A 229,710-nucleotide genomic window follows, 5' to 3' on the forward strand; every position below is an offset into this window, starting at 1 on the left:
ATGTTTGCTAGTTCACCTTACATGCATTAATGTAATAACGTGGTTAGCCTACTCAACGTAAATTAGCTACTCACGCAGAGAAGAACGGCTGCTGCTGCCACCATCATCCGTCATCATTTCTGCTACACTGGCAGGGCTAGGGGCCAGGACTCTCCTCTTCGTGTTTTTGGGGGATGTTGCATAACAGGCAACCCACCCGCAGTAGATGTGCTCGGTGTGAGGTCTCGCAGCAAGCTATCAAATACGGCGCATTTCTGGGCTTTTAAAAAAAACCCGCTATGCGTCGCCAGGTGTTTCATCGGATTTGAGGTGTTACCTCCTTTGACAGTATCACAGTATCAGCTTAAAGCACTTGTTGCAGGCTGCTGAGTTTGCATATTTTGCTATGAAGTACAGCCAGACTTTTGACCGCTTCGCCTTGGACATTTTTAATCTGTAGCTCTGCTCTAACAGAACGTACGTACCTGGCCCTGCCTACTATCCTCGGAAAGGTAAAATGATTGGCTAGAATCTAAAGTGTATCACAGCTCAGGAAAAAAAAGCACCGAAATAAAGCACCGAAATGTGCGCTGCTTTTCGGTCTGGTTACTACCGTTTATGTCAGAACCGGTGCCATCATGGCACCGGACACCGGTACCCATCCCTACCTACGGGTATTAAAGGAATCTGAGACTGCTTCTGTAAATTAGAATTTATAAAATTATGTAATTGGTGAAAATCTATATTTAAAATAAGATGACTTTTTTGTGGTTTTTAACACTAGCATCCCCAGGCTTCTACCTTTCTACCTATAAAACCCGAGAGCAGTCAAATGGTGGAAGTGGAAGCTAAATTGGCTAGTCATTCATATGTATATTAGGTCGTTACCTAGGAATTCTGGAGGGGGGGGGAGTGGGGGTGAGTGATTGAGGGGGTGGGGGAGCTGCTAAAAGCTGTGAACTTCCTTTTGTGTTTCATCTTGATGCATTCTCAATCATCCAGGGAAATAAATCTCCAAAAGTCACCAACTTGGAGTGTTTCAGTTTGCCATCTTAGGGAGAAATCAACACACATGGGTGTATGTCCTTTGTTGCTGAGATTTATTGATAAAAACAGTACAAAAAACCAACCATTTGTACACATATTTACAAATGGCCTGCTGAGTGGTGCATGGAGCATGTTCATTGGTTCATGGACCTCCCTGAACTAATGGCATTTATTGCAATTGTCATCTTGCGGGGGGTTTACATGGTGCCATCTGTAAATGACTGCTGGTCAGCAAACCTGGGAAACCCACAGATAATTGGAACTATGGCACGAAACTGCTTCCAAAACATCATGCAACACCTACGCTTTGATGACAAGTCCACCCGCAGTGATAGAGCAAAGACTGATAAGTTCGCTGCAATTTCCAGTGTGTGGGGATCATTTGTCACCAACTGCATCACGTGCTACAACCCTGGTCTACATATCACCGTTGATGAACAGCTTTTCCCATCAAAGACTCGGTGCTGTTTCCTGCAGTATATTGCAAGTAAACCGGACAAGTTTGGGATCAAGTTTTGGGTGGCTTGCGACCTAAAATCCAAGTACATTTGCAATGTCTTCCCATATCTTGGCAAGGACCCCAGTCGTCCCACTGGGGAGAGACTTTCTGAAAATGTAGTAATGAGGCTGATGGAACCATTCCTAGACAAGGGCAGAAATGTTACCACGGACAATTTTTTCACATCGCTTTCACTGGCACAAAAACTTCTTAGACGGAAAACCACCATCCTCGGCACAGTCAACAGGATTCGCAGGGAAATTCCTCAATCCACTAGACAGACAGATCGCAATGTATTCACCACTCAGGTATGTTGCAGGTCTTTTGTGGTTCTATGTTTATGTGTTTCATTGTGTGTAAAAGGGCTATGGAAATAACAATTTATCTTATTTCTTAGGTGTTTTCAACCTCTGCTGCCACGCTGACGGCGTATGCGGCCAAACGGAAGAAGACAGTCTATATTCTTAGCAGCATGCACAGCGTGGTTCAGACTGATAACACCACCAAAAGGAAGCCAAACACTGTCACCCTTTACAACAAAACAAAGTGTGGCGTGGATGTGATGGACCAGATGGTTCGGGAGTACACTGTCTGCAAAGGAACACGGCGCTGGCCAGTCGCCGTGTTTTATAACATGATTGACATGGCAGCACTGAATGCACATGTGCTGTATCAAGCATGCACCGGGACGAAGGAAAGACGGGTGGACTTCCTGGTGGCGCTTGCAACAGAGTTGGCTCACTCTCATGTAGCTGCGAAGAAGGCAAGAAAAGAACAGTTGCTTCGGACACAACCCTCCACACCTAGCCCTGGAAAAAGAGCCACGTGTCAGGTCAAACACAAATGCAAGAACAATCAGGCCACTGTGCGATGTGTTCACTGCTACAGGTACACATGTGGTAAATGCAGACGACAGATACCGTGGCAGTGCCAGGATTGTGAGTGATTGCTGAAAATGTTGAAATGTACTCACTCACTTTTTATCATTATTTGTAAATATGTGTACAAATGGTTGGTTTTTTGTACTGTTTTCATCAATAAATGTCAGCAACAAAGGACATACAAAGGACATGTGTTGATTTCTCCCTAAGATGGCAAACTGAAACACTCCACTCCCAAACCCCCTCAATCACTCACCCCCACTCCCCTCCCTCCAGAATTCCTAGGTAACGACCTAATATACATATGAATGACTCCAGCATTTGACTGACTGCTCTCCGGCTTTTAAAGGTAGAAACGCAAAATGATGACTCCGCGGGGGTCTAAGGTAGAAAACCAAAATGACTGCTCTCCGGGGGTCTAAGTAAGCAGCTGGTGATTTCAATATACTCTCATGTGTCAAGAGTACCTGATTCTGAGAAAACATGCTCACTGACACTAATGACAAACTCTGAAAAGCTTCATATAGACACATTTTTCTCTTACTCCTGTTGGAATATGAATAAGCTCCTCTGCATCAGGGTCATTCAGTGTAAAGTCTGCCTTCGTTTATTCATCTTTATTTCTGTCTCCATTTTATTTTTATGCAGTCTTCATCCTCTAAATGTTGCAATTTTCTCTTTTTATGTCTAATTACTTCTCATTGTTGGGAGCTTTTTTTTAAAAGCTTCCCAGGGTTTCTTTGAATTCTTAATTCCCTCTTTTTCCTTTTTAGTAATTTTACTTTCTAAAACTCAAACACCAAAGTTAGCCTCACTGATGTGAATTGTGGAGGTGGTGGGACTTCAAAGAACTGTTGTTCCCATGGGTGGTGTTTGGGTGGGTAACCAGAGGATGCAAGTTCAGACAAGGTTTAAAGAGGTAATCTGTGGCTGCTTTATATTTTATTTTTCCATCTTTGGGACCACTGTTTTCATGCACTTCACTTTTGTGTGGGCATTACTGTGATGCTCTTTTCATCTGATTTATAGCTGAAGTTTCTGTAGGTGGTGCTTGCTACATTACAGAGCCTGTTGTGCAAGAATATTTAGTACGAGTATGCAAATGTGTCTCTCTCTCTGCTAACAAGGCATAGAGCATGAAGAATTAGTAATGGTTTTTAGTCTACTAGAGTAGTACATTAAATTCTTTTTATTTTTATTTTCAAAGAATTGCCCCACTTACCTTTAGTGGTTTCTAGTGATGCAGATTTTTTTTGCCAAGGTTAACAGTTATATATGTGCCAAGAATCTGTTTTGCCTTGACCCCAATACACTGAAGCTGAACAGGATTCTTGCTGAAAAATAAGCAGTGAAAAATTTGTCTTGTCTGTGCTGCGATTTCTCAATTATGTTGAAATGCAATCACTAGCTGGATTGCAATCAGAGGCAGTGTTTGTTTTTGAAGGAATGGAGCGCTTCACAGTGCAGTGTAGCAGACAGGAGGTGCTTGTGGTGGATGTAGGGAACTGAAATTGGAATTTAACAACCAAACACACCTTTGTCTTCAGTGTGTCTTTAGCAGCTTTGCAAATGTAACCGGTGTGATTCTGCGTTGTGTCTGATAAAAAAGGTATAAGAAAGAAAGACCTCCAAGTAAATAATTTGCCCACTCCAGCTCCTCTCCCACAGGGGAATTGTAGAAAAAGGGGTGGCATTTATTTTTACATTAAACATAAAATATGCATTTACACGTAACATATTTGACATAAGATAAAACAAAAACAACAACATGAAATCCGACATACCTGATAAAAAAGGTAAAAGAAAGACCTCCAAGTAAATAATTTGCCCACTCCAGCTCCTAGACCAAATACAAACAGTGGGTAAGAGGGTTAGCTCAACCCACCACAGCTCCCAAGCTAGCAAGGAGTATATATTCATGCTAGCATTTATGGCGCCTAAAACACATTTATGATACACACATACTACACACTTATAACATCTTACAAAAACAGGCTTAATAATGACAATAACTGAACTAACATCGCAATAATAAACATCAGGGTGGCTAAATATGAATTATGTGTGTTTTAAGATATTGGAAAGAAATGACACCCACCTCTCCCACAGGGGAATTGTAGAAAAAGGGGAGAGGCAAAAGGGGTACACTGTATTTATAGTATTGCACCAAAGAAGAAGAAGAAAAGAATGAGGAGGGGCTCTAACTGATAATGAACACAACTACAGGCTTGGAGGTCCTAAAAGTCAAGTATAAAAGGAGCAGTTTGGGGGTTTAGAACACATTTTGTGTAATTATAACAATGTGATTTATGACCCTGTTACACAAAGTCACAGGTGTGTATTGCCAAAGCAATGGCAGTGGTGATAAGTCAGCATGGAAGTGTATGCTTCTTTTTCGTAGCTAAAGCCAAAAAGGTTTGCATAATATAGCTAAATAAACATGGATGGTAACGTTACCCAACAGAACATTTCAAATCAGATCAATACGAACTGTTTGCTGTGATAGCAGGTTTCTGTAATACCCTTCTGAAATATTGTACAGCCAGAGATTAATGTATGATTCCATGCAGAGAGGTCTATTAACACATCGTGAGTGAGAAAGGTGACTGAAGAAATAATCAATGCATTATGGGAATCCCCCCGCAGCGTACACCTATTGCAGCATATCTAAGGGAGGATTCAGGGTCACCTGATCCAGCCCTAACTATAAAAAACTTAGTGACCACTAAATAAATGTGGTTTTCTTTCCACAATAATTAGTTAACGCAACAAAACACACCTTGCAGCTTTACATGTATTTTAAAACTGGGTTTATGGAAACCTGGAATGTAATTGTGACTGTCTCTAAAGCACTTTGGGTCAACTTGTGTTTTTTAAATGAGATGTAGGCTAGACATTCAGCCATAGTGCTTAATGTTTAGGGCAGGGGTCGGCAACCTGCGGCTCCGGAGCGCATGCAGCTCTTTAGTCCTTATAGTGCGGCTCCGTGTGGTTTGGGAAAATAAATTAGAAGTATTTAGCTGAGTTCCTTTTTAACTTGTAGTTCTAAATTGGAAGATTATTGTGATATTGAAATATAAAATAAAATTATATTATATTATTTTTTCATCGCTCAAAATAAGTGTCACACTCGCGGAAGCCGGTATACCCGCCGAAGCGCCGTGCATTTATCGAGACTTTCAACCCCAGGTAGGCCAATTATGGATCTTCAGATCCACATTATGTCAGCAGCTGTTCTCCACCGTGAACTATGTTAAAAACGAACACCGCTCACGCCTCACAGATGACAGCTTACAATCCTGTGTAAAGATGAAAGTGACTTCGTACAGCCCTGATTTGCAGACGCTGTGCACAGAGGATCAGGAGCGGAAGTTGCATTGTAAACATACCATGGCAGACCCACTGCTTTTCAGCATCTCTTTATTGACCACTTTTCATACACGGTTGCTGTACGCATACAGCCGGCTGTAGCTTTTCAGCTCACAGCCCGACACACACCAACACAACAGCAGAGAGAGCACTGACGTTAAGGCGGCGAGGCGAGATTGCGGGTGCCGCTCAGGTGCATCCACCTCCCCAGCAGCGGCATTGCAGACGATGCCCCGCCACACACAATAACCAGGTAAAATACATATTTAGGCAGAATTTTGCAAATATCTATTTTTCATCTTTTAGCAGCATAGTGCTTTTTTTCCAATTATTTTTTTAAAAGTCTGGTCAAGGCTCCAAAAGCCCAAAGGCGATATAACAGTTTTTGTTTGCTACATGGATCATTTTAGTTCAGCTGGGTGTCTTTCCTTTTGTTATATTTCTTTAAGAGTTCAAAATGTGTTAATTACATAAATAAAATGTAATTTGTCTGTAGCACTTTATGGATTTCATAAGCAACACACCTTAGTTGTTCACACAAAGCATAAAAATAAAAAACTATATATACAGTGTTATCTTCATTTTAGATGTCAAAAAGTATTTGCAGCTCCCAGTGTTTTCTTTTGCGTGGAAACAGGGTCCAAGTGGCTCTTTGGGTCTTAAAGGTTGCTGACCCCTGCCTTAGCATATATTTTTTCATTTCCAAGAAAATAACTACCCAATTAACTGGGCTACATAGAAAAACGTATTGATCCTAACGCACTACTATCAATTCAATACTAATACCAGCATTGGTATCGATACGTGGATTGATCCACCCACCTCTAATGTCCAGACACAGAGCCAGTCAGTGACTGCTAGAACTCATTGCACTGATCATATATTAACTTCTGGTTCTAGAAAACCGCAAAAGCAATAGTTTGTTGTGTTCCAAAGCACCATACTGTCGCCTTTAAATCGTAATTACATTTTAACACCAAGCACGCACTGGAAACAATATTAACCACAGACTTTATTTGTTCTCTGCAGTCACTGTTTTAAGAACATATATCTTTAAAAGACAAAGTACAATTTACAACATATTAAAAAGTTCATTTGTATTTACAGTTATCTTGGTATTTAAGCATTACACATTTAGCTTTACTTTTAGCCATGCTCTCTAACCACACTGGCATTTTACTTTGGAAAAGGTACAGCAGAACAAGTGGAGAAGTGAACATCCTGAAAGCGTTCATAAGGATGTGGGTGGATGGCAGCATAAGCAAGGCTGACAGGACATGGTTTGGCACCGGTTGCTGCCAGATGGGCTTGACAGCATGAACGTCAAGCTAACATTCAACCTGCCAAGGCCTAACTCAGCACCTCACCAAATATCCTGTCCTTCTGGAAGGCCCTGGGCCATGTACAAGCCCACTGCAGGTATATAGGCTTTTCTATGCTGTTACTAAACAAGTGGGAGAAAAAGACACGAAAAAATATGCTGACCTGAGTGAGACCACATAGAAAGGCACATAGGCATGTGCATATACACATACATTAATCAGGCCCAACATTAAAAAAAACCTGCCTAGCACTTTAAGACTTTATGCTGGCAAAACAACTCTGACTCATGCTCTGTCATGAGCCCTTGGGAGATGTGTGTGTGTGGCATTGGCAGCTGATGAATTTGTCTTTTGGAGTGGGGCATCCATGTGCTGGGCTCGTTCAGGGCCATCCTATGGATACTCAATTGGATTGGAATATGTGGAGTATGTAGGCGGTTTCAGCTCCTCTTACTCTCAAGCCGTTCCTGTGTTTATTGGTGGTGGGTCATATTGTATGACAGGGAGACACAGTTGCCAGTCGACCATTAGCAAGGAAAGGTGTGTAGTCTATGTCATAATATACAGATAAAGGATCTTCAGGTAGAATGTTGCAGTTTTGTGGAGATGACCAGTGTTATCACCAGTTAATTTAATCACTGGTGGTTCATTGGTGTCCAATCCACATTAAAAGTCTCATGACTGCCATTCATTCAGCAGACAATGCTAACGTTTACCTAATAATTTGTGGATGGTAATTATCAATTAAAAAGCTTGGCCTACAGTCAAAAGGGTGATATGTTACCATATCAATTATACCTTTTTCAATCTATTTTGAGCTAGTTCTAAACTGCTATTAGGATGCTGTGTTGTTTTAGGGATCATGGATGTAACCCTAACCCTAAAGCCACTATAATCCTATAAGCCACTATGATGTGTGTCAGTGAGAATGAGTATTATCTTTCTTACCTGATTGCCTACAGTTGGTCTACAGTTGGACGGTTGGAGTTAGGGTTTAGGGTTGGCACTGTCAACTGTATTGATTTAGACCACTGAGGGTTAGTAGCTCCATTGGTTTTATACATAAAATATATATTTAAAAAGAGTTCTTTGTTAGACTATAGAGAAATGTGAAATCATTAAAAAATGACTTACATGCCTCCTTTAAATATCTTGCTAAACATCTTATCTGATACATTACATGAAATTGGGAATTGCTTAACTTTTGGTTCCCAACCCTAAACTGAAGAAAAAACAGTCTGCAAAGGTCTGTAAAAACACTGCCATGCGCTGGATCAGCTGTGCAGCAACACATGGAAGCAACATTTCCCACTTTTTTTTAACCACTTATCTCTTTGTTCATCTCACCTCCTGATATACAATCATCGGCTCCACTGACCCATAAGGGATCTCGGTCTGTGTGTGTGCATAGTGGGTGGTTTTATGTGTGTGTGCCTGTGTGGGTATGTGTGTCTCTTCGTGCCTATCTTCGGCACAAAGCTCCTCATTGTTGCAGAGCGTGAACGGGTGACGACAGCGCAGCGGACAGTAGCATGTAAGATCTTTCTATAGCTCTCATCCATTCGTCCCCCGCCTCCAGCTCCCACCCTTTTTTCTTTTTCTCCCCATGTCTGTTGAAACACTCATACTGTTCCTTTATTGAAGGATTCTGTTATTAGACTGAGCGTCTTCCTCAAATAGAAACAACAATGTGCACCACACAAATAAGGTAACGGCACCTTGGCTGCCTGTGCCTTTCTCAAGTGACTTATCTCCAGATTATGTGATTACCTTTCTACATAAAGGCTTCTCTCTGACTGTGATACAAAAACAGACTTGGCAGTGTCTGAGGGGATCTGGTGTAACAAGTATCAGACAAGGCCCATTAACCTCCTAGGACCCTGTGTCCACATATGTGGACATCACATTTTGGGTTATTTAGACTAAAATACTCAATTTTGCTCTACATGGGCCTGATATCCACTTACGAGGACATTATACTGCTTCTGTTCTATCAAACTTTTAAACAAATATCCTCATATGTGGCTTATATTTTTCTTAAAAACAAAAATAAGTTTTAAAAAAAATCTGGTAATTCTTTGTTTTTTCATTCATCTGGCCCCAATATGCCCAAATATCAAAGAGAAATTAAAAATGCATGTCATGAAAGAGTTCAGGTCTTAGGAGGTTAACATGGTGATTTTTCTTTTTTTCATTTTTTGGTTGTAGAATGGGTTTTCTTGTCTTTTTCAACACCTGGGGGTTGTTTATTAGCTTGGTTGCCTTACCTTCTGGCTAGATAAATGTCTGCTTATCTAGATATTATCTCTCTAACAAAAACAGAATCAAAAAACAGAAAGCAAACAAATAGGCAAATAGGATACCTGTTTCCTGCCTTAGTAAAAAGCCTTACTGAATAAAAAATGAACTGTTTTATAAATCTAAGCTAAGAAGTTTTTTTTATACATGGTGAGCTCATTGGCTAATGAATTCTCAATTGCAAGTTGTTAGCCAATGAGCATCCAGTTTTGAAATCAGACCATTTCTTTTTAAAATAATTCCACAAAAAAAACAAATGCACTAATTATGCGTTAATTCATGAAAGCTATCTATGATCGTTACATGTGGCAAAACTATTCACAAACTTTGAATAATATTTAAACAACTAACAATTGCTCATTGCTAGCAACGGTTACAATTGAAAGCCATTAAACACCGAAAGCATTGGTCTTTGAAATAATTAAGTTGACATCAAGCGAAGGCAGCAGCAGGCAGATCCAGGAGTTAAAGCTGTATCGTGACTTTATTATCATTTTACTATTTTCATTGCATTATATAATCAGGTGATGTACATGTTTGAAGCTGCAAGTGCACTTGTTGCCAAGCGCAGTGGTCTGATTGGCCAGATCTATTTATTTGCTTACTATTTATTAACTTAGTGCTAAGAGCTGCATGGACACAAAGCAACATATCATAGCAAAGAACACACAGGAGCCAATAATCATTCATTAATAATGACTTGTGTTTTGTCATGCTACTTTCAGAGTCTTCTTGCTGGTGTGCAAGAAGATAAAGAAGATAAAACACCCTTTGATAGAAACTTAGCCACCATTAATGCTATTCACCTCAACGGTTGTTCCTGCAACTAAAAATGTTTGGATGTGAAGGTGAAAAGGCCTCCTTCTTATTAAACACAAGGATCTTCAGGCTTTTTTGTCGCAAACGGCACACAAGGAGCACATGCTCTCAAGGCCAGATTTTTAAACATACACACACATCTTTGCCTGTTTTGTGAATGAAAGTGTGGGATTTCATCCATTTGCTGTTCTCATTTTTGTTATTTTAGTGTCATTTCAGGGTGAGTGATGGTGACAAACAGCTATGGCCTGCAGCCCGCGGTGCAGCTCAATGCTTTTGACGTCACTCCTATTAATGAGTTAGTGAGGGAGCACGGATTCAGTATTCAGCCAGCCAGTTTCAGTTTGAATATTAAATGCTGTGACTCTACTATTTTTATAGGCCCTTATTAATAGGAAATTTGCAGTTAAATTCACCCAATGAGAGTTAATCTGCCTCCAAAGGAACTGTGCCCATGAGATACCGACCAAAATTGGGCTAGGGCTAATTACAGCAGATTGGAACATTTCAGCGCCTTGAGAAAGCAGATAACTATGGAATATACAAATCAGTGCACACACACACACACACACACGGACATTGATAAAGTAGCAATCTATTATGTAACAAAGGCTATTCGTAGGGAAACTTGCTAACAATTGGCTCCTGTGCAATGTTCCCTCTAAGCTGCGCGCGTGCGCAATTGTGCACTGCTGGCACGGTAATAATTCTGTTTTGCAGTGTTAGTCAGTAAGTGACTGGCTGCTCCGTATGGGATTACAACGATGCCACCTTATCCCATAGTCCAGCCAATGATGCGATCCACATTCGTATATACACAGCTAGTCAGCGTCGTTGACAGGCTATGACAGCATCCTTATGTGCGGACACCGGTGTTTTAGCTAGCTAGTTTAGCTAGGTGTTTTAGTTAGCTAGCGTGGCTGATGTGGAGTGAAGCCACGTTAATGACAACATGAACAACCATTGGAGATGTGAGCAGGACAGACGAAACAATTGACGGAAAACGTGTGGACTTTATACCAGTTTTTAAATTGTGTTGATGGGCCACGTAAAACCAGAGTTATGATAAAAATATATGCAATGTTTGGTTTTTTTCCTGAATACTATCGTTACTGTGGGAAGAAATGGTAAAAACGCCATTTTATAAGGAAAGTGCTCAAAAGCACTCTCCACCTGTGAGCAAAAACAAAACCAAAACCCCCACCCTTTCCTATTGGTCAAAAAATGTACCATGTCGACCAATCAAAAAATGATATGCAACGTGGCATTTAGTTGTTTAGGAATGGGGAAGTTTTAGGAGTGACGGCGGTGTTTTGAGATGTGAGAGATTTTCAATGTTTAGCGCAAATCTTGTGTAGTCAGTGTGTAGTGTAGTCAATAGTTTTGTTGTGTGTGTCAGAACAATGAGGCGACTACTGAGTGCTACAGACAGGGCTGGACTGGGACAAAAAATCTGCCCGGGCATTTTGACTAGTGACCGGCCCACCATGGTATTATAGGAAAAGCCATAAGGTCTTTATAATAAACTTAAACCTACACCATCCTCCCTATTCTGGTATTCTAAACAGAACTTAGTAAAAATATAAAACAACCTAATTTATAATTACATATACCTAACAAATAGGGTTGCCAACTCCCAGCAAAAAAGAAAAGAAAAGAAAATAGGGAACCATTCCCGTACCCTCTGCCTCAAGATGCTTAATTGACAAAACCGATTTTAATTTAATACACGTATAAAACAAATGCACGGAAATTATTTTTCTCCAGTAATTAAATAGATTTAACATCTTTCTTCTACAGAATTGCAGACTGCACAGATGGTACCTTCCCAAAGGAAAGAATACTATAACTTACTAGGGTATATACTAACTAGACTTAATATTTACTGAATACAGTAATGGATTTCTATACATTTTACAACAGATGAAAACTTTCGTTGTAAGATTCAGATAATTATGTATTAAAAGCTAGACATTTTAAATGAGAATAAGAAAGAAGAGTATTTCTTTGTGCCCCCCTCTCCCTGTTAATGCCCTACCTGGCCCCCTGGCAACACTTTGCTAGACCCGCCCCTGCACAGTTAGCAGCTGTCAGCTACTTAGAAAAGGATCCTGGTGTTATTTGTCTCTCAGAAACAGTTCATAACTTCCCTTCAACTCATTCATGTCACCTAAAATGTAAACCTGTTTCTCCATCACCTGTTCAGCTCTGATGATTCAGTAAGGACGTCTCCTGGTTTCATCTTCATGTTTCCCTCTCATCAGATATACAAACCAATATCATGACCTGGAGCTGTGGCTCCAGCAAACATTAGCTGATACTAGAAAGTAATATTAAATAAAGTCAATCAAGCTTAAACGTGCTTAAGTGTTGTTTAGCGCAACCTCCGCTGCACAGCAAATTCAAAAGTGTTAAATGTTTTGGTGTTAATAGTCTTCTTGCAAAAGTAGAGTTAATTTTATTCTAAGCAGAGTCACATTCTTTTAATGTAACTCTGAGGTGTAAAATGATAGTAGTTAAAATCGAGTGTTAAAAATGAGTGTTTCTCTGTCAAATCTGGAGGTGTTACAATGGAAACATTAACTCTTGACCTCTTAACTCTGAACTCCTAGACGGGCTATGACACCAACAGAGTAAATTCACAGACTCCGCCCCCAGCACGGCTCTAATCGAAGCTGAAGTGAAGCCGTTTCAGAACATTTTGCTCTACATATTTGAGTTGTTTGCCATGCTTGGTAAGTCATTTTTTCAAAGATTGTTTCAATTATTATTATGAGCTTTTACTTCTGTGGCTCTTTAGAGTTGAGACAAAGCTGTGTGAAAGGCATTAGCCATGTTGCTCGGTGATAGCATAATATTCTGTTTTAGCTAGCTGAAAGGTATTGTTTGCGGGCAAATACCACAGCCTTGAAAAAAAGCTTGCATGTGAATTTTCAGTCAAACCTTTGGTCAAATACACCTAAAACAATGTCTAGAATGTGAAATGTTGGTATAATGGTTCTACTTGAAGCCTGAAAACGATCGCCCATAAAAAAAGCGAGCAAACAGCAGTAGCAGACGTCCTGACTGGATTCTACGTTAGCATAGATCCCTCCAGAGTTTTGTGCACACGGTTTAGGTAAAAATTAAAAAGGTTGAGGTTTTACATTTAGTTCAGTATTACCTGTTGCCTGTGTCTTTGTCTTTTGGGAAAATACTTTACACAAGTAATGGCTCAAAGAGGATTCCTTTTTTTTTTTTTTTACTGTGCTGCAATTGTTTACTGGATTATTTGTGCCATTAATTAGTGTCAACTAATTTTTATTCGATCTCCGCACAGGATATGCTTGTGAAGATGGAATATGGGGGAGAGCAGAAGTGCGTTGAAGTTCCACAAAGGGATGAATGAAGGACATGCATATTGTATTGAAGAAATAAGTGATGAGAACGCTGTTATTTGCATTTACCATGTCAGACCTTTTGATAAACAAAATTCTAATGAAAGTGAGAACATGTATACTGTTACATCTTTAAGAAAATGTTTTGAAATTGTGGTGCGCAGTTCAGAATAAATGTTTTTCAAAAACCATTGCATCTTTTTAGTAAATGTTTATTTCCAAAAGAAATTTATAGAAGTTCAGAACAGTAAAATTCCCGCTTTTTAGAATGAATTAGAAGATAACTCTTACGTAGTTAAACTAAAATACTCTTTGAGAGTTAATATATAAACTCTTAACACCAAGTGTTAAATTATCAACTCCAGACAGATTTGGTGTTTAACACTAAATCAGAGTTAACGTACCAACTCTCCAAAAAGAGTTAAATTAACACTCTCTGGTGTGGACCCATATAGACACTTTAACAGTGTTGAAATCAAATCCGACAGTGTTAATTTGTTACAGGAGTGATACATCTCCTGCTGTCAGGCCTGCAGGTATCAGGCTGTTGTTCTCCTTTATCTCATAGTGGACAGAAATTATTTTTTGGAGTCGCACAAATAATTTGTGTGGCATCAAATTTGATGCAGAACAGCTGATTCTGTAAATAGTTTTAAATTTTTATTTAAAAAAACGCCTTGGCTGCATTTTTAGGTAAACAGCAGCAAAAAACTTTGTTGTTTGCATAACTCAGTTACTTTTTTGAAGAAGTAACTATATAATTAATTGCCCAAAATTGGTCATTATATACTGTATTTTGCGGACAGAGAGTTACAGGACTCGCTCCCAGACCACAGACTCATACTCATAATACAAGTCAGAGCTTTATTAAAAAAGAAATTTAAAAAAAAGAAAGAAAGTCGTGTTTTCAAAATTGGAGTTCAAGTTATGAACAAGATTTTTAAAATTTTTCATTGTAAGTGGGCTAAAGCACTTAATTAAAAGTAGTCTAACATAAATGTAAATGCTGTAATTTGATTATTTTAATAAACCATGTAACTTGGATGGATTTGATGCTGGTGTGACGACAGTGCACACGTCTGCTGTTGCTCACAGTGGTCCAAGGAATCGCTCAGTGAGTTTGTGCGTTCGCTCAGACACATGAAAAATTAGAGGGAACATTGCTCCTGTGTCCTACTGTCATTTTCTGAACAGCATAAGAGATACATGCTGGAGAAATGTGACACAAACATGACCATAACCATCATGCTTTTGTGCAAAAAATGTCTTCACTTCAATTCTGAATTATGATTAGCTGTTTAAAAAAAAAAATACAAATTTGGGTGCTGTTCAATCTTTACTAATTACATGTCTTGCTTCTCTGTGACCTTCATGGGTTTGATTAAAACTATTAAAAACTGAATTATCTCAGTTTTAGCAGTCCCGCTTTTCTTGCTGAAAAGATGACATTTTGCAGATACAAGGTTTCTATCTCACTGTAATTATATTCCACTGTCACCCTTGGGGTGGGGATCTTGCACTGTCTTGTAACACAACTGGAGACACTGGAGATTTTCACATGACCCTGATAACATGTGTGACAGCAGCAGTGAAAATGAAGTCAGGGACAGAGCTGCGGGATGTGGTGTCATAGTATTCATGCCGATTACATTTGTTGGTCCGATTTCATTGTCAAGAAGCATCTTTTTCTCATTTCGGTATCAGTGTCATTTATATTCTGCCCATAATGAAAAAATGCAGTGCCTTTAAGGGGTATCTCAAATTCCATGTCACACTAAATAATGAATTAAGATCAGTGAATGAGACCGCTGAACGGTTAACCTCATCTCAGCCCCTCCTCCCTGAATCACTCTGCGAGTGGAGCCAATCAGATGCTTGCATCCCATTGACCGCGTCCCACAGGCTCCACCTCCTCTCCTCTGTCATTATATAATCCTATGAACATCGGCATCACAACACTGTGGTGCTGCTGCTGCTGCGAGCCGCTCAGGAGACAAGGCTGCACTGAAAACATTCACTCATTGATGGATACTGAAAATACCGGGTAAGTGCCTCCTCTCTGTGGCAGATCTGTCTCATCTGTTGGCTTTATTTTTCCCTTCTTCCATCCTTTTCCTGTGAATGTCTCCAGCCCTCTTGGAATGTTTGCTCAGTAGTTGTGTTTTCTTCTCTGTCTTGCCCTATTTTTTCTTCTTTCCCCCCCATCTCCTGCTTTCTATTTTCAGGTCTTCTCTCTGTGTCTCCAGTTGCAGGCACATGCTGGCGTTAAGTACTGAGAGCAACAACAACAAGACCAGTAGCAGCAACCTCTCTGTCATTGACAGCACTCGAAGCAGCTTCAGAGAAACCCCCTGTAGCATCATAAACGGCAGCAATCATCAAACGTACTCAAAGAGGACCCCCGCTGCCGACGGGCAGCTTTTCGCGCTTCGTCACTCAAGGACGGCAGCTCTGAGATGGGCTGCTCCTCAGGGCGCCAGCCCCCAGCCTCGGTCCTTCATCCGGACCTGGACTGCGGCAACAGCAGCGAGGCCAACAACTTGCCCCAGGACTCTGAGAACCAGGGTTTGAACGGCTGTGGCGAAGGAGGGGAGATGGAGGGAAGTGTCGGAAGGTGTTCGGCCAAACCTCCAGAGTCTCTCCCAACGCTGGAAAGGCTCGCCCAAGCTACAGGCGGGACAGAGAAGTCCTGGTACCGCTGCGTGTTCCCGTTCGGCGTGATATCTCTGGTGATCGGCATGGCAGGAACTGGGGTGACGTTTACCTTTAACACGTTGCTCCAGACCAAAGTAGTGTCCGTGGCGCTGCTGTGTGTCGGCGTCGTGATGTTGCTTGTGGCAGCAGTCTGCTGGAGGGCCCACAGACTGAGGAGGAGGAAAAAGAAAGAAGGTGGATTCTTCATTGCTGATCAGGGTACTTTGTGATGGAGGGCGTTGTTCAGGCTGATGTATTCCAGAGGGGACAGAGCAGTCGGAGTTGGACTTTTTGAATGAGAAGGGCAACTAAAAAAGAAAAAGACAAGAAGTTGTAGGGCCTGAACTTGAAAAGACTGAAAAAAGTTGGATGTCATTGTTAGTATTTCTGCCAGGTAAACTTTGTAACACCTTAAACTTTAGAAAACCTTCTAGCAAAGGAACCATCATCATGACCAGATACACAGGGTAGAATACACATTGCACACTCCATACAAGCCCTCCCTCTCCACTCTTCTGTTCAGTCCAGTAATGGATCCACCTGGATGAAAGCGGAGCCTAAAGCACATCACAGATCATTGCTCCAAGGCTGGCCTCGCTGTGCTGTGGAAATGCATGAGAGATAGGCACCTCAGGGATAGCTACAGTACTTAATACCTCTGAATCCCTCTGCTGCAGGTTACTGGATAAAAAGAGGTGTGATTGTGTGGGACAGGGGAGTTAACAGTGACCAGACAAGCCTTTCTGGATACGGTAGAGCAAGAGTATCAAACAAGCGATCTGATCTGACATATGTGGCCATGCGCATCAGTTCAACCCCCACCCATTCAATTAGTTTACAAAGAGACAACAATTTTTATTATTGGATTACTGAACGAGAACTGCACTTGTAAATGAAGCATGATTTCCCCTTGCCACAACAGAGCTGCCCTTTTGGCACGTACGCTCTGTCTCCAGCGGCTCCGGTTCGGCGACTCATTAGGTGAAAGGGCCAGGGAGTCAGTGAGGGGTCGCATCTGAGGAAGAGGCGAGAATTCATCCCAAAGCACGCTCATTATATGAAATTAAACAAGCAAAATAGCATAGTCAGCGTGTTCCTCATATCTCTCTCTCTGCATTCCATTCTGCTGTCACCAGTCCTAAATGCTTACTGCAATAAAGATTTGTTTCGGAGGGGCAAAAATTCCAGTTATGTCAGATCAATAGAAATCACTACGCCATAAAGTGCTAATCTTTTTGGAGGTGATCGTGTGGTCAAACCTGCATTCCGTCAGCACTTTCGGACTTATCATAGATCATAAGAAAGAAGGACGTAGCCAACCTGTGAACTTACATTTTTTTATCATGACCAGCAGGGGGTACCTGATCCTGTGACATAAAGAAGCCCAACTGTAGGGATAACTTCAAAGTTTAGTGTAAAACGCATGGACAACCGTGTGATTGATCCATGCAGAGGCCTTTTCAGTCACATGTACACCTTGCTTGTGACGTGAGACTACGCCCACTGCTTATATATAGTCCATATTTTTACACTATGTCAAGGAATCGCATTACATGCATATCATACAAACTGGTGTATAACAGCTTCAGGCTCGCTGGCCCGATTCCTCTATTCCACGACTCCCGCTGAACCGAGCAAATTCGGCGCTGCTGGGCATTTAGGTGGTTGCGGTGAGGGGCAAATCAATTCTTTCCTTTATATACCTTCCATTCTTACACTCTCAAAGAAAGGGGGTTATACTGCTCTTCATATTAGCTACTAGATCCCCGAGGACAGGCTTAAACAAATTTACCTTGTTCCTCAGTGATAAGACGAGCTGCGCGGTGGTGTATGTCGCAAAGAACCTGTCCTGAACATTGTTCTTTTTTGGGGGGGGAAACATTTTCTGCTTTGACTAGATCACTCATTTCGCCAAAACAATAGCAAAAATCCTTCTCCGTCTTAGGGCCAAGCTGTAGCAGTAAGCTGAACACAATAGGTGTAGTAGTTCGTGGTTCTGAGCAGCAGGAAGTGTGCAGAAAACCCAGCAGCTCTGTGTCGGCTGTAGCTGTTAATGTACTTAACTGAAAATTATCATCTCCAACTTTTGCATGGAGTTACTCGGAGCAGTACAAGTGTACAAGTGCATATGTGTACCATGTTGGTTGTGTGCACACTAAAGCTACAACTAATGATTTGTTGCCCCGCCCCCCCTCCCTCGTCTGCCTCCATCCCGCTCCGTGTCAACTGTCCAGTTTCGTGAGCTTATTTCACACCTGGCTTATAGAAGCGAAGATAATCCTGTAGAAGCATTCAGCTGTGTGCACGCATATCTGTTCCTATATCGAGTACTCTTCTGAGTTACATATCATAAATGCTGTAGGTACTAACTGAGAGTGTAGCCTCATTTCTGAATGTACCTCCAACAGTGAGTGTCTTACGAACATCCTTGTACAGAGTGTAAAGATTATTTATATTGTTTATGTACACTCTATTTTGAGTAAGACAGATTTAGAGACACAGTACAGTGCACATCTATTTGAGGCACTAGCCAACAGTTGGGGTTTTTTTTGGTTTCAGCTGGCGGTGTGGTTGTAGTGTTTTCAGCTATGTTGCAGTGATTGCAAACTGTGATTGTTTCATCCCAAGTAACCAACCCAGACAAGGATACATTTGTAATTAAAATCAAGCACATAATCAGTTACAACTTTTAAGATGGAGGGTTTTTTACGTTATGTAAAAAGATCTGATTTTAAATAAAAACGTTGTGTTTTTGGAATGAAACTATCCAGTTGCTTTACGTGGTTGTGGTCAATTTGCTTTGAGTTTACTGGCATGTCCAAGCTTTTCTCTGAGTGCCTTTTACTTGCTACATTAATATTTCTATGTATGGTACATTTAATGTAAGCTGTGCAGGCCTACCGGCACCAGTAATATAGTAGCCTAAAACAGACACGGAAATACGTGAAGTTTTTTTTATCAGTCGAGTTCAGTGTGTGTGAGTGCCGTGGTGTGCATGAAGTCAGACTTTGATATGGTTCCTTTATTTAAAGCAACAGAAATACCAAATATATTTATCAAGAATTCATATTTTTTGTCCTTCTGAAATATGTGTACCAGTGTACATTTTTCTTGTTTACTGTTAAGCTTCTAAAGCGCTGAATTAAATGCAAAGATTGATTTTGGAAACAAGCTCTGTGGCTGTTGTTTGTTTTTCACCAGATTGGGGAAATTGCTGCTGAATTGCTATTTGGTGTCATTAGTGGAGTCATTCACACAGCATTATGAGGGCGGCTGCAGCAGCTCGGGTTTTCCTCCTTACTGACCTTTGTACTCATTCTGGGGGACATACTATAAACCACAGATGCTACTATGTTCAATGTCCAACTAAGTCTGCATTTTGTGTAAATTGACACTGACAAAAAGAACAAAAAAAACAAGCCTTACAATGCACAGTCCAAAGACGGTTTGGGGTTTTCTTTTGCAATTCAGTTTTATTCATAAAGCACCAAATCACAACAACAATCGCCTCAAAACAATTTATACTGTGGGGTAAAAAAACTCTAAGGTAATAAGAGAAAACCCCAACAATCAGAACACTGAACACAGAGCCCTGTAAACAAGCACTTGGTGACAATGGGAAGGAAAAACTCCTTTTTAATAGGAAGAAACCTTCATCAGAACCAGGCTCAGAGAGGAACAGCCATTATTGCGACTGATTGGAGGTGAGTGGAGGGAGACTGGACAAACGACGCATTGTGAAAGTAAACCAAAGATCAATAACAACTAATGGTTAATTACAGAGTCGTAGAAAGACAGTGGGAAAGGGTGTGTAATGTAAAAACACACAATAAATGCTGTTCAATACTAAAAATGTCGGTATCAATCTGATACCAAGTAAATACTAGGCAATACAGACACTGATACATCAAATCTATAAAGGCAGCTTATATAGGGGAGAGTAGTGTGTCGTGACTTATGGGATGAATCACAATCAGTTTGCAAATTCTGAACATATTTTAATGACCACTAAATCAGTGATTTGTGCCTGCCTCTAAAGGACTTTGGGTCGACTTTGTCTTCAGTCTAAACGACCCAGCGAAAGAGAGTATATTTATCCCACACTGGCTTCTCTTCATTGGCCCCGTTTAAAATCCTCCTCCTTACAGACAAGGCCTTGAATAATCAGGCTCCATCTTATCTTTAAGACCTCATAGTACCGTGCCACCTCAATAGAGCACTTCGCTGTCAGACCGCGGGCTTACTTGTGATTCTCAATTTCCAATATTTAAAAGTAGAATCGGAGGCTTCCAGGTCCCTCTTATGTGGAACCAGCTGCCAGCTTGGATTCAGGGCTTAAGAATGAATTGTGTCTTCTGTGCCATAAGCTATAAATACAATATATGTCACAGTCAACACAAAAAGGTTCAGACATTTTTAATGTTTAAAGTTTTTCTGGGTTTTTTTTTTTTTTTGGTTTGTTTTTTTGGTCAGAGGGCCCGGTGGCGCCAGTGTCCGGCAGCCTCGCCTCTGTCAGTGCGCCCCAGGGTGGCTGTGGCTACAATGTAGCTTGCCATCACCAGTGTGTGAATGTGTGTGTGAATGGGTGGATGACTGGATATGTAAAGCGCTTTGGGGTCCTTAGGGACTAGTAAAGCGCTATATAAAATACAGGCCATTTACCATTTACCATTTTTCATTTTCCTAAAATGGACTACATACCGAGCTTAGAGGATTGAAGCACATCTATTAATATCAGCAGTGGGATCATTACTATCAATATTTGGATTGATTCACCCACCTCCAACACTGTGCATTATGGAACATTGGCAGGCCTACTGGAGTGTAACTAAGGGAGGATTTCAGGGTCACCTCATCCAACCCATATGCTTTTTCAAAAACCAAAGTTTTAAGCTCAACATTAAAATTGTGTCTGTCTCCTGAATCCAAACTGAGAGCTGGTTCCACAGAAGAGGGGCCTGAAAGCTGAAGGCTGTGCCTCCCATTCTACTTTTAAGTATCCTAGAATAAGCCAGCAGTCTAACCCCATCAGTGCTCTGTTGGGGTGATGTGGTACTATGATGTCTTTCAGATATAATTGTGTTTGAATATTCAAGACCTTGTAGGTGAGGAAAATTCATTTTTGCTAGCTACTTTGAAGTTTCAGCTACAAGATTCAATTGAAGAAAACAATAATTAAAAATTTTCACCTGATGAAAACAAAGGGCATGACTGACGTGTCCCCAGAAGTAGGATACCAAAGGCTCCAGCTGATGTACCTTACAGATTGTTGAAACGTGGTGATTCCCTAAAACATAGAGAAACGCTACCAACTGGACTTAAACTCTCATTCGAAGTAAAACTCTAATTTTGCTGCAGTGTAATTAACCTGCCATTAATAATTAAAACTAGTTGACGTTTGTTCAGCTACCATCAAGTCGTTTAGGGGTTAAGCATAACAGCTACCATGATTAAGTATGTATTTTGTTGCGCTAACTACCAATCAGTGCACATTTAGCTCTAAGCTGGCTATGTGCATGCTCATACAAAATGATCCCTATGAGCGCAACCTACTCTAGACGTTTCATCACAGGATGATGATAAAAGTCCAACATAAAAATGCAAGACTGTTGATGTCAAGACTGAAAATGAATGCTATAGGAAATCATTAATCTTGAGTTTTAGCACTTAGAGTGGTCAGATAACCAACAGATTATTATTTTAATTCCAAAAATAAATCCTGTTTATTTCTCTGCTGCACATTGGAGCTTTCAAACTTTAAACTGGATGCTTTAAAATAATAAAGGTTTCTGTCCCATAACCTGATAACGGAGACATGGAAATCCCTTTGCCAACAAATCAAAGTAAAATTAATTTCTTTGACTGAACAGTTACAGATGTAGCACCAGATTAGGACCAACTATGAAAACATTTCTATATTTTCTGCATCATCAACTGAATACATGCAAATTCCAGTGAAAATGTAATGCATAATTTGCACTGCTTGCATGATGTTATTAAGGTACAGATTAATAAAAGTTGCACATATAAAGTGTATCCTAACAGCAGAGAATCTATATTTAAATAATTTATTTAATATTTAAAACATGGAATCAGTAAAAAACTGGGACTTTTAGAATACTTCACCAGGTTACTGTTCAGCATAAGTTACCATGGTGACTTACCAGGTAAAAAAAGAACTACATAGCATGAGAAAAGCTGAATTTGAGCTCAAAATAGCTCACAAATCCATTATTCCCATTTCTTAGTACCCCTCCTTAGGTTTATCTTTTAGCTAAACTGAGCACTATCAAAAGCTTTATGTCATACTTTGCTCATTTTCTAATCATCCTTTTGAAAACAAATCAACAAAGCAGTGATAGAAAAGACAAAATTAACTGTTTAGAAAGAAACTGTGACTGGAAAGCAAAGCAGGCAAAAAAAAAGTGTAAGCAAGACGTTCTTGAAAAGAGATTACCAGAGACATAGAGGAGAGCCTTTAATGTATTTTTGAATACTACAAACAAAAAAATGCTGTCACTCAGGCAAGACCAATTATCCCTCACTTTTATTTTCAATGCTCCATCACGCCATCCTGTCCCATGTAACTCATTATAATGCGCCGCTTATTCATCACGCTAATCATCCAAAACTGTCAGAGGCTGAGCCCTCTATTGATTTTCGCCACTGAATCCGCGTTCATCGCCCATCCTTCCACCTTTGTGCGCGCAGCTGCTTTCTATGAGTATTCAAATGAGCACCCATCCTCAGTGCGCCCACGCTTTCTTCTCTCCTTCCTCCACCTCCTCCTCTCATCCGCCAGTCTACAAGAGATTGTGTCATTCCCTCTCCCTCTCCCGCTCGACTTGGATGGGGCTAAAAATAGACCGGGCTGATGTCGAAAGCAAAGGGAGACTGGGAGCAAGAGGGGTGGGCTGCTGCATGAGAGGGAAAGTGGCGAAGCAGTTCGATTCCATCGCCCAATTTACGCTGGAGTTAACAGCCAGTAGATGGACGCAGAACATTTTTAGACGGAGCGAAGATAACATAGTTACACTGCTTGTTTAAGAGCAAACTATAATAACAGCTTCTATTAAACATCATTTTTAGAAATGAGGTCAAATGTCCAGACTATGTAATTACGTTTTCATTTTAAATTACACATTCACTGCCCCACTTCATAACAATGATAAATGTGTAATGTGTAAACCTCTACACATTAAATTAAACAATTTAAAGGCAGAAACAGAAGAAGGAAAAGAAAAACATTTATATTGTGAGCATGCCCAGAAGGCACCCCAAAAATTTGGCTCATCTGGGCTAAAATTTGGGATGGCTCTTGGCAAGGTCTCACATTAATTCAGATGCTGTGCCCATAGCTTCATAAACTAAAATGTATACTAGGACTTTCCAAAACTGAGGGATTCTCTTAAAATTCATAATCAGAATTATATCAGCTGATTAAAAATCTAGATAAATGCTGAAAAATCTTATTTGGGCTCACTGGAAAAGATTAGAGACTTCTGACCTGATTCATTTGGGTTTGGCAGACTAGAATTTACAGCAGGCTTTCTGCAGGTAAGTCACTGTAAACATTAAAATGTCTCTATTTGTGTATTCATTGTGATTTTCATGAATGAACACCCACCCACCTAAACACCCACCCACCTAAAAACACACACACACACACACACACACACACACACACACACAAATGACTTCCTGTGCAGCTGCCCAAAGCATTTTGTTGTTGTCTACTCTAACTGCTTCATCATCATTCTTAGCCTCAGCGGAGATGTATTTAAAAAAATCCTAATAGCACACTAAAACTGAGTTGCTGATGTTATGTGAGTTTTAATAGTCTCATTGTGTTGAAAAAATTTATTAGAGCTGGTATTCACGGGCTAGAATTTGTATAAACTCTTCTCACACTGCATGATTCAGTGTCTGTGTCTGTAAGGTGACATAATATTTAGTTTCCCTTATTGATACTAATTTTGTATAGATTCACTTTTTCTTTGTTCTTTGTAAATGTATTTTAAGAAGTTTTTAGTGCAGTCAAACAAAATGCCCTGTTGAAACACATTTTTAATATACTTGATATAATTTTGAATTCTTTTATTCATGTGAATATAGTACTCATGTAGAATTCATTTCACTGTTTAGTAAAAATTTGTTTAAATGTTTAGTAATTGATATCAAATGAAAAAAGTTTTCGACCACAGCTTTATTTATGCGTTTTCAAAAAATTCAATTTCATTTTTCAGTTCAGTCTTATTTATTTAAAGCCGAGTCACAACAGTTGTCTCAAGGTGCTTTATATTGTAGAGCCGACAATAACACAGAGAAAACCCCAATAATCAGACTACCCCCTGTGAGCAAGCACTTGGCGATAGTGGGAAGGAAAAACGCCGTTTTAACAGGAAGAAACCACTGGGAGGACCAGACTAAAGGAGGGGCAACCATCTTACGCAACCAACAGCTGCCCAAAATAATACAATGTTCTCCTACGATGTGAGAACATCGTATTATTCACATGTATTCACACTAAATACATCCACACATGTATTCAATATGACATGATATTTTAAATGAAGCTTATGCACAAGTTCAATAAAGAAGATCTATAGCCTCACATTTGTCCACTCCCAGGGGCTGCTGGTCAAATCTAAGCTTTATTACTTCCACTTTCCCAAGCTGTCAAGTGGATTGTTAATATGGCTCCATTCTATTCCGCTGCAGTTGTTTGAAAGAATTCCTTTTTAAACTTTTAAACTTTTTTAAACGTCCATTTATTGTGCTTACAACGACCAACAATAACACACATGCACTAAAAACACTACCAAGAGCATAACATAATTTGGGCAAAGACAAATTAATCATACGTGTGCCATATATGAATAAAGCAAAGAAGTGCCCGGGACCTGGTAAAAACAGTCTGTAAACTTCATATTTTTATTTTTCACTCCAAATGAGTGCCCGACCCCCCAAAACTCACCAGAGATCAAGTCAGAAGTCGTTGTCCTGTAGACATCTATAGAACCAGCCACAACTATCGCCATCTGGTGCTGTTTAGATAGAATGCTGGTTTAAAGCAATTTTGGATTGGCTTCGTTTTTCGGCCCAGAAGCTATGTCTGTGTTTTGTACTGTCTATGGTTAGCGTTGACTGAAAACTTATCATTCAGCCCTCCAAATACAGTCACTTCTGGCTGTAAAAAACAAACATGGCGGTACTGAAAATGCTAATGCTGAAAGTAAAACATTTTAAAAAGCCAGTGGCAAACATCAAGCCCGTGTTTATATAAAGTTTAAACACTTTTTTTTAAGATAAAAAGTAAAATGTCCCTTTTGTTTACCAATTAAATCCAAGGTATAGAAATTATGTGACAAAATTGTGAAAAAGCAATAAAGAGACAGCTTTCTCATGTTTGCTCAGCAGCGGTTACTTAAATAAGTTCACCACTTCGGCACAACTTCCAGCTGCATTGGAGGAGACCACAAGAGTGAAGCTTCAGTAAATTAGCTCTAATCACCTTAAACATCTCTCCATACTTGCATGCTGATTGCTTCTTTCCGCTCACTCTCCCTGAACTGTTCCCCAGCTTCCCTCTTATCATTTTCTCTTCTGTGGTTACAGCTAACATCATCGACAAATCATCTCATTACCACGTTCCGTTAATTAGCCAACCTTAGATTCCTTCTGCGTGGTTGCTACTTGTTTATGGCAGGTCGAGCGTCAAAGGTTGCTAATTATCGCGGCATGAAGTTGCTTCCATGTTCTGGTCTGTTAGCGGCATCTCTCTTCCCTTCTGCCTACTAGCCTTCTGCTTCATCTTCAGTGTTCACTTTAGCTGCATGTTCACTACATTTAGAGAAGAACATGAAAATAGCATCCTGAAAATGATATGATTACACACAGAAGCCTAATGGACTTGGGCACAAGGTCAACTCTGAAAGATGGAGCTGAGGTTCATATGAGGGGTTGTGCATTTCTGAAGCTGAGAACACCTGGATCACATGACTTTGAGCAATGCAGAAAAAACAAAAAATAAAAATATTCTAAAGACTTCTGTAGCTTTGAATGCAAGTTTACATCACCGTCTGTGCAGATTTGGCATCTAAACCATTGTACATAAAATGTCATCATTATTTATTAAATATTCAACATCGTTTCTCAGTGGTTGACTATGCAGACGTCATTTACATGCATGGTGCTGGCCCAGGCTGATCTCTGCTTTGAATTTCAAAACATTATGCAGTTGCTACTGGTAGTTATGCACAAGGTATCCTTTTGGCAATGAGAGCCTCAATTTGTCATTTTTTGTGTGAAAGTAAATTAAAAATCAAATGAAAATAAAAAGCAAGTGAGGGAAACAAATGAAACCAAGTGCATAAAAAGGTCTGTAGTCTCCTAATACCATCGCCAGCCAATTTGGTCTTCTTATGTGGACGTATAGGTCTCTAAAAAGGGGGCTGTTTTCTCAGGGCTGACATTACTGTGGTCATCACCACATTGAGGTAACACATTTATGCATAAAGGTGAGGGGCAGCATCTGAGAAAATGGCATTTCATGACAGGTGAGAATGTTGACCATGCTTTTAAAACCCTTCATGCAATGCATCGCTCGTCTTAAGCCGCGTGCATGCTGGGAATAAGTCGCGCACCGCACATTGGTTTTAAAACTGACAGTTGGTCGCTTGCGTCGATTCCAGTGGTTGCCTGGGTAACCCTCTTTTGTTTTTACCACCAGGTTATGTGTCTGTCAATAGCGTCAAAGTAAATTGTTTTTCGGTGTGGATAAACTTGGTTATATTCTTATATTAAAGTTTAATAAATGCATTGTTGTGTATATCAGTGGTGTCAAGCTCATTTTAGTAAATGGGCTACATACAGATAACTTTGACCTCAATGCTTATCAAGGGAAACCTTTGTGTGACATTTTATAAAAATGTCGACGTTTCGTGACCTTGATTTCTAAAATGGAATAAGAATAAATAATAATAATTTTAAAAAAATCCTCACTGTTTCCACATTTGGCTAGTCTAAATTCATTATAGTAAATCAGCATAGCTGGGTTTACAGCAAATTTACTTTACGTAAGGGTCCCAGTTGGTTGGTGTCTAGTACTGTTTTTGGTGTGGTATCACAGGACAAGGGTGATTTCTTTGTTAGTAACAAGGCTGTTAAAATGATGACGACTCAAACCTCTGGACATCCTTTGGACTCGCATGACGTGATCTGTTCTTAATGACAAAATGCAAAGTACACTTGCAATATTCACATTTCATATAAGTCATCCAGTGGGCCAGATAAGATGCTCTGATGTTCTGGTTCTGGCCAGCACATGAAAGCCAGCTGTGTATGTTTGACACAGCTGGCGTTTTGTGTGTAAATTTTTCGAAAGCTAAAAATTATTTAAACTAATTAGATTAGTAGTCAAGTGTCTAACCCTAACCCTTAAGACAAGGTTTAAAAGGATAACACTGTTCGTTAGCTGAGATGCAAGTAGAGTCCAAGCTCTAACACCCTTTGGCTTGTTGACTCAACACGGTTACCAGAGCAGATTTAAGAGGCCTGTTTTGCAAAATAGAAGTTTACTGATGCAATCAACCATCTGTGGATATAAAGTCAATAATAGAATTTAAATTGGACTCTAATATAAACTGTTAACTAGTGTAAGGAGGTTAAAACTAGAAGAGTGTTTGTCTGGCTACGGAGCAATGCACAACTGAGCGTAATCTTAAGAACTGAGGCAGGCCTGCAAATCTGTAGAAGATAAAATTTTTCTGATCATATTATTCCTCGTGTATTAGACATGTGTATAACATATAGAAAGATTCTTGAATACGTCGCAACGTTCTATGGCAAAATATTTCAAACAGCCTCCCATTCAGGAAGTCATCTCATGAATGTCCTCCTCATTAGTGATGGATCAGACCTATTGTGCAGCACCACAGCAGATGGCGAAAATTACTCTCTGTTGTCATGACTTCCACAGAGTGTTCAGGGGTTCATTTACACTTTAAGTAAGTGCAGTGCTAAAAAAAAGGAAACTAATTAAAAGGTGTGTGATTTTGAACCCATCTCTCAACGGGTTGGTGATTTTGGTTTCTCCTAAATGTTACATCATTTTGTTCTCAACAAATGTCAAAGTGTATGCCAGTGAAGATATTCAGCTTGAATATTTCATTTATCAAGAGCCAATGTGTAATTTAATATCCAACAATGGAGTATTAGGGTCACATTTAGAAAAAAATTATTGTTGATTGTTTTGAGAAAAAATGTCAAAATGTGAAGATTACATTTGTTTTTGTCACAGTGCGTGGAAGCAGACTGTGTGGAGGTGGACCCATGTGCAGACACGTGAGAACAAAACTTCATCTTAACAGAAAGTGAGCCATTCATTAAAGGCTGGTCTTTAGAGTACAAAACAAGGGCCAAAGGCAAAACTAAACACTAACCTAAACTGGGTGAACTAAGGCTAAACATAAAAAACCCTGAACATGAACATGGAAACCTGACATGAAAAACCTGAGATGTGAAGACTTGGCATGAGTACATGAAAATCCTAGAAAACATGGCATGAGCAGAATAGCAGACGATTGGACGAAGATTGAAAACACACAGACTACATGCACACAGGAGGTGATCGGGGGCAGTGGGAACACATGGGGTAAACAGCTGAATAGAATGAACATAATGACGCCACAGGGGAAGCGCATTGGACACCAGACCTCTTCAAAATAAAACAGGAAACATAATGGGACACAGACATGACACGAGCTTGACAACGGAAACATGACAGGTTAAGACACACAGACTCAACATGATGGACCGACAAGGGAGATGTAAACGCAGGGGGTGATGACACAAAGGAATCTAAGAAGCTCTGAACTTAAATGGCAACCTAGGCAAAATAAAATGAGCTTAGATAACCTAATGAACTTCAGTAGGACTCCCTGTAGAAAATTAAAGGTAAGACTAAGATGGTTTCGACATGTAGAGAAAAGTGACAGTCGATATATTAGACAAGGCAGAAGGAAAAGGGAGACTAGAGAGAATATTCACAGATGAACTCGCAGACATTGACGTGACAGAAATGGACGCTAAGGAGAGTGTGAGATGGAGTCAGATGATCCGCTGTGGAGACTCCCTAAAGGGAGCAGCCGAAAGAAGAAGAAGAAAGTAATTTCTTGGCTCCAGAACATGGCTGGAGTCAATGCCACAGTTTTTGTCCCTTTCTGCCAAGTTTTCTTAAACCCATTTATCCCAGTCTGTTACACGTTGTACTCACCAGTCCCCTTACTGCAAACGGACCCCATATTACAGCTTTGGTACTAACAGTCACATTTGTACAGTCAGCTATCCCCCACGACTTCATTTAATGGAAGGGCTGATCTCTATGAAAAAGCTGAAACAGAATGTATTGGACGTTCTCACATCCTGGGACAAAAGTTGGTTGTTTCAAACATCCTAAATAAAACACACTAAGTGTGATCTTAAAATTTTGGAGAAGAGAATCCAGATCCACCACACACCGGCAACATCCAATTTTAAAACGAACAACTGACAATGGTGGAAAAGCTGATCTCAAGGCTCCAGAATGTGACTTCAAAAACCAATGGGTTTGCACCCATAAACTGAATCAAGAATCGATGCTTCAATCAGTGATAATCCAACATAAAAACCAATGCTTATTATGAAGCAATTGCCCATTGAGTTTCTAAATATCGTACAGTTTGGCATTTTAGAATTTGAGTCTGGGGGGATTGACTCAAGTCCAACCTCATGGTTATCATCTCATTTCCCTCTCGTTTCTGTTCTTCCTGTGTTTCTCCAGTTGGTTTCCTGTGTTCAGTTTATTTGGTTCATTTATTCTATGTTTCATTAAGACAAGGTTGTTAAGGTTTCTTTGAATCTTTTTATTTTCCTACCTAACTCGAGTCTCCTGTTGTCAGCCTTTGGGTCCACATAAAAGCTTTGTAACTAAGGGACACATTCTCATTGAAATGACAGTAAGTGAGACCTAATGATCACAGATGGTCCAAGTGTCCTCTTTTTGGAGAATCAGAAGCAGAAAACTAAAGCCAGTCTCTTTATGGAAAGAACAAAACAGCCGTGAGTGATCAGCAAAATCCAATATTTTTTAGAAAGTGTAAATATGTTGCTGTTAACCCTTTTTTTCCTGAATGATCAAAGACGCACTTGGCGAGTTTTCATGAGTCATTCATCATGGAGTATCTGCCACCGGGGGGCCATGAATGCATAATTACCTGAATAACAAAGCATGTTCAGGGTTTGTGTACTGGGCAAAGCTGATAAAGGTCACCAGGAAACCGCTGCACTTCAGACAGATAAGTGTAAAATATGAGTGATGTGCAGCCAAGTGATAATGTCAGTTTCAGCATCATAATACTGCTAATAGGATTTGAGTAGCTCAAGCTGTAAAAAACAAAAAAACAAAAACGGATTCAGCCAGTAATCCTGTAGAGGGATCACAGAAAAACATTTATGGTTTCCTGATAATATAATAATAATACATTTTGTTTGTTTAAAAGGGAAAAGTTTCAGGAAATCTGTTCTTGTCAGTGGAGGCTGGTGATGGAGTAAAATCCACAAATTACATAATGTCATTTGCCACAAGGACACACGTCCCCTCCTTTTTACATTCATTGTAAAATTAGGTCATAAATCAGTGACTGGCCAGATTTACTAGAAACCTTTACTGAGCGCTCTGGAAAGAAATGACATGAATAATATGTGCATAATGATTGACTACATGCCTATCAGTCAAACAGACTGACAGCCTCCAGTACTTACTGGCATTTCACTTGCTACTCATGTTGCGAGATTATTTTGATAGCTGCTCTAAGGAGCAAGATAGAAGTAAAGGCTGGCTGGCCATGGAAGAGAAACTGTGAAACCTTCTGTGCAGCCCCTGCAGAAGTTACTGCCCACAGCACTCTCTGGTCCTTGGTAGACTAATGTTGTATATTTTTCCTACTCAGTAAATAAGAGGAGCTTCTCTGTAGTGAAGTGAAACCATGTGCTAAAGACATCTCAACCATGTGATTCCTGCTTCTGCTGCTTTTTTTTGTTATCTTTAACCTTTTTCTGCTTCTTTCTCGTCACAGCAGTCTCATTTTCCTGTTTAGGCTCACTCTTCAGCCAATCACATTTCAACCAAATCACAACAACGTTTGCATCAAAGCACTTTATATTGTAAGGTTAAGACTCGACAACAACACAAAGAAAACAGAGAAAACCCCAACAGTCATTTGACCCTTATGATCAAGCGATTTACAACAGTGGGAAGGAAAAACGTTGTTTGTCATCTCCAAAAGATCAATTGGAGAACAAGTCTAAATAATTATCAATAGTACTGAAAGAAGCTGTACATAATGTTACATCTGTGAGATGGTTATGAGTAATTGTTTCTAATGGTTAAAATTTTAATTGTGAAGAAATTAATGAAGTCATTACCAGCTAAGGTTAAAGGAAAGGTTGGCTCAACAGCCTGGCTACAGTGCTGAAGAGAAACACAGAGTGGTGCTTATTTTCTAAGATGTTCTAGCTTCACGGAGGGCTTTTTTATGGAGCAGCAAACTGGCTTTCCAGGATAAATGACGATCTTCTAGATTAGTGAGACCCAATTTCCTCTCCAGCTGCTTATCTGCTTTAAAGCACATGAAGATTACATTTGACATAAGATGTTATCTATGACTTTTTAATAAATTGGCTACACAAAAACATCACTGTGTAACAGGAACAGGAAGTGATACTCTACAGCAGAGTGAGCCAACACCAAGTGAGAGCTCCACCTATTTGACTGTCATCAATCTGTCTTTGTTTGATTTTGCTTATTCCGGGTAAGCCATTCCCAGGCCACCTGAGAGAGATATAATCTTTCTTGGACATTCCTGGAACACCTCGCCCAGGAGGCATGAACGACCTCAGCTGACTCCTCTCTATTCAGAGGAGTGTTGGCTCTATTATAGAGCTGCTCTCAAACGACTGAATTCCACACCCTATCTCTAAGAGAGAGGTCAGCCACCCTACAAAGAAAACTAATTTCCGCCGCTTCTTTCAGTCACTAACCAAAGCTCATGACCATAGGTGAGTGTAGGGACGTAGTCCAGTGAATCAACAGTCTTTTTTTAAGACAGGTGCAGAGTCCACATCACTGCAGATCCGTCTGTCAATCTCCCGCTCCCCTCTCTCCTTGCTCATGATTAAGACTCCAAGATCATTAAAGTCTTGCACTGGAGAATTGGAGTTGAAGTGCTGTTATCCATAACCATGCGCAAACATTTTGGGGAGCTCAAGCTAAAAGGACCTAATGCCCTGGCACACAACATTTCAGATTTAACTTTTATATAACTAAAATGTAAATGCACATTTCAGGTGAGATGCCAAAAGGGAAGATTCCTGACAACCATCTGGGGTGTATCTTACATCATCACCATTAGGTTAAGCACTGTTGGCTTTTTTGGAAGACAATTATGCATAGGTTGTGTACCCAGTATCCTTAGCTCTGCATACACAAATAGACACAAACATATTACAGTGAATTGAGAGAAGCCCCAAGATTAAGCTCTTAAGCTCTAAGTTCTTTGGGAGTGATACAAAAAGGAAACAAAAGCACCGGCCAATGCGAGTTTCTACGAAACTAACACTTGAATATAAAAAGTCCTAAAACTAGACGTGTAGTCAAGACCGCCCAATCCAAGACCAAGACAATACCAAGAACAGAGGGTATCGAGACCAAGACAAGACCGAGTCAAGACCAAGAAAGTCTTCAAACTGCAGCCAGATGCTGCTTCGTTTACGGGTGTCCTCACCACTGTCTACTTTCTCACTCACTTACTGAGAGGACAGACGTACGCTCCACTTGACTGCCGCGTCTCTCACCATCTCTGTTTGTCACATAATGATATTATCCTATATCCTTGCATGTGATTGGCCACAATATGGAGAGATTGGAGCATAGTGGAGGCACTGTGTGAGAGCCGAGCAGCGAAAGGAAATTAAGTGAGGAGCCGACTCTCGCTCAATGGGAGTCGACTCTTTTGATTCACTACAAAGCGCTCTCTAAGCACGGCTCTTAGAGCTGATGCTTTTGTGCATGACACATTATCGAACGTTACGTTGTGTGTCATGGATACTGTTGACTCCAAATCTCCCGACCACTATGTCGATCTGAGACAGCAAGACCGAGACAGCGAGACCAAGACAAGACCGAGGAATCCGAGCCAAGACAAGACCAAGACCACGTCTCAAGACATCCAACTCTACCTAAAAGGCCTAAAAAATTTAACACAGGTTGTTAGTTCTGTGTTTTACAGTTTGTACATGCACTTAATATATTTTCTAAATGTTATTCAATCACTTCACAGCTAATTCATCATGTACAAAAAAGCAGTAGAGAGCTGAAATTTGGAAACACTTTAGAATTCTTCACCTTGATTATTTATAAAAATCCTCCATTGGAGCATCTCCTTATGTGCCTTTGGTAATAAAAGACTGTGGAGGAGCACAGCCTCCTCTATGCCTCACCGCCACTTCACATAGACTGAGACTTCTCAAGATGTAGTGAACCTTTTATTAATTTGTCTGACACAATTTTAAACAAGTGCAGCACGACATATAAAAAATGGCAGCGTTTAGGGTGACTTTTTTGTACCGCGTAGTGGTATTGAGGACACTTAAATCTGCCTCTCGGCAGCAGCCAATTGTGCCTTTCATGTTTTCAGAGTGGGCCTCTTCAGTTTGAGAAAATTGAGGGCCCCAGAATTAGTCCTTCAAGAATTTCAGTTGAGGCAACTCTTATATGATTGTTAGTCTTTAGAAAAAGTGACTTGGACCATTGTAGAGTCAAAGGCAACGTAGATATACTTTGATTTGTTTTAATTTATTAATTATAATTAAATGCATCCTAAAGATCAATACATTTGGTGATACATTTTGCACTTATACAATTACAATATGGCATCTTCTTTTTTTTCCTTTACTCTGTTCTGGAGAGCAGTTTTATCGCTGGCTGTGCTCGATCAGTAAGCAGCTCTGTAAAGATTTGAAGCAGATGCTGAAACAGACGACAAATAACATCTGCTTCAAATCAGCACTCACTGATGAAGCCAATCACCCCACTCCAAACATTCGTCGAAATGTGGATGATGGTTTAAATGCAGTTTATTTTCCTATCATGTTGTGTGACCAGAAAGGAAAAGACAGCAACACACTCACAGAGCCACAAAAGCCCAGAAAATATGAGACTCAAAGTGACTTCAGTTTTCCTGCTGTGAGATTTCACTTCTTTTTTTTATTGGAAAAAAAACTATCTTTCTGAGATGTAGTCTTTCTTTACCTAGGCAGCAGAATAACATTTTAAATTGGTAAGCACTTGCTTATTTTCGACTTAATTTAACCTAATAATGGAAGCTCCCCTCTCATCGGCTCAGTGTTTTTGCATAATGAGGAGCAGAGACTGCAGCCTGCACTATTCATTATAAATAATCATGACCACCACCAAGGTATCTGGCAAAAAGCGCCACGTAGCATTTGTCTCTGTTCCTGCCTCAGTATGTTGCCTTTGTAACATTCAGGTGTTTCTGTGAGGCCTCTGCTGTTTGTTTGGCAGGCAGTTTCTCCCTAATCTCCCTCTGAAATCGTGTATCACGAACAAGCAAAGTGCATTTCTCCCCAACTCGGGCGAATCAGCAGTGATAGACATGAGAGCAAACGAGATGTCGTATCCTTGGACTCGGTCTCCCTTACCTGTCTTGGCGGATTTTACATCCGTGACATTAGTGTAGGAAAATCTAATGAAACTCTGCTACGTGTGACAGCTCGATTCACAAATCACTGAACGTCTCTGTAAACACTGGACTCACACGCGCACGTGCACAAATACACACACCAGCACACGGGACCACTCAATTACACATGCGGACGCTCGCTCGCTCGCACACTGGACGGTTCAATTACAGGGAGGCTTTGCCAAGTCACTGCCTGCAAATGATGCTGCTATATATTCTTCTGGCTGGTCCACGCCTACGCAGTGCAGATGGCCACACAGATGTTAAGAAGTATAAATGGGGAGTGGAAACAATAACATTTTTTAATGTAACCGAGTCCTTTATAATATCATCTTCTATTTTAAAAAAAATCATAAAGGCTCTGTGATCCTTTCTGAGGCTGCTGCAGTGGATTGTAAAATACTCAAAGGCACTCCTAATAATTTTCTTCTTCTTCCATGGGGACCACAAGTATATTGCTAGAAGCATCACAAAGAATCAAAAATAATGCACTGCCTGGTCTAAGGTATCCACCAAGTAAAAGGTACATTACATTACATTGTGTCCAATGAAAAAAAGCATCTTTTATTTCATTTTTCAAAACTCCTACATTAAAGTTGCCCATCTCATCCCAGTACACTCTCAAAAAGAAGACGTTCAAAAGAGAGTGTCACTTTATGGTTCAATGAGGTTAGTAAAAGGGCAAAATATGCCAGTGTAAATGTTAAGTTTCTATGTGAACAGCCATTTTTAACTATATTCTTTACAACTCTTACTGAAAACACATTTCCCAGAATGGCTCATACGTGCAGCAAAACACCATATTTAACCTTTTTTTCATTGCTATCAAAATGACAAGCTCTCTGATGATGTGTAAACAAGGGTTGGCAAAATATTTTAATATTTTCTTGTCAAAATGGCTCAAGGAGTTTGTTCCTCCTCTTTTAATTTCCCAGCAGTCTTGTTCTACATGTTTTCATTCAGAATGAATGACTTTTTTTTTAATCAGTATGTTGTTATTCAGAGAACTGACTACTATTATGCACAGTCATATTAAAAACAAAAGGTTTTCACAGAACTCCTGTGCAATCCTGTGAAAAATTCAGCTCAGCCTTAGTGCTTCCAAAGAAATTAGGATGGTATGTATCAACCTGATAATCAAATGTACTTGAGTAATTCACGATAAGTAACTACCTCTATTGTCAGAGTTTGCAGTGCTCAGAAAAACCTCAAAAAACCCAAGAGCTACATCTCAGACTGTACAGGCTTCAATTGGAGGAGGAGGAGCTTCTTCCCGCAGGCGATACGGTCTCTCAATCACACCACCACACAGTCCTGACCCACACATACAGTTCTTACACACACTGGACATTCTGGACATTGTTTCACTTCATTACTTAAATCACGCTGCTGTTATTGTGTATATGCTGTTGTTATTGTGTATATATTTATTTATATTTCTTCATACATTCTTATATAGTTCTATATTGAGTATTTTGTTGTACAGTTATTTTATTTTCAACTTTAATTTATATATTTTATCTTATTCTCCCAGTTAAATTTACCCTTCATTCTAATTTGTGTTGTACAGTTATTTCATTTTTAACCTTAATTTATATTTTATTCCTTCCTAGTTAAATTTACCCTTTTTAATTTTTCATATTTATTTCCTATCTTATTCATAGCCTTTTCCTTTTTTGTTTTCTTTAGGTCACGAGCAGTTGTCCAAGCATTTCACTACATATCGTACTGTGTATGACTGTGTACGTGACAAATAAAATTTGAATTTGAATTTGAATTTGAATTAGCACGTTAAATGTTAAAGTTCAATGACTGAACAAGCAGGGTTTGTTTGGAAGGGTTGCCATGATCTTTTTAGAGAGAAGAGGCTTAGGGTTGCAAAGTTATGTCTGAACTAACTAAAAGTGTCCTTTGGACACACAAGACTGTGGTGGCATGGTCTAAAACTTTTCAGGGGCTGATATACAGTCATTACTTTATTGCACAAAATGGCAAGAGCATGATGGTGAAATGCAAACTGCATCCAGGACAGAAACAACCGCCTTATACACATATCTTTCCAGGGATCTGTACAGACAGTATGATAACGCTAAGCTAGCTAAGCTAGCTAAAACTTTAAAGCTGAATGTATGCTGACCCTAGCTTAGCAGCCAGAGCCTGAACTTCAACAGGTAACAAAGCAGTCAGCCTACATTCCTGCCAGTTCATGTTTCTAAAATCGAATCACTGTGGCAGATGCTATAAAGTCTCTTAGGGCTGGTTTTCCTCTTTGCTTTGTGTTATTAGTTCATATGCACAGTAAACACCAAAACAAAGAAGAAAGATCATATGTGTGTCCTCTTTAGCATAGTATTTGTGTTGTTGTGTGCAACTGTATCCTCGGGTAACGCAAAGGCAAAGTCACGAGTAGTGTAACCAAGTAATTAAGTAATGTACTGCATCACTTTTTAAAAAAGTAATGAGTAATGTGTAATATGTAAATTTTTTTGAGTAGCCACTCAACACTGCTCTTCTTTCTCTTATATGTGAAGGCCATTTATCTGAGCAGGCTTGTCCATGTTAATCAAACTTTTTGCACAAAGTCATTTCCATTCTACATATATATACATATATGTAATATATATATAATAATTTTTTTTTTTTTTTTTAAGAGAGTTCAACCAATAAACCAATAAACTTAACATATTATTGGGTCCTAGCAAAGACTGAGAAATGCACTTTTGTTTGTGCACAAGGGTTGTGATGTCAGGACACATTGTTTTGACAACTTGGATTGTCATTTGAGAATGACAATCTTTAGCCAAAGCAGCTGAGAAACTGAGAGGAAAAGCCCATGGGAAGCAGGATACGATGCAAACACAACACAGACTTTTTGTCAAGTTATTAATGGCTCCCATGCTAGCAAAAAGTTGCCAATTTAAACACTGGCATTTCAATATGGAGCTTTACTCCTGGCCATCTGGTGGTTTCAAATCCAAATATGCACTTTCCCTTTAGCTCTGGTTTGTTATCCAGCAACTCTTGAGGGAAAACGTGTCTCTTTAGAAGGTGAATCCCTCTCTGCATTCAGCAGGTAGTAAGTGACTTTGTCTCTCTGCCCTTTGTGATGACTTTACAGTGGGATTTTCTCTGACTCCTACTACAATATGACACATCCAGTTACAGTTTTTCCATTAATTACCTCCAACAAGGAGGTTATGTTTTTAGTAGTGTGTGTGTGTGTGTGTGTGTGTGTGTGTGTGTGTGTGTGTGTGTGTGTGTGTGTGTCATTTTCTCTGTCTGTAAATGAAGTGGTTCAAAATTTTTGAGTAAATTCTGATAAAACTTTGTCAGGTTGTAGAGTGACATCGTGATAACAATCCATATAACTTATGACTATGAAACTATGTAACGTTTTGCCAACATATCGAATGTACCACATAGGTCTTTAAAATATGTTACATTTGTCATCTGACCTCTCCTTGGAGCCGGAGATGGAATAATAAGTGGAAAAGCATTTGGGAGAAGGACGCAACCCATAACAGCAATGCTCAGTGGCTAGTGAATCTGAGAGCAGACCACAGCAACCTCCCTGAACATGGACCAGTAATGATCACAGTGTCAGATATCCAAGAAAGAGTCTCCAGTATAAAGAGTTGGACAGCACCAGGCCCTGACATGGTTCACGCCTACTGGCTGAAGAAGCTGACTGCACTCCACGAGCATCTGGCAGCACAAACGAATCAGCTGCTAGTCAATGAGAGACACCTGGAATGGCTAACCCAAGGCAGGACAGTCCTGATCCCCAAGGACCCCCAGAAGGGACTGGTCCCATCCAACTACAGACCAACAACCTGCCTCAGTACTACATGGAAGCTCCTGTCAGGCATCATAGTGGCAAAAATGAACAGGCACATGGCTCAATATATGACTGTGGCACGGAAAGGAATTGGCAAGAATACCAGAGGCGCAAAACACCAGCTACTGCCAAGCAGTCAGTCGAGACTGCAAGACTAGGTTGACCAACCTGTGCACTGCCTGGATTGATTATAAGAAGGCCTATGACTTGATGCCCCACACTTGGATACTGGAATGCCTAGACCTATACAAGATCAACCGGACTCTAAGGCTGTGTCCCAATCCAGCGACCGCACGCTTTGGAGTACGCATTTTGAGACCTATTACGTCACAGCAACGCGATGACAGTTGTCCCAATCCGAAGTGTACTCCAAATTCGGTCTCCAAATGCGGCGTCGATTTCCCCAAATTTGAAGTGTGGTTCAGTGTAGACTTCGTGGTCCCATATATCCAGTGATAGGAATAACGGCGTTACAAGTAACGGCGCTACTAACGGCGTTACTTTTTTCAGTAACGAGTAATCTAACTAATTACTATTCCTATCGTTACAATGCCGTTACCGTTACTAACAAGAAAATGCGGTCTGTTACTATTTTTCAACAAACAGACGGTTGAAGCTGTGTTCAGCTTACCGCATCTTATATCAGTTGCACGGAAGTAGCTGTCTACGTAAGTAATCTGGACGCTACAGCTTTAAGCAGCTGCGCGCGCTCCCGCGGACGGCAATCTGCCTGCCGATCACTTTTTGGCACAACACCTGGAGCTAAGGGGCAAAACAATCGCATGAGTGCTGCTGTTTGACTGAGGAAGAGTCGTGGTAAGCCAATCACATGACCACTTAAAGACAAAGCAACAAGGTGATATATACCAGTTTATAAATTGTGTTGATAGGCCACGTAAAACCAGAATCATGATAAACAATATATACGCGGCGTTTTTTCCTCAATAGTTTCGTCGCATTTACTGTCTAAGGACAGCGCTAGCAAGCACTCTCTGCTTATGAGCAAAAAACCCCCCAAAAAACAGAGATGTTCTGTCCCCACTGCTTTTCTGCATAGGCCTGAACCCCCTCAGTGAGATCATTGACAAGACTGGCTATGGATATCAACTATGGAGCCACCTCCACTACATGGATGACATCAAGCTGTATGCCAAGAGTGAACGAGACATCAATTCACTGATCCACACCACCAGGACATACAGCAATGACACTGAAATGTCGTTTGGACTGGAGAAGTGTAGTCGGATGATAACAAAGAGAGGGAAGGTAGTCAGAACTGAGGGGATCGAACCACCAGAAGGCAACATTGCAGACACAGAGGACAGCTACAAGTACCTGGGGATCCCACAGGCAAATGGGAACCATGAAGAGGCCGCTAGGAAAGCTGCAACCACCTGCAGGTACCTGCAGAGGGGCAGGCAAGTCCTGAGGAGTCAGCTAAACGGTAAGAACAAGATCTGGGCTATCAACACGTACGCCCTGCCCGTGATCAGGTACCCAGCTGGGATAATAAGCTGACCAAAGGAGGAGATAGAAGCCATTGACATCAAGACCAGAAAGCTCCTGACCATGCATGGACCAGCACCCTGAGGCTGTATGCTAAGCGGAAGGAAGAAGGCAAGGGACTAGTGAGCATCAGCACCACAGTCCAGGATGAGACAACGAACATCCACAAATACATCAGGAAGATGCCACCAACTGACCACGTCCTAAGTGAATACCTCAGGGAGCAGAAATCCAAGAAAGAGGAGCAAGAGAGGCAACCATCATCAAAGGATAGACACCTGCAAAGTATGTACCACCAGCAGATAGAGGAAGTGGCTGACATCGAGAAGTCCTACCAGTGGCTGGACAAAGCTGGACTGAAAGACAGCACAGAGGCACTGATCATGGCAGCACAAGAACAAGCTCTGAGTACAAGATCCATAGAGGCTGGGGTCTATCACAGCAGGCAAGACCCCAGGTGCAGTCTGTGTAAAGATGCCCCTGAGACAGTCCACCACATAACAACAGGGTGCAAGATGCTAGCGGGCATGGCATACATGGAACGCCATAACCAAGTGTCCGGCATAGTGTACAGGAACATCTGTGCCGAGTATGGTCTGGAAGTCCCAAGGTCAAAATGGGAGACGCCCCCTAGGGTGGTGGAGAATGGCCGAGCTAAGATCCAGTGGGACTTCAGGATACAGATGGACAAAGTGGTGGTGGCTAACCAACCAGACATAGTGGTGGTAGACAGGCAGAGGAAGATAGCCGTAGTGATAGATGTAGCAATACCAAATTACAGCAACATCAGGAAGAAGGAACGCAAGAAGCTTGAGAAGTACCAAGGGCTCAGAGAAGAGCTTGAGAAGATGTGGAGGGTGAAGGTAACGGTGGTCCCAGTGGTAATCGGAGCACTAAGTGCAGTGGCTTTCAAGCTAGGCGAGTGGCTTCAGCAGATCCCAGGAACAACATCGGAGATCTCTGTCCAGAAAAGGACAGTCCTAGGACCAGCTAAGATACTGCGCAGGACCCTCAAGCTCCCAGGCCTCTGGTAGAGGACCCGAGCTTGAAGGATAGACAGGGGTGAGGGGGAATTTTTTTTTCATATATGTGTGTGTGTGAGTGAAAATCAACTTCATAGTAATGCTACATAGAGCTAATTCAAACTACGTTTCTTACTGCCATAGTTTGTAATTGCACCATTGAGGCATACATGGAATAATATATGATATTCTAAATATCATGTTACTTTGAAGGTCTGACCTCTTCTTCAAGGTCAAATAAGGTCAAACTTTCATAAAATCTATTTTATCCTTAAAACTATGTATAAAAATGTTCTGCTTTTGTTTGTATTGGCAGCAAAAGATACTGATATATTGGGATTCTACATATTATGCTATTGCTTGCATCCAAATATCATGTTACATTTGAGTTTCACTTTTACATTTCACACTTTTTTTCATGTTGACCCCAAAATGTTCTGTCTTAAAAGGAAGTAGAGAGAAAGAGAAGCTGCCTACTTAGTTAGATATATAGCGTAAAATAATATTATATGATAAGTTATTCATGTTATACATAACAGTTGTCAACATCAAAGTTGTCTGTCATGCCACCCTTATCTAATTTTTACTGCACTACAAACTTAAATGACATTTGAGTTTAAATGACACCGCTTAGAGCATGAGCTGCCTTGGTGGAAGTTTTAAATCTCGTGTGCTTTTTAGTGTTTTGGCACCACCTATAAGCTGGATCTATAAGCTGCTTTTTGCAAAAATCTACATAGAGACTTGCGTTACGAGATTTGTTTGGGCAATACACTGTCGATAATGAAAATGAATGAGCTCTTGTCAGTACCTGTAGGCTCGCATTGGCTCATCAAATGGCCCATCGGCCCAAAATTGGGGTATGCTAGATTACCGGTCCAACCCTGTTCACCAGAAGAAAAAATGTCCACCCTTATTCAATTTTAGGGTTCAATAAAATTGAAGAACAAATCAGTTTGCAGTTACGCTTTGTCATCTGTAAAACATCCATAGCATGTGTATATATACATAGGTATTCAAATGCATGTCATAAACACCAAGAATCATTCCCAACCCTTGTGATGATGTCTTTAACTGTGCCTGAGTGTAAAGCAGTGAGTTGTGCCTGCAGGTTTATGAGGTTGTTATAAAATTAAAGAATTCAGATGTTCAGAAAAAAAAACTGTGACAAGATTACACAATTCAAATTGGCAACAATCATTCTCATTTTCATTGCTCATTTGTTTTATGTACCAAAATGGAACACGTTCTGATGTAAGTGTTTGGAAGCCCTTTTTTTCTCAATACCAAAGGTTTCTCTAAAAAGGAAAATCTGAAGGAAACTTTATTTATTTATTTATTTATTTTTTTCGCCTGTCCCATTTGGTTCTTTAGCCATCAGAATTGTTGTCTGAAGACCAACAAGGATACCCAATGGATTTACTTTGCCAAATGGATCATCGTGGCATTGCCGTATTGGTCCGTTTGATCGACCTTTGTTTTTATTATTTATTATATTTTATTTTCAGATGTTACAGACGGGACAGACATGAGTGAGGGATAGGAAAGGGGGGGACAAAGAGGAAGGAAAAGAAAAACAGAAGGGGAGAGGGACAGTGAGAAAGGGGGGGAGAAAAAAAAATCTCCTGGATCACCTGTTGAGAGAAGAAGAATAGAAAACAAGCAAAAAAACAAAAACAAAGCAACATACTAAACACAACACCATCGCATTAATCTAGCTAAGTGTAAACAGCAGTAAATACTAAATATTCAATGTGGTTGTGCAGCACGCAGGACAGACAGCGCACAATGTGCTTTGAAGTAGCAGCCAAGAAAGGTGTAATTTAAGTCTACGAGCAGTGAACATCCGTGTGCACACCTGTGTGGATCAGCGCGCTTGTATTCAAATGGTTTCCACATGTAATGGTCTGCAAGAGGATGTAGCGAGCCATAGCCCCGTCCCCCAGGGCATGAAGCAGGCATGGAGGCATGTTGTTGTTTTTTTAATGAAGTGCAGCTCGTAAGCTTATAACATAAACTGAGATGCTGTTGTTTTTAGAGGAGCTGGCTTTTATAACATATTTTTATTAACCAATGTAAAAATATGCTTTCAGCCCTAATTGGAAACAAAAAAAGACTAACAGCACAAAAGTGGTAAAGTTTTGATCCTGCTTTTGTTTATAGGTTTGCTCAAAAAAATTATACCAAGGTTGAAGACTTTCTGTTCCTCAGGATTGGGCATAATAAACACATCCACGTTGTGTCAAAAAGGGGAAGCACTTCTCCAAAAGTAAATGTCACCCGTCCCCTAAACCACCATAATCACGCTTAATAATTGATGCTTTTCCAGATAGCTGTCATAGATTTGAATGATCTTTTCACCACTCTGCTCATGTGCAGCAAAACAAAATCCACTTTTCTCGTCACAGACATACATTTTTTTTGTGCTACAGTGTGGAGAAAATATGCAGTCATGTTATATTGCAAGGAAATGAGAAAGAAAAATCAGAAAGATGATGGGTAGAATGAAAAGCCTGCACCATCTGCTGTTATTGCAGATTATTTTTCAGAAAATCACATACATCAAATCTGTCACTGTTAGGCAGAGTTAACAGGCTTTGTAATAAGCTATTTTTCATCTTTTTTCTTTTTTTTTTTTTGTTAGGAGTAAGATGTTTTAAAGTCCCCTGAGCATGATCACACCCACACACTTTGCACTCATTTTCTCTCACGCATTTGCAATAAAATGAATGAGATCTAGAGCTAAAAGCTTATTAAATGCCCTGCTGGTAATTTCTATTAGTAAAGTTTGGCAAGTAACAACATTAATGTTCTGTTGTTTATGTCTTCCCCTTCAGTGGTGAAATTCAGAATCATTGATGTTTAATCTCCGTCTCTGACCAATAGCAGAAAGAGGGAGGATGGAGTTCTAAAACTGGGGAATTACGGTACTTGGCATTTTATACTTCCTTATCACTTATCTCATCATAAAATAGAACTACGAGCAGGGCTGAACTAGGAGAAAAAATTCAACCCAGGCATTTTTGGACCAGGAGCCCCCCCCCCACAAAACATACACTTCTTTCACAATAAACTCACACTAAATTGGACTGGAGTGGATGATGCCTTCATTCACCTCCTACATCGTCCCCTCTCTCACTTCTGGGAGACTGCTGGGAATGCTGTGAGAATCATGTTCTTTGATTTCTCTAGTCTTGTAGGACAAGGTGGAAAACTCAGGAGTGGACGATCCCCTCACAACATGGATACTGGACTACTTCACCAACCGACCACAGTATGTGAGAACTCAGGGCTGTATATCAGACAGGGTCGTCTGCAGTATGGGGGCCCCACAGGGAACGGTTTTGGCTCCGTTCCTCTTCACCAGCTACACTGCAGACTTCTCCCACAACTCCACCCAGTGACAGGAAGAGACTGAACAGGCTGATCCGGAGGGCCAGCTCTATTCTAGTATGCCCTCTGGACCCACTGGAGGTGGTGAGTGACAGGAGAATGGTGGCTATACTGTCATCCCTGTTGGACAACATCTCCCACCCCATGCATGAGACTCTGACAGCACTGAGCAGCTCCTTCAGTGGCAGCTGCAGCACCCACGATGTGGGATGGAGAGATTTTGCAGGTCTTTCCTTTTATCTGCTGTCAGACTCCACAACAAAGACTTTACAGATGACCACACACATGTAGACAAACACACAAACGTCCACACATGTGCAATACCACTAAGGGCGATTTTTCTGACAAAACAGAGTATTTTATATAGTATGTTATTCTTCTTATTTTATTCTGTTCCATTGTTTTTCTTAATCTTTGCTGCTTGTAACCTTGCACAGTTAACTTTCTGCTGTGACCTAACAAATTTCCCACATGTGGCACTAATAAAGGTTTATATTTTTATTTTTTGTGCAAGCGGTGTACGCGCACAGCAAAAGTAGGGGAGAGCCCAGTTGCAATATGAGATTTGATTGGGCAATACACTGTCGATAAAAAAAAATGAATGAGCTGTTGTCAGTACCTGTACGCCCGGTGCGCAGCGGCTCATCAAATGACCCATCGGCTCAAACTTGGGGTATGCTAGATTACCAGTCCAGCCCTGTTCACCAGAAGAAAAAAATTCCACCCTCATTCAATTCTAGGGTTTAATAAAAGTCAACTAGACCTTAGCAGGTTGTAAAATTATTTAAATACAGGTTCAGCTGGACAACAGTACCGGAGCTATTACACCAGGAGTGACCAATTAAAATTCTCAATTCTTAATATTCTCAATTTCACACATGTGAGAAACTGGGTCCATAGACTGATTATTCATTTTATGATGAACTCGTGAACTGCTAAGAGTACACTCTTAGAACACAAATCATAAACACGTAACAATAATTTAGGATTTAATCAACAATCCCCAAATATTCGTGAACAAAATGCGCATTTTTTTCATTCAAAGCTGCCTTTATACAGCGCTACTGCTATTTTGGTTGAAGTTTCATTGCTTTCTCTTTTCGGTTCTTTTTTTGTTACTCAGGAGGTAAAATCTAGTCTGTTTGAGGCTTGAATGAGTGTATTAGAGTTCGGTATAATGACTGACCTCTAAAACAGCTGTTATATAAAACCATGTAAATACCTATTTCAGTTCTGGGTTCGTTTCAGTCATTTGCATTCTCTTCTACAATCCAACACTTTTCCTGTTAGATTAAACACCTGCCAGTCATAGTCCCTTTCACTGAGTGCGATGCTGCCAGTTTCTCCTTAATGTCAAACTACTTTGGCATCCTGCATGCAATTTCGGATTATTGCAACTCGGCTGTGTTGTGAACATCACAGCTCTCATCTAGAACCATTAGTTCCAAATGAGACTTTATTAAAGTTTTGTCTTTATTAAAACTGGATGCTTAGCTAGAGGGGTTTTTGTGTTGTTCTATTTACAGTTAGAGTAAAACATGCACTTATTTCACATACATTCACCAAGTGTTTTAGCATGGAGTTATCGTTCTTAGAAAAAACAGTTTTCAAATGAAATGTTGTTAGGAGGTGGTGGGTAGGTGTACTGTTGTTGTTTGGGTTTTGTTTTCCTTTTGGTTATAGGTAGGCGAGGCGGGGCTTGATGGCATTCCAACACACCTGCGACGCATCGGACGTCATCAGTGAGCGCTTTTAGGGAGCAGAGTCACGGACGTCTGGTGTCGGAGTATTATCGCTGTCACAAGTGGTAACGAGTTAGCACAGGCTGCATCTGTTGATTTTACGCTGTGGAGCTGTATGTTTTAAAGGATCCACGTTTCGCCTACTTTTCTTTGTCTTAGCCTGTTCCATCGCCTGCCCGCCTACCTAGGATTTTGTGTTGGCTATTCTGGATCCGCGACGGAGTGCTACGTACCATCAGGCGGCGATCACCGCAGCGGCTGTGGTTTGGGGTGGTCAAGTAAGCTCTCCAACTCTCTCCGTCCACTTGTGTTTAACGTTCGGCTATCAACGGTATGCCATAAACCCTGTTTTGTTCCCTGTTGTCAGGTAGCTCCGGTGCGTCTGCTACCTACCTGTATGCTTCGGCTCCATCTCATCGCCTCGGTGTTTTCCTGCTGGCACATTTTTATTTATCACTGTATATAGCCCTTTCCCTTGTAAATATTCCCCCTTACTCGTGTATATAAAAACTTGCATCACAAACTATTCTGCGTCCGTGTGTGTTTCTGCCACGTAATCCATCTGTGTAATCCAGCTAACCTAACAGAATACTCCGACCATTTTTGATGGATTCGGCAGAACACACAGGTCCCGCGTCCGGCGATTTACTCCAGAAACACGAGGAGTCTTTGTCTAGTTTGTCTCGGCAGTTGGCGGCGTCCGAGCAATGGGCAGGCCGAGTTAATGAGACCCTGTCGGCCATTCAAGAGACTTTGGCTCGGCTAGTTCCTCCTACTGCTCCCGTTGTTCCTGCTCCCCCGCCCGTACCGTCTGCCTCACTGAGTGTGGGCTCTGTTCGTGACCCCGCTCCCCCGGCTCTGGTGCCTTTTACGGGAGAGTTGGGCCATTGCGGGGGTTTTTTGATTCAGGTTTCTCTGCTTTTTCAGCGTTATCCCCAAGCGTTTTCCAATGATGCTGTTAAGATTTCTCATGTTATCGGTGCCCTTCGTGATCGTGCTTTGGACTGGGCCGAGGCTTATCTCGCTTTGCATCCCGTGGAGACTGTCACGTATGAGCAGTTTGTTCAGGATTTTAAGGCGGTTTTTCACCACCCCCTGCGCTCGGACGAGGCCGCGCGGCAACTGCACGGGCTCCGCCAAGGGGGCCGGTCGGTGGCGGAGTTTTCTATTGATTTCCGGGTTAAAGCCGCGGAGACGGGGTGGGGTGAGGACGCGTTGCGCGGGGCTTTCGTCATTGGATTGGACGATCGCATGAAGGATGAGCTCGCCACTCGTGACGAACCGGAGAGTTTCGAGGCTCTAGTTAATCTGGCTATTCGTATCGATAATCGCCTTCGCGAGCGTGAGAGAGAGAGGGGTGGCCGGGTCTGTGCTGGAAGTGCTGAGCGCGCCGCGGTGCGCACAATATTCCGTCCTCCTCCTCCCGGTCCGGCCCGCGCACGGTCTCCTCCGGCGTCCGCCGCTGAGGAGCCTATGCAGTTGGGTCGTACACGGCTGACGCTGGAGGAGCGTCGGAGGCCGTTTGAGGGACGGTTGTTTGTATTGTGGCCAGTCGGGCCATTTTGTGTCCACCTGCCCGTTGCGGTCAAAAGGCGGTGCCCACCAGTAACTGTGGGGGTACTGGTGGGTGGCACTTCCTCTCTTTCCCAAATTCCCCGCATGCAACTTCCTGCTGTCGTTAATGCCGCGTCTGGCGCTTTCTCTACTAATGCGCTTTTGGATTCTGGCGCTGAGCAGAATTTTATTGACGGCGGTCTCACGAGGCGCCTCGGGATTAAGACTATACCCTTGCGGGTTCCCGTCTCTGTTGTGGCTCTCACCGGTCAGTTGCTGCCCTCCGTCACTCATGAGACTGAACCGGTTTCGTTGATTCTTTCTGGTAATCATCGTGAGGTTCTTCGTTTTTTTGTTTTTTCCTCCCCGGAGTCTCCCATCGTTTTAGGTTATCCGTGGTTCGAGCGTCATAATCCTCATATCAATTGGTCCTCCCGTCGCATTGAGAGTTGGAGTAGCCACTGCTTGTCTCACTGTTTACAGTCTGCTCTTCCGCCTTCGCCTGTCTGCTCGTCTAAGCTGGCGCCCGAGGAGGTGGATCTTTCGTCTGTACCCGAACAATATCATGATCTGGGGGCGGTTTTCAGTAAACGCTGTGCGCTCTCGCTTCCCCCCCATCGCCCTTATGATTGTGGCATTGAACTGTTACCTGGAGCTCCTTTGCCCACCAGCCGGCTGTATAACCTCTCTGGTCCAGAGAAGGCAGCCATGGAGAGGTATATTACGGAGTCACTGGAGGCGGGCCTGATTCGTCCATCGTCTTCGCCGTTGGCGGCGGGTTTTTTCTTTGTGGATAAGAAGGATGGATCTCTCCGACCCTGCATTGATTTTCGGGGTCTTAATGACATTACTGTGAAGAACAAATATCCTCTTCCCCTGATCTCTTCTGCTTTTGAACCTTTACAGGACGCGGTCATTTTTACAAAGCTGGACCTTCGCAATGCGTACCATCTGGTGCGCATGCGCCAGGGAGATGAGTGGAAGACGGCCTTTAACACTCACCGTGGACATTACGAATACTTGGTAATGCCTTTTGGTCTGACGAATGCGCCGGCAGTGTTTCAGGCGTTGATTAATGATGTGCTTCGGGACTTTTTGAATCGGTGTGTGTTCGTTTATTTGGATGACATCCTTGTTTTTTCACGGTCGTTTGAGGACCATGTTCAGCAGGTGCGCAGCGTTTTGCAGCGCCTCCTGGAAAACAAACTTTTTGTGAAAGCGGAGAAGTGTGAGTTTCATGCTCATTCTGTGTCGTTCCTGGGCTATGTCTTTGCTAAGGGGCAGGTGGGGCCGGATCCTGGCAAAATCAGGGCGATTGCTGATTGGCCGACTCCTTCCTCGCGCAAACACCTGCAGAGGTTTTTGGGGTTTGCTCATTTTTATCGCCGATTTATTAAGAACTTCAGTCAGATCACCCTTCCGCTCACCCGGCTTACGTCCTCGGCTCGAGTTTTCTGTTGGTCTCCTGAGGCCGAGCAGGCGTTTGCTCGGTTGAAGGAGTTGTTTTGTTCCGCGCCCGTTCTCGCCCACCCGGATGGTGCCAGACAGTTTGTGGTGGAGGTGGATGCTTCTGATGTGGGTGCGGGGGCGGTGTTGTCGCAGCGCTCGTCCGATGATGGCCGTCTCCATCCGTGCGCATTTTTTTCGCGGCGGTTTTCTCCGGCTGAGCGGAACTATGATGTGGGTAATCGTGAGCTGCTGGCGGTTAAGCTGGCTTTGGAGGAGTGGCGTCACTGGTTGGAGGGGGCGGAACAGCCGTTTGTGGTTTGGACGGACCATAGGAACCTCTCTTATATTCGGAGTGCGAAGCGGCTTAACTCCAGGCAGGCCAGGTGGCAGCTGTTTTTTAGCCGGTTCCATTTTACGATCTCGTTTCGCCCAGGTTCTCGCAATGTTAAGTCGGACGCTTTGTCCCGTCAGTTTTCCCCCGCGTCTGAGTCTACGGGGGTGGTTCCGATCATCCCCTCGTCTTGCGTGGTGGGGGCCGTGACATGGGAGATCGAGAGCTTGGTGCGCCAGGCACAGCGGCAGGATCCGGACCCGGGTTCGGGCCCGCAGGGTAAACTGTTTGTTCCGGCGGCCGTGCGCGCGCGTGTCTTGCACTGGGCGCACACGTCTCGTTTTGCTTGTCATCCTGGCGTGCGTCGTACGGTTTCCCTGCTACGGCGCTCCTTTTGGTGGCCCGCTTTGGCGAGGGATGCCCGCGAGTATGTGCTGGCCTGTGACACTTGTGCGCGCAATAAGAGCCGTCACCTGGCCCCTCCCGGGTTGCTGCATCCCCTGCCTGTCCCTGGTCGACCTTGGTCGCATATTGCAGTTGACTTTGTTACCGGGTTGCCGCGTTCCGCTGGTCACTCCGTGATCCTCACCATTGTGGACAGGTTCTCCAAGGCGGCGCATTTTGTCCCTCTGTCTAAACTTCCTTCTGCCCTGGAGACTGCTCGCGTGCTCGTGGATCATGTTTTTCGGTTACATGGACTTCCTTTGGACATTGTGTCGGACCGGGGGCCTCAGTTTGTTTCTCGGGTGTGGAAGGCTTTTTGTACCGTGTTGGGAGTGGGGGTGAGCCTTTCCTCGGGCTATCACCCACAGTCTAATGGACAGACTGAAAGGGCCAATCAGCAGCTGGAGTCCGCCTTGCGCTGTGTGGCCTCCTCTGACCCCGCTTCCTGGAGTGGTCATCTTGCTTGGATTGAGTATGCTTATAACTCGCTCACCTCGGCAGCTACGGGGTTTTCTCCGTTTGAGGTCTGTCTGGGATATCAGCCGCCGTTGTTTCCTTCTCAGGAGGCGGAGATTGCGGTTCCGGCCGTGCGGGATCATCTACGTCGCAGTCGGAGGATTTGGCGCCGGACCAAGGCGGCGCTGCTCCGGACCGTGTCTCAGACTCGCCGGGCTGCTGATCGGAGGAGAACGCCTGCGCCTCAATACACCGTGGGCCAACAGGTTTGGCTGTCCTCTGCGAATGTTCCTTTGAAGTGCGTGGCCAGGAAGCTTGCCCCTCGCTTCCTGGGTCCTTTCACCATCCAACGCATCATCAATCCTGTTTCTGTGAGGCTGCAATTACCGGCTTCTATGAGGATTCATCCTACGTTCCATGTTTCTCAACTGCAGCCAGTCTCTCACAGCCCGCTGTGCCCACCCGTGGAACCTCCTCCGCCTGCCCGGGTGGTGGACGGGGGTCCTGTCTATTCAGTCCGGCGGCTGCTGGATGTGCGCCGTCGTGGCCGAGGTTTCCAGTTTCTGGTGGACTGGGAGGGGTATGGCCCGGAGGAGCGCTCCTGGGTCTCGAGGGCCTTCATTGTGGACCCAGCGCTTATTGTGGATTTTTACAGGAGGCATCCTGACAAGCCTGGAGGACCGCCGGGTGGCGTTCCTTGAGGGGGGGGGGGATACTGTTAGGAGGTGGTGGGTAGGTGTACTGTTGTTGTTTGGGTTTTGTTTTCCTTTTGGTTATAGGTAGGCGGGGCTTGATGGCATTCCAACACACCTGCGACGCATCGGACGTCATCAGTGAGCGCTTTTAGGGAGCAGAGTCACGGACGTCTGGTGTCGGAGTATTATCGCTGTCACAAGTGGTAACGAGTTAGCACAGGCTGCATCTGTTGATTTTACGCTGTGGAGCTGTATGTTTTAAAGGATCCACGTTTCGCCTACTTTTCTTTGTCTTAGCCTGTTCCATCGCCTGCCCGCCTACCTAGGATTTTGTGTTGGCTATTCTGGATCCGCGACGGAGTGCTACGTACCATCAGGCGGCGATCACCGCAGCGGCTGTGGTTTGGGGTGGTCAAGTAAGCTCTCCAACTCTCTCCGTCCACTTGTGTTTAACGTTCGGCTATCAACGGTATGCCATAAACCCTGTTTTGTTCCCTGTTGTCAGGTAGCTCCGGTGCGTCTGCTACCTACCTGTATGCTTCGGCTCCATCTCATCGCCTCGGTGTTTTCCTGCTGGCACATTTTTATTTATCACTGTATATAGCCCTTTCCCTTGTAAATATTCCCCCTTACTCGTGTATATAAAAACTTGCATCACAAACTATTCTGCGTCCGTGTGTGTTTCTGCCACGTAATCCATCTGTGTAATCCAGCTAACCTAACAAATGTATTATCCTGGAAGCAAAATGGGGACACTGGGATTGACCTTTATGCTATTTATAAAAATCTCTATGAATATTTAATTTCTTATCTTCCATCTTCATTGTTCAGTCATAACAGCAGATTGGTTATTGGTTCACTGTATTAGTACCTATGCACAAACAGATCTGCACTAAATTCCCACAAAGGCAGTACCAATTGCTTATAAGCTTGGTGGGTTTTATTCAGAATAAACTAATAGCTTAAACAAGCAAGCACATCCTGGAACTTTCATGGAACTTTCAATCAATATCAATTTAATTTAATGTCAGCTCCCAGTGGCCTTTGTGATATGACCAAATGAGAAATGGATGAGCTATTACACCAACCAATTCAATTTGATTTGATTTATATAGCGCCAAATCACAGTCGCTTATATTGTAAAGTAAAGACCCTACAATAATAGAGAGTCAACCCCAGCGATCACATAACCCCCTATGAGCAAGAACTTGGTGACAGTGGGAAGGAAAAACTCTCTTTTAATAAGAAGAAAACTCCAACAGAACCAGGCTCATGGCAGGCAGTCATCAAGTATATCATTTCCCTTTAGTGTCTAAAAACATGTTCTTAAGATTTAAACAGGCATTTTAGCTCCAAGCTCTAAAGTTCTGAGTCGTTCTTCCACATTCTCATTTTAGAACCGAGCAACAACTGGAAAAATGGCAAAGACCAAACACAATTTGGTCTGGTAGTTAGTGAGAATATCACTTGTGTTTCTTTCCACAGCTTCCAGTACAAACAAGGTTTGTGCTAAAACCTTTATGGGCTTCTCACATGGGAAACAGTCCTCCGCTCTCTTTCCTACACCTCGCTCCCTGCCTCTTGTTAAACAACACGGATTGTCTGGAGTAGTGGAAGTGGTATGTCCTGTAATAAGGAAAACCATGGAGACAATAGAGTAATCAAACTGGGCCTGAACAATATGAGGGCATGTTTTCAATTAATAACAATTTTCCACTTGTTTTTACTCCAGCAGTCTGAAATAAAGTGAATGTGGTTTTAATTCAAGCACGCACACTACATCAACAGCATTTCAGAGATGCTTGTCATCACCCAACTCACTGATGTGATGCTTGGCTAACCTCTATTTTAGCTGTTACACTGATAATGAAAATTAAGGACTTCCACTGTGGAAGTCCTCCATCAGCCATCGCAGTAGATGGCCCTGCCCCTCCCTGAGCCTGGTTCTGCAGGAGTTTTCTTCCTGTTAAAAGGGAGCTTTTCCTTCCCACTTTCGCCAAAGTGCTTGCTCATAGGGGGTCATGTAATGTTAAGTTTTTCTCTGTACCTTACAATATCACGCAGCTTGATGTGACAGTTGCTGTGATTGTAATTGCTGTCTCTTACCTGAAATACCCGCCATTATAATGGGAAGATTTAACTCAGCAGAGAGTAAGAAAGCAGAGATCACCTCATCTGTTGCATGTGCGTCATAAAAAAAAATTCAACTTGAGGCTCATTAGGTTATTTAATACACAAAATATAAACTATGTGCTTACAGTGCAATGATATGTTGGTTAACACAGTCACCGCACAAAAAGAAAGTCCTCAAATCCACCAGTTGACCGGGGACCTTTCTGTGTGGACTGTGTTAAGCTACCTCCCACCATCCAGACTCGTGCATGTTAGTTAAAGTGGTGCTTCTGAACTGGCAGTGGGTGTGGGTGTGAATGGTTGTCTGTCTTTCTGTGTTGAATGCAGGGACTTTGCATTGGATAAGAGGTAGAACATGGATGGGTATAAATATGTAATGGCATGTTAACCTACCTACATTGTGTGCTACTGTGGCAAAATCAAAAAAAGAAGTAGTAACAGTGTCAAAAAGTGTCTTCTTTATTTATATGCCTTGCATAGAGTTAGTTATATGGTGGATGGAGGTGCTGTTTGTGCTATTATATCCAGTACTTTGACTTCTAGACACGAATCCTTATGACAGCAGCACCGGTGACGGAGGCAAGAATGTAATTTTTTGCCACTGAAAGTAATTCAGACATAAAACAGCATGCATGTGTCAGATATCAGTAGTATTATGGAGAACATTATTAGGTTGCCATGGATCCTTTGGTAACTTAACATAGTATTTGTTTATCCAGTCTTCTCGTCTTCTTCTCACTTTTAATATTCCACTAATGCAAAAAAAGATCTTTTTCCTGTCTAATCTATGTTTTTGGTGACTTCCCCCCTGCTTTCCTCTCCTCTTTTCTGTGTCCTTCCACTTCCACCTTCCGCCCCGGAGATGACAGCTTGCACAGGAGGAGGCCACTGGGGTCAATGCCCGGTGTCTGGCATCTGTGCTGAGTGGCACACATGCACGCACATCTTGGCATATGGACAAAGTGTGGTTCTGACAGGCTATAGCCCTATTAGGCAGACATCCACAGTGCACAAACAACACAACAGATGCATTTTTAAGTTTTAATTAGAGCCATTCGTACTTGTCTGAGCATTTAGGGGGTTTTGTAGTCAAATGGAAATTAAATCAGTGCTGCTAAGAAATTACAGTATTTTTTAATATTCAGTATAAGGGAAGAAAGAAATGTAGTTATATTTGTTTTGATCTTGGACTAGATTAAAGCCTCAATGTTAAACGGTGAATTGTTCAGTTATGATAAAAAGAAGGTATCGCCTATTTTAAATGTAAGGTCATAAAAAAAATTGTATGATCCTTAGCAGGTCTTAAAATGATTTAAAAACAACCTCAGATGAACTACAGAATACTATATTACACCATGTCATTATTTATTCAACAAACATTAAGCCAAAATGCAAATGCATTGTAAACCCAAGAGCTAGATCTCGAACTCTACAGGCCTCTGTTAAAATGTTAAAAGTGAAAGTTTGTGATTGAAAAATTAGGAAAAATTGCTAAAAAGAAAATAGCAGCATGGTTAGGGTTGCAGAGTTGAACAAACACACCTTCTGGAACAAGGTCCTTTGTATAGACAAGACAAAACACAGTGGCACATTTGGTGAAATTCAAACACAGCATATTAGCGCAAACACCGCACACCAACGGTCAAGCATGGTGGCAGAGGGATGAGGATTTGTGATTGTAATGCAGTGCAGCCAGCTCTGCTGAAATTGGGTCATGTAAAAGGACAAATATCCTGAGCACAGCAGCAAATCTACAACAGAGTGGCTTAAAAAGAAAAGAATTAAAGTCAAAGTTCTGACCTCAGCCTGACTGAAATGCTGTGACAAGTCCTTAAAACTGAGTGTAAACAAATACACACAAATCCCAGAAAACTGAGGCTACTTACACGGGTATTTTTGAAAACGTAGAGTTTCAGTTTTGGGGTTTTTTTTAAATCCCGTTCACACATGCAGTTTTTAAAAAATACCTCTGTCCATATGTAAACGCTAAAAATGAAGTCAAACACTGTCAAGAACATGACAAATCCTAACCGTGTAGAAATCTTGGCCAATCAGAAGTCTACAAGCCCGGGAGGGAAAGAGTAAACAGGGTTTTGTGCCCTCACAAAACCTTAAGTACTTCTGAAAATTTTTTTTGTGTTTTTCCAAAAAGGCAGCAAATTTTGTGTTACTTTCAACGGCCTTAATCATTTCAAATGTTAATAACTAAATACAGCATTTTGGCTGGTGTGCATTCACAACTTAGGAATGAACAAAATGCACACAGCATATGTAATTTAATTTTACATTTTTTTTAAAGTATTCAAAATCAACATCAGGATTTGAAACCGTCTGTGCTGAATGTAGAAGCCACGTCCGAAGTTCACTCTGACGCCTCTGTCTTTATAAATGGAAGGACAGTAACTGCGTGTGTATATGTAAGCGTGTAAAAACTGCAGATAAACAGTTAGAAGTAAGATTAACCGCAACCGTTTTTTTATTTAGAAATAACGTTCGTGACTAAATCTCGGTTTTCCTCGTTCACACGTAAACGCAAAAACGGAGTTTTCAAAAATACTTCATTTTTCACACATTGCTTTTGCATTTTGACTCAGTGTTTGTTAAATAAATAATGACACTGTGAACTAAGTCACACTGTTGTTCATGTGTGATTGCATTTACACAACACCTGATAAGGACTACATATATTTTTTATTATGTCTTGTTATGTAAGACGCAGATGTGGGGATGGTTCATTTTCAAATATCTCGGGGTACACCTTACACCCCTTGATCTGCGTGACAACCTGAGGATCATGAAGAAGGTTCATTAATTTAAATTGCTGCACTGCACTTTTGATTGACTTATTGATTAAGCCATTATTATTTTAATAGGTAATTTATTTTATTTAAAAGTTCATTACTTACTTACATTAGCACCCAGACCTGAGTGACTGCATCTCAGTCTGTCAGGTTTTCTTCTCGCCAACTCAGAAAGCTGTAATTCCACTAAAAATCTCAAACTTGATTAATTACTTGAATTGCATTTTTGCAGCTTTGCTGTCTGGCTCCCCTTCTGATGTTTTGGTGCATGCGTAGGTGCATGTTCTTGAATTGTCTTATGTACCAGGACATGGAGCTGACACCAATTATCCTTTTATACGTCAATCATATGAAAGGATGCAACGATGCGCATATCTCCGTGTGATGTGACACATATGTGCTCTACCATGTACCTTTGTGAAGACAATGTGTGTGAACACTGAATCTGATTTGTTATGAATTGTGTAATAAAAATCATTTTTGTAATCATCTCAAGTGATCCCGTGAGCTTTTACTGCATATGTGCATAAACTGTCCTCACTGTTGGCTATTTCCACCGTTCTTATATAATGTCATAATAAATGGATGTGTCAGAGTGGCTACAGGAAATTAAAACGAGCCAACAGCCTGCCTACATCGATGTACAATTTATAAAAAAAATATTGATCTTTCCACTTCTGGACAAAATTAAATCAAACAGAAAACGGTAACAGCGTTGCTTATTAACATCACACTTTGTGTAGGCTTCATGTCATGTGTGCATGTGCGGGGGCAGGTGCTGTGAGTTGTGTAATGAGAGATGTTAAAAAAAAAGCAACAACAACTCAAGCAGCACCTTCTTCGTCTGTCTTGACGTACCCTTGTCTTCTTTGCACCTTCATTCTCTCTCTGCATCATCCCATGCGGGGTGCAGGGAATGGTCCTTACAGGGCTCCGCTTTTCCAGCAGTCCGCCCACAGCCGCTGAGAGAAAGGTGTGAATTAACATGAGGAGTCATTACCAGTCTGGTGCTGTTCTGCCTAGCCAGCATATGTGTGACACGGTGCCTCCATATGTAGAGCGTGAGCAGAATTTGGTAAAAGCAAAGAAAAATAATGGCTGCGGATTTAAAAATATATCGTATTTTATCTGGAGTTGACTAGAAGTTTATTTAACATGTTATTGTCGTTTGACGGCACCGCAGTAAACAAACCCTTTGGCTATAGCATGCTCTCAGCTCTGAAATAAAACAGGAAATGCTTGAGTAATTGAGCTTTTAACTCTAAACAACGTACTGTATCTACAACTTTATGGAGCGATATGGTGGTGGTTTAATACATTGAACAGACAAACATTTTGACCAAAAAGCTATTTATTTACATTTTAATTCAAATGAGTCAATGCAAACACCACCAGAACAATAAGCAAGCACTTAAATGTCATTACCTGTGTTGCAGCATCTTTTATTTTTCATCCTCTAAAAAAAGAGTTGAGACAGTAGGAAGTAGGAGGGGTGTGTCTTTTGAATGTGGGAATACTCCCCATTGGGTATAAATGAATGTAGCCACTGTGATGTCATTGTGATGGCAAGCCACACATGTAAGATCCACAGTTCACCACACTTTGCTTCAGTTTAGTTTACTTTAAATATATTTTGTCAAATATTATGTTTCTTTATTAAAAAAAAATTCCATCACACCTTACAATGTTTTTATGGAGTGCACACATATCAACACTGCAAGGTCAAAATTCTGTGATATATTATATTAATATGTCTTTCTTTGTTTGAGTTACCTGGGGGTTTGGCTTCTCCTTCCTGGTTGGCTAAAGGTGTGGCTAAGGGCTGGGGGATCTGAAGCACTGCTGACAGCCTCATTGGACTGAACCACATGCTTCATTGCCTGGGGGGTGTTTGAAGTTTGTTTAATTTTAATTTTGTGTTAGTTGGTTATATGACAACCATTTTGTTTTCCACTTGTGTACCATATGGTTTAGCTAAGCCAGTATTTAAGTTCCGTCATGTGTCATTTTAGCAGGTCAGTTTGAGGTTTTGTTAGATGTTATTTTGGGTTTAGTTTGTTGAGTTGACCTCTTTTATTGGCCTACTTGTTTAAGTTTTTGGCTTTGTTAATTATTTTTCATATTTTTTGGTCAATAAAACCCCATTTTTGAATTAAACACCTGTGTCCTCTATGCCTTAATGCTTGGTCCCTGACACTCATCCATTGGTTTGTGAAGCCGAACCTGAGCATTCTGACCACCATGGATCTGACTAAGAAACCATGGGACACTAATATAGTAATAACCAAAGAATTTTCGCCTTTCTGGTAAATATTTCCCTCCAATGGGAACTGTATTGTTATAAATACAACTTAAAACTAAAGATTGTTCATGGTTATGAATGAAAACGGGTGTGGAAAAGGTGGAATCATTTTACTAGAAAGTGAGCTGTATGCGCACTTTTCAGTTCTAGAAATCACAATGTTAGCAAACAAGCTTGTTTGTCTCCTGTGGTCCTTCTGTCTTTGTTTTATTTTTTCTTTGGAGTGTGGTCTTATTTGGGGGCGGGGGATTAACTTTACTTCCTTTTCTAAAACTTTGAAACACGTGTGTGTGTGTGTGTGTTTAATTGTGTGATTCATATAACACTGTATACACATGTTTGCTATTAGCCGTTTACTGTTAGCTTGTCACTTCCCCAACTGTTTGTCATGCTATCACATCCTGCAAACCTCTTCCATTGTTTTTTGAGGGGTTGTTCTGTTGTGTTTCATTCAACTTTTGTTGTGTTTTGTGTGCTTTTCCGTGGTGCTTCCGTGTCACCATTGCACCATCTTGATTTCTGACTCACTTTTCTAATTTTTTCCTGCGGTGCTAATGCCTTTTTTTTCTATCTTTCACTTTTTATTAATGTGCTTTTTCATTTCGCTACCAGCCAGTCTCCTGTTTTTTTTTATCTTTGTGTGTGTGTTCTTTTTATTTGTGAAGAGTATTATTACTGTCACATGAGTGCTGTTAAGTTAACAGACCCGATTCAGTATGTGACGGTGGCATGTGTGGCAGACTAAACTTCTTTTCGTTCTTCAGTAAAGATGTGGATGCTCTTATTCTGGTGTTTTGTGTTTACATGCTTATTTTCAGGCATCAAGGCTGTTAGCTTTTACCGGTGTGCTCCTCACAAGTGGCTTCCTCCTCCACACCTACTCCCTCTCTATTCCCTGTGTTATACCTTAAGTAGCTCTCTCTCAGGATCACTTTTCTAAATGGTAAAGAGTGATGTGGGAGGTGACCCAATGGAGGGCACTGAAACAGTGAAACCGTCTTTATGTGGTATCATGCCACTTGTTGGTGACTCATCTCTTACTCATTTTTACTGTTGTTTTTCATTCAGCCAGCTAGGGCTCAAAGGTACCTGTGTACCATTTAATGGGTACTTTATCTAGGATGCCACATTGGATGATGTTTGCAAGATGTAAACAGGAGTGGGGATTGACCTTTACCAGCGATATTTTCCACACTGTTATACTCTTCAATCTATTCTCAGTGTTCATGAACTGATGCATAATTAGTTTTTGCATGTGAGCTTATTTTCTAAATAACACCAAAACACAATAAAGGAGCTGCAGCCAAATGGCATTGAAGGTGATGGTGAAAGAAAGAAGCAGAGAGGGTAAGAAAAAGCAAGGGATGAGGGAACACAAGTAGCTCTGTTAGTCACAGCTCCTAGTGTACTTTATTGTTTTGAATACCAGGTGTATGAAACCTTGGGTTTCAACAAAGACTTTCTTGCCTATGAAACTGCAATTCCCAACCTTGCCCAAGCAACTGAACTGACTGATGTTGAAAACCTACTTGATTTTACGTCATATTACCCAGTCAATTACAGAAACAGTGTCTATGTTATGACAAAATATAACCTTGAAGATGTCCTTGCTTTAAAAACCTGAAATAAATATACCTTCCAATGATTGACTTTCTTATTTCAAGGAAAAAGGTGAATGTTTCTTATTTTGAGAAAAAAAAATTGTTTTAAACTCTATCTGAAAGCTATTTTTGCTTGAAATAAGTGTAAAATGGTTCATTTTTAGATATACAGACTAAATAAGAACAAAAAGTAATATTTACTTGAAACAAGTCTAATCATCTAAGACGTGAGATTGGAAACTAGCTTGTAATGTTCAAAACAAGATGGACAAGATAATCTGGATCAATTTAGGACAATAAATCTTGTTAAGCTACAAGAAATTTGCAGTGTGTCTGTAAGATGGATGTATATGCAGCCACGATCACTGACTCCTTGGGCTGCTTCCCCGTTCTCCATCATGCCTGCCCCTTTACAGTCTGGAGTGTTTTCATACTCCACCTGCCTGCATATTTCATCTGTAAGGCCCACGTTCACATAGTACATAAGGTAGTCATCAATCCATGCATGCACGCACATCATATGCCATAGTTGTCTGAAAGAAAGGTTTGTGCACGGAAGTGAATTGGGGACAAACTCAGTATTTCCGCCAAACTACAATAGCGATATATCACTTTCTGAAAAATATATCTTAAAATTTCTTAAAATAATTTATATAATCCATCCATCCACTCAGTTTTACTTCTTCATATCAGGGCCACAGGGGGCTGCATCAGGTTGGCTGCACGTTGCCAACCTGATGCAGAGATACCAGAGAGACAGACAGCCATTTGTATTCACATTTACACCTAAATGCATGTCTTTGAACTGTGAGAGGAAGCCAGAGCACCCAGAAAAAACAACCGAAACATGGGGAGACCATGAAAATTCCACACAGGAAGGCCCTGGACAGATGCACCACGCCGCCATGTTGCCCTAAATTTTACATAATACAGTAAAGTGACTACAAATCAAAACAACAGTTGTCTCAAGGTGCTTTATATTGTAAGGTAGAGACCCTATAATATTAGTGAGAAAACCCCCAACAATCAGACAACTCCATATTAGCAAGCACTTGGCGACAGTGGGAAGGAAAAACTTCCTTTTAACAGGAAGAAACCTCCAGGAGAACCAGGCTCAGGGCAGGTGGAACCATCTGCTATTGTGGGTGAGGAGAGGGAGGTGATTTGACAGTTACTATAGAATAATTATAAGCATGGGCCCAAGTTGCTCTCTGATGTGTTTGCATTAGATACAAAGCGTTTAAGCATAGAGGAATTTCTTGTATGAATGGCTGAATGAGGCAGACTGTCTTACAACCATACTGCTCTGAGCAGATCCAATCTCATCTGATCCAAGAAGCTAAGCAGGGTTAGTGCTGCTTAGCTTCGGGTATCAGATGCTAAGCAGGGATCAACCAGGACTCGGATAGGAAACTGTCTGAGAATACTCTGTAGTACAGAGTGCTGAAGGAGAAATGTGCTGTGTAAGAACCAGTCCATTCATTTTCTCTCGTTGTAGACAGTTACAATGGTGGATAACTGTTCAAACATGGTTCAAGTTTAAAATAATGAGGTCAGTATATGAGCCAAAATACTCACACCTGGCTACAAGTCTCTCTGTGATATCAGCGAATAGCCCTTATCTGGTCATCTCTGCACAAAAGCCCCCACCTACTTGTCTCTCAAACTTAGGGGGAAACATAAGAACATTGGCCAAATGATAAATTGATTTGGTTTGATTTTTCATCTTTATTTAACCAAACACACAGTAGGACTCTAGCTTCAACATCCAGAAAAATTCCAGTTGGGTAAATGATGAAGGAGTGGAAATTTTAAAATTGTTTTTTGAGTGTTTACCAGTCCCATTCTTCTTTTTTATAAGAGAAGTGCCATTGTTCACACTGAAGCGATATGTGTAGCTCTTCTGGATTAAAATGGAGGCTTAAAAAAAACAAAAAAAACACCTGTTGCCATGGTGAATCGTGCTACCTGAGCTGCACCGATGATGGCTTTTTATTTTCATTATGTACATATGCATTTAGCTCAGAGTGAACATACTCAGTGTTCATTGTCATGGTCAAATTAGCTTCCCGTATTCCACATTTATAAGAGGCGATTCATTTCGCTGTTTGTCTATTAAACTAATTAACATGTTCTCTGATGGTTACACAACACAAGCTACCCAGACACGTGGGAGTGGTCAGAAAAACTGGCAAATACAAGGTTTCAAGGGGAAGGCTTGTTTGTTTGTTTGTTTGTTTGTTAAGCTGATGAACACTGCCCTATGAATCAGTTAAGGATAAAAAAAGGTCACCTCAAGGAATGAATGTTGCTTCTATATATTTACAATAAAATGAGAAGGCACTAACAGTCCCAGTTCATACCGAAGCTGTTAGAAAATTCTCTTATGAAGTTTACTTGCAAGAATGTATAAGCTTACACAGTGAACATTCATGCAAGTGCTCACCGGGCAGGTTTCATTTATACACTTCTTCCAACGTTATACTGGGATGTGTGTAAAGCTCTTACACAAAAGCAGTGCAGTTACATGTTGTACTTGTACATCATGCTTTGTGGAAGTCAAGATGGAGATGACCGTTCTGCCTAATTGTGTGTTATGTATGTGAGTAGAGACTGGCCACATATGTGGTGTGTCAGAGGTGGAGGAGAAGAGAATTTGTAGGTACTGGAGTGCTGTGGAGGCAGATTTTAATTTGTATCTCCACCTTCAGACTCATGATACGATACTTCATACTTTTGTTTTATTATCTTTAAAGGGATCCGCTTCACTAAAGGAGGCAACATGACCAAATGGTCATGAACAAAGACCTGACACGTTACTTGAAACTGATCCATCTTATTAGATGAAGCCCGATCCCAAATGGTCTCGGTGCAGGGGTGCCTGTAAGAAGCCAGCATTAAGAAAGGGAAACAGGAAGAAAAGCCTGAGGTGTGCCAAATTAAACAAGAGCTAGACTGAGAATCAGTGGCAACAGTGGAGTGATGGAAAAATTATGGAATCACTCCTCTAGCTGAAGGCAGTGCTCTGAAAATGATCAAAAGTACCAAAGAACAGAAAAGGTGTGGGAGTCATTATCAAGCATCATGTGATGGTTGATTTTCTGACACATGGTCACAGGACCACATGTTGTAAGAAGGCATGATTTCTTTCCTTAGAAAGCAACTAAAGTGATCTGTAAATGGGGATATTTATTTGGATGCATGTGTGTGTCTGTGAAGGTGAACAGAAGCCTTCTGATGTGATATTTTTAAAGTTGTTTTTTCTATTATTTTTGCACCTTCAGCCGTTCTTTTGCTCTCTTTATGTTCGAATGTCACCCCATATATTATCACAAAGATATTCACACTACTGGCTCGAAATATAATAATTATTGTTTTTATTTTACTGCTTTTCGCACATTTTTATTTGAAAAAAGTGAACATAATGTTCATTTTTGGACAAAATAGTAGGATTGCCTTGTTAGATCCTTCTCCCAGTGGGGACAGCGAGACAGAAAACAGTCCACATGAGAAAAAGTTGGGACTCAGAGTTTAAAATATTAACGCTCTGTTACTGAAGTCAGTTATACACAACTGAATCAAACGTGCAATAGATGCTTTGACAGGACGTCTGGATGTTATTCAAATGACAGCTTTGCACAGCAGATGGTACACAAAATATCAAGCTATAGTAATAAAACATAAAAGAGGTGTTTTATTGATGTTGTTTATTGACAGTTTTGCATAGTTTATTATTTCGGTAACAGAAGTTCAGCCAAGCAGCTGACTGCTGATATCAGAGGCTGAACGTACCCGCTGCTCTCGTCAGTCCCACTGTCAGATTTTAGCAATCAAAAGAGTTCAATATAATTTTAATATTATGATAACAATTTAAAAAGAAAACAAAGAAAATGAACGTTGTTTATCAAATTGATGTTTAATTAAAAACAGTACCTGTATAATTAAAAGTAAAAACTAACTCTGTACCATACAAAATTCAAACTATGCCATGGCTGCGGGTGTATCAGTTATATTTGCTAGGAATAGACCAATCACATGAAAGGCAAGGCAAGTTTATTTGTATAGCACAATTCAACAACAAGGTGATTCAAAGTGCTTTACAGAGACATTAGAAACAAGAACAAATAAAAAGCATGATTTAAAATTGATTAAAACAAGCAAACAAACAAACAAAACAGTATATAAAATCAAAAATCAAAACAGATAAAATCAGAACAGTAGATAAAATCAGTAGTTAAAATGTAAGTTTTGAAATTTAAGCTTAAGTGTGGTGCTTTATTTAAATGCAGCTGAGAATAAGTGAGTCTTCAACCTGGATTTAAATAAACTGAGTGTTTCAGCTGATCTGAGGCTTTCTGAGAGTTTGTTCCAGATATAAGGAGCATAAAAGCTGAATGCAGCTTCTCCGTGTCTGGTTCTGACTCTGGGAACTGATAAAAGACTGGATCCAGATGACCTGAGGGATCTGAAAGGTTCATACTGGGTCAGGAGGTCACTGATGTACAAAGAAGGTACAAAGAAAAGCAAAAATAATGAACCTGTGTTATTTAAACAGAGTTTTTTAGTCTTTTAACATTGAAGCATCAAGAATAAAAAAAACACACATTCACTGGAGGAATTGATGATGAGCTGTAAACAGTGTAAAACTGACTTTAGTGTTTCGGACTAACCTTTCAGCATTTAGCTGTATCTTTTTTATATCTTTTTATCTGATCCAAGCGTCTGACGTTACTCAGTTCACGTTGCCTCCCTTACTGTGATAGAGGGCCTTCATGCACACGTTAAAGTACATCATTGTTGTACAGACCTACATGCCATGGAGACCTCAAAGAGAAAGCACAGTGTGTGTCAGGGAGAGAGCTGCGCCTGGGCCTTGAGTGTTCACGGCAGGCTAAAGTGACCCTCACACCAGGAAATATCCCGGTCCTCTCAATAGCCAGTCCACTCCTTGGTCTGGATGTCATTAAACTGTTGAAGGACAGGAGATGGCATACAGAATAAGGATACTGATATTAAGCTGTAGTCACTGGCAGCGTTGAAAAAAAAAACAAAAAACGAGTCACTCAAGATGCATGTATGCCTGCAAAATACATTAATCTCAGGACGTGGTGCAGGGTGATGAAATGTAGATATGTGACTCACCCTGGAGGTTTGCCAAGAAGGGCTGAGTAAATAAAACATAATGTAGTTCTGTTGCCAGTGTCAAAGACTCACATATATCACAATGATGTGTTCTAAAGCCATTAACAGTTATGAACCTTAGGGAGGAAAGATATTCTGCACTGATGGGCTCGTGCGAGTAACAAGCTTGTCCCTCTCTTCTTGAGCAGCTTTTCCCTTTCCCTCAGTGGATGGGCGCCCTCTCCTATCTGCCAGTTTCAGTTCTTTCCATCCACTTTCAGTCAGACTGAGATCAGGATTCAAACGAGGCTATTTCCAAATGCTTAACTGTTTTTGTCCAATCTATTTTAGGTGCCTTTAGATTTTTGTTCAAGCATCTGTGACCTGCGACTGAGACAGGCTGTCTGACATTGGAGGTATCTTTCCCTCGCCTTGATGATCTATTGATTTCATTGTACCCTGCACAGACAAAGCAGAGCAGAATAGAATTGATGTGACTAACCAAAACGTTGTGAATTTGTTTTGTCGAGACAAAGGACATTCTTTCAGAAACGCTGCAAGCTGCCAACATAAATTATGACACACTGCAGAGCAGGGATGGAAAGCAAGCAGTGGACAGCCAGTACCAAATTCCACCTGAGCCGCGTGCCTCCGAGGGATCAATTCATTCTGATTAACGCTGGCATGTTTATCTGACAGTTGCTCGTTGTAACACAGTGTTGTCAGATTAATGACAGTGGAGCTTTTGCACACCTGAGTCTGCTTCACACATTTCACACAGAAAACCCAGGAGAAAACAATAAGGACATTGATAAATAATGAATCATGGTGACATATCCACTATCATCCCATCCATGCCCATGGACATCATGCTGGGACATCATCAATTACACCCTGTTCACTGTTCTGCTCCATTTCTTGTTTTGACCACATGCAGAAGGCTTGGCCAGGCTGCCCTCAAACCTTCAGCTATATGAAAATGTGAGCAGCTGTACCGAGGGGAAGAAGGGGTGGCTGTGCGGCACGTATTTTAACTATAGTGGGAGATGCGGATGATTCCTCTTTAAAAGTCTGTGAAAATGTGGAGAAAATTTGGCCCTGAGTTTGCTGATACTGATAGCTGTGACGTCACGTGAAGACAATATTCTGCTTGACAAAGCAGTTGTGTTCTTTTTTAACTGTTTTAGCATCCAGGAAGATCGGTGGACGTGATCTTGTAGATTTAATAAGAATTTGTTTCTTCGGTGTCTGTTCTTGCTGTCAGTCTGTCAGTTATTTGCTCATTTCAGTGAGGTGATTCTGTTCATCTGGACGTAGCGTTTTGTGGGAGAAACGTTTCGTCACTCATCCAAGTGACTTCTTCAGTCTCAGCTGACTGCAGGTTTCCCCAATCTTATAAACAGTACATTTGCATAATGACTGAAACCAGCCCATTGAAGGAACAATGGGCTGGGAGGTCAGTTCCTTAATCTTAATTATGCAAATTCTCATGACCATTGATCAACAACCACTGACCAAAACCCACTGATCAATGGCCATGAGTACCATATGCACATATGTGTCAGGAGTATCAGAGCAGTTGAGACGCATTTTTTCTAAACACTGTCTCTGTGGCTTTTAAACCCCAAAACATGCTGCGCCAAAAACTGGTCCACCCCAACAATCAGGTCCCCTGACACAAATAGAGTGACATAGTGTACGCTGTTAAGTGCCAGGAGGATTGCCAAGATTTATACATCAGGGAAACCAAACAACCTCTGGCGAAGCTGATGGCACAACACAGCAGAGCTACCTCGTCAGGCCAGGACTCTGCAGTCTATTTACAGCTACAGGCCAGTGGACACTCTTTCAATGATGAGGATGTACACATCCTGGACAGGGAGGAACGCTGGTTTGAGCGTGGAGTCAAGGAGGCCATTTACATGGAAAGGGAAAGACCATCTCTGAATCAAGGAGGGGGCCTAAGGGTACATCTGTCACCATCTTACAATGCTGTGATTGCAGCCATTCCCCAACTCTCTGTGAATGGTACTCATGGCCATTGATCAGTGGGCTTTGATCAGTGAGTTTTGGTCAGTGGTTGTTGATCAATGGTCATGAGAATTTGCTTAATTAAGATTAAGGAACTGACCTCCCAGCCCATTGTTCCTTCAGTGGGCTGGTTTCAGTCATTATGCAAATGTACTGTTTATAAGATCGGGGAAACCTGCAGTCAGCTGAGACTGAAGAAGTCACTTGGATGAGTTACGAAACGTTTCTCCCACAAAACGCTACGTCCAGATGAACAGAATCAACATTTTGGAGAATAATAACTAATGATTAGTGTATAAACACAGGTGAGAGAAGACGAAACACTCAGTCGAGACGTTAAACTCTGGGGACTTATCTTAACAAGTGTGTTAAAGCTGAGACCTTACATACATCCCCAGAGTGATATATGGTGTCAATGCACAAGAGCACAAACACACACACCTGCAAAGCAAACACTTCTTTTTTGTTTCATTATTCTTATTTTGTTTGTTTTGTGTTTGCTTTTTATCTCTAAAATTGATTCATTTGGTTATGGCAAGAATTGAGTCGAGAGACAAAGTAAATAAAAGTACAAACTGCATATACTGTCACTGTGTTGTGTTTATGTGTGCTGGAGTGAGGCGTTGAGAGACAGAGACAGAGAGGAAGATGCAGATGGAAAATGCTCCACTGTTCGCTGCAACTGATGACTCATATATGGGTGGTGCTCTTATACACAGGACTGCATTTCTCCCCACCCTCCAGTCACTTCTCTCAGACTTTTACCGGCCTCAAGACCGTAGCTGATATTGTGATTGTGTGTGTCTGTGTGCCTATAATGGAAAAAATGTTTTCCTGGAGACACCTGCTGTAGCTGAAATATTTGAAAAGATGCCGTTGTGTCAGTTGGCAGATTTCTTGTCTCTTAGCAGTCTTTGTTGACATAATCACCTCACTAAGTACCCACAGGTTGAGCTCATACTGAGTACTCAGAAGTGGAATATTAACATACCATGGCTGGTGTGTTCCCGTTGCAAGATCGAGCCTCAAGATCGGGAGTGTTAAACTCAGCCACATACATCACTTTGTTTGTTAATACAAATATCTAATGAGCCAATCACACGGCAGGAAATCAATCCATTTAAGCATGTGGACACAGTTGGGATGACCCACTGAAGTTCAAATCTAGCATCAAAGTGGGGAAAAAGGTGATTTAAGTAGGGGTGTCAAATTATCGCGTTAATTGCGATTAATTAATTACAATGCTATTTAGCGCGTTATGTTTTTTAATCTCGTTAATCTAATTTTTAATCTCTTGACGTCATTGATTTTGTATGAGAGTTGCTATGTTATAAAATCCGTTTTTATGTGCTGGGCTCCTTGTGCTTGACTTGTTGGGGGTGGAGTCACGTCGTGAGGTCAAGGTGAGAAGTGGTGATTAGCTTACAGTGTGGATATGGAGGCGCATCTGAGAGTTGTTGGCCCAATGAACGGGAAATTTGTATTTCATAAACGCCCCGACGGCACCATTGACAAAGGTAAAGTGGTCTGCCTAGAGTGTAAGAAGGAGTTTGCTTACCACCGAAGCAGCTCAAGTTTGGCCTATCACCTCAACGCAAAGCACCCAGCCGCGAGTGCAGCAACAGCTAGCAGTGAAGACGTTAGCAATATAGCAAGCCAGAGCAAAGCTTTTCGCCAAACAAAACTAGAGAATACCCCTCGTATGAGCAAGTCTGCGACCGACAGGCTGACTAATGTTATTGCCAAGTGGATAGCGATGAACTGTAGGCCGATAAATATAGTAGAGGACGAAGGATTGACAGAGGTGTTGCAAATTGCGTCCAATGACCCGTCATACAAGCCGCCGTGCAGGACTACAGTAACGACCAAAATCAGCAAAATGTACGACGGCGAAAAGAAAAACAAACTTGAGATTTTGGCGGAGGATTCTCCCAACTGTGTTGCTATAACCGGAGATCACTGGACCTCAGCTGGCAACCACAGCTATTTTGGGGTGACTGGACACTTTATTGATAGTGAGTGGAACCTCAACTCATTTGCACTGACCGTCATGAGAACAGAAACCAGGCACTTTGCTGATAAATGCGCCGAACAGTTCCTCAAGGTAGCAAATGACTGGGGTATTGAAAACAAGATATCCACCATTGGCACAGACAGCGCAGCAAACATGCTGGCTGCTATGAGAGCACTTCCATATGAGCACATCGCCTGCAATGCTCACATTCTCCAGAGGACCATCACGGTATGTCTCGATAGCAGTGGTTTTGTCGGTGTACTGGCAAAGTGCCGCAAGATTGTTGGTCATTTTAAACAAAGCCCTGCGAGTACCACAGAACTTAACCAACAACAAGTAGCACTCGGAAAGAAGAGCGATCAACTTATACAGGATGTACCCACCAGGTGGAACTCGACTCTCGCAATGGTCTCACGCCTCCTATGTAACCGAGAGGCTGTCCAGGCTACGTTGGACCAACAGAACCACAGGTTGGTCTTGCCAACCGAAGCTGAGTGGGCGAAACTGCAGAGGCTGGAGCTCCTGCTTGAACCATGCAAGTAAGTTCAAATAAACACCTTCCCATTTTAATTATATAAACTACTGTTACATGTGTAAAATCAAAATTAATGAACATAACAAGGAACTTTTAAGGACAATTAAATTGGAAATCAGTTACACTTTGATTTAAATGAATCCAGCTAGGTTTATTTAGCAAACCTCTCCACCTCTGCAGGTATGTGACAGAGCTGCTGGGTGGTGAGGCCTACGTCTCTTGCTCTGTAGTGCTGCCTGCTTTTCGCCATCTGTACCGTGTCATGGACATTACTGATGATGATCCTGCCTACGTGGTGAAGTTCAAGAATGCCTTCCAGAAGGATCTGGCAGCACGACGAGCTAATGGCAACGAGATATGGTTCGAGGTGGCCACAGCATTGGATCCACGGTTTAAGGATTTGAAATGTCTTCCAAGAGAAAAGAGGGAACAGGTAGGACAATAAGGTTAAGCTGGACTAATGAGTCCAATTCATTATCAAATCAAACTTTTATTTATTATATGGAACACAAAGTTCTTTACAAGATTAAATAAAATAAAAAAAAAAAGCACTTAGTTTTAATCACATTCATTCATTCATTCATTCATTCATTCATTCAGGTGTGGACCATTCTGGAGAATATGCTCCAGGCAGCAGAGCCCAGAAGAGCAGATAGTCTCCAGCCCTCCACAGAGGATGATGGACCAGCTCAGAAGAAGAGGAGGAGCGAACTCCTTCTGGGGTCTGACTCTGACTCAGAAGATGGAATTGAGTCTGGAGAGCTGCAGCGCTACAGAGCAGAACCCAGCATCAGTATTGATGACTGTCCCCTGCAGTGGTGGTATGCTCACTCAGGAGTCTATGAAAAGCTGTCAGTCCTAGCACAAAAGTACCTGGCCTCCCCAGCTACCTCTGTACCCTGTGAGAGACTCTTTAGCCTTGCAGGCCACATAGTGCAAAAGAAAAGGGCAGCCTTGCTTCCAGAAAATGTTACCAGGCTGGTGTGTCTTAGCGACTGGCTGAGGAAGAAGAAATGAGACACATGTGGTCAGCATAGCTGCTGTGTCATTTGTAGCCTACTAGAATAGATTGCTTGATGTTCAGCACTTTTTTTTGTGATGGAAGAATACTTTGATGTGCTAACTTGCAGCACTGCAATGTCAGTTTTATTTTTCATTATCTGAAGCAGAGGAATTTCAGTGCTGTATTGCTCAGAAAAGAGCAACTCTGATGTGCTAACTTGCAGCACTTAATTTATTTGATTTTATTTGTATTTATTTTTCCACTTATTTTACAAAAGAATACAACAGTATGTAAATGGTTGCATCTGTTTAACGTTTGTTAAACAATAAATGACTTTATAAAGTCACTTTCTTTGTTATATCAGTCTTTTGGTCTGCCACAATAAGTTGAGGGCTTTCCTCAGCTATTTTTAGGTGAGATTAAAAAAGAGATTAATTAGATCAATTAATTAAAAATCATAATTAATTAATCTCTATTTTTTTTAAATCTCTTGACAGCACTAGATTTAAGTGACATTGAAGGGGCCATGGTTGAAACTGCTGATCTACTGGAGTGCTCCTACACAACTGTCTCCAAGGTTTACAGAGAATGGCCAGGCTGCTTTGAGTGAATACGGAAGCAACAGTAACTCAAATAACCACTTGTTACAACCAATGTTCCCTCTAATTTTTCACATGTCTGAGCGAACACACAAACTCCCTGAGCGGTCCCTTGGACCACTGTGAGCGACAGCAGACGTGTGCACTGTGGTCACGCCAGCATCGAATCCATCTAAGTTACATGTTTATTAAAATAATCAATTTACAGCATTTACATTTATGTTAGACTACTTTTAATTAACTGCTTTAGCCCACTTACAATGAAAATTGAAAAAAAATCTTGTTCATGACCTGTGTAGTATGTTAACACTATTGGAAGTAAAAATAACTTGAACTCCAATTTTGAAAACAAAACTTTCTATATATTTTTTTTTAAATAAAGCTCTGACTTCTATTATGAGTCTGAGTCTGTGGTCTGGGAGAGAGTCTTGTAACTCTGTCTGCAAAATACAGTATATAAAGACCAATGTTGGGCAATAAATTATATACAGTGGGGCAAAAAAGTATTTAGTCAGCCACCGATTGTGCAAGTTCCCCCACCTAAAATGATGACAGAGGTCAGTAATTTGCACCAGAGGTACACTTCAACTGTGAGAGACAGAATGTGAAAAAAAAATCCATGAATCCACATGGTAGGATTTGTAAAGAATTTATTCGTAAATCAGGGTGGAAAATAAGTATTTGGTCAATAACAAAAATACAACTCAATACTTTGTAACATAACCTTTGTTGGCAATAACAGAGGTCAAACGTTTACTATAGGTCTTTACCAGGTTTGCACACACAGTAGCTGGTATTTTGGCCCATTCCTCCATGCAGATCTTCTCGAGAGCAGTGATGCTTTGGGGCTGTCGCCGAGCAACACGGACTTTCAACTCCCGCCACAGATTTTCTATGGGGTTGAGGTCTGGAGACTGGCTAGGCCACTCCAGGACTTTCAAATGCTTCTTACGGAGCCACTCCTTTGTTGCCCGGGCGGTGTGTTTTGGATCATTGTCATGTTGGAAGACCCAGCCTCGTTTCATCTTCAAAGTTCTCACTGATGGAAGGAGGTTTTGGCTCAAAATCTCACGATACATGGCCCCATTCATTCTGTCCTTAACACGGATCAGTCGTCCTGTCCCCTTGGCAGAAAAACAGCCCCATAGCATGATGTTTCCACCCCCATGCTTCACAGTAGGTATGGTGTTCTTGGGATGCAACTCAGTATTCTTCTTCCTCCAAACACGACGAGTTGAGTTTATACCAAAAAGTTCTACTTTGGTTTCATCTGACCACATGACATTCTCCCAATCCTCTGCTGTATCATCCATGTGCTCTCTGGCAAACTTCAGACGGGCCTGGACATGCACTGGCTTCAGCAGCGGAACACGTCTGGCACTGCGGGATTTGATTCCCTGCCGTTGTAGTGTGTTACTGATGGTGACCTTTGTTACTTTGGTCCCAGCTCTCTGCAGGTCATTCACCAGGTCCCCCCGTGTGGTTCTGGGATCTTTGCTCACCGTTCTCATGATCATTTTGACCCCACGGGATGAGATCTTGCGTGGAGCCCCAGATCGAGGGAGATTATCAGTGGTCTTGTATGTCTTCCATTTTCTGATGATTGCTCCCACAGTTGATTTTTTCACACCAAGCTGCTTGCCTATTGTAGATTCACTCTTCCCAGTCTGGTGCAGGTCTACAATACTTTTCCTGGTGTCCTTCGAAAGCTCTTTGGTCTTGGCCATGGTGGAGTTTGGAGTCTGACTGTTTGAGGCTGTGGACAGGTGTCTTTTATACAGATGATGAGTTCAAACAGGTGCCATTCATACAGGTAACGAGTGGGGGACAGAAAAGCTTCTTACAGAAGACGTTACAGGTCTGTGAGAGCCAGAGATTTTCCTTGTTTGAGGTGACCAAATACTTATTTTCCACCCTAATTTACGTATAAATTATTTACAAATCCTACCATGTGAATTCATGGATTTTTTTTCACATTCTGTCTCTCACAGTTGAAGTGTACCTCTGGTGCAAATTACTGACCTCTGTCATCATTTTAAGTGGGGGAACTTGCACAATCGGTGGCTGACTAAATACTTTTTTGCCCCACTGTAGTTACTTCTTCAAAAAAGTAACTGAGTTTTGCAAACAACAAAGTTTTTTGCAGCTGTTTACCTAAAAATGCAGCCAAGGCGTTTTTTTAAAATAAACATTTCAAAATATTTACAGAACAATCAGCTGTTCTGCATCAAATTTGATGCTGCACAAATTATTTGTGCCACTCCAAAAAATAATTTCTGTCCACTATGAGATAAAGGAGAACAACAGCCTGATACCTGCAGGCCTGACAACAGGAGATGTATCACTCCTGTAACACCTGTAACACTCAGCAGTCGCCTCATTGTTCTGACACACACAACAAAACTATTGACTACACTACACACTAACTACACAAGATTTGCGCTACACGTTGCAAATCTCTCACATCTCAAAACACCGCCATCACTCCTAAAACCTCCCCTTTCCTTAACAGCTAAATGCCATGTTGACATATCATTTTTTGATTGGTCGACATGGTACATTTTTCCACCAATAGGAAAGGGTGGGGGTTTTGGGTTTTGTTTTTGCTCACAGGCGGAGAGTGCTTTAGAGCGTTTTCCTTATAAAAGGCCGTTTTTACAGTTTCTTCCCGCAGTAAATATAAACAACGACAGTATTCAGGAAGAAAACCAAACATTGCAAATATTTTTATCATAACTCTGGTTTTACGTGGCCTATCAACACAATTTAAAAACTGGTATAAAGTCCACACTTTTTCCGTCAATTGTTCCGTCTGTCCTGCTCACATCTCCAATGGTTGTACAAATTATCATTAACGTGGCTCCACTCCACATCAGCCGCTTTGCTAGCTAAAACACCGGTGTCGGCACATAAGGACGCTGTCATAGCCTGTCAACGCTTAGCTACCTATATACGAATGTGAATCGCATTATTGGACTACGGGATAAAGTGGCATCGTTGTAATCCCATATAGACCAGCCAGTCACTTACTGACTAACACTGCAAAACAGAATTGTTAAAGTATACATTTTAATTTCAATTCAGGTTAGATGTTTTTTTGTGCGCAATGCAGATTTTCCGTGCACAGAGACCGTGCCAGCAGTGCGCAATTGCGCACGCGTGCAGTTTAGAGGGAACATTGGTTACAATCAACGTCTGCAGAAGAGCATTCGGTTCAGTTTTGTTGCTCACATGCTCATTGTTGGCGCTTTCGGTGGTGGGCAGAGGTCATCATGAGCACCCTGACTGGTCTGTGGCAATGTTGCCCCAAACACAACAAACTGAGGCTCATTACATTTTTTGACAATTTCAGCTACATTTTGTAATCATCTGTTGGATCGGACCACAAAGGCCAGCCCTCGATCTCCACATGCATGAATCTTAGCCTCCCATGACCACAATGAAGAGATCAGCAGTGTTATGCTACTCACCTGTAAGTGTTCACATTGTTATGCCTGATCAGTAACTATATAAAGTGTTATCAGCCTGAAGTCCAACATGAGCTCGTTTGTTTCTCATGTGATTGTAAACCAATGCAGACAGATTGGCACACAAGTATAAATGTAAACAATGATGTTGTCCAATGACATGGTGGGTTCTCAGATCTATTATAATTGATAATTCTGAGAACCACATAATGACATAAGTAATTCTTCACAACAGCACAGTGCTTGTTAATGCAAAATAAAGGGAAAAGTCCAAAGAATCGTGCCCTTCTCTTCCACCTTCAGTTTTCAGGGTGATCCAGTCTGCAGAATGGGACCTGTTTTTCTCTGGCGTTCTCATGTTTGACACTCTTACCCTGCTCTAGCCTTATCTGAATATTAGAAATTTCAAGGGTGCAGTGTGCATGCACAATGACCGTGCACTCACCATGTCCCCACATACAAAGCTGGCATTCATAAAGCAAGAATCTGTGGTAAAAATTGTGAAGGCCCAAGACACACCTCTGACACACACACACACACACACGTTTTTCAAAGAAGGAATGCAAGCTGCACATTTTAATGCACCATAAAACAAAACTACTATTTCCCATCCTTTATTGGAAATCATTTAGTGTGCACCAGTGCTGTGTGATACTGCACATTTTAGTATCAGTCTGATGCTGATTAAACACAAAAGACAATGCTGTCAATACGAGTACAGATACTTGTAATTTATAAATGCAGCTTATGTGTGTTAGAACAATGTGAACAATGTGTCATGACATCAATTTGCAAACTCTGATTACATTTTAGTGACTAATAAATCATTGTGATTTTTACTTTCCACAACAATTACTCAACACAACAAAATCTAAGGAGCTTGGAAAGAAAAGCAACTGGACTTCTTTAAGTTGAGTTAAAGACACTTCTTCCTTGCTGTTGATTCACTGACATTTTAATGTACCATAAAACAAAACATGTCTGATGAGCTGTGGTGCAAACAGGGATTTTATGTGCAGATAATGACATGTGAGTGTTCAGCCCACTCATTGCTTAAAATGGAAGCGGAAACCAGGTTTGCATTTTCATATTTTTCGAGACTTATAAAAGATCATCATGCAGTCCACGAAAAAGAATGCTTATGCATAGTTTCAGTTCTGAATCTACACAAGTTTTCATGTGTATGGCCCCACGTGTCATGAATATTGCATTATTGTGGGTGGGTGTGTGAAGTGGTCGAAAAGGGAAGCATTTGTGTATATGTGAAAGTGTCTGCCATGCCCTTCTCTGTGTAACATACAAAGAAAAAGTTCAATCAGGCATTGGATTGAAGTCAGTGTGTGCGTGTGCATGCACAGGGTGAGATAAGAAACTACCCTTTAAATGTCTCAAGTCACAGCTGTAGTGAGCACTGACTGATTTCACAGCCTTGCACGGTCCTGTTCATCTGTCTGCAGAACATTCTGCTTGTCTGCGTGTCTTTGGGCATGCAGACACGCAGACCCTGTTTACAGAGTGTGTCTCTTATTCAAGACATTCCGTCTGAGCCACACGCTGTCTTTCGGTCCATTTTATGTCAACTAGTCTGGTAGAGATGACCTTTAAGAGCAACACATGACAAACTGTAGATGCTAACAAAATGAATTTCTTGATAAAGAAACAAGATCAGTAGTAAAGCGTTTTCTGCAAAACAAAGAAACCTTTGTGGTCTGATGCTGTCCACCTCCTAAGATATCCCAGAAGAGCCATTTGCACTTTGGCTCAGATAAAAGCAGTTATAGCAATTACTGACCACAATGTTTTTTTATCAAGGTGCATGAAGTCTGTGCAAAGTATGAGATTTGCTGCATAGCACTGCCACCGTAGTAGAAATTATAGAACCATTAGTAGTTAATCTATGTGCCATGATGCATATAATATACAGTTTTTCCAACCATTTTCTTAACCAATTACCCCAAATAGCGATTTGGGGAGACTGGTTGGTAATGGTGCCAGGCACGAACACTCCAGACAGGTTGCTATTCTGTCACAGGGCTTAGTTTTGGCATGGTAGATAAGAAAATACAAATGAAACTTCAGTTCGATTCATTTCATTTCTACAAAGCCAAATACAGAATTCTTGATGAACATTACTGTAACCAAGGATCCACTGAGTCCACTGCTGTCTACACTAGCAACTGAACCTTTTGTAATATTTATAATGGTAGAGCTAGCACTTTTCTTGTTATCAGCAATATGTCATAGGCAGAGATGGGCAGTAACGCGTTACTTTTTTCAAGTAACGAGTAAAGTAAGGGATTACTATTGCAAAAACGGTAATTAGATTACCGTTACTTTTCCGTAGGAACGCTGCGTTACTGCGTTACTAAAACCGTGATTTTTTTGCGAGAATGTCTCACGACAGTGACGTAAGCCAGGTAGTGACAACAGCTATGTGCAGATCAACAATGGATCATATATCGATTGTGGGAGAGAGTATGAGCGTGCAGCGTTTAAAGCGTGGAAGCACTGACCTTACTTTGAGTTTGATTCCATAAAAAGTTACAAAAACATTAGTGTCCGTTGTGCGTGGGAAGAAAACTTCTGTTTTCAGCGAAAAAAAACCCTAAACAAGCACCGAGTGCGCAACGACGTAATGGGAAATTCACAGAGAAACTCGCGGATTCTTCAACTGACCGCGGCACACCTGCACCAGGGCAAACCTCCGCCTACCGCAGTCCTGCTTTACAGGTGAAAATAGAGCAAAAGGACCGCTAGTCTTTGACTTTATTTATTTTCTGCTGTGTTTTACTTGCATCTATTTGAAAGACTGAGTGTAAACACAAAAAATATTTTATTTTATGTGCTGGAATGTGCAGAAAATAGGTTTAAATGTTAAACTAATTTCTTCAAGTCAGAGAATGTTGCATATAATTAAATTTTTGCTTGATGCATAAAGTTAAAAGATTAAAACTGATAAAACAAGTTAAAAAAAAAGAATTTTCCATTTGATTACATTTTGTATGATGGATTATGTAGAAAAAGTAGAATTGGGCTGAAAGATCTATCACTTTATCACCTCTTCAGGTTGTAAATCGTGTTTTTAAAAAGTAACTAAGTAACTAAGTAATTAATTACTTTTGAAAATAAGTAATCAGTAAAGTAACGGGATTACTTTTTGGGGAAGTAATCAGTAATTAGTTACTGATTACTTTTTTTAAGTAACTTGACCAACACTGGTCATAGGTGGACTCTTGGCACTACTGACATCATCTTCGCCTTTCAGATGTTCCTTTTAGGGGGGATCGTCTGCCTCCATCTCAGTAAGTTCCCCAAATATTCCTCTGCCAAGCAAAAAGTGTCCTTTCTCTAACTTTGTCTCCAAATCACTCAACCTGAGCTACACCTCTGATTTACTCATTTCTAATCCCTTTCCTCTTGCTCACTCCCAACAGAAATTGTATTGTATTGTATCTTTATTTATTTCAGACATAATAAAACAAACAACCAAAAAAACAAAAAAAACAATATATACTCGTCTACATGTACTTTCGTTTACGGATACGAATATATGTGTAGATATACACACACACACGTATTTGTACAGACAAGCAAAAAAGAAATATAATAAAATAAAACACATTCGTCTAACATGAAATAACAATTGTTTGGTCTGAAAAGGAGTAGGAAGAAGTATACACATACTTATTAACTCCTACCCCTGCTCAACATCTTATTAATCCCACATATTTACCTAATTCTCCTCATCACATATTCCACACAATACACAAGAAACTTATATCAACAAGGCTGGCACGATATTTATAATTTCAAATCTAAGCATCTAGTATATTGTTCAGTTGCACCTCATAACTCTTTCCCATTTCTTCATGGAGTTCATTGGGTTTATCCCTGTGTACTTTCTCCAGCTCTGCACATCTAATATATTTAACACATCTTTCACTTGCTTCCTCTTCTTAATTTCCTTAAAGTTCATCCTACAGACATCCGATACTGCCTAGCTACATTCTCCCCTGACACCACCTTGCAGTCTCCTATCTTTATCAGACTGCACCTTCTGCATTACGTGTAGTGTATTTTACTACTGCTACCACCACTCCTTCCACATTTCTTTCCTTAATACCATACTAACCCTACAACTCCTTTTCACCATTGTTCCCTTCATCTACATGTCAATGGAAATCTGCTCCAATCACCACTCCTTCCCCCTGAGGATATTCTTGCCAACTTCATCCAACTTACTACAGAATTCCTCTTTCTCTTCAAACTGATTCAGCTTCCAGCTTCCGACTTGGGACCCTACCCGACAATCTCTTCATCTCCAAGATTACCTGTACTCCGTTCCTCCTCTTACCTACATTATGGTAGAACAGCTTGAATCAATCTCCAATCTCCACTGTTCTTCCTTCCTTCCTTTCTACTTGGTCTCTCCATCTTATCATTAAACTCTCTCTCCCTTTAACAGTCATACTTTCTACATTTAATCCCTATTCCCACGATCATACACCTGTCTTACCTTCATTCTCGCTTACTCCAACCATGCCCTCGCCCTTTCCTCTGCCTTCATCTTCAGCCAGCAGCACTATAGTTTTCACCTTGTTAGCAAATAGCATCAGCCAACAGCATCAGAAGTGGTCATTGCTAACCTGGACCCGGTGTGAAACGCTCTTTTTTAATGATCTGGATGCTTGACAAAGAATTTACACCAGATGTGTTTCCTGATGCAACCCTCTGCATTTATTGGGCTTGGGACTGCCTCAGTGTCAGCTGACTAACCAGATAAACTTAATAGTAATGATACTGTAGTAAATCAAAGCTAACTGGATTGTCTGTCTCCATTTGTCTGTTGATGGCTGGGCAACTTGTCCATGGTGTACCCAGTCTCTTACCCACTCTTATCAGGCATAGCAGCACTCCCATGACCCTGAATTGGATAAGTGGTTTTTAAAAAAATGAATGGATGGATGGTTAGGTAAAATGTCAGGCCTGAAGTGACAGGGTGGGCCAGGGTAAAAACTCAGGAGAGCCAGGGTAAAAGGGCCTTCATGACATTTATCCACTTGCGGTGGGCTTAAATGGCACTGGGTGAATCACCGGCCTCTTTGTAGGCCACGTTAAAACCCGTCCCTGGTAGTATCAAAGTGCTATCAGAGTGGTAAAAGGAAAGTCCCTTGACTTCCAACTGCAGAGTGACCATTTCTTCAAATGTCACTCCAGCGGTGCCTGTAACTTTGACACATATGTGAGTCACTAAATTTTCTTTTTCCACTGTATATTTAACAAAATTAATGTACGGATCACTCTTATCAATAGTTATAATGTTTGAACCAAAACTCCCACAAAAATAAGGGAATAGGTATGGCAGAAACTGATTAATAAAAAGTACATTAAAAGCAATTTATTTATTTAAAAATAAAAATTAATTAATTAATTAAAAGTTAATTCATTTTGAGACTGTGCAGGTCATCACATTATGTCTGTGGAATACAGAGATGGGCAGTAACGCGTTACTGTAATCCAATTACTTTTTTCAAGTAACAAGTAAAGTAAGGGATTACTATTGCAAAAACGGTAATTACATTACTGTTACTTTCCCGTAGGAACGCTGCGTTACTGCGTTACTAAAACCGTGATTTTTTGAGAGAATGTCTCATGACAGTGACGTAAGCGAGCGCGCCGTTCGTGACAACAGCTGTGTGCAGATCAACAATGGATAATATATGAGCATGCAGCGTTTAAAGTGTGGAAGTACTGACCTTACTTTAAGTTTGATTCCGTAAAAAGTGACAAAAACATTAGTGTCCGTTGTGCGTGGGAAGAAAACTTCTTTTTACAGCGAAAAAAACCCCCTAAACTTCCAAGCAAGCACCGAGTGTGCTACAACGTGATGGGAAACTCACAGAGAAACTCGCGGATTCTTCCACTGACCGCTGCGGCACACCTGCACCAGGGTAACCCTCCGCCTGCCATATTCCTGCTTTACAGGTGAAAATAGAGCAACAGGACCGCTAGTCTTTGACTTTATTTATTTTCTGCTGTGTTTTACTTGCATCTATTTGAAAGAGTGAGTGTTAACACAAAAAAAAAAAATTATGTGCTGGAATGTGCAGAAAATAGGTTTAAATATTACACAAATTTCTTCCAGTCAGAGAATCCATCCATCCATCCATCCATCTTCATCCGCTTTGTCCGGGGCCGGGTCGCGGGGGCAGCAGCCTAAGCAAAGAGGCCCAGACCTCCCTCTCCCCAGCCACCTCCTCCAGCTTGTCCGGGGGAATACCAAGGCGTTCCCAGGCCAGCCGAGAGATATAATCTCTCCAGCGTGTCCTGGGTCTGCCCCGGGGCCTCCTCCCGGTGGGACATGCCTGGAACACCTCACCCAGGAGGCGCCCAGGGGGCATCCTTGTCAGATGCCCGAACCACCTCAGCTGGCTCCTTTCGATGTGGAGCAGCAGCTGCTCTACTCTGAGCCCCTCCCGGATGGCCGAACTTCTCACCCTATCTCTAAGGGAGAGGCCAGCCTCCCTTCGGAGGAAGCTCATTTCTGCCGCTTGTATTCGCAATCTCGTTCTTTCGGTCACTACCCACAGCTCGTGGCCATAGGTGAGGGTAGGGACGTAGATCGAGAGCTTCGCTTTTACACTCAGCTCCCTCTTCACCACGACGGACCGGTGCAGCGTCCGCATTACTGCAGCCGCAGCCCCAATCCGTCTGTCGATCTCCGGCTCCCTTCTCCCATCACTCGCGAACAAGACCCCGAGATACTTGAACTCCTCCACTTGGGGCAGGAACTCATCCCCGACCCGGAGTGGGCACTCCACCCTTTTCCGGCTGAGAACCATGGCCTCAGATTTGGAGGTGCTGATCCTCATTCCCGCTGCTTCACACTCGGCTGCGAACCGTTCCAGTGCGAGCTGGAGGCCTTCACCCGATGAAGCCAACAGAACCACATCATCTGTAAAAATCAGAGAATGTTGCATATAATTAAATTTTTGCTTGATGCATAAAGTTAAAAGATTAAAACTAATAAAACAAGTTTTAAAAAGAGACTTTTCCATTTGATTACATTTTGTATGATGGATTATGTAGAAAAAGTAGAATTGGGCTGAAAGATCTATCGCTTTATCACCTCTTCAGGATGTAAATCGTGTTTTTAAAAAGTAACTAAGTAACTAAGTAATTAATTACTTTTGAAAATAAGTAATCAGTAAAGTAATGGGATTACTTTTGGGGGGAAGTAATCAGTAATTAGTTACTGATTACTTTTTTCAAGTAACTTGACCAACACTGGTGGAATATTATAATAATTTTAAACTTGTAACTCCAAGTATATCATATCTCATACATGAGTTTTCTGCTTTGAGACATCTGTTGTTAAATTAAAATGCATTCAACTGAAACGTCCAAAACATTAAAATTACAATTAGAGCTCTGATATTGATTCAGTGGTAGAACTTATACTGTAGTAAAACTGTAATAAAATAACTTTTTCCTATGTCAGACGTAATGGCCATTTGAAAACAAAAAACACATAACCTGGTAATTCTATCCATTTTTGAAGGATTGTTATCTCTTGCAGTTGTACTACAAGTGAAGAAAATATTCATATTTACAGATAACACACAATGGTCATATTCATGACTTAAATAACACTAATTTCAGTTATTTCAGCTTTTAGGACACTGCAGGCCAAATTAAGTCTGGGGTTTAGTAGCGCCCCTTTGCTCTTGTGTGCTACATTTTTAGCTGTATCATCTAAATTGCGGCATCATCATGTCGTTTAATTTAGTTTATTTATTTATTTATTTATTTTATCTGAATTTAATTTATACAGCATGGAAGGAACACAAGTTCAAAGTATAATAATTTTTTTTTTTAACTTTCTAGTTCCTCCACAAAACCTGCTGAAATGATCATAACATCAAAAAACATTACTATATGTGTTAAACAAAGTTTTGTAAACTGAAAACTGCTGTGTAGCCTCTGTGCATTAAATCCACAGATGATTAAGGAACACTGTTTCATTGTCTTTGGCAATGTGGAAAAATGAGAACATTATGGGAAGAAGTGGAAGAAGGGAATTGTATAAAATTGTATTCAAATAAAAATGGACAAACATTGTGACTCAATACATTATGAAACATTATGGATTATGGATCTCCAATCTTACACGACAGAGTCAAATGCATACTGAGTGACAAAATAGTGAAAAGGTTCAAATTTTGTTGCTCTGTTTAATCCAAATCTTTTACAATCAGAAGGGGGAAAACAGGACAGGACTATGTATACAAAACAGGACTATGTATACACACGCGTCTGGGTCTGGACACACTGAGTGTAGAACAGACTACACAGGAAATAAGGCAAAGACAGCAAACAAAACACCAGATACACACAAGATTTTTTTTAAAACAGGAATTAAAAACCAAAAGTTAGTCTTATAAAATAAAACAAAAAGATAGTTACCAGAACATGTGTAGGATTAAAATTGTGTATCTGAAAATTGCCCTTGTAACGTGGTAAAGGACCAGAGCGCCTGACTGCAGCTTGATGGATAATAAGCTAATCAGAAGTGCTTCGACTATGGAGCCTGAGTGTGTGAATAAAACACAGGAAACAGAAAAAGAGCTCAAAAATAAATGTATTATGTATGTTAAGGTGATGTGAGGTGATTTTATAGACAGATATACAATAAGAATAACAATAATAGTACAAAACAACTAATTTGGTCCCAAAGGGGAAGTGGAACAAGACTGAGTCCAGTTCAGTTCAGTCTAGTCTAGTTCTGTTGACCTGTGATAGGTCATGTTTCAACAGTTCAATAGCTCAAATTAGTCCATTTGTCAGTTCACGTATTCACAGGTCCTACCGCAATGCAGCGGTGGTCGGGTGGATCGCCATCCCACGCTGATCAGGGCTTTGATTGGGGAAGAAAAAAAAAACCTGACCAAAACATGGTCAAAAAACATAAATGATCATTCAATATCAAATTAGAACAGCGTTCTACTGCCTTGACAGAATAAATAAATCCATAAATAACAAAGTCAAATAATTATTTCATATAACAATCAATAAACCAATAACCAAACAAATCCTAATATCTCATTCTTATAATGAATTTCATTCAAAATAAGTTATAGAAAAACATTTAAATGGGTCCCATCAAAGTAAAGTGATTTAGCAATAAAGTTATTAAACATTATTCAAGGTCAATTAAATATCTACAAAACAGATTTAACTCTAGGTGTTGCACAACAAGTTCAATAACCTAAAAGGATAAGTCCCATAGGCCGTTTTGGCATTATATCAGAAAAGTAACAAAAAACATCCAAAACGAACAAAATCGAGAGAGGGTATTAAGTTGAATAAATCGGCCGGGTTATTGCACGCTGTCAATCGATATGGAGTCCGTAAATAGTCAATATCTGACAAGCACACCAACCACAGAGATAGCAGCAGCAATGAGAGCAGGGGATGTGCAGCTGATTGACCCGGAACTTATAAAGAGTTCATTCCCGCCACAATAAAGGGATTTCCGGAAGTGGGGTCAGATGTTACCTCGGTTACACTACAGTTTCAATATATTGCACCTGTAACACTCCACTTACTCTACTTTGAACAAAATTGGTAGGACAAGCCCATGAAACAATACTCCTAATGTTGTTTGCTGGATGGTAGGTGACTGTTTGCTAACACATCCAATTTAAGACTTATAAAGATGCTAATATTGTGTTTTTACCGTCTGGCCCTCTATGAAATTCAGTTAATATTACTAAATAAGCTTTTTAAACACTGGGTCGAGTCTCTACAATCTTTACTTTAAAAATGCTTTTAGGATTTGCTACTGTGACCTAACTGGACTAACAGGGATAATTGTACGTAACTCCTGACAGAGAACCAACAAATCCGCCCTGAAATGCTAAAGGACCTGCTCTTTCAAGATATACTGTGTTTGAATCAGTCTTCCAACAAAAGCCTGCTGAGTGTTATTGATTTGGTAATGCATCAGCAGCTTTCCTTTTTCCTCTTCTCCTCTCACTCAGCTTTCTTGTGCCACATTTTTTATTTATTTGTAGAACTCAGTTATTTATACCACCAAGAGGATTAATTGATGACTGGATAATAAATCCATGGGGCTTTGATGTCTAATTTTGAAGAAGTTTTCAATAATGTTTTCAGTACATTTTAATATATTTACCTCTTTGTTGGAGCAAACACAGACCACGATAAGACACTCAATGTTCTGTTTTTGAGAAGTGTTATTTATTGGTTTTTCAGATCGCAGCAGGGCTAGTTAGACCAAATGACAAAGGCGTCTACTTGCACCCATAAAAAAACAGCATGTTACCCAATAACTAGCTGAAAAATAATTATGTTTCTCTTTTTTCTGCACTTTGAACACTGACAAAAGGGTCTCTAACTCTGATAAGTGTCTTTAGGCAGAATAGGGGCAATCCAGCTTATTATTGATGAAGCACTGGTAGAGTCTGAGTACTGAAACCCAGAAAATGAGTTAAAGATCATGAAAAAGGTTAAAAAAAAATAGTCAAAGGAGCTTGCAAAGAAAAGCGTCTGGACTTCTTTAAGTTGCTTGAATATGTTTCACCTCTCATCCGAGAAGCTTCTTCAGTTCTAAGGTCAAATGGTGGAGAGTCCCAGATTTAAACCTAGTGGGAGTAACCCCCCACAGAGGGACAATAGGACCCCCTGATGATCCTCTAATCGCTTGAGCCAAGGTGTGAAACTGGGTGTGGGTCCCAATCAGCCAGAGTTTCAGGTGAGCTCATTGTGAAACCTGGCCCCACCTTGTCATGCGAATTTTGAACTCTGTTCAAAGATGGTCGCTCACAGTGGACGTAGATGGCTTCTTTCACTCCTCTTTCAAACCATCTGTCGTCTCTGTCCAAAATGTGAACATTGGCATCCTCGAAAGAGTGACCTTTGTCCTTGAAAGAGGAGTCCAGTCAAAGCCATTTGTTAGGCACAGACTCAATATATATGTAAATTCTAAGGTAATGGGACTGCTGATCAGAATATTTAATAGTAATCACTATGTTAGCTTCATAGTGATTACAGAACATCAGACTACTTGTTCTTAATGTTTAATTATAAAGAGTTATCATATTGAAAACAAAAAAAAAACTGGAGTTGTGTGTTAATTGACGCTATTTGAATACTTGCCTGGACATTTCAACAAAAACATTCAACGTTCATACTTTCAGTCATTCACAGTAGTGCTGTGCCGACACTACAAATTTTAATATCAATTCAATACCAAGTAAATACAGGGCCAGTATTGCCGATGTCAGTACCAGTAATTTTAAGTTATTCAGGCAGCTGACTGGTGGAGCGTAGTGTGCCATGACTTATAAGACGAATTCTCAATTTGCAAATTCTGAACACATTTTAATTACCACTATATCACTGTGATTGTTACTTTCCACAATAAGCTATCACAACAAATCACACCTTTCAGCTTTTCGTGTGTTTTGAAACTGGGTTTTTGGAGACCTGGAATATAAATATTTCTGTCTTTAAAGCACACAAAAAGATTTTCATAGTGCATGTTTGAGGTTTATTTTTCAAAAAAGAAATAATTAACACAGTTCAGCGGGCTACATACTGAACTTGATGGATAAAAGCAAAGTACCGATCCAATTGTGCTAGTATTGATCTGATACAAGTACTAGTGTTGGTATTGATACTATTGATATCTGGATCGATCTGCCCACCTTTATCACAGAGGTTTTGTAGAAGACACGCTGCCATCCAAATCATGTGTAGCTCAGGCAAGACTTTGCTTATTTCAGCAAAATCACACCAGACCACGTTTACCACATATTACATCAGCTCGGTGCCATAGAAAGACTCAAGCAGAAAGGCTGCATGAGCGGCCTACCCTACATCGAGGTCATCTACTGAAATCAGCCAGGTGCTGCTAATTAAATACACTTGATTTATTGAATATTACCAAGTGTGAGCGCTTCTATCAAAGCAGAGGTTTGGGCAGTTTGTTTAGAGAACTCACATGAGCTAGATATCACACTCTACAAGGCTCAGTTAGCATGGTAATTGTTAAACTTCATGACAGTACAATTGCAAAAATGACTGAACAAGTATGACTTGTTTGGGTGGATGATCCCTGTTAACAAAAAAAAAAAAGTATATGGCAGCGCGGTTTAAGTTTGCAAAACTGCAAAAACCTTTGTCTGAACATGGAGAGCAATTTAATAAAAACAAACAAATCGTATTCGTGAGTTAAAGTAAGGAGTAGGATTAGGGTTAGGGTTGTGACCTCAGAGGATTAACATTCATCTATGTCTTGACATTAAGAAGTGATTAACTCTCGACAGATTTTTTAATACCACTTGACGTTTTTTGTGAGCCCCTGTAGAAAGCCAAGCCTTTTTCTGCCCAATTTGCTTGCTATAATTGGTCAATTCCTTCACATAAGTGTCTCTGACTCAGCTGACACAGGCTGCTAATTGGTAATTCGCCCTCATTAGCCACACCTTTGTTATTCTGTTTACAACAGTAATGAAGTTATTCAGAATTGAGGCTCCTTGCTAAACTGATTAGAGTTTTTTTTGTCTTCCAGCTCCCTTCTGGTTATTTTTTTCTCTGCTGCAGCACATTACTGAAACATAACTGTTTTATTTTTGCGTCTTTAGATATATTGTATATGACAGATATTTTTTCCCTATCATTTCTATTGAGTTTCTTACAGTATTTACAGTACTTCCAAATGATGCCAACAGCAAAAGATAGCAAAAGGGCTTTTTGGTGACTCATCCCAGAACTCCAGGAGTGATTTTCTCCCTTAGCTGTCTCATCCTCTCTCTGGTTTCTACATAGATGGCCAACAGAACAGGCCTCATTTCTCCTCCACAGCCTTTCCTAGTCATTACTTTTACTTTCACATCGCTCTCTCTTTCTCTGTGCTCCTCTTGTCCCCCACCCAATCCCCTCACTCAAGCCTTTCTTGCTGGTTTCACCATACCCAGGATAAATGCTTTCAGAGGGTGAAGAATGAGTCATCCTGCTTCCCTAGGAGGTCACTGTTAATGCATACCGATGATGTTGTGGCCAGATGGCTAGTGTTCTATGAAGGATTACATAAGGGGAGCAGTATTACACAAAGTCAACGGGATAGAGAGGAAAAGGAGAGCCACATGGACTTTGAAACCAAACTAGCTGTATATAAAGGCTACCTGAGAGACTCATCATAAATAAAAAGAATTTCTGCAGATTCACCTAAAGTTAACATTTAGGAGACGCAGACATGACAACAGCGATCACTTTTTTGCACACACACTACAGGTTTTTACAACTATATGCGAGCAGTGGAGTAAAAACTTGGACACACTTATAATCTGTTAGTCCTGGGCTTTCAGTTAACCCAGCCTTCTCTCCCATACAGATAGGCCACACTAGGGAAATTGTGATGGGTGTAGAAAACAGCTCTGGTACTAGTGTTAGTAGTTAATTTACTTTGTCATTTTTTTTTCTTCTGTGTTTAAAAGGATTGGTGTAAAGTGTCCAAGGTGCTATTTGAACTTCACCATGTCATTGTGACCACGGCTACATGCCTAAATGTACCTAAAGTATCTAAATGTGCCAAAGAACGTGTCCAGTGAGTGCGTAATATATAACACTTTAATCCTGCCACCCCACAGCTATTTATATATACAATGATGAACCTTCTGAGTTATATCAGTTAGTCATTTTCTATGTTTCCCTTTGCATTATACAGTATGTAGTAGGTTAGGTTTCTCACATATTGTGTTTTCAAGTGCTCAAAAAGATACAAATTGACGATGGTCGGTGCCTTTTATGCATAAGTAGCAATGCAGCAGGTGATTGGTTTTTGTTGTGTCATTACCAAGTTATACACATTTTAATTTGCTTTTTTCAGAGCTGCTGGTCAGCAGCATGTTTGCAGTAGTTATGTTTGTAGCTGCCATACTTTTTGAAATCTGATGAAGGTGTAAGCTAGGCGACCAGACTTTGATTCATGGTAGTAACATCACACCACAAACTTGGAGTTACATTTGAAGGGGTGCACATGAGCTGTGACCTACAGCTAGATAGAATATCATATCTACAATTGCAATTTAATCTAATCTTAAGATGCAGCTTTAAATCACCATTTAGTCTCACACTCTCTTCGGAAACACTGGCAATGTACGGAGACCCAACTGCCTTCTCACCATTGCCCTTCAGAAAGAACCCAGTTTACTTTTGTGCACTTTTAATCAGAATTCTATTGAGAAGAAGATTCGTGATATGATTTGATTTTTTTTTTTTTTTTTTTTTTTTTTTAAGGAGGGCCAAAATAACATCCACAGAAAAATAGTATCCAGTCCCAGTGCTCTCTGAATCCATTGTGCATGCTTGAATGGTTTGCTTCTCCAAATCACAGACAGCCAGACAGGAAAGTGAAAGCAGGGGTGAAACACCATGCTGGAGCCAAAATTTTACAAGTGGAAGAAAGCTTCTATTCCACTGGTAGCACAGTCACAGTCTGTAACAAACAATAACAGTCGGTTAACTTCTAGCAAGCTCCCAACTCTCTTCTCTCCTGTGCATATTCTCCAATTAATATAAATGAAGAGGGGCTGTGCAGTGAGCTAACGCAGACAGATCTCCCCACTTTATATCATCATTATTAAGTGTCTCTGACCTGTGGGGGAGCTGAGAAGCCTCCTCCTCACCAAGGTGAAAAAATAAGAAAAAAACAAATGCATGGTGGCTTTGCAAAGGAGGACGTGTAACACTAGAGAATATAGGAATTTATTTTTGTTATATAGTGTTTTTACTTTCACACCACTAATTATTTTCCCTTTGAGGTCTACTTTCTGAGGCACGTTTCCATGGAGTGCACCCAAAGGACTCCAGCAGCTGTCAGTTTTTCGGCCACTTTGAGGAGCCTTGTTAAGCTTTCCAAATTATTCAGGGAAAAAGAGGAGAGAAGAGAGTGGCTTCTGTTTAGTAGAACCATAGCATTTTGTAAAATTCCATTTTCATATACAAAAGTGAATGTTAGCTAAAGTCATTGTGTCAATAATGCCAAGTAATTTTTCACCATACAGTCTTTGCCCTTCAATACAATGAAACTTATATTTACCGTTAATATTTGAGTGACATTTAACACTGAAAAATGACACATGGAAAGGGTTCAATTGTGTACATGACGTAAGATAAGTGATTGTAGTGACGTGCTATTGTACTAGGGCTGATAGTCGACTAGTCACTAATTATTTTTGCGATTAGTCGACTAATCGTGCATGCATTGGACGTAAAACGTACAGGTTATTGCACCAGCATGCATCTGCTCTTATGTAACTATCATTAGCTTACAGCTTGAAGTGTTTAAGGTATGTGCTTAGATGGTAGTTTATTAAACTTTCAATGAAGATTGTCTCTGTGGAGTTTAATAAACTCACCAATCTGCTCTTTGCTCCCTAAAATATAACAGGACACTGGAGTAAAATCTCGACCATCTCACACTTCTGTTTAATCAGTTTTCTGTTTGACGTTTATTCAGCTGTGTGAAAACTATAACTTTAATCTCAGCCAAACAAATAAAACACTGAAAAAAGTCAAACAAAAATATTTTTAAGTTATATATCATGTTTAAGCTGAGTAGCGAAAGACCGCGGGGATCTGAAAAGATGTGCCGGGAGTTCGCTGTTCTTGCCGGATCTAGTGAGCCTTGACCTCCCTGTTAGTTATCGAGCTGAAAATGTCGGAGCACTTTTGCAAATATGTGATGTCTTGATAAACCAAGCAGATATTAGAAGTTTACACAGCTACATTCTCGCCTGAAAATATCTTATAAGTTTATTTTGTCACCCAAAAAGAGTAATAAGAGTAATATTAAAACTAAGTAGCTGCCGCCATTGATGGAAACTGGAATTGGCTAAGCTGCGCTATAAATTCTGGGATACGCTGGGCCACAAATGATACACCCGACCCATCCTTCAAATCTGGGGAAAAGGAGGACGCATTTGGAGGAGTCTTGGAGAAGGCTTTGGACAGCGTTCATCTCGTTGCTGTCACGTAATCAGCCTATAAATGCGGCCTCCGAAGGATGCGGCCCCTGAATTTGGAAACAGCTACAATACCTGAGACTGCTTCTTCTTCTTCTTTGGCATTTAAAGCAGCTAGCATCCTTGTAGATGCAGTGCTGCTATCTTCTGTTTCAGTTTGTTATTACACTCTTAAATCCTACTACTTATTCCTGCGTCTTTCAGGATCTTACAAAGCTTCAAACGACATTGCAACTATTAAATTAGTCGTCGACGTAGTCGTGACTAGTCGACTAATCGTGACAGCCCTATATTGTACACAATCCCCTTTTTTTGTTTTTTGTTTTTTTAAATCAACCAATCCCTGATAGCTTTGTGAGAGTTTGCAAAGAATTTCCCATTTAAAACTTTATTTCAGCACTGCTGCCTATAACCACCAAAGAGAACTTTGATACACAAATGATATTCCATATCATTTTTTCTTTGATTAGTAGGTATCCCGATTAGGTGTGTATGCTCATTTCAAAAGTATTTATAGCCCTTATGAAGTTGAAGCTGGCATTTCCCAACCATATCTGTACTTCATAAGTCACAATGACAAAGCTAAAATGTGCTCAGCTGTTTTTGCAAAAATCAGAAAAAACTCAAATTATAAATTTAAGACACTCAGACACTTTTGTAAACCTTTACACTATTACATCTAGAAAATCCTTTTTATTGACAAATGTCAGCCATTATTAGCAAATATTCTTTCAACATATTGATTTCACTATATTAGTACTAAATCTAATTCTCCACTTGTATGTTCTGCTGCTACCTCAATCATTCGCAACTAAATTTCTACACCCAGGCTTGTCACTCTGCTTACTGTGCCCTCCAAGTCTTATTAGCTAGTTTCTCCGTTGCTTATTGCCCATTTTAAAACCTCTGTCACTAAGACCTGGCTTAAACAAGGGGACTGCTGGCCTTTTATAACACAATAATTACAGCTTCTTTAATTCATCGAGGCCATAATCCATCCATCCTCTTACAACTTTTCCATTTCATTATTTTGAATCACTATCCTTCAAAAATCCAGTTTGCTACATTATTATCTACCAAACGCTGAAATCCTGCACTGATTTCTTGAAATTTCTCCTGCTTGCTCTAATCTCTTTTCAAATTTGACGATTTTTTTTAGTAGCAGACTTTAACTTACATAGCAACGATCCTTCAGGTTGTAATGACACAGAATTTGCATTTCATTTCAGCTGGTTGAAAATGTTAAAGGCCCTCATGTTACAAGCAATCTGTATGGTCATCTTTGATGAACCATCAACAGCTAGCCTTTCCGTTCGCTTCTCTGATATATTCATATCAAAACATGGGTTTTCCAGTTTTCATTTGACTCGAGTAAGTGGTTTAGTTAGTCTTAGCTCATTAGCGCTAGATAAAATGTTCCCATTAAAATATGGATTATTCTAAACTGCCAATCCTTCCTCTTGGTTTACTAAGTACATTTGTCGCCACAGGAGCGAGTGTAAGAATGCTGAATAGAGATGCAAGTAAACAAACTTGCTCACTGTCTTCACATGATAAAATTATTACTTACACTCAATCAACTTTAACTCCATTGACCAACTAATTAATCCCACTCAGTCTGGGTTTCCTCACACGTCTTCTTATGACTGTGAAAAGTTTCTAAATGTCTTTGTTAGCAAAATATATGGTGTCAGATTAAACTTCAGCCCTGGAGCTTATCAACCTGACCTCTTTACTCACCCTGCTCTGCTTTCTGAGTTTTACTGATTCCGATAACAGATTTCCTGGACAGAGATTATTATATATGAGTTTCTTCTTGCAAGAGGGTCTGCCTGTAATCTCCCCTTGTTCTCTGTTTTATTATCAGTCAGTCTCTTTCATCTTGTTGCATGCATGATATCCCCAAGAGAGTCAACGTGTTCCTTTTAGCCGGTTGAGGCGACTTTTGTTGTGATTTGGTGCTATATAAATAAAATTGAATTGAATTGAATTGAATTGAATTGAATCTTTCACAAATCCTTATCTGGTTTCTCTCAGGATCATAACACTGAAACTGCATTACTCAAAATTAGTAATGATGCTCTGGGATAAAGGTGAGCCTTCCAGTTTAGTATATATGTCAAAATGTATGCTTAAATGTATATTTGCATATAGTGTATGTTGAGGTGTAAACACTTATTTAGTTGTGGGTTTTCTGTAATGATTGACTTTATGTAGAACTCTGCAATAGAACCCATAGACCCTCAAGCTTTCCTTGTATAAAAGATGTCCAGGCGGGACAAGAAGTACACTGAACTAATAGTGAACTTCCACCTTTCACATTGACAAAACTCACATTTTGAAACAATTTTTCCAAGCAAAACTAGACCACCAGCTGCAGGCCATTCAATATCAAAATGTTTGCTGGAATCTCCAGAAAAGAAAAGCAGCACAGGTTAGGTTAAAAGGCACAAGAAAGACTACGGAGTCTGCAAAACTGCATTTAAAGCAGTCAGCAACTGAACTATGTGGACAGAAATGCAGGTACTTGCACTCTAAAAAGTAATTCAGAGGCTTAGTTATCACTATAAATATAAGTTAGATGAGCCTGATAAAATCTATAAATATCCTTTTAGTAATTATTTGAGTTTGATAAGTTGGAATAAATGTCTAAAATGTTAACGTTTGTGTTAAATTAAGGTATTTATTTACATTTATCTCAGACAAAAAAATCAGTATGTGGTTCACAGAATACCTTCTTTGCATGTACTTAATATTTTTGTTTAAAATTGAATCAAAATGTTTGAGAAATATGTATCTATACTCATCAGTATCTTGTACTAAAATCATTAATTATTCAAATCAATATTATTTATTGTCAGCAACTACAACTGAAAAGTGTAAGTAAAACACGTTAACGTAGAGTAATTGAGTACCATGAGCCTTTTTCATTGTTTTGCTCATTTTGTTTTTTAAGTACTCTGAGCTCTTGTGTTTGCTGTCCTGGTTTGCCAGCTAAAAGGGAAAAATCTCTTTTATTTTTAATGCTTGTTTATTTCAAGTTATTGCCATGTTTATGAAAATTAAGTTTTCAATTGGAAAAATGTTTAACATGTGGTCATTTTTCATACATGTATTATGAAAAGCACAACTACATATTAGTTTGTTTAGGTTTTTAGACTTAGACTACCAGTGAAATACAATAACATTCATGTTTGAATGTTAGGGGGTGATCGTGGCTCAAGAGTTGGCAGTTCGTCTTGTAATCGGAAGGTTGCCGGTCGAGCCCCAGCACCGACAGTCTCGGTCGCCTACTGGTTGCCTACAGCCTACTGGTGGTCACAGGGCCCGGTGGTGCCCCAGGGCAGCTGTGGCTGCTATATAGCATGCCATCACCAGTGTGTGAATGACTGAATGATTCACACACACATTCAGGATGACTGAATGCAGTGCAAAGTGCTTTGGGGTCCATAGGGACTAGGTAAAGCGCTATACAAATACAAGCCATTTACCATATTTAATATTAAGTACAATTTTGATTACGTTCAGTTTACAATAATGAGTAAATGGAACAAAATTTTGGATTAACTGACCATCTATATTTCAGTTACATTGACCAAGCATGTCAGTGTTATTTACTCAATTCTTTCATGTTTGTGTAACAACTACAATTATTCATTTCAACTTAATATGTTTAAGCGTAAGTTATTCAATTGATCAAGTATACTGAACAGATTTGACTAGTTTCCAAAGTGTTGCCTCAAAAATTTTAAGTAAATGTCAGTTTTAGTTTTTAGAGTGTGCGTGATACCCCCCAACCCAGCAGATTCCGAGTGATGTGGTGCTTCCTGGATCTCCCCAAAGGCAGAGTATCCCTGCTTCCATCATCCTTCTCCTGCCTATTCCACAAAATATTGTCAGCTTCATGGTATTTAAAATTGAATGGCTCCAATTCTTCAGCATATCGTTTTGGTGCTATAATAAAAAACAGGCGCTCTTCGTTACCTTCAAGTGTTTGTGCTTTCTACCTGCTAACCTTGATTCTCTGTCTACTTCCTCATTACCTGCTCAAGCTCAGTTCCAAAAAGCTGTTTGTCCCTCAGCCTCTTCTTTGGAGATGTTTGGTGCACACCACCAGCCACTACTGAACAAAGTGAAAGAAACCACAGAAATCCACTCACCAATCTCTGCTACTTGGAACCCTGAGTTTGAAATCAGAGTTCTACCATTGCTTAAATATAACAGAGCCACACTTGATTTGGAACTACAGTTCAAACACATTTAGGGAAGGACAGATTTCATAACAAGAACAAAGAAAGTCAAGACATCATTAATCTTGAGATAAGTCTCAGATCTAAAATAAAACAATATGCGGTTGTGTTACACTCCTTTCTTATTTCAGTGCTGGGAGTGCCAAGATAGCGAATGGAAGTTTTACTGCAGCTGTTTGAAAAAAGATGAGCTGCTGAAAGACTTCCATTGGTTTTTAATACTGGTGGTACCGAGGCTGTAGACATAATGATAAATGTGCTCCATATGTCCTGTTTATTACTAAGCATGGATCATTTTCTGTTATGGAAACAACAACAGTGGGAAATGATTGTGTTTTCAGTGATAATGGCACAATATCTGGTAGAATTGCTTCTTCTTGCCACCATAGAGCAGATTGCACAAAGCAAATAGTATTTATTGCTGGCCTAAAGCAATTAATTTACAGTTGCTATGTCAACTACATCTCAATACACTTCTTTCATATTGTCCAATAAAAATATCGCATGCATTATAAAATTTCATAGGTGAAGAAAACAAAATGCAAACATGTTTTTTTCATTGGTTAATAAGTCTTATCATAATATAAAAAGGTATTACAAGAGCAAAACTAACCTTATTTTGCAAAAACCTAGTTTATATCTTTGTTAACATATCTACTGTGTTTTTAGATATAGGTTAAAAGAAGCAGTAAGGAAATCCTTCCTCAACTGACTATTGCTCTTCAATGTATTATTAGCCCTGACTCTCCAATCAGAGAATGACTGTAAGGGGCACCTGTAGCCCATTTTCCAGTGTATATTGGTGTTTTGGTCTCATTCATGTGAAAAATGGATTTAATGTGTTTAGGCCAACTGTTTCCCCTCGGGTGCCAGTGACATAAATTTTGTCATCAGACAGTTATCGCGTGATACCGTGACGATGTGTTTTCTTGTGGCCACGCAGATGCTTCTGTCTTGTTATTAGCTGTCAGCTATTGTATTTTAGATTGATTGTATTAACTGAGGTGCCTTTTTTTTCTTTAATTTCTTTAGAGTTGATAATCTGTTTTTATTTTTATTATATAAGTAAGCAGAAGTCCTGTGACATCAGTATGACCCAGTCACTACCCTCCACCATGGTAATGTTGGCATTACAGAGGAATGTAACGTCAGTAATTTGCACTCCATCCAGCACAGTGAGGTGACATATTGCCAATGTAGCCTATACGTGCTGCGTGGGTGGTTGTAGCCCCTACACAGCAGACACCTGTTTGCTCAGTGGGAAAAGGTTGTTTCTCCATAGTACTACTTTGCAATGTCATAACTCTCTTTGCTCTACCCACATAGAGAGGGACTCTGTAGTGCTATAATAACAGTGACAGTACTGCTAATACTGTTTCCATTCAGTGGCGCCATCTTGGATTGCTAGCTCGAGATATGTTGGTCTGCTCCAATTTTCCATGTGAAAAATCCAAGTTGAGGGGATGTTACACAAAACATTTCCAACTGGAACCTCAAAATTTCTGACTTCCAACTTATTCCGGAACAACGCCTTGTCTTTCTCTGTGTGACCCCACCTGGGAGGCAGTGGGTAACCTGGAAATCATTTGGGGTGTGTGAGTAGGGCAGCTGAATAGTGTATTGGTAACACCAACGTCTTTGGAACAGGAGATAGCTAAAGTTAGATGTTGTTTAGATTAACAAGCTGTGTGTCAGATGTTGAGGATTGAGGCAAGGCAAGGCAAGGCAAATTTATTTGTATAGCACAATTCAACAACAAGGTGATTCAAAGTGCTTTACAGAGACATTAGAAACAAAAACAAATAAAAAGCATGATTTAAAATTGATTAAAACAAGCAAACAAACAAACTAACTAAACACACACATTTCACACCTGTTCGCGCGATCTGAACCCTTATCGTAAGGGGAGCTACCAGTCCTTCTGTGGACGAGCTACTTTCTATTTTAAATTCCCTGAATTTAAAATACTCTCTAGACCCAGTCTAGACCCAGTTGGGGAGCTACCCAGAGCTCTAATCCCACACCTGTTCGCACGATCTGAACCCTTATCGAAAGGGGAGCTACCAGTCCTTCTGTGGACGAGCTACTTTCTATTTTAAATTCCCTGAATTTAAAATACTCTCTAGACCCAGTCTAGACCCAGCTGGGGAGCTACCCAGAGCTCTAAACCCATATATTGATGAGAAGTGCTGCTGGAACAAGGCATACATGAAGAGAGGTCATATGTAACGCATGTGGGAACTACAGACTCAAAGAAAACCATTTTGTTTTGCAGTGAGAAATATTTAGTGAGCAGTGGGTAGCACTCCTGGGCACTCCTCAGTGTAGATCGTGTCCCCAAGTTACTCCAAGCTAGCTGTATTAATTTGTTAGCTTGGTTGTCCTGCTATTTCAACAATTTTACTGTTGATATTGTTGTTGTTTTTTGATAGTTTTTTAGAAATATATATTATATATTAAAATAAAGTAATATATCCACAATCCTGCTGAGTTTGTTTTTTATTGATTGATTTGTGAAACTATTGAAATGAATCTGTCACATCTCTGCCTTGTCATGAATGAGTTTTTACTATCAACTGGCAATATAATTAAGGATCATTAGATTAATATTTCCTGTGGTGCAGTTCCCCAGGTTGCATTGTGGGTCTTCCTTCCAGCTTTCTTCCTAAGGAAAATAATCAGCCAGTACCGCGCAGCTGCAGTGCAAAAATGACTCGAGCTCAGATATTCAGACATCCAGGGTTTTGTACATAACTAATGAGTAAAACCCCAAAATAGTGGCCTTATTTATCAAAGCTGTAAGTCTGTAGCAAGGTTGTTCTAACACTAGTGACTCACTAGAGATTAATTGTCAGGTGTTCAATTATGCCAGAAGAGAAGAACAAAGAATTTACTTAAAAAAAGACAAACCTTCCTCTGTCAAAAGACTGTCAAGTTTTCCAACCTTCCATCCACCCCATCGCTCAAAATCAGCAAAACACTGGGTCTTGGATTTCAGTGTGATGGCGCAAAAGCAGGCTTCTATTTCTAGCTGTCACCCACTGATTTTCCAGCTCAATTAACAGTACTCTAGATAATTATGTTAATGTTAACGCCACGAGCTGGTTGAAAAGTGTCTCTCGCTGATGTTTTAATGTTTACAGCGGATTCATTGTAGAGTGTCCTGTAAACGAGGTATTTATTATGCACTTCATTATGTTTCAGGAGAAAAAGCTTTTTAGGAAAGGGGTAGCTAATGTGTTTGGGGAAGGCTATCTCAGGTAGCACATCTGCAGTAACTGGGGTGTAAACAGAACCTGTAGCCTGACAAAATGATGTAGTGTAAAATTATTGCTGGCCTTGGTAGAGAAGCTGTAAGTAGTTCTGCTTACACAAGAGCAGATAAGAGTAGATGATGCATTTACCAGAGTCTCATCAGTGCTGCTTTATGATTAGATTCATGATACTTCAGTCAGAAATATTGTGAGTCAAGGTAAATTTGAGGATACACACATTGATGCTTTGAGGACACGGTCTCAACGGCTTGTGAGTAAGAACAGTGTCTGTCTCATAAAAATATTAGCAGTGGCGTGATTGGCTCGTTAGTGTTTTGGAATGTTTCAATTGTTTTTATTTAAGAACAGAGGCCTTAATTGGTGTAACAATGTGACAATCATCATACATGTGGAAGCCATGAGACCAGCGCCCGTGGATAAACATCATGTTAACAGCACAAGCAGCAAAGTTGGAATATTATGTCAGTACAGTAGTACTAAAAACTGTTTCCTCAAATGACCACTTGAGGCTGTCTCCAACAGTGAGTTAGTCCCCACATATTGCCATGATAAAAATATCCATCATACACTTTGTACGTCTTTGTTACAGCTGTACATGGGGTGAATTGTTTCATAACTAAAACATCTAAGCCACTGAAAAGGACCTTTAAATTGTATTTGTCCTGTTGCTGTTTTTGGAACCCTTTTAATGCAGTTAACCCTGCGCCCTGTGCTTTTTACAGATGAGATTTTCACCCTGAGCATGACATGAAAGGGTCTGGAGAAGCCTGTAGCATCGTTCAGCATGACCAGTTTGGTGGTGGGTCAGTGATGGTCTAGGGGGTCGTGGAGGGACAGGCTTAGGCAACGGCATCCTGAGCTCCATTAGGTATTGAAATAAAATCCTTGGATCTACTGTTGGAAAATATGTCTGGTGAGATGGGTCCTGGGTTCCTCCTGGCACACAACAACGCCCAGCTTCATGTGGTGAGAGTATGCAGGCAGCTATTGGAGGGCCTAACTAAATCCAATAGAACATCTCTGGGATACCTCAGTTCATCTGACATGCACCTCAGACTGTCCAGGAGCTCAGTGATGCACTGATCCAGATTTAGGAAGAGATCGCCCAGAACACCGTTGGTCATCTCGTTAGGAACACATATATATACAAACACACAATGTGTTTTTTTAATGTACCAGTACATATTATACTCTAATTGAGCACTAAAAGCGCTTTTAATAATCAAAAGCAACAACTGACAGCTTTTCTCCACTGAAACATTAATCATATGATAAGCATGTATAAATGCAAAATATGACCTGTATGCATTTACAAATATCAAAGCACTGACGCAAACATATAAGCAGCTTTATCAAACACCTCTTGCACTCTAAGCATATGGGCCGACTCTCCATTATATTCAGCTAATGACAGCTGTGCCCAAATTGGATGAAAATCTGCTGTTAGAGTGCTCGCCAGGTGCCTCATTATGTTTGCAATGGCTCTCATTCGCTGCTAAATGCATTCCCTCCTAGTGGTGGATGATGAAGGAGAGAGATGATGTGATTTCTCTCCATCACCCTGTCATGATATCCAGAGGGACCTGCGAGAGGCAGTGGGGATAATGTAGGAGCTAGACACCTGTTATAACTGCCTTCTCTCAGGCTGAAGAGCATCATTTATATCATTTAATAATCGCTGGGCCTCCCCTGGGTATATCAGTCATGCATATGCATTGGTTAGCCTTTTATTCACTGTGGCATTTAGCTACAGGTGTCGTTTAAGCTTCTTTTTATAACTTTGTTGTCATTCACCATCATTATTTTCTTTTATCTTCTGTGTTCCTCTACTTTCATCTTGTCAGAGATCAATACATCTATTGGTGAATGAGTGATCTGGTTAAATAAAGATTTTTCCCTAAAATGCACACTATATTTTGCACAAAAATACTACAATAGCAGTACAGTGATAACAAATCAAAACGCTTTCTTTGGCAATAAAATGAACAGAGGACACTGACATGACTCGCTGTTCATTTCATTTCATGCAGCACCAAAGTTTCCCCGCTGGCTTGACACTGAAGCAGTCTGGTTCAGACAAACAGTGATTCGGCTTAATTAATTAATTATTGGTCAGTTTGACCTGCTGCCACTCTGACAGTGGCTAAATTTGCTATTTGCAGGAGCTGAGACAGGTGTGTTGAATTCAAAGTAGAGCTTAAGCAGCTGCAGCCAATCTGTAAGCAGCTCAGCCTGCTGTGTTGGCTGGATCATAGTCTATGTTATGACCAGGGGTTTTCTTTCTCAGTTTTTGCCTGCTTGCCTGGATTAGCTTCTCTTTTTTCCAGTTTCATCTACTCTGACTGTGGTGTCTGTCTCCAGCTCCTGCATGCTCAGCCTTTAGGCTCTTAGCCATCAGCACAGCCACCGTTTGTGGCTTTTCCATGCCTGCTGGCTGCCTCTGGGTCTTTTCCCTTCTGCCAGTGATTTTTATACCATTGGTGTGGTCTGTCTGCTATTTTACAATCTGCCCGCACATGGGTTTGCCTGTTGTTGTCCTACATAAAATTTCACTTTCTTCCCCTTCCTTTATTGCCACAGGCCAAGAGGCGGGGTGGACGGGTCGCTAGTCTATCACAGAAAGATAGACAACCTTTCACACTCAAATTCAAACCTATGGGCAATTTAGAATCACCAGTTAACCTAGCCCCACTAACTGCATGTCTTTGGACTGCGGGAGGAAACCGGAGCACCCGGAGAGAACTCCCATCCAGATGATTAGAACTCACAACATTTTCTCTGTGAGGCAAGACAGCTAACCACTGGACCACTTTGCTGCCCTTGCAATGGCCATTTTAGACATACATGTTCGCACTGCCTGTCTGAAATAGGTACTGTGCATCTGTGTATGCTTAAGGCAAGGGTGTCCAACTCCAGGCCTCAAGGGCCGGTGTCCTGCCGGTTTTAGATGTGGCCTCGATCCAACACAGCTGATTTAAATGGCTAAATTACCTCCTCAACATGTCTTGAAGTTCTCCAGAGGCATGGTAATGAATGAATCATTTGATTCAGGTGTGTTGATCCAGGGTGCTATCTAAAACCTGCAGGACACTGGCCCTTGAGACCTGGAGTTGGACAACCCTGGCTTAAGGGGATTGAGACACTGTGACTGTCATATCACCACCTTAGAGAAACAGTCAGAGCCACAGCAGTGGCTAATGCTAATGCTACAGTCACACTAGGGAAACCAATGGCTGACAAGTGTGTGCCTCTGAAAATGTTGCTCAGATGATGGGGACCAGGTCTGTGACCACTTGCAGTAGTCATCTTCAAAGTGACTTTGATGCATCAAAACAGGAATAAGTAATATAACCAGAATACAACCAGTAAGGTGGAGTTTTCTATTGCAAAGAGATGCATCACAGACGAGCTGCGCTCATCAGCGCAGACTTACTCAGACTGATTTCTACATGTTGGCAAAATTTGTGCATTTATAAATTAGATGGCAGTTGTTTTTAAACAGTCTGTGTGAGAGTGATTGCAGTCAGCTTGAGTCAGACCGCAACTGTTTGGAGACAGGTTGCCTCGCACCAGGCACCCTCTGTAAACGCCTTGAGATCAAAAGTGGTCACCCAGGGATTGAAAGTGTTGCATGTTCTGCCTCTGGGTAATCAGTTTACTACTTGCAGTCAGTCAACCACTTGTTTTTCACTAGTCAGAAGGAGGTTGCCATCCTATTTTTACTCTAGTAAAACTGAGACATTTTTTTCTATAAGTGAATTTAGTTCTGAAAGTCTTTTTCAAACTAGCATAGAAGTAACAGCTTCATAGGAAGCTGGTACAGTCACAAGTCCAAACCTCTTTGCATCTGCTTCTTCTTTATTATTTAGCAGTCACAACATGTAATACTCTTTATATGCTGCAACTTGTCACTGCTGACATACCTGCTAAAGAAAACTGCCAAAAACTGGTGTGCTTCATCAGTGGGGCATCTGAGTAAAGGAACCCCTTCCTATATAAATGCAGTGACTCAAGAGTCAACCTCCCCTTAGTGCAACAACAAACACCCAGGAATAAATGGCTCTTACAGCAGTTAATATTATTGTGAATAAATGTTGCACATTTTATTAGGCAGCAGCCAAAATCCCAAACTTGAGGCTTTGAGTGTAATGACCCCATGGTAGCTATGCCCATGCTTTCCATAAGATTTAAGTCTATCCATGATTACCCCGACAGGCAATCAGACCAACAGAAGCACAAAGCCATGGCTGCTAATCTTTTCACAAACATAATTAGCCCAACATGTTATCTTGATGGGTAAAGTATTTAATATGAGTTAAAACTATGCTCACTTGCTTTCTTTAGACTGTGAGGAAAGAACTTGATCAACCTGTTCCTTGAAAACAGGCCTGGTATACATACTCAAAACAACACTGGCATGCATTTGGAGTTGTAATTATTAACTTAAATGTCAACATTGCATAGTCCGTAGCCAAAGTGTTGTTGATTTTTTTTGTTGATGATCTGTAAGTGAAGGTAAATAATGCATTGAGAGGGAACTAAAAGGGCCATAAAACATATCATAAAACCAAAATAATGGGCAACTGCAGAGCCTGCTGAGAACTCAGTGGATTGATTGCTACAAATGACTAAATCTCACCCTTTTGATCTTGGTCTATCCAGTATCAAACTAGTAACACGCCCTTAGAAACAATCGAAATGTAATAAACTAAAGCATATCCATTACATATAAGGTGGAAAAAGGCTTTATGATAAAAGGCTGACAGTCTAACACCACTTTATTGGGTGTTTAATAACACTGCTTCCTCTGTGTTCGCCTTTCCCAAACGAAAGGTCAAACTGTAATAATGACACAATCTCTTGGTGCTATCTGCTCACACTGGAAGTAGAAGCCAGCTGGCACGAAAGACAACAGGGATAATGACGTGGTTCCCATCGTTAGCCGCTGTCTGCTTCCTAATAATATCACGAGCCTGTGTTGTTGCGACGTACGCACACAGAGGCTACAACTCTTACACAGCTGTTTTCCTTTGAATTATTCTTGTCCATCGTACACGTGTGTAGGTGGATACACTCTGTAGGTGGGGGGTAGCATTGCTTTTTGGTTTCAGAAATCTTATCACTGCCCAATTTCCTGCTGTCTCAGGTGCCTGGCAACATCTTCTAATGTCTTCATAGTAACAAACAGGAAGTCCATTTAAAGGTAAGGCTCTTAACTCCCCCACTGTTTAAGCACTCTACTTCTGGTTGCCAAAGGAAACGTGCACTCTCCAGTTGAGGAGGAAGATGCAAACAAATGGAGCGAGCTGAAAGACACTCTAGCCCTCATTGTTGTTCACATTTGTGAAGCGCTTCACTAAACCCGCTCAAACCAAAGACGCCACTGGGTAGAGATCAAAGCAAAGACAGGTGTACTCTGAATACATGAAAGTCATGTTCATTCTGTTCCTGGTCCATTTATAAACTTCAGATCAAGCTGCCTGTCGTGTGTGACATGTCGAGATTATGGAAAAACCATTCATCCACTTAAAAAATGGACTTGGCTAATGTCTTACTGCTTACAAGCTGTTTTCTAAAGTTGAGAGGTTTTCCAAGTCAGTAAAGCTTTTCAGTAAAGAATGTATTAAATGTAGAAAATGTTGAGATGTGTAGGCTCATTTTAAATTTGTTGCCAAGAACAGAGTCATGTTTACCTCTGTCTTTCATCAACACTTTGTGAGCTGATGTGACAAACTGCTTGGATTACTTTGTAAATGAGTTTATGTGTTTTATCAGTTCAGGACATCCTTTGTCATGTTTTCACTGCGTGATAGGTCTAGACTGCAGGCAAGGCAGTTTAGCACCTGCAGTCTTTTACAGGTGAACTATGTATAATGATATTTGTCCTCAATTATTGTCCCAGTCCTGAAGAAGCCTGCTGCTGAAACTTTCAGATTTCAGAGATGTTGCTCTCACTCCCATTGTTACCAAGTGCCTTGAGAAAACAATATTCAGCCTTGTTAAAAGGTAGCCTCCCTCTTACCTTTGACCCTGACAAATTTGTAAAAAAGGTCCACAGAGGCGTTTCAATGATTACAGCTCTGCTTTCAGTACGATCATCCCAGATATACTAAACAGTAATTTCCTTACGAATTGTCCTCAGGATGTCAGGGTTGGCCTTAACCTCTCCTCCACCTTCTCACTCAGCAGTGGCGTCCCACAGGGCTATGTGCTGAGCCCATTGCTTGCTCACATTACACACATGACGTGCATACGTATGTCCTCCCACACTTCCAGTTCCATAATAAAGATGGTAGATGACACAGTGTTTGGCCTCATCTTAGGCAGTACATACCTCGACAAGGTCCCAAAAGTGGCCCACTGATGCCCTGCAAACAACCTCGCATTAAAGACAAAGAAAACAAAAGAAGCAATCCTGGACTGCAGGAAGTGCAGACCTGACCACTCTCCCATTTTCAATAATAGAGACTGTGTGGAAATAGTCCACAGCTTTAAATTCCTGGGTTGCCACGTATCTGATAATCCGTCCCGGTCCATTCACACCACTGCTACGATACAAAAGTCACAGAAACATCTGTGACTCCTAAAAAAAGAACAACCCATGTGTGAAGTTGGCGATTATTTTCCACCACTGTGTGACAGTGCATTTTTTCACTGTCTCTCAGTGTGGTATTCAGGCTGTTCAGTAGCCTGAAAAAAGCCCTACAGAGGGTCATAAAGTCAGCGCAAAGGATCATCGGCTGCCCTCTTCCTTCACTCGAGGACATTGCTGACATCTGCTTCCTCTCCAGAGAACATCATAATATCTATTTCTTACCCCAGTCATCATCTTTTCGACCTTTTGCCCTCAAGGAAGCGGTATAGGTCAATTAAAACGTACAGAAACAGATCCAGACCCTTGATAAACACTCAGTGTTCTTTACAGCTTAACACCATTATGTGTGCAATATTGTGTCAGTCAGTGCAGCACTTGACTTTGGACTTGCACTCACAGCATCTTATCACACCCTGCCTTGGTCTGTTTTCTTTATGTTGTGTTGTTTAGGACTGGTGTATGTACTGAAATTTCAATCTATCACTGTATGTAGTGACAATAACAACGTCTTATTTTATACAGTCAGCTGCCACTGTAGTACGGGGTTAGCAACTTTTACTTTCAGGACTGACTAAATTCTTCATTACACCAACACAGCCAGCCTGAACTGCTGATGCAAGACAGGATGGGTCTATGCTTTCATGTTGTTTATGCCAAATTCTGACCCTACCTGTACCTATGTTAGAGCACAAATCAGGACTCATCAGTGCACACTTCCAACAGACACATTTCCAATCCTCTTTTGTCAAGTTTTTATTTATTTATTTATTAACCTTTATTTATTTCATTGTGATTTAACTCTCATTTCCAAGAGAAACCTGGCCAGGACCTCACACAGGGTCTGTCTTGGTGAGCCAGTGTGAATGTAGCCTCACCTTTTATTCTGTTAGCTCACAGATGGGCTACAGCACCCGATGTGGTCTTCTGCTGCTGTAGCCCATCTGCTTAAAAGCTTGACATGCTGTGTGAGATGCTCGTATGCATATCTTATTTGAAATAAGTGGTTTGAGTTACTGTTGCCTTCTTATCAGCTCAAACCGATCCAGCCATTCTGTTTAAATCTATTATTTTAAAAACAAAAACTCATTTCCAGTATGTAAATGTAAGCAAACCATTTCCTGCCTTTATCTTCAACATAATGCTACTCATTTTTGCACCTAACTGCAACAAAATGTAACATCTTTTGGATCGACCCTTCACCAGAAACTCAGCGAAATCATAACTGGAAAAATGGCAGATGCAGTAAATGTCAGTCATTCTGTCTCCTGGTAAGTATTATGAGTGCCTTAGCAATGAACTCTATAGTATGTGAAGCCGCTGAGGTTCTTCTAGCCTGAGGCCTGAAATCATTAGCCATCTCCCAAAGCACAGCAGCGTGTTCACAGATGAACTGCTTCTGATGAGTGCGGTGGAGAGCGCTTCTGTATTTGTCCAGTCCTTCTTTAAGGACTAATCTCTCAGTGCTGGCTGGGTTTGCTGGCAGAAAAACTCTTATGTTTTGCTTTTATATCTGAACTCTCTACCTCTTTAACACAAAGTCACTTTTAGCTGTGTAGTTTGCTTCACTGGAAAAGGCAAACTGATCCTGTAGGCTGAACTGAGCGCCACAGAGAGAAGAAATACCCATTAGCTGTCGGGGTTATAAAAACATTCTTCCTTGCACTCACAAATCCTACTTGACACTGGATGCACTTAAATAGAAATTGACTTTTCTGTCAGCTGGATGGTGTAATAAAGACAAATGAAAATGCACACCTTACCCCACTGGAGAGTGAGATGTTCTCACCCAGCTCTTGTTTCCATAAATAAACAGTGTTATGCCATCCACTTTAATAAGAGTGGGCAGAAGTACTTGAATTAAAGTGCGCAGGAGTGAAGGGAGCCAAAGTTGGGTGATTAAACATAATTTAAAAAGCAAGCAGAATAAATCTCACTAACCAAATCACAAACATGACGAGAATGCGGGTCACCGCTTTTTTTCCTTTATTTTGTTGTACACACAGTTGTATTTTGATTTAAATAAATAGTAATAATATTTTTAGGCAGAGAAAAGTGCGACAGTGTCATTCAGTAAGTGCGCAGCACATGCTACACATTACAACAGTGCAAGAACAGACCTGACGTCTGCATTTAGGATTCATTCCAGCACACGATCAAGCAACGCAGGGTGATTACAGAACATACAGACGCTGCGACAGATGGCTCGCAGAAGGCTCGGAAGGGCTGCATTGAGTTTAAAAGCTGGTGAATTTAAAAGTGTTAACCTTGACTGTGTGATTCATTTTCATGACGCGCTGCCTTGTTTATCACTGCACAAACTGTGGCAGACACAATGGCTACATCTACTGGCCATTCTGCAGAGCTACACTCATGTAGTTGAAGCCCTGGTGCACACAGAAGTCTGGAGGGGACTAACTAATATAGTTAAATTCCAGATGCAGTCCAGTTGCTGCATAAACATAAACATAAATGAGAGAAAAAAAAGAAAAAAAAAAAGAATTACACACAGTCTGCGTTCCCAGAAAGGTCATCAAATAGGAAAACACACATGCATGGTTCACTGAGCTGGATAGATAAAAAACAAAACAGCATCAGATTGCACAATAAACATGAACTGTTATCTAGCAGCTCACAAGTGTTGAACTAGAGAAGGTAATCCCTACAGCACATGCTGTTCAAATGATTGCCCAAACTACTGCAAACACATGCCAGTTTTTGGCAGGAGCTTGAGAGATTTCTGCATAAATATGAGTGAGGACAATTTCTTTGGCATAGGGACCCTACAAAAGGGTTCAGCACCATCACTCTCAATGGCGATCTAAAAGACATTTTAGAAGCTTTATATAGGTTTGCAATAAATAAATACAAAATGTGTGTTGGGTAGGATTAAAGGCCTAGACCAAATTGTAAATTAAGAACAGATTTGAACAGTCACTATTAAGGGGATCACATCTCATAAATAACACACAGGATTTAATCTGCACAGAAGTCAATTAAAACCTGAAGATAAGCTCAAAAGGCACGGCTTTTTATAATCCCACAGGTCAAATTTCATTCAGCAGCTTTATGGTCAAGGTCAGGATCATGCGTTGAGGAAGTAAATGAGCAGATTTTACCCAACTGGTAGAGATCATTCAGGGGATCGTGCTCTGTCATTAGGTCTGGAACTTCATTCATTTTCCCTTGGTTCTTCTTATCAAACACTGCTGTAATCTGAGCCAGCGTCTTGCCCTTTGTCTCTGGCAAGGTGAGCCCCAGAAACACAGCAGATACCAAACAAACACAGAGGAAAGGCAGAAAGCAGAGGTTTCCCAGGCCATTGACGATGAAAGGTAACAGCATTCCCATTAGGAGCAGGCTAATCCACATTAGAGAGCCGGCGATCATGTAGGCCGCTGGACGAGCCGTCTGATCAAAGATCTCAGCTGGTAAGATCCCTGTCACTCCGGCTGGGCCCAGGCCAAAGCTGAGGATGTAAGCGAAAACGCACACCATGCTGAGGTATGCCATCCCTGTCACTTTGCGGCTCTGGAGTGAAAGAGCTACAGTAAAAACTATAGACCAACAAGACATGAGACTGTAACCCCCGATGAGAAGGTACCGGCGACCCACGCGTTCAATCAGGAGGTTACTCAGAATGGAAGCTGTTAGCTCAGATGCCCCCGTCCCAATGGTGACGTACTGAATTTTCTCTGGTGGGATCCCTGCTTCCTGAAAGATGTAGGAAGCATAGAAGTAGATGGAGTCGTTTCCACAGAGCATCATGGCGCTGCTGGCGGCCATGACTGTTTTGAGTTGTGATCGTAAATTACGATCCTTAAACAGGGCCCAGGGCGTCTTAGCAGAAGATGTAGCTCCAGAATTTATGGCTGCGGACATTTGCTGCTCCTGAAGCAACTCCTCCATCTCCAAAACGGGAGCCTCCCCGCCGCGGAGTCTTCCAAGAGCCTGGAGACATGCTTCCCTGTCTCCCTTGTCAATGAGTAGGTACCTGGGGCTTTCGGGGAACCAGGGAAGGGTAAGGAGCTGGACCAGTGCTGGCAAAGCATTACTAGCCAGTAAGTAGGGCCAAAGAGGCTCACTACCCAAAAGCTCAGTAAGTCCCACAACCTGACCCAAAAAGATCCCAAATGCAGTAAAGACGGCAGAAGAAAACGCCACAGCACCTCTGAGGTGTTTGGGGGCACTCTCTCCAAAATACATAGGCTGGACATTCATGCTGACACCTGAGTTCATCCCCACCAGAAAGCGAGCAATGATGATCATCTCAAATGATTTTGCCACCCGGCATGTTAGCACCAGCACAGCAGCAGCAAACATGAAGGAATTGTTCAAAAGCAGCGACTTTTTCCTCCCAAAGCGAACTGACATAGGGCCTGCCAGCAGGGCCCCAAGGAGGCCACCAAGAGAAAAGGCTGATACTATCAGGGTCCACACCAGGGTCACCTCTGGGATATCCAAGCCTGTACCCCAGCGCTCTATGTAGGTGTCATTAATAAACTTTTGGATGTAGCTGGTAGGAGCGTTGATGATGGAGATGTTGTAGCCGTACTGAAAGGTTCCTCCAATGGCAGCACAGAGCACAGTCAGTCCAAGAGTCAATCCATTGCCTGAAGGTTTCCTGGTTTTTTCTGGTACATTATCTGCAGACTTCATCTCAAAGCAGGCTCTTTAAGTGGAAGAGCAAACTTGTCCCCTTCCGTTAGTTGTTCAATCAGTCCAAACCTTTTATGTAGCTTAGAGAGGCGTTTTTCACTCATATGAGACTACGGCTGATCTCTAATGCGGTTCAAATGAAAGGCAGCGTGATTCTTCAGTTAGAGCCGGGGTTATATAAATCTGCGCCTTTTCCCTGGGTCTAACCTTTCAGGCAACGTCCTACCCGCAAGAGTTCTGCTGCAGTGATCCTTCCCCAGTCAAATTTAGAGTTAAATTTAAAAGAGTCAAATTACAGAAATTATTTAAAAGAGTAATAAAAAGAAGTGAAACCAGCTATGGGAAACAAGTATTATTCAGAAAAATAAATCCTGCTAGTCTAAATTTAGATAATTATTTTCACCACCTTAACGGATGTTTTTGCATGTGTGAGGCGCGTACAGAGTGCTGATTGGTTCAAACTGCTTACGTCATTTTTGTGCGATTACTACTGTCGCGAGGAAAAAATGTAAGTGAACGCAGTCGTTTTAATTTGTTTCTCTTTTGTATTTGGCTTATAAATTGCAAATCACTACACGAAAGTGTTAACGCGAAAGGTACTGCTTTTAGCTTTACACGAAATTGTTAATAAGCAAACACAATATACAGCCATATTATTATTATTTATATATTTAACCAACGGTAAGCTAGCTAACTTTTGAGCTAGCTTGATTTTGTTTTGCATTTTCTATGAGTAGATATACTGTGGCCACTCAGCATTTGTCCTCATTCTTAAAAATGCATATGTGGCGATTACAGAAATGTGTTGCAGAACTGCTCAAAGAGCAAATGAACGAGGGTTCGCGAGTTTCCTACAGAATAATAACAACAAAAGGAAGTTCGTTTTCTCCCCCTAACACAGAACTATTGGTAGCATCTATTTGACAAATCGACTAAATTAATTTGTAGCTCATGTCAAAAGCGCAAAGAATTATGCTTCCATAAACAAGCGGTCATTCTTACCTCAGTGTTGGAAAAAGTGACGATGCAGATGCTTTTGCACAGAGACGGAAAGACGTTACTTTAGCATCCCTGTAGTTACATCAGTGGAATATTATTTAACTGAGAATAAAGATCCTTTTCCCTCATATACCTCAGAGTGTTAGTTACCTTTAACAACTGGGATGTGATCAATAGCAGGCAAAGAGTTAAAAATGGAGAAATGACGAACGTGTTCAACATAGTCTGACTAAGCCAAAAGTTTTGGAATTTTGATTTAATAATTAAAACTATGATAAAGGGGAAAATCCAAAAAAGTATCAGTAATATAGGTAATCAAGATTTAGGTTCAAAAAGCTAGAAAGGGACAATATAATTCAGTAAAAATGTAAGATTATTTACAGCCACTTATAACCGTACTGCCAAAATACTGTAAATTTCAACGGTGGCTATGAAGATAATGTATGTGTGTAAAAACATAGAAAGATGAAGAAAATTTGCAGGTCCAAAATATAATATAATATATTTCAGTGCAGCATATTTTGAAGCCACCTAACAGTTTTACCAGTGTTTGTTTAAAGTTAAAAACTGCCTGTCCAATAAAACAAAGAAAAAAGTATAGTCAAACAGTATTTGTTGGAAAAAGTTTATTATTAATTTTCACTATGACATAATCTTATCATTTCAAGTAAAATGAGGTTTGCCTTCAAAAAATATTAAAAAGCTGTAGTTTGAGTTTCCCTTCTCTTCTTTTCTTGAGTTACATCTCACATATAGACCAGCTCAGCTTCAAGCCTCTTTTACTCCAGTTTTGTTTTCCTTACTTTTATACTTTGCAAGTCTGCTTGGGTCCCGCTGATGTAAATTTTTGGAAAGGTAGTGCAGATGTTAACCTCATGTTATCATATGACGTGAAGGACAATAAAGCTCCTTGAATCCTTGAGATTTTAAATAACCTTACCAAAATTATAAAAAAAAGTTGTGCAGGCTAAAATAGAAATGTTCCTTCAAAATCTAGTCCGTAAAGGCCTGTAATGTAGTGGGGATGGAGCCGGACTCCCTTAAGGTGGTGTCAGAGAGGCGGATGTTGTCCAAGATGAGGACAATGCTGGACAATACAGCCCATCCACTCTATGACAGGAGCACGTTCACTTAGAGACTGAGTTACCCAAATGCACCGCTTAATAACACAGGAAATCATTCCTGCCTGTCAGTTTGCATGGTTTGATGTTACTGTATGCAAATGATAATCTATTTTGGCACAGTGCAAAGGTGTTGGGGATGTCTGGCACCCTAAATCTTAGATCTTTTTTGTTTTTTTCTCCTTTAACAGGGCGCCTTCTCCAACAAAAAGGAAGGACGATGACAAGAGCAAACAGCGCAGCAAGGACAAGTCAGGAGCCACTAAAGAGGGAGCTGACAAAGGCCGGGGCCGAGACAAGAACCGCACCCGACGCAGCGCTTCTAGCAGGAGCAGCAGGTCAGATCACTAACCACCTGTTCCCCTCTGGTTTGAATGAGAGTTAGCTCATTTTAATTAAAGCTTTGGGACCAAACCCTTCTATTGCTCCCCTCAGCAGATCATCCATTTAAAAATAAATAAATAAATAAAAAATTATCATAATGTTCTCTTTAGGTCGAGCTCCAGCTCCAGCAGCAGCAGCTCAGGTTCCAGCTCTGGCTCCTCCAGCGGCTCAAGCTCCTCTGCCTCCAGTCACTCTGGCTCCTCCAGCTCCCGCTCTTCTTCCTCCTCATCTTCATCATCCTCACCCAGCCCCAGCCGCCAACGCCACAACAACAGACGACGCTCGCGCTCAAAGTATGGAAGCGTTTACTAGGAAGCACCCAAAAAACTAAATGTAGTAAGAGATTAGCAAGAGGTTGTACATTGCCTGTTCAGTGAGTAATCCTCAGTGAGTCTTGGTTCTGGTGATGTTTTCATAAAAAGAACTTAAATGTACTTGAAGAGTTTTCATATTAGACGCTGTCATTAACAGCTCACATGTTAAATTAAAGTCAGATGTGATTGTAGGTCTAAATCGCCAAAGAAGGAAGGCAGGGATCGACGACGCAGGAGTCCCACACCCAAACCGACCAAGGTCTTCCTGGGTCGGCTGACCAGAAACGTCATCAAGGTACATTCTTAACTAGAAGTGCTTAAAAAGATGGGTTTTTTTGTTTGTTTGTTTTTATTGTTATCACACTGGCTCTTTTGCTATGTCACAGAATGTTTTTTGTTTTGCTTTTTTTTTGTCATCCATAACATAAAATTTCAAGTTGATAAGCCGTTAGCTCCACCAATCAGGACCTCTCTGAATATATTTCACTGTTACCCGGAAACAGAAGGTGGAGGCATCAGCTACCAATGCTACAGATGGAGGTCACGAATGAGCAAACTGCTTTCAAAATGGTTTTAAAATGATGACATCCTTGTGTTACTAGTGGAAACATGCTGTTATTATTAGCATTAACAGGAATTTTTCCATGTTTACTATACATATTCCTGATTTTGAGTGCACCTGTGACTGCACCATTTGTGGGTAACTAGGGAATGACGTCATTCACGGAGCTTTCTGATTGGCAGAGCTAACTTGAAATTTCAAATAAACTAAAAATGTAGTTATGGATGTATTTTTTTTCTTTTATCCCCCCCAGTGGTGGAAACTATCTTCCATACTTTTGTATTTAAGTCATAAAAGCAGGGAATCTTTGTGTGATGTATACAAGCAGTGTGCAAATGGATAACCATGAAGCCAGATTTTCTTTCACACCCGATTTCTGTTGATACGTGCGTTACGATAGATCCTGAGGGACTTTAGGACACTGCAGCCAACAGAATAACAAGTAATAAACATACTGCTTAGTCACAGCTTTAAACTGTGAGCAGAGTTTATTTTCACAGTTCTTAAAAAGTTTTTGTGTTTACAGTTTGTATTGAAACTTTTTGTTGATTCAAATGAAGAAGAGGATCGTAGGGATGGTGGAGAGTGCTCACAGGGGACTGATTAAGCCTTTGTTTTGGAGTTTGAGTCAGCAGCATTAAAATCTCTGGTAAACACTGTTAGCTACAAGCACAGTGGCCACATTTCATTTTTGTGAAAACTTAAGATATTTGATCATTTGTAGTTGATTGTAAAGCAAATCTTTGTAGTTGCTTAAAAAAAACAAATGTAGGCTGTAATGAAATGCTTTGCATTTCTATTATTACCTTAATACTTTTACCAGTACGCTCACGAAACAAGCATGGAGTTACTGATTACACTGAATGCGGCTACAAAGAACTGATAAGGTGTTAGCTGCAAGAAGGTATTTCTTACTCTAATAAGTATTAGCAGCCTTTCATTCCCTCAAATCCTGTTTGTTTTCTGTCTCAGTACAGAAACTTGTTCAGTCTTTTCTGGATAATTCTGTGTGTTCCAGAATTTTTAGTACACTCTGGGAGACTGAGAGAGGATTAATGCTGCAGATGATTCAGAGTGTGTAGCTGTCCGCTACACTGTTAATTGCAGAACAGTGGAGCTGCATCTGTGGACCTCTGGAGAAGAGAGGAGGGGTGGCGTGGGGGGTTCTTGATGATTTAATTCATTGGTTTCCCGCTTGATAAATAATAATCATTAAAATATATATTCAGGCTTTCATTCTAATATATATACAAATTTCCTAAATGGCATTCTATAATATGTCATATGTAATGTGTGTCTGTGTGTAACCACATGTATAACTTTTTGTTGGTGATGCTTAGACTGGCCAGTTACACAGAAATGACCCCCAGAATGAACCCAGCCGTCATCCAAATTCAGGTTCAGATTTCTTTACTGTCATTCAGTCAATACATCACAGATGCACTGCTGAACAAAATTAGGATCACAGAAAAACAAACAAAAATCGGAGGTCAGGTCATAGCTGTCACAGAGCCGTACTGTGCTGCACGCCAGTCTGTGATAGCTTTTGCTTAAAGGTAGAAGAGAGACCAGTCTGTGGCAGGGGTGCCTGCTGTCCCTGGTGATCCTTTTTGCCCTTGACAGGTGGCGTTGTTGGGCCAGGCTCCCAACAGGTGGCAGTGAGACCCCATTAATCTCAGCTGCCATCGCCACGCTCCCCAGTGGCTTTCTGTTTGAGGCACTGCTGCTCTCATGCCACAGAGTGTTGGTACACTCTGTGTGGTGGCTCTGTAGGAAGTGGTGAGGACAGATGGGTTAAGATGAGCCTTTTTTTAACCTCGGTAGGAAGTGCAGGAGATTTTTTTTGAAAACATAGGAGATGTGCAGGGGTCACATGAACCCCCATGAATATTATATGAAGCACAGTTTCCACACCAGTGTTGATGATATAGATCGGGCTGCGTATAGTCAAATAACAGCTCTTTGGGGAGGGGGGTTCACTTTCAGAATAAGATTGTCATTGCTGCAAAAAGTTTCACCTCCTTGTAGTCCTTGTTATTATTTTCCTTGTTAAGACTTTGATGAGATGTTGAATTTACAAAGTAGTTTTCTGAGATCATGCAGTGTTGTGGCTGTGAGGTGATCCTGGGGCCTGTTCTTCGTACCTCGCTAAGTAAGTTAGCTGGATTAGATTGTTGACGATTTCGCGTGATCCTGGATCGTTCGGTTCCCCGAAGCTCATCCGGGACTTGCTGTCATAGCAACAGAGCCGTAAGCGTAAACCTGCTCGGGAGCAGGTTTACTTTATGTAAACAGGATTAGATCGCGGCCACGCAGGTATGTCCGCTTCATTTATACGAAAGCAACAGCGATATTCCACCACTGTTTCACCATAAATAAATAACATCAATGTAACTAAAGATAATGCAGCATTTGATCCTTTCATTGATTTCACACAGATACATACAGGTCATATCCTAAAAAAGGGAAATCTACTATTAACATTCTATTACATGTATGTGATTATTACAGATTTAATTCATATTTCAGAGTAGTAATTGCAAATCACTTCGTGTAATCAAGATGAGAGACCACGGCTATAAAAGCCAAGGTGGATTTGGGAAGCCTGTCGCAGCCATGTCCTGTCCGTATACGCGAGCCACCCATTGAGGAAGGTGCAAGATTGATAAGGAGAGTCCTCAGAATTCAGCGTGTATTGCGGGACAGACAGGATCCTTTAGCTCAGCGCGACAGTGTGCTCATTGAGAGATATCGATATTCCCGTGAGGGTATTATTTACTTAACCAACTTGTTGACGAGGGGGTGCAGGACCACCACCTGTCTTTTTTTTTTGCTCTGCCCTTTTCTTGGTTGCTGTTATGAACAAACAAACAGATTATTTCAGGGTCTCTTTCCAAGAGACGAAAAGCAATATAAGTGATAAATATTACCATTCTGTAGAATATTTTTATATTCCACTTTTACTTGTTCCCATGTTCTAGTGGGTCCTGTTGTGGCTCTAATGTGAAAGGGGATATAATATAACATATTATAATATAATGTAATATAATATTGGATAATATAGTGTAATATAATAAATCTATAAATAAATAACAAAGTGACTGAATAGTGGTATTGTCATGCGCTTTGGGTGCCTTGAAAAGCGCTATATAAACCCACTCCATTATTATTGTTATTATTGAATTACTTACGAGTTTAATTTGTCAGCAACTTCCTGCCAGCCCTCTCTCCTTGCTTTTGCAGCCTTTGCAGTGTTCCCTTGCGTTTTAATTAAACTCTGAAACTCCTGAAATCCCTCAATCAAGAGTTCTTGCTCTGCTGCCGGAAAATACCGAGCGCGCCCCTTCGACATTTTCGCAGACCAATCAGCGGGTTGCCGATCAATGTTTCTACTATCGATGCGTAGCCCCTTTTACGACACCCAGTGATGTCACATTACTGCGTCCAGCTGTACTAATCGTCAACAACAGGTGTGTTCGGGGAACCGGATTAGCGAGCTCACGGTTAGCGCGATGGTTTGGTCTTGGATGTGTCATTTGATCTTGGATGTAGTGAGCGACGTACGAAGAACGGGCCCCTGGAGTCTGTAATACATGTAATATCCTGTCCCAGTCTAGTTGTATCTCTATGGTCCTGAAATTGATTCTATAATTTGGGTTTTTGTGACTAAGGGCCTTTTTTGCCACTGATTTTCTTATAGAGGTTGGCTCTTGTAATTCTGAGGGCTGCTTAATCTCCAGAATTAAAAGCAGAGTTTCTGTCATAAGGTTCTCACTCACTCTGATATTGATACTTTTTTTTTCTTCATGCAACCTCAGCCACAACTGGTCATGACAGGTGGCTGTCTCTCCTTGATCCTGGATCTGAGCTCTGAGGTTTCCTCCTGTTAAATTTTTTTTTTTTCTTCCTATTGTCACCAACTGCTTGCTTATAGGGTTTGATTGTTGATGATTTTCTCTGTATTACTGTAGGGTCTTTACCTTACAGTATAAACTACATCCAGGTGACGGTTGTTGTGATTTTGTGGCATATGAATAAAATTGAATTGAAATTTTAGATCTAGCCACATAGAGCCTTAGCATGCTCCTCAGTGTCTGTGTCCTGAGCCCCTCGAAGCACCGATCAGTCTGTGCAAATCCTGCAGTGCTGCTCCATAGTTCTGATGACCAGAGGTCTGTATGCTGGAATTTACAAGACAGAGACGTGGTCTGATGAGTTGATGGTCGGGGCGGAGGACTGAATGCTTTGAATGCTGCTGTTATGTTTCAATAAACACAAGTAGTCAAGTATGATGGACCCTCTAGCTACAAAATCCACGTTGGAAAAAGTGGCGGAGAACTTTTTTCATAACCATTTGTTGGTTGTTTTGTATCAGGTTACTGTCACAGCTTTGTGTCTGTGTAACCGTGGATGTAAAGAACAGTGATGGAAATTACTGAGTTTGCTGAACGGCCAGCATTTAATGGCCAAGTCCTCAGTGTGTGGAGAACAATGTGATAGGCCCTGTTTGTGTCCATGCACCATCTGTTGTTAATGTGGATACCTACTCCACCACCACAAGGAATGCTGCTTCTGTGTGACGTTTTCCCCGCTAAGCCTCATCTGTGTAGTCGTCAGGCTACTGAGACTTTAAATGAGCAAAGATTTCAAGTTCAAGCAGAATGATGAATGAAGTCTGTAATCAGCAACTGACAACCGGGAAACCACAAATGGATCAAAAATCAAAAGAGGGCTCACCAAAGACTTAATCCAGAGATGGGCAAGCAGTGGTCACGTGATCAGGCTAAAAGAATCAGTTCTACCAGGAAGAACAAATTATTTTTGGTTTAGAAGCTGAAAGTTACTCACAATAAAAACAGCAGGTATCTCAAAGGTTTTCTGTGTCTTTTAAAGGAGCACATCCAGGAGATTTTCTCCACATATGGCAAGATCAAGATGATTGAAATGCCCATGAACCGCATGCACCCTCACCTGTCCAAGGGGTACGCCTATGTGGAGTACGAGACCTCCGAAGAGGCAGAGAAGGCTCTGAAGCACATGGACGGAGGTAGGAAGGACTGAAGAGATTGTTTCAGAGCCACGTTCTGAGTCATGTGCTTAAAGTGGATCAACTCTCACCCTGATGTCTTTCAGGTCAGATCGATGGTCAGGAAATCACTGTCACAGCTGTGCTGACTCCCACGGTGCGCCCCCCTCCTCGCAGGCTTTCCCCTCCCCGGAGGATGCCTCCTCCGCCCCCGATGTGGCGCCGGACTCCCCCTCGTATGAGGAGAAGGTAATGAGCAAATGATGGGCACCCACAGTGGAGAAGGGGGAGGAGGAGAGAGGAAACCTTTACCTCTTCTGTTATTTATGTTCTTTTCTCTTAATTTCTCTTTTTCTAGATCTCGGTCTCCACGCCGACGGTCTCCAGTGCGGCGCAGGTCTCGATCGCCTGGCCGCCGCCGCCATCGGTCGCGATCAAGTTCCAACTCCTCGCGCTAGCGATCGTGAAGCCTTTCCTCTCCCTCGCCTCCTCTGAATTTATTCTTTTGTTTTGTCCTTTTGATCAGAGCAACAAAAAATGTGAAAGAAAAATGTTTTTGTGTTGTTACCTTGTTAAGTGGCGAACACAGGAGCACCAAAGTCTTTACCATTTTCCCCAGTAAAGACATTCAGGCGGTGTTTTATGATAATAAGACGTAAGAATTGTGTTGAACTTTAAATGCGTCATTTTTAATACATTGAAACCTTTTCATTATTTTCTAGTATTTTTGTTGTGTTCATGTATTTGAAAACAATAGAAACACAAAACTGTAAAAGAGCCTAAAAGGCAAATCTTCATGTGTCCCCAGTAAGAAAAAAGGCTGTGAGATCAGAATAAAAGAACCTCTTGTATGTTTATGAACCACAGTGGGATTAATATGAAAATTGCAATGCAACCATTTCCTAGTTTTCAAATCATTATTGGACCTCCGTCCTTCAGATTAACAGTTTCCTTCTACTGCCTGTCCCTAATTTCTGTTGTCAGTTATGGTGTTGGGTAGTTACTCAGTCATATGGCAATGAATAGCCATTATTGCCATTGCATTTACAAGTGCTATTAAAGCTTAGATAATCACACTAATCTTTATGTCTATCATATGACCTATCCACAATATTACTGTCTTGTAATCCTGCCACGACCTTAGAATGAATGACTCCGTGATCGTTACTAGATGGGTTGCTGTTGCTCTACCCTGAATGCAATAAGCTCTATTAGATAGATCAGTGAAGACACGACAGGAAAGACATTCTGCAAAGGGCCGCAGGTTGGACTCAAACCTGGGCTTGCCACTCTCAGCCATATGACATGAGGTCACCCGTTCAACATGCTGAGCTAAACCAGCACAAATAAAATCAGTACTTAATTATAGTTCCAAATGAGTTGAAGACATAATTCAGACATGACAAAGACCTGTGGGCTTCCTGTTTTTGTCTGAATTCTGATAAAACTTTTTAGTGGTGTAGTGAGGGGTCAGACTGTTAACTAAATTATATAATAACTAAATGTTAATTTGACCGAGTCTTCAAGGTGAACTCAATGATTTATTGGTTGAAAAATGAGAAAGAGGCTTACAACTGATAAACTATAAGTCTTACGAGTGAGGTAAGTATTAGCATATAGAGAGTATCATATAAAGATTATATATAAAAATTTACAATGTCACATTTGACCTCTGACCTCTCCTTCAATAGATGGATCTGAAGGTCAAAGCAATAATAATGCTGTAGTTATTCAAAGCTGTTTCTTTCTGCCATTGTTTCCATCGACAAGATAAAACTATCTAGGGAGTAATATAAGGGGATTCTAAATATCACATAATTTAGTTTAAAACCACTTCCTTCTATCATCATCATCACTCCCTGAATCCAGAGACTCTTTAGCATCGATATCAGTCATCCAGGTGCTTGGAAGATGACGTAGCAGCTGCGTCAGAAGGATGGACAAATGTCTCACTAACAGTCACAGTAGTGGATGTTTTACTGTCACAACCAGAGCCAAAGACCACAGCTGAATTCCTAAAATATTCACATGAAATCACGCTGGATGCAAACACAACAAACACATCCACACTGCAAAACCTTTCTAACCCTCAGGTTAAAAAAAATCCAGATATAATGAATGACTCTGACATTATGTAAGTTGGCGAGTACTGACAGCTTACGTCATTATTATAGGTACAATCTGTAGGTTAGTGAATTCCCTTCCCTCTCTACTGACTTCTGGTTATATTTTGGGTAAGAATCAGAAGGCTGTTTTCTCCTTTGACATCTCCTTTGCTAAGAACTCATACATTTATTCTGCCACTCTGGCATAAAGGGCTATAATGGACACTGGACTGAATATTAAAAATGCCATATCATGCAATAGGCCTGTAGCGAGTAGGTCACCGGTTATGATCATACTGTAAATCTTTAATTGAGGCTGTCAGAAGCTGGGATGGGACTGACTCACTGTAACAGCAGGTGGTTTTTTTCACCTCGCTTTGTAATGTTGCATCATATTTTATGACATTGTTAATGTAAATTGCCAGTAAATATTCAGCTCAGAATGCTTTTTTGCAACCAGAGGAGCCACCTGCTGCTGGCCTTTAGAAAGTTACATCTCCTATACTTAAACAAATGACTGAGACTATGGCTCCAACATCATCAGATCAGATGAATAATAACCATCAATCAAATCTAGCTTTTTTAACATGCTACTGACAAGATTGCATCATTGTTTTTCAAGGAAACCAAGCAACTTATAGTGACATGGGGACCTCTTTTATAAAGGAGATATACTGGACAATCTATTGCACAACCACACTGAAGTACAGGTGTGTTCCTCTTTCTTCAAAAAGGTCTAATTTATACCACATTGTGTTCCATTATATTCAGCATGTTGTTTTTTTCCTTACTAAAATAAAGATGTTTTCCTGTTAACCGATATACAGAAAAGGTGCCAGCTCTTCCAATACTCAGTAAGATGTTCGCCCATGCTTTCACCGGTAAATAAAATCATGCCCTGTGATAAATGGTCTGCTCCACACAGTTTTACATGTTGAGATTATACGCGTATGATCTGGAGTCAAATATTTGTATTATTTAAAATTTGGGAGTGGGACTTGCATTTTTTAAGCACAGGTGTGCAGCTCATATGAAACTGTACTGCTCAGTACAAACCTCCCTCTGCACTCAGCTGCAGAAATCTGCTGTTGTAACATGATTCAGCAGAAGGCATCAGTATATTCAGGGAGCTTTCTCAGAGGGAAAAAGACAAAGTGATATCTGGGCCTGGGATGTATGTCATTTATTTTATTATGCTGCTGATCCTTCCTGGACAAAGTAAGTCTGTTTCACAACCCTTTGTAGATAACTGTGAATAGGACAGTAACTTGTGGTAAGTCACCCGTGAAATTGTTTAGACGTTTGTAGACGGGATGAAATGAAATCAAATAAAAACACACACAAAAAGCACTTTTGTTCACATGGCGGTTTCATTCTATGATCATATCTACACTTTAATAGACTGCTGTAAAATTGACATGATTTTACATTCTGTAAACAGCAATGCATTCTGGGAGCTTGAGGCAGTTTTTAGCAGTAAATCAAATACACACCTTATTCTGTAAACTTCAAATTCAAACATACACTGTGGGATTATTTTAATTTAATTTAACTTTAATATGTTTTGTTTGTTTGTTTAGGTGCTTAAAATTTGGCATTTCTGAAAGTAATGTGAAACATATGTTGCCACTAGTCGTCTACTACCATGGTAAGGTTAGCTTAATTGATGCTAGTTAAAAACTAACTTGATTATTTCCAATGCCCTCATTAGTGAATGTTGAGGAGCTTTTGGCATTGGCATACATAAGGTAAGCTTTAGGTATGAATTTAGCATTTTATTCATGAAAATTGTCCGCGCAATCCTGTAATTACTGATCTTTATTCCAGTGTTATGGACATATGTCAGCACTAAGTTTAGGTCCATATCTTCTGCCTAATTTACCGCCTCCTGCTCTTGATTCCCTATCTACATGCTCACCTGCAGCCTTCTTTATTGCTTCTCAGGATCTGCTTTCATGTCACCCGTCTAATCCTCAAACTCCCCTGTTTCCTGTTAACAAGGTACTAGTTAGGTACTAGTGCTGCTACCTGCCTCTTCATAGACACTTATCCTAAATACCAAGATGTCTTTTTGTGAAAAGAACTCAAAAATAAAAATAAAACGTATTATGATGAGGTAAACAAAAGTATATAGTTCATTATATGTACACTTGTTTACTGCCTTATCATATGGTAGAGTTTACAGGCTGAAATGTTAGACTTTTAAAGCAAGTAGTCACATGTATTCAAGCATATTGGTTTCAGAATCTGTGCAATTCTTTTGAACCTATTTTAATGGAAACATGTCAAATAACAGCAAAAACCTGACTTGTGTAATATGTTAAAAGTGTGTGTAAAAATAATAATATGTTGGCTTTAGATCATATATTTGTAATCTCCCTGTGAGTTTAAGGCAAGCATGGCCAATCATTATGAACTGCTTTGGCTTTAAAGCATCAGTGTACACAATTCAGTAATTCCTTAAAATCTCCAGAAAACAAATCTAAACAAAAAAATCTGAAAGAGACTTTTGTTTATTTATTCATTTATTTAAAAAAAAAAACCAACAATCATATATGACCCCCTATGAGCAAGCACTTTGGCAACAGTGGGAAGGAAAAACTCCCTTTTAACAGGAAGAAACCTCCGGCAGAACCAGGCTCAGGGAGGGGCGGCCATCTGCTGCGACCGGTTGGGGTGAGAGAAGGAAGAGAGACAGAGGTTAACAACAGATATGATTCAATGCAGAGAGGTCTGTCTATTTGAGACAAAGCCTGTCTGATCTAGGTCTATCAGCTCCGGGATAATTGATTCCAGTCTCTTAGCTAATATTGAAGCAAATAATTTATAGTCCACGTTAAGGATAGAGATTGGCCTATACGAGCTGCATTCTTTTTTATCTTTGCCGTCTTTTGGGATAACTGCTTCTCTCCGAGATTGTGGGGCTACTCCTGTTCTTAGTGTATGATTAAAGCAATTAAGCAGCACTGGTGTTAGTTGCGTCCTAAATGCTTTATACCATTCGGACGGATAACCGTCTGTGCCCGGTGCCTTATTCGCCTTCAGCCTGGAAATGGCTGATGTAGATGTCTTCATTTTTATTTCAAAAAATGATTCTCTAGCGGTGGTTCTCGGCCCAGCTGTGGTTAAAGGTGTGGCGCTTGCCGTTTTCGCAGTTGGTTCTGGCCCTCTTATTTGATGTCGCAAAGATGCTTTCATCTGGCTTCCTCTTAATTGGCAAGATGGAATTTTGTGTCCTGTAGCTAGTGGTTGCGCAGGATGGAGCCATAGAATCGTGGCGTTTCTGCTGGTCATGATCTGACCTTTCATGTTGGTACAGTGTTTCTCTGCGCACATCTTTCCAATTAGTCTTTTTTCTTTTAAGATCTGGGTCACTCGTATCCTTTTCATTTTCCTGCAGGTGCTTTCTTTTACACTGTGCTTTCTTTGGAATTGTCTTAGAATTTTCACTCTGACTGGACCTGACTAAATTGTGGCTGCTCCTCTGAGTTGAATGGGGAGAACCGTTTTGGCTGTGGGGGATCACTTGTGTTTTTCTCTCTGCTGCAGAGGGAGGGAAGTTCCTCTGAGCAGATTGTCTGGTGTCAGAGGTGGGCTTGTGTGCAGACTCTGTCCTGCTGGTATGGAGACTCTGTCCTGGCGTCTCTTTCTTCTTTGTCCTTAAGTAGTTTATGTGCTCATAGCAGGACTCAACATAGGAGCTTCTCTGGCGCATCCATGCAAGGTGGCTCAGTTTTGAAAAGGCATGCTCAAGGACCTGATTGGGTGTTATTCGTTTTCGGGGATCGAGGTGAAGCAAGTGCTTTACCATTTCTACAAACATCAGGATATCACACCTTTTTGCAGTTGCATCTGCATAATCCTCATCTTCAAAGATCTCGGTATATAAGAGTTCATCCAGAGACTTCAATTTTTTAACTCTTTTGTCAACAAACTCAATCCCAAACTCCTGGAAATATTGTTCAGTTGTCTTGAGTTTCCAGTGGTAGATGTTGTCGGAATTGAACTCCCTGCAGAAATACTTTGCAGTCTTTTGCCCACAGTTTAACATTTGCTCTGGGAGTTCTCCTTGAGTCTCCGTTATGTACTTTAGTATGGCATATTCACTGTATCCCGGGTACAGCAAGTAACCAGTGTATAGAGACACTGCCATGCAGCCCAGAGACCATATGTCTATGGCTTCTGTAAATGGAAGCCCCAGAATAATCTCCGGAGACCGGTACGGACGTGTCTGGATGTATGAGCCCACCTTGGCAGCTGAGGTCTCACAGGCCAGACCGAAGTCAATTAGTTTAACTCGGTATGGCTCTTGGGGATTATTCACCAGCATTACGTTCTCTAATTTCAAGTCTGCATGGATTGTTCCAATCGACTTGAGGTGGCTAAGAGCTAAAGCTATCTGTATGACGATGGGGCGAATAGCCTTTAAACTGAGCGGATTGCAATATCTTTCTTGCAATAAGTCAAGAAGACTTTTTTCGAGGAATTCAAATTCAAGGCACAGATGTCCACGGACTGTAAAAGCCTGGTACCATTCGACTATATTGTACTTGCTGGAGTTACAGGCTTTAAGTTTTTGCAGGGCAGCCAGCTCTTGGTTTTTAAACGGGTCTTTTTGGTCCTGATCCTTTATCATTTTAATGGCTACAATCTTTTTGTTAGCCATTTGGACACATTTGGCAACTCTGCCATATGTCCCTTCTCCGACAACACTTATAATTTGGTAGTTGGAGGAGAGCCAGCCACCGGGGACTAACTTGTCCTGGACATTTCCGAAAGACATCTCTGATGCTATCAAAGTGATTAACACTAAAAGTTAGAAGAGTAAAGCAGATTTCACCTCAAAATATTATGAAATAAAATAGATGGTTCTTCTTTCTTCTTCAAAGTGTGAAAAGGTGAAAGGTCTGCTCAAACGGTTTACTGTTAAACTTGGTTCTTGCAGGCGTGACCAAATGTATCTCTGCTTGAACGTTGGAACGTTTGCGAACTGCTGCTGGCTTCAACTGCTGTCAACAAACTGACTGATAACTGCTGATTCTCACTTCTATTTATAGAAAAAGAAGGATCAAAGATTCTAAGACGTTTGTGACATCATCACTCTGTAAGCCATTGAGATTGTGACATCATCTATGAATGGGGATGTTTTTTTTTAAACTGTTTTCAAATTTACTATGTCAGTTAGCTTAGTTTTAGAGCAGTTGGTTAGTTACCACTTTTATATAGCACGTGTGTTCCCAGTTTATATACTTTCCGGTTGTTTGGTAGATTTTAGGTCTTTTTCCACTCAGCAAAAATAATAAAACATACTTGTATGTATTTTTTTTCCTATGGTGTATCCTATGGTATCCTATGGTGTACCCTCGAGGGTCCGGACAGACAGAGGAGGGGAAAACAATGCTATCTGCCTGATGATGAACATTTTCAGAGGCTTTGATCGTGGAAGTGCCCTAAGAGGAAGAAGTACCCATAATCAGAGAATTGAGAGGCTCTGGGGTGATCTGTGGCGAGGAATGACCAATGTGTACTGTGATTTATTTCACCACCTGGAGGAGGAAGGCATCATTGACATTGACAATGAAATGCACCTTTGGGCTCTCCATTACATCTATCTCCCAAGGATCAACAGAGATTTGAAAGACTTCACTCAACAGTGGAACAATCATGGCTTGCGGACAGAGAGACACTTGAACCCATTACAGATTTTTGTCCGAGGCAGCCTCCAGCAACAGGGCCGAGCCTCAACTGCCATGCAGGACATCTTTCAGACCAGAGCAGCTGCTGCTGATGGGACTATTGGTGGGACAGCTGATGGTAGTGTGACAGCCACTGAGAGTGAGACGACTGCTGCTCAGGGCTCAGGTGCAGATTCTGGTGGTGGTGCTGCTGCTCATGGTACAGATGAGCTGGGATTGCTGGTCGACTGGCCTGAGAGGATTACTGTGCCAGACATTGAATTTACTCTGGACGGAACGGTGATGGAGCAAGTGGTAGAACTATTTAATCCACTAAGTGGCACCAGAGGGAGTCATGGTATTGAACTCATATCTGGCTTAATATACTTTCTGGACTCCACATATCACTGAGACAGTTCAATTAATGACTGAAACATAATAGCAGCAAGTGGAAAGACTTCAAAATATCTAGGTGACTGGATACATATAATGTGAAACGTTATGATACGTGTTTACTATGTACCATTGAGTAGTGGTGTAAATGCTGTTAAAATGTTCTGTGTAGATTTCATGATGTAGATGACTGATTTATAATAAGTTACATAATTTCATGAATATATATATAGTTTGTGTTGAAATGTCTTTATTTGAAATGTACATGTGTAAAGTGTAAGAGCTAGTGTCTCGTGAGAATACCCTTAACGAGAGTACACGAGACTTTGCATGGACTGTGAAGGAGCAGATGTCTCTCATGAAGCGATTTTAAGCTAAAAGTTTGCTAAAAGAAAAAGCAACACAAGGACTTAAGGACCTCTTTTCAGGACAAGCAGCCAACGAGGTATTTGTCATTTGAGAAATGTTGTTATTTGTGTTTGGACTTAATATGTGTACTGTAAAGTTGCTAATTGGTTTGTACTGTTCACTCGTGACCAGTTCCCACGGCGTATTGGCATACTGGTGATGGTGAAGCTGAGGAGAGAAGGCCCAAGTAATAAACGCCCGTTTCAAAGAACCGACCTGTGTCTGTGTTGTCGTGAAGAGAGCTACAAGTGGAGATATAAGAACGAGCTGTGTGACACTGACAATAAAAATGTTGAGTGATTTTTAAAGTGTGTAAGATGGAAGTTGTGAAGTTGAAAGTTTACAACTGAAACAATCTCGATAAAGTCAACTTGAATAATCTAAAAGCTACAGCTGTTGATATTGATAAATACAACTATAAAGTATTGACAGTAAATAATTAAAAAACGATAGTAGGTCTTGAAGTGGCTCAGTATAGTGTAGTAGGTATAAAATGGTTTAGCGTGTGTGATGTTGTGACAGTTCACAGCAGAGAAAAATGTTAACATTAGCGAGCAGATTATGTTTTGCTTTGTACAGATTACGCTTTGTACAAACATAGTTCTGAAAATACTGGACTCCGGTGTAAAATGTGAATAAAAAAAAGAGCAAGCAGTGATTTGCAAATGTCAAAGGCAAAGTTTATTCACAGTAGAACATAGAAAACATGTCAAATGTTTACACAGAGACTACGTCGTTAAAAATAAGTCCATTTTAATTTGATGGCAGCAAAATGTTTCAAAACAGCCATTGGGATGGGGCAAGAGAAGGCTGGAAAAAAGTGGTTCTAAAAAGAAACAGCTGCAGGGATATTTTAAGAGTCAGCTACATGATTAGATATTAAAAGAGCATCTTACAGAAGCAGAGTTGCTTTGGAGGAAATGTGGGCAGAGGTTGATCAATCTGCAAAAAACTCCATTAACAAATTGTGCAACAATTTCAGAGTAATGTCCCCAAGTGTAAAGTCTTTAAAATATTCCTGAGATACTGTTAACATTATTAAATTTGAAGGCTATTATACAGTGGTATTACTTTAAACTGAGTAAAACGGTATTTTGGTAAAAGTTAAGGTCTCCGTTTGTTTCAGAAAGAGCATACTGTCATTTACTTGCTTTTATTATTTATTTATATGCCCTCCGCGGACCATCTCTGCACTGCGTGGGTGATTAGTGGCTCCCTGCACAGTAAGGGCTGCACACAGGGACAAGACGCACTCGGTTACGATCGGATCTTCCCTGGGCAGGGGGAGGTGATGAACTGTATGCCACTTTTTCATTGGCATACAATGTTTTATTGCCTACGGTGGGGCAGGTCACATACTGGGTGAAGGTGGGCAGTGTGGAGTCCAGCGAGACATGATTAAAGTCCCCTGATATTAGAAGAAGAGCTCTCGGAGATTGCGTTTGCAGTCTGCGGACCACAGAGAGTCACAGGCTGCCTCCACGGATGCTAACGGCTAATAGCGCAATGTCTGTGTTGCAGAGTTGTTCTTTCACAGCGATGTGCCCAGAGATACCACAACCGTCTTTAACAAACACTGCCAGCCCCCCTCCTTTCCTCTCACCGCTGTCTCTCGTCTTGTCCGCCCGCAGCAGCTGGAAGCCGGGCAGCCTACTCACAGAGGGAGTACCGGGCAGTGCCGGGATACTGCCACTGTGACCGTGTTAGCGTCATTAGCTCCTCAATCATATCAGGGAGCCATCTCACATTTACAGTGATTACAGGAAGGAGAGATGGTGTGTGAGGTGTCCTCGGGAGACATCACCCCCATTTCTTCCCTCACTGGGGATGTAGGCCGGGTCTGTCTGCCGGTAGCGCAGCTGCAGGGCGCATAGGCGCAGCGCTTAACAGCTGATCCCTAATGTAAACAAAGGAGCCATGCGCCGAGTGTCCAAACACGGGTGAAAAAAGTGGAGACAAAAGAAGAGAAAAGTCAACATAACTAGCACGAAGCGGTAATGCAAGATGGCAGGATCTGATTGCTAAGACATAAGTTAAAGGTTAAGAAAAGTAAAGAGGAAAATAAGAAAGAGGCTCAGTAATGAGCAGAGCTAGCTCTGCTCATTACCTGTTAGCTGCCATAACAGGTAACACAGTTAAGGTTTCAGAAAAAGTATTCTGTCGTTTGTTTGCTCGATCATGCCTTAAACACATCAAAATGCATAGTGGGATTATAATACAAGTGAATACTGTGACAAGCACTGGTACTGAATAGGCAATCGCTTAGCAGCAAGGTGAATCGGTGATGCATTAGTGTGGTCTGCACTTCCTCTTCTTTGATTGGGTGAAATGAGTTGAAAGTAATTGGATGAGGGAACCATGGGGAGTGCCCTGCATAATTTCAATAAAACGCCGTTTTAAACGTCGTTACAGCTGGCACAGAACGCCGTAAAAACGCCGTTCAAAGATGCATAAAAACGGCGTTTCCGCCTGTCTTTGAACGCCGCTTTTTCCGCCACTCGGATGGTGCGTTCAGGGCGCCATCCGAGTGGCGGAAAAAGCGGCGTTTGTCGGAACAGAACGCCGGTTTTTTCGGCTTTTTGAATGATTGAACGGCGTTTTTTACGCCATTTCTTAACCAAACGGGTTAGAAAAGTGGCGATTTTTGGCTCTAATGGTAGTGCACCCCCTCGACCTCACAAACGCCGCAGCACTTGGTAAGTTTATTGTATAGCGTTTTGGACGGGTTGATAGCAGTGTTAGCAAAACTAGCAAAGCTAAATTAGCTAGTCCTCAATTATTTCATTTGGTAGGCAGCAGACAGAGATCGAACATCATACAACTCTATTTATTTGGTAAGTAGGTAACAGTCGTTCTTGATGTAAATGTTTCCTTAGGAATCCAGCAATGCACCTGGACCAAGTAGACCTGCCGTCTCCACTGGGATACCATACCGCTCGGTAGGCCTTCTTACACATATCATTTAATTTATTTATCATGAAATTTCCCCTTGTGGGACTAATAAAGGTATGTTATCTTATCTTAGCTGACTGGTTTTGATATACAGTCAGGTTCATAAATATTTGGATACAGACACATTTTCTAATGTTTCTTCTGTACATTACCAGAACGAATTAAAAAGGAAATGACTTCAATGCAGTTGAAGTGCAGACTTTAAGTTTTAATTCAGTGGGTTGGACTAAATGAATGCATAAAAATGTGAGGGGGGAAAATTTATTTGTAAATTTGCAAGACACTTCACCTACCGCCTACTGGTGTTGGCCAGAAGGGCCGATGGCGCGATATGGCAGCCTCGCTTCTGTCAGTCTGCCGCAGGGCAGCTGTGGCTACAACTGTAGCTTGCCTCCACCAGTGTGTGAATGGGTGGATGACTGGGTGTGTAAAGCGCTTTGGGGTCCTTAGGGGGGGGACTAGTAAAAGCGCTATACAAATACAGGCCATTTACCATTTTAATGTTTACGGATTATCACAGGTGATTACAGCCAAGGAGGAATATGTGCCCGACGTTCACTTAAACTAATATAAGGATGTATAAAGGCTCTGTTAACATTATGAAGCTAGTCATGCTGACCTTCTTTCCTTTGTTCAGTGCATCACGCGTTGTCTACAACACCAGGTGAAAGTGAGGCCAAGCATCAGGAAACGGAGAGCTGCATTCAAGAGAGTAAAAATGAGGGCCAGGCAGAGGGGCAGCAGATGTTTCCATATAATGTGGCAGAATTTGTGTAAGCTGTTGTCTAGGGGTTAAAGAAATCCTTCATTTTAGATGTTGTTTAGGATATTGTTTTGATGCAGGTTTCCAATTTGCATGTTTGGGGTTTTCTTGCTGAATGACTGCAACTTTAGGATTTACATTTAATTTATTTTATTTTTTTAATGATGTAGTGTGAGAAATTCTTCAAGGCTGACATGTTTTAGGATTTCTAATATCTCTTATCTACTTAGCCCTATTTTTCTGGAGGAAGATGAAGCTCCTGACATCTGACCCACGTTAAACTCATGGACTGAACATACACACACCCACAATGGACAACTGTACCCTCAAACACAATAATAACATGGACTGAACCACCACTCACAACCACTAGCACTTTATATAGCCTCTGTAGAAACTATCTACACCCTCACTTATCTTAACTGCACTACTGTATAGCTCTGTGTAAATAATCATTCTGTACATTTGATAATCTTTAATCCTACAACTGTTTACAACTTGCATAGTTCCCATTTCTGTATAGCTGTATATCCCAGATTCTGTAAAGTTATTTATTTCATATTCTGTATAGTTTTTCATATTTATATCCTGTTCATATCCTGTACATAGCTTGTACTCACTACAGCCTGTACATACTTATAGTTATAGAATATTCACAACATACTTCATACCGTGTACATTATAACATACTATAATAGACCCATTTCTGTAATATACTCACATATCTATATTATTGCTAATATATATTGTAATATATCTATATCACTAAAGCACTTCTGGATGGATGCAAACTGCATTTCGTTGCCCTGTACCTGTGCATGTGCAATGACAATAAAGTTGAATTCTATTCTATTCTATTCTCTTGAAGAGGCAATTCAGCGTAGCCTCCTAGAAGAGTCTGATAGACAGAGAGAAGTTCATATTTCAAGGTAAGATTTGAAAGTAACCTTTAATAATTGAATATCTTATTTGCATCTTTACTTGCATCATTTTTTTGCAGTTACACAATTACAAAATTACAAATCAGTTTTTGGCAGACAATCACTTTTTGGCACAACACCGCCCTGGACGTCGGGCTAGAGATTTTGCGAGCCCCGAGTTGTGTATTAGTTGACAAAAAATAAATAAAACCCCAATAATCTGACAATTCCCTCTGAGCAAGCACTCGGCGACAGTGGGGAGGAAAAACTTTCTTTTAAAAGCAAGAAACCTCCGGCAGAACCAGGCTCGGTGAGGGACGGCCATCTGCCTCGACCGGTCGTGGGATTTTTAAAGTGACTCATTGGATGTGAAATAAATTGGCTTGTTTGAATCGTTTGTTGTTAGCCAATTTAAAGAGTCACTTTGATGTCAACTAATACACTTAAACTGTCCAAATAATTTTAAAGAAATATTTAGAGTCAATCCTGATGGATTGCTCTAAATATTAATTTTGTTTTCTTGGAAATATAATATCTTTAAATTCGTTCAAAAGTGTCTGGGAGATATTGTCAGTTTCTGGTAGCTGGTCGTTCTCTGTTTTTCCACACCATGCGAAAAACCTTGTAAGTAGGTTTCGCTTTTTTCGGAACAGGTGGTCTTTGAATATCGAAATCACCACTTGTTGGTACGGCGACGCTACAGCCAACGCAATGATAACAAGGTTAGGTGCAATACCCAGTACCTTTGTAATGTCTTTGAAAATTGCCTTTTCAAGACTTTTGATCCTCTTTTTTTTAATATTTAGAGTTTCTTCTTTAAGTTGCGCCCACAGAGCTATGAAGAGACCCTGCTGAATCTCATCGGATGGCGACACATTTGCCTTTCTTGAGGCATGTGTGATTACTGCCTTTATGAGCTCTTTAACAAGCAACTGTTCCTCTGACAGTGGAGCTTCCACTGTCACATCATTACAAGGTGCAGAGGGCTCAGCCTCGCACACGTCACACTCCTTTGTGGAGTCCTTGGTGGGCTCAGGCACTGGTGCATCTTTTGGCCCCTCATGATTCAGTTGCTGGGTGCATGAATTGGGGCAACATGCACAGTGCTCCGATTTCTCCCCCAAGTTGACACCCGGCCCTTGGCCGAAACCACCCGGTACTTGCCGTTCCTTGAGCATTTTCTTGTTTTTGTATTTTAAGTTAATTTCCTCAAGCTCTGTGTTCTTTTTTTGGATTTCACTGTATTTGCAGTTTAAGTTCTTATTCTGTCCCTCGAGCTCTGTGTTCTTTCTCAGGATTTCATCATTTTTGTATTTTAAGATGTTATTAAGTTCCTCAAGCTCTGAGTTCTTGCTTAGCATTTCATTGAAACTGTCCTGCATGCCTGAGCATTGTTTTATCAGTTTTTCCCTTTCTCCTTCTAGTTCCATGATTTTCTCCTTCATTTCATTAGAACATGCGTGTAGTTGTAGATTTTTCCTTTCTAAGTCTTGGAGAAGAAGTTGTGTCTCTTTGTGCATTTTTTCCTGTTTCTGTTTCTCTTGAAGAAACTTTTTTTCGTTTTGTACCTGGGCTTTTTTTAAGTCGGCTTCCAGCATTAAGTACTGAAACTCAGTGTTATTGAGTTTCACACCGAGCTCCTCATTAATAGCTTCTTTTTCTTCAAGCAGGTTGGACATTTGTCTTAATTCAGCAGAGTTGTCTTTGTTTTTTGTCATCAGGTTTAAAATCTGCTCCTGTGCTTCATTAAATAATATTTTCCAGCCCTCATTTATATCATCCACATTGGGCTCCCTTTTTTTGCTGTGTTCTCTCTGAGACATGTTGGAATCTTAATAAAACAACTGTGTAAATGATCCAACTGTTTCAAAATGTTTCTCAGGTCTATGTTTGAATGCTGCGAACACGAGTGCTGCCAATAAACTGACTAAAAGTTTGCAATTCTCACCCCTATTTATGCCTTTCGAATGGATCAGATGCTTTGATCAGCATGCACGATATATGATGTCATAGGGCTTTGGAGCGTGATGTCACGGGGGTGGGCGTGGAAAGGATTTTGGCCCGATTTGCCATTTTGGGGGTCTAAGCAAAGCGTAGTGACGTATACTGAACACAATAAATTATATACTATTAACGACTACCTGAAAAACAGGTAGAACGATACTTTTCTATCGTTTATTGCATTTATGGAGGGAGTGATGTATGCTGGGTAATGGCACAGCTAGCGACTGGGTGACTTTATTCACCCGTTTCGGCTGTTATCAGTCCATACAGTGGGCGTTATTAGCACAAACCAGTCCCATAGATATGGGCCATCTCCTGCTAGATTGTTCAGAAGGTTGTTATCATCCATCCAGATGGAGGATCACTAACAGGAGCGTGGGAAGACTCCAGAATCCACTCTGGCTGGAATCCGGTGGATATGCAGTGTGTACAGGTAAGACCGTTTAAACGGACAGCATTTATAAAATGACTATTAAAAGTCAGCGAGTGTCAGTAATGTTAATGTGGTTATGTTAGTAATACACCGAGTGCTAATATAACAGCTTTAAGATGCATTTGTAGATATTATTACTGTTTTACCGTCTTTATGGTGCTAGCTTAAAGTTACGGTGTAAACGTTAGCTTATATTGTAGTAAAGCTGTTACCGTTTAAACGATGTTAGTGTGGCGAGACGAGGTTGGGATATAAAGTAAATACTCTGCAGTTTTAAAAAGACAACGCCACCCTGGGAATTTCACCCAGAGAATACTGAAAGTAACACTAAATCACCAGAAAGGCACTTAGGTTCGCTATACTCAGTCCAGAGACGAGGTTCAATGATCAACAAATTCACAATTTATTAATAATTATCTAAAACACCATATAAAAGCACAATCATAAATATTCAAGTACAAATATGCTTAAAAAGGTATTCAGAGCTGAGGCTTACCAGTGGAGGGGCAGGGATGCCACACACAACTAAAGAAAGAAAACACACCAAAACACAAGTGCAACACACTATCACACACTCACACTAATAAACTAGACAAGGCAGGTGTGTACACTCAAGGGATCCCACCACCAAGGCACCCTAGTCTCCTCCACGTCGGCACTCCGCATCTGAATAAAAGAAACAAAGAAAATTTTAATATATTACAACAAACTAATGTGTAGCACCGGGGGATAACCCAACTGCAGGACCACACTGGTGATCCACAGCTAGAAAAAGGGCCTCCCACCAGTGGTGTAACAGAGAATCCAAACTACAAATCAAAAAGCGATAAAACAACATACAATCTGAATAAAACTCTAAAATCTGGAGCAAACGGAATCGCCGTACTGCTCCAACTTGCCGTCCACACGACGATAAGTTAACAGTCAATCAATATGCACGCCAGCTGACTCCGATAACCGGCATGCATATGGCCGTTGTCCACGCCGACGTCCACTGTAAAAGCTGACAGCAGCAGGGAAGAATTCTCACAACGGGAACAGACGGTAAAAGCACAGCAAGGCAAAACAGCAGCACTTCAGTTCACGTAGCTTGGCGCAAAACTAAGGCCCACACTTCCAAATAAGCCGGGTCACAGAACGTAAGCAGAATAGCTCAGAGGAGGCTTCTATAGCTACGACCAGCCGCGATGAGGGCTTCAGAGGAGTAACCCACAAACGATCTCTACCACACCGAGGAAGTCAGGTGACCAAAAAGGAGATCACAGGCAAGCGATGCAGAGACACTCAAATGGCCACTATTTATACCAGCGCCCCCTAATGGGCCAGGCTGAAAGTGGGTTGGACCGAGGGATAACATTCATCCTGCCACATTCTACCCCTCCTTCTTGCATCGTCGCCCCGACGATGAATTACAAAGACACCCAGATTAGTCCCAAGGCCTAAAAAATGCAGAGACAGCATGTACCCTAGGCTCAGAAATAGAGTTAGCAGCCCCTTGTGCCACCTCCCCTGTTGGTCTTGGGAGATGATGGATGTTTGAATGCTGGCCAGCTGTGGACCGGGTTGTTTTTCGCACCACCACATTTCTTGTATCAGAACTCGTAGAGGGAGCAGGAAGAGAGCTAGATGGAACTGGTGCTACACTCTGAGTAACTGTACAAGTGGCTGGAACATCGGAAGTTCGGTCTTCTGGTGGAAGCAACAACTCAGGGCTACTTGGAATCACTGCCACTGGGCTGTAAGATGGTGAAACATTTACTTGAGGAGCTACTATGCTCAGGAATAACAGGTCACTGTCACGTGATGAGTCATGTCCTGATTCTGGGGAGGATATTTCTGGGCCATGTGAGCTACTGCTTGAAGCAGGCCCTTCTGATGGTGTAGCTGCCGTTACCACAGCCTTCAACAAGGTACGATGAACATGCTTCACACTGCTGGGATCATCTGCAGGTGCAATGGTATATACTGCCCCACCTCCTTTAGGTGCCTTCAGGATTCTATATACCACGGGTTTCCATCGATCTTGGATTTTACATCTCCCTCTTCCACTCAGATCGCGCAGGAACACCAACTGGCCATTGTTCAATGGTGCCTCTTTCACCTTTTTATCATGGTGCCTCTTTCTGCAGTCGGCAGCCAATTGCAATCGTTCCTTGGCTCCTTCATGTACAACCTGTAGCCGGGCTTGATGCTCCTGAATCCACTCGTGCACATCTCCACTGATGGGGTCCGGTACTCTGCCCAACAGAAAGTCCACTGGCAACCTGGGTTCTTGCCCAAACATCAATAAGAATGGGGTTTCCCCAGTAGCCTGATGGGGAGTGGTATTATAACAGTAGAGTAACTGGGGTAAACATACATTCCAGTCTCTTTTTCTGGATACTGGCAGGGTCCGCAACAAATTGTGCAAAGTCCTATTAAAACGTTCACACTGACCATTTCCAGCCGGATGATAAGGAGTAGTGTGGGACTTCTCGATACCATAAAACCTGCAGAGCTGCTGGATCAGGGAGCTTTCAAAGTTACGACCCTGATCGGAATGGATACGCGCTGGTACACCAAACTTCGAAAACCACTCAGTCACGAGAACCTGGGCCACTGTAGCCGCACATTGGTAACGAGTGGGGACAGCCAATGTATACCTGCTGAAAACATCAGTCATCACCAAAACGTTCTCCAGCCCATTCCGGGAAGGTTCGAGCAAGGTGTAATCAATGGCCAAGATTTCATTTGGTTGAGAAGCCAACAAATGTCCCATGAAACTTTGAGCTGCTGGTCGGGTGTCTTTTGCAATTTGGCAACGTTCACATCTCTGACACCAACGAGCTACCTCAGCAGACATACCGGGCCAGTAGCACCGTGAGCGGAGAAGCGCTAGGGTCCTTTCCACACCTTGATGGCCATGGTCCTGATGAACATGAATCAACACCTGCTCAATCAGTGCACTAGGCAGCAAAAGCTGAAGTACCACCTCGGCACCATCAGGGCGATGAACCTGACGATACAGAACTCCTTCCCTTTCAATCAGACGATCCCATTGTCGTAGCAGCACCAGAGCAGGTGGAGCAAGCTGCTGCCGCTCCTCAAAGCTGGGTCGCTGCTTCCGTCTCCAGAACACCAAGATCTCTTTTATCACTGGGTCGACCTGTTGGAGGGTATGAAGATCAGGAGTAGTGAGATGGGGCAAAACTGTAATGGCAGCTTGTGATACCTCAGCTGGTCCCAGCCGCAAGGCTTGTTGAAGAGGTCCAGGCAAGGCTGTACCAGGAACCATGGCTTTAATCTCCTGAGGATCAGGTGGATGCTGGCGAGAAAGCGTCTGCATTCTTATTACTCCTTCCTGACCTGTACTTTAAGTCAAAGTCAAACGAAGCGAGCTGAGCTGCCCAGCGCTGTTCAGTAGCCCCAAGTTTAGCAGAAGACAAGTGACTAAGAGGATTGTTGTCGGTGTAAACAATACACTTGTGGCCCAACAAGTACTCTCTAAATTTCTCAGTCATGGCCCACTTAAGTGCCAAAAACTCCAGCTTCATTGAGCTATAATTTAGCATATTGCGCTCAGGGGGCCTCAAACCCCGACTGGCATAGGCTATTGGCCTCACTTTACCTCCCTGCTCCTGGGAAAGCACTGCCCCTAGGCCGGCATGGCTGGCATCCACTTCTAAAATAAAAGGCAAAGAGAAATCTGCATAAGCGAGCACTGGTGCTGTTGTCAGTTTAGTTTTTAATGCCTCAAAACTTTGAGCACACTCTACAGTCCAGTTCTCCACGACACCATGCTCTGACCTCTTCTTTGATTTTCTGCCTCCCCACTCTGCCACCAGTCTATGCAGAGGTGCCGCCAACTTGGCAAAACCCTCCACAAAACGGCGATAATAGCTGGCAAACCCAAGGAAGGAGCGTAGTTCCGAAACAGTCTTAGGAGGCTGCCAGTTAGCCACCACTTCCACCTTGCTAGGGTCCGTAGAGACACCTTGATCGGAGATGACATGGCCTAGGTAGCGAACCTCCCGCTGGAAAAAGGCACATTTGGCAAGCTTGGCTTTTAAACCTTCCTGCTGAAGCCGACCTAGCACCACATCCAGCCGCTCAAGATGTTGCGATACTGTTGATGAAAAGATTACAATGTCATCAAGATAGAGAAGCAGAGACTGGCACTGTTGATCACCGAAAAGGCGTTGCATTAGTCTCTGGAAGGTGCTAGGGGCATTACAGAGCCCAAATGGCATTCGGTTCCATTCAAATAGGCCGAAAGGAGTACAGAAGGCAGTCTTGGGCCTATCCTCTTCCGTAACTGGGACCTGATTATGGCCACTTGCTAAATCCATGGTGGAAAACCAACGGGCACCAGTCAGCGCATCTAAGGATTCTTCAATGCGCGGCAGGGGGAATGCATCTTTCCTTGTCTTGTTGTTCAGTTGCCGATAATCAACACACATGCGCGGGCTGCCATCCTTCTTCTTAACGAGCACAATGGGAGAAGCATAGGGGCTGCTACTCTCTCTAATCACCTCGGCCCCTAACAACTGGTTAATATGCTCTTTCACAACCTCGTACTCTGAAGGGGGGATGCACCTATAACGCTGCCGCACGGGGATATCGTCTAAGACTGGAATGTCATGGGAGATCAAGTTAGTGCAACCCAAATCAGTGTCATGAGCAGAAAAGACAGAGCTGTATTTCTTAAGGAGAGACCTCACCTGTCCCTGTTCCTCTGCTGACAGTTTAGACAAATCAATCCCTTCCATCTGATCCTGCACAGTAGGAGTGGCGGTGTGAGATGCCATTGTGGCTACGTTAGGGAGTACTTCTGTCACACCAGCGGGCAAACTGACCACATGAACATCTTCCAGGGTCCCTATAACGGTCCTAGGGTAAAGCAAGACCGCCGTAGTCCCTACATTAACAACTGGTATGTATGCAGTACCTCTAACCACTCGAACCAATGCAGGGGACGCTAAAAGTCCAGCAGGCAAGTTAACATCAGTAGGTTCAAATAACACAGTGGCACCTGAATATTGCTCAGAACAGGTGGCGGCCACTACTTTCATTACACCACCCGGAATGCAACATGCTCGCTTACCCCTCACTCTCACATGGCCAGACAAATCCAGTGGGGCTCTTATACTAACGTCATGGCACTTTTGCAGCGCCTGCACAAGGGGTTTAGGGGCCTCTGTGACAAAGCCCAAACTAAACAATGCTTCACCGTGTTGCCCAAAAAGCTCGTGGTAACACTTCCGAATGACATTCATCCCCAATACACCCGGAACCGTGGAAGGTCCTGCACCTGGAGGATCTTTAACGACCAACACGCCACACTGTGGAAGAAACTTGTCACAGAGCTCTACACTTAGCTCGATATAGCCAAGGTAAGGAATGGACAACCCATTAGCCGCTTTAAGCTGCAACCAATGACAAGCTTGGAGACGCTCTTGACCCCAGGACTCAAAATGCTGGCGGAAAAAACTTTCAGTAATGGTAGAGACCATGGACCCTGTATCAACCAAACAAGGTACTTTTATACCGCCCATGTCCACATCTATATGAGGACAGGATGAAATTAATTTCGAGACTGCCTCTGGACCATTAGAAACAACCCTTGAGCCAATAGACACCCCACCCGAACTGTGGCTCGGCAATACGGAGGGTGCTAGTTTTCCGAAGCCGTATTTAAAGGAGAGTGCCTGCGATTATGCAGAGGGGCCTGCGAAGGAGGCCGGGAATGAGGAACGCGTTCCCCATCACACTCCCGAGCAAAATGTCCAGGTTGCTGACAACGACGGCATATAATGGAATCGCCCCGTCCTGAGCGAGGCATTCGATGGGGGCCCTGCAATCGAGCAATGCTCTGAGTGAGCTGATTAAGTTGCTCCTGCTGGCACTTTAACAATTCCTTCATCTCGCTCATCTCAGACAATTGGGTAGACTGGGCTATTCCTGAAGGACCGCTATGGACCCCATACTGAATGCCATAAACAGAAGGGACAGAACTGCTTCTATGCCTAACGCCACTAGGCAACCCTTCACGTTCCCACCTAATAGCTTCCCCTCTAATCTCCAGCAATGTCAGTGTTGGCTGCCTCCTTACTAGCTGCTTTAACTCCCGCCGCAAGGTACTATCTAAGACCTGTTCAACAAATTGATCTCTTAATAAAACGTCAGCATTGGGCATGCCATTGGGGGCACTCGATTTAACTTTTTCCATAAGACCCAAGAGAGCGAGGGAAAACTCTTGCAGTGTCTCACTTTCCTGCTGTTTTCTAGAGAAGAAAGCTTCCTGCAATGCTACATAGGAGTCTGAACAGCCATACAGTTCTTGCAATATAGTGATTATCTTAGCAGGATCAGTCCTCTCTGCACTAGAGCGATATTTGATCTCCTCACGTGCTTCCCCTTCTAGGTGGTCAAACAGGAAAAATGCTTTATCAGCCAAAGACAAATGACGTGCTCTAGCACAACCTTCTATTTCCTCCAACCATTCATTCAACCCTATACCTGATTTTCCTCTAAACATAGGGCACTTTCTGTCACGGGGCACAAAAACTAGTCTCTCTGCTACAGAGACACCAGCCGTTGGGGGGTTAACAGATGATGCAGTTGAAGTAGAAGGTGTAGCACTAGTACCTGACCCAACAGCCCTCTCCTGACGCAGCCTCTCATTGTCTGCTTTCAGCTGCGCGATCAAGTCCCTGAGTTCCTGTAACTCTTCCTCCATCTCTGTAACACAGCTGTGAAATCCCACACCAAAGTAGCTGCTGCTTTGCCTTTATTCTGTACAAAATAATATAAAAAACAATTTACGTTACACCAAACAAAAAAAGAAGAACACACGTCTCTGTTTTAAAGAGTATATCCTGTCGACAACAACGCCAAGTTTGTGGCGAGACGAGGTTGGGATATAAAGTAAATACTCTTTGCAGTTTTAAAAAGACAACGCCACCCTGGGAATTTCACCCAGAGAATACTGAAAGTAACACTAAATCACCAGAAAGGCACTTAGGTTCGCTATACTCAGTCCAGAGACGAGGTTCAATGATCAACAAATTCACAATTTATTAATAATTATCTAAAACACCATATAAAAGCACAATCATAAATATTCAAGTACAAATATGCTTAAAAAGGTATTCAGAGCTGAGGCTTACCAGTGGAGGGGCAGGGATGCCACACACAACTAAATAAAGAAAACACACCAGAACACAAGTGCAACACACTATCACACACTCACACTAATAAACTAGACAAGGCAGGTGTGTACACTCAAGGGATCCCACCACCAAGGCACCCTAGTCTCCTCCACGTCGGCACTCCGCATCTGAATAAAAGAAACAAAGAAAATTTTAATATATTACAACAAACTAATGTGTAGCACCGGGGGATAACCCAACTGCAGGACCACACTGGTGATCCACAGCTAGAAAAAGGGCCTCCCACCAGTGGTGTAACAGAGAATCCAAACTACAAATCAAAAAGCGATAAAACAACATACAATCTGAATAAAACTCTAAAATCTGGAGCAAACGGAATCGCCGTACTGCTCCAACTTGCCGTCCACACGACGATAAGTTAACAGTCAATCAATATGCACGCCAGCTGACTCCGATAACCGGCATGCATATGGCCGTTGTCCACGCCGACGTCCACTGTAAAAGCTGACAGCAGCAGGGAAGAATTCTCACAACGGGAACAGACGGTAAAAGCACAGCAAGGCAAAACAGCAGCACTTCAGTTCACGTAGCTTGGCGCAAAACTAAGGCCCACACTTCCAAATAAGCCGGGTCACAGAACGTAAGCAGAATAGCTCAGAGGAGGCTTCTATAGCTACGACCAGCCGCGATGGGGGCTTCAGAGGAGTAACCCACAAACGATCTCTACCACACCGAGGAAGTCAGGTGACCAAAAAGGAGATCACAGGCAAGCGATGCAGAGACACTCAAATGGCCACTATTTATACCAGCGCCCCCTAATGGGCCAGGCTGAAAGTGGGTTGGACCGAGGGATAACATTCATCCTGCCACATTAGCACAGAAATATTAGCTTCTGTCATGACTGATGAAGTTACTAGTTAATAAAGTTTTCAGTAAAGTGTTTAATCGCAGCCAAAGACTGACAGCAAATATCTCGATTAGCTTCAGTGCATCTATAATAAATATGTGCAAGTTTCAGTGCTTCGTTTAAACTGTATGATACTTATACTGACCCAGGGTCAGTGTAAAATACAATCCTAGCTGTGTGAACAAAGCCTGGCTCCTTTAATCCTGCATGACAAACAAGAAATGCCCCCGTCCACACATAGCAGTGTCAAGATGCTTTGTGAGTTGTGTTGTTAAAAAAGCAATACAAAAAAGAAACACGTTCAGTATATTTTGCAGTTCAATGAAAAATACAACTTGGGTGATTTTTTTTTTTTAAAGGAAGTAAACATGCTTGGCGAATACAAATTAACAGCATCACATTCATAAATTAAAATCCATCCAAACACTTTCAACGTGTTTGATCATTTGAATGTCATTTTAAAAAATGCGATTGTGTTTTACATTACCGACAGTCTGTGTTTGTGTATGTTTGTATGTGTTGATTCACAATTCAGAAAATGGTAACAATCATTACAGAGACACATTGTTTGTCTGCTGAGAGAAGAGTAGTAATGAAAGAAGTGTATTTTGCTCATTATGATAGCTGCAAATTCAAGCTTTTCAGTTAGTTTTTGCCAGCAATGAATGGTTATGGTTGGTACCATGCACTTCAGATTGTTTTTTCAAGCTGTTAACATATTGTAGTTTTTCACCTCAGGCTACATTTTCAAAGCCAAACATAATGTAGCAATAGTTCTACATGTCATCTAGGTAAATACGGCCTGTTGATCCAGCAAAAACACAACCTACTTTCCTCTGTTCGATAAATATTAAAGTCACTTTGTAGCATGCTGCTGGGCTAAAAATAGACCCCTACTAGAGTATGAGATGACAACCCATAGATCAATAATATTACTGAATGAATGGCACGAATCTAGCTCTCAAGCGGTCCTGCCCACATTGTTAAAAAAAAATACGATTCAGCATGAACAGATGGAAGAAGAGCCTTGAGGGCTAAAAGAAAAAACAACAGAGCTGTTCAATACTGCTCCTGTAGAAATCAAAGTTCTTAAGTAGCCTATTTAACAGCAACATCTCAATGAGGTATTTCTACTGCACCCTCTTCTGCACCGTGATGGATAAACAGGTGGTGAAAAATATTCCCGATTATTGCTGAGTTTGGACTCAAACTCAGCACTTCATGTCTTTGTCCAGTTTCTGCAGCTTTGTGTGATTAGAGAGTGTGTTATCAATAGAATACACAGTTTATCAACGTGGCATATCAGAAGGTGATTGGCTGCAGACTCCCATCTCTGCAGGACCTGTACGCCTCCAGGACACTGGGGCATGCAGCTCGGATCTCAGCTGACCCTTCTCACCCTGGACACAGTCTGTTTGACCTGCTCCCCTCAGGCAGGAGGCTCCGGTCCATTCGCACCAGAACCTCTCGCCATAAGAACAGTTTCTTCCCCTCTGCTGTTGGACTCATGAACAATAACCGTATGACTGTTCCCACCACTAACACATGACCCTACGCTGTGTTCACTGCATCATTCCATGTTTGGCACTGATCACCACCTGCACTCATGTATATATCATGTATATATCTATCTACTTAGCACTTTTAATTCGTATTTTTATTTTCATGTCTATTTAAGCGTAATTTATGACAGGCGATTTAAGTAACTCATCACAGCAGCTGCACTTTACAGTCTCTAAGCTATATTTTCCTTGTTTTGTTCTGTCACTCAAGACCAAATAAAAGACAAAACTGGGGGAAAAGCCCTGTTTGTAATTATGCACTGCGCTCAAAGCATGCGACTTGTTTGACAGTAAAACGCTTGCGTGTCGTGGAAAATGGGGATTGTGAAATGTGCCCAAAGTTGACAAAAGCAGAAGTGTCATATATAATGCCATACAACACGCGCAGCAGTAAAGTTTGTTCCTCAACCATCATCCCACGTATGTCATCACAGCTGCCAAAAACAACACTGCTGTCAGCTTGAGAGGGAAGAAAGCTGCTGAGCAACAACAAACTCACAAACTCACCGTGGAGTGTGTAGATATTTAGCTCTGATTTGTGATGCTCATGGCTGTTCTTTCTCAGTGCATTTACTATCAAAAGCTAAATTCAAGCCAACTATGCACTGATGTATTCTTCTACTGATGAATAACACTAGGCTGCCCACACTTACATTTGATACAATATGGACACTTTTTACACTTTTTGTGAATGGTACAGCTTTGACCCTCCCCCCCCCCCCCCCCCCCAAAAAAAAAAAACTAAAACTTGTGTCAGGAAAACCCATTTTTCAGAGCACTTTTATGATCTTTTGATGCGATGCAGTGACTTTGAGCGTCTCATTTTAAAAGTTGTTCACAATAGATTCACGTTATTAGTCAGTTCTGGGTCCAAATTAATAACATTCACAGCCACCGTTGAACCACCATTCATCTGCTTCAGATCATTGCTAAGCAAGGTTTAGCTAAAGAAATGGGAACAAATTATGTTGCTATGGGTACCAAGGTGCCTAAACTTACTTAGGTGTTACACATAAAAACAACAGTGGCTCAGGTGCCTCCTTTATGCTCAATTCAATTCAATTCAATTCAATTTTATTTATATAGCGCCAAATCACAACAAAAGTCGCCTCAAGGCGCTTCATAGATACAGAGAAAAACCCAACAATCATATGACCCCCTATGAGCAAGCACTTTGGCGACAGTGGGAAGGAAAAACTCCCTTTTAACAGGAAGAAACCTCCGGCAGAACCAGGCTCAGGGAGGGGCGGCCATCTGCTGCGACCGGTTGGGGTGAGAGAAGGAAGACAGGATAAAGACATGCTGTGGAAGAGAGACAGAGGTTAATAACAGATATGATTCAATGCAGAGAGGTCTATTAATACATAGTGAGTGAGAAAGGTGACTGGAAAGGAAAAACTCAATGCATCATGGGAATCCCCCGGCAGCCTACATCTATTGCAGCATAACAAAGGGAGGATTCAGGGTCACCTGGTCCAGCCCTAACTATATGCTTTAGAAAAAAGGAAAGTTTTAAGCCTAATCTTAAAAGTAGAGATAGTGTCTGTCTCCCGAATCCAAACTGGAAGCTGGTTCCACAGAAGAGGGGCCTGAAAACTGAAGGCTCTCCCTCCCATTCTACTTTTAAATACTCTAGGAACAACAAGTAGGCCTGCAGAGCGAGAGCGGAGTGCTCTAATAGGGTGATATGGTACTACAAGGTCATTAAGATAAGATGGGGCCTGATTATTTAAGACCTTGTATGTGAGGAGCAGGATTTTGAATTCAATTCTGGATTTAACAGGAAGCCAATGAAGGGAAGCCAAAACAGGAGAAATATGCTCTCTCTTTCTAGTCCCTGTCAGGACTCTTGCTGCAGCATTTTGGATTAGCTGAAGGCTTTTCAGTGAGTTTTTTGGACATCCTGATAATAATGAATTACAGTAGTCCAGCCTGGAAGTAATAAATGCATGAACTAGTTTTTCAGCGTCACTCTGAGACAGGATATTTCTAATTTTAGAGATGTTGCGCAAATGGAAGAAAGCAGTCTTACATATTTGTTTAATATGTGCGTTGAAGGACATGTCCTGGTCAAAAATGACTCCAAGGTTCCTCACCGCGTTACTGGAGGCCAAGGTAATGCCATCCAGAGTAAGAATCTGATTAGATACCATATTTCTAAGATTTTCAGGGCCGAGTACAATAACCTCAGTTTTATCTGAATTAAGAAGCAGAAAGTTAGCGGCCATCCAGGTCTTTATGTCTTTAAGACATTCCTGCAGTTTAACTAATTGGTGTGTGTTATCTGGCTTCATGGACAGATAGAGCTGGGTGTCATCTGCATAGCAGTGAAAATGTATGCTATGTCTTCTAATGATACTGCCTAAGGGAAGCATGTATAATGTAAACAGAATTGGTCCTAGCACTGAACCCTGTGGAACTCCATAATTAACCTCAGTGTGTGAAGAGGACTCTCCATTTACATGCACAAATTGGAGTCTATTAGATAGATATGATACAAACCACTGCAGCGCGGTACTTGTAATACCTACAGCATGTTCTAATCGCTCTAATAGGATATTATGATCAACAGTATCGAACGCTGCACTGAGGTCTAGCAGGACAAGCACAGAGATGAGTCCACTGTCAGAGGCCATAAGAAGATCATTTGTAACCTTCACTAAAGCTGTTTCTGTGCTGTGCTGAGCTCTGAAACCTGACTGAAACTCTTCAAATAAACCATTCCTCTGCAGATGATCTGTTAGCTGTTTGACAACTACTCTTTCAAGGATTTTTGATATGAAAGGAAGGTTGGAGATTGGCCTATAATTAGCTAAGACTGCTGGGTCTAGAGATGGCTTTTTGAGTAAAGGTTTAACTACAGCCAGCTTGAAGGCCTGTGGTACATAGCCGATTATTAGAGATAGGTTGATCATATTTAAGATCGAAGAATTAATTAATGGCAGGACTTCTTTGAGCAGTTTTGTAGGAATGGGGTCTAAAAGACACGTTGATGGTTTGGAGGAAGTAATTATTGAAGTTAACTCAGAAAGATCAATTGGAGAAAAAGAGTCTAACTTAATATCAATGGTACTAAGAGTAGCTGTAGATAATATTACATCTGTGGGATGATTATTGGTAATTTTTTCTCTAATGATAAAAATTTTATTTGTGAAGAAGTTCATGAAGTCATTACTAGTTAACGTTAAAGGGATGGTTGGCTCAAAAGAGCTCTGACTTTTTGTCAGCCTGGCTACAGTGCTGAAGAGAAACCTAGGGTTGTTCTTATTTTCTTCAATCAGTGATGAATAGTAAGATGTTCTGGCTTTGCGGAGGGCTTTCTTATAAAGCAGCAAACTATTTCTCCAGGCTAAATGATGATCCTCTAGATTTGTGACACGCCATTTCCTCTCCAGATTACGAGTCATCTGCTTTAGGGTACGTGTTTCAGAATTATACCACGGAGTCAGGTACTTCTGATTTGAGGCCTTAGTTTTCACAGGAGCTACAGTATCCAGAGTCGTACGTAGTGAGGAGGTGAAATTATTAACAAGATAATCGACCTCTGTTGGGGTAGCGTTCAGATAGCTGCTTTGCTCTGTGTTGGTACAGGGCATTGGAGATGATAACAGTGGGTGGATTATATTCTTAAACTTAGTTACAGTGCTTTCAGAAAGACATCTACTTTGATAAAGTCTACTCTTCACCGCTGTGTAATCAATTATTGTAAAAGTAAATGTTATCAGGAAATGATCAGACAGGAGAGGGTTTTCAGGAAACACTGTTAAATGTTCAGGTTCGATGCCATATGTTAAAACAAGATCTAGAGTGTGATTAAAGTGGTGGGTGGGTTCTTTTACATTTTGAGAGAAACCAATTGAGTCTAATAACAGATTAAATGCCATGTTGAGGCTGTCATTTTTTGCATCTACATGGATGTTAAAATCACCCACAATAATTATTTTATCTGAGCTCAGAACTAAATTAGATATAAAGTCTGAGAAATCAGACAGAAACTCTGTGTAAGGCCCAGGTGGACGATAGATGATAACAAGTAAGACTGGTTTCTGAGTTTCACAGCTGGGGTGGACAATGTTAAGCATCAGGCTTTCAAATGAATTAAAAGTCTGTCTTGGTCTTTCATTAATTAATAGGCTGGTGTGAAAAATTGCTGCCACACCGCCCCCTCGGCCTGTGCTTCGAGATTTCTGGTAGTTAGAATGGCTCGGGGGTGTTGATTCATTTAAACTAACATAATCATCCTGCTGCAACCAGGTTTCTGTAAGGCAGAGTAAATCAATTTGTTGATCAATTATTAAGTCATGTACTAACAGAGACTTGGAGGAGAGAGACCTAATATTTAATAATCCACATTTCACTGTTTTACTCTTTGGTTCAGATGTGGATACTGTATTGTTCTTTCTTTGTGATTGTTTATGTTTAAGTTGTTTGTTGCTGGTTTTTAGTTTGTTTTTTGTCTTTTTGGAAGCTGACACAGTCTCTATGGAGATGGGTTTTTGGGGGGGTAGCAGGAGGAGAGAAGCTGCAGAGAAGCGTGTAAGACTGCAACTCTGCTTCCTGGTCCCAACTCTGGATAGTCATATTTTGGGGGGTTTAATAAATTTGTCCATATTTCTAGAAATGAGAGCTGCTCCATCCAAAGTGGGATGGATGCCGTCTCTCCTAACAAGACCAGGTTTCCTCCAGAAGGTTTGCCAATTATCTATGAAGCCCACATCGTTTCTGGGACACCACTCAGACAGCCAGCAATTTAAGGAGAACATGCGGCTAAACATGTCACTCCTGCTCGAATGATTCATGGGTCAGTGCTGAGTGGCTTAACAGAGAAAAAAACAGCAAAAGAAAGTTTTAAAATGTTGTAAATTGCACGTAATTCCATGAAGTGATGTTTTATATTACAGCACATTAAAGAAATACTGCTACTAAAAGATTACAGATGCATTGGTGCAAGTTGAAATGTTTACTTTAAAGATGGCTTTTTGAACGTGTTCATAAGTAAGCAAGTATTAGAACAACTAATCTCTGCAAAGACTTGAATTCTGCACCATGTTCGTTAACTTAATCTTAATCACTTAAATTCTGAATTATTTTACAGAAGCCACAATTGTTTTTGTTAAACAACCTGCAGCCAATGGCATCCAACAGTCCAAATAATATATGCTGTAATTCTTACTTGTTTCTACAGATCTGTGTTTGGCCATCAACGCCACCATCACCCCTTCTCCCTTCACACTTACTTGTGTTGTTTCCCAGCGATGTCACAACACAGCGTTACCTGTGGTTAAATGGACCTTTCTACCAGCGGGCACGGATCAACCAGAAGACGAACTCCTCATCGCCCGTGTCAATATGAGGAAGGAGCGTTTCTATGGCCAAAGATGAAGCTGACAGTGGTGAAACAGGGGAAGATCTTTGAGCTGGTTATCTTGAACGTGTCCGAGGGGGACCGGGGGCTCTACATGTGCCGGGTGCAGGAGTTTAAAAAGCATCAGGCTCGCTGGAAAGCTTCATCCAACTATACTGCTGCTACTGAGCTCAGAGGTGAGGGCTTGGTTTGCTATCTTGGAGCTTCCCTGTAGTTATAGTTACTGTTTGAGATTTGATAATTTATAAGTGATTTACAAACCACCATATTAGAATCGGATCCATTGACTGAGTCAATACATATGGAAGGTGAGTATCAGAAGGTGAGTAACAGCCAGGTGCTGCTAATCAAATCAAACTGATTATCAGTAAGAGTGAGAAGCAAAGTCTTTGCTTGTCTGGAGCATTCAGGTGTGCGTCAGAGATATCAGCAGTGATCTTACAGAAACAACTATCGCTGCTTCTCTACCTCGAAAGAGTTATAAAGTAATTTCCAAACAATTTGACATCCAGATCTACAGCGACAGCATTTAAGACCGCTGCCTGTCTTCCCAGAGGTGGATGTCCTGAGAAATTCCCGAGATCAGGCGATACGATGCTCAGAGAAACGATGAAAAACCATATACACTACAGGCCTCGGTTAGTGTTTTAAAAGTTAAACTTCATGACAGTGCAGTTCAGTTAAAAAGACTGAACAAGAATGTTTTGTTTGGAAGGATTTCCAGGAGAACGACTTTTCTCTGACATGGACGAATCATTCGTTTTGGTCATTTCATGGGACAGTATCAAAAATACTTAACAATAAACACTCTTAAATGCCAAACAGGCACATTTGGTTTGAATTCCACCATACAGGATTTGAGAAGATCCAGGGAGCCTTTAAATTTCATAAAGGTTGTGTTCGAGAAACATAAGAGTAGTCGATTTTTGATAAGCGGGTTTGTTTTTGAACTGTTCAGAGAATGTCACTGCTGCAACTGTGTCAAAGGCTCCAAAATAAAAGTTTAGATAAAAAAGATTTATTGACAAGCAAAACAGCATCTCTATATATTACATAAAGTCATCTTATGTACAAAATTAATTTGTATTGACTGAAAACACACAGTCCTCGTGCTGGAGCTGCATGTTCAGAGTCTTTGCAGTCATCCTTGTCAGCTCACGGTCACAGCACTTTATTCTATGCTTCTGCACTTTGGAAACAGCAGATGTGGAGTCAAATCAGGATTTGTTGTCTTTGCCTGCTTGGCTGGGGGGAGGATCCATCAGGTCCTTAAATCCCAGTTTCTCCAGAGGCTCCTTGGTCATCAGCTGACTGAAAACAAAAAATAAAACCAAGACGATTATACACGTTACCTTTGTCGATTCACTAGGTAACATTTTCATTGGCTTTCTTACTGGTCCATTCGGCACTCCAGGTAGTCTTTGGACTGCAGTCGGCACATGGAGTTGTCATAGTTGTTCTCTCTGAGACATTTCATGAACTTTTCTTTGAAGGCTTTGCACTCTCCTGGAAAAACAAAAGGACAAAATCAGGACTTGTGCATTTGTATGGTCATCTGTAACCCCCAGTAATAAAACTGTTTCTTCCGAGCCACACAACGCTAGTGCTTAAGGGGAACATTAAAGAATCAGGAGCCCACAGGTTGTCATCAACTTTCAGCCCCGATAAGGCGGCCCATCACGATCATCAGTCAGGATTTACAGAAGAAGCTGACATCCAGCACAAGTTATCGAGAACAATGGCCAACAACATAATGCACATATTTGATTTTTAATTGCCATTAAAAGTCTTTGAAAGTTATGACACGCTAATGAGGGTTCTTCTGTAGATCATACACGCAGAAAAAAAAATCATGTTAATAAAAACAGAATCAGTGAAGTTTGTATGAAACACAACATTTGTGCTACTGCCAAAACTTTCTGTCCATGACTGTGTATCATGATACTTTTCTAGCTTTTTAAGTGAAGGGCTGCTGCCAACATATTGCTTGAAGGTTCTGTGCAGTTTATATAGAGCAGGACAGACATTTGTGTTTTCAAATGAAAGGGAAAAAAATCAAACAGCAGGTGAGGCGTTGTCCTACAAAGTTTCCTGTTGTTTGTGAGCGAGTTGTTTTACATACACTCATCATGCGCATGAATGGTCATTTTGAGCTTTTATAATTTCTTTAAAGTGCAACCAAGGTGCAACTTGCTAACGAACATTTAACCAAATAGTGCGGGTGTACATATATGAGCCTGTGTTGATTAAAGAAAATAATTTCAAACTTGTGCACCCAATTATAGTTTTGAAAACCATGAAAGATGTGTGGTGGTCAATCTTCATTTTCATTAAATGTCTCTTATTTTAATAAAGCAAACTGATCAGAAGTTTAATGTAGTTAAGAACATTTATAACTGGTATAAATATAACGCAGAGCAGCACATCATACATGTTTGTGTAAACGCTATTTTCATTACAGTCTGTCCTTCAGACCTTCTGTCCTAATAGCAATAGCATCAAGCATCGCTGTAAACGTCCATGTACCAATCCTGCTAAAAGGCAGCTGGCTTAGACAAAGGTCTATGAGTGCATTGCACTTATTTAAAACATTTCTAAATATTTATAGCATACACTGTCACAGTTATTATTAATTCTGTCGCTGTTGTGTCTGCGGTGAGGGGAACGAGAGTTATTTAACGGGGCAGACAGGCTCAGCTGGAGCTTACCGAAATGGTCCAGAGGGAACGAGCCTTTGTCCGGAGGCCGAGGTTTAAAAGTCTTCGACCCGAAATTCATAGCGGTAGACATTTTCTCTCAGTTCACAGAGGGCCGTCTCAAAATGTTTTGACATAAACAACAGCCTCTCCGTTTGACCCTGCTGTCGCGCAAGTATGACGTTTTATTTTGAGGGCTCGGCAGACAGACATTAGTAATCGATTGATGCTATCGTAAACTGTCCGCACTTTCGTGAAAGAATAAGAGCTGATATTAATTAAACCCATATATGGGTTTAATTTTGGTCTTAATAAATGTGTAACTTATTTTTTTCCGTGGCATTAACAACCAGTCTGCTAAAAATGACCACGTAATGCACAATAGCAAACGGATACTATAGGACTACAGGGGGAAAGCACAGTGATCAGAATTTCCCCTCATTACAAACAAATGACTTTGGATACTTTGCAAAATAAAGTTCTCATGAAAACTAAAAAACAGTTTCATAATTCAAAATAATATAACGGACTAAAAAAGAAACTCTAACTGTACACTGAATCTGATAGAACCGATTCATACTGTTCTCTTAGATACTGTAAGAAATTGAAAATCATAACTGCTGGTTGAAAATATTATTTAAAAATGATTTGATGCAACAACAAAAACGATTGCCTCAGGCAGCTGCCGACAGACGGTGATGAGGAACAGGAAGAGAAACTGTCACGGACGACCGAGCCCCTACATGGGATGACAGACAGAGGAACTGACTGACATTAGGAAATCCTACTGGTTAGAAGCCGACAGCGCAGAGGCTCCGATGATGGCAACACAAACACAGGCCCCAAGTGCCAGATCCATAGAAGTAAGCGTTTACCACAACCAACAGGACCCAAGCTGCAGACTGTGCAAGGCTGCCCCAGAGACTATCCAACACATGGCAGGCAACAGGATGTAAGATGCAAGCTGGGTCTGTGTGCAAGAACATCTGTGCTGCATATACCCTAAAAGTCCCCAAGTCCTGCTGGGAGACACCAACAAAGGTGGTTAAGAGAAACAGGCCAAATGCGCTGTGGTGTGAGTTGTGTTAAATGTGGTAATCGCAGCAGACAGCAACATCAGGAAGAAGGAGCAGGAGAAAATAGTAAATTACCAGCGGCTGAAGGAACATCTGGAACAGATGTGGAAGTCCAAAGCGATCCCAGTGGTAATCAGGGGTCTCCATCCAGGAGAGTGCAACCTCGGAAACAACCTGCAACCTTCCCTCAGATGGGAGATATATGTTAATATGTATTTATTAATAGTAGGCACACTTATTCACCTCTCCGTTTCTGCGTGTGCATTCAGAGCACGTTCATGTTATCAGTTTCATTTAAATGACATTTTTGCACGAGCGCAGGATCCGACTCCACTGGATTCTTTAAACGTGCAGCTTCACCTAGCTCACCGCTGGATGTCTCACTTTTCTAAGATATAAGGCTGAAGGGAAAGCAGGCAGACAGAGAGGAGGGGAGGAGGCGGCGATGGTAACGTGTGGGCTTGATTATTATGCAGCCAAAGAGCCTGGGTAATAGAGCTATCAGTGAGAGGCAGAAAGAGCTCTCGGCGCGGATCGCTCAGTTTCCTTTTCTCTCTCTGCTCTCTTATCCTCGGGCACAGCTCGGATCGGAGGTGGCAGGTGACCAGTCTGTCTGTCTGCTGGACCCCAGCGGCGGATGTTCTTGGGCACCTTCTTCCCACCGCGGTGAGGCTGGACGGATAAACTCACCATGGCGCTGGAAGCGGAGGGGAACAAGCTGCAGCTGCAGGACGTGCTGGCGAGACCGGGCAACGACAAGTGCGCGGACTGCGGCAATCCAGGTAAGGCAAACCTTCCCCCCTCCACCCCGTCCACCAGCCCCGTTACTGAAAACCCGGCGCCCGGTGGAGTCAGCGCATCCAGCTGCCGGTGCGCGTGTGCCTTTCGAGCCGCTGTACACCAGCAGGGGGTACATGAGCCAACTGGCACTTCAGAACCGCACAAGTCTGAGCGAGTCTGATGACAAAGGCCCGCAGATACCCGAGGACAAAGTAGACCAAAGTAGGCCTGACAGTGGACTCTGGACTTATAAGTCTGAGCCATAAACCAATTAAACTGTGTGAAGACATGCCAATTCTGCTCCTCACTCCGTGTGTGTGTGTGTGGTTTTGTGTTATTACAGTCTACACTGTCAGCAACCTCCATAAAGCTCAGTTATTACTTGTGTGTGAGTGGTTTTGCTTTACATGTTCCTGACTGTGTGTCCACCCTATTCCTGTGCAGCTATTTATGTTCATTTTTCACTGTCTTCATCCCCCCCCCCCACCCAGATCCTCTCTTCATCATCCTTTCAGTACACCCCTCCTTCCTCGTTGCTCAAATGGCAGTAAACCAGTGAGTGGCCAGTCGAGGCTCCAGTACGGGCCGAACGCCCAGTGCTTGGAGCCGAGCCTGCCCGGGACGCCTGTTCCTTGGCCCCGGTTACGGCTCCTCTGAGGACTGGCTGTAGCAGAGCAGCATTGGTTTTTTTTTTTACATTTTATTTATTTATTTGAGCCAAAGGCACTTTTGCAAAACAAGATAGCTTTGTCTGAGGGGTAGACACTTAAAGAGGGATTTCATTGTGATTGTAGCAAGGTGGAAAGGTTGTTATTTTTTGTGGTTGATGCAGCTTTTAATTAGCAGAAGCATTTTTCTTTTATTTTCCTTTTTTTTATTATCAGCAACCTACATAACAACAGTTCAGCCTTTTGTCAGTTTATAACAGCTTTTACACAATGGTTAAAGTGAGATTTGGCAGGGCGGGGGGAACACTGAAATCCGGTGTAGTGGTGCAGCAGGGAACAACGACTCACCTTAAAATAACTCAGAGATTGATTTGTACCGTTAGCTCCAGTGGGCTTGTGTCTTAGCAGACAGCTTGACTCATAAACCATGACTACTTAATATTATCTCTATGTGTGTATGGATACTTCAGACTGCCCTCCACCTGGCCTCTATCTATCTATCTATCTATCTATCTATCTATCTATCTATCTATCTATCTATCTATCTATCTATCTATCTATCTATCTATCCATCTATCCATCTATCCATCCATCCATCCATCCATCGGTTGCAAAGGGGCTGGAGTCTATCCTAGCGACCACAGGAGGAGAGGCAGGGTACACCCAGGTTGCCAGCCTGACACAGGCCTAACACAGAGAGACAGACAATACATTCACACTCACATTCACACATCTCTGTAATTTAGAATCACCAATTAACCCAACCTTGAGTCCAAACCCATGACTTGATATAATATAAGTTTGCACATGGATACCTCAACCAACCCTCCACCAGCCCAAATAAAGTCAATTAAAATTAGCCACAGTGTTGCAGAGCCACATCCACAAGAAGAGGTTTTGGTACATATCCGCTGAAAGCTAACAAAGTGTGAAATTATCACTTGAAATTAAGTTTATGGTAGTTAGCAAGGCATCACTGTTATTTTCGTTATACTTTTCGTCAATGACCCTAGTTTTTTAACCTTAATTAGAGTTATAAAAATTGATTAGTATGAACAATAGGCTCAGTAGATATCTTACTAAGTAGTTTACAAATGAGTCCCATTGGTGTGCTGGGTTTAGTGGAAAATTGTGGATATTTGTGGCATTCAGAAGATGCATCCTAGCTGACCCCTGTGAGACCCCAGCCATACGTGAATGCTATTAAAACATATGGGATGGTTGTTCAGTAGAATAGAGTAGAAAAGAGAGTAGAATACTGATGGGCAGTAGTCATTAGCTTCATTGTTAATTAGTAAATGTTAGCATACTTGAGGAAAGAAAGTACTTTATAAGTGTTACTTATGCTGGAAGCCAATTCTCCAAGCTGAAATTAAAATGAAACCTGATCTGTTATGTGTCTAAAAGACATCCTTGTCAAGTATGCTGTCTTCTTTAAGATGATGAACATGGTAAAGGTTATAGACGGTTAGCATTAGCATTGTTTCTGTGAGCGTGTGGCTGTGCTAGCATAAGCATTTATTTGCAAACCTGTACAGACTCACAGGCCAGCTAGCATGACTACAAGCTGTTTGGGGAAAGCTGGCACAATGATTTACACTGATCAAGCGTTATTTGTCTCTTGGGATGTCGTTTTTGATGATTTGTTCACTGTTCTGCAACAGTTCACTATGCCTCAGGGAAAGATTGGCATTGAATGTTCCCGAGCTAAAACTGTTAAGCAGTTTTCCCTGGCAAGTACATCACTTTCACCTTTGCAATGATTGCACAATAGAATCTCGCCTCTGAAGAGCAGTTGATGTTCTGTTCTGTGTGGCAGTGCCAATTGTATCCAGGATGTAATACAACAGCTTAGGGGAAGGAGCTGGAAAATCTGATCCGCCAAGTCGTATACACTCGCTTTCCTCGAGGTGATGAAATTTCCTTCAGCATGCGTGCTATAGTTTAGTTGAATCCAACTGCTTTGTTTCCTAATTACTGTGCTTCTTTCATAAAATTTCACAAGAGTACAAGCAGCACAGATGAAACCCCCACCAGTACCACTTCCCCTGTTGGCAGGAACCAGGAATCCCCAGGCTAATAATTCACATCTCATCAAGATATGAATTTTTGATGCTGGTTTTGGTGGTTCAATTATGAGATGGTTTCAATATAGAGAAAAACAGACAAATCCGCTCAATAGACAAAAGAGAAAGGAAAAAAACATCATTGTGGCTGTTAAGTAGAATATAACAGATACCGTACAAAGAGGTAAGTACAAAATGGGAAATAGTTTTTTCATATTTAGTGAAGCAAACATTTGATTTTCCTTAAACGAGTGCCATCTATCCTTGTTCTGCTTATCCAGTTCTGGCTTGTGGGAGAACTGGATCCCAGGTATCGAAGGGCGAGAGGTGGGGTACACCCTGCACTCGTATATCCAATCTAAAACCTGGAAAGAATCCACACAAGCATGGTGAGAACAAGCTTGTTCGTTCAGGCCACAGGCTGATTTCGAACCCAGTAACCTTCTCCCTGTACTCAGAATTTTCTTACTCATTTTACACATCAGTCACTGACTAAGAAACAGAGCAACATTGCACACTTCCCAGGTAGAAACTTGTCATCGACAAGGTGGATCTGCCCTAAAGCAGCGGTGCCCAAACCCGGGCCACAGACCAGTACCAGTCTGTGAGTCATTTGGTACCAGGCCGCGAGAGTTGATGCTCGGGTGTGAAATCTATGGTTTTCTGGGTTTTCTATTTTTTTTAATCATTTTTATTGTTAACTCGGTTTCCCTGGGTCTTTTCCCATGTGTTATGAATCTTTTTTTTTTTTTTTTTAATTTTTGTTGTATTTATCTGCAACACCTTAAAGGCCGGGCCGTGAAAATATTGTCGGACATAAACCGGTCCATGGTGCAAAAAAGGTTGGGGGCCGCTGCCCTAAAGGATGCTCTACTTTATCCCCCTCTTTTGCTTTAATAGGGCCACAGTTTACAAAATGAACAACATGCTGTGTTCAGTGAGAAATGAAACTAGCGATTGAGGCCATAAACTCATCAGAAGACTGTTTGGTCATTTCATAGATTGAGGGAACATAAGGGTCATTTTTCACAGGCCTATATAAAAAATGCACTTATTTTATCTCCCAGGAGATGCCGGCAGCATGTCCCTCAATTAATCTTGTATAATGGCCATTCCCAGATGTTGCAGTTCACACAGTTCTTCTCCTAGTTGACTTAGTGGGAGTACAGACATTTAAATTTGTTTGAAATCTGATTGCATTAATCACAGTGATGCATTTGTTAAAGAGTCTGTATGCATAAATTTAAGACCAGACCAGAAACCAAGACAAGCGACTGTTAAGTGGGTGTGAGGGCTTTCAGCTAGTTTACAAGTAAACATTTACACTCTGAAAAGGTCTTCTCCAGAAATATATCGCTTTCTGCAATGACTCACACGATAATTCAAATGGGATTAGGAAATAAGAAAAGCATGCATTGTGCTAGACAAAATTATTTTGGAGTCTAGTCCACTCGCCGTCGTGTGGTTGTCTGGCTCTCGCCTTTTCTCGATTTCACACCTACAGCTAATTTAGAATCACAAATTAACCTTAAGCAGATCTTCGGTGTGTGGGAGGAAACCCGTGCAGAAGCACTCCAAACAGAAAGATCTTTCTTGGTGAAGAATGAAATATGTCAGAAAAAAGACAGTTTCTAGCTTTACTTTGCTATAAAGGTGACAGGTTAGCCTGCTTTTCCTGAAAGATGAGGTCCTCTATTTTCCCTGCTACGCGACATCGCATGAAATCCTTCTATTGTTCGTGAATTTGCAGACTTACAAAGTAAAACACATCGCAGCATCAGCAGTGACCTGCCTGTCCTTCCTCACCCGTGTCTTATCGTCCCATCTCAGATACAGCATTCATTAAGCAGGCAGAAAGCTTGCTGGAATTGGGCTGAAAACACGCATGGCTTGTGGATGTTTTTGTAATGCTTAGTCATTCTTACTTTGCCCTTCCTTACCTTTGCGTTTCTTCCCCTATCTTCACTCTGCTGGTGCGCTTTGATGAGACCGCTGAGAGGCTGAGCTGGGCGCTTGTACTGCGGGGTTTCTCTGTAGCTCAGCAGCACTGTGGTTCTGCCCTCTGCTGAGGACACACAAATGATTTTTTGCCTCCAGAGAGAAGCCTCAGCAATCCTTTTAGGTGTGCAGAAGGTGTTTATAGAACAGCAAATCAGCAGGTCCAAGATGAGATATAACGAGGTTTAGGTTCCTTTTGCAGTACCACTCATTGCTTTCTGGGGGTTTTTTAGGTTTGAAACGTCTGAAAGCGGCCGGCCTGGGTTCAAGTCCGAGTCAGAAATAAATAATAAATAATCAGAATACAAGTTGACACTCATCTAAGTCGAGTTTGCTATTGCAAACAGACTCACTGTAGACGGTTTGCTTTCAGCATAGACAAACAAACATAGATTGATCGTAACGTGTTGACCATCAGCACCACCACTCACAGTTGGTTGACGAATGCAAAAAAATGTGATGAAATGGGCAACCATCAATTTTTTTAAGTCACAAGGAGGTTACGGTCCCTATTTTACGCCAGTCAGTAATACAGTTTAGGATCACATGGACTTTAATTTTAAGGTGTTTTGAGCATTTTTTTATGATCTGACATCGGACGAAATCCTGAACAAATGTTTTTACGTCATCCTTTGCAGTCTGCTTTCTCAAGAGCAGCAGGAGGTTCTCCACTTCTAATGTACTCTCGCTACATGAAATTGTTTGATTTCAGCAAAGGTTGTCATTCGGTTAGAGTGTGCAGTAGGCTGGATGCATGAAGAGCACTTGCTTCAGGGTAATTCTCAGTTACCTGCTCTATTCACAGTTTGCTCAATAATACATTCTAACTTAGCTCTAAGCAGCAGGCAGGTTAAAGACTGTTACATCTCCATTCCAGCTCAAGTTCTGTGTTCTTGCGTACAGTTCTGCTGGGTAATACTGACAAAAAGCCTGAGAGAATATTTACAAAGTTCTCTTAACCATCTGTGCCAAGTATGGCCTGGAAGCCCCGAGGTCAAAATGGGAGACGTCCCCTAGGGTGGTCAAGAATAACCGAGCTAAGATCTTGTGGGACTTCCAGATAAAGTGGTGGTGGCTAACCAACCGGACATAGTTGTCGTAGACAAACAGAAGAAGACGACCGTAGTGATAGATGTAGTGATACCGAATGATGGCAACTTCAGGAAGAAGGAACATGAGAAGCTGGAGGAGTACTAAGGGCTGGGAGAAAAGCTTGAGAAGATGTGGAGGGTGAAGGTAACAGTGGTCCCAGTGGTAATCGGAGCACTCGGTGCAGTGACCTCCAAGCTAGGCGAGTGGCTCCGGCAGATCCCAGGAACAACATCGGAGATTTCTGTCTAGAAGAGCACAGTCCTAGGAACAGCTAAGATACTGCGCAGGACCCTCAAGCTCCTGGCCTCTGGTAGAGGACCCGAGCTTAATGGATAAAGACTGCCCACAGGGGCGAGAGGGGAATTTTTTAGATATATAAAATTGTATAATGCTTGACTTGTGTATATATAAGTCAAGCATCTGTTTAGCAACATGAAGCTCACTGTAAATATAGAATATAAACTTCTTTAATGTGGAATCAGGCACTAATGATAAAATGTATCAGTATCTTTAGACCTTTCTGTTTCTTAGACTATGGTCTGTTTGCCTTGCTGTAGGCTCGATTTAGTAAAGTTACAGTCTTTTTCTGTCATCCAGCAGGCAACCGACTGAAATAATACAGCATTCTAATAAATATGGCAGCACAAAGCCTTGATACATAATAAGAAGCAGTTTAAAATCAGTACAAAAATAGATGAGTAGATTGTTCTGGATTCTTCTGGAAATGAAATACACCTTTTTGAAATTGTCTGAACTGGTCTTTCTGGTGTTTAACATTAAGGTGTTATTGATTAGATCACCAAAGGAGAGCATGTTGAAAATGAACAAAACAGTGGGTGGTATATGAAATCAAACAGAGCATTTGATTCAAGGAAGTTGAGGTCAACCCACACTCTTAATTTTCCAAGACTCTAGTGACCTCATAACAACAAGCCCACGTAACACACACACACACACAAAAACATATACACATACAACTGCTTAGTGTACTTTTTTCAGACGTTTCATTGTCAAGGATTTCACCAAGTCTCCTTTTTAGGGAGTTTCAGGGAGACAGAACGCTAATTCCTCTTTATTGGAACTACACACCAGCCTTTAGGGATTCAGGACAAAAAAATTCCTTGAAGTATTTTATGTTCTAGAAAGCTGTTTGACCCAATGATTATGAGGTAACTGTAGAAATATTGTATTAACATGACAAAGTAACCTTTCAGGAAGGTGTGCTTGCATGAATTAGCCAACAAAGCTCAGCAGGATTGTTCTGAAACAAATATTTTGCTATTTATTTATTAGCTATACATTTAGCTATTCTACTAAATATAGGGGTTGACATAGTGACATCATCATTATCAAAATACTGAGCCACTTGTGTAAAGTGGCTCAGTATTAAACCCATGCTCCTTTTAAGCTATGATTTTGTATACTTGGGCCAATGAGCCCAAAATCAGCTTTAATTCTAAGATAAAGCGGTGTGGCCTAGTACTTCTATCTTTATACCTTATGTTATAGTAAGGTTATAACTAAAAGCTACATAGTTTGTTTGGTCCTTCCATAAAAATGTCTACTGTATGGGCATCAACCTTCACCCATTGGTTTTGGATTGCTGTGGGCAATGTTTGAAGGCGTCCAGTATATCTGTGAGATACCCCAAGAGTTCATTTTCTGTGCACCAATCATTACTGTTGATAGCTGGTAAAAGAGAAATTGCCCTCAGTTTTAGAACCAGTGGCATTTCAGCAAATGCATTTCCTCCTTTGTTTGTACTCGTGTACTCAGAATAGAAGTTGGGGGGGAGTGGAATTTACCAAGCATGTCCAAGTGACCTTAAAATGAAAGGAACACAGTGCAGTGATACTTGCTTCTAGAACAGACTTTAGCATTGGATAAGATCTATTAGTAAAAAAAAATGTCCTCAAGTTAAGAACATGAAAAGCAAAGAAAAGTAATGAGGTAGTAATCCATCAATAACAAAGATGGAGTATTTTTTGTGAAACAATTACTTTAAACAAACCCGTGTTTTGGACTTGAGAGTTAGCCCTCTATTTAAGTGAACCACGCTACACACAGTGACCACACTAGCCCACAGTGGCTCAAGGAAAATTATGATACTTACCCAACAGTCATAGCCTTAAAATCTATCCCCATGGCAGCAGGTAAGAAACACGAATCAATGATTTGGGAAGAGCAAATTCAATGGATTCAATGGGCAATATTTGTATTTGCAGAGACATTTCCTCTGGAACGACTGTCTTTTTAAAATGAAAAACCCCTGAGAGAAATGAAAGCATGTTGTGGTGTCTGTTCTTGGGGGTTTTTTTTTAACCAACACACTGGGTCATAACCTCAGATGGCCCTACTTTCTAGCTATTAATCTCCAACACAATGCCACTTCTGACAGGCATGTGTATGAGACATACTGTACAAATGACTCTGCTGCAGATGCATGAAAGTGCTTGCAGATGCTCACAGTCACAGGCCGCCACTGTAAGAATATAAATGCCCCTCACCCATTCATTCATCCTCTGTCCAAAGCTCCGGTGTCTCCCTAAGAGGTGAGCCCAATAAGATCTCCTGCAAAGCTTTTTGTCTCCTCTCTCTGAACAGTTGCTCAGAGATGCAACACAGTACTGCTGCATTTAAAGAAAAAACCATGTCTCAAACAGCATATGCACTGTAAGGAAAAAAAAGTCACACTACATCAGGAATTTTCCACCTCCTGCTCACTACGACTGTGCATCTGTTGTTCACAGCTATCCTGTTGAGAAACATCACTCATGTACATGTAGAGGAAAAAGCCCTCTGCGTATGTGCATGTGTAGTTGTGTGTGTGTGTGGTTTTGTGTGTGTGTGTTGTTAGTCAGTCATGCGGCCACAGTAATCTCCCTGAGTGCCGCCTGTTTCTCTGTAAGGCCTGACTCAGACAGAGATGACCTCACCACCGAATGGCAGGTTGTATGTTTTCATGTCAGCAGGGGTTGGTTTGGTGTGAGTGTGTGTGTGTGTGCGTGTGTGTGTGTTTGTGTGGGTGCCTGTGAGTTTTTATATTGTTGTTGCGAAGACCTAAAAAGGAAGAGGTTTGATTCCCTTACATTAAAGCGCTGCTGCTTGAAGCTTCATTGCACTCCAGAATGATTAAAGGATGACTTGACGTTTATAAAAGCATCACCTGCTTGTCATGGGTTAAAAGAGATGAAATGGAGGAAGATTATCGCAGATGCCAGCTAGCGCTCTCGGGGGAACTCACATCATCCCTCTGTTTGCTTTTTCCAGTCCTCCAAACCCTCATCTCTGTTCTCCGCTTCCATCCAGATCTCTAAACCTTTCCGCTTCAGCCTTGAAACGACAGAGATGCAGAAATGGTGTTGGGTTTTGGGTTGGTTTTTTTTTGCCTCCTTCAACCTTTCGTTCCCCTGCCTCTCATATGATTCCCTTGAGTATTACACACTGCTGTCACTGTGTGTGCATGTGTGTGTGTCTGTGGTGCGCCACGCTGAGGGCCTCTTTATTTAAGAAATAGCAGCTGCACAGAGAGTGAGATACAGAGAGAAAGACTTTTGAATGTTGCTCAGTAAGGGCACCCTCAGTACTTTCAGTCGCTTGTAGCTGTGCACATGCAGGTTAGGATGTGCATATGTTCTGTAGCACAGTATACACACACATGCATATGCATCCATTAGCAACATCTTAATCCATAAATGCCACACCTGCACACTAACATTAGCCAATATAATCACCTTTGAACTTATAAAATATATTTAGTTTTCGTTAATACTGCATACTGATAGCACAGACTGTATATAAAAGATGGAAATAACTGGCTCTGACTAAAAAAATGTTCATGGACTTGTTATTCACATGTTTGTCTCAATAAGCTCGCCCTGCTTGACTGTTTACTTACAATACAATACAATGTACAATGTACAGTAACTGGCTCGATGGAAGAAGACTACGGTGGTCCAGAGAGGTCAAATAGATTGCAACTTAAGTAGCAAATAGAAAAATGCTGCAAGAGCACACAAATAACAACAGAAAAAGAAAAAATAATGGCACAGACCAAGTGACAGAAACCAAAATGTTAAGGATTTCCCTCAGACACACTTAAAGTGGTCTTAGTGCTGTGTCAGGCCCATCCATCCATCCATTCACTTATCCTTTTCTTCAGGGTTTTGGGGGGGGCGCTGGAGCCTATCCCAGCTCTCATAGGGCGAGAGGCAGGGTACGCCCTGGACAGGCTGACAGTCTGTCACTGGGCTCACACACAGAGACCGAAAACCATTCGCACCTATGGGCAATTTAGATTGATTGTTCATCTGAACAATAGACTGGACTGGACTCATAACTCAGACGCCCTCTACAGGAAAGGGCAGAGCAGGCTGTACCTGCTGCGGAGACTCAGGTCGTTTGGAGTGGAGGGCCCACTCCTGAAGACCTTCTATGACTCTGTTGTGGCTTCTGCTATCTTTTATGGCGTGGTCTGCTGGGGCGGCAGCATCTCTGCTGGGGACAGGAAGAGACTGAACAGGGTGATCCGAAGGGCCAGCTCTGTTCTAGGATGCCCTCTGGACCCAGTGGAGGTGGTGAGTGACAGGAGAACGGCGGCTAAGCTGTCATCCCTGATGGACAACATCTCCCACCCCATGCAGCAGACTGTGACAGCACTGAGCAGCTCCTTCAGTGGGAGACTGCGGCACCCACGGTGTGGGACGGAGAGATTTCGCAGGTCTTTCCTCCCCACTGCTGTCAGACTCCATAATAAAGACTTTAACTGATCAAGCACACACATCCATACATATGCAATAATACTAAGTGCAATAATCCTTTCTGTCATCGTTGTATTTTTACTCAGTTGTATATAGTATTTGTATTTGTATTCTATTTTTATCTTATTGTATATTTATTTTATTTTATTCTACTGTATATAGTATTTTATTTTATTCTATTCTGTACAGTTGTGTACTGTATTTATTCTTATTGTATTCTAATTTTTGCCTCATAACTTTTGCACTGTCCACTCCTGCTGTGACAAAACAAATTTCCCACGTGTGGGACTAATAAAGGTTATCTTATCTTATCTTATCTTATCTTATCAATTAACCTATCCCCACTAATTGCATGTTTTCGGACTGTGGGAGGAAGCCAGAGTAGCCGGAGAGAACATGCAAACTCCACACAGAAAGACCCCGGCCTGATGCTGGAATTGAACTTTCTTTTCGTAAATGATGCTTCCTTTACTTCCCATCCCTTCGCTATTCTCCCTTAGTTTTTGTCAGTAATCAGCCTAAAAGTTGAGATAGTTGAGTATTCAGTGGAAAAAAACCCCCCACCAAATGCACACTGCCATGTCTACAGCTAAAAATACCAAACTTTCAGCTGAGAAACTGGAACAAGAAAGACGATCACTTCCAAGTAACTAACTGTGGCTGCCAGGATTGCTTGTCATTTAGTCTTACCAGTCAGCTAACTTGAATTGTGATTCTTTGCATTTGCTACCCACCAATCAGCCCATCTGTGGTATTCACATGTGTGATCCTCTTTGTTTCTCTTTCTCATATTCTAACATTCAGTTTCTCACTTTGCTCTGTCTTCCTCTTTCCGTTGCACATCACGCCTCTTGACTTTGAACACTTCATCAGCATGGGCAGACTCAGCCTGTGTGTGATACAGTGACTCACATGCACCCTGGCTGACCACCCACAGATGCTGCTGCTGCTGCTGCTGTTGTGCTGCGTTGCAGAGAGAGTGGTTTTTCTTCAGTTTTGCACATTCTCCCAGAGTCTTTATGTGTGTGCATTTGTGTGTCTGATGCAACTAGCTCGGTAACTAAGGTCTGATCAGATCTCAGGTGGTCTGCTTCCTGCCAGTAGGCTAAATAGGATTTCCCCAAAATCATATTTTGCAGCCCTGCTCTCCTTTATGAGCAGGAGCTCACTCAGCCACAGTCTGGTGTAATATTCGCTTCATTTACTTTGCCTCTGTAACCTCTTAACAGCGCTGGCATCAGCACCTTCAGTATTTATAGTCTGAACCTTGAGCTGCTGTTCTTTTTGTTAAAGCATCTTCATAACAAGACTTTTGCACCCCTCCTTTTTTGTTTGTCCTGTATCTTTCTCTCTGTATCGCGGTCTTGTCCTGCTTTCACAAATTTCATTTCCTCCTTTTCCCTCTCTCTCTTTTACCTTCATCATTTCTCTAATCCCCCCCCCGGCTCTCCCTTCTTCCCTTTCTCTGTCTCTCCTGCAGAACCAGACTGGGCGTCGCTGACTTTGGGTGTGTTTGTTTGCCAGGCCTGCTCGCTCCTTCACCGGAGCATCCCACACATCAGCCGAGTCAAGTCTGTCCAGGACACATGGGATGCCAGTGAGGTGGAGGTAGGGTGGGAATGTCAAAAATCTCCACATACCTTTAACCTCAGTCCACTTGCTGACATTTGATGACATTTGACATTTGAACAATAAAATGAATGTGAGACAAGGCTTCCACAGCATTGAATTCCTACACTCCTACATTTTGTGTCGAGAGAAAGAGATGGAGGACTAACGCCGCTGTTTTGCTAGCATACTGCTCGCACTACGCCTCCACAGCGTCAGATGGTTTGGGGTCACAGGCAAGCGACAACTACGATTTTCTCAAGAGAATACAGGAGGAGGTGTAGTCTGATCAGGTGTAACACACGGTGTTTATCAGGACAGCATCAAATATATTTTTTTAAATATGGCAATAAAACCAACTTTGCGATGCTATTAAATTACTGTGATGATAATGTCGTGAACAGAGCTTTAATTTAACATCAAATACAATCCACCTCCTCTGTTGTGTGGAGTTCAATTCACTTTTATTTATATAGCACCAAATCACAACAACAGTTGCCACAAGGGGCTTTACACTGTAGGAGCCTCTAATAGTACAGAGAAAAAAGAAAAGAAAATCCCAACAATCAGACGACAACCTATGACGAAGCACTTGGCGAGAGTGAGAAGGAAAAACTCCCTTTTAACAGGAATAAACCAGGTTCAGGTAGCGGTGTAGAGCTAGAGATTAACAGTAACTATTGATTAATTGCAAAGTGGTGTATAAACACAGAGTGGAAAGAGGTGAGTGAAGAAGAAACACTCAGTGCATCCTGGGAAGCCCCTTAGCAGTATAGACCTATTGTAGTATAACTAAGGGACGGTCAGTGTCTCTAAAAGTAGAGAAGGTGTGTCTCCCAAATACAAACTGGGGGTTGGGGGGCATTTGAAAGCTGAAGGCTCTGCCTCCCATCCTGCTTTTAAATACCCGAGGAACCACAAGTAAACCCGCAGTCTGAGTCTGATTTGTCAGTTGGACATGGAGAAAGGTATCAGCTAAGCCATCAGCTGATGTGGGCAGACAGTGAGATCACCTGATATTCAGGGATTGCTAAACAACTAGCCTGTCCTCTGTCTGAAGGTAGCTAAATCTGCCAGCAACTTTGGAACTAGAGACTAGAGATTTAAACATTAATTGATTTTTATTTATTTTACAAACCTGGTGGAAAAAGCCATCCAGTGTCAATTCAAAAGGGAATGGAAAGGAAATGATTGTATTATTAATCATATAGTTTGTGAACTAATTATTTTAAAAATCCATTTTACAATCTCTTTGGTTAGACATAAATGGACAAACTTTTAGATGTGGATTGTTATGAAATTAGCTAAAGCTGATGTAAAATATTTTTGAGTCTTCTGCAACTGTAGAATAATATACACATGAAACACTATAATGTATCATACATACGAGTATTAGTTGTGAGAAAGTTGCTTTTAAAACCTATGAAAGCAACAACTGTAAACAATGGTCAAGTTGTAAAGTGAGCCACTCAGTTTAGTCGACTAGCTAACGAGGTAGCAGTATGTTTTTTTTCATCACCATTATTCATGGCAGCTACAGCTGAAATATTGCATAAACATAAGCTTTCATGCAATCTAAATGGATGCCTTATATTATTATTCATCTTTGTACAGTTGTCAAGAAAGTGGAAAATAGCCATAGAGACCAAAATTATTTTTGTAGCAGGCTGTGCTTTTAATATCTGTGGGGTCATTTTAGAACTAATGACCGTTTGGGGAACTTTAGACTTTCACACATGTGGCTTGGCTTCATGTTTTAGCACCGGAGATGGTTGTTTTTAGCAACTTGTAGCATCATAACTAAAGTGGTGGTGTTAACAGTTGTAGCAAACAGTCCCTTTTGTTAGGATTGTCTTTTGAGTCGCTCTTGCACTTGTTTTAGTAAAATGGCTCCTAGTTTTACATTTTGTGTGTTTTGAAATGTGTCATTCCTAAAATCGCACATACCTTTGAAGTCCACTAGTTAACACCATGACGATTGCAAAAGCAATGGAAACAAGACTATTTGCCAAATGGTTGTGAGTGTTTGCTGGAGGCTAATGGCAGTTGCTGGGAGAATGATTGCTAAAGCCCCTGTCACGTGGCCTAGAGACCAATCAGTGACCCCCCAAGCCACATGTCACTTGGCAACAATGTGTACTCCTCAACCAGTAAGCAAAACCCCCTTGTGTTTGCTTTGGTTGCTAGCTTATTGCTAAATCGACCATTTGCTTTCAAAGTTGTGCCTTTTGAAACATATTGGCCACTGCTGAGGTACAACTTTTACTTTGACAACAAACTTTCATTTCCAGTTTTTATCACACTTTTTCAAGTCGTATTATTGCTCGGCTAATAGGAACTATTAGTGCTGGGATTCTGCTAGCAACCAAAGAATTCACTAGGATATTGCTGGCAACTGATTTCAGCTGGCAAGAGCCAGCAACCTCCAGAAACCACTGCCAACCAGTGGGGGAATACATGATGTATCACTGGAGGTGATACAACCAGTGACTGTGTCACTTCCGCATGACATCACATGAGGAACCTGAATAGAAATCTATGGGAAAGCAGCTTTCTGTCTCGACTTCTGTAAAAACTTTCTTTATGAATTTATGGGCTCAGTCACTTTTGGGTCATACTGTGTTCCAAAAAGGGATATTATCCATGGTATGTTAGTTAGCAACGTGGAAAGGCAAGTCATTACCCAGTGAGCAAGCAGTTTCACAATCAGAATTGCTCTTCTTTGTTACATCCAGTTTTTTAAAACCAAGATGGCGGCGGTGCAAACGTTAATCTTTGCTGCCTATGGGTAACTTCAAGCCAAACAGTTTATTAACTCAGAGAAGTGAATAAACTATCAATGTTTTATATCAGCTGAGTTTAAATGTTTATATTTTGTTATGAGTCGATTGAAATAACTGCTAGAATTCTTAATTCTTCACGAATATGTGCAAATCCCAATATAAGCGTGCATATTTGATATGTGACTGTACCAAATACATTCAGACAAAAACAAAAACCATGGTAACTGAAGCTTAAGCATCACTATTGTTTCTATGGAAACAACCCAGTCAATGGACATGTGATATGGACTATGGATAATGTGACAGAATTAAAAAAATGAGGAGGAGCGATGTCATTTAAAGGAAAAGTGGTGGATTTTTGAAACCCAGGGCATCTCTGTCTGTTGACACATTCATTATATTTCTAGATTAGCCATAGTGTTTTTCTTCAGCATAGAGCAAAATGCTGCATGATCAGAGTCAGAGTCTCATGTGGCTTGATACAGCCAGTATTGATCTTCCAATAATACTTAGATTTGCTGTGATGCCTGTGCCCTGATATGTGAATTCTAACCAGCTCCATAATTTTGACCTTCAGCCTAACTCTGACTTCCCAGTGGAAGGAGAATATCTCACCATATGGATCAATAAGCATTATTAGTAAAATAATAGTTTACTCTTTTCCCTTGTGTGCCTTGCGATCATGTCCCGGTCAGAATACATCTTCAAGGCATCCTAGTACCGCCCCTGCAAATGTGTAAACACAGAATGCATATTTGGACTTCTGTACTCTGCTGGGGATAAATAAAGTTGTCCGTGAATGAAACAGTGTTGTCGCTCAAAGACTGTCAGTCTGTGACAAAAAGGGACTCAGGGGGCGGTGATGTGAGTCACCAGGAAGGTTGAAGATGTGGGAGGACAGTAATTGGGATGTTATGGGGATTTGACTTAAGGGGTGAGCAGTGAGGGTGTTAGCAAGGAAAATGGAAGAAGAATACACAGGAAGGACAGAGCATTTGGATAAAACCAGAACAAAAGCACATTTATTGGCGGATGGGGGATACATTTGATTGAGGTACGGGAATACACGAGGGCTTTGTGACGTGCGTTTGGGTTAATATAATTGGGAGTGTTTTAGGATGATTTTGAGATCACTGTTGAGACCTCTGGAGCTCTGTTTTGGTCCCATACCAATAAAATGTCAGTAATCGGAGGAACCACAGCAGTATTCACTTTATTAACTGAACATGGCTTCTATTGGGATCAGTGGAAATGTGTCTGTGGTTGTGTTCAGCTAGGTGCTACAAATCACAAGGATATTACTTCATTTTGTTTTGGAATTATAATACCACATTAGGCTTTATTTACACCATGTACTAATGTTTAATCTGTATCTGGACACATTATCTTACCCTTGCTTTTAATGGCGTAACGGAGCAGGCTCAAAAATATAACATAAGACACCACATAATACACCAGAATCTCATTTTTAATTAAAGGCTGGTCATACACCGACAGAGCTAGCAATCCAGGCAAAGACCAAGAAAAAGTGCAGAAAAAAGTCCCGAAGGGTAACAATGAGGATATGAACAAGAAGCACAAGGAATACAACTCCAGGAAGAGAATATGAGGAATATAACTAGGAAACTGTCTAGAAAGCTTAACTTCCAAGACAATCTGGCATGTTACAGAGAGACAAAGAAGTATATATAGTAAAAGAGAGTATGTAACTGGTGAAAACTGATGTGAAAAAAGAACAAAGTAACTAGATACATACATCACTAAAAATGAGAAAATAAAATGGGAAGTGGCACAACAGAAACCCAAAACCATGACTCAAATATTGCATCTAAATGCAAATAAGTGAGGGGGCAGGCAAGCAGGATCAAGGGAAGCAGTCCTCCTTTGTGGGCTTTTGTCATTACTTGTACTAACTGGGGTCTCATAAGTTACCAGGATGAAGTCGAGCTGGAGCTTTCACCTTGCTTTGTGTGGCTGATTCAATCTCAGTTACACTTTATGCATTATGCACGTTCTTTTTTTTTTTATCCTTGCCCAGACTACACTGCACACTGCTGCATATTTATCAGTATATAAATTGAATCAGCTTTGCTATTTTTATGGATATGTATGTGCTTAAGCAGTTGGATCTATAATAAATTAGACTGTAGATAACGAGAAGTCATCCAGTCTCATGTGCTATTGCAGCGTTAACCATGTTATCATGAAGATTGGGTTTAGCCGTAACTGAAGGTCATGCTCCGCAGAAGCTTGAGACAGTTGCGAGTGGTTTTTTTTCAGCCGTCTGGTGGAGTTAAAAATTCACATGAAGGAGAGGAATACAGTGAATGGATGTGGTACAGAGGTGATTATACCAAATGACAGGAACAGCTGATTCAACATTGATTGATTTCATGTTCATTCAAGGTGCCAAATTCATCATTCGTCACATGAGCTGAATTTCAGTGGCTTTCTTTAGAAATCTGCTTCTATTTGACGTTCACAATAAAATGCCACAGTGCTGCATCATTCCCCAAAGTCCCTTAAAGGATAAGAAGAAGCGTACTGAGGGATTGTGCCAGCTGGATTGAGCTAAGGGATTATCCTAGGATGAAATGTACGACGGAGGGAACAAGGGCAGGAGGAAAATGTGTCCCAATGCAGTGTGGCCATTTCCATCCTTAATCCCATAAGAAAGCCAGAGCCTTATTGTCAAGTGAACAAGTTCTAACATACTTAAGGTTTTCTGTGCTATAGCCCACTGTTTTTAATCTAATTTAAAGTTAAATGTGAATTTTTTCTTCCTGTTATTATTGTTAATGATAGTAATAGGATTAAAACCAATATTACTGGTGCTGCTATTACTATAAATATAATAAACTTAATGCAGTTATGTCCCCAAGTAAAGTATAGCAAAATTATGGTTCATTAAAAACTGGGTAGATAAAATGTATCTGGTTTTCCATTTAACCTTGATATCTGAAATGCAGTATTAAATATTGAGCTGCGGACAGTGTTTTGATGACTAGGTTTTTCTTTCTGTTTTCCTTTCAGTTAATGGCTGCAATGGGAAACAGTGCAGCCAAGGCCAAATATGAGCAGAAGGTTCCGGCTTTCTACTATAGACCAACACACACTGACTGCAAGTAAGTACACCTTTCAAATTAATCTCAAAACACGAACACTAGAAAACACAGCCTTGTGTGTATAAAGTTTTTATAGTTGCATAACCAGTTTATGTCTAATGTTAAATTAGCTTATTCTTTTTTGTTAGCTAGCGGGTGACTGTGTGCTAGGACTGAGTGAACTGATGTTAGGCCCTTTCCTGTCAAAGGAACTTGTTTTTTCTGTGTGTCAGGACAGCAGGAACCACTATTTAGGACATTTCTTAGGGCTGTTTTGGTTTGTAGAAAAAAGTATATGTTCTGGGCTAAGTGGAGGCACAGGACACAGCCCTAAAACTACTAGACAAGGATGATTAGCTAAACCCAGAGAAGACAACACAAACAACTGCCATTTCTGTCCTCTTGATAACTACCAGTCTTATCTCCGTTGTCATTTAGTTGCCTACGTGGCAAAACCAAACCCATCTTGTTTCCCTCTATGCTTCCTGTAGTGTAAAGTCCACTTTTGTACATTTTCAAAGTTGAATACAGAATAATGTGTAATGAAAAGGTTGGGAAATCTACTTAATTATTATATTAGCTTTGCAAGTATTACATTCTTTCTTAAAGGCCTAATGAAGGTAGAGTGAACTAGTGCTTTCTGTACTTAAAGAAATCACAATGGCTGCTCTGAAAAAAGCAGAAGCAACAGCAACAAGTTATAAGAACATTCATAACAGCGACTTGGGTTTAGGCCAATTAATTCATTATGACTATACTTATGTGATTGTGTTCATTTGTGGTGCAAAGTTTTCTGATAGTAGCTGGTATGTGCATGTAATACACACAGAGCTAAACGTGCTGCTATACCTATTAGCTAGGCGCTAACGTCGGCCACCGTTTGGTGCTGGACAGCTAATTGCAGTGTACTTTTATAGCATTTGAGCTAAAAAGAAGCTGCATGTTTGTTCAGGAAACAGCTGTAGATTGTGTATCATGTGTTATATCACGTGTTAATCACAGTGATCAGGAAGCATCACATTCTCTTATTTTTTGTGTGTATGAAAGGCCATGAAAAGCAGTGTGGTTTTGTTTGTGTTATTATTTTTACTGTAAATCTGCAGGGGTTTTATTCAGCATTTCTGAATATTCTGGAGGCTGTTATGTAGTACACATTGCACCAGCATGCGCTTTGAATCAGCCTCAAATAGTACTTGAGGTAGCAAGGCTTTCATTTCTTGGCATTTTAGGAGTGTTGTTCCATTTGTCTCCCTGTCTTCCAGTAAATTTAATGAAAAGAAACAACCAAGAGAATCCAAAAGACTGACAGAAAGCCTAGAACTAGAAGTGAGAGAAATACCCTTCTCGGTATCAGCTGTCTGTTTGTGCTCTCACCCAGTGTCATCATTGGGTGTCATTTGAAGAAAAATTTGCCAAGAATGTTTACCTCTAAATGTTGATAGAATAGTTAATGTATTTCCTCTGTGCAGAAAAAGAGATGGTGTGAGCCATTTAGAGCATGCTGGGGAGAGGCAGAGAAGGAAACGGGATGAGAGAGATTGTTGGCATGGCGATGAGCTGCCTTTTTGTTTGTTTTTTATCAGTGAGAAGGAAGAAGGTTTAAAAATGAGATTGCCACCTTTACATTAGGCTTTGGTATAAGGCTGTGATCAGGTTGCTTTGAGTTGCATTGCGATAGATATCTATGAGTGTTATATGAGTATAAGCTTAATGGATATTCCATTATTCTGTTTTATTGAGGATTAAGTAACAAATTTAAAGATGCAGCAGGGATGAATTAAGAAGTTTAAAAGTGCTGCCATGGCCATTGTAAAACTAAGGAAGAGGTTTATGAAAAAATAACATGTAAAGCACATTCTTGTAAAGGTACATGTCATACCCTCCTCCTATTCCGGGATATACTTCTATTGCTGTAAGCATTTTATTAATGATGATGATATTTGTGACATTTTTTTGATATGGCTTAGATTATTTAACAATTCAATTTTATTTTGACGGGAGACTGAAGCTGTCCGGAAGTTTCTTCTTCCTCCTTAGGCTGTCAGCAGAATTACAGTGACCATAAAAAGCCACTTAACTATATCTTATAATCAATTTGATGAGATATGATCAGTTTTTGTTTGGTCAGTAAAGCATAGAAACTGGTAAGCAACCATTTGTCAACCTCTGGTTAGTAGGGGAAAATGTGTATTCCCAATCTGGTTGGCAAGTGGTTTTGGGAAGTTGCTTGCTTTTGCTTGGGTGAAGTAGGTCCCAAAGAGGGTGCAGAGACAAAAACCTTTGTGTTGCTTTGGTTGTGCCCTACCACTAACATGCACACATTTCTAAAAGCTCAATTTTTGCTCTGAAGGCAAATGCTCTTATCGCTTGGTAGGCAATTTGCAAGTGGTTGCAGACCAGTCGTCATCATCTATTCAACTGTGGTCAGCTGTGGTAATCACTAATGACCAAAGAAGTGGCAAGAAGGTTTTTGGTGCTGCACATGGGTCTTACATATTTCATCACAGTATTCCACTATTTTAATCTCCTCTATGTGTTGGGAAAGCATACAGGTGACTGCATGGTTAAGTCAGAAAATTCAAGTGGGAAGCCAGGAGTTATGCATTTGGCATTTGTGAACTGCCAGGAGAACAAGTAAGAGAAGACCTTTGCCAGCTTGCTTGTTAGACAATAAGAAGATTCAAGTTTAAACACAAATGTCCTCAGAGTAGCAGTTTATCTTGGAGGTGAAAGCCAGTGACTGAAAAGTGAAGAATAAAACCATGTAGTGTGTCCAAGGTCTTTAGAACTGGGGACAATAGGGTGTTGCTGTTCCTTTGTAATTTCCCTCTATATATTCTGGCTTTGTCCTACAGACCGAAGACGTGTTGATTAGGTTAAGTAGTGATTCTAAATTGGCCATAGCTGTGAATGTGAGAGTGAGCCTGTATGCCTCTCTGTGTAAATTTGAGTCCACAATGAAAGCGATTCACAGTGACATGGTGATCAGAAATAGAAGAAAGTCAATCACATTCACTTCACATGACTATACAGGGAGTGCAGAATTATTAGGCAAGTTGTATTTTTGAGGAATAATTTTATTATTGAACAACAACCATGTTCTCAATGAACCCAAAAAACTCATTAATATCAAAGCTGAATGTTTTTGGAAGTAGTTTTTAGTTTGTTTTTAGTTTTAGCTATTTTAGGGGGATATCTGTGTGTGCAGGTGACTATTACTGTGCAGAATTATTAGGCAACTTAACAAAAAACAAATATATACCCATTTCAATTATTTATTTTTACCAGTGAAACCAATATAACATCTCCACATTCACAAATATACATTTCTGACATTCAAAAACAAAACAAAAACAAATCAGCGACCAATATAGCCACCTTTCTTTGCAAGGACACTCAAAAGCCTGCCATCCATGGATTCTGTCAGTGTTTTGATCTGTTGTGAAATAATTTGATTTTGGCAGTCAAGGGTCAAGGTCACTGTGTTTAAATATGTCTGTCTTCATTTCTATGAGGTCATGCTGTAAGCAAAGACTCCTGAGCAGTAAAAAGTAACAGTGTGTACGTCTAACTGACAAAGAAAGAAATCATTTTAAGTTTGTGTACATCAGGGCAATTAATGATGAGTGTGCAATTCACATAAAAGCTAACTGTGTGTTTTCATCGTGTCTCCAGACTGCTGAGAGAGCAGTGGATCAGAGCCAAGTACGAAAGGAACGAGTTTGAATTTATCGAGAAGCAAGAGCCATACTCTGCAGGTACGTGCATACTGATAAGGAAGGCTTTGTATAAAAGTCCTCATCAATCTATATGTTCCTACACATCACTGTAACTGCTGGCTTTTTTCCTTTTTTTTTGCCTGTAAAAGATGAAAACACTTGCAGTATTCCAAAGTCAGAAACAGAAACTGAGGAATTGGTTTCAGTTCAGATCTTTTGACCCGGTGATGACCGAAAACAAGAGCAAAATAAGACAGCATCAGGCAGGACTGAATAATTAATAATCGCCTACGCACTGCAATGGCTTTATCCCAGCAATGTAAGAAACAGTGTTAGAGGAGCAGTTTGACATTTTAGGAAATTGCACACTTGCTTAGAGTTAGATAAAAGGATTGACGCGGCTCATGTGTTTACGGTAAATATGAAGCCACTGCTGAGAGACCCCTAAAGCCCACTAATCAGCACATCCTGTTTGTTTAATCTGCATGTCCACTGGTTGCCTGGAAACCTCACGGAGATGGCGAGACTCAAAAATGAAAAAGCCTATTTCCAAAATCAAAATATTCCTTCAACACGTCTTTCAAAAAAATATTAAAATGTCACGTCATGTTTATGAGTTGAAAACAGCTCATCCCTGTTGGGGAGGAGGTCTTCAGATAACGTCCGACTGCTCAACTGTCTCTTCATATCCATCCACCACAACAGTAGAAGCACTGGGCAATAGTACTCGAGAACAGACAAAGACTGTATGTAAAAGATGCATGTACCATAATCATTATGATACTGCTTGTGGTTTCTGGAGCTAAAGCGGCATTCATAAACTGGATGGGTTCAATTCACAGGCATTCAACTCATTTCAATTAAATTTTATTTATACAGCACCAAATCAGAACAACAGTCACATCAAGGCGCTTTATATTGTAATGTAGGCCCTATAAGAATTGCATGCCTGATAATTAGTGCTTAGTATCAGACCAATAAAATTCCAGCTTTACTCACCAAAGCTGTAACACAAACTCCTCGGACAGCCTGGCACTCACAGTAAGCCATATTATTTATCAGTTCATCCATCCAAAGAAACTGGGGATGATAGCTATAAAGCTAGACTTACTGGCAGGCTGATATTATTTGCTAATATCGATCAGCAATAATTTGCTGATATAGCTACATTTATAAAAGTCGGTAAGTGAACATTTAAATGTAAAGAGGAGAGAGAGAAACACCCTTTAGCCATGTTATGACGGATGACGTTGCATAGTTTGTCCATTAGAGGGCGCAACGTAACTTTCCTGCTGGTGAACATGTGTTTGAAACAACACAAACACAACAATCAGCTGATCCAAGCAGAGTCAGGCAGAGCGTAAAGGATAAAATAAATAGCTACACATAACAAATGTTAAGAAAATATGTTTATATTTCATTTGTCTAAAAGAAAAAAAATATCAGCTGACATGTTGGAATGTCAGATGGTTAAATCATCAAATATCAGTATTTATCTTAAAAGTCGTATATTATCCTATATATTATGCATCATCTTTTATTGCTTTTATTATACTTTAACTATAGAGAAAAAAACCTTTTTGTAAGAGGCTGTAAATATTTGAATTTTATTATTTCGTAATCAGCCTCAAGTGGCCATTTAGAGGAACTGCAGTTTTTGGTAATTCTGTACAAGAAGCATTTTGGCGCATGGATACAAAACACATGAACTCTGACTTGGTTGGGGACGTGGGTTAAAGTACTTTGTGTGTTACCTCTAATGTCTTCACATTTAAATGTATATAGCCACTTTTAGGCTTTTTGTAGCAGTAAATGTGCTCGCTCAAGCTAGAACTACATAAGATGAACACATCTATGCTCAAGCAAGCATACCTCAAAAAGAGACTGCAAAGTGGCCGGTCTGCTGTGGTGCCAGGCTTGCACTGTTTACTCTTCGATAAGCAAAACCTTGAAAAACTCTTTGGGTAAACATTTCCCCGTGGATGCCAGTAGCACAAATTCAATTACCCTGAAACATCCATTGACGACTCTCAGACAATTATTTTCATCCTTCTCCTCCTAAATGGTTGTGGTATATGTTTGCGGTTAAAAGCATATTTGTGCAATGACATTGTAATTGTCACTGCTGGTGAATGGAACTGCCATTAAAAGGAGTATGCTTGCTTGTGTGTGTGTGTGTGTGTGTGTGTGTGTGTGTGTGTGTGTGTGTGTGGAGGCTGAGGGTAGAGTACTAGTATACATTTCACATCTTGATGAAGATGGTGCTTTCTGATTGGCTTGCAGTGACCTCACCCTCACACACTCAAACGCAAATACACACACACACACAACAGAGTGTAATGATATGAGTCATTCTGTCATCTCTATTTGTGCCTTTGTGGTAACGTCATCACTCATTTTGAGGTGCATGTACATAAATATATGTGTGTGTTTGTGTGTTTGTGTGTGTTTGAGATTGACTTTATGCAGTAACCTGGAATGCACAGTGACCAACATTGATCTAATATGCAAAGAAGAGGAGGAGAAAAAAAAGGTCAGAGAAGGAGGCGAGGGTGGGGACAAGGAGGGCTATTGATTGGTGAGGTAACGCCAGTGTAGGTGGATGTTTCATGCCGGAAAGTCACAGACGGAAAGACATACACACACACACACACACACACACACACACACACACACACACACACACACACACACACACACACACACACGCAACACGCATATATGGAGCAGAATGAGTGCAGAAGATGAATAGATAGAAGACAGGTAATCAATGGCTGCTAATAAAAAGAATAGAAAAGACAGCAGTAAAGTAAAGAAATGTGAGTGAATATGAAAATGACTCCTCAAGCTTTTTAACTGTAAAGCTGCAGTTCATAATTTTATGTAAGCTTATTTTTTTATATTAGCAGTGGTATTTGCCTTTTGTTTATGTCATAAAACTATGTTGTAATAGTTATCGCTGACCTCTGCTTTTCAGTTTATTTTACCAGCAGCCGTCATCTTTTTGTTTATTTTTTTTCGGTTGTGACGGACCATGTTTGGTTTTATTTATAGGTGGCATTTATGCTTCCACCCAAAAAAATGCTGGCGAATAAAATCAACCGCTAAAACTAAACTGTGTATGTGAAAATTGTTTCATTTTAAAAAACATTGATTTATCCAGAAACGCTACCACTGCGGCGATATTGAGGTTTTTCAGTTACCCACTGAAACCTTTCCTGGAAATGGAGAAGCTTTTGACACACTGCGGTGTTTTCATTGGCCTCTTCATAGCTTAACAAATGAAACTACCTGTGTGATTAAATAGTCGTGTAAGTGCAGGTGAAACAATCCTCATACAGATGAGGACAGAATTCGACTGCAGTTGTTACTTGTAGTTCTCAACGAGCCCATTTCTCTTTGGTGAATCTCTCGACTTCCTCCAAATTTGGTGGTGTTCCAAGATGGACCTTGGTCTTTAGTTTATCCCACAGATTTTCAATAGCATTCAAGTCCGGCCTTTGTGCAGACCAGTCAGTAACGCTTACTTTGGTTCTTCACCAGGAGTGTTTGTTCACGTATATTTTGGGTCATTGCCATGTTGGAAGATCCAGACCCAGTTTTTCTGCTTACTGCTTTAGGTTGTACACCTCTTCCTTTTTCTCTCCAAACATAAGCAGCATCTTTGTGGCCAGAGAGTTTCAGTTTAGTTTCATCCGATCAGACGAACTTGCAGTATGCATCCAGGTTGTGGAATGAAGTTCTTGGTTCAGCCTCTGAGTCTATACAGGTTCTGTACAGGGTTGTGGTGATTGTCCTGTCCTCTACAATTCCTATTTGGCTGAGTCCTTCACTCGTGTCCTGGCAGTTGCTCTGGGGTCTTTAGTCACATCTCTCGCTACTTTTCTTTCTAGTCTTTGAAGTCTTGTTTCCTACCTCTGCGAGGGTTGTTCTGTACTCTGTGACTGTCTTTGAATTTCTTGATATTACTTCTCTTTCCAGTTCTTGACACTTTGAAACACTTTGAAACACTCTAATCATTTTGTATGTTCATCTTCTGCTTTGTGACCATCAACAAAGTCTAAACTGATTGCTTTTGTTTTCGGCATGATGCTGTCTCAGCTTTAAAGAAAATGCTATGCTGAAAATCCCTTGCTCTTTTATAAAAGCACTTGGGAAATTTTTGACAAATTCGAATTTCATTGAAATTTCTAAACTTTATTTAGCGTAACCCCCTCTCTTTATTTGTCCTCCCCAGTGTAGGGATTTCAGTTTCATCTTGAATGTAAATTAGTCGCTTCTTTGGAGGACTACCCGGTTATGCTTCCTATAATTTTAACTCGCAAAAATAGATCCAGACAAAAAAACACATCAGAGCTCGACAGAAATAGAAGATAAAAGCAAGAAGAAGAGGCAGTGTGAGTCAGAGGGGTTTACTGAAACAGACCAAAGGAGAAGAAGAAAACATAACAGGGCTACAAATAGTGCGGCATGTCATTAACATGGGAAAGCATGTTCTATGTACAGAAACAATAAAAACCGTCTGCGCTGACTCATGCTGTTTTTTTACCCCCTCCCCTGTTTGTTTCTTCCCGCTCTGCTGTGTTTTCTCGCTCTTGCACGCCGTCTCCTTTTCCTCGCTGTCTGCATAAATTAGATTTCAAACGATCTTTGATTTCAGCTTAACTGAAGTATCATCTGACACCAACCAGTTACAATATCTCCCCATCACTGTTGTAAACATCTCCTCTGTTTGATCTCCTGTCTCCTATAAAGGCTTTATGGTACCAGCTCCCCTACCACACACACACACATTTATTCCTTTTTTTCTTTCTACCCAGGGTACCGAGAGGGGTTTCTATGGAAACGAGGAAGAGACAACGGTCAGTTTCTCAGCAGAAAGTTTGTCCTGTCAGAGAGGGAGGGAGCGCTGAAATACTTCAACAAGCAGGATGTAAGAAACACGATACAGCCAATAGCAGAATTTCTCTTTGGTGCACAGCAGCCATACTGAGGAATGTGAGACTTTTACAATTCATTGTTTACCCCTGCTCCTGTCAAGGCCAGAGATCCCAAGGCAATAATGAAAATAGAAACCCTCAATGCCACCTTCCAGCCTGCCAAGATTGGCAACCCCTGCGGACTGCAGATCACCTACCTGAAAGACAACAGCACAAGGAACATCTTTGTTTACCACAGCGACGCCAAGGTACGCACGTGCATGTATTACACACATTTCTGCACAAGTAACTCCAAATTACTATGTACACTAAAATGACGGGCTTCTGCTTCTCACGCGCAGAGCTTTAAAAATAGCACAGAGGAGATCTGTGGCCTCAAAAGATGACTCTGATGGCAGAGTGCAGACTTTAATTTGAGGACACTATGCCTTAGATTATGAACAAAGCACAATACTGTGCAAAAGTCTTTGCCCTCCATCATTTCTTTATATTTTGCTAAGAATCTGGAAAATAGGGAGTTTGTACAATTCTAACAAGCTTGAAAGTCTCCACCACAGCCTGGAGTGTCTTAGGCAGCTTTCTTTCAGTCTTCAGGAACAGTTCTCCACGCTTCTCCAAGGACATTTAAAGCTTCTTTGTTTTTTAGCTTTTATTGGAGAGAAGACAGAAAACCTGGGAGAAAGACCAGAAGGAGAAGGCCTTAGGGCAAATTTAAACCAGGCTTCTGCATCAACATTAATTCAGTTTAAATAAAGTGAATTGTACAACGTGTTCTCATCCAAATCGTTGGTGTGGTTCGCGTTTGGAGGCATGACAGCCTTTGAAATAATAATAATAATAATAATTAATAAATAAATAAATAAATAATAATAATAATAAATTTTATTTGAAAGTGCCAAGACATCCAAGGACACTTAACAATAGAATAAAACACATAATAGAACAATGACAGAAGAAAAATAAGAAAACAAGAGCACAAGATAACGTACACAAACAACAGGTTCACAGTGAATATGCAGAGTTGAAAAGATGGGTTTTGAGTAGGGATTTAAAATGGAGGAGAGAATCAAGGTTTCTTATACAGTGGAACCCCAACTTACCAAATTAATTCGTTCCCGAGGGTCTTTCGTAAGTCGAAGCACCCATCGCGCCTTTTGAGTGAACGATAGGCTAATTGCTAACGGCAACAACAATACGTCGTTTAAGTGGAACAGCGAAGCGCAAGTACAAAAGCCACGGGGTTGTCACATGATTCGGACGGCATTGTAGGCATTCTAGGCTCAGCCAATCAGAGCCAGCAGATTTCATAACACGGGCATTTTGCCGTAACACGGGCAGAAATATTGCCGTTCAGTGCCTTCGTAACTTGAATTTTTCGGGGGTATTCGTAAGTCGGCGTTCCACTGTACCTGGGGTAGAGAGTTCCACAGCCTGGGAGCAGAGCAGCTGAAGGCCCTGCTTACCATGACAGTGAGGCGGAAAGAAGGCACAGCAAGCTGAACAGAAGACGAGGGTCGAAGTGAGCGGGCAGAAGAGAGGTAGGGAGGAGCGAGGTTATGAAGGACCTTGAAGGTGACCAGAAGAAGTTTGTACACTATCTGGAATTTCACACGGAGGCAGTGAAGTTCCTGGAGAACAGGGGTGATGAATGAATTTGTACATGTACCTTTGTTTTGCGTTCTGATCATGAATCACTTTGGAAAACACTATCTGATAGGGTTAAGGTTAGGGTTAGGGCTCGGACTGGAATGGACGGCTGGAGCCTCTGCTCCAAGCATGTGTTACCGCCTCAAACGCCATTCTATTGGATTCAATTGACAATCCGGAGCGTCTCATAGTAACGCGAAATGTACCCTTCCGCGTCCTTATGAGACGCCTCGGGCTGTGATAAATCGTCAGTATGTTACGCGTTGGGAATGAGAATTCTCTGGACCTTTATTTATATAGCTCCAAATCACAACAGCAGGCACCTTAAGGTGTTTTATATGGTAAGGTAAAGGCAGTATGTGGGTCACCTGCACAGCCCAATGAGCAAAACCAGGACACAACGTTCATAGACTGGTCATCTTCTGAACATAGTGTTTTAGGTTTGCCACTTCTTCTTTTGTCCATTTTTCTTAAAGCCACACCATGATGAGATATTCCAAGTTTTCAGCGAATTGCTTTTTGAGAATCATCATCTTGGTTTAATTATACTATTTTATATTTGTCCCATTGTGTTATCTTTGCCATTTTTCAGATTTTTTAACAAATTCTGCACTGTAGTGACAGGCTGCTGGAAACAAAGTGTCTAAAAATACAATTAGTTCTTTGCTAAGCTGTCTGTTCTGTGTCGAAAGAACACTCGTGCGTTTCCTTGAGCTTTGCTTTTTATGCTTGCATGATTCATAAGTCAGTGTTAAGTGGCTTAACAACAACAACAACAACAAAATATTGCGCTGAAAACATTCACACCACTTTTTAAAAATTGCAATAATGTTTACCTCCTTGGAAGCAAAATGTAAAGAAATTAGGGGCAAATCTAGACTTGTGCACAGTCCTGGAAGCAGCCAGTTGTTCAAAAACCAGGATGCTATATTAAGATGAAAATAGCTGTGATCGCTACAGTTTTGCCTGTTATCACGAAATGAATTAAATCAGTCAGAATGCACTGAGTGCGCTCCACCTGCTAGGCTTATTAACCTTAATTAAAACACAAGCATTTACATCAAATTAAATCTTTACTTTTAACTGTTATTTTAATATGATTTGATACTGAAATGATGACAACAGTAAGCTCCTGCACATATTTATGGGATTTCAGACCTAGTGAGAGAAAAACGTGAAGAGGCCTCAAGTCCTGGGGAGTAATGAATCATTCTAATTGTGAAATCATGTTTTGTCTGGTTGGTCTGGCTATAGCTGCTTACAGACACCAGCGCTGAAGCTAGTGCTGGATTAGCCAGTTGTTATACCAAAGGTGATGAAATATGCCAGTTGTAATACAAAATCAAAGCCATGTTCTTAGACAAAAGCGTCGAGTGTCAACTTCCTAAAATGCAGCCACACCTGTTGCTTGATTGAGGGTCAGAACATTTGAATCTGACTCTGAGTAAATGTTAAGGACATGCAAATAGTGAGTAATGTTTGCAGGCTCTCTTAGGTTAGGCCAGTTCATTGTTATTAAGGTGCAGGGTGTGTTCACAGGTGTTGTAGCCCTTCCGCTCCCAGAGGTAACGGATCAGTCCAATAAAGCTCCTGACAGGCATTTTTCTTCTCATAAAAGTAAATGGATGGATGATAATGTCTGCACACACTAACCCGCCCCTCCGCCCAACACCCACACCCTGATCTGCCACTGCTGCTGGTCATATATATATCATTTGGAAAAACTGTAAAATATTGGCACTGAGCATATTCTGTGACTCCTTCTTCCTCTATATACAGTTATCCAGTGGTTAGAGCATTTTAAATGTTTTTGTTTGTATGACCAACAGTAGGCCTTCACCGGCCACTTTATTACGCACACATTAGAAGGACTTTTGCCTTAATTCCTAATGGGGTAGATTCATCTAGTCCTGCAAACATTCCTCAGTGATTTTGTTTCATGCTAACATGACAGCATCACACAGCGTTTGCACGCAGTGATGTAACTCTCCTGCTCCACCACATCCCAAAGGTGCTGGCTTGAGATCTGGTGACTGTTGAGACCATTAGAGTCCAGTGAACTCAGTGTCACGTTCAAAGAACCAGTTTGAGATGATTTGAGCTTTTTAACATGAAAGCAGCCATCAGAAGATGGCAACACTGAGGTCAAGGGATGGACGTGGTTAGCAGAAATTCTCAAATGGACTGTGGCATTTAAATGATGCTCAGCTGGTACTAAAGGGCCTAAAGTGTGCTATTACAGGACCATCACCAGCCTGAACCGTTGATACAATAATGAGCAGCTGAACAAGTATACCTAATAAAGTGGCTGTGAATGTGTAAGATAGTGATAGAGCTCTTAGACACTGCAGTAAATATGGTATCGTAAGCTATGGTTGCCCAGTGATCAAGCTACACGCTGAAAGATACAAACAAACACCGTTAGCTTACTGAACAACACAAACAACCATATCTGACATCTTATAGCCCTGCTATGTGTAAGATAAGCTGTCCATCATTACACTTCCTCCCTGAATACAATTCTGCACTTCAACCTTTAAACTGACGGTGTGTGTTCCTGAGAGTTTTACACTGCTGAGCCTCACGTTGCTGCTACGTTACTGGGATTTGGGGCTGAAGCAGAATTAGAGGGAGACATAATCAAAGCTGAACAGATGAAAGAGAAGAAACGGAGAGGTTTTAAAGCCATTTGGTGGAGTAAGAATGACAAAGGGTGCACTGCTCCCTCTGCTGGTGCATTAGAGTTCCTGCCTGCTGTCACAGGAAGGGTTCACTGGGTTCATTCAGCATCCCTGTCACTCTCACGTTTTGTAGCGGATTTATCGACAGCGCTGCAGCTTCCACGCAGCAACGCACGCCTTGGAATTCATTCTGCTGTGTGTGACAGATACCTTCATCCAAAATCTGTTTTATTTACTCAGAACAGAAATGACGGATTAGAATGAATAAGATATGAAGTGTGGCAGGGCATGGTTCCACTGAGAGAGCTTTTTGTCCTTTGCAGGAGATGGTCGACTGGTTCAATGCTATCAGAGCTGCCAGGTTCCACTACCTGCAGGTTGCCTTCCCGGGAGCGAGTGACGAAGAGGTGAGGATGGTGTGATTTAAGCATGCGCATCACTGTTACTGAGCTTATAGTTTCAAAAAATAAACAGCATTCTCAGAGGTGTCTGTTCATGATGCTTTTCTACTGCATGGCAGTCTTGACACCTCTGATCCCACTGCACATGTCCATGCTGAAATAAGGGCAGTTTTTAATATTTCATGCATGCTTTTTCTTTTGTCTTTACATGATTCTCTTTTGTCTATTTGCTGCTCCAGCTGGTGCCCAAACTGACCCGAAGCTTTATGAAGGAAGGCTTTATGGAGAAAACGGGTCCGAAGGTTGGTGCTGTAGTCATCCCTCTATAGTGAACTAAGGATGATAGTATCAGTTACACCTGAGTTTCAGTGTTCAGGTGACCTAAATATGGCCAAAGTGTCTCCAGGTTCAGAGTAGTGCATTGGTTCCTAATCCTTTAGCCTCCTGGTTTCTTCTGCTGGAATTATTTTTAAGGTTATGGAGGCTCAAGGGAGTAAATCTGTTCAGAATTCTGCAATAAAAAAAGTAAACATTAGCGATTACAATTATTGTTCTTCTTTCTCATTCTGTGAACCATTACAACCATAAACCAGACTGACCTAATTAAGTCTGAGTAATGCCTAAAGCTAAGGCTAGCTGTGTTGTAAATTGTAATTAATTATTTAAGAAAATATGTAAGTTTGAAAATGCAGTAGTGAAAGTGATGGAACAAATGCAGATTTCATTAACTGTATATAAAAGATGGGCGTAATTTGTCAGTCTGAAAATGAAAGGGAGTTAAAATGCATTCTTTCTAATGACCAGCAGGGGGCGACTCCTCTGATCATAGCATATATTATAAATATTAAAAAAATACTTATTAATGTTGTCAGGTGAAGCTGGAATTTTGACTTTCATTAAAACCTGACCCGATAAGTGAAGGGTGCTTGAGGCTAAGAAACTTAGGGACAGTGTACACTCATAGGCTAGCTACTTGTCAATTATAAAATCGAGTCACCCAAAAATCAAACCGGGAACATTGTTTACAAAATAAGCTTCATGTTGTATCCAAAAAGATTTGGAGCTTTATTGCTTGGTTCTCCCATTTGGATTTAGGTTGCTCCAAAAACACGCTAGTGCACTCTCTCATGCCACTCACCCTACTGACTACACCTGCTATTGTTGGATTAAGTTTCTCTCCAGTATTTCTTTTATTGAAACAAACACGGTATTAATTGCCTTTGGTGTTCTTATCCCTTGTTGCCAAAGCTGTGTAGACCCAGTTTTTTGTAGTCACTTCCTGTTGACCATTAGAAAGAATGGCTTTCACTTTTTCAGACCAGGAAGCTCCATCCATCCTTTGTATACAGTCTATAGGTTGCAAGAAGAAGTATGGCTGTGTAGGAGTCATCTGCTCGCTCAATTTATTTTCTCAAATAGTCTCAGATACTAGTTTGGTTTAATACAGCATGATGGTGACTTTGTTAAAGTGAAACAAACGACGAATCAGAATATGATTTAGGGCGTGGCTACTTTGTGATTGATGCTGCAGCATTTTTCAGTTTCTCAGTAAGACCCAACAATTGTTAATGACATCTTGACGTCTGATTCCACAAAACGGTACTTGACAGCCTAATAGTTCGAGTCACAGTGGCTATGTAATCTTTTATATACAGTATGTATTATAAAAGCTAAAAACGAAAGAAGAAATTCTGGAATTTTGGAGCTTTTTTCTCCCTAGTGGTAAAATTATGATTGTTTTTCTTTACCTGTATTGGAAGCAGTTTCTTTGAGCTTAGGGAGGAGTGAGTATTGCAAGTTACAACAAAACTTCATCTTCATGTCTTATGATAAGTGACAAAAATGTGCATTTGTCTCCCTCCTTTCAACAAATGTACTGTCTGTCTTACTCTGCGTTAGCACACTGAGGGCTTCAAGAAGAGGTGGTTTACGATGGATGACAGGCGGCTCATGTATTTCAAAGACCCTCTGGTAAGAAGAGCCCTGCATCGACCCAACCTTTTGATTTGCTTCATTTGTGGCTTGCTTAGTTTGTCTTTCTGTCCCTCAGGATGCCTACGCCCGCGGGGAGGTGTTCATCGGCAGCAAGGAGAACAGCTACACTGTCCTGGCTGGCTTGCCTCCGTCCACACAGGGCTACCACTGGAACCACGGCATCACCATCGTCACGCCAGACAGGAAGTTCCTCTTTGCCTGTGAGACCGAGGCCGAGCAACAGGACTGGATAGCCGCTTTCCAGAGGGTCATAAATCGACCAATGAGGCCACAGGAGTATGCAGGTCATTAAGTAAAACATTAGAGTCCTAAAATGTTTTTTTTTTTTTTTTTTGCATGTTTTGTTGTGGGGGAAAGGGAATGTGTAAAGCTTTAAAATCCTACCATAATATACGGACTATAAGCGAAACACGAAAAAAAAATGAATTTCCTGTTACTGAAAGTCGTTTTCTCTGTGTCCCTGCAGTGGAGGCCCATTTCAAACACAAGCCTTGAAATCTGCTGGAAACCAAGCGCTCAACTGGACCAGCCCGGTCTCATTCAGATCAGAGACGGCCCCAGCGTGCGACCACTGACCATGGCTAGAAGAGGCGGGGTGGGTCTTATGGGTCACGAGGGGTTTTAGGGATGGGCCGAGATGGGAAAACACGAAGAAAGGAAAGGAAACACCGGCAGGACTCCAGTCTGTCTCGTGTAGGAAGCCTAAAACTCTAACGGGACTCGAGGCCCCTCATGGGGTGATCCAAGGCCAAAGGGTAGATGATGTCATCACTCTTGCGCTTACCAACCTTGTGTTGTACATTATCACATCAGAAACCCTTTCCTCTCCTCTCCTCAGCCATGTGGACCCTTCCCCTTGCAACAAGCTCCTCCTCCCCCTTCCCACCCAGAATTTTTTGTCTTGTGAATGGTTCATTCTGTCTGTAATCTAATGTAATTATGTAATCTAGAGTCATTTCACTGGTTGCTTAACAAAGACAATGCATTGTTAATTTATTGAATGTACAGTTTTGATGACAGTGGCTTATTCTGTGTGCGTGCGACGTTTTTCATTGAGGACACTGTGAGGTTGAACCTCCCGCACTAAAACCCTGGTAAACCTGAAATCTGCAAAGTGCTGTTAACAACAAATATGCATACGAAACACACAAACATACACACAACAATCTCTCAGTGAGCACCTCTGCTGTTTCGGCAGCACGAGGTGGCATATCTGCATCCAGGCAGGGTTACCTTTCAAACCTCAATCTGACAGATGTTCTCTTATTTATTTGTACTGTTGAACATACTGAGTCATCGTAGACGGTTATCGCTGCTTTCCAGGATTGTAATGTGACAGGATTGTAATTTATATGACACTTCTACAGACGTTTCGTTTAATCTTTGCATCTTGTTTTAAAGACACATGGTTGTGTTGATCCTTAAATCACAGTGATAGTTTGTTTCATTATAAAATCAATACAAAGGATCCTGAAATGAGCTGCCGGTGTTTTGGATTGTCCTCCGTGTTCCCTCTTCTCTGTTGTCTTTCAACAGTTTTCCACACACTGATCCATCTGCTGTTGCTTTCAAGTAACCTTGAATCCTGATTGGTGCACAAAAGTCTAAACTAAACCATGGCTGACAGCAATACACAAATACACCTGTTGAAAGTACTGTCTTTTTGAGCATGGCTGCCAGTGCTCCCCAATTCTTCCACTAGGTGGAGCTCTTTTATCACCCCGCCACTGCTCACAGGGCGATGTGAATCATGTGCGAGCATGTGGGGGACATTAATGTAAACTGAAGCAGTTTGTACAAACAGATGGCAAAAAAAATAGACTGACACTTTAGTCCAGAAGGATACTACACTGCTGGGAAATTACTGAAAGAGAGTTAGAGATCCATTCTCTTAACTTACAGACAAAACATACAAAGTCCACATCGTGAACAGCTACTGGACCTTCTTGCTCTGAGGCAGCAGTGTTAACCACTGTCAGAGTGAGAGGTAGTTTTATATTGAAATCGACACATCCTTGTGTGTCTCTGGTGTCACAGGTAAAATATAATAATATAATCATATATTCTCTGACCGCTTGGAAAATGGTTGCAGAAGGTTGCTGGCTGTCATTTAGTGAAAACTTTCTGCTTTGGTTATTAGTCACAGTTGCCCATAGTTTGCATGGAAGACCCTTACTTATCTGCAAACACAAACACAATGCTAGCCAATCCTTTTTAGAATTAAAAAATGTGTCGTGCAAACCAGAGAGCATTCAAAGTAACGTTTACTTTAAAGCCAGACGGTCTTTGTTTCTGGCTTATGACACACTTTTTAGAGTTTCACTAGCTCCTGTGTATTTCCGTGCTAACTGTGGCAATCTGTTAGCAGCCAAAATAATCAGCAACCAGGCGGGAAATGCACATTTTTTTCCTTGCAACCAGTGGTTGCACTGATATGTGTGAATATATAGGAATCGATTTCAGAGCAACTACCACCAACCTCCAGCAACCACTTGCCAACCGGTCAGGGAGCACAACAATTTTCTTATAGTTGCGAGATGGTTGTTGACTGTTCTCTAGGCTGGTGTGTGACTTGGACTTCATTTACTTGACCCCAGACTGTTACACATCTGAAACAGTGGAACACTTAATATCATATGGTTACTGATCACATGACTACAAAATCAAAACTGATTATTCGATTGGTAAAAGCTTGAGTGACATTTTTAATTGATGACATATTTAATTAAAATCATTAGAAGCTCAAACGCTATTTGAGAGTTAGCCTAGTTTTTGAGTTCCCAATTTGAAAAAAATGATACAAAGAGGTAGAAGCCTTAAAAAAATAACCTTGAAAGTTATTGAGTAGGAAAGTCAATTTCTGGTGTTGTTTTTTTCCACTATTTTTTTTTTCTGGAGAACTTCAGAAATCCCAGCTTCACAGTTGCCATCAAATGCAACACTATACCCAGAGCCAAGGGTGGTGTGAATATGCTCATGTCTCTCTTAGTGAGAAAGCAAAATGTCATAATTCCCCTCATGTGGACCTACTTAAGACATATACTCATCACAGGGATCACTGAATGAAATGATAGATGTTCAGTTCCCTCCTTTAAACTCAAATAAACAGCCTGAATTTTCAAGTGACATGTTAGAAGCTCAGTTTGTTTTACAGTGGATGGGGCTCACTGGTCAGCAGCAAATGGAGCTTGGCATGTGTGAAGTTGCACACTCACCACAGAATAAAGACTTAACTGAAGGTCTGTTGGTGCAAATGTCACCTGATGATCTCGCCACTCTTCCACAAACGTCCGCACGTTGGCTCCAGGGCCGTACGCACATGTGAATAAATCAATGTCTCTTCTGTCTGGCGCCCTTGTTGTCGTTGGCACCTGGGTTGTCACGGTAAACTGCTGAGACAGGGAGCCACTGAGCTGCAGCAGCCGGCTCAGACCCACACAGGAAGTGTTTAAAAACGGGTGTGTTTGTCCTAAAGATACCACGGTCACTGAGTGGCTGGAACATGTGGCAAACATTCATTCTCAGTGAACCTGCGGCTTCACAGCACTGCAGTCCTTACATGGACGTAATAAGCACAACCTCAGCTTCATTTTTGGTTATTTTTTTATTGTCAGTATAGCAGGTCTACACAGCCATTGAGTGTAGGACTTGTTTTTACCCACATTTCTTTCTTCTTTAATAATTTGTGTGTTTCTTGTGCGGTGCCTCTGTGAAAACCTCACACAGCTGTCCCGCCTATCAAACCTTGTGGCTGACGGACAGGACAGCCGCAGCTTGGACTGTGAAATTAACTAATCTCCTCACAGGAAACTCAGCAGGAGCAGCTGTCACAGTGGAAATGAAGCAGCAGGAGGGACCGGGTCTGCAGAGAACAACTGATAGGACCAAGAGGGGCTTCAAAACTCCTGCTCACAGGTACAACTTCCTTTTACGTAAACTACAAATTCAGCAAAACATCTTTTATTTTGTCCAACTATTATACATAACCACGAAATGCAACACATGCTATACCAAACAGTTAAGCAGGCGTGGGCCTTTAAGGCTTGCAGGTCTCCTGTTTTTAATCTAATTAAGAAAAGTTACAATCTCCTGGTCATGTCGATGTAAATCACATTCTTACTGGTGAAGGAATAAGAAGCCCTTTGGAAACGCGTCACTTTCCAAGTGACTTTAATAAAAGTGTATAAAAATTAGGAAACTATTTAAGTTTTAGTGTGGAAAAGTGTTATAAAACGCCCTGTCTGAAATAGGTGCTACTTTCATGCTGAAATTTCATTAGTGTGGCATTTCAGTGGAACATTTTGGTGTCCAGGGCGGGTTTAAATGTCACTCTGCAGGTGTTTGTACTCAAAGTGGCAAAAACGCTAACGTTTTTTTGCCTGAAAATCAACAAATGCAGCGATATATGACACACTATGTGAGTTACAGCCGGCAATGATCATCAATGTTCAAAAATTTTGGTCTGTTAGAAGTCAGTCTATATGGCTATATATTTTTGTCTTCTTCAAGGCCTGGTGAGGGTCGTATAGATGGGCTGCTCCCAGCCAGAGGGAGGACTATGAGTAGGTGGTGCCAAGGCCAGGCTGTTGATCAGTGGGGTGGTGTAAGACCTGCGGGAGGAATGAAAGTATGGGTACTGATACAGGCTGGCGGGGTAACCAGAGAAAGCGCTGTAGAAGCTGGAGTTTTGAAGGTCAGTGTAGTCTGACTGGTTGGCAGACGAGGAGGTGGTAGGGGTGGAGGAAGGACAGATGCCCGAACCCAGGGATGTATACTCAGGTTGGTGTGACCGTGGTGGAGGACTTGAGGAGTTGTAGTGACCCGGGCTCATCCGCTCAGTTTTAATCTGAGGTTTTTGGCCGCCATCCTTGTGCAGCCCGTCGGTCTCACAATTGGAAGAGGTTAGCGGCATTCCAGCGGAAGTCCCACCAGACATTTTGGACGTCCAATTTTGGATGTTGGGAGTGTGACAGTCGGTGCTGGGTGGGATGAAAGTACCGGAGGGGTTGCTGGTTTCTGGCGGGGTTAGAACAGTGGCACCGTGGCTGTTTGGAGGCAGGTACTGGTCGAGCTCGTGAACGTCGAAGGCGTCGATAGTGCCGATGACGTCAGTGCTGAGCTCAGAGATGTCTACGTTACTGAAGTCGATGTTCTGACGGTTGGGAGGAGGAGCAGCGCTGGAGCTCATTGTGTCCACAGACTGACGGTTCTCGTGTTTGGGTCCCATGTGCAGGTCTGTTTTAGGGGTGGTGGGAGGTGTTGGAGGCCCGTGAGACTGACCTGGAACGCAAAATCAAGTGAACCTTAATCAGCTTTTTCACATTTAACTAAAAAAAAGGGAAAAGAAACGAAACGAGTATCACAGTGTCATCACCTGTTCTGTCTGAATGGTAATGCTGCTCCACTTCCCCTGTGCCAGCCAGCCTGGCCACACCCGGGTCCATTTTATATAAGCCCTGCTTCTGCTGCTGCTGTTGGACCAGCGCAGGTCTGCAGTCGCCCTGGTCCGGTTTATTGCTCTTGCGTCTCCGAGGCTGGTACTTATAGTCTGGGTAGTCTTTTTTGTGCTGCAGCCTCAGCCTCTCGGCCTCCTCAACAAAGGGACGTTTCTCTGTTTCAGAGAGAAGTCTGAGGAGGACAGGGACAAGTCAGAGAACAACCGCTGGCATTTCAAACACAACAGGAAGCAAAAAAACCAAAAAAAAAACAAAACCTGACAGACTCCTTGCTTCTTTCATCAGTGATGTCAATAACTACAGTTATTCACATAAGTAATCACATAAGAACTCTATACATGTTACAGTTTTGTGTATTTTCCATTTCATTCTACTTTATATGAATACTCCATCACAGAAATACCCACTTACATACTTACTTACATAAGTGCATTAACGCAGGACTTCTTTATTTTACTTAAATAAAGAATATGAATATTTCCTTTTCTTAAAAAATCTACAGTTACTGAGACATGACAAATGAACTAGCAGTTGTTTTTTTGTACTGTACAGATAAAGCCACAATGAAGTGGTTCCTCAGTGTGTATTACCACAACCACAAAATGATATTCCCGCCATAATAGCTTTGTTTATGCACAATCTGCAGGTTTTCTCTCATTTTACTGGAATTCTTTGTTCTTTTTGTTTGTTTCAGTGAATAAAACACGCCTGTCATGATATTAGATTTACATTACATAATCGTGGTAATGAAAAAAGGGGGGGAAACACACAGTAACATAGTAATTTAAAAAATCTATTGAATTCTACAAAAAATTCAGATGCATGGAGGAGTCCAGAGTCTGTAACTCCAGAGATCAGTCATGTTCAGTCAGCGCAGTGTTTCAGTACTGTGCAGGTGCTCATCAGATGAAACTCAGGTGTACTCACCGCCACAGCTTTCCCAGCGTCTTGCTGAGCTCAGCGTTGTGCAGATGTGGATACTGGTCCGCCAGCTTCCTCCGCGCTGCCTGCGCCCAAACCATGAACGCGTTCATAGGCCGTTTCACGTGAGGTTTACTCTTCAGCCCCCTCTCCCCCAGACTGGGCACAGGCACCAGCGACCAGTCGTAACCTTTTAGCACCTGCGACACAGCGTCGCGAATGCAGGTGGGGAACCGCTCGTCTTCCGAGCAGCTCTCCAGTTTTGGCGTAATCCCGGGCGGGCGCGCTGCCTCCTTCGCTTCGGGCCTTACCGGAGAGGCCGGAGACTCTGAATCCGATCCATGCTGGGACGCAGACCCGTCGGTTCCCACTGGACTGCATGCCTGCTGTGACAATGGCTTGTTCTCCTCAGTCATGTTTGGTGCTGCAAAGATCTACTGACCCCCACCCTCCAAAATCCCAAAGAGCTCTCTAGTTGCGTAAAGGCGCGCGACTTTGTAGAAAGAGTGTAACCCCGCGTAAATAACCAAAATCCCGGATTTGGTCTGTTGAATTTTTCCATTCCGTCTCACATCCTCCTCCAGGACCAGGCAAATGTTGACGAGGGACGGTTACATTCTACTCTTTGTAGCACTTTAGAGCTCATGTCACTCCACCCCTCTTGTCCTATTGGCTTGTGCAAAGCTTGAGTTTCTTCAGAGCCCCTGAGTAGTTAGTCGAGTGCTGTGATACTGCACACTTTGGTATCCAAGTAAATCCAAGGCCAGTACTGATACTAATACTGACTCTGATTCTTTTATCTTTTAAAGCCAGCTTAACTAGGGGAGAGCATGTCATGATTTATGAGATGAATCATTCTGAACACATATTAATGACCAAATCACTGTGATTGCTACTTTCCACAATAATTAGTTATCACATCAAATCACTTTCATGTATTTCATGTATTTTGAAACTGGGTTTTTTGAAGCCATTGAATATAAAAGTGCCAAGCTTCTCTTGTTTAAATGTGATATAGGCAATAAATTAAAAACATCATAGGCAACACACAAAGAATCAGATATTTTCTACAGTTCATGTCTGAGATATTTTTTTTTTTCACACAAATAAAGCAAAAAACATTAACATTGTTCAGTGGGCTACATATTGATGTGATACCAATACCACAGTTGTTGTTGATAAAAAAAAAAAAAAAAACATCAGCACCACCTTCAGTAAGTAAATGTAAATGTATTCCATTATTAAAAATAACTGCATGCACATTTATTCTCTTTTTTGGATTCTATGAGGTGTGAAAACCTGTTCCACTGCTTGCCTTTCAATTTCTTTTTCTTTTTTAGAGCTATTATTGCTGAGCTAATTCCCAGATGAATAACTGATTTATTTCATTGTTCAGTAGCTACTCTTTATTCTTCAGCTGTTATTTTCTTTTTAAATGTATCGGTAAGCACCTCATTACTCTTTATACTTTACAAAACAACATCGTTTACTGCAAGCAGGTGACAAGTTAATGGAAAAGTCAGTCTAAGGAGCTGAGCTACCACACGTCCACAGAGAAGCCTCAGTGCACCTCGGTGTGGATTCTCCAAGTCTCTGGAAAACTACTGGAGGGATGGAACATTATTCTTCCAAAAGATATTCCCTCATTTGGTGTTTTTAAAGTGGCGTTGGAGAGCAGTGCCGCTCCAAAATCTTCCATAGTTCTTTCGGTTGGTTCTTGAGACACCTCATGCCCTTTGGTCAGTTTGGAGGAAACCACTCCTGTTAGGACGGAAATGTTTCATCATAGTGTAAAGGTGTTCTTTCAGAACAACTCTCTGTTCATTTTCAGTGAACCTTCACTGTAAGACCCAGAGTGACTGCAGGCGGAGTAAAGAAAGTGTAGAGAAAGCTAGGAAAAACATAGAAACAAGAGTCTTTATTCTGCTAAAATTCCACTTGTATTCCTTACCTATTGATAAAAACAACAAATTAGTTAGTTTGCTTAAAAATATTATCCCAACTTGCCCGATGAGGCTGTGATGGATGAAACTGTGGATGTCAACAAGACTGTGATTCAACAGATTTCAAAAAGTTCAGTGTTTTTATTGTAATTGGTTTTGATAAATCTTGCCTCTGATATATGCCCTATATTTAATAATAATTAAAAAGACCAATATTAACAATGAAACTAATAAAAAACTAAACTACAATAAAAACTTCTCATACAATAAAAACGAACTAAACAACAAAACAAAAGCTCAAAATGAAAAAGTCATATTATAAAATACAAAAGTATAACAATAAAAATAATATTAGTAATAGTAATAAAACCTATAATAGTGCTAACCTGTGATCTTCATTTCAGCGTCTGAAGAGGGGAATGCCAGAAAAACTCTGACTGGAGAGGAGAGAAGCAAAATGCCTCTCAAACAGCTTCAGGTACAAGAACCCCTCAATCCTGCTTTATAGATTTCTCTTTAAATTTGTCATCTTAGGCATCAGGTAGATTCAGAACATTTGTACTACGGAAGATCCGTTTACTTCCAATAAATTACATTTAAATTGGTTTTGAAAAAAATGTATACGTTATACATACAAACCGTATAATATCATTAAATTTAAAATGTAATGATAATAATAATAATAATAATAATAATAATAATAATAATAATAACATACTTCCGCGTCTGTTCTGTCACGTGACCGTGACATCCTTAAACATGGCGGCAAGCGGTGAACGTGCAGAGATCTCTGTGAGGAAGAGACGTGTTGGCAGTAAGAGAACAGAGACAAACTCCGCTGTTAGCGGTGGAGAAGATGGAAAACACTCCAGCAGCGACGCAGAGAAAGAGAAGCCGCTTCTGTCCTTACAGCCCGGGACTTACTGGCTCACTCGCATTGTGCTGCTGCGCTCCGTCGCCTTTATTTACTGTATGTTGACACTTACGGTCTGCAGTCAGTTAGTGTGTGTGTGTGTGTGTGTGTGTGGTAGTTTAGCTGTAGGGGTTTACTTTTTTATCATTAGCATGACAGTCACAGTTTAGTGCCACGGTATCTTAACGCATGCGCACTTTACTGTAAATAAAACTTGCAATTAGTGAACGTACCTACACGTGTGTTTGGCAGTTTTTTAACTACTGTTATTAATGCTCTGTTAGTTTCTGATAACCATTCATTTGAAACACAGGGATGGCGCAGTCAAGGAAATATACTGATCCCATGAATGTGAACGTCAGATGAGTGAATGAGGCAAGTTGTGTAAAGTGCTTTGAGTCTAGAAAAGCGCTATAAGAACCAGTCCATTTATCACGTGTTCTGATTTTACTGGTGCTTCTTGCAAAGAGCTGAGCTCACAACCACCACCAGCGTTTTACTCACATCATAAATGAGCCCCCACCTGAATAGCTCCTGTCAGGACAGCTGTGCCTCATGGAGAAGTTTGCTCTTTAATTTGAGAAAAATAAACTAATTGCATCTGTCTCACAAACTCATTTGTTTTTTAGTTGTGGCCTTCAGTGTTGCTTACAACCAGAACAAGCAGCTGATTGGTGAACATGGCTTGATGCCCTGTAAGAGCTACCTCAGAAGTGTCAAGCGCTATGTTGGGGGGAAGATCGGAATGGCCGCCATGGCGTACACCCCCTCCGTTCTCTGGTTCTTTGACTGGAGCGACATGGACGCCAACCTGGATGGCATCGCCCTGTTGGGGATGGCGCTGTCAGGGTTTGTCCTGGTGATGGGAATGGCCAACATGGTGATCATGCTCACACTGTGGGTGCTATACCACTCCCTGGTCAACGTAGGACAGCTGTGGTAAGTGTTGGTTAAATCATGCTTTCGCTCTCAATAAAACTGGATTAAAAATGTTTTAATGTAGAGCACCTAATCTTAAAGATTGATCAGATAACTTTTTACAGCCAGATTTGTAGAAATCTTCAAAAAACTTTATAGAAGATCTTAAGTTGTAGCCAAATTTAGTGAGTAGAGAAGCCCTGATTGGAACGTTCTGGGTTGATATTAATGTTTAAAACTATTAGATTTTGAAAAACCATTAATTTACTGCTCAGAATGTAAAATAAGTTTCGCATTCCTGCTACAGGGCTTTTAATGTGAAATTAACAGGAAGTGTTGTTAGAAAAATAAAATATAATATATCACTGGGAGCAGAATTTGAGTAGTCAAACGTGGCTACGTAGAGGGCTGTGCAAAAGTATCAAGCCGACACATTTCTTTACATTTTGATTCAGAATTCTCATTTTTCAGTGATTTCAAACTATATTTCTTCAGGCTTTTCAAAGGTCTCTAAGTATTTCTTTAAGTCCTATCAATCATTTAAGTATAATAAAACACCTAACTTGCATTTTTAAACTAATAACTGTGTGTGTGTGTGTGTGTGTGTGTGTTCGTGTGAGTGACTCAGAAAGAATATGTAGGTTCAGGCGACTTTTACGATGGAATATCTTTTTGCATATTAGTCACTACAAGATTTCAAGTGAATTCATTATTAAGTGTATGCTATTGCTATTGCATAGCATACACTTCAGTTATGATTGGATGTTTCCGTGTTTAAAAAGATAAAATTATGTGAACTATTAATGTTGTAGGTCCTAATTTGAAGCGCTCATGCCCGCGCTTATATTAGCATAAAGCATACATGCATTTAAAAACATTCCCTATAAGATGATCCCACAGTGATGGTTACCATAGTCAGCTGTCAACTTCTCTACTAGACAGCAACTGCATATTTCATTTCTTGTATTCATGTTGTGACTTATTTTTCCGCAAAGCATTTTGGCTGCCCAGCGTGTTTGATCTCTCCTGACACCAAACAGTCAGTTTCACAGCATTAACCTGCTTCCTTTTTCTCTTTCCAGGTACTCCTTTGGTAAGTGAACTTCCATAGAAGCTTCCTTTGTTTCGCCTCCAAAAAGAAGTGGATTTGAAGGAAAGCATTAATGTGAGACAGGTGTCTGTGTCATTTATATTTTCATAAAAGGTGAAACTGATTCTGTGAGATGTTTTAAACCTGTGTTGAGCAACACTTTTTAGAAAAATCGAGTTACGGGTCACAATTTGAAGAGGTGGATTTAAATAGTGCTAAAGATCATCAGTGTTTGATCCTTGTTCTTAAAAAAAGAAACAGAATTTTAGTGTGTATTATTGTTATTATTATTATTTAGAGTAAAAGTGTAGTTCATGCTGCTTTTTATTAATGTGTTTTTGGTTGAGTGGTTGTTCTTTGGTAATGCGAGGGCCTGATTGAGTCCTTATGTTTGTATTTAGCACATGTTCCTTAAACCAAAAGCACATCTATACTGACACATTGCGTTTATTTAGAAGCCTATGACTGTAAGGTGACTTGACATATTTGTAAAGATGAGCCAGTCTTATTACAAAATTCAGTAGATATCAAGATATGCTGCGAAAAAATCAACTACTTTGTTTGCAGCTTAGAGTGAAAACTTAGTATATTGTTTTTTAACGGGGTGAACCCAATAAACTGTCATGGCTATGATGGTAAAGATGGCGGCGGGGGAAGTATAAACATGAGGTTGCATGTAGAGCTTCGGCCCAGATAAGTGGTGAGGTCAGCGGCAGCGCCGTGATTGCCTAATGACACTTTGTAGTCAGAGACGCCAGGCCTGTGTCTGTGTCTGTGGTTGGGCTGTGGCTTCTATTACCCGAAAAAGAAAATTCCTTTTCTCTCATTCTGCTGCAACTTGGACTCATCATCACACTCTGGCTGACAGTGGAGCTGAAAGTCTGCAGATGAAGGTCCACTGTTCCCATATTAGTGCACTTAGCACTAATATTGGGTTGTTTATAGACATTTATAGACTATAACACTAGAATTTTAATAGGTGATTCCATTTTAAATATTTGTTTTTCTTCAGTGCTTGAAACAATTCCAATCCTAATGAGCATATGCAAACCTAAAAATGTAACGTTATATTTGCTAAACATAAGCACTATCATTGTGAGCATATTATACTGACACTGCCATTTAGCTTCCAGTAAAATGTCAAAGTATCTCTGGGAAAAAAGCTATTAGGTAGCCCGTAATAAGTGTCTTTGACCAGTCTGCTGGCGACCCATGTCGAAATACGGTTAGAGGTGGTTTCATTTTAGCAACATGACTTTTGCAAACTGAAATATTTTACACTTCAAATGATGCCTCATGTAGTCCTGAAATAAGGATTTAACCCCCGGTTGAATTCACAGTTTTAAACACAAAGAAATGAGCAGCTTAGGTCAGTGGTTGGTTTATTTCTGTAGTGAAAGACAAATTATCTACAAAACAATCAAGAATGAATCATTCTGCCACAGTTAGAAATTAATGGGAATTTCAGAGAGAGAAATAACTGGAACTCAAATTGACTACTTGGTAGAGTAGCCGTTGTCAAGCAGAGATCTTTGCTGACCTCGTCGAAATCCTCAAGGCTTTTAGGTTGTGGTTTGGAGATACAAAACTTCAGCTTTCTGTCTCATCTTTAGCGGGTGTCTTCTTGAGCTTTTGACTTTGAAGTATGTTTTGGATCATTGTTTTGTGGGAAGGCCCACCCACGATGCATTTTCAGTGTCCTGGCTGAGTGAAGGACATTCTTATCCAAGACTTTTCCATTTTTTTTCCTCAGTGTGATGCAGGGATTTTATAATATTGGCAGAAAAAGACCCCCAAAACATAATGTTTCCACTGCCATGTTTGAATGTTTTTAGGGTGGGAGTCAAAAATTATTTTCCCACAAAGTACAGGAAGTGGATTGATGCCATCACAAAATAAAAAATTATAGACTGAGTGCTCAAAATTATGAATTCAGCAGCAAATCAAACACTTATTTCTCTTACTGTACATGCATGACAGTCCTGTTATAAGCTTTTTCACATATGTATGGCAGATAGGCAAAAGATCCACACACTTAGCCATTAAATAGGTTTGCAGTGACCGCTTGGAGGTTCAGCAGCAAAAACCAATCACATAAAGCTGTGTTTTTGTTTCCCATCACTACTGATATTCACCCTGTTATGGCAATAAGTTGGGGTCACAATACATTAATCTGCTGGAAAATGTTACTCCCTATTTTGGCAAAATTTAGAGTTCCTCTCCAACTTTGACAAAGATGTGCTTCTTCAGTTACATCCTGACTTTGACTCCCAGAAACACAGTTAATGTGGCTTTATCAAGGACATTACCAGACAAACGTGTGCCATTCCTCTCATATTTATTGATATTGTTCCAAATCAGAAATTTGACGTCATGTTGTTTTCTTGGGGCGTGCATGTGTTACTTTGTTGACCTGAAGTGTAATGTTCCTGCACCATTAAAGCAGTATTAGCTCTTCTGTGCTATAACACACTGAGCCTGCGTTAAGTAAAGCAGGTCATTGATGATCTTCTGATTGTTTGTGCAGGTTGGGAGAGTCAGCTGTTGGAGACGGGCTTCCTGGCTATTTTCTTGTGTCCGGTGTGGACTCTGTCCCAGGTTCCCCACCGGTGCCCCCCGTCTCTCATCTGTATCTGGACCTTCAGATGGCTCATTGTTCGCATCATGCTGGGGGCTGTGAGTATAGCAGTTTATAAATACACAGAAGAGATGTCTGCAAATTTATAGATCATTTATTGCATGCCGTTAAAACAAGAATACAACTGCTTTGACAGTAAATTTTAGGAAGTAATTTCAAACAAATTCACAATAACTGAAAGATAAATGAGAAAGCTTACCTTTGTCTTCCATTTGTGTGCATATATCTTCTTCCCTGTTAAAGTTTCTAAATTAAAAGCCTGACATAAACGCATCTCAGTCATGTGAAGAAATGAAACCGTTTCTGAGCAGCGTGAATGTTTGTCATCGGATTTTAGACTGTTACTTTTGGGTTTTTGCTATTGAGCTCTGCCAGCAGCTGGTGATGCCAAAACAAATATACGGTCGACTAAACAATATGTCTCTTTGTTTGACAGTTTCCATGGTGAATTTTAGACCTCTGTCTGTGTTTTATCTGTCAATCACTGTGTTTTCCACAGATTCAGTGGCATTTTTTCAGTTACGACCACAAAGCGAGCTGAAACGCAGGGAGCCCCCTACTCAGCGCTTCACTGTAAAAGGCTTTCATGGCGTATTTCATTCTCTGATGTACAACGTCAGAATGAATGTTGAGTTTTGTTGCTAAGGGCTACCGTTATTTGAAAGCACCTCAGTTATGCTACAAAACGGTCACTACATAAGCAAAATGAAAGTGCTGTTATTTTTCAGAAGGCATAAGCAAACTTTAATCTTTTAAGAAAAGATTGAGAGAGTTTTTTTTGTTCTGCTCTTTGTGCCACCAAGATACACGTATCTTAACAACTGACTACTGACCAAGGAAACTACTAGAGATCATGGTTTCAAAGGGGAAAATTCAATGACTTTGGTTATTTCCAAATATTTCATTTATAGGCTGACATTTAGGCATTCAGGTAAAGTTTCCTGACAAGTATTAGATATGCAGATATTCAAAACACTTAGAGGAAATGTGATGATGATGATGATGATGATGTCTGGGGCTTAAATTTGTTCACTTTGTTGTTTATTGACTAAATACCTCCAAAATTGTGACTAAAAACTGAGAGTATATTATTTTTGTGTGCAAAAAAGAGAACTGCTATTACTAGTGGAATTATTTAGATTTTAATAATTATAAAATTTTATAATTTTAATCTCAAGTACTTATGACGAGTTGTTCTGTTGCAGTGTGCTGCACAGATATACTGCAGTTTTGATAAAATGCATCAGCTCTGCTTGCTTTCCTCAGTTAAATGAAACCAGCTGCTGCACGTTATTGTTCAGAGTACACAGTGTTAAGTGTATGGATTTATAGCAATGGATGATGTTCTGGGCTTTAGCTTTACAAAATATTAGATGAAATTATTATTGGACCTGATTAGTATCTAGTCAACTGATCACCCTCTGTCTAATTGGATTAGCTGATTAGATTTTGTTGATAATTTATTTTGTAATGTTGTTAAGAATGTCAGAACTTTAAGGTTAAGGTCCAAATAGCATTCACATGCTCCTTTTGTCAGGAAATCAAATCCAGATGATAAACAGTAAACAAAGGAACCACACTGACTGTATATTGTCTTACTTTGAAGCTCTGCTGCACATTTTCTACTATGATTATGAGATGAACTTTCCTATATTTTAATTTTTCATGTGAGACGTCCATCACGGGTTTGATGACCTTATAGTGGGAGAGCTTATGATGGTCCAAACTGAGGTCTGCTTAAACGTAACAAAGACTCAGCAACTTTTCAGCAGTGTTAATTGCAGTGCTGTTCCTCCCACAGTGTTTGATCCACCCTGGCTGTATCTATTTATCCATCTGAAAGCACTGTGGTTCAATGCTGTTCTTTGACTTGTATATTTGTGAGGATGACAAAGGTTAGCATGTACTTTTAAGGTCCCTGAAAATATAGGAGATGGGTTGGGTATGAGCCCATCATTTTTTATTTATTAATTTCTTTAAGCAATGAAATGTCCTACAATGTCGCACAAGTCATTTTTCCCAATAATAATTTCATACCACATGCTATTGCTGTAGCATCTAATATTTTTAATATATTAAAAAGGAAAGAATTGGACTATAAATGCATTAACCATATATTATTAATTTGGATGGGCTAATAAGATAACAGTTTAACTAAATGTAATTTTCCGCTTGTCAGCCTTTACCATTGAAATAAGTACATAAATCATTTTAACATCCTTGATAAAAATTTATACCCTGCTCTATTTAAACAAGCCTTACCTTAAGCATAAAAATCCAATTTAAAAGTATACATAAGTGCCTTTGTTTTCTTGCTTAACGTTGTTATATAAACCAGACTTTCCCTGCTAATCTTGATTAGAACCATCTCCACTGTACCTTCTGTAGTAAGTAATTACCTCATTAAAACAAGGGGAACTTCCAGCACACTTGCACACACAGAAATGCCCCAGCATTTTATAAAAATATCACATGACCATATTTTATGCTAAACAACAGTGTTGACATTAAAATGTTTAAAAAATGTTGTTGTAATTATTACACGTTTCCCCCTATTTGTTTCCTAATTAGCGTAGCTTAACATATTTAATACATCATGCACATTGAGGTGGCATGTTAAGCTGCTCGGATGCATTTCAATTTGTGCCCTAGCAGCTTGTGTGCAGCAGCAGTAGACTGTGAGGTTAATCAGGCAGAAAGCTACAAAATGTGAAGCTAATTAGATTTCAGAAGATCAAGTCGGCTCATTAACTATGAAGCTCTGTAAATACTTTAAATATAAAGTGTTTTCACAAAAGGGGATAAAAGCCTCATTTTAAATTCTGATTGATGTTCAGCCTTATAGACATTTAGTCCCTTCTATATCTTAAAGGTAAATTAGATAAGTGACCCTCAAATGAAGTCTCAGTGTTGTAAGATGTGATGCTTTTTCAGTACAGTGTTGGGTAGATACATTTTTGAGTATAAGCATGGTATGCTTACTTGATTAAACTTTTGTATGAGGACTAAATTTCTCATGTTACCAAGAATATTGACAACAAAGTCAAGTAATTGATAATAGATCCTTCATCTTAGCTTGCTAGCTGTTTCCTGATGGTTTAGTTGTAACTTTAAATTAAAATTGGTCTTGAAATGGCCTTCTAAGTTTGTTCATAGTAGAGTTTGATCATACTAATCACTGAGGGTATAACAACAGCCCCCCCAGTAAATTCCTGAGAGTTTAAAAGCGCCTCTTAATAGATGAAGGCAGTAAAAATACTGGTGTTGATATTTTTTTTTGTCAGAGAATCAATAAATTATTAAGTTCTACTGTTGCGTATAGTGATTGTAAATGCGTTGTATTATAAATTTTTTGCTTGATCAAACATTTCCATTAAACACAGCAGCTGTAGGAAATATTTTGCTAGGTGTGGTTTGTGGCTTAAATTGGCTTTATAGAGTTAACGGTGTGTAACGTGAGCTGAAATCACATTTAGACTTTGGTTCTTGTGTTGCTGACACGTTGATTCGCCCAGACTGTTGGTGCACATCTGGTCGACTGGGATGGATAGACCTTTATTGCCTGTTATAATAAATAGATGTGGGTAACAATGAGTTCAAGGTGTACAAGAGAAGCTGCTCATGATTCCTGGCTGAATGACATTTTGGCTGTAACTGAAGATATGTTTAAGTAGAAGTCCAAATTATTAATACTGAAAGACTGACGTGGATTAAGGCTTTCATACAGTCCAGCTATGAGTCAAATGTAACTCAGACCTAACTTAAGTGTGAATGAGAGCAGCAAGAATGAGCCAAAAGCAATATTGAGATTGTAAAAAAAAAAAAAAAAAAAACCCAAAAAAGATGAAAGACGCTAAAGAGCTGCTTGGTGCTAATAGGAATTGCACTGTAAGATAGTAATTCTCTGTTTATTCAATAACTGCTAGCGTCAGGTTTCTGACAGCAGTCATTGTATTCATTGCCAGCAAAACAATATTGATTATAGCAGCTTTAACTCTGAGTTCTGAATCATCATAGGTGATAACCCTAACTTTGTATCACAGAGGAAGGCAAACGTGTTTTCTGGGGACAAATGCCAACAGTTTTTGATTTTTCTTTGTTCCCTGAATTATAAGACTTGGGAGAACAATTCAATTAAAAAAAAAAAAAGAACAACTTTGCAAAAAAATTAAGGAAATTTGTATCTGGTTGACAATGTTTTTGCAGCACTGTTTCTTGGCTATAAGTCTTATACCCCTGTGTCTACATATTTTCCCTTTAAATGGAGCCACATTCATAGGGAAAATACATTTGTGGGCTGCAACCATGATACGTTTCTCTGTCAGTGCCAAACAGCTTATTCGGTTATTGAATCTTGTTTTGAGCTTCTGGTACTCCAGGTGCAGCTAATCGGGTGCCTGAATAATTGGCATCTGCTCCAAGGATGCCTTGTTTACCAGGATGCCACGTTTGATTGATCTGGAGAGGCCATAGGGCAACTTCAGGCTGGTGTTCCACAAAACAGAGTTGGAAAATTATTTGGAGTGAGTTCTAGTACCATCTCCAAATTGAAGTCGAGTTCTATATAACTGGGAATGTCAGAGACGGGCTTTATTCTTCTGGTGGTGTTGTCTCCCAAAGAGACCTGTCATCACTTAGGAACTGTAGGCAGTGTTCTTCAAATTTATAGTCAAACTTTGAAGGAAGATACGGCCGACGACTCTGCCCAAACAATCCACAAGAGATCACACACAATCCATCTCTGCTCTCACAGTCCTGCCAGGAGGCCTTCCATGACTGCCCTGCACCATCAGGCCCATTTGTGCTTGTGTCGACAACACGTGCACTGGAACATGTCTGCAGTCCTGACCTCAACCCCACTGAACACTTGTGGGATCACCTTGGGTGTGCTGTTCGTGCCAGAGTGACCAACACAACAGCACTGATCTCAAATGCTGGCTGAACAGTTGGATGGCATCCCACAGCAGTGTGTGACCAAGTAGAGGTGTCAGGCTGTTGTGGCTGTGTATGGCTCTTCCACATTCTACTTGTTAAACTGCCAGTATGTCTTCTTTCTTCAGACTTTAATCATCCTAAAAATGACACCAAACAAGAGTCAATAGGAGAATAAGCTGTTTGCCATTGGCAGGGAAGATCTGAACAACCCACATACTCGGCTCTCCTGCTCAATGCACAGATGCATTTTTCTTACAGGGGCACCGTTTCCAATGGTATACAATTTATTGCTAAAAAGCATAGTTACAACAAAATAATAGTTGATAAAACACAAATGTCCTTAGTTTTTGTGCTAAGTTTAGATATTATGATTGCCTAGGGTCTGGGTTAGAGTTTGGATTACAATCATGCTTGGGCTTTTAGTCAAGGATGCCTTAAACCTCCTAGAGTTAAGCCTTTAAGCTCATGACAATCAATGGACTGAAAATGTTTGATGATTCATTACCATTGTGTCATTGGCATATGTTGATGATATTACTATTTACTTTTGATAAGTGGCTTCCTGTTTGACTTCCAAGAAAGGCCTTCTTAGAGTAACAGTATGTTTTCATTCATGTTGGAAAAATGCCATGTCAAACAAAGCAATGTAACACCAGTACTGCTGTGGCATTAACACCACAGTTCCTCTTTTCTGTTTTTATAGTCAGATTTTCATTGTTTGAATCCAATGGATACATTTGTATCCAATTTTCTTTCTTAATAAAATTTTGAGCGGATCATAGTTGTGAAAGGTTGAATCTCTCTGGTGTTCTTTGCTGAGTTTACAGGTTCATATCCTTTCCCTAAGGCCTCTTGATACTGACGAGATATCTGTTTATGTCAGAGGTTTGTATGTTGGGTAGTAATTGATGACATTTCAGAATCTCATGACTGAATTGAATTATCAACAACATCTTTGGCTTCATCACCTCAACAGCCAGCAGCCAAGTTTGTAATCAGAAAGAAATGTCCTGGTTTTTGTAAATCTGGTTAGAGGTTAGCAGGCGACTTATTCCAAATTCCACGTCGACCACATGACAGGCTGATGTGTCAATATTGACACTTGGGTCCTGGATAGTGTCCTGTTTGCTTAATTCAGTTGGTGGAAAACAAGCCCTGACATTGCATTTCTCTGCATTTTGGGCTTAGTTTGAATCATTTTTTTTGTTTTTTCTTATTTTATTAAGGGAAAATCCTCAGTGAGGGACTATGGTTAACTTTTTATTACAGTCATAATCTGCATCATCAATTTAGAAATACCATGGACTTCTAACAACAGACTTGTGATTCAGTAGCATGACAATTTCTTTTGGCCAAAAACACTCGTAGAGCTCCATAGGCTTTCCCCCCCCCTGTATTCGTCAGCATACTTATTTTTTTTTTTAGCACTGACTCTGTTTATAACTGAATCTTCTGAGGGCTTCTTCTCAATTTGAGGCATTAGCACAACAGGGCTGCACAACTGTGAGCTGCTATTGAGTAGAGAAGGTCAGAAAAGCTAATGATGTTTTCAGACGACAAGCAAATTAGATTTGTTGTGTCAGATTTGATCTTTGGTGGTGGATCCCCACTTTGTATTGTGTCTCTTGTTGTGCTTAAAGTGTGTCAGCCACTGAGGGGCTTAAGTATCTTGTCACTTCTTAGATATGGCTACATGCTATCCTGTTTGTTAGAGTGTAGCATGTTAATGAATTTCTTCTCCATAAAGCATTTGGTTTATTTAGGCTCTGAACATACACTGGATGAGTATGATTTTAGTGATGCCTTAAATTTTCCACTGTAAGATTCATATTTTTGTTCTTTTGGTTGAGATTTTAAAGCATTGGTATTATCATGGTGCCCTGATAATAGACTGAAAGATTGATAAAACTGCAGTGAATGTCTTCGTTTTGAAGCCTCAGCTTTATTTATTGCTGTCGCCATTGTGGATTTTTGGAACCAAAAAAATTACTATATTAACAACCCCAATTGTAACATGTGAATAGAAAACCGTCTCAGAAACCCAAATTTAATTCCCAGTGGAACATTAAGGAAATAGTCATTTTGAATTTAATGGCAGCAGCAAGTTAAACTTGGCGTTTAGGTCAAAGGCTGAGCCAATGCCCAGTTTTACAGAGCCACTAGCATGTTTTATACACATTACATATATATGAATATGTAAATTTGATGTTATTATTTATTATAACTCTCCAACGGCGTTATTATTAACTGGTTCATGTTGAACCATTTCCTTTTGAGACAGATTTTTAGTTGTCATGTGCTGACATCCATTAAGTCCAGCTAAACACAGAAGTGCTTGCTGCTGTGAAGTTTGAAGTATACTGAGGTTGATGTAGCACAAGTTTTATGGTTTTTCTTTTCAGGGTCTTATAAAAATCAGAGGCGACAAATGCTGGAGAGACCTCACCTGCATGGACTATCACTATGAGGTGCGTATGTTGCATTTAATGTACTCCCTGCATGTCCAGCTTCCTGGTTCTCAGTGTTCTGTTGTTGTAAATGCACAGTGCAGCCTCAAGGCCCTTTGACATTTGACACGGCGTGCGCTGCACTCACCCTAACTAGAGTGAAGGACCCAAAAATTGCAGCTGCTCTACGTGTACTACATGCGCCTGCTTCTTGTCACTTCCAAACATGTATCTCTCTGACTTTATATCCTCTAGAGAGTTTGTGACGTATTATGTTCAAATGTTTAATAAAAAGATGTATCGCTTATTCATAAAGACTTAATCTTTGTAACTATCCCGATTAGTGAAGAGTGTGTCGTTTACACAAGACGTCTTTGCCCCCGAGGTCCTCAGAGCCATTGGAAAGGCTTTGGAAGTCCCTGTATATGCATATGAATGTTTTCCTTCATCGTGTGGCTGAACTTAGCGCAGCATGCTTCGTTTCTATTGGCTGTGTGAAGGTACGTCACAGCAGAATGCGCGCAAACAAAAGACACGAATGGGTTTCAAAGGGCCTTCAATCCTCACAGGTTGGGCCGGGAGCTGTTCACACTTGTTTCCTTCACACTAGAACCCCTTGGTGGTTCTAGGAAGTTTGTTAAACATGTTCTGTGCAGAACACAGATTAAAATCCCACGTTTGCTTGCGTTCTGAGTACAGTGCAGGAGCCGCTGCAGTAACGACCTCCTACAACCAAAGATTTCACCTAAGCTATCATATTACAAGTGTCCAGCAAAACCAGAGTCGCTTTTAAATTTCCCAAAAGCCCGTTTTCTTCAGCAGTCTGAACGTCTCAGTCTGATTGATATATAAAAACAGTGAACCTTGGCTTCGTCTCCTGGATGATGACAAAGCTGCAACAAACTCACATCAGGCTAACCACAGCAGGGCAGCACATTACAGAAACCGCTGTTGTGGGATTCAATAAATCAAACTCTTACACTGAGTGTGAGGTTGTGCAAATCCAGTGTTTGTTTTTCCCTCGGTGGGACACTCGACCGCTCTAACCAGCACTGCTCGATGTTAGCGGGCCACAGAGGGAGGAGGACCTTCTTCTGTCTTCTGTAATTAACATAGACAGGAATATTCTGGCTCCTATGAGACGGGATACATCAAGAATACTTCATAGATATTCACCCAGCCGAAAATACAATAGGAAGGGAGGTTAGGTTGTAACACACAGGCTTCCATGGAGTTGATAGCTAGTGATGTGTAGGATTATAATGTGGAAGTATAAAGCGCTTACATTTTTATCCTTTCTAATTATGGCTTTTCCTTCTTTCTTTCTTTGACTCTTCCTTATAAAATTTTCCTAGATTTTCCCACAGTTTTAGCATTCATTGCCATACAGGGCAGCAGAGTTTGTGAGGCCAAATATTTTCCACTGTACAAATTTCACAATTTCATGTGTATTGAAAATGTTGAACTGTCTTAACCTCAACTAAATTGATCAAATGTCCTGTACATTGAAAAAACAACATCAGTTAATTCTCCCCATGTTCAGTGTATGAAATAATTATACTCTCTGTTCATATGTCATGTGATTACCATTACATCATAAAGAAAACTCCCCTAAATGACCTTGTTGTTACCAGAAAGATGGGTTGTTGTTTTTTTCCCTCTTCCTTTTGATACCTTCATTTAAACTTGTACAATGTAAAAATAGTTAAAGTTAAACTGATCTGTTGGTTAAACTGTTGATTTTCAGTGTGCTCAGTAGTATTAGGGGCACACAGCTGTTACAGCTAGAACAATGAGAGCCAGATGTTGACCAATTTGAGCAATCGAAGGTAGATGATGTTTAAAATCTCTGAACTGTTAAATTCAAAGTGAAATTCTGCTTTGCTAAGTTCAGTACACACAAACAATAGACACAAGCTTTAAACAGCTCCAGGTTTAATTAGTCTGGTGTGACCAGTAGCTTATTTTAAACTGAGGCTAGCATTAGCTCCACTGACAGTAGCCACTGTGATGTCAGCTGTTGGTTTTGGAGCGCTTATTCTGAAGCTTCAGTCTGACTGCTTTGGTTGTCGCCGATATCGGGCTGAAAGGGTCCCCCTAACTCCAGCTGCATGGATTATAAAAAGCTTTTTTTTTTTTTTAAATTGCGATGAAGGGTGAAAACAACTTTTATAATGACTGTGAGTGTATAGGGGTCAATCTGCCTCTAGTAACGCTCAGGAGAGACTGGTACTGGCGAGTGGGTGCCAGTACCAGTCTCAGGAGAGACTGGTACTGGCACTTGCTGATTTGTTAGTTCAGGTAAGTGATGAAGTCAAACATCTCACATCCAATTGGCGTGTCTCGTATGCAGCACACTGCTGAAACTGCTTCAGCCTGCTCACACTTTCATTTCAGCTGGAAGCTCCTTTGCAGCCCACTTGACATGACTTGCTGTCATTGAAGTCTGGTCTCTTCTGCGATGGCGGTTGTGCTGCTGCTCTCTCATCAGGTTTTGAAACATATCTATATAAACTATACCAATTAGAAATGACCACAAGTGGAAATGGCCGTCTTATTTTAACTGTAATGATGCATGACAGCGCTGGTTCAGTTCTCAGAGCTTGTGACTGTTGTGTAGCTGTATGTAGCTTTGTTTGTAGCCTCAGCTACTGTGCTCACTGTATCTTGCTTGAATTATTAAATAAACTATAGATGCCTGCGGAGGCAATTCTTTAGCTACATGACAGTTATTTAAGGTTAGTGTACCAGAAAATGAGTTTGTAGGATGATTTGTCAGGTATAATGTGGAGCTTATTCCACGCTGGGTCACTTTCCCTTTCCTGGTCCAATTTCAACAGTTAGCAGCCTACGCCGTAATGTAGACACACACGCACGCACACAGGACCGGAAGCCAGTGGTGCCAGGTGAACCTTATTAACCCCTCGGACACAGTGCTCCCTTTCAGATGAGCAGAGGAGCTGCAGATCTCCTCCTGTCCTGACTCTCTGGGGGCTGTGTAGCTGTGTTTCAGCATAGTTGCTGTTTTGTTTGCCTCTGTATGTTTGTTGTAATAATGCTGGTTTCCAAGTCCTGTGGGGTTGTTTGGCTGTCTGAGGTCGCAGGCCCCTTGCCCTTGGTCTTCCAGGGGTGTTTCAGTAAGCTGCAAGTTTAATAACCCCAATTTTCTGCAACATAAAAACAATAAAGGTTTGGGTTAGGATGCCAACTGTCTTGTTTTCATTTTTCCTACGCCTATTCCTGTGCTATATTTATTTTTCACTCCCTGTAGCAGTTTGCATATTCAGCTTTTACATAGCAACCAGCTCATGCACGCATAATTTACCAGTCTGTATGAATCCTCTGGGGTTTTTTTTTTGGGGGGGGGTGCATAGGTGTGGTTGCTGTTATTTAAATAGGTTTCCATCTTTATTTAGACATGGAAATGTTTCCCTCAAGGTGTGACACTATAAATTAATTTTCATCCCATCTCAGACAGTTATTGCCAACGTAAATCTGAAAAACTTCCATCTTAAGCTGTGAGCAGACGGTGTTTGGAAAATGTTTGCAGATCAGAAAAACTTTGCAGAACTTCAGGGAGGAATCCATTCATTAAAGATGAGATGTTACCGTGGCACTTGTCACCTTGACCTTGAGTTTTTTCTCTGTGCAGACCCAACCAGTTCCCAATCCCATGTCCTACTACATTCACCGCTCTCCGTGGTGGTTCCATCGCTTTGAGACCTTGTCGAACCACTTTGTCGAACTCATCGTCCCGTTCTTCACTTTCCTCGGCAGGCGGCTGTGTATGGTTAATGGAGCAATCCAGATCCTTTTCCAGGTAATTTACACTGTTCACAAGCCACAGAGAGCAATGAGAGCAAAGGCTGAATGATGATTGATGTTTATGGCAACTGAGATAACGATCTTAACGGTGGTGCCAAGGTAGTAATGATTAAGAGGGGAGAAGTCAAACAATAATGAAATATAAATGCACCTACTGATGTGATGTTGTTGGCTCTGTTTTGGAAACACTGTTCCTGTTCAGTGTTTGCACACACACAGGTTTAACCAAGGCGGGCTGCTCAGATAGATTTTATGTCATTTTATTTTTCATTCCTTGAAAGTCCCCTTACTCTTTGAACTATGAGTTAATGGCTTTAATGTTGGGATGTTTAATTGCATTTAGCTATGTTATCCATTACTGTACACTTAAACTGAATCTGTGCCTCATGTATAGCCTGTGGTAGGCTCCCTGGTAGCCTACACGAGGTGAACACGAAAAACAAAGTAGGATTTTGAGGTATTGGTGCTGCCCTTCATTTTGTTAGAGCTCATTGGGTCGTTCATTTCTTTAAAAAAAAACATGTTTTCCAGCTTTTTAATTGGTGCTGAAACACTGCTGCATCATCTCTCCTCACTGTGCCTTCTCTCTGTCCCATTATTTTGGGCTGCAGGTGGTTTTGATAGTGAGCGGGAACCTTAGCTTTCTGAACTGGCTCACCATCGTTCCCAGTTTGGCCTGCTTTGACGATGCATCGCTGGGCTTCTTGTTTCGCTCTGGGGCTGGAGCCAAGAAAGCAGTGCTGGAGATACAGAGTGAGGATGTAGCTGGACGCACCCCAGCACCTACCAAAGGTATGCACATCCCAAACTGTGCAAACGCAGGATATTGTTGTCTACTTATGAATTTGAAATGTTGGTATTCAGCAGTACAGACTGACAAGGCTGCATAGCATCTGGTTGTGCTAGAGAAGGAATTATGGGAATAAAAAGGATTAGCACTTGGAGAGCTGAGTAGCTGGGAAAAGAATGACATCAAGTTTGTTGGAATTTAAAGTAACGCCACTTACATTTTTACAATACAGACTGCTGAAACTGGTAAAAGTGTGAGAGTGGCCCCACTCTAATTGGTCCCACTGGACCTATTAGTGTCTTTGCTTCACTGTAGCATAGTAAATATGAAATAACCTGGTACCTGGAGTGTGGGCCTATTTGAATCATTTGAGCAGAGCCAGAAAGTTGGTCCTGGTGAGAAATGATTGTGGGTAGCCTGATGTGTTTAACATGTGTTGGGCCAGGCAGAAAGGTAGGAAGGAACTGATGCAGACTTAGCAAATGTTTGCCAGTACCAGCTACCCCGGCACACATCGTCCACACCTTTTTTACTAAGAAATTGATTCACTGATCACAAACACATGCAAACACGCCGACTCACTCGTTAATGCCAACCTCCACTGCTCCAGGCCAGACACTAATAAATGTGTCACCTTGATTTAAGGTGCAGTTTTCCTCGGCTTCAGGTACAGGTTTGGGGTGAATACACGTTTTTTTTGGCTAAACGGGAGCGACAACATGCATGTGCAGTTTCATATTTAGCTGAAATGGAGCAGATGACAGAGAAAGCAGTGGGCTCTATCCAGTGACAGAACATTAAGATGCATTTAGAAGTTGTTTTTGTGTGTGTGTGTGTGTGTGTGTGTGTCTGTGTCAGGTATGTTGATTCGTCAGGTGGTTAACATATCTTTGGGCATTCTGATTGGCTGCCTGAGCATCCCTGTGGTGACGAACCTGCTGAGTTCCAGGCAGGTGATGAACACATCCTTTGACCCGCTGCGCATTGTCAACACGTACGGAGCGTTTGGCAGGTACAGCGAGAGGAAACGCATATATTAGCAGACATATTGCAAATTAAGATTTTTGCATACTAAAGAAATTAGTGAAATTTAAAAAATGTGATCCTTTATTCGTTTTATTTAATGTTTCCTCTCCTTCTGTTCAGCATCACTAAGGAACGTACTGAGGTGATTTTCCAGGGCACTCTGAGCCCAGATCCCAAGGACCCTGAAGCATTGTGGGAGGAGTACCAGTTCATGTGCAAGCCGGGGGACGTGTACCGGCGGCCGTGCCTCCTCTCGCCGTACCACTATCGACTGGACTGGCTCATGTGGTTCGCTGCCTTCCAGGTGAAACCTCACTACAGCATTTTTTTTATTTATCATCCTAATGTTGATAAAGAGTTTCAATGTATTAATATTATTGTTGCTGTTATGGCTGTTTATATCTAAATGTAATCAATGTGGAAAAGCTTTAGTACCCCATTTCCAACACTGGGGGGCAGTGTTTCCACGATAGTGCTGCACGCTTGTTTTAAATCAAGCCAGAACTGTCGTGTTTGCCCTTCAGGCTTCATTTGTGTGTCTCTGTCTCCCTGTATCTGCTCATTATTTCCCTTTTTCTCTCTCACAAACACACATTAAATTCCCTTGCCTCCTCTTTCTCACTTATTTGATTCCCAGTGTGACTCGTTAAAATTCTCCTCTCTCCTGATTTCTGTCTCTTCCTCGTCCTCTCTTCTTTCCGTCTCCTTCTCCTGTGTTTATTTCAGTTTCTAACACATTGTCTCCATCTGTTCGATCAGACCTACGAGCAGAGCGAGTGGGTGATCCACATAGCAGGACGCCTGCTGTCCAACGACAGCACAGTCCTCTCACTTCTCGACCACAACCCGTTCCAAGGCAGAGACTCACCCAGGTAAACGCACACAGTCTACACCAGCCTCACCAAAACACTCCCGTTAAGTTTGGGAAAGTCCTCAGAAAGCTACAGCTAAACTTAGACGCTGGTAAAAGAAAAGGGATAAGTCCAAAACCACACTCATTCACACAGCTGTGAGCCACCACAATGGCTCTGTGGAGCTGATTGCTGAGTGGAGTCGCTTCAGTAGCGCTTCACAGGAAGAAGAGAGCAACTCACACGCACACAACCTTTAGAGACGTAACACAACCATCAAGGAAAAGTGTGTATTATGTGTACAATGTTCACCTGCACTGGTCTCTATCATCACCAAACCATTTTTAGCCAGCAGTGGAAGGATAGGCACATAACTAGCTAGTTGAGGCATGCTAAGTAACTAGCTAACCGGGCAGATCTTTTTCAGGCAGTGGAATCGTCTAATAACAAACACTACATTGTTCCTCAGTGTTTTAACGTGCATGAACACCAGCGGCACAACATGCTGGTATGACCATCATGGTCCAACCCATACTGTATATAAAAGATGGACAACACGCACTTTGTCGTTACACAGTGATTAGTTAAGTTCTGTTGTTGCAGCTGAAACTTTTTTCTGTCGTTCTTAAATCATTTGTAATGTTTTTTGGTGATTTGTGTTGTGTGTTGTACAACAAGTTCTTTGGTCAGTGTCTGTTGTTTTTAAATGTGCTATATAAATAAACTGGACTATTTTCAATGTCACCATCTCGGTGTTTTAAAAGCAGATGTGAGGATTGACAGGAGGACTGCTCATTGACTTGTGATTGATAACACAGGTCTGCAAAAAAGCTTTTTCAGCTGCATGGAATATTTTTGGTAAATTTTATGTTTTTTTTAGGGTGCTGAATCCAAAAATGATCTCAATTTCCCTCCATCACATACATTTTTTTTTTTTTTTGCAAAACGTGAGTTTATCTTAAAAAAAAAAGCGATGAAAAAAATCAATATTTCAGTATTGTTTTCTAAGATTCCTTACCTTTTGCTCTGAGCAAAACAAACCTAACAAACTCACTGTTGTTGGTAGACACAGTATTATAAGCCCTGAAGAATGTATGCTGACGATAAAAATCATTACTTCATGTGAACGCAGTTTTGGGCTCTTCTTCCTTGCAGGTGGGTTCGGGGAGAACATTTCAGGTACAAGTTCAGCCAGCCAGGCAGTGCCAGCGCAGCACAGGGCAAGTGGTGGCTGAGGAAAAGCATCGGAGCTTACTTCCCTCCTGTGAACCTGGAAGGACTCAGGGGCTACTTCCAATCCAGGAACTGGCCCCATCCGCATTTACAGCAGAACAGAAAGTAAAGCCGTGAGCTCTGAAAGTCACGGTGAAGAAGGGTGGGATTCGATTTCATGAAGAACTTTTTCATTGATATCGAGCATCCACACATTTATTCCCACATGATGTGAGGGTTTTTGTAAAGCTTTCAATTAAAGGTGGGAAGTTGCCCGCCTTTGTATATCTGAATGAGTGCAGTTTCTATATTAAAAGGGATCTACACATATGTAATGATCAGCTTCCCTGCTTTTTCTTGTGTGTTTGGTTCATGCAGAGAGATGTCCCACCGTATTTGTGTCTGTTCCGACAGTCTTTTAGATAGTTTGGTCATTTGTGTCACTACAGATGTACTCATACGAGACACATGTTATGCAGATGATTCACAGATCTACCTCCCACTGAAACGCAAATCTGTGAACCCTCTGAAGAGTGTTCGATTGTCTGGAAGATGTTAAGATATGGATGACTTTAAATTTTCTCAATCTAAATGAACAGAAACCTGAGATCATTGTCTTCGGCCCTAGTGACCATTACGACCTCGGCCCCTTAGAAAATTATAAAAAACCGTTTGCGAGGAATTTAGGTGTGATTTTTGATTGTAATTAAACATTCAATAAACAGATAAATAATGTGATCAAGACCAGCTTCTTTCACCTTCGCTTACTTGCAAAGGCGAAGCCATTTCTCTGCTTCAGAGACTTTGTGAAAGCAATCCATGCCTTTATTTCATCTCGCCTCGACTTCTGCAACAGCCTTTACTCTGGTGTTACTTCGTCATCTATTGTCCGGCTAAAGCTGGTTCAAAATGCTGCGGCAAGGCTTTTGACTGGCAAGTGGAAGAGAGAGCACATATCCCCTACACTCGTCTCGCTGCACTGGCTGCCAGTAAGGTTTCGAATTGATTTTAAGATCTTGACACTTGTTTTTAAAACATTGCATGGACTAGCTCCTATATATATCTTTCTGATCTTTTAAATTGGTATACTCCGGCAAGATCTTTGAGGTCTGTGGCCCAAATGCTTCTGGTTGTCCCAGGTCTAGATTAAAACAGGAGATTGGGTATTTTGCTGTGACTGCTGCTTAACTGTGGAATAAACTTCCTTTACATATCAGGACCTGCAACACTGGATACTTTTAAAACTCGTTTAACCTCTTAGGACCTGGCGTCCACATCACATACAAAGTTTTTCTCTACAAGGGCCTGATATCCACTTACGAGGACATTATACTGCAACTGTTCTATTGAAATTTAAAGCGAATGTCCTCATGTGTGGATCTAATTTTTCTCAGAAACAAAAATCAGGTAAAAAAAAAATCAATAAAAAAAAATCTGGTAATTCTTTATTTTTAAATTCATCAGGTCCCAATCAGCTCAAATATCAAAGAGAAATTTCAAATGCATGCCATGAAAGAGTTCGGGTCTCAGGAGGTTAAAGACCCATTTTTTTACTCTTTGGCTTTTAATTCTGTACGAGTCTGTCATTATTTTATTATTATTTTCTTATCTTTTATTTTACTTTCCTTTTTAATTTGATCTGATTATTTTATTGTACAGGTCAACAGTTGTTGTTTTTAAAAGTGCTATATAAATAAATTGATTTGATGGTTGCCTTGTACCAACCATGACTGCAACCCCTCCACTGTGTATTCAAACTGTGCTGAAGGGTCCCGGAGCAAGTAAGCATCACTTTCACAGTTAGCGATCACACTACTTATATTGCTCGAGCCAGCTGATCTGTACACAGCAGTTACTATGAAATAAGCTAGAATACTTCCACTGGGTACAGTTCACCAGATCATGTGAGTCTGCTTTTGGTAGCTTGTTTACAGTTAAAACAGTGTCAGCTAAAACTGAACTTGGGCAGGTGTAAAACAGCTTGTGTGCTCATCCAAGAAATCAGCCGTGTCATTTCATTCTGTGATGTAAAAGCTACCAGTAACTTTTACACGCTTTTACTGACCTGGTAGCCTGCCTGCCCCTGGGTGGGTCCGGGATGGGCGTGAGGTTCTGGGGGCGCTCCGTCTCTGGGCTGGGGCCCTGGCCGGGCCTCGGGGCCTTGGGTCCTGGTTTGTGTGTTGCCGGGGTTGTGGGCAGGTGGGTGCATGGGGGCCCATCCCTGACGCAGGGTGCCGCCGGTGCGGCGAGCCGCCTGGGGGGCTCTTCAACTGGTGGGGGAGATTGTCACACCTTGCAGGAGCTTTCCTCTTCTCAGGAACTCTCTGCAGGAGGGGGAGATGCAGGAGAGGTGGAGGAAGATCTCAGCCTGGGCGTCTATTGTCTCATGTAGTCTGGAAGATGAATGGATGGTGGGGTGGGTGCAGTTTTCTCTGTGGTGGGGTTGGGTGGACTGTCCCGGGCTCTGTGGGGCCGGGGGGCGCTGCTGCGCTGGGCCGGTCTGGATGGGCCTGGGCCCCCTTTCCCTGGCGGGTCGCGGAGTATGGGAGTGCCTACTGGGGTCAGCGGGGGAGCTGGCCCCAGGGAGGGGTCACCTGCCCCTCCCTTCCTTCCCTCCCCATCTCCAGCTGCCTCCCTCTTCCCGCTCCACCACAACCACCCACACATGCAGGGCCTTGGAGTAGGGGTATGTCACCAGGGTGCAGAGGAGGCTACCCCCCCCTCTGTCCCCTTCTGGCTGCCTCTGCCTCAATTTTATCCCACAACTTAGACATTCACATTACTCACACTCTCATTACACATACATATAGGATCTTGGGGGTGGGCACGATACACGGAGTCCAAATTACCATCAGGGTGTACACTTCACCCCTGGCGTCGTTGCCCACCTCTCAATGTTAAATACACGTAGACATTGAGGGCTAGCAGGAGGGACCATGCGCTTACCTGCTGCTCTCTGGCAGGTAGCTCCAAGCCCTCCTGGGTTTTAATTGCACCTTAGAACACACATGCATCAACACTACAATGAGCGGGTGGAGGGAGGTTTGGAGTCTTCTCTCACCCCCGTTCTCTGCGGCCTGCTGGAGCGGGAGGGCTAGGAGAAGGAGTTGGCCGTCCGACTGCGGTCTGGAGTGTGGGGCCTCCCTGCTGCTGCGGAGTCGGGGCGGTCTGCCTCTCCCCACCGCAGGGAAAAGGGTAACACCACCTGGGTCTGGGTGCAGTTCCCCCCTCCAGGGGCAAGGGTACCTAGACCCGGTTCGTAGAGTACGCTTGGGGAGTGTGATTGTGTGTACAGCGTCTCTTTATGTCTGTCTCCACGTTGGTTGAGTGTGGAGTAAGTGCATATGAGAGCATGAGGGTGGGAATGGATGTTTGTGTCTGTGTGTGCCTGTATGTCTGTGTCTATATGTCAGGTTGGGTGTCAGACGCCACCTCTCTGGGGACATCTCAGGCCCTCCAAGGTTTGGAGGCCTATCTCCCCCTACCACCACTTCCCCTGCCGGTGGTGTTGGTGGTTCTTTGTGTCTGGGGATGGGCGTCCAGGTACACACCGGCTCACTCCTTGGCGGCTGCTTATCGGGGCCTGGAGCCTGGGGCTCGCTCGGGCCACTTCGGAGGTGGGGTGCCCCCGGCCTCTCGGCCTGGGGCTCGGTCACTCGGGCACAGCTGGCTGCTGGCGGAGCTCACGGGCGCGTCACTGCAACTCCCCCTGGCTTCTGCTCCGCGGCTGCTGAGTGAGCCCTCATCTGGGACTCTCCTCAGCTCTTACTGGAACAGTGGCGCGGCTGCCCCTCTGTTGGTCTTCCTTGGTCTCTTGTGTTCTGGGGGCCTCTGGATGTCTGGAGTTTTGATCTCCTCCATACCTGCTTCATGCCCTGGAGGACGGGGCTATGGCCCCCCCACACCCTCTAGCAGATCATTACATGGAGAAACCTTTGGAATACAAGCGCGCTGATCCACACAGGTATGCACACCGGTGTACACATGGGTGTTCACAGACGCGGACTACAGCTTTCTTGGCTGCTGCCTCAAAGCACACTGTGCGCTGTCTATCTTGCGTGCTGCACAACATCGTTTATTATTTAGTATCTACTGTTAGCTAGTTTATTGTGATGGTGCCGGTTTTTTTTATTATGTTGCTCTTTGTTGTTTGCTTTCTCTTCTGTTTTTTTTCTCCATACAGGTGACCCAGGTGTTTTTTTTTTTTTGGTTTTTTTTGTTTGTTTGTTTGTTTTTTCTTTCTTCCCCCCCTTCTCACCGTCTCTTCTCCCTTTTGGTTTTCTTTCTCTCCCTCTCTTTCTTTCATTATTTCTCCCTGTCCTATCCCCCAGTCATGTCTGTCCCGTTTGTAGCAACTGAAAATAAAATAAATTCATAATTATAATAAAGGTCAATCAAATGGACCAATATGGCAAGGCCATGATGATCCACTTGGTAAAATAAATCCACTTGGCATCTTTCTTGGCCTTAAGACAACAATTCCGATGGCTAAAGATCCAAACGGGACACAAAAAAAAAAAAAACAAAAAAAAAACTTTTACACGCAAATGTCCTTTGGCAGTAAAGTTGATGCACAGATCTATGGCATTACCTAATGAATTATTGTGTCACTAAACTTGTATTTACAAGGATGTTTGTGCTTAAAATTAAGTCATTTTATGGCCTAAAACCAGAAATAAACGACAATAAAACAAAAATAAATGACAGACATGACATTAAGTCAGACGATATTGTTAAAAAAAGTTTGTGGTTTGCAAAGTAGCTTGCAGAAAATGTGGGCAGGTTAAAGCGGCTTAAACGGGGTAGCCATAGCAAAGCGTCGGCGCAGGGCATCTACAGATCAGAAGGTTGGTGGTTTGATCCCTAGCTGTGCCATCTCCAGGTGTCATTGGGCGAGATAATACCCCTTAGTTGTTCTCCAGTTCATCCATTGGTGCATTTACCAATAAAGCAATTCAGTCTCACCGTGAGGCCTGACTGTCGGTCAGAAGGTTGAGGTTTCAAGTCCCTTAATGGTTGTCTTTTCACACTTTTACTGGGAATATCAGATAATCTGCCAGTAATGGAGGAGTCTGATTTTCTGGACTGCCGCTACGCTCAGTTAAATATCACAATTTTTTTTTTTTTTTTGCAAAAGTAGGTATAAAACTACTGCTGACAACCAGGCAACAACTAAGAATGATAAAGTTTCATTGATCATTTTGTCAATGATTTGTTCGTTGCTATGTAGAAGCCCTGTACCTTATCACCGCAGGATTTTCTTGAATACCATACTTGGACTTTTAGATTGTGATGCCTAATATCTTGTTGAGTGATGATTTTTCCTTCTTTTTTTTTTTTCCTGTTTTGGCTCTGAAATGAAGACCGCTCCTGGTTGGATCTACAACTGTTGGTTATTGATTATTCTTCAGCTCTGAAACACATTTATTATCCGGAGGCCTCACAGAGTTTTGTGAAACGATGTGACCGATGTGATTAATTCTCCATCGAAAATACGCTTTACAAACTTCAGAGGAGCGTGTTTATGGTTGCAGTGAAATATGGAGAGTTCTGAAAGTCTTGACGGTAAAATATTGGACAAAACAAGCTGGATTTGAACCAATAAATCTTTCCTCCATTCCGCAATGAAACCGCTTTGGCCTCTGTTAGTGGGTCATTAATTTGTCAGCCTGAGCGTTCAGCATCCGCCAAGGTCTGAGTTACGTCTTTATGTTACAGTCACGATTTCTTAGGGCTGCTTGACTTATAATTATATACAAGGTAATTGCATTTACTTAATAACACGAGTAGATATCAGAGATGTGAGATGAAGGTGGGGAAAACATGTTTCTATGCAAATGAAAATAACCTGTAGTAACATAAATGGCCTCTAGATGGTGATGTTCACCATGTTATCAGCGTAATTAGGTCTTTGTGCTTCATTCTTCCAGATTCACTGCTTCACAAATATCTTTTCTCAAAGGGAATCAATCTACCGTGTGTGTGTGTGTGTGTGTGTGTGTGTGTGTGTGTGTGTGTGTGTGTGTGAGAGACGTGTGAGAGACGTGTGAGTGACGTGTGTGACGTGTGTGTGTGAGCGCTACGCTGCTATTCAGGACCTTTTGTTGGTACGGCAATCCTTTTATCTGTTAATGACAAGTTTCCAGATTCATCAAAGACTGCCGGGTGTCTGCGATTTTACACACATTCTTTGGCGTTGTATTCTCCTCACATGACAGATATATTCAGAGTTGCTTTTATGCTACCTTTTCAGTATCTGTACTGATGTTTAAATATAAACATCAATGTTTCCCTCCAACAGCTGTGTAAAGTACCACAAATCATCTGTTTAAAATTTTTAGAAAGAGAGCAGGAATAATGATTTGTTTTGGTGTACATGACAAAGTGGATGTGTATTTTTTTGAAAAATGAACACATACACTGTGGCTGACAAAGTAATTTCCACCTTGCTTGCTTCATGGATAAATAATAGCTTCCCTTCCTGATGATGGAGGGTGCACCATTCCCTGGAGAACTGACTATGACTACTGTGTATCCTGTGTAGACCCATATTTTTCATTATTTTCATCATTAAATAATAAAAGCTGGATATAAAAAAAGGTGCGCGACTAAACAGTGTTTCCTTTTATTTAATGTAATGAAGTCGTTCATAACAGAGGAGCAGCCATCTGGTTAATGCAGAATGAATGTGGCTGCATGTTGTGTTCTTATAATAAGACTGCGAATCAATTTCCCATCAGGGACAATAAAGTTACCATTGACCATTGACATATTGTTTTGGTTTTAAATTTTTTGTAAAAGCCTCTTTTATACTATATGGGGGGGGAAACAAACAAAAAAACAACTAAACAGTAGGGCAGGGGTGGGGGTTGGTAGCTAGCTACAAGTCTCAGCACATGTTGACATAGCCTAGCTGACTGTGTTCAGCCATGTTCCCTTTTAACCATTTTAAACATTTCTTCATTTAGTTCACAGTGTTTAGTTAAGTTATGTTTATAAATATCATAATTACATGCTTAATACATCTATGGCGTTTCTTTCTCAAATAGCAAACTCTTCAGGTCCAAAAGGCTCCAAAATGCACTGACATGACAGTCAGTCAGTCATTTTTTAAGTTTATCTAATAGAAAAAAAGAACATTGAACTAATTGATGTACATCAATTAGTGTGTAATTATGCTTTCCTTGAAATTAATGCATTCTCATTAAAGCAGGTGCCAGTTTGTGGATACCGCCATGTTGCTCACCCATCTTGAATACAAGGACCGAAATTGACCTTCCCATTCTGCCTTTTATGTATGTGGCTGGAGACCAGCAATATACAGAGCACACATGAGAAGTTGCCTTCAATCTAAAGATCAGAAATAGCTTTTTAAAACTATATATGACATTTGAATATTTATATTTTCATCATCTCTCCTCCCTCTTTTCCACCTCATCAACTTCCTCCTCACCTCTTATCTCGTGACCTGAAGTCAGAGATCAAGTACTTGCATAAAACATGCATAAACATGCTTATTTATTCCCATATTATCATAATGACTTACTGTCCATAGATTTGACATGTGATTCCCCCTCACCCCTCACCCCGCGCCTCAGGGCAGCTGACAATGAGCCAGCTTAACAACAACAACTAGCATTATAGCAGCTAATGGCTTGAATGTGATAAACAGTTTGATTACATTCTCACATTGTAGAAAAGTTTATTTGATAAGTGCCCAAGTCGAGAAAGTTAGCCAACTGTTAGCAGTTACCTGACTGACAGGAAAGCTATTATCAACAATACACCTCAGTAACGCTGTCATCAAGCTTCACTAAATAACCAACTCGCACTGGACTCTTTTCACAGTGTTTTACAGCCTCCTCCGGAGTAAATAGACATGATTAACTTCCATATTCAAAGCTGAGGTAAACAGCAGACTGACACTCACTACAGATGGCCAGAATGTTAGGATGACTTGGGTGTAGAAACATAAAATAATGCAAAACATTTAATTAACATATAACACAAAGTAGAAACACACTGACCAGCCATGGACATTGTCAGGTATATAAAATCAATGTTTCTGAGGCCGTGTAAGAAAACAGAATTGAGCTGACTGTAATCTACTGACATCTAGTAGTGAGATTTTCCCACACAATACTTTTAAGCACCTTTAAGCAACTCAACAAGCTCTTTAAATCAGTGTGTGTGGTGGATGGGTGTGTCTGTGTTGGTTCACTCACCGGATCTGACAATGCCACGCTCACACAGCGTGGATACTTTTAATAGCCTGCTCATCAAACGCATCCGCATTCCGTTTGTTTCCAACCTCCCTCTACAATCACTTCCGCTGCCTTTCCTACAGTTTTATGTGCCTTTGATTGTTAACTTACAGATCGGTCACTGGATCACACAGACATCCACTGTGCATCCTGATTGTGTAAAACACGGCAGGGTGGTGCGTCTGATAACTCTCCACAGCTCCAGTTTGGCACATTCCCAGTTGTCCTCTGATATAATATTAAAGCGGAGGTGGCAGCAGCACTCAAAGAGTAGATATGACCAAAATGGGTGTGGGCTGCAAGTTCAATTCCCTGCTGGTAAAATCAGGCTAGAGGAAGTGAATGAATCCCACAGCAGATGCATCAGTGATTGCTTAGAGTTGTTGGAAAGCTGTCAGTGTGAAGGCTTGTAGCTGAATTAGGCTGCACTGGAAAAGTATGCTCAGCAAGTCTTCCATGAACAAAACCGATCAAATACAGTATGCAACCCAGCAAATGAGTCACCAGTGCAGCTCATCATCCTTTGTTAACCCTTACATAAAATGCTTTTTAGGGTGTGTGTCGTCACAGTAGACGTAGGAAAATGACTGTTTACTTGCAATGAGGGAGGGAGCTCCTGAATATAAAGGAGTGACTCATGTGGTCTTTTTCTGTAACACGGTAGCTACTGTATTGTCTTCACTTCAGCTCTTCCTGGGAGCAGGGCAGGGATTTTGTCCTACACACACACACACACACACACACACACACACACAACATATAAGCAGACAGCAATAATTGGTTGGGTCAAATCTGAGTGCACAGCTGCAAAATCATATGTTGAACTAGACGGCACATCCTCCAGCAAGGCCAGCACCCTGTATTGCAATTTTAATGAATGTCAGTGAATCTACAGTGAAACGTTACGGGGTTGTGCCATTGCTTATGCTCCATGGCTCCACCAAGTTCTTGAAATTCAGCTTATTTCTTCTTTCTTATTGATAACATTAATGATCCACTGCTCAAGGAAAAAGGACCAAAATCAATGAAAAAAGAAAAGATAAGATTCCTTTTTTGTCTTAAATAAGACAACCCAGAATGCTAAGTGTGAACTGGCATTGCATTGAGAGTTCCTCCTCAAAAATATAGAGTGTAAAAATTGATAACCAAATACTAAGTTTAACGTAATAGTTATTTAGTTCCAGTTCACAACCGTTTTCTTAAGGCATTTAAGGTAATATTGCAGAAGAAAAAAACAAAACTATGATCTGTTAGCGAGAACATGGCAACGGTGGGCAGGAAGAACTCACTTTTAACAGGAAGAAATCTTCAGCACAACCTATGAGGGCTCTGAAATCAACGTCAAACATGGCAAACATGCACCATCTTGCATTGATTTATTTGTTCAAAAACAACAGGTCCTCAACATCCATTGATAAAAAATTACCAATTTTTCTGCTTCTGCCAATATTATGGTGCCAACTGAGATTATGGCTACTTTTACTTGAAACCAGGTTAACATGCTGATATTTTCACACGAGAACGGATGGAGAATGGTATCAGTGCATTTTTCACATTTTTACTTCAAGAATCAAGCAATTAATAATTTATATATAACACAAGAAGTGCTGCCAATTAGCTTTTGAATCATTGCAGTTGAAGAGCACTTTGTATCTTGGAAAACACAGTAAGTGACATGTAGGGGTGTCAAAAATAAGGCCCGGGGGCCAGAATCAGTCTGGCAAAGACTGAAATCTGGCCCACTGGTTTTGAAATATAAAAATAATTAAATAAAAGATAAACAATAACAACTAAAGAAGAAAAAAAGTCTAGATATTTCAGGTTTGTTTATTTTTTTTTGTTTTATTTTTTTTACAATAAGTACACAGCGGGGCGAAAGAATGGGATGTTTTTTTGTGAATTAGCCTGGGCGGTGAGCTGCCGGAACCTTTTCTGTAATTTTATACATTTATTTATTTGTGTTGACAGATTTTTCGAATTTGCTAGAGCAGTATTTCTTTGTCATGAGTAAAAACTGAGACGCACCGTTGAAGTTGCACGTCTTTTTCTTATATCAAATAGGATTGAATGTGTAACGTCTAAAGTGGGCGGCATGTGGCCCATGATGTAAGTTCGACATTCCTGCCTTGCAGTTTGTAGAGGACGACATGACTGCACTCTTAAATCCTGTACTGAGACACTATAAGAGATGTAAGAACCATAGATCTACTTGTTATTGACTTCGCCCTTGGTTTTAATTGTATTCAGCCACATCTTCTTGCACACAGCCTTTAATTTAATTTGAATATAGATTTTAGCACAGTGTTGGCTCACTGGCCTCTTAACAACCAGATCCTGTGGGTCTAGGCTATTGGAACCCTGTCCAGTCATCCTCAATTGGATCCCCTCAGGGCTGTGTGTTTTTTTTACCACTTCTATCTGGGTCTAATACTAATAAGTATTAGAACAACCCTAGATCGAGATGCATGTCGACAGCACTCTAATTGTAAGTCTTCTGCAAGATGTGGAGCAAGATTATGTCCCAGTCCTTGATGAGTCTGTTAGCCTGTGCGTTTTCCTAAGAAACGTGGCTTCAACCAGAAGTGTTTGATTTCAAAGAAATTTGGGACATTTAACTGTATTTTCTTAAGTTTTAAAGCTTTTCCCTACTGACAAAGACCTCCCCTATGACCATTCATATACACGAAAATAATTAGGTTATAGATTTCTGTAATTTTACACATTTACTCCTTACAATTTAATCCGAAAGAGTCATGCTCACAGATTCCTTTAATTTACTACAGCAGCATTTCTTTATCATGTAGAAAAACTGAAACATATGGTTGAAATTGTGCTTCTTTATCTTATATTAAAATGATTCAGAGATTAAATGTGCAGTTTAGTGCTGTGCAATACTGTAAATTTTGTTATGCTCCAATGCCAAGTAAATAAAGGGCCAGTGTTTCAGACACCAGTACAAATTCTGATACTTTTAAGGCAGAATATTTCGGGGAAATCACAATTCAGTTGGCTACATACTGAACTTAGGGGATAGAAACAAAGTATCAGTCTAATACCAATACCAACATCAATGTTTGGATCAATCCGCCTCCCTCTAGTGCAGACATAAGATAAAAATGGGGTGTATGTGACCTGCGATGCAAAGGAGTTTAAGATTTCTGCGTTAGGATGAAGGTTTGGACTCCCCAGATGTAGCACATTTACATTCATAGTGACAGTTTGGGACACTGGACTTTTCTATACTGTTTTGTGTATTGTATTGTATGCATGTATAAGACTACTTATGGGCCCATGAAAAACCATTGCCCAAGGACCCACAGGGCTATTTGTGTTTGGAAACTGTTGCTTAATTTTAATATGTCTAACACACCTTTTTTTCTCTCTCCTAGACTGCATGGTTTTGTCAACAATTCACCTTTTTGCTGCTTGGCACCTGAGATAAAAAATGTGTGTGGCCGTGCCAAGCTCTAGTTAAATATTGACCATCCCAAAAAACTGATGACTCATTTGGCTAATGGGGTTTAGCATAACCATTTCATTTTTTCCTGCTGTAATGCCACTCTAAATCCCAAACGTCCATCAGTGAAAGAACAAGCTAATTGTTTTACAACCAGAGATAACGCGTTACTGTAATCCGATTACTTTTTTCAAGTAACGAGTAAAGTAACTATTGCAAAAACGGTAATTAGATTACCGTTACTTTCCCGTAGGAACGCTGCGTTACTGCGTTACTAAAACCGTGATTTTTTTGAGAGAATGTCTCGTGACAATGACGTAAGCGAGTGCGCCGTTAATGACAACAGCTGTGTGCAGATCAACAATAGATCATATATCAGTGCGGGAGAGAGTATGAGTGTGCAGCGTTTAAAGCGTGGAAGCACTGACCTTACTTTGAGTTTGATTCCATAAAAAGTGACAAAAACATTAGCGTCCGTTGTGCGTGGGAAGAAAACTTCTTTTTACAGCGAAAAAACCCCCCCTAAACTTCCAAGCAAGCACCGAGTGCCCAACGACATAATGGGAAACTCACAGAGAAACTCGCGGATTCTTCAACTGACCGCTGCGGCACACCTGCACCAGGGTAAACCTCCGCCTGCCCTACTCCTGCTTTACAGGTGAAAATAGAGCAAAAGGACCGCTGAGTCTTTGACTTTATTTATTTTCTGCTGTGTTTTACTTGCATCTATTTGAAAGAGTGAGTGTAAAGACACAAAAAAAAAATATTTTATGTGCTGGAATGTGCAGAAAATAGGTTTAAATATTAAACAAATTTCTTCCAGTCAGAGAATGTTGCATATAATTAAATTTTTGCTTGATGCATAAAGTTAAAAGATTAAAACTAATAAAACAAGTTTTAAAAAGAGACTTTTCCATTTGATTACATTTTGTATGATGGATTATGTAGAAAAAGTAGAATTGGGCTGAAAGATCTATCGCTTTATCACCTCTTCAGGTTGTAAATCGTGTTTTTAAAAAGTAACTAAGTAACTAAGTAATTAATTGCTTTTGAAAATAAGTAATCAGTAAATTAATGGGATTACTTTTTTGGGGAAGTAATCAGTAATTAGTTACTGATTACTTTTTTCAAGTAACTTGACCAACACTGTTTACAACACAGGCAACCTGAAGTCCCACATATATGCCTGCTTAACAGCTGTTGGACTTGTGCACTATACCCAAGAGGAGCTGCCTCAGTAGTATTGGACACAGGAGATACGAAGCCATGAATCTGAAAGTGTCTGCACAGAACAGCAAGTAGAGGAGGTTTGATCCAAATATTGATAGCATCGATACCAACGGTGGTGTTGGTATCGGATTGATAAAACCAGAATAGGATCGATACTTATCCTCTAAGTTGAGCAAGTAGCCCACTGAATTGCGTTGATTTTTTTTTTTTTCATTCTTGGCAAATTAATATATATACCTCAAACTATGGAAAATGTCAGAACCGTTTTGTGTTGACTGTCTATTTTCTTTATAGCCTGTAGCACACTTAAAAAACAGAAGTTAACCCAGACAGACTAATTTACATTCCAGGTCTCCAATAAACCCAGGCTCAAAATACATGAAAAGCTGAAAGATGTGTTTTGATGTGTAAACTAATTATTGGAAAAGTGAAAATCACAGTGAGTTAGTAGTCATTGGAATTTGCAAATTGATGATTCAGCTCATAAGTCATGACACACTGCTCTCATCTGCCTTTAAAAGTTAAACGTATCAATATCGGTAATTGGTATCGGTATACTCGCCCCGCATCATACCAAAATTTGCAGTATGGCACAGCACTAACAGCTAACTGAAAGTCTGAATCGGTGCCAGAAGCAAGCTGGACCTTTAAGGCAGGAAATACACCCAAAACATTAGTGCAGTCTGATTTTGCATTAAAAACTTGGAGCCACAGCCTAAATAAGATGTGGAAGCCAAGTGATGTGCATAATACTGTAAAGCTTCCAGAATTACCCCGTAAAAAGAC

General features: G+C 41.1%; 9 protein-coding genes, 3 long non-coding RNA genes and 1 pseudogene across 15 annotated transcripts; 7 read left to right on the forward strand and 6 right to left on the reverse strand.

Annotated features, from left to right (window-relative positions):
• Positions 1–15,533: 15,533 nt before the first annotated feature.
• LOC146702617 (transmembrane protein 100-like) lies at positions 15,534–19,456 on the forward strand. Of its 2 annotated transcripts, none has more exons than XM_085465543.1 (2): positions 15,534–15,635; positions 15,817–19,456. In XM_085465543.1, exon 2 carries the CDS (start codon positions 16,048–16,050, stop codon positions 16,513–16,515), a length of 468 nt encoding a protein of 155 aa, XP_085321669.1. In that variant the 5' UTR covers positions 15,534–15,635; positions 15,817–16,047; the 3' UTR covers positions 16,516–19,456. The 2 variants fall into 2 exon arrangements, with proteins under 2 accessions (XP_085321669.1, XP_085321670.1); XM_085465544.1 differs by having other exon boundaries at positions 15,838–19,456.
• Positions 19,457–46,471: 27,015 nt separating this feature from the next.
• Positions 46,472–47,443, forward strand: LOC146702618 (uncharacterized). Its single transcript, XR_014922074.1, has 3 exons — positions 46,472–46,651; positions 46,746–46,864; positions 46,954–47,443. It is a non-coding gene; the product is annotated as an uncharacterized LOC146702618 (long non-coding RNA).
• A 4,171-nt stretch (positions 47,444–51,614) lies between these two features.
• LOC146702619 (uncharacterized) lies at positions 51,615–52,170 on the forward strand. The gene is made up of 3 exons (XR_014922075.1): positions 51,615–51,718; positions 51,813–51,931; positions 52,021–52,170. It is a non-coding gene; the product is annotated as an uncharacterized LOC146702619 (long non-coding RNA).
• Positions 52,171–68,709: 16,539 nt separating this feature from the next.
• LOC146702620 (E3 SUMO-protein ligase ZBED1-like) lies at positions 68,710–71,402 on the forward strand. Its single transcript, XM_085465545.1, has 3 exons — positions 68,710–70,057; positions 70,234–70,486; positions 70,654–71,402. The coding sequence occupies exons 1-3, from the start codon at positions 68,940–68,942 to the stop codon at positions 71,068–71,070; spliced, it is 1,788 nt and encodes a 595-aa protein (XP_085321671.1). The 5' UTR covers positions 68,710–68,939; the 3' UTR covers positions 71,071–71,402.
• Positions 71,403–107,261: 35,859 nt separating this feature from the next.
• Positions 107,262–110,330, reverse strand: LOC146702621 (solute carrier family 2, facilitated glucose transporter member 11 pseudogene; annotated as a pseudogene).
• A 46-nt stretch (positions 110,331–110,376) lies between these two features.
• On the forward strand, positions 110,377–119,217 carry LOC146702622 (RNA-binding protein with serine-rich domain 1-like). Its single transcript, XM_085465547.1, has 7 exons — positions 110,377–110,458; positions 112,262–112,408; positions 112,565–112,747; positions 112,961–113,063; positions 118,224–118,377; positions 118,464–118,605; positions 118,715–119,217. Coding segments are annotated over exons 1-7 (831 nt in total). The 5' UTR covers positions 110,377–110,456; the 3' UTR covers positions 118,815–119,217.
• A 3,761-nt stretch (positions 119,218–122,978) lies between these two features.
• Positions 122,979–125,507, reverse strand: LOC146702623 (homeodomain-interacting protein kinase 1-like). The gene has a single exon (XM_085465546.1). It carries the CDS (start codon positions 125,242–125,244, stop codon positions 123,559–123,561), a length of 1,686 nt encoding a protein of 561 aa, XP_085321672.1. The 5' UTR covers positions 125,245–125,507; the 3' UTR covers positions 122,979–123,558.
• Positions 125,508–129,458: 3,951 nt separating this feature from the next.
• LOC146702624 (arf-GAP with dual PH domain-containing protein 1-like) lies at positions 129,459–188,487 on the forward strand. 3 transcript variants are annotated; one of them, XM_085465550.1, is made up of 17 exons: positions 129,459–129,633; positions 129,814–129,876; positions 130,527–130,662; positions 130,883–131,581; positions 133,930–134,009; positions 148,815–149,170; positions 153,348–153,548; positions 165,611–165,738; positions 171,555–171,646; positions 175,301–175,383; positions 180,165–180,277; positions 180,386–180,532; positions 184,936–185,019; positions 185,253–185,315; positions 186,913–186,984; positions 187,064–187,292; positions 187,475–188,487. In XM_085465550.1, the coding sequence occupies exons 7-17, from the start codon at positions 153,458–153,460 to the stop codon at positions 187,501–187,503; spliced, it is 1,131 nt and encodes a 376-aa protein (XP_085321676.1). In that variant the 5' UTR covers positions 129,459–129,633; positions 129,814–129,876; positions 130,527–130,662; positions 130,883–131,581; positions 133,930–134,009; positions 148,815–149,170; positions 153,348–153,457; the 3' UTR covers positions 187,504–188,487. The 3 variants fall into 3 exon arrangements, with proteins under 3 accessions (XP_085321676.1, XP_085321677.1, XP_085321678.1); XM_085465551.1 differs by lacking the exons at positions 129,459–129,633; positions 129,814–129,876; positions 130,527–130,662; positions 130,883–131,581 and having other exon boundaries at positions 133,670–134,009; XM_085465552.1 differs by lacking the exons at positions 129,459–129,633; positions 129,814–129,876; positions 130,527–130,662; positions 130,883–131,581; positions 133,930–134,009 and having other exon boundaries at positions 148,438–149,170.
• LOC146702625 (uncharacterized) lies at positions 131,583–133,490 on the reverse strand. The gene has a single exon (XM_085465549.1). The coding sequence runs from the start codon at positions 133,393–133,395 to the stop codon at positions 132,079–132,081; it is 1,317 nt and encodes a 438-aa protein (XP_085321675.1). The 5' UTR covers positions 133,396–133,490; the 3' UTR covers positions 131,583–132,078.
• On the reverse strand, positions 134,283–142,045 carry LOC146702626 (uncharacterized). Its single transcript, XR_014921866.1, has 4 exons — positions 141,502–142,045; positions 141,241–141,327; positions 140,637–140,783; positions 134,283–134,675 (listed from the first exon to the last, which is right to left on the reverse strand). It is a non-coding gene; the product is annotated as an uncharacterized LOC146702626 (long non-coding RNA).
• Positions 149,997–152,275, reverse strand: cox19 (cytochrome c oxidase assembly factor COX19). The gene is made up of 3 exons (XM_085465553.1): positions 151,703–152,275; positions 150,389–150,500; positions 149,997–150,305 (listed from the first exon to the last, which is right to left on the reverse strand). Exons 1-3 carry the CDS (start codon positions 151,782–151,784, stop codon positions 150,212–150,214), a joined length of 288 nt encoding a protein of 95 aa, XP_085321679.1. The 5' UTR covers positions 151,785–152,275; the 3' UTR covers positions 149,997–150,211.
• Positions 188,488–190,614: 2,127 nt separating the features above from the next.
• Positions 190,615–194,035, reverse strand: sox8a (SRY-box transcription factor 8a). Its single transcript, XM_085465548.1, has 3 exons — positions 193,392–194,035; positions 192,383–192,636; positions 190,615–192,288 (listed from the first exon to the last, which is right to left on the reverse strand). Exons 1-3 carry the CDS (start codon positions 193,799–193,801, stop codon positions 191,513–191,515), a joined length of 1,440 nt encoding a protein of 479 aa, XP_085321674.1. The 5' UTR covers positions 193,802–194,035; the 3' UTR covers positions 190,615–191,512.
• Positions 194,036–196,072: 2,037 nt separating this feature from the next.
• On the forward strand, positions 196,073–217,693 carry lmf1 (lipase maturation factor 1). Its single transcript, XM_085465554.1, has 11 exons — positions 196,073–196,298; positions 196,871–197,180; positions 198,242–198,252; positions 200,777–200,925; positions 208,225–208,290; positions 211,922–212,089; positions 212,706–212,886; positions 213,743–213,896; positions 214,031–214,214; positions 214,670–214,782; positions 215,917–217,693. The coding sequence occupies exons 1-11, from the start codon at positions 196,088–196,090 to the stop codon at positions 216,101–216,103; spliced, it is 1,734 nt and encodes a 577-aa protein (XP_085321680.1). The 5' UTR covers positions 196,073–196,087; the 3' UTR covers positions 216,104–217,693.
• Positions 217,694–229,710: the final 12,017 nt, after the last annotated feature.

This window comes from Copadichromis virginalis, linkage group LG8 (assembly GCF_057382275.1).
Source record: "Copadichromis virginalis isolate Kocher_CV1m ecotype Utaka linkage group LG8, C_Virginalis_male_GT1.1, whole genome shotgun sequence".
Classification (NCBI taxonomy): domain Eukaryota; kingdom Metazoa; phylum Chordata; class Actinopteri; order Cichliformes; family Cichlidae; genus Copadichromis; species Copadichromis virginalis.

What these genes read in the sequence shown, in the direction of transcription:
- LOC146702620 (XM_085465545.1), top strand. Translation starts at nt 68,940, where the DNA reads ATGGAGGCGCATCTGAGAGTTGTTGGCCCAATGAACGGGAAATTTGTA. An exon ending in CTCCTGCTTGAACCATGCAA is followed by an intron (nt 70,058 to 70,233) that starts GTAAGTTCAAAT and finishes CCACCTCTGCAG; the next exon opens with GTATGTGACAGAGCTGCTGG. An exon ending in CAAGAGAAAAGAGGGAACAG is followed by an intron (nt 70,487 to 70,653) that starts GTAGGACAATAA and finishes TCATTCATTCAG; the next exon opens with GTGTGGACCATTCTGGAGAA.
- cox19 (XM_085465553.1), bottom strand. Translation starts at nt 151,784, where the DNA reads ATGTCTACCGCTATGAATTTCGGGTCGAAGACTTTTAAACCTCGGCCT. An exon ending in GTTCCCTCTGGACCATTTCG is followed by an intron (nt 150,501 to 151,702) that starts GTAAGCTCCAGC and finishes TTGTTTTTCCAG; the next exon opens with GAGAGTGCAAAGCCTTCAAA. An exon ending in CTGGAGTGCCGAATGGACCA is followed by an intron (nt 150,306 to 150,388) that starts GTAAGAAAGCCA and finishes TTTTGTTTTCAG; the next exon opens with TCAGCTGATGACCAAGGAGC.
- lmf1 (XM_085465554.1), top strand. Translation starts at nt 196,088, where the DNA reads ATGGCGGCAAGCGGTGAACGTGCAGAGATCTCTGTGAGGAAGAGACGT. An exon ending in TTCGCATCATGCTGGGGGCT is followed by an intron (nt 200,926 to 208,224) that starts GTGAGTATAGCA and finishes TTTTCTTTTCAG; the next exon opens with GGTCTTATAAAAATCAGAGG. An exon ending in CACCCCAGCACCTACCAAAG is followed by an intron (nt 212,887 to 213,742) that starts GTATGCACATCC and finishes TGTCTGTGTCAG; the next exon opens with GTATGTTGATTCGTCAGGTG.
- LOC146702623 (XM_085465546.1), bottom strand. Translation starts at nt 125,244, where the DNA reads ATGTCTTTCGGAAATGTCCAGGACAAGTTAGTCCCCGGTGGCTGGCTC.
- LOC146702624 (XM_085465550.1), top strand. Translation starts at nt 153,458, where the DNA reads ATGGCGCTGGAAGCGGAGGGGAACAAGCTGCAGCTGCAGGACGTGCTG. An exon ending in CGCGGACTGCGGCAATCCAG is followed by an intron (nt 153,549 to 165,610) that starts GTAAGGCAAACC and finishes TCTCTCCTGCAG; the next exon opens with AACCAGACTGGGCGTCGCTG. An exon ending in TGTATTTCAAAGACCCTCTG is followed by an intron (nt 186,985 to 187,063) that starts GTAAGAAGAGCC and finishes TCTGTCCCTCAG; the next exon opens with GATGCCTACGCCCGCGGGGA.
- LOC146702625 (XM_085465549.1), bottom strand. Translation starts at nt 133,395, where the DNA reads ATGTCTCAGAGAGAACACAGCAAAAAAAGGGAGCCCAATGTGGATGAT.
- sox8a (XM_085465548.1), bottom strand. Translation starts at nt 193,801, where the DNA reads ATGACTGAGGAGAACAAGCCATTGTCACAGCAGGCATGCAGTCCAGTG. An exon ending in ACGCTGGGAAAGCTGTGGCG is followed by an intron (nt 192,637 to 193,391) that starts GTGAGTACACCT and finishes TGTCCTCCTCAG; the next exon opens with ACTTCTCTCTGAAACAGAGA. An exon ending in TTACCATTCAGACAGAACAG is followed by an intron (nt 192,289 to 192,382) that starts GTGATGACACTG and finishes TTTGCGTTCCAG; the next exon opens with GTCAGTCTCACGGGCCTCCA.
- LOC146702622 (XM_085465547.1), top strand. An exon ending in GCTTCTAGCAGGAGCAGCAG is followed by an intron (nt 112,409 to 112,564) that starts GTCAGATCACTA and finishes TGTTCTCTTTAG; the next exon opens with GTCGAGCTCCAGCTCCAGCA. An exon ending in TCTGAAGCACATGGACGGAG is followed by an intron (nt 118,378 to 118,463) that starts GTAGGAAGGACT and finishes GATGTCTTTCAG; the next exon opens with GTCAGATCGATGGTCAGGAA.
- LOC146702617 (XM_085465543.1), top strand. Translation starts at nt 16,048, where the DNA reads ATGGGCTGCTCCTCAGGGCGCCAGCCCCCAGCCTCGGTCCTTCATCCG.